This window comes from Monomorium pharaonis, chromosome 7 (genome assembly GCF_013373865.1).
Source record: "Monomorium pharaonis isolate MP-MQ-018 chromosome 7, ASM1337386v2, whole genome shotgun sequence".
NCBI classification, from domain to species: Eukaryota; Metazoa; Arthropoda; class Insecta; order Hymenoptera; family Formicidae; genus Monomorium; species Monomorium pharaonis.
This window is the reverse complement of record NC_050473.1, coordinates 8,349,451-8,637,808: the sequence shown is the minus strand read 5'-3', so window position 1 is coordinate 8,637,808 and position 288,358 is coordinate 8,349,451. Positions and strand designations below refer to the sequence as shown.

The window sequence follows — 288,358 nt, the reverse complement described above, 5'->3', positions numbered from 1 at the left end:
ACACACACACACACACATATACATGTATGTGTGTGTGTGTGTGTGTATATATATATATATTCTTACATTTTAAAAAGGTACCCTCATCGGTAGTCACGAGATCCTATTTATTTGAAGCGCTGAAAATGAGTAGACCAAATTATATGATACCAATTTCGAGTGTTAAGTCACTGTGTTATAAGAAAAAAGAAAAGAAAAAAAATTATGTGCGTGTGAAGAAAATGGTCATAAAAAAATGACTTACTTCAATTATAAAAAATACAGAATCTAAACTGCTAAAGTAAATCGACTCTGGATATCCGACTTAAATCTTTTCGAAACTGGACTTGGTCCACTTGTACTTTCGGCGCTCCATCTAATCTCTATATTGCAACAATGTTAATTCTTCCTCGTTTAGCATCTTTTTGCATTACGATTTATATCATTCTTTTGTTAATACGCTATTTAGATATACGTACAACAATATTACATTTATATATATACATATATATGATACATATATTTCATATATATCATACATATATATCATACAATCATACATTTATATATACATACAACAATATTACATCAACTGACATTAAAATCAAATCCATTGCATTGCAATGGCATCAAATCTACGCATTGCACCTGCCCTCAATCTTTTGTTTCGGGCTACATGACATTTGTCACTACAAACATAATATATAAGTTCTCTGTCACTTTGGTTCTCTAAATAGAATATGACGCAGGTGCCCGGTAGACGATGCAAGAAAATAGCGATGACCTGCGTAACAGCAGATCATTTTCTTTGTGCATTAAACGAGTGACTAGTCATTACAAAAGTCTCACGACGAATACTTCGCAGATCGAGAAATCGAGTTACGGAGCACTATCGTCGGAAATCGATCCCGTCGATATCGAGCCAAATAACTGTTCCTCCCGACGATAGTTCTCCCTCGCAAGTACAAATTACGTTAATTGTAAAAAAAAAGAAACTACAAAAAAATTAAGCATCACCTAGACGATAAATTCCGTCTTAATGTAAGAATCTTAACGACGAATTTGACGTTTAATTAACGGCTGCAAACGACGATCGATACGCGTATATAACGCAGCCATTAATTAAATGAATGCGGGTTCTATACAAAAGGAGTATAAATCGGTAAGTAATTTGACCTATCATAACAGGAAAGTTATAAATATATATGGAATTGGAGGGACATCGATTTAATCGTACACAGTAAGTAACGTTTCGATAAAAATCTCTGAATAAAAACTCACACGCGACTTTGGAAATACTTTCTAAACTAAAAAACACCGTCGTATCTTACACTCGCGAGAAAATTAATGGAAGAGTGCGATGCCGTCGCGCGAGCGATATTAACTTAACAGAAGGAAGCAGGCAAATAAACTAACGCACCCGTTCCTGCGGTCCTCGATGACCGTCGAATACGAGAAGTTAGAATACCACCTCACTTGGCTTTCACATGAATCACCGCGTCGCTCGAACGGACAACAATTCGGTTTTCGGGTGTTCTCGAAGAGAGAGCTTATCACAAGGTGTACTGAGATCCGAAAGGAATTTTGACGTTTACGTCGGAGTCGATTTTGTCGAATCGATGTGCTAAGGACGGCAATTGTTGTGTTCTTTCGTAGATCCGTTCGGCGATCGTCGAGGTAACGCGATACGAGCGATATGATCGCGATAATAAGTATGTATGTACATATTTGTTATGTATATACATGTATGTTACATATATATATATATATATATATATATATATATACACACATATATAAAATACATACATGTATATATAATATGTATTATCGTTACGGGAAACGAGAAGACCGATACGCCGAAATAGACATCCGATAACACTCGATATAAATCTAACAGGAGAGGTCGCACTCCTCATACGACCTTTCTCACTGCTTTTTTTGCCAGGTTTAATGCACATTACATTGTAATCCTAGACATAACAATATAATTATACGATATAGCTGTAATTTTCTTTCGAAATAACGTACAAGACCGTCTTTAATGTTTTGTTTTTTTTAATCTTCTTAAAGCGTAGGCCGGACTAACCCGTTTCTCTCGCTCTCTTCTCTCTAGACTTTGACGCATCCGCCGTGTAACACGAATTCTCAGACCAGATCCGTCCCGTAAATCTCCATTCTGACTAGATTCATAGTAAATACACTGTATGCCAACGAAGCTTCATAGACTTGCAAAGAGAATATTATGAGTTCGATAATCACATCTGAAGATGTTACGAATACGAGGAGACGTGATCGAACGTTTTGTGTCTTCGTCCAGATACTTTTATATCGAGATAGTCTTCTCGATATTCACTGGGCCGAAGAAAAGTACTTTATGAATATCAATGAAGCTTCGTAAGCTTAGTGAAAAAATATGAGCATAAGTAATCATGTTTGATGACACCGAGAATACGAAGAGACGCGAGCTAACGGTCGTCTTGCGCCTTCATCAGGTACTTTTTACAATGAGATAGATTTTTTTTTCTATCGCGTCGACGGGCCAAAGAAGGATGTGCATACGTCGACGAAATTTCATAAATAGTATTTCTTTTTAGCGAATATAGACTCAAAAATTATGTTTGACGATGTCAAGAATACGAAGAGATGCGAGCTATCGATCGTCTTACGTCTTCGTCAGGTACTTTTACACATCGAGATAGTTCTCTATCACGTCGACGGGCCGAAAAAGATAGATGGGTCACAAGGGGATAGAAAAAAAACGCCAATAAATATAAGGAGACGTGCAATTAGCGGCCGTAATCGGATTACGATCGTCGGTGATAAGGAGACACCGTAGTGTGAATCAATACACACGGTATGTATTTGTGTGTACAATTCGTAGGAACGCTACGATGAGGTTGTAACAGGGAGGTATACACATGGAAGTACACGGAGAAGAAAGGTATCGACACAGTCTCCATCGGAAGTTAATGCTTCTGGCGCTTAGAACGTTACAATTTGCTGATCAACGCCCCATCGTTCTAGCAAACGACAGCAGGACGTACGATCAACAAATGTGTAACGGGCTTCCTTCCCTCACATCACCCTCCTACTTCGAAGACGCAAAGAATTCCCATTCTCGTACAAGCTCTCGAGAGGCGCGTCGGTATCGTGAGGATCCGGGTGTCCGGGAAACAAAGGTAAGTGCTCCTTACAGTCCCGCTTGCGCTCTCTTATTTTGCAGGCCTAAGATCTGCGAAGGACATAAAAATGTGTTTATACAATGATAATATCGATAATGTCGCGACTTATGCCGTCGCCGATGACGGCAAAACACTGGGACTCGCTGCATCCCAGTTTTCGTTTTTGTTGTTGGAGGAAAAGTGTGCGCACCAAAAAGCATCCAAATGTAACGCATGCTCCTGCTATTGCTATCGATTTTACTCTTGTTTCATTTATTATTATAATTAAGTACTGAAAATTTCTTTGTTCAACATTCATTATGTTTCATTATCAATCTATTATCTATAACATACATTAAAGTTCGGATTATATTATGTCCCTCGCTTCTCTTTATTCACCTGCTTCAATTCAAACACGTCTCTAAGTAGGTGTCTTTAAACAGATTCACGACCTACGACTTTGCGATGCATCATTTTGACACAAATTAACGGGTTACAATTTGTTTTGAAACAAAGCATCGGAGAGTCATAGGCAGGGTCCTAAGTCGAGCAAAAACAAGATTATTTAAGCCTCAAAATTGCTTAGATATACTTGTTTTTATAAAGATATCAATCTCGCTTGCGAGATTGCATACGTATAATAACACTGTTGCGAGTTTTCCTATTTTAAATTAAATTTCCATTAAATTATGATCGTCCTTCTCACTTGTACCACACTTTGTTAAAATAAATTAGATATATACAAATGTGTACACACACACACACACACACACACACACACACACACACACACACACACACACACACACACACACACACACACACACACACACACACACACACACACACACACACACACACACACACACACAAATTATGGAAATAATTAAAAGGTAATTATTCAATATGTGTAAAAATAGAACATTTTATGATTTTTATGATTTTGTGTGTCAACGTAAGGAATTATTAAAAATAATTAAAAAGAGATGTTTTACTCTTTTACTACAATAAATATTCAGAATCTATTTTCCTATTCTCTGTAAACTTTCATACTGTTTTCTTTTATAAATGATAGGTGGTAGAATTAAAATATATTGCAATACATTTTTACACATGCACGCACGCACGCACTCTTTCTCTCTATCTCTCTCTCTCTCTCCTCTCTCTCCTTCCCTCTTTTCCTTCCCCTCTCTTTTTTCTCGATACGTCATATTTAATTACGCGCGATTTATTCAACAATTGTCTATATTTCTATTTGTATTTCTATGTTTCGGTCTATCTCTTATTTCATTTTGGTCAGGTTTCGTAGCAATAATATTGCTGATGCCTAACCTCTCACACTTGTGTAACCTTCAGTTATATACATTATCGTTTATTTTATATATATATCCAATTATGTATATCCAGTTATTATCATTATAATTACTATTATTATATGGATATACAAACAAATGATACAAATTATATATATTCACATATTTTGATTGGAAACAGGCATTTCATAGCATTCATCTTGTTGTTCCTTTTCTGCAAATAATTGTTTTAATCACTTATCTCACATTTGGTTTTAGGCTTTATAATAGCAGTATTGTTGGTGCCTTGCTTTATACATGTACTCATTTATATATATCATCTATTATATATAATATCCAATTTTATATGTATATAATACAGTTACTATTATTAGTATTACTTTATAGATATATATAGACAGACACGATATAGATTATATATACCTTCATATACTTTGATTGGAAACAGGCGCATATTTCATCACATACAGCTCACCCTATGATTTTCACAAATCAACATTTTAAATCTTTTATTTTGTTTAGGCTTCACAACAGCAATATTGCTTATGCCTTGCTTTTTACATGTATTCTCATTTTTATATATTATCATCTATTATACATAATATCCATTTGCATGTGTATGCAATAGTTATTATTGTTGTATATATATATATATATATATATATATATATATATATATGATATAAATTATATATCTTCATATACTTTGATTCGAAATAGGCGTGTCATTATTTCATTTCACATAACTCATCATACATTTTTCTTAAATCAATGTTTCAATATCTTATTTCATTTTTGTTAGGCAGCAGTATTGCTAATGCCTTGTCTTTTGCATATGTTCATTATTTGATAATTATATATATCGTTTGTTGTATATAACATTCAATGGCATGTATGTAATAAAACTATTTTTTTATATGGATATATAGACACAGATATTATATGGGGGAAGGGGTAGAAAAGAAAGAGAAAGAGAGGGGAGATGTAAACATATCTTCATATATACTTTGATTAGAAATTGCTATTGAACTCTATTAAGAGATCATTAAAGATCAAGAGAAAAAGTTCTCTTTAAATATGAACTAATGCGCGTTTATTTGATATCATAGTCTATTTAATCTCTTTTTTTATTAGTCTCGAATTTTTAGTATTTTGGATCGCCACTAATGCTTCGATTGATTGACGTTTTTTGCGCCAGATATAATCATTTTTCGTTGGATGTAACTATCAAAGGCGATCTCGAGCAGTGTTGAAAATGTCTATTTCACACTCAACAAAATATCGAATGTGCTGAACAAAGGTGCGTTTTAAGTGAGAAGGATGATATTACAATAAAATCAAAATTTTTTAAATCGAAACTCATTCTCTTATTGCGTAGTATACCTTAATGGATTGAAGTCTCTATTTACTATGGAGAAACCACGAAACTCTTCTTGATTGATGTCGCCTAATTTGTCTGCACTCTCCGGCGTTAATACAGGATCTTCCTTCGTGAATTCCGTATCAAAGTTCAAGGCATCTTTTTCATTTTTCTGAAATTTGCGAGAACCAATTTCGTCACACACACAATTGATTATTTATTACTTATTAATCAGAATAATAAAGCAACAAAACTCACAATTTTAGGTCTGATTGGAGGTTTTATTTTACGTGCTTCGAGAGCTTCCCAATCTAGGTATTTGAAAAATGGCTGGACCCTTATGGCACTTTCGCCACCGTCGGCTGCAACACAACCTAATCGCTTGGCAGGATTCTTGGTCATAAAGGCTTTTAAAACGGACTCCGCTTCCGGAGAAACCCATCCTGGAAACACTAAGTCGTCCCGTAAGATCGATTCAAACAGATCGTCCTCGTTCTCGGCTTCGAAGGGTGGTTGTCCAGCCACCATTTCGTATAACAAAACACCGAGAGCCCACCAATCAACACTAGCACCATACGGCAACTCTTGAAGTATCTCGGGAGCTATATAGTCCGGCGTGCCGCAAAATGTCGATGTTGTCGTTTCTCCCTCGATTATATTCTCCTTACACATTCCAAAATCCGCCAATTTACAATGTCCTTCTGCATCGAGCAGTATGTTGTCCAGTTTTAAATCGCGATATATAATGTGATTTCTATGCAAAAACTGAAGCGCGAGTATCACCTCCGCCGCATAGAAACGTGCCCTCGGTTCGTCAAACTTTCGAGCCTTCTGAATATGGAACATCAGATCACCTGGAGCAAACAAAATAACGCTAATGCAACAATCAGATAAATAAAAAATATTTTTCGTGATACCTCTTATTCGAATTAGCGTGATATATTTTATTCTAAAATTTGTATACCTCCTTTGACATATTCCATAACAAAGAAGAGTCGGTCAGTCGTTTGAAAACAACTGTGAATAGCTGTCAGGAAAGGATGTTTCGCTGCAAGGGTCAAAATCCTTTTTTCCGTCATCGTACAGTCCACGTCGTCGTCTTGAATAATGACACTCTTCTTCAGGATTTTCACGGCGTAAATCTCATCGGGATTAGATTTCAGTTCAACTAACATTACTTTACCGAAACTGCCTTTACCGAGGACCTTAATAAAATTAAAGTCGTCTAAACCAAATCTTTTTAAATCGCTGCTGTTATTCCTATCGTCATCTTTGGTGTAACTTGACAAGTCTTTTAAACTCGTCTGTGAATTGTCCATATCGTCTGACTGTTCTTCCGCTAGTTCGTCCGTGTCATCCGACTCGTCTCTTTTGGACCCCTTTCTTGACTCCTCTTTTCCTTCTTTTATTGTTTTTTCTTTCTGTCCTTTCTTTTGGTCCTTTTTCATTCCTTTTTTACCCTTTTTAAAATTTTTTTCATCTGGGTCTTCTTCCTTTTCTGTAATTGTGGGTGTTTGCGGACGTGAAGATACTCTAATTTTTGGAGCTCTTGATTGCTTGTTTGCGCAGAAGTTTATCGTTTTTAGAATTTCGCTCATAGCTTTGGTATTAAGACCGCAACTGTTTGGGACATTTTTTTGACATCGTTTATGAACATTCATGTTACAAGCTGTATGAAAAAAAATGCAATTTAATAAGTTTACATATAACAAGACTTTTAGTAAAAAAAAAAAAAGAATATAAATGGTTGTGTTACCTTCGCATTGTAAGCCTTGCTTGAACAAACCATACAGTAAGGATCCGCAGTGATCACAAAATGTAAATCTCTTATAATTATGAAGAGCAAAACGATGGGGAACATCTATATTAAAGCGCGCTATTTCTTGAGTGGTGCCTTGGATCGCCTCTGCTCCTCCGGTTGCGCTACCCTAAGTAAATCATTTTAAAAATCACAAATTTAGAGAATAAAAATAATAAATCAATAACATTGAACAGAATAATACTAAGTTTGATAATATAAAATTAATTTAATTTTAATTAATTTTAATTAATAAAATAATTTAATTATTTTATTAATTAAAAAATTACTACTACTAATAATAATAATAATAAGATAATAATAGTTAATTGGAGATTAGAAAATGCAATAACACGTTCAGAAATAGATTACACGATAATTTCGATAATATCAATATCTAATTGTTTATAATATTTTTATTATATTACATTACTGTAAAAATAACTGATAAATATACCTCATCTTTCATTCCTGGACATTTGGTTATCACCAACATGTGACATCTCTTGTGGACTACGCAAGTACATACTGAAACAGCAATATGTAAAGTATCCCCTTATAAAAATGTTCATTTTCAAGAGACGTAACGTCAAATACAGCATGTCCAAAGCTAGCCGCATGCGTGATAAGACGCATCCGAAAAATTATGTATAGTAATAAGCAGAAATAAAATTATGATTCACTTAAAGTTATCATCGACATAGAATCGGCAGAGGTTTTGTTATCAAGCTCTAAAATGGTGTGTTCGGGAATTTTGATTACGGAGGATAACATGCAATAAACCCAAAGAATTATTTAGCACAGAATTAAATTGTATCGAAGCAAATAAAATAAGATCAGAAGACCTAACCATTAAAAATCAAGCTCCTTCCGTAACTAATATAGCTATAAAGAAAGTACTGAAATATTTTATTATAAAGCAGAGTAATCCCAAGGTGGTCATGTGTACTGACCATGGTGAGATAGAAAGTGCATGAACTAACGTGACTGTTGTGAGGCGCTATGGTAGTTAGGAACAAAGCATCAAAGAGGTAAGCTGGTTAAATCGATTGATTAGAAGTAATCTTAATTGTGATTTTTCTCGTTGCTAAAACTAATCGCACTCGTATACACTCATAACTGCACATACACATTCATACGTAAAGGGTGCGGCAAAGCAGATACATAACTATAATCTGTTAATAACAGTGTATGTGTCTTCTCACCTTGACACTGATAGCCCTGCTTGCCAAAGCCCCTGAAATATAACAGACAAAACACGTCACATCGTATCCTCATAATCCCTTCTAAGACACATACGTTTGCCTTCTTCAATCATGCTTAGTCATCGTCTACGTTAGACTCCTTGATTTTTAGATGATTAAGGACTTGTGATGAAAAAGATTTGATCGAATCATTTCATAGATCCTAGCCGATATTTAACTATTTATTTTACAAATTGTAATTATTGTTTATTAAGAAACATTGTTAATTTTGAAACGGTATGTTGTGCAAATGCCTCCAACATGTAGAATATCTCGAAATGGATTCAGCAGATTACATAAGACATGTGCTATGGTAAAACCCAAACATGCAATCCGTTTGAAACCAAGAAATTTATCCCAAATAGCGCTCAAAATATATAACCTGGTTGTAGCAATACTAAGCTTGCTTTTTTTTCATCTTGAGTCTCATGAGTTAATTAATTACTTGTAATAGTTCAGTCTTCAATACCAACCACAGTTAATTACACACTAGCCAATAAATATTTTCTGGACATTACTAATCTAAGAATAACGAGAAAAGACCAAATACCCAATGCATGCGAACCTGCATTTTGCAAAATTTTCAATCGACCAATTCAATGTGCACTAAATTTTGACATTACAGACGTATCTGTAAATGTAATCGCGAGTGAAATATACATTAGTATTTAGGCATGCTCCCGTTTTCCAAGTATTTCGAGATAGCACGCACTTGACTGTCAAAGATAGCGTCAAGAAGTGTTTGTACGTAGGATTTTAAGCGATGAGAAGCTGTTTGTTTTCTTCGCACGGGTATACGTACCAAATAAAATCACGACAATGCGAACAAAACGTTGGTTGCCTCAAAAAGGTAGCCATGAATTTGTGCCCATTCACTTGGTGAATTCTCCGACGCATCGCTCTCCGACGGTTTAGCGCCTGTTTTTTCTCCTTAAATTCATGCCGGTCCTTTTTGCCTTTTATGCGACTGTGTTCCCCACCGCTATACTCTCCATAGAAACTTGGTTGTCGGACTAAAATATTAAATCAAGTTATTGAAACGTGTATATTTATGAAATATTGAAAGATTTTTCTTACTTGGTGCATTCCACATGGCTATTCTCAGTCGCAACCTTCCCTGAGGTTCTAGTTCAACCTGCAACAGTTTTTATAGTTGATTAGGTAATTCTAAAGCTGCAAGTTGCATTTTCATATGCACAATCTATACATTATACTATACTGCACTATACTATATTATACTATACTATACTATATTATACTTCTCAGCTTCGGTTTGATATTACATATTCTAATAAAAAAATGTATTTTTTAAATTTTTGTTAAAAAAAAGCCAAATATTGGTTATAAAATCAAAATTATATCCATGAAATTTCAAAAATAAACAGCTAATTGTTTTTTAAATCAATTTTGCATTTTTATAAAGAATTCATACACTTTCGAGTCTAATTAATAAAATTATTTTAAAGTTTTGTTTTAATATAATATTAAAAAGGCTGCATTTTCGATGACAACAAAGTTATGACATATTATTGATGTATATTATTGTTATAAGTTATAATTTCATTAATTCTAATAACAAATAGTATATAAATAAAAACAGTATTTCGCTTATATATTCACATATTTTACATATACTATATTTACATATCTTTTATAAATGAGAAAAACAGTTTTTAAATTATTAATTTTTATTTGTAGGAAATATATAAAACATTGCTGTCGCCGACAAATTGACTCGTATAATAACAAATCTATTGTATCAGTTTTATCAACAGCATTTAATATAGGTTTCTGTGACAAAAAGGTCTTTTACATTATATTTATTTCGTTGAGAAATGGTGATATCTCATTATTCTATGTATAAATACACTAAATAAGGACAACAAATTAATAATTTACGAGACATTTCATATTTTGAGATATAACATAAATTTTAAATATCTTGCAAAACAGCGATTTTTCGATGTCATTGACTTAATCCTTTTATGTATAAAATAAAAATAGATAAAGATAAAACACATATATTTTATATCTCGATATCTTTTTTCATACCGTGGATTTTATTTACTAAAAAAATGTCTAAAAATGCACTTTCTAAACTTTTTGCAAAAAAGTAAACTTGATTCAGGAACATCGTACAATCAACGTTTTGACGTAAAGAAAATATGTAATTACTTTTGAAAAAGAGATCACACAATATTTGCAATGTTTTGCTGTTACATATTTTATTTTTAAAAGCAACTATATATATTCTTTGCGCGATTTCATCTCATTATTCTATGCATAAAAATATCTAGAAAGAATTAAGTCAAAAAATGAATATTTTATGAGATATATTTCATATTTAATATCAAAATATCTCAGAATAAAATGTCTCCTAAAGTCATATTAATTTTCTCAACCTTATTTAAATATTTCTTTAAGCAGAATAACTGTAGAAATCAAATTATATATAAAAAAAAGTTGTTCTATAAAAAAAAAAAAAAAAAAAAAAACAGCTACTTTTAAAATCACAGAGAAAGAAAGCGCATTATAAATTGCTTCATTAAAATCTCAGTATATAAATAGTTTAAAACATATTTTTCAACAAGCAGCTTTCTTTAGAGATTAAAGAGATATCACCTAGTAACGCGTCATTAAAATAAGTGTAGAAACTATAAAACATGTGACATATATATAGCATAAAATCTGAAGTTTTGTGTTGAAAACTGATTATAATCTTTCTATGCATTAAACAAAATTGGCATTTATATACTCTTACTTGAAATAATTTTTATACGAAATAAGAAAGAACATTGAAAAAAGCACTATTTTCATTTATATATAGAGTATACAATAATTACATGTTAGTAACATACTTGAATCAGTCATTTGATAAGCAAGTCAATTTTTGTCAAAATTCAGATATGGAAATGGTGTATCTACATAAAGAGAAAGATTTCTTTAGATTTAATAAAAAATTTTCTTTAAATTTAATAAAATTTATTAAAAACAAAAATATATATACTTTGGAATAGTCAAAAACAAAATTGTTTATTTGAAGAAACAAATAATTTGATTATTTTAACAATACTGTTTAATACAATGAAACAATACTTTTCTCAGTCAATAAAAATATTGTTCCATATAATATTATGTTGTTTGAATAAAATAATTAAATCCAAACAAATGGAGAAAAATATTCAATCTTTCACTCTATGTACCTCCCCTAATTCTGTATCATCTAACATCTCAATTTTGATCATGTTTTTCATATGAAAACAATTCGTTTTTTTCCTATGTAGGTATGTGAAATTTGCTCAAGAATTTGTAGAAATTTTTTTATTCCCTGAATATAATATTCGTCGATTTATGTCAGCTTGAATGTCGTTTGTTTACAACCTGAGAATATTGCACTTGTGACAGCGATGACACTACAATCTTGCTCTTTTATCCGGATTATATCCTGCCTATGCAACAATGCAAATGAACAAGGGGGAAGAGAAATTCAGATCGTATCAATGTTAACCTGCCACAACACATAGGCGTACAGCACACGCTTGAAGGAGATGTACATACACTTAAAATCCGTAGCGGAGGATCTAGAACGCACAAACCGGGCGAAGATCCACTCACCCAGAAATCGTTGATCCCCTCGTACAGGTTTTTTACGAGTTCCGTGAACGGGATGTTACAGTTGGCGATGAAGTAGTCCGGCGGCAGCACCGCGTCGTGGAAGATGGTGAGGCCCAGAAAGACCGCCTGCTGCACCTCGTGGATGAAGCACTCGTTCCACACCGGGTCAGAGGTTTTCAGCTTGGTGGTCGTGCGGGCCAGGTGTAACTCATCGACGTCCAGCTGTACGTACGGGTCGAGCGTGGGCTCCTCCTTCTCTTTCCAGAACTTCCGCTGCTTGTCGGTCGCGCGTAGCTTTCTCGCCTCGCAGATTTCGATCTTCATCTTGCCGGAGAACATCGTGAACATCCTTATCACGATGAGGGAAGGAAACACTGCAACGACGAGCGGACGTCGTTGTCGTACGGCCGCGGAGAGGCGGAGAGGCACGAGCGGAAAACGCGCGGCGCGGCGCGGCGCGACGCGCTCGCTCTCTCACTCTCTCTCTCCCCCTCACTCACTGTCCTTTGCTCGACCGTCGCGGACGGACAGGTATCACCTCTCGTGGTGAACGCTCTTATATAGAAAATCGCGCCCACGCTTTTACCCAACTCTCACCCCCGCGCCTCAAATCATCCATCGGTCCCTCTTTCTCATTTCTCTTTCTCTCGTGTGCCTCTCTCTATCTCTCTCCCGCCTCCGCCGCTGTGTCGCGTGTATTTGTGTGTGTCAAGCGTTCTCCTATGCCTATGCCTTGACCACCTCCTCCCCGTCGTCGTCCTTTCCCTTTTCTCCGCCACCGCCTCCGCCTCCTCCTCTTCCTCCTCCTCCTTCGCCGCCGCCACGGACACTAACGAACGCGGTGCAATTATGAACACTCCGCTGGGCGCTCGCCTTGCGTGCATAACAGGAACCAGCGGTGCGGCCCGCTCGCCGCTTCCGTTGCTGATCGCGGCACGACGGTATGACGACGATGTGATGACGATGACGATGACGATGACGACGACGACGACGACGATAACGACGATGATGACGGTGACACGACGGGGACGACGGCGACCGCGGGACACGAGTACAGGGCCTGCCCTCGTCTGTTTCTTGTACCCCTGATACCCATCGGGCTTTCCTCTCGTCCCCGTGTGTACGCCTCTTCTCCCTTACGTACCTGTCCCTGTTTTCGTTGAGAAAATCGGCGACGCGACACACGTAAATCGGCGCGAAGCGCGAGCGCGCGAGACCGTGCTAACTAACGGCGACGACGACGACGTAGACCTGCACCGCGGGACGACGTAGACGGCGGCGTGTCCATCGTCGATCGTCAGACGCGCGACTTCTCTTCGGCTGTCCTAGGCGCCTGCCTTGTTGCACCGACCCGAACGAAATCGAGGACCGTTCGATTGCTCATTTACGTTCCACACTAACGAACATCGACCGCATTCCAGGCCTACCACGGACGTCGGACGTCGGAGGACTCCGGGCGACCAGCGCTCCGCGCTCCGTTCACGCCGCCGTAGTCTGTTCGGTTTTCATCACGAATTTGCGCGAGTCTTTAAATTTCTCGAGATTCCCTTTAAATCCCAGTTATATTTATAACGGCGTAATACAAAATGAGATATAAGAGCACAATAAAATTCGTGTGGCGTGGAATATTGACAAATGCTTTTTTTTATTTTGTTCATTTAAAGGAATTTTATATAATAAAGTATAAACGCAGAGATAGAAGAAGACACGCGACACTAGAATTTCCAGTCGATCTTTATCCTGTCGGTAAAGACTCCCGTTGATAAAAACCTTGTTGATAAACATTTTATCGGTAAAAATGTTATCAATGCATGGTCTTAGTTATAATTAAATACATTTTTGATTGTTCAACTATTGTAATTATAAAAAGAAAGGTTTATCTTTTCGTGAAAATTTTTCTCAGACTCCACGAATTTTTTAGAAATTCAAAAGTTTTATCTCTTTTTTCTTAGAATTTCTTTATGTATATACATATGAATTTTTAATTTTTTAAAAATATATATTAAGATTAAATCACATGAAAAATTTTCTAAAGTGTGAAATTATACAAAATTCTGAAATTTTTAATTTTACGTAAAATAAAAAAGTATGTTTATTTTTATTTATTTTTTTATACTGTTGATATTTCATTTTATAGTAAATATTCAACAATAAAATGATTAAAATATTTTGATTCAAGCGTAGAAAGCGTATGTTAATATTTTGATTCTATCTATATTATTTATTAAATATATAAAAAATTAAATTGTATTAAATTTTCTATATAAACTATATAATCATAATTATTATTATATACATTTATTAATTTATTTAACTAATACATTTAAAATAAAAATTAATTTAATTGTGATTTCTTGTCTCTTTTCTAGCTATACATCTTGAGATCGTATTGTCTTATATAAAAAAGATTAAGATTCTCTCATAACATAAAAATTTTTTTGTTCTTTTACCAACAAACGTTTAGAAAATGTCATAACATACTTGCGTTGAATTTAATCTGCAGACTTATCGCATGCCTCAGATGTTATTCGATAATAAAGAGTATTGTTATATTCTTCATTCACTTTTTATTTTTTTCTTTCTTTGTTTGAAGCCTCAATGTAACATATGTTTTAAAATAAAATAGTTGATTAAACATTTAAATGCTAGACGGATAAAACAAAACTATTGCTTTTTTCAATCATCGCAAGAGATTCAATTTTTCAAAAATTTTAACAATAAATTCAGATTGAACATATTGTTACATTCAAATGCTATTCACATTTAGAATCACTCATTGGTAACACAAATAGTTAATACTAGCTATCAATATTATTTACTGCCTCAATAAATTTATAAATTTTTAAAAAATTTTAATTGGAATTTTTATTTTCTTTTGCACCGAATTTATTATCGGATTATAATAAAAAATTTATTATATATAGAAAAACGGAAAATTTGAGAGAAATCATACTTCAAATATAAAATACTTTTTGCAACATTTCTGAATTTTATCTATCTTAATATAATGAGAGGAAATGGAATTTGTAGTTCATGAGAACAATCTTGTTGTTGGAAAACAGGAGAATTCCGATCTTTATTCGTCTATATAAATAATCGAACACAGTATAAATCTATAAATATAATAATCTATTTACAATCGCGTGTGGACGTATTAACGTAACGACGCTCTATATCTCGGAGTTTTCAGACCGAGGACAGTCTTGCGTTAATAATTCCCACATCAAAGAGGTAATAAAGACAAGTACCAATGAAAAATAATAAAATCAGTTCCCATACCTAGATCCTCGACGATCAAACTAATGTCCATCGGTAAACTCATTCAAGTAGATGTTTCCGATTTCGCAAAAGTTCGCAAGATCGTTTAGTCTATACCTTATTTCAGAGAAGCGTGGATTAATATTTTCGAATCAGCTATGTGTATAATATTGTGTCAGAATTGCTCAAGTACATTTACAAACGATTTATAAATTTACGTTACATGAACAATATCATAAAATAAGTCTTAATGGTTGTCTACATATATATAGATAAAACCTTATCTGTAAAGTGTCGCATGCGATGCATTCGTTTGATCGTCAAGTCTATGGATCATAATGATGAATCTCGTGTGGACAATAAATTATACGGCGAGATTGACAGTGAAACATACATGACATTGTTTTGACTACGATGTATGCTGTACCGTGTACGATATTAATTCGCGTTTCCAGTTGCACTAATGATTCTGTTTACTAGTAGTCGAGACTGACAGTTTAAAACAAATTCGGCTACGTGATATAAAATCATTAAAAATATTAAAAGTTGCAAAAGCATAAATATATTTTTCTAATTATTAAAAAAATTTTTCGAAAACGAGACCTTGTCTTAGGAAAGTCTCTACAGTTCCAATCTTTTTACGAAAAAATTATCTGCTTACCGATTACGTTATTCGTCTTGTAAAAAAATTTTAGGGAAATAGGAGAAAAGACGTAAAAAATAAAGAATTACCGTGCGATTATAATCTTCAGAAATGGTAAATCTATGCGCTTCGAAGGATTTTGACTGACGTGTCCCTTTACACTCATTATATTCTTCATAAATTGCTACTTTGAGTACTCCTGGAAAAAAAGATTTAAGAGTCACTATCGCACAAGGTGCAAATTACCTAAAAGTAAAAAGTATTGAATTGTTTTATGCTCCGACGATCGTGTCCGATGTATGAATATTCTCTAGGATTTGCTGCGCCGCGATCTCCTTTTCCTTCTCATTTTGCTCTGATCCTGATATCACGTAAACTGGCTGTTGGCTATAAGCGAGAAAATGTTGGTCCATAGAAAACGCCTTCGTGGAATCCTTTAGCTTCATCTACGACAGAATTATTTGCAGAGTTCAACAATAGGATCATAAAAATAATTCTCCGATGCTAAAAATGTAATTCAATATTAATTCATAAGCCACAGGAATTCCCTACGTTATTAATCTGTAATAATCATATTTATTTATTCCATTAAAAAAAGTAGACGAAATTATTTTTAGTTTACTTGAATACTTGACAGTATTACTTTTTTTACCTCTTTCAATCTTTATATTAAACTTTATATTAAACTTTATATTAAATCTTTTTTTTTAAACATTCCATCTTATCACTATCTAACCTAACCTAACCTAGATTTTCAGAAAAAGCAACTATTTTTACCTCTCTACTTAAATGTTATTCAAAAATTTTTGTTTAATAAATTACCAGGAGGAGTTAAAAGAAACACATTCGAGTTTCCTAAGGCTTAGGGTCGGTTGCTCCAACTTCTGATAGGTAAACTTACCTATCAGATAAATACATATGTTCGTTAATATTCTTTATTTATTTAAGAAAAGAAATGAAGATAGACGCATGCTTACCTGGTAGATAAAATTACCAAGAAGTTGGAACAACCGGCCCTTAATATATTAATAATAAATAATGAAATATAACTCCATTAAAATATATTTATCTTTTGCTCTCTCTCTCTCTCTCTCTCTCTCTCTCTCTCTCTCTCTCTCTCTCTCTCTCTCTCTCTCTCTCTCTCTTTCTCTCTAGATATAAAATATAGAGATTTGATGTTTGTAACACGGAAAGAATAGTTTTACTGAAGTATCTAAACATTTAACCAGATACACATATAAAAATAATTTTGTTACACCATTACACAATTATTTTCAGATCCGTATTCACAGTTGAATTTTTCTGAATACTTTAGTGAAATCGTTCTTTCCGAATGGTTTTAATATCTTCAATGAAGATCTTTTACGACCTATTTGCCTACCTTTTTTCGATATAACATCAGCAGAATGACGAGGCTACTGATGACGAAGGCGCTACTCGCCGCGAGCACGACAGTTGCCGTCTGGTAAAACGGCGTTTCCATTTGCGTAAGGATCTCACGTTGCTCCAACGCGACGATCCGGCTCTGCGTCGCCACGGGTGTGGAGCGATGCGTGAAGCGCGAGGTCGTCGCATCCGCGAACGAGCCCAGCATGGACAGCTTCTGGATTCGCGTAAGCTCTTCCAAGTGGAACGCCACGTCCACTTTGTTCGCGCCGATGATCTCGAAGCTCAAGATTGCCGAATCCTGATTGATGTCCACCTGTACTCCTTTCCGAAGCCTCGCGCCGAGCTCGTGTAGAAAATTCTCGCCCTCACGAGCAAATCGCGTCTCGTCGGTCGCGAGGAATCGACCGGGGAAACGTAGTGTCACGTCAACAGCATCGACTGGAGTGGGCACTGATCACCATAAGATATTATAATTAAGTTGCGTTCGTTGTGATTAAAAATTGTTTTAATTGTTTCAAATCGCTTCTTTTATTTAACCAAATTTTAAACTTAGGAAAAAAGTTAATAAAGTTCGTTAACTTTTGTATTTTAAAAATAACTGGTCAATGTGAAAAATCACCTCACTTGAAATTAACTAAGTCAAGTAAAAATAAGTTTAACTTTATATCATTAATCTTTTAACTGGTTATGAAATCTGTATATAATAATGATTTTAAATTTAATTAACTGCCACCAAATTAATCAAATTATTAGAGCAAAGTTTTAGTGAAACTTTCCACTTACGGCAAATGCTCGTTCCCTTCAAAAACGGCTCGGATCCGATCAGTTGATTGCCCGCTTCGTCCACGCACCAGCAAGTATCGGCTGCGCATTGCGTCGGCTCGAATCTACCCTGCGGATCGCATATCGCCGGTACGTGACCTCTGTCCTTCATCGCCTGGCACCTGGTCCCGAGGATCTTTCCCGCTTGTCGCTCGTCCGGTGTTTCCATGTTAAGCAGGGCGTCCTCCATGATCGCTTGAATCTCATGATCTATTTCCTGCGGCGACTCGGGTCTCCTGCCGCCGCCGCGCCTCGCCTGCCGGAAGTTACACTTGGGCTCGGCGGAGCGAGTAAGCGAGCCCTTGACCGGCTGGCCCTTACGATTCACGCACCAGCAGACGCCAACATGCTCGAGACACTGCACCGGCTCCCACGTGCCGCTGTCGGGATTACACTTGGGGAGGAAGGTGGGCTGCTTGAGCCGCTGAGACCGCTTGAGATTCTTCTCGCGCAGCCTCTCGCACTGCGACAGGACCGGGCACACGGTGTCGCACACCAGCCGGCTGGAGAAGTCGTTGTGGCCGAGGGTGCACTCGTGCTTGCGCCGGCACTCGTTGCGCTCCGGATCGAAGAACCACCTCTCGGTCTCGTTGAAGCCCCCGCCCGGATTGCCGCAGGGCACTCTACGGGGTGGCTCGAAGCAAACCTCTCGCGGTTTCGGGCAGCACACCGCGTACTCGTCCAGCGGTGACAGCTCGCACTTGTGCGTCGACGGGCATTGATGGCCGTGCGGGCCGCAAGTGGCGACCGAGCCGTTTTGATCGAGCAACGGCGAGCTATTTGGGCACGGATTGTCCTTCTTCGGCAGGCAGACCGGCACCGGGGGACACGGCGGCGCGCTACACGCTACCTCCACCATCCGGCAGGCCTCGTTCTCGCCGCGGCAGGTCACGCTGCGACACGGGTCGCGGCACGAGCACATTGGACAGCCCGTGTCCGCGTCCAGCTCGAGGCCGTCCGGGCAGTCGAGCTTACAGTCGATCTCCGGGCACCTCTGGGGCGTGCTGCAGCGCGGCACAATGCCTTCGAGGACCCGGGTACCCGCCGCCTCCTTTCCCTCCTCGTCCACGCACCAGCACATACCGTTGTGGCATTGCACCGGCTCGAACGCGCCGTTCGCGTCGCACCTCGGTATGTAAATCCTCCTCGCGGGCTCGCCCGACTCCCGAGCGGCGTGCTCGGCGACCGCGCGAGCGTGCTGACAGGCCGTGGCCATGACCGGGGCGACGCACTGAGTGCCGCAGCCGGTCGAGCAACACTTGTCGCCGGACGAGCACTCCTGATCGTTGCTGCATTGAAGCTCACAGCTCGATGAGCTTGGCACCAGGTACGGGCACTGGCCCGGTTTGGTCGTCAAGCACGCCGGCACCGCCGGACAGTACTCGTTCGGGCCGCAGTTCACGTCGATCATCGTGCAGGTCTCGTGCGGGCCGCAGGTGACGTCACGACACGGCTCGTGGCAGCGGCACTGTTCGCAACCGGCCGCGTCCACCTCGTAGCCGTACGGGCAGATCAGATTACAGTACAGACGCTTGCAGATCCGCGTGAGCTCTCGGATGGCCTCGCAGTCGGCCAAAGCGGTCGGCTCCAGTCCAGTCTTTAGGATCACCCCGCGATGATTCACGCATTTGCAGCTAGTGCCGTTGTGACACTGCAGAGACCTGTAGCCGCCGTCCTGCTCGCACTCAGGCGCCGGGATTGCCAGGGACATTCCCTCTCTCGTACCCTCCATGCGATCATTGAAATCCCGCAGGTACTCGCACACTAAGTATTTTCGCAAGGATAAAGATTTTCTTGTAAAAAAATCTCCGAATAAATATTCTCGATATTTTTATAATTTTAGTTCTTAAACTTATTTCTTAATCTCTAACTCTACGTTCTTGTTATTGATGAATGATAATAATTGAAGCAAATTTATTATTTAATATGGTGGAATTACTTGTGGGTGCCTTTGCGGGATTTGATGCCTCCATACAGCACACCGACTGGCCGGCTTCCAGTATCATTGTGCACTTGTAGCCGTCAGGACAAGTTTCGTTAGTGGTACAAGTCACCGCGTTTCCGCCTTGATCGATCAGAGGTGTGCCAAAGATGCAAGGGTTCTTGTAGGTCTTCTTGGGCTTGCATTCCGGTTTTGTAGGGCAGAGAAAATCGGGACAGCTATTCTCCTGCTTTAGAACACACTCTTGTCCCTCGGGGCATGGAAATCTGTGAAAACAATAGCTCGATTGAACGATATAAATCCAACAAAATATGTAATATTTATCTTAACCCACACGGTTGTTTATAATTTATTTTATCATTGTAATTTTAGTAATTTGTCTTTACTTCATAAATAGATAAATACTAATGGATAAAATGATAAACAAATAAATAATTAATCAGTAAATTCATTTTATACACATTTATCGATAATAGAGTAAATAAAAAGATAACGAATAAATAATTTATAATTTGTAATATTAGCTTTGGCTCGCAAATGAGATATTAATTATTGCAATGCTTACCCCTCGCACGGATCGTCGCACTCGCAGGTCGGGCAACCGGAAGCGTCCGTTTTGAAGCCGTACTGGCAGACCTGGGCGCACTGCTGAAACGTGCAGGACGCCGGAAGCGAGCGTGCCTTGCCTATCGATCTACAATCAATCTTCTCGGCGGGGCCCATCGAACCGGATATCTTTCTACCTTCGTCGTCCACGCACCAGCAAACAAGGCCGTTTCTCGAACACTGCCTGGTCTCGAAACCTCCGTCTGCACAATTGTTTTGCATTTTACAAATTGGCACGTAGAATCGCGGCGACAAATCACTCGACTCGTTTGTCCCTCACCTTCCGTGCACTGCGGAATGTAGCCGCGACCCTGGCGCTCGGAGACGCTGAGTATCTCGGCGAGCATGCGACCGCGATGGCACGCGCTGAGGTCCCGGGGTATCGTGCACACGTTACCGCCGCAATTTTGGTTGCTGCAGCACTTTTGGGGCCCGGGGCACTCGAGGTCGTAGCGACAGATGGGCCCGCACGAATTCGTCGTCGAGTTCTCCGCGGGGCACGTGCCAGGCCGCTGTAGCCTCACGTTGGACGGACAGCAGACCCCGTACTCCTGCTTGGGCTCTACCAGGCAGCTGTACAACGGCGGACAGGTCGGTTTACCTGGGGTGTCGCCGCAGAGGAACGGCCGCGGCGAATCGGTGATCTGCAAGGGTTCGCCTGCCGGACAGATTGTCGATAAGGATCTGGTCTTCCGGCAGCTGGGTACCGGCGGGCACGGCTCCCGAAAGCAACTCACGGCGATTAGCTCGCACGTCTGTCCAGCTCCCGGACAGGTTACGCCGCGGCAGGGATCCCTGCACTCGCATTTGGGACATCCGGTGACCTCATTGATCTGTTGAAGAACGTCCGGTCTCTCAATCACAGCATTTAAGTTTTCGTGCGAAAACCATCAAATCAAAAATTCTTGAACTTTGAATTAGGATTGGGTAAATTAATATTATTTTAAACTAAATTAAGCGTTAAAGTTAATGACTCAAAATTATTTTAGTTATGCTGAAACTAAAAAAGTTAATTTTAAAGAAAATTATATTTATATTAAATTAGAAATGTAATTTTTAAAATTAAATTTTCACTCTAAACTACAAATCCATTGCAAAATATGGATCATGAAATAAACAATTTTATTTGTAAATTAAGTTTGTGTGTCTTAAAAATAAGTAGTTAAAGCTAAAAGTTAATTCATACATATATATACATACATAATGAATTAAATTATATAACAGTTATTTTTAACTTTAAAATTTAACTAGTGACTATGTCCTGCTTTAAAATTCACAGCCGTATCTTCCAAGCATTAATATTAAATATTACAAATCAAAATTGTACAGAATGTTGTTTGTACAGCGTCAGGCGCGTAATTGATTAACCGTTTCAAAAATTATGGAAAAAAAAGTTTAAAAACTTGTCATTTCGAAGAAGAAGAAGGTACTTATTCCCGGACATTTTCAATAGCGACGGCTTTAAATTTACATCGAATATGTCAGGTATAAAGTGGACTTATAAGTGGACGTACTTCGAATCCCAAGGGGCAGAGCATCCGACAGGTGTGAGCCGGGCAGTTGCGGGGCTTGTCGCAGTCGATGATGTTCTTGCTAGGCGCTCTGGTGCCGGGTACCTCGGCGCCGATCTCGTCGACGCACCAGCAGCTGCGTCCATGCGGATCGCACTGTATCCTCTCGAACTCACCGGTTACGTTGTTGCATTGCGGCACGAATTGCGAGGGGCCGCGGGCGCCGAGGGCCCGCGACCTCCTCACGGCTGCCAATGCCAGCTGCTCGCATCCGGTCAGCTCGCCCGCGACGCAACGGAGGCCGCACGCGGTCCTGCAGCAGCGTTCCTTCGGCGTGCCCTGGCACTGGTAATCATTCTCACAGGCCGGTGCTCTCGACGGGCACACGTTCTGTTCGACGAGGGCTGGGCATCGACCGGCGGCTATCAGCAACGGCTCTGCAAATCGTACGATTCGTTGATCCGAATGTGGAATTCCGGTTTTCGGACGGACGGATTTAGCGTGAGAAATTAGGACAATTTTACAATTCACGAGATTCATTTTGGACACGCGAGATTCATTTCGCGCTTAAAGAGAACTTTTTGTGCTAGTTATTATTTAAATTGAATTTAATTTAAATAATTTAATTTAAAAGATAGCCGATAATTAAAGATTTATTTCATCTTTGCGCTAACATTTTTGAATAATGACAGTAGGCTAGTAAAGATTTCATGTGCTTGATAATGTGATGACGTCTCAAGCTGGATTTTTCTCTTTTCCGTAAGGTCATTGTACTGATAGCTGGACAATCACTTTAAATGACTGTTTAAGAAAAAAAGATTAAAATATTAATACTTAAAAATAATAAACTGCAAATTAATTGATATTTTATTTAATTTCCCTATAGATTAAAAAATATTATTCCTTTACTTCAAAACCCAATTAAGTTATTTTTATTTGTTTTTTGAGGCTGCAGTGATCATGATAAATGCAATGATTTTAATAAATTTTGATTTCCTGTATCGTAATACTACGGTTCAGTTAAAGTCTAAAAAAAGATTCAGTATAGTTTTGTGTACCTGCGATAGAAGACACGAAAAGGTGTTAATATCAGCAGATATTAAATTTATTCGAGAATATGAATCAGTTAAAAACAACATTATTTGGAAAGCAGAGCGGCACATGCACCAAGCACCTTATTATGAGTCCGGATTTGTTCAAGTTATCAAGAAATAAGGTGTTTTCGCGGATGAGAAGTCGAGAGGCAGTGTTTTTGAACACGCTCGGACTAAAGTGTAGCACAACGACGATGATAATAATAATAAAAATAGCTGGAGTCGACGACTAACGGTTTCTCGGCATCCTACTGCCACACTTACTATACTTACCTAACGTGCTATGAGAGCGTTTCAAGGCGGCATCGTAATAGCGAATGCCTTCGAGTATTCAAAGGAAAAAAATGGGATGAATAAAGGACGAAGAAGGCGATTTATCAGTATAAAAAAATACAGATATACGCTATAAAATTTTCTAAAAATTAATAAAAACCACATCAGGAAAAAGAGTTCGTAATAATAATTAAACTTTAATAAAATAATTTCAATTAAATATTTGATTAATACAACCATATATTTAATAACATTTAACAAATTATATTAATAGTAATCAAGCAAAATAATAGTAACTAATTGGTTATTAAATATCTAATTATATTAAGTAAATATTTATTAATAATTATTTCCCTAAAGTTTACTAAAGTTATTATCAAGGCTTCGTTATTATTACAAGAAATTTTTTTCAGTCTACGAAAGCGCGAGACAAAATCATAACAATCGATCGGTTCTTACAACAACTTTGTTTAGTTTTAATTTGAATCTTCTTAAAAAAGTTAACATAATATATACATTGAGGAGTAATATAAATTAAAAAAGATATGCGAATAAATCTTTTCAACTCGAAGAATTAAGCTCCCGAGCAAATTTATGCACGACGATGGGAATTCGCCGCGTGCGCGTTCCGTTACATGACACATATTAATACGCGGAACGGTGATGCACGTTCGTGTGACAAATGAAGAAAGTGCCCGGCTTGGACGGGCGTATGCGAAAAGAAAATCCGCCCGATATTCCGCTTAGGTGTCCTCTAGCGAAAGTCCTCGTCTACGATGTGCAATACGTGCAATCGCGTGTACTAAATCGGCCGTTAGTAGCACTTTTGGGCCGTGCATTTTCGCGGCGCTGAAACAAAGTTTCATAAAAATCTAGGTGAAATTTGGATGGCTTTCGGCGCGTGCTCAATTACCCAAATTTTCGATCCGGCACTCGCGGATTTTTTCGCCTCTCGTGCTCTGTCCAAAAGAACCGTAACAAAATGCAAAATAAAATTCTATTAGATAAATGTCTAGTTTTTATATATACAGAGTATTTTCTGTAACTCGATTATTTAGAATATCTGTGTTATAATAATATAAAAAAATATCAACGGAAGAAGTTGTTCGTTTTAAAGGGACAAAATTTATGATAGCCAGAATTTTTTTCATGTTTATTATTTTATGAGATTATATATCAACATTTTTTTAAATAAAATGACACATTTTCTTTAACGTAGGTAATAATGTAGTTCATAAATAAAATTTTATCATGTATAATAGAATATGTTGAGATAAAGTTAAATATTAAAAAATTACATTTAAATAAAAACATTATTTTATTTTAAAAAATTTTAACAAAATCTAAATAATAGAATTATTGGAAACACTTTCTGTACATATAATCTATATAAAATTCATATACATATATTGTATATATTATTACTTATGTATAAGCATCAGAAAATCCAGTGCTCTTTATTTTGATTTACAATAAACATAATTAACAAATAAAAAACAAATAAATTTAATATGTAACACAGATTGCTGACTCACCTATATTCTTAATATAAATTTTATTCAAAATAGAGAGAAAAAAGGGAAAGGGGGAGGGAAAGAGAAAAAAACAGAAAAGAAGAAGAGACAGAAAAAGATAAGCCGAAGGGATGTGGCTTTAATAGTGTGGGAGAAATTCAATTTGTTATTGGCATGCAAATCGGATTGTCCTCGATATTTATTGAGACGACATGCATCCCGCTGTAACACATTGGGATGGGAATTGATTACCGGAATACGAAATCGCACGGGAAGTTTCTAACCAGCAATATCACATTATAACGAATGTATACATACAATTGCATTGCCGATCGTTCACGTCATGTACGTTAATGATCGGGAAATGCAATTCACTCGACCGTAGGCATGACACACGTGAAACCCATGTACGATTATCGAGCATTACAACCAATTTAGTTCCATCGAGTTTAGATTCTGAAGCTGACGCGCGGAAACGATCTCTATATTATCTCTAGTCGTCTAACAACAAAATCGTCATGCGTCTTTTCATAGAAAATTAAACTCGCGTTTGCAACATTTAATTATTATTACCAACAAATAGACTGACCATTGATTGGTTCTTGTATAATTCTTTTAACAATCTATGCAAGGATATTGTTAACTTGGTGAAAGAAAAAAAGGGGGAAACTAAGGAAAGCGTTTTTCTCTTTCATCTTTAATTTTGTCTTTTGCATTTTTTAAATTGCTGAAAAAACTGATTCGCTTAATTAACAAAGACAGAAACAGAGACCAAGATACAAATTAAAAAAGAGCATCAATTTCCTCTTACAACAATATTTTCTCGCAATTGTTTTACGTATATCTGTTTTTCGATATGCGCGGAGTTTGCGCGCACATCGGACGGAGGCGAATCAAATTAATACGAGGGGTGGGGGCGAAGTAAGTAATGAAACGCTAAAACAAAAGAAAAATAGAAGAATAGACGAAGGCGTACCGGCGGTGGTCGATGTCGACAGCGAGAGGACGAGCAGCAGACAAGTCGACGACACCCACACAACGGCGCAGGCAAGCCCACCGTTGCAGAAATCACGGCGCATCCTCAGCGCATCAAGTAATTTTTGAGCCGGCCGCTATTATCTGGAACAGTCACAATTGCGTCTTGATTAAAATACGACCTGCCCCCGCCGGTCGTCGCGATAATCGGATGGGAATGCTAATTACGGGAGCCGCGCTCCTCCTCGTCGTGCATAATCATCGCGCGCGCGCGCGCGCTCTCGAAACGAGAGAGCGAAATGGAAGAGCTCCGACCCTTCGCGAACGCACATTTAATAAATCAACGGGGCGAGAGGGCGGGAAGGGAGGAAAGGGGTCCGTTGACTTTTCTTTCAAGCGCACCGTCTCCGCGGAAATATCGTTGCCCGCCGTTGAGGAGAGTTCCCGCTTCTTTTTCGTAGTCACCGCGCGAGTCGGAGCCCTTCCCTTTAAAGGCCGTGGAAATAACAATGGAAGTTATGTCTCCTTATTCGTTATGCCGCGGGGAATATTCTAATGCGCTCTCTCCTACGTTATTCATGAGCCGAAGTCGGGATCTACGAATTGTCGGGCCGTTTTACGTTTTCTTTTTCTCTCGCCTTCTCATTCTTTTTCTTCGTCTTCTTCTTCTTCTTCGCTTTGCGTCTCGTTACAAGCCACGGCCCGGTGACGTATCGTTTCTTTTCATCGCGGCGATTATCCGGCCGCGCCCGTCCCGGAGAGACGATGCTCCTCATAATTAAAAATAAAGGCAAAAAAGAATGTCCGCGGAACGACCGTCCCTTGCCTACTCCGTTAACGCAATTACAATTCCATGCAATACCGATATATCGACTGATTGCGACGTATCGATCGTAATGTCGCTGCAGCTATTGCTGCACATAGAAATGAAAACATCATGATCAAGTCGTTAATACCAGTTGTGCAAACTAATATTAGGCCAGCAATTATATAAATTTTTAATATAAAATACAATGTGATGGAAAAAAAAAAATCTCAGCGAATGACGTGTTCCGGAAGAGAACGCTTCGCACAATTAATATCAAATGAAGATTAGACCTGGTAAACAAGGTAAGGTAACGTTCTGATGATCGGATATGTCTACCAAGTTTAAATTTATGTAATGCTAAACAAGGTTACATAAAAACTGTAATATCATAATAAAAAGAAGGCACTTGAGATTAATAATAATAAGCTTTTGCGTAGGCAGCCCGGAGAGATGCGCGTCTACGTCGGTTTATCTTACGCGAGTAAATATTTGAGGTGTTATTTTCGATCTCCTAAGCTTCGCGATGCAAAGGAACCTATCTCTCCCCTCGCGGGACCGTCTTTAATGCACCGTACTTCGTGATTTATATGGCGATAGCTGGCGAGGCTGCTCGACGGTGAAATTACTGGCGCGTTGCGGCGGTTACATCCTCTGGGAAGTCCCTCGAATTTAGGGTGTAGCCAGAGGAGACATGAATAATGCAACGATAGCGGGGTATGGCCCGTAATGCCATGCCACTTCTTGGTGCATGATGGCAATTACATGGAGCAATCGCGTCGAGATTATACGAGATTAGTCATTAGCCTGCTGCTGTCGACCGTCAACCGGGACGTGATTTCAACGCGTAGCGTTGCGTTGACTGCGCTTGACGCGCAGGAGACTTTTCTCTATGCCGGAAGTCCCGACGTTCTTGGAATTCCCGAACTTTCATTTTATGACGTGAATCCGAGATAAAGAGAGAGAGAGAGAGAGAGAAGGGACAACCCGAATTTTTTTATTTATTTATCTCTACTCGATACTCGGCCGCTTTTCGATATTTCTTTCCCGGCTATATGTAGAAGAGCGCGCAGCTTAGCGGTTGAAAACGCAGCGGTTAAAGATAGAGGACGTTTATTTTTATTCCTCATAAAAATATGCCAAGTCATATTCGAATCGACCTAAATAAGAGAATAAATTCGATTGTGCTCTCGATTGAGAAAGTTCTCGCTTAACGTTTTCACATTCGCGCTTTATTTGAAACATAGTGAGTATAACATAGAGTATGAAACATAGAGAAAAATAGAGGCGATGAGCAAATGGAAGCTGAAAAGTGAATTCGATTGAAATAAATGTACGTTTAATCGAATACATTTGTAACATTGAAGAGTCAAATGCAATAATTGGTTCAACATTTTCAAAATGTCGAGAGAATGAAATGAAGATTGATCTTCTCAACCATAAAATTAGTTTCGTTCGAGCTTTTAGAAAAAGTACATTAAAACGCTGCCGTATTGAATCCATCACTCGTGGTAGCTTTTGTATTTTCTGATAACAAAAGAACGAGTGGAGGAAGTCGGTCCATAGTCGGGCAGCTAATCGTCGATCTTTTCGCAACGTATAAAACCATTTTGTCATATTCGTCCGCGAGTAACAACTGTAATGTATAACAATATTGTACGCAGGATGTGATACGAGATAAATCTGAAATCCGAATGCAATAAATCGAGTAGAATAATCATTGCTGAATCAAGCAAACGGGCAGGCTAATGAACGAGCTGCATTAAAGCTCACTAAAGCGCAAATTCCCCTTTGCTTTTATTCAGCATCAGTTATCGATTCTCATCTCCAACATCGAGTTTCTATTCGATCGGTGATATTTCCCTCAACAAGCACACATATACACACGCCGTACGTGCGTCTACTCTCTCACGGTTGATTCACCGGATGTGGGTCACTCACGTCGTCATCGGTGTCTTCCTTCCGGATCTTAGCCTTTAACTTTCTATTGTCGCGGCGCGTCGCGTCGTACACGGATTCCCGAATGCGTCATCGTCGGTACACTTTCGTGAGAGAGAGAGAGAGAGAGAGAGAGAGAGAGAGAGAGAGAGAGAGAAGAGAAGAGAAGAGAAGACGAGAAAAAGAGGAAGCCGCACTCACGTGAGAGGAGAGCATCTCCCTTCCGAGGAAAGAATCTCGCCACGCCGGGTCGCCGGAATCGCGTGAATGAGAGAAAAGAAGTCGCCCCGGGCCGAAGGAGTTGGGCTGCACCGATCGGCCGGCACAAAAAGAACAGGAACGGGAACACATGTCGTATCCCCTTACATTCTTAGTGGATGGTAAGTGGCACCGGCCATGTAATAAACGTCACGGTGCGGCGACAATGTTAAGGAAACAACCGTTCGCGCACGACGGCGCTTATATGACTTTATTATTGTTAAACGCGAATGCTTCATTATTGAGACGTATCGGATGCACTTGGGACTTCTTAACGAGCCCCCCCTCCCTCCGCCGACCGGATCTTCCTTCAAATATGCAAAGTTCAAGAAGTTAAAGAAGTCAGTTGAATTTAAAATTCAATATTGATTTCTGTTGCTCGCAAGTAACTTTTGACCTAATCTAATATCCAGGATCAGTTTTTCTGAACCAGAATTAAATATTAGCAAACTATTGAATATGGCGCGAATTAAAATACAGAAAAACAACAGAGCCCCGAGGTTCTGCACTAAACAATATAATCAATGCGTGAAACTTGAGAGACTTTAATTTAGTTTTTAAAAAAGACTTGTTACGTTATCTTTGATTAATATCTTCGTTGTAGCTACGATTTTATGTGAGCAATAATAATTTTGATGTCTCGCACTGGAAATTGCACACTCAAACGCAAAGTGCGCTTGGCTAATGGCTGCATAGCTGTACAGAAACAGTTACGCGCGAAAGTTATCTCGAGCTTCCTTTGTTTAATGACATCGACGGTATTCTTACATTCCATTGAAGCGTATCATGTATATATGTGTGTACGATTTGTAGAAATTATTATTTTTAGTATTATTTTCAGGCAATTAGGTAATTTATTAGAATATTTTCTTTTATTTGGTATATATAATCTTTTTTTTCTCATTCTTATTTTTTACTTTCTTACTTTGCTAGTTTTCTCATTTGCGTTTTTGAATGTATATATTTCCTCAAAATTACATTATTACATGTAATACATGTTTTTAAATTGTATTTGTTCCTCATTTTTAATAAATATAGTTATAATGTAATATTTACTGTCCGAGTTTTAAAACTTGTCTCAACCTAATAATACACGTTGGCTTTGTATATTAAACAATTAAATATTAAGTATGTTTAAAAAACCGTATATAAAATATATTATATATATATATAAACTGACATATTACCTGTAGAAAAAATTAGCATGTATTTTTCTGTTTATTCTTTGTTTTATTCGTCTGTTTTTTTTGTACTAAACTCTTTTTATATATCTTCGAAAATATTATACATTCGTTGGTTTTATCCGAAACGTGTCTCGTAAGCCTTTGCAATATTCACGTCTACAAATGGGGATAAAACAGAGCCGCGTGGGTTCTCAAACTTTGCGACTTGGGTCACGAAATCCTAAGCAGTGTCCCCTGAAAACATAACTTGCCCACAAAAGCACTTTGCAGCCTAGTTTATGACTGTATTTTGATAAAATATTTAATTCGTGAGCAAAAATACCGGGGGTACAGAACGAACGTGCGCCTGCTTCACGGTCCTCTGTCCCTTCTGTGATCCCTAAAGTTCGAATATTTATGGCGCATACCACAAGCCGAAGACCGGCCTTTCTCGTTCGTAATTGTCAGAATCCGGCGGAGGCATGCCAAATCTTGAGCGAAATGATTATGTGGAAGAACGTACATCGCATACTTAATCAGAGGAAGGACTTCGCCGATAGCGCTTTGGGATTGCGTGCGCGATTCATCTTTTTTAATTGCACAGTAGATATTCGTATCTGAAAATCGGATGCGTTGAATCTTACGGCAGTTAAAATGGTAGTCCAGTGAATCTAATCTGTGATTTTCTAACGCATGCGTTATTAATAATACGCGTTTCGTACATAAATTTGTCTTATCGTAATATATCACCAAGTTCGTGTTACGCAAGTGTTATACTTTTTATCAGTAGAAAATCTGTATTCTATATGGCATGGTAACATAATTTTTGAATGTCTTCAATAATTCATCTATGTAAAATAAAATAAAATTACTGGTAAAGCTAAATATTAATAAATAAAATAAATGTACATATATTATTTTATATAACTTTTGATAAAAATTAACTTTTTTCTAGAATATATTATATATCGTTATTCATCATTCTTTATTCTATTTAGATTTCTGATTCTCTAAATATAGTAATGAGAATAAAATTTATTCATATATTTCTATTAAAATTAATATTTCAATAAAAAAATTCTTACTATAATAATAAATATGAATAGATGTTAGACGGGAAAGAGCATATTATTAATTTCCATCCTGCTATCTACTAAATTGGCTAAATTTATTATTGATTCTCCTGCTTGCAAGGCGATCTAATCGATATGAGCGCGATCCTCTTCGTTGAGATAATTGTAGCTGGAAACATTTACACAGAATGTCCTTTACGGTAGAAATTCTTGGCCTGATTTGAAATTGATTTTTCATCAAAGAAAATGTCAAGACGTTAGTAATTATCGAACTGTCGAATAATTAATGGCTAAAACGAGATTTGTACTAAACCAATCTTTACAAAAAAGCATAAATACTAAAATTATAGTTTTTAATTAATTTTACTTCAACGAAATTTCAAAATTTGAAATTTAGTTAACAATAACAGAATTTTTGAATTTAAAGCTTAGTTATAAATATGTGCATAAAAATACGATTAAAATCGGAAAACTCAACAAAACTTAAATGACTATTTTCCTCCAGATTTTTGCTAAGGAAAAATTATTTTCAAATTAAACAAGAAAAAATTAATGGAACTAACAACCGCTAATTTTGGGATATTTTGTAAAGATAGATGCATCTATATAAATCGACGTGAGCAAGAAGCATTGTAGGCCGCGCAGCCAGCCGGTCGTTCCGATCTGATTAGCACGCTGATATAACATTCAATTTCCCACAGCAGGTTACTGATAGATTACATGGATACCTTTGGATGATGTGCGTTCCAGATCGCGTTTCCCGAATGCAATGGCCGGAAGAGTAAACGCGCGATAGAACGGTTCGACGGACGAGTTGTTTTTTGCCGTTGCAAATTTTTATTCGGATAGAACCGCACGGAAGTGTGTCATCTTTTCGCAAAACTAAACTGTAATGAAAATTGTAACGGATGTTCGGCTGCCAGAACCGGATTTTAAGTATTGCACGCGAGTGGAGTTTAAATCAAGAAGAAAAGATGCAAACCAAAAAATTTTTTTAATGCAAAGAAACAGATTTTTTAAGAGGCAGGAAATTAAGGTAACACATACCAATTAATTTTGATTTTAAATTAATCAAAATAATGAAAATTGTACCTCGAATCTAATATATTATATCTTGCATTTCGATATATTTGGAATGCTGAATAACTTAGAAGTGGAGCAGTCGCCTCAAGAGAGACTCGACTGTTGCTATTTCGAATATGATATGATAGGAATATTGAGTGAAATACATTATTTAACTATAAAAGAAATAAGAACCAAAAACAAAAATATTATTCTAAGATAGTATTATTGCAAGGTAAAATATATCGCAGAATTTTTGGAGAAATAAAAATTTTAAACAGCCAAAAAGAAGGAAAGAAAAACGATTATATTAATATGACGGTTAGTTTTTTCAACGTTGATTCAATCGTATATTCTTTTTCATAGTGAGAATTCGCGTGAGTTTAAATTAATAGAAATATGATAAAGTTAATAGAATTGTGATAAAGATAAATATATGATAAATACGTAAAATTACTTTATATCTAAAGCAATCTGACTTTCACTTCAACTTTATACATTTTAATCAAAAACTCTTACAAAATTTTAATACTAATAGTACTGCCAGCACTGAACTTCTGTAAGGGATTACAACTGCGATTCTCAGGTTCCAAGCATTCGAATGCAACATACTTTTTCGCACAGAGCGTGTGAACTATCTTGTTTTATCGTGACGTAATCCCGGTGATGGAAACCAACGTGCATACAAAATCGGGACGAGCGCGCAAGTTGATGCGAGAAAAAGGAAACTTTTTCCGCCACAGGAGATAAAAATCACTATCGACTCGGTCGGCGTCGCTTCAAAACCGACGACCCATGGATTTCCACCTACGGACGCTTTCTCCCCCGGGACAAAACGCCAGGGAAATTTCCCTCATTCTCCAGAGTTCTTTTTTCCAAAATCTCGGATGTTTCTATAACATCGCATTACTATCGGCACGAACTCCGAACTCAAAAACTCGACACTCTCTGCTGCTGTTTCAAATCGCATGCATTGAACAGGATTTTTGCATTAAACATTTTGTGCCCACAGATACAGCGTTTGTTAAATTAATAAAATCTTTTAAACTCTGCAAAAATGTAAAAAAAAAATTAAATTTAAATCGTTAAAGTATTAAAAGAAAATTCGTTTCGTCGATCTTTGCAAAGTTTTGAGACGAAAACATTAAACGTTGAATTTTATTTTCACATAATTTGAAAAGATTAAAGTTTATTTTCCGCTTGTGTATATTGATTTATTACGTATGTACATATTTCAACTCGTTAATATTACACATTTACGAGATAAAACAAAGCTGCAGAGCGATCGAAATAGAAAAAGGCACTTTCAATTTTGACTTCTTTAATCGCCGTTAAAGCGGATTAACAAATAATATTTAAAATTTTCTATATTCGAGATTCGTGAATAAAAGAAAAAAAACAAGAGAGAGAGAGAGAGAGAGAGAGAGAAAGAGAGAGAAATAGAGCAAAAGAGAGATGTATAAAGGAAGTATAGACCGTCCTCTCCCCTGTCGGAAGTTACGAGCGCGCCGCTATTTTCCTCGCGCTATTGGAAATTCTTTGTGTGCTTTTGAAAGTAACGCGACGGGTGTTATCAGCCAGGCGACTACAAAGTACTGCAGATTGCCACAGAGAAGCGCAGGGAGAAAGAGAGAAGCATTGAAAAATTCTCTTTCGCCGAAATTTCGATACTTCATCTCGCCGATCGAAAACGTCATATCTCGTTATTCTCTTTGAGAACAAGTCATACGGACGTGGCTCTATAGAATATCAAGAAAAAGACTCGAATTTACAAAAGTTGTGTCACACTGAGAAAACAATTGTTAACTCGCTCAGATTTTAACTCTAATTAAATTTCTTCGGTTCAATATTTTATATATTTAAATTAAATTAATTAAATTTACAATTTTTCTTCTCAATGTAAATGAGTTGGATTTCTGATCGAACTAATGAAACTAGAAAATAAAATCTCGCTTAAATTAAATTTCAATACTCGAATATATTACATCTTGTTCATTTTCTTTGAGTAGTTGATAAACGAACATATAAATTGTCAAGGAAAGAAAACGGCGAATCGACAAAGATCAACTTGAGGTCCATTTCTACCAACGATGAACTTTAATCTCGGTTTAACTTACTCTTTATCTTCTATCTAATGTTTGGAACTAGAATGAAATAACAAGTTAAACCGAAATTAAAGTTAATCTACGTTGGCAGATATAGATTTGAGCTAGATTTCCGATTAAATTAGTGGAATAAAACCTCTAGAATCTTGGATTGCAATAATGTAAAGCCTTTCACCTCGCCTAAACGATCACGGAGCATATTACCACGACATTCAGAGATACGTTACAACGAATTCAATTTAGTTAACAGCATATTAATGTTCATGCGAGCGTGCCTGTGTCTCACCCGGTCGAAAGTATCTACCTTCGATGGAACGAGCACGCGCGAAGGAGAGAGAGAGAGAGAGAGAGAGAGAGAGAGAGAGAGAGAAAGAAAGAAACTGCTTTCACGTCCGCATCGTTGTACGAGGATATCGCGGAAATAGGGAAACGTTATACAACGACGCGGTAACAAACGGTGGACTGCGCGTCGTCGCGGGCGATTCGAGGCGACCGACGGAGGATATTCCGCTACGCGACGCGTGCACGCTATTTGAAAATTCTTAGCGGTGCATCCTGCGCAAATGTGTGCGGACACGCGAGGTGCAGCAGGGCAGGGCACGGCACGGTTCGAGAAAACGTGCGTCTACACGGGGTTTCGCATTCCTCCGCTGCTTTAGAAAGTATATATATATCGTATACGCGCGGTGCAACGACGGGTTACGCGGGTAATTAGTTTACTCGGGCACGGTACCGCGACTTGCGCAAGTATTCAGAAAAAAAAGTTTTTTTTTACGACATCCAACGAGCGAATGGAGATAAATCGCAGTACATAAAAGTAAAACTTACGCCCCCTCCCCCTTTTTTTTCTCTTTTTTTCTCTCTCTCGAAGACGAGAAGTACGCGAACGTACTTTTGTACTTTTAAATTTCCACGAGTTGGCCGAAACGCCAGTTGACCACGTACGTTGAGGCAAATAAATCAATAATTCATGTAATATCGTGTGTGGAAGAGTGTGGAGGAAATTGCCATGGTGGAATTTGCTTGGGAGGGAGAGAGAGGGGGGGGGAGGGGACTGTAAACAGCTGAACTTTTCAGGTGGCGATGCATATTGTACGAGCCGATATGTTTTAACCGTGCGGAGAGTTTTACCGCAAAAATGCAGGAAATAATGTTTGATTACGATGTAACCGGTAACGGAGTAACGGCTGTTGTAAAAAGTTTCGGTATACCGTCACTTTCTATTTAAACGCTGCCGGAGGAGTTCAGACGCGCGGAGATGGAAATCGCGCGTGTTTCAGGTGCAACAGCACGCGTTCCCGCTGTTTCAATAAATATATGAAAAAGACGCAGAAGCTTCACTTGTACAACTTGTTTAAACAACAACAAGAAATAATTCTCGCATTCCCGCGCGCATTCCCCTGAAATATGAGCGCTCGTAACGCGAACTTTTAGCGGCAGGCACTGGAATATCGCGGAGCTTCGCTGTGCGCGATTTAACGTTGCGCCGTTAAAGGAAAGGGATAAAGTTCCTCTGGCATTTTCCATAGCGCTTCTATCTTCTCTCTCGTGGAATATGGATCCATTTAAGCCTCATTCTAATCGCGGCCTGGAAAGTATTCTCCGGGAGGGAAAAGAATTTCTCCGTGCTCATAAATAAATCAGCGAGCGTCTCGCGCAATGAGAAAGAAGGATCTTTTTTTTTTCGCATGTTGGGAATAAATCTCCGCGAGAAAGTCGCCCGGTGTGCTTTGTGATTTTTTTTTTGCCGCAAAAATCGACTCGTTTGTCACTCGACAAAAAGCGTACCCAACGATCGATTAAAAGGACGGAACAATATCCTACGTATGTGTATTTTCATTTCGGAAAAAATACAGCTGCAGCCCGATAGGGCCATCCGGTAAACAATCAATCGGTTTACTTTGTTATTTACTTCTCTCACAAATCGCTGCGCGAGGGTTTCGATTAATCCTGCAAAACGATTATCTCAGTCGTTTAATGCCGATGTATAAATTTTATATTTAACGGGGAAAAGAAAACACGACTGCTCCCCCCTTTTTAATTCAATTTAAAATAAAGAATGGCAGCGTACGCGAGGCAGAAATGTAGGAAGAATTAATTTAATTACAGCAAACTTTTCGTCGTCAAACGTTACGATAATTTACAAAAATTTACATACGCGACAACACATTTGAAAATTGAAGGAACACTTGAAATCGTTCGCCCTCCGCACGGCGAAGTGTCGACGAGAACCGGAACTCACCTCGTGATCGCAGTCGTATCCGTGTATTCCCGTGGACGATGCCGGTGATGAAAACTGGAAAATCCTCCCGTGCAAAACCCTCTCGGTGTTGTTGGAAAAGAAAAAGGAAAAAGAAACCCTCTCGCGTTGCACCCCGTTGCGCGCGAAAACCCGTGCGGTACGACGGCGCGTCGCGACTGTGCGTTTCGTCGTTTATTTACGAACGATATGGCGCGACGGCGACGCCGCTCTCTCTCTCTCTCTCTCTGTCTTTCTCTCGTGTGGTCCTCCGACGCGCGCCTCTCCACGCTCGCTCCTTCCGTTCAGTCCGCGCAGAACGACACCCGTGTACTGGTGTTGCCGGCGCTGGCCTGCCGCTCGGCGGCCTCGTATGATGACCCCCTTCTAGAGTTCTACTGATCGGCGTGCGACACGACGATCACGGCTGGCCGGGGACGTCGGGATCGAAATCGATCGCGCTCGCGAAATGACGATTTTCGGCGCGGACGAGGGAGAGAAGAGCAATTTTCCGCCCTCGAGCACGAGGGCTGTTTGCGTTCTTGGAATCGCCTCGCGATTAACTTCCCGCTCTCACTGCAATCACGAGATATCGTTTCAAGGATGTTTCGGCCCTGCCGAAATCGGATAAAAGTTATTAATATTGAAAAATTGCAGGCTTCTTAGGTTTGTACCTTTTTTTTCTAAACGATGACAAAAGATTTTGACTATAAATACTGGAATTTTGACTTTGAAATCAGCTGCAAAGAAGAAAACGATGAAAAATTTATAAATGACTCGTACAGCAAAAATGATTTTATTCTGCTGCAGTTTTTAAGTAAATGAATAACTTCTAAACGAGTAGGTAAATTCAAATAATTTTTTGCACAAATATTTATTACAGTTTTATTAGATTTCTTAAAGTTATTATATTTATTAAAGTTATATTTGTATTAAAGTTTTATTAATATATGTATAAAAATTGACTCAATTCTACATATGTTATTTCGTCATCAGATAAGTACTACAAAACGCGATTTTTATAAAAATCAAAACGATATATATATATATATATATATAAAATAAAAAATTAAATAATTTTTAAACTAGTAACAAAGAATTACATTCAAATTTTATACAGAAACTTTAATGTATTAATAGACAATCTACAAAATTTTTGTTAATATTTTACAGGGAATCTTTCGGGAGAATAAAATACTAGATTTTTGTATTTTTTTCCTATAAGGATTGAACTTTCTATCTTTCCAAAAAATCTTCCGTAATAATAACAAAACCCAAATTGGGGGAAAATTTTCCAACTTTAGACAACTCTAAGTGTACCGGTTTTCTCTTTGTTTTGCAATAAAATTTTATCCGGGATTTTATCTGTTATTGGAAATAAATTCGCTTTAGTGATAACGACGCAAGCTAATTTCGCGTAACAAGGCACTTATTAGTCAGTTAAAGTGCCGTTGAACAAGCCAAAATGTGCGGTGTCCTGACCGCGATGCGGCCACGTCAATAATAAACGAAACAAATTAATCGATGTGAACGAATTATTCGGGAGGATTGTGCGCCTCGATGAGTTTCCACTACAAAGTTCATCTACAAAGATGCTTCAATTCATTATACGGTCACAAAAAAAAAATAAAAAGAAAAAAGCGTGGACAATGTTTTTCTACATTTTTTAATCCGATTTCAATAGAAATATTACAGTGTATATTATAAAACTCGGTCAAGATTCTGGCTTCATAAGAAAACGTAAAAATTTTATAAAACCTAAAACGTAAATTTTGCGTGACATAATTTTAGAAATTTAACGCTTTATATAATAAGATGATCTCAAGAAACCACAAAAGAATATGTTTTTATGTTGTTCTTATAGAAATCTTTTGTCATTATCTATATATTAATATTTAACAATATTAATTGACACATTTCTAGCACACATGATAATTAATGTGCCAAAGATATCGGTCACTCATCGATATTGTATGAGGAAGATGCAAATATTCTTTCTCGTTGCCTAAGTATGAGTGTCAGATCGACGGCGCGCCAACTCTCCGTTATCTTTTCAGTTTTGTCAGACAAATTATCGATGTATTTAATTTAAGCGCGAGTGCGTTAAAAATTAATACAATCCAGACTCTGATAGACTTGTGGAATTCGATGCTCATGCGTGACCCGCTTGTTCACCTTTACGGTACTCGAGGTACGATTTGGCCACAAATCGCGCCGCGCATTAGCGTGGAAATTCGCGCGGCGAAACGCAAATGTGCGCTTTCATGCTTCTTTCTCTTCGTGCTTTCGGACGAAGAAATTAAATTCGTAATTTTTATATCTATTTTATATCTATGCGGCAATTTCTATTTATCGACAACCGAGCGCGATTAAATCACAAGATTAATTGTGAAATTAATGATTGCGCAAGTACACATACAACAAAAGCTTCTTTAATTAAAACCAGATGCAAATTCGGATTTTCGTAAAAATTTCTTTGCCATTGATATTATGTAAAAATATATAAAAATTTATGCCATTATTAATTATAAAATATGTACTATATGTACGAAAAGACCAGTTTTGCTAAAATATATAAAAATTTTGTTACAGATTTGAAAATAATTTTGTTGAACCGCCAAGATAATTAGAAGATAAATAAAAAGTTTAAACATGATAAGCAAAGATTGCAAAAAAGTTTAACATTCTATATAGTAATTAATTTGAGTATCCTATGCAATTATTCTAATGACTTAACTAAACTATATAAATATTTTCAGATTTATATCTATAATTTAATTTTTAGACATTTCAATTAGAGTGTCTTTTCTGTATCTTTTTCTTTTCCAATTTAAAGATAAGTTTATTATATTTACATTGTAAACTTTATATTTCTAACATTACTTCAAAGTAGAATTTACACGTGTAACACTTTGCATTGTGTTGAATTTCATAGTCTCATGGCAAACAACAAGATATTTGCATAGAACACATAACGTCGATCGATATCCTTCTAAATAACACATTGATTATTATGTGTGCAATATTGAAGTCAAGAAATATCTTCTCTGAAATTATGTCAAAGATGAATTTATGCATATAACGCGAACGCATTTCACAATCATGATAACAAAAAAGACGTTTACACGGAACACAAACGTCAATCGATATCCTTGTAATTAATACATTGATTACTATGTATGCAATATTAAATTAATTTGAAGTCACATACCTACTCTGACATTATGTCAAAACGGAATTTACGCGTGTAACGTGTACACATTTTATGATCTCGTGGCAACAAGAAAGACGTTTGTATAGATAGAACACATAAAGTCGACCGATATCCTCGTAATTAACATTAATTTTTGTTTATGTAATATTAAATCAATTTAAAATCACAAAATATCTTCTTAAATCATAATTAACATTTAATAATGATTAAAACAGTAAAGAATGTTAATTCAAAGGATTTTTATAAAAAATTATTGTTAACACTGTTTACTATTTAGGTACCAAAAGAGTAAAAAAATCTATGTAATACGGAGATCAATTGTTTTCAAAAAAGAAAAACACTTATGGTAAAAGACATAAAATTAAAGATTGAAGAATCTAATATAAGAGTATCTAATAACGCGGTTCACTAACCTTGTTCCAGCGCTCATCTCTACATATGATTAAATAGAACGGATAATTTCAGGAACATCCGTTACAAAAACGACCTTTATAGATCGAGAACAGATTTTTTACATCGCTCATGACTCCGAATCCGCGTCGGTGCCGCGACATTTCCATTAAATGGATCTAGGTCGATCGAAAAATGCCGTTGTTATAAAAATGAATATCGACGATTCTCGAACGGAAGTTGAATGTGCGGCATTGTGCTCGCGTTTCGTTTTGTTGCATACGGGAGAACATCCAGGATATACAAAGAGAGTACGTCACGTTGACGGCGGCGAAGGGAAAGAATTCCGCAACGGTGTTGGAGCGGCGCGCATTGGATCCCTGACGATGCTGAATTCACATAGGCGATGGAAATGGAGGAATGCTAGAGAACGAGCGTCTATACCAGCGGGAAAGAGGAACGTAACGGAGAAGGGGAATTGTTCGTAACAAATCGTGCACTTCCTATCTACTTGGTCCCGAGTCGGAGAGCGCGAGTGAGCGTGGCACCGAATGCTCGTCGCCGAGAGAGATGAGGCCCAGTGACCGACATTCCCCTCACTCCTGATCCTTCCACTGATCCTCCGTCCGGATCTCGCGGCGACCCGAGCATCGCGAGCAGCCGGAACCCGCGGGCTCAGCGCCCTGAATTTCCGCTTAATACAAGCCGCTTGAATACGTCACGCATAAAATGTAATCCGATATTACAGAGACTCACGAAACACTGATCATACTGATGCCACGAATTTTTTTTAGTACATTCTTTTGTTGAAAATTTGTTAACAAAGATATCTGTAGCAAGATATTTGTTTTTACATACGTTATGCTGACACTAAACGTTATTTTTGTTTTATTTTTGTTTTATTTTACTACTTATTCGTGTCCATTTTGAATTAAGATTGACATAAAAAAACGGAATCAAAAGAATGAAAATAAATAAGAATCGAATTCTTAGACAACGATTATTATATATTGATTACTATTAATTTTAGATTCTTTTATACACGATCTATATAGTGCTTTATTTCAAGTGAGATGTAAGCGCAATCTTAATGAAATAAACAATAAACAAATAAAAAACAAATCTCTGGATGATAAAGTATTAATCTCTACCGATTTTGTACTTTTTAAATATGTTTTTCATATTTAAATAGTGTTTCATTTTAAAGAAATCAATTTTAATAAACAGTAAATAAGGATCAATTCTTCGGACGCGATGATTATTAATTACTATATTAATGTTACACTTTTTTATTTGTGTTTATATTTAAAAAGTGTTTTTTAAATAAGATGTAAACAAATTTAAAATAAAATTGATTGACCAATCAACGCCAGATATATATTAGAAACAAATTATTTACTACATTCGATTCGATAAGGTTCCCATTTTTTAATCGTATCAGTCATATTTTATTATAACATCAAAGTGTTATAATAAAATATGACTGATATGATTAAAATACATAAATAAATTTTGTGTGTTTGTGTCAAAAACTCTCTCGTTATATTATTTTTATTATTTTATAATTAACGTTTTTTTTTATTATCCTGTGCATTGCAAATTCATTGTTATACAATATACATTATTAAACTATAAAAAAATAATAAATAATAAAAAAACATACGCTTAAAAAAAAAGAATTGTTGATTAAAAGTCGGCGGGCCTCTACAAATTAATCTACTTATAATTTATAATCCAAAAAATATGACATATGTTAAATTTAACAGTTTATAAAATTCATTTATTAAAAGCTAAGTAATCGAAGAGCGAGATGGATTAGGTAAAGTAGCTAATAAGACAAACAAAAATGTCTGAAAGATTGATCGTTCATCTTTTGTCTAACCTACCTCACTCCTGATTTAGCACGAAGAAGAACCACAAAATTGTAGATATTATCTACGGGATTTATAGATGCATTGGTTATCTACAGAGAGGAACCTGAGAGTGATCATCGCGTCGTAGGTGTTTTCACCCATCAGCGCCTCTATGTACACAAAATGTGCACATTGAACTACATAGTCAAATATCTATGAATCCCGTAGGTAATGTGCATGACTTTTTGGGTCTCTTCCATGCTATGTCCACGTTTATTTGATTGTTTCATGCTATATCCGTAAATTTTACAATTATATGCATTCATATTTTAAATCTGTTTTATGCAAATGTGCACAATCGTATTCTGTAAATGTACAATACCACATAATATAAATTTAATTAATTGATTTGATAAAAATTCACTCACCGATTGCTGTCGCTGCTCCTGCTGCTGCTACTGCTATCATTCCTTTTCCGGTTTTGTTGACATTCCTTTGCCGCTTTCTGCTGACATCATCCTGCTATTTCGAGTCGAACTGCACATTAATAACGATCGCCCGATACTTTATTCGGCACTCTCGATATTATGGATAATATATCACACACGAGTAAAACGTAAATCGCGCGCGAGAATTTCACTTGGCGCGACCGTTACATTTGGAAAAATACATTAAAAGTACGACACGTCAAGACACACTAAACAGAAGTAAAGGAATTCGCTCCCCGAGTTTTGTATCTGTGTATGATTGCACGATCGACATTCTACCAAACGGATTGCCGTTCGGTAGAATAGTCAATCGTGCCAATAATGAAACTTTACTAGTCGTCCTCCTCGAGCGAATACGCGCACACGAAAACTTTGCTCGGAACGAAAATCAACATGGCGTGAAAGTGGCGTGACGTCACGTAACTTCGTGGAAACGCAGGCCGAGAAAACTGTTTGAATGAAAATTACGCGCCGAGATACAACGAATGAACAATTCAATGCTGAACACGCGAGACACGCACGGAATCGACAGAACGTTCGACCGGCGCTGGAGCGCGGAGCAACATGGCGTACGTAACTGCTTGCAGGCAGCAGCAGGCAGACTCGGCGGTACTCGGCGCTAGTCGGCGCCACTCGGCGTTGCTAGGCGGTTGATTCGCCGCGCCTGCGCCGCTGCCGCCATGTTGCTCCGTTGCTCCGCGCTCCAGTCCAGTCGTGTACGCCACTCCAGCGCTGGTCAGACGCTCTGTCGACTCCGTGCGTATTTCGCGTTCAGAATTGAATTGTGCGGTATTATGCATGTACGGTGTTGTGGTGAGAGTGCCGTCGTGCTGCTAGCAAACGATACGCGAGCCGTGAGATCTTACGTAGCAGAGATCGTATTCATGTGTAAAGCGCGGCGTCGTGCCTTCGATCTCGAGTAAGTGTTCGCGTGTGTGTTCGAGCAAAGTGCTCTCAGACTCTCAGGTTCCTTTCTGCAGATAGACTCGGCGGTACTCGGCGCTAGTCGGCGCCACTAACACCATGGTTGAGTCGCGTCGCGTATATTCTACACTACAATTTCTACACCGTTCCACGTTCCACGTATGACAGGATAACATAACCTATACGTCTCCTGTACGGTTGTACGGTCATTTCTATCCACGTCTGTCAGTCTTTTCGCATAGTTAAGGTTTCACTTGTGACAGTTTATATCTTCAATATGGTGTCCGTTTTAAATACCGTCGATACCGGCCACGAGGATATGATCCACGACGCGGAAATGGATTATTATGGTTTAAGGTTAGCCACTTGCTCGAGCGACAATTCGGTGAAGATATTCGATTTGAAGAACGGCACTCAGAGTCTAGTTGCTGTTCTCAAAGGACACATCGGGCCTGTGTGGCAAGTCGCGTGGGCCCATCCGAAATTCGGCAATCTCCTGGCGTCTTGCAGCTACGACAGGTACACAGCCATATAACGCTACTTGTTACATATATTGCCACATCCATTTTCATCAATGCAGATTAAGATTAATCCCGAAATAGATAAAAAATAATTAAATAGTTAAGAAAAGTAGAAAAAGTAAAAACAGTAAGTTTAAAGTTATATTAGAGAAACTTATACTTAGATATAATAATTGGACAACTAGATTATAGTTAACATACTTGATGATATCTGTCATACGCAGTCGCAAACGTTTGTTTTTGCAGAAAAGTAATTATCTGGAAGGAACTGGGAGAGTGGACTAAGATATACGAGCACACCGGTCACGATTCCTCTGTCAATTCAGTTGCGTGGGCGCCACACGAGTTTGGTCTGATCCTTGCCTGTGGCAGTTCGGACGGATCGGTTTCTATTGTCGCGAACACCGGTGATACCTGGCACATGCAGAAAATAACAAACGCTCACACGATTGGTTGCAACGCGGTCAGTTGGTGTCCAGCTGTCGATTCGGCCGTTGATTCCACTGTGACTCCTCAACAGAGGAGCGAGCCTGTTAAGCGACTAGCCACTGGTGGTTGTGACAACCTGGTGAAGATATGGAAGGAGGATGGTGACAGATGGATAGAAGAAAACAAACTGGAAGCGCATAGTGATTGGGTATAGTTTAATTATAATGGAAATATTTGTGTATTCTGGAGTGCTATTCATATTTTTCTTTTGACAATTTACTCACATAAATTTTTATATGCTTTTAATATTTAACACATATGACACTTTAGAACATTTGTTTCCTGCATATTTCTTAAAAATTTTTAAGTGTAATTATAACATTTATATACAATTCTTTTTTTCAATTAACTATATAAATTTTCTATAGATATAGTATATGTAAGACTCATTTAATAATTATTATATATTTGTAAAAGTAAAAAAGGAATACCAATGTTTCTTGGTATGTCATAACAGACTAGAAAACAAAGATGTGCATTAAATGTTAAGAATAAAACAAATTTTTTTTCGCTTTATAAGTTTCAATATATTGGAATAATAAACTGAACTAATACTATTTTAATATAAATGAAATCTTATTAAATGTTATTTTAAATTATGAAAATTTTAATAATAAAAACTTTGGTGAAAATTTATTCCAGAGTTAAATATCATAAGATATATGTTTACATATTCATTTTTTTGTTACACTTGTAGGTTCGCGACGTAGCCTGGGCACCGGCGGTTGGCCCATCTCGAGCCGCTTTGGCGTCCTGCTCGCAAGATCGTCGTGTCGTTGTATGGACTTCCAATGATTACACTAGCTGGACACCGAATGTTCTTAATGTTTTCGACGACGTCATCTGGAATGTTAGCTGGTCGTTGACAGGCGGCATTTTGGCGGTCAGCGGTGGAGACAACAAGGTTTCGCTCTGGCGCGAGAATTCCGAGGGACAGTGGGCATGCATCTCGGAATTGAACAAAGATCAAGGGAATCTTAACAATCCAGATCAACGCACGTTGTAATATCACTTTAATATGTAAAATAATATAAGCGTTGTAAATTAATGCGATTTGTTTGATATCGAGTATCTTTAGTAAATTCCAGAATTAACATTAGAGTTATTTACCGTTAGTATTTGATTATCTGTAAGCGTTTATTCGAAGTATAACAATGCTGTTTATATTTGATTGATCTTTATTACGATAATAATCGAAAAATTGCAAATAAATAATTGCAAAATATACGATGGTAGAATATTTTTTTTACAATGTATTTCAGACGACATCTAGTTGATTTCTTTTTATAAAAAAATACATCGATTTTATCAATAGTATAATCGAAAGTTAAATTACTCATTCGCAATCAGTCTTGCGTGTATAAGGACGCGGCGAAAACTATGTCGCGCTTGATTGCGGTCGAGGCTTCCTCCATCTTCTCCTTTAAAACCGGATCGCCTATAGTCACAGCCGCATTTTTGACATCTCGCAACGTTTCGCCAAGTTGCTGTATACAACGGACTATAATTCCCTCTTGGACGTCTGTCATTTTCATGATCTCAGCAAACGACTTGGCTTGCGCCCATTCATAGACAACTTCCACCAAGCCGAAATTCAATGGCTGTAATGTCGACAGTTGATAGTATTGTTCGAGATGTTCCAGTTCCGCGTGCACTTCGTTCATTACGTTGCAGGCCTGAAGAAAAAGATCACTATAATTTCTTATCAAAAGGTGAAATTTTTTAACGATTATTTTTCGATAATCTTCAAAAAGAGATAAAATGCTAGCACGTACGTTAGTAAGGGTTGGTGTGAGTTTAGGCTCGAATTCTGTGCGTTGCTGGAAGATCAGTGCCGACAGTAATGCCGCTATTTCCGCTGGTTGCAAGACCGTTAATACGTTTTTAAGAATCAGTTCTGTTATCAGCAGTTCGTTACTACCCATTTGTAGCGCGACTCTTCCTTTCAGAGCGACTAATGATGAACGATACATTGTTATGTTTTAATAAAGAAAATTTACAGGTATATTTTAATTAATACAAACCTCTTTCATCATTATCTATGTATTTAAAATGTTTGAGGAGCGCTACCATATTCATGTATTCCGGATACAGTACCATTCCCTCGTCGCTAAGTTTCAGTTGCAGCTGTCGCTTTTTATCCTCAAGCTGATTTCGTTCAAATACAGGTCTAAATTGTTCTTCAAAGTTTGGTATTTCCGTGCACTTCATGTTGTCCAGACTAGCTTTTAATTTATCTCTATGTTGTATTCTCAGTTGAAAATCAGTCTTTGACGAGGGCTCGATGTACGGTCGTAGAACTTGAGGGTTACTAGAAGCGTTAAATGATAGAGAGGTCAATTCTTGAACTGCTGTCTGACACGTTTGTCCTGGTGGGTCGTTTCTAAAAAGAAGAAATAATCGATAAGGTGCTTTAATAATTTTTTTCTACTTTGTTATTATTATTTTCTTACTTGAATCGTGAAATTTGCCTTTTTTCCCAATCGTTTAATACCAAAGAGCAGTCAACTTTTATCTGGCAATTAGTTATCTTCAATATATGCCATGGGAACAGAGTCACAATTTCGTGCGACGGATTAATACTGGGAACGAATATTTCTTTTCTCGTTAAACCGATAATCTCACACCATTTCTCGAATATCTGAGGACTTTTAAATTCGGCAACTTCGGAGGTTGATGTATTCGTGTCTTTGAGTATCAAGACTTTGTACTGAGTGGAGTTCTTATGATGTATAATTTGCAGTAAGAGTGCTAGTTTTTTGTAATGATTCTCGTACGATATTAACAGGACTCTGCCCTCGGTCAAACCTTTCACTGCCTTCTTTGACTCGAGCAAATAGGGATTCAGGAATTTAACATCTTCCAGATAGTCGATCGCTTCATCATAAAACGTGGAGAGTTTCTTTTGTATTTCGGTCAGAGGCGGCAGACTCGACAGTTCGCGTTCGATTTTCCGTAACTCATTGTTATATGTCGCCTCTTGCGAAGCCAACGGCGACTCCTTGAAAGATTTGCGCATCATCGCTTCAACGGTAACGGATTCGTTTACCCTTCTTAAATTCAGAAGCATTGAATACGTGACTTTGAATTTCGATTCTAATGTCTGCGGTTCACCGCACATCATAGGCTTTAAGTCGTTAAAGTGTGGGACGTCGTTTCTGCACATTACTATGACAGTACCTGTGGTGTCATGACCTCGCCGTCCGGCGCGACCGGCCATCTGTATGTATTCAGTCGGATACAGGGTACGAAAGTTATTCCCGTCGTATTTTCGAATGGAATCAAAAACCACCGTGCGCGCCGGCATGTTAACTCCCATGGCAAAAGTTTCCGTTGCGAATAGTAACTAAAAATGCAATTTAACACCGTTCTATCATAACTTTTTAATTTTTGCACATTGTAAAAAGCCAAAAGTTACTCAGATTTTAAAAATGTGCTTTAACTTTTTGTTTTCAATATTTTTTTCTCGCAAAATTACCTTTACAACTCCATTTTGAAATAACATTTCTACGATCTCTCTTAAAATTGGTAGTATCCCACTATGATGTATACCCACGCCTTTTATCAGGAGTTCTTGCATCATAAGCACTTGCGGTAATTCTCTATCGCTGCCCTTCAGGTGTTTTATATTAGATTGGAAAAATACGTGTACTTGATGCTTCTCTCTCGCAGTTGTTAAATCGAGATTTCTTAACGTTGCAGCATTCATATCACAACGTTTTCTCGACAGAGTAAATACAACAACGGGTAACATATCCTATAAAATTGATGTTATATATAATATAGTTCAGTAACAGGTGAGAGAAAATTTAAAGAGTGATATGCACTTTTTTACCTAAATATTTAAATATTTATAATTAAAAACAAAGTCTTAATTGCAATTTTTGAATTAGCTTAGTGATTCTTGAATTATCTTATTTTATTATCTAGAATTTATAATCATTCTTTAAATTCTTATTTGTTTCCTATCTGTTACCAGAACTATATACAAAATGATTATTATATAATTTCTTCATAGAAAAGTAATGTAATTATAATAAATACATTGTTCTGAAGATGGCTTATAAACGCTCTCCATAATACTTCTTCTTGTTTCGGCGTCATCTGAATTCTTCTTCTTGAGTCTTTTGGGATTTTGTCTTTCTTTTTATCGGACGCATTTGTCGCTTTATACCATCTAGATTATTATCAAGCATTAAAGTTACATTATTATTATTCCTTCCTTTCTCTTATTCAAAAGTATGCAAAAAAGAGAAATGATTTACCCATCTAATAAAAACTGGCGATTGCTATCAAGAACTAAGAATTTGTCATCTTTGGTTTTACCATCAGTGCCGGTGTACAAGTAATGCAAAAGAGGTATTGGTCTTTTCAAAGTGCTGATCACATACATTTTTCGTTTTTTGATTCGACCGACCCAATCCGCGAATATTATTGGGTTCGGTACGGTCGCAGATAACATTACTATATTAATATTCTGCGGTAAAAGAATGACTATTTCCTCCCATACGTGACCCCTCTGAAAGTACAAGACAATTTTTATAGATTTTGCAAGAAAAAAATATATATTATTTTTATAAAGTCAGTATTACATACATCTTCATTATTTATATAATGCACTTCATCAAATATAACAAATTCCAGATCTCGCAAGACATCAGACGCGCAATACAACATTGATTGTAAGATCTCTGTTGTCATGATTAGACAAGAAGCAGTCTGATTTATCTGAAAATCGCCTGTTAACAATCCAACGCTTTCAAACTTTCTTTTAAAATCACGATATTTCTGATTTGACAGTGCTTTTATGGGGGATGTATAAATCACTCTGTAATGATATAAAAGATAATTATCAAACAATTAGCTATTTATGAAAACAATAATAGTGCAAAGTTACTTTTGATTTTACGGGTTTACCTCGTCATGTGCTTTTGACTTAATGCAATGGCATATTCGGCAACAGTGGTCTTTCCTGCTGATGTATGCGCAGCAACAAAGACATTGCTGTTCTCTTCTAATTTGAGAATAGCTTGCTTCTGAAAAGTGTCCAGTTCATAATTGAATGTGATCGCTGGGTCAGGTACTTTTTTATCAAAGTCAGTCACTGGCTCGGATACGTCCAGCTGTTCCGCCCATTCTGTCTTTGTAAGTTCCGCTTTTTTTTCAGATATTTTTAAGATTGGTATATTTGTATCCTTGGATGAAACAGAATTGTCTACAAAGGGAATGTTATTGTCCGCAACTTGAAGAACGGTCTCCTTTTTTGGTTCCTCAACTGAAGACCATGAGCCAAGCAAATTTCCCTCCTCGTGTATGACAGCCATTAAATTTACATTATTGTTACTGATTATCAAGTTTTCAATTTCTTCAGGTACTGAATCTTCTGTCTCGTTCCTTGTGCAGTTGATCGGCGTGCAATTGTCACTTTTAAATTCTAATCCTGAGCTGAATCCTTTGGCTAATGTCCTTAAATCTTTCTCAAAATCAATGTCGCCAACAATTTCATTTTTAGGCACTTTAGGTTCTTCAAAACCGCCAGGCCAAAATGGAATATTACTCGGATTGCCTGCAGAATAAATCATTTATTGTAATATATATTTTACAATTATGCGTTTTGATTGATATTTTATAAATTTTAATGAAGTGAAATATGTATTCAGAATTGGAATACCTCGAACTCCATCTGCAAGTGACCCAGGTGCGCGGATCATAGACATAGAATTCCTTGCAGTTTCCCCTGCACCTTGTAAATTGATTTCTTGTATCTCGCCAATCTTGCCTGTTATTGGATCACGGTCGAATTTTAGTGTGGTACTGACTGGAGTCAAATCGAATTCCAACAACGAAACAACATCAGCTTTACGCGCCCAATAACATTGGGTATTGTCTAGTTGATGTATAGGTAATCGTTCAGGGCATTCTATATATTCTCGCAGTTCTGACTTGATATCAGGCCAAATAGGTGGAGGCCCAGCAGCTAACTGTAAATTAATATACTTAAATATACAGAATTGTAATGAGGAGAGCTATACATTTGATATTAAATAATAATTACCTGTATTGATTCAGTCATTATTACTTCGCAAATCTTTTTTGTTTACAGCATGTTAATGTATAACATAATTGATGTTTCTTGTTGACTGAAGCAGTTAGGACATGATTGACATGTCAAAATAATAATTTAGTGATTCAATTAATTACCAATTACGCTAAAGATTGAACACGATTAATTTTAATTGATTGTATAATTAACTACTTCGTTAACTTTATTTTGGAGTTACTTCACCGATAAAGTAGGTGCGCTTTCAAAACACTATGCCAACACCAAAATAGGTTATGCAGGAGTAATGTTATCTATAACCTCTGTAAGAGAGTAAATCAACTTTCTTATCGAGAAAATTACAGGATTCAAACAAAATGCTTTCTTAAATGAAGTAAACGATTATTGATAATTATGCTAACTCAGAACTTTAGAAGTAGCGAACCAAGGGAATCACGTGACAAAGTGCCATACATACTGCCATATGGAACCTGCATGTGTGCATGCATCATATATTTTCTCTATTCCTTTAATATATTTTATAATTTTATAAAACGATTCTTTTTTTACTCATTACGAACAATTGATTGATTATAATGTACAATTTGCTAGGGATACATTTACGAAACTGAAAATACATATTTTATTTTTTATATATTTCATGTTTTTTTTTTGTTTTTGATCTATTATCAACAATTGGTTATAATTTACAATACTTGTTGGAAATACATTTACGAATCTAAATAGGTACTTAAAACTCAACAAAATTTTTCTTTATTTTATCATTATTGAAAATATTCATTTATTTATATACAAATTATTCTTTAAGTAAGAAAACATGCAAAAATATAGTTACATTTTAGCAAATACTTTTTCAACCATATATCAGTTATTTATTATTATGTTATAGTTATCTATCATTAATGATAGAAAAAAAGTTGGTATAAACAGGATTGCAAGGAAAGAATAGAACAATGTCTTAATATTTAATTGTTGATCAAATATTAATCATACATAACTAAAATAAAAGGAGCTACGTTTTTAAATAAACAAAGAACTATAATCTCTAGGACTTAATGTGTGATTATAAAAATTTATTAATAAAGCTAGCTGGTTTTTTATACTTCGTCAATAATTCATTAATCAATTTACATACAATAACATTTATACGTAATTATAAACGTGTTTACTTTTTTTGTGTAAATAAACATATATACATATTTCACTTTGTTTTGCTCATTCCTAATTTTGTTCTATCCTTGTGTTTATTCTTTTTCCGCAATCTCTGAATGTGCTTCTTCAGTTTACCTGTATTTTTCAATTCTTCGTATTGCGATACTAAATCCAAGACTTTCTTTTCAGCTGCAAAAAAGATAAAATAAAAAATACATTATATAAAATACAATAATAAATTGGAATTACAGTAGTATGTAATAATAAGATAAATTTACATTTCTTTTTGAAGACAGGCTTCTCTCCTCGCTTAACAGATTCTAGCAGTTCCTTCTTTTCTTGCCATTTTTTCTCTTCTTTCTCCCTCCTTCTTTTCTCCTCCCTCAACTGATTTTCAAGCCTCTGGATGAGATATTTTATTTTCTTTACAGTTTTTGGATCTGTAGTTTCTTTCAATTCTTTTTGCAAAGTTTTGAGATCATTTTCCCGCAACTCATTAATAAATGCATAAGAATGTCTGAACGCTTTCTCATCAAAGGTACCACATAAACTATCAAATCTAGGATCTCGCGCTATAACTTTTTTTACTTGAATCAACTCATTATGTATGGGAACTGGTTTTTTAGCAGACATTTCTCGTGGCCTGTTTTTATTCTCCCGTTTAAAATCCATTTTTTCTACTTTTCTCTTACTTTTCTTTCCAAATATAGTCTCATTGTATACTTTTGTGCCTAATTTTTCCTTTAACTTTTGTAAATCCGCGAAACTCATATGTTTCAATTCCTCTCGTATTTGTTCCTAAAGACAAATAATTTAAAGCATTTTCAGAATTATTACACAAAATAATGTTATATAACATTAATCTAATAAGAAAAAAAACTTACACGATCTTTATCTTCCGTAAGTAGGGACTCTTCTTCGTCATTCATATTGAATTAAAAAATATGATATAGCGGTGTACAAATTTATCAACTTCTGTAACAAAATTCACAATAACATGTTTTTTAGGTTAGAAATTACTTCTATTATATATTTACCTGCTTCTTATAGCAAGACGTGGAAAAATAAGAAAAAATATATTTACATAATTTACAAAACTTACTGTTGCATATACTTACTATATTGATCATATAAGTGTTTAAAAATAATATATTATAAATTACATGCGTACATCGTGCAAAGTCAGATAGATGGAGTGACAATCAGTGACAATCACAACATAGGAGCATAGCTGATCGCCGATTGGCTTGTCTCAGCCGTTTCGATATATCGATATTTTGAACCGCGATATTGCGATTATCGAATATTCATTTGCCAGTTGAGTTGTAACAGGCACGAGTCGTACGAAACCGTTTCGTGTTCCTCGCGATAGTTATTGCCCGAAAAGGGCCTCGTGGACGCGAAAAGTAATCGCGAGTGTCTCGGGAAGTGTCGTCCGATCGTTGTGACGTGTGTTGATATCGAGTGTTATCGTCGCTATCGCGTCAGCACTGCAGTCTCGTACTCGTGTGTGATTTCTTGTGAGCGGGTGTCTGGAGCATCTGACGGATTTCGTCATTGTTTCACCCGGGTGCATCGAAAGCGCAGTTGATGCTTAACCGTCGCCAGATATGCGCACGTAATCCGCAAAGTCGATCGCGTCATCAGTGAGTTGTACGAATTAAACGAATTGTATGGCATTGGTGCGCTAGAGATCCGTCAAGCGAACTCCGTGCGATCGTGGTGTCAAAACTGCTCGGTCATTATTGCTCGAAAAGAGCCTCGTGGACGCGATCGCGAGTGAAGTGTCGTCCGATCGCCGTGACATATAAAACATTGAGTGACATTGCTGGATCTTGGGAAGTTGCAGTCACTTTCTGTGCACTCTGGAAGTCTGGAATGTCTTGGCAGATTTCGTCGTTTTCTCGCCCGAGTATACATCGATAACGATGAATGCTCGGCCATCACCAGGTACGTGTATATAATTTGTAAAATTCACTGCGTCATCAACGAGTTGTATATTTTTGACAAATTATGTGATGTGGCGCGCCAGAGATTCGTCAAGCGAAACTCGCATGATCGTAGTATCGTGCGCTTGCGCACGATGTCCTCGCAACCGATGTGGCGAGAAATAAGAAGCAGTTATCAAAACAAGCGATGATAACGAAAGAAATATGATTACCGAGAATATTGCTTGTACTTGGAACTAACTGAGGAATATTATTTTGTCATGTTTATTTTCTTATGTTTACTGCCAAAAATTCTTTACTCATAATATGAACTATAAGTTAATTATTCTAAAATTACAAGTATATCTGGATCGTTGAGAAATACGTTTTAACTGTTTAAAACGTGTAATGTAAAAAAATTTATCGCGTTTAACATTACACGTTGCGTTTTGCACGTTCCAGGGTATATTACCAAAAATATATACTAGCTTATTTTAAAAAATAGATGTTGCGTGAATCCTATAAAAAATAATTAAAAATATATATAACAATATAATTCTAATTAAATTTAATGTTATCTTTAAATCAAACTAACAGTTTGTCTAACTAAACAATTATTATATTTAAACAACTATTCAACGCAACACAAGAATTGCTCTTTAAACAAATGTTTATAAATTATTTACATACAATATTTTTAATTTTTATTATCGTCCAACATTATTCGTAATGCTGTGAAATAGGACAGTGAAATCGAAAGATATTGTAACATATAACAACAAATAATTTTTTTTGTAATAATATAAAAGTAAATTTTTAATAATACATAACAAATATGTGCAATTATTTGCTATATGTAATTGCATGAAGTTGGAAAAATGTTCTATCTCGGAAGTAACATTCTGCAAATAATTACATTGTTATTGATACATGAGGATTAATATACTATTGTTATTGATATATCTATATCTGTTTAAAAAGAATTTTTGAACTTTGTCCTTATAACTTTTTGGCGTTTAATTATAACTTATTCATATTTTATTCTTTTTGAAATATATTTCTTTAACATTATCTTAATATCTTTTTGTATTTTTAGAAGTAGCCTTACGTGTTTTTTTTCTGGATTGCGTGTGTGAATCTGTGAATTTTTTATGATATCTTCAAGTATGTCGAATCTTCAGTCTTTTAATGTAGATTGGAAAAAATAAAGTTCACGGGACAGATCGAGAAAATAGGAAAGCTGGGTAAAGAATAGCGTCTTCATTTTTGTATAAAAGTCACAAATCAGCAGTCTGCAGTGCATGTTGACATAGTAAAGTAATCACAAGTTGTCCATTGTTCAAGCACTTTGTTTTTCACATTTTTTCACAGATGTTTCAGTATTTCGATATAATATCATGAATTCACTGTTTGAAGATACAGTTGAAGACACCAAGGAAATTTCACAGATTAATTTATATGCAATCTCGCGTATTTAGATTCCTCCCAGAAAAGTCCAGACACGATGGTAAAACGAGTGTATTTCGAACGGCACAAAGCTGAATAAATTGTAAGTTAATTTTAGAAAATTATAAAAACACAAGTTTGGAAACTTTTTAAACTTATATCTTATAGAGACCATAATAGTAAAATGTGAATCTTCAATTAATTTGCGTATGGATGTTTTAATATTAATTTTTAACATAAATACATTAACATTAATTACCTGTATGTGGCGATAATTAACTCTATCAGAAATGAAATTACATACCAATAACATGGAAACTGATGCTTTTTAGAACAATTAGTTGTGCTATATGGTCGAGGGTAAAATGGTAAATATGATTTGTGATAGCATATACTAACAGTGCTGCTAACGTCACAATAATGCTCAAACAATATAGTTTCATACAGAATACCTTGAATTTGTCGCATTTCGTAACAACGGTCAACTCCACATTATAAGCAAACTTAACTTGACGACAGATATCACTTCCTTTAGCATCATCTTTCTTCGCATGACTGTAATGTTGTACGTTATGAACGTATATATCGTAAGAGCTGGATATTAGAGAAAACTTTTTCTATGAAAACTCGCGAACCGTTTACGTAATGGATGCTTCACGTATCCATTTGCAGTAATATTATGATAAAAGAGTGTAGCAAAGGGGAGTTAGTCTAGGAGAATGCGTCTTGCGTTTTTTCGTTTTACATAGGGGGGTATACGCAAATAAAATTATCATGGAGCATATGGTGTACATACATGGCAGATGCATAGCCTTGCGTGTTTGAATTCAACAAGCACCAACGTTTTCTACTTGCAAAAAAGTTAAAAAAGTACATGCATATATAGTACGATTTCCAGAAGATATATAGATTTTATATATATGTATAATATATTTATACATATTTTAAATATTGTAGGAAAGCAATTAATAAATGGATTAAAATTTGCCTGTGATATATTCTGGATATATCATATATGTCATTCATTTACAGTCTAGGTATTACTGAAAAACGATACATTATTTTAATTTGTCTATTGTTTTGTAATATGTAGTTTTGTATCTTTATTATAGATACGGGGGTACAATAAAATGTTTTAACTTATCGCGTTTCAACGTAGCACTTTTCGTTGCACGCTACATAATAATTTCATCGATGCATATCCCGTCAGCGAAAGGAAACATGTATGAAATAACACATGTTCCACTGAAATGATATACAACGGTTTTAGGGGTGGATTTCACGCTCTTGCAACGTTCATATGTAGTAATTTTAAGAAAAGAAAGGATTTAGAGTTCTAGCAAAAAGTTAAATATGGAAATAGGTAGAATAAACGATAAAGGTGCAATAAACGATAGACATAATAACAATCGTACATGCAGATGATGTTAAAGAGAAGAAATGTTTAAGAATAAATGATAAAGGAAAATTAAAGCTTTGTCCAAAAGATTATAAGAAGTCAAATACATTACGTACGCGCTTTACAATAAGTAGACGTCGCGAATAACTTTTACACCATATGATATTGTAAATAACGTGCACAGTAGGGCACATTATAATTATTGATTTTGCCATAATAAGAGGTTTATGTGATTGAACTGTATTTATTAGTCCTACAGTCAGACTTAAAGTTAAAATTTTAGACACAAATATTGGTATAATCTCACACAGATGATTTTAAGCTTAACCGTGTCTTTTGGAAGAAACCAGCACCATTTTGCAAACAAATTTATCTTTGTGACGGCGATCACCTTTTTTAACGTCAAGTTTTTCATCATATCATGTACATGTGCCATGAAAAATGTATACGCAAAAATTTCTCCAAAAATTAGAGTACTGTAATAAAGAAATGTACATGATAGAAAAATCGTATAAACAATGAAGAATTCTAATAATTTTATTTGATATATTTCTACGAAGTAATTTTTACAAAATAGGAAGGGTAATGCCTATCAATTTCCAAGTATCTGTATTCTTAATGTAAATTTTAAGAAAAGCAATATACCTCTTATAAGTATATAAGGTATTCAGTGCATTTGTATAATTTATACTTTGTACCTTTTACTTCGAACTCTTCCTTTTAAAAACAAAAGAAACTCGTCTCTGGAATACGCTATTTTTTATTATTTTATACATATAATGTGATGAATACTAGTCTTGAAAGAACGGTTATTAAATTATGGAATATGCAAGTAATTGAGGAATTGTTGTTACCTGCTACGCAACCCCTGTTTCATATATTAATCATATGGTAAATTTCTTAAATGTAACCTTAGTTTTATCAAAATGCTTTGGAACTAAAGTTATAGCGCTATTTGATTACATTTGGAATTTTATGCGGTGAAATGGTAATATTTTAATTTTTATTTTTGAAAAAAATTAAAATATATAGTCTATGCTAAATTTCTTCTTCTTATTTTTAATTTTATCTTGATTATTATTACATATAATCTGTGACATTGAGTTAAAGCAACAGAGTATAGATATTCATACCTTAGTCTGGCAATATTACGGCCTTACGGATTGTTAAAGCTTATTGTGTTTAGTGGTTTATAAAACATGTCAAAAAAATATTCACGTGGTTCTTAGTAGTTTCACAAAACATGTTTAAAAGCTAATGTTAGAAATGCATAAAAAAAGTATTGTTGCAATAGCTATGGAATATAAATATAGGCAAACTGCAAATAATTATTTAAAATAATTGTTACAAAAAATAAGTACAATATTTAAGCAACAGAATTTGGACTGCAGTAATAAATTAACACAAATAACATTAAGTTTTTAACCAAGTGCGAACTTATTATTAATGTGTGATGGTGGAGTATCCAACTAAATAGAGATGATTAAAATAGTATCTTATATTGTATAACTATTAATAAGGGAAAATAACGATTTTATCATTCTCTCTCTGACTATTTTGCAAGTACCTAATAAAACGTAAGTCTCATTTAAAGTAATTTTCATGTAGATTTTTTGATGTTAAATAATAGAAGAAATCAAAAGTCATTTTTATAAATAGATAGTATAAAGTTTTGTTAATATAATTTACATATTATTTATTGAATAATTTAATTGCCATATCATTTCGTATGATGGCGATTACATTGTTAACTTTATAATCTTTTTTTTAATGTTAATTAACCCTGATTCTAATAACATGACAAAGCTTAATGACATGTAACGAAACAGAACATTAGAGAGTTTGAAAAATATTCTCTCTTCTACAGTACTAATTCAAACTAGCATTTTTTTAAATCGTTGGAGTACTTTTTACAAAGAAAAATTTTTGTAATAGCGATCTTTGAATCGCTCTTTATTTATATTTTTAAATATTTTTTAATTAAAGCCAGTTAGTTTTTTTAGAGAAAGAATTAAAAATTAATAATAAATAAGGAATGACTATTATAAAAAATAATTTTTGATTATACTTAATAAATTACATTAACAAAATTACTGTTTACATTATCTTATATTATTTATAAAAAACGACATTACTTCTGGTTTATCTAATAGTTAAATGTTATTACTTGTATATTAATTATGTGATGTAATACGTGATAAAATTGATTAATTATGGAATTTATTAAGATTGGTGGATTGTCAGAATCATTTAAGACATATCATATATGGGTTCTAAAAGCTTATCATTGCTTTTTACTTGCTTTTCATATATTATAATTTTTTATTGCTATATTTTTTACATTAATATATAGATAATAATAATAATGCATTGATTTTAAAAATAAGACATTAGTCTATACATTCTTACTTGTACAATGTATAAGTCAAGTAATTGTATATTTTAATGTATGTTTTTACAAGATTACGAAATATCGGATGTTTTTTTGTGTAAATACTAAAATTGTTTGAAGCTATTATTTTAAATCTGTGTAATACCATGTTTGGATTTAATTATTTTCGTCTTCCAAAATAATTATGCGCAGCGTTGTGAAATAAGACATTATAGTTGAACAGAACTAAAACATAAAAATGAATAATCTTTTTTTGTTATAAAAATCAATATTTGATATTTATAGCCTTAGGTGAAAATTGTCAAACGGCGTAACTTCTAGCCTCTGCTGTATTGGTCTGAAATAAAAGATGTAAAAATTTATTTATTATTATTAACATTTATACGAAGTATGCGTGAATTTAAAAAAAAGGAGAAAAAAATTGATTTAAATTGAAAAAAAATTAATTTAAATATTTTGTGTAAATTTTTTTTAAACGTGAGATTTCTTCAATTTTTAAATTTTTTAATTTTTTTTTAGGTTTACGTACATTATATGAATGTTAATAATAAAAAATTTTTACGTCTTTTTTTCAGACCAATACAGCAGACACTAGAAGTTATCGTTTGAGAACTCGTGTCACAAACTTTTTGACACAGTGCCATATCTCCGTCATTTTTAAATACTTTATAATAAGAAAAAACATTGTGATAGTTAAAAGTTAATAATAATAATACTTAAACTTTCACAAATGTAACACAACCGTTCTCTTTCAAAAAAATTCATAAAAATGGACTCATTTTTAATTGCTTAAAGGTATTTCCCCTCTCAAGAAAGCATACACTTAAGCTTGATTATTATTAAAATTGTTCTGTTTAAACTTGATATAATTTTAGCAAACCTTTCATTATAGCAATGGAGAAAGTCTTCATGCTAGGAGCTGTTCTGAGCTCTCGCGACAGATGTTTTTAACAGTGTCAAAATGGTGTCTTTTTAGATGAGTTTTAATTTTGAAGAATAAAAAATGGCACGGTGCTATATTGATTTCTTTTGTTTTTGAAATTTATCTGAAAGAAAACCAATTTGGCATTGTTGAAAACGTTTAGCTCACTGCGACGAAAACTCTGAATAGCCTCTTATTATACATATACTTTGAAGGTTACGTTTAATTGTATGTAATGTTTTTTGAACAAAATGCATTTTTGAATATCATGTGTTCATTACTTTTAGAACACTCCTTGTATGTCTACAAATGTATCGAAAGAAATCGATTGTAAAAATATGAAATTTTCAATTAATTTTAGATAATAAACATGTTAAAGTATTAAAAAACTTTAATAATAGAGTGTGTTGTATTGTATGTGAATTATAGATATTAATATAAAACATCAATAATTAATATGAAGAATATGATAGCGACTTAAAAAAAAATAGTTATTTTGAAATTTGATCTTACCGTTGAAAAGTATTTATGAGATAATTCAGGCAGAAAACACGGTATTGAAACAATTATTGGTTTTCGACTTTTCATTATAATAATCTGCAGACATTTATGCATTTTAATTGATTGTCCTTTTGCTCGAAATATATCGAATGCTGCTTGTGCTATCTTTGTGCTTGACTATGAAAAATATTAAACACGTATTAAATACTATTTACACGGAGAGAATTTTCTCTTAAAATTTATCCTCAAAATCAATTGTAATTGTAGGATAATGTGTTAACTCGAGGAATTTTACTATACTTTTTAGTAAAATTTATTAAAAGTATAGTAAATTTTACTAAAAAGTATAGTAAAATTCCTCGAGTTAACACATTATCCCACAATTACTAGATTTTAAGGGTAAATTTTAAGAGAATTTTAAGAGAAAATTCTCTCCGTGTGATACTATTAATGTACTATGCACATAAATTAGAAGATTAATTCAAATTGGAGAAAAAATTGATAAAATTTAAAGGTAATATAACTTTTTCAAAAATGATAGAGCGATCGATGTTTATTATTTCTGTTCATACAATTATACATGTCGTCCCAAGGCCATCGCGTAGTCGTTATGATACAAAAAAATTAATACAACGTAATATATATATACATTTGTCCCAAATCGTGTGACTTAACGCTCGTAAAAAGGTAGAAAGGATCGAGATGAATATAAAAATCCAATATTGTTTTGGTTAGGTCCACCAATAATCGAGATATTAACGTATGGAATGTGCAAATAATTATCTAATTAATTTCTATCGTAATTGTGAACAGTATATTAATGAAAGCTTATCATACATTCACGATAGATTTTTTTCGTGTTATGGCTCGAGCGGATCGAGCTCTTCCCTCGGCGCGCTCTCATTTGCATAATTTGAAAAATTAATAATCCGATTATTGGTGGACCTAACATAAGACCTAACCCAAGATTTAACCCAAGACAATATTAGACTTTTATGTTCATCTCGATCCTTTCTACCTTTTTACAAGCGTTGACTCACATGCTTGGGACACCCTGTACACACACACACACACATATACAAATATACATATATAATCTATATGATGTTGATAGATGTCTCTCAAATGAGGCGTCTTGTGCAAGTGGAAACATTTTAAAGCTTTATATTTTATTGTCAACTTTAAATCTTTCAAAATTTAAACTGCTTTCAGTAATATCGTTTTATAATAATTTTTTAAAAAGTTACATACATTCTTTAAAAAATGTCCAAAAAACTGATAAAAATATTTTTACGTTAACTAATAGATAATTGATGGATATTATTATAACAAACAACAAAACAGTTAGTATATTGAAATAGTTTTTTCCAGTTACTGATAAAAAAACTGGTCAGTATTATTAAAACTGAACATCAACTGAAGAGTATTACTAGTAACTGATTATTATATACAATCACTGATTATCAAACTGACTGTTACGTGAGAAATGTTACCAGTAACTGGTTCCCGTATTCAATTACTGATAAATTATTACAAATTACTAATACATCTAATCAGTTCTTTTTTTTAATTTCATCAATTATTCAAATAATGCTTTAAAGTGGCGCTTTAATTTTAGTATTTATACTTGGTTTAGCGAGAGACACCGCTCGGAATGAGCATAATATAATGGCGGATAAAAAGGTCATACTGGGGAAGGCATACCGTCTTACTTGATATATGGCGCATATGGCGCACTCGGGCCCACGGCTATTATCTCATTGTAGCAATTTATTAATATTATTTTATTTATAATATTTATTAATATTATATTATTAATATTTCTTAATAGGCTTCTGCTATCATTAATTTAATTAAATATTAGAATAAAAATCGTACTCGTCATATAAAACTGAATTGTTTGATGGTATTTAATCATCAATATGCCAAATATTTCGGTGGCTCTGCGTTATTTGTAACACTGATAATCGGCACGAGCATTAAAACGACATAGTTATTTCTGCGCGAACCGGATGAAAATTTATCTTCGTCAAGCAGCGTCTTTCGCTGAACTAAGTATAGTAAATATATATATTTAGCAAATAACTTACCATAGATATTAATTGTTCTCCTGGCCAAGCATACATGTATACTTCTGCTAAAGTTATTATAAATAATCCCGCAAATTGACACATTAGTGTTATAGATTGATGCTATTTGAAAAAAAAACAATATTTTTATATTTGCATATTTACAACTGTGCGTCTCATGGAAATATGATTGTTTAAACATATATTGTAATTGATCAATTTTAAACATTTTTAAAAATCTACTGTTTGAAATACAAATTTTAATATAATTTGGCTTAATTTTTTAAATATTTTTTTGCTATACATATTTTGATTCGTGAATTTTGAGGCACCTTTATTAATCTTATAACTGGGATCATGCTGTAGTAGTTTTGTACCCCAGCGCGAATTTGAATTTAGCAAATCATCTCCTAACTTAGCAAATAAAGGGATCGAGTCGGGACACGGACTAATTCACTTTATAGTCTTAGGAATAAAAAGTGACACTAGCTGGCGTCAGAGCGCTATGCTTTAGCTTTCGAGCAGTACAGACCATAGACATAAAATGGAAGTGTGGTATGTTTATACCCTATGTATTTTCTTAGTGCTGAATTAAAAATAAATATTTTCTTATTATTCTGAAGCAAAATAAAAAAGATTTATTGTACCTTTATTCATTTTTTCTTAAATTAGCATTTTTAAAATTTTTATTTATCAAATTAATTATACTTTTTAAACAATACTTAAAATCTATTATATTACGGTTCTAGATCCGGTTCTATCGTTTACCTTTCCAAAACTCTTTCTTTAATTTGTTAAAAATTGACGAAAATGCGACTGTTTTTTAAAAAAACTTATTTTTGTGGTTTTTTTTCAAATTTTATTTTGTTTGGATTAATTTTTAACGTATATAATGATAATTAATATTATTGTGAATTATACCATCTTAATTAAAAAACAAAGAAATTTATATAGCACAATACTGATTAATTCGTCTATTCAATTTGAAGTGAAGAAAAATCAGTTTACCGTTTTAGAACAAAAAATTAATATTGCTTAGTTCCTTATTGTGTTTTTTTATTTAAGAAGTTTTAATTTTTTTGACCAATGACATTTTAATTAGCTATGGTCTTTAAAAGAAAATAATTTATATCTTTCTCTCATTAGTATGATAATATTAAATTTCTATAATATTTTATATACTTACTGTAACAAACACAAGAAAGACAAGTATTGCACTAAATGTGGCACAAGACACAGCGATAAATGCGAAAGGACGGACAACGAAAATAACTTCTTCTGCATATCTAAAATTAGTTAAAATATTTATATATAATTTAATTTTCTTTTTAAATAGGATATTCACAATATAAAGATATTATATTTACTTGAGTAATTCTTGATGTACTTTAATACATTTGAACAACTGATAGACATTTGTAGTTTCCCTCATTTCTTCAATTAGCATCTCAAATTTTGCCGATGTAAACCAAAGCAATAGAGCCATATAAACATTTAGGCATAGATGTGCTGATGTCATTATCCCGACTACAGATTGGCATAAATAGATTATTGTTTTTAATGGTTGATGAGACACGTCAAAAGGATATTCGGCCAATGTTGGAAATGGTTGATGCTGCAGTGTAGGTAACAGTACGATCGTAAAAATCGCAACAGAATAGAAAATACACATGATTGTACAATAAAATACAAGACACTTGTCAATATATCGTTGAATAACAACTTTTTCACGTGGCTTTATTAAATCGCAAAATTTTTCCATTTTGTGAGTAACATTCTGTAAATTATTACATTGTTATGGATAAAGAACAGAATTAGAAAACAACAGAATTGTGATTTCTTAATTAACATAATCTAAATATTTAATAAATATTAAGTACTTGTATGTTATGATATTTCATTTGATAAGAAATAAAGTTACATATAATATGTATACTGCTGCTTGATAAAAGTAATTGTTGTACTACATATGCAATATTATTGATATGATTTGAAACGCCATATAATAACGACAGATCTAAGCATATCGCCATAATGATACACCAAAATTGATATAGTTTCATACAGAACATTTTTAATTTTGTCGCATTTTTTGGCAACGGCCAACACCAAATTGGGCCTAGACTTAATTTCAGGATAAAAAATATTTCTTTTAACGTCACTTTTCTTTGCATGACTACGTTCTGTTACGTATATTGTGCGCGTATATTTGCAAACTGATACAAGGAGAGCGGAAAAGTTTTCGCTAGTCGTTGTATTGTACAATGTACTGAGTGAATTTGAAGCACTGGTATAACTGAGGGAAATTAACACAAACGTGTTATTTTCTTTTTTGTGTGTACTTTTATTTTGTATGAAGGATATACATTGATAGCGTTGCGTGTCCATCAATAGAAAAGTTCATAGTAAGAGTTAGCAAAATATGCATGTAAGTGCTTTCACTGTGATATTCAAGGTACACTATGTAATTTACTTCTCAGATACTTTCCAGACATTGCAGAGGAACTATACATTATTTTAATTTGTCTATTATTCTTCTATTGTAGAATCTACAACATAGACTGTTGTCCTACACAAACTCTGCAGAAAAGCGTTTTAACTTAGAGTTTGAACGTTCAATAATATTCTTCGTTGAGCGCTATGTAATTTTATCGATGCACATCCTATCCGCGATAGGAAGTAAGTACGTAGGAAGTAACATACGTTTCATTGAAATGATATACAACGCTGTTGGAAGTGTCGACTTTACGCTCACGCAACCTTTGTATATGTAATTTTGAGAAAAAGGGAAATTTTATATTTTACATTACAGGAATAGGTAGAAGGGTGCAATATGCTATACCAGTAAATCTGTTGGGGTAATGTGGTACTTCTATAATACACGTTGGAGTTTCGAATTTAATGTGGGTAGCTATGCGAAGATGAAAATCAATATTGACAATGGGAGGGTCGGAAAACGAACTGCTAGATTGTAAAAATAGTTTCATATGAGCTGTTGCTTTGTACACATGTTTGGCTGCACGAGTTGTAATCTTTTGAGGAATTGTTATGAAGTTTGTGTTTTTCTTAAAAAAAGAAATCTGAATTATTTTTTGCTTGTTATGTGTAAACCGCTGCAAGTATGCAATCTTGATCTCTAATGCAACATTTTGGAAGTATCTTTACCTTGCGAAATTGCGAGCAATACAATGACTTGAAAAAAGCGCATTAGACATAAGAAAGTCTAGACTAGTGAACTTTAAAAATCGAAAATTTTGCACCGTTAAAATTAAGATCGGAGTTTTATTTTGGAGATACAATTGTTTAATGGTTCTTTATTATTATATATACAATTTATCAACCGTATATATATATATATATATTTCGTGATTATATTTTGTATTAGAATTATACTACATTTATTGAATAATGTAAATATTAGTATTTAGTTAAAGGTTTAGCTAAATTTTAGCAAATTGTAAAAATAAATTTTATGAAAATTATTAAAATTTATATTTAATAAATATTATCAAAGTATATTTAGAGGAGAAAGTTATATAGCTATTAATTATCGTTTGTTATAGATTATTATAGATTACTAATAACTTTGTTAATAATCAAATTTTTAATTAAAAACTTAACATTTTTGCGCGCACGCATACATGCACGCACCCACATATATACAACGCACGCACGTGCGCGTACGCACACATAAAGACTGTATACATGTATGAGTTATTATGCAATCCAAAATTGTTTTCAACAAGATCATTATATTTTAGTATTACCAAATTATAGCAGTTTTGTAATATTATAATTTATAGATAGTGATGTAAAAGAATACTAATCGATACGTAAATATAGTAACAATTGTAAACAAAACTATATAGTACAAAGTTTAAAATATTTTATTTACGTACATATTATCATATAATAAATAATTATAACATATCTTTTATAAGAAAGAAATTGATGGAAAAATACAATAATAATTATCTAAAAAATAAACTGTGTAGAAGATTGCTATGTCAAAACATTTATGTCCATTGGATAATTACATTTTTTAACAATTTTAAAATATATTAATATATACTTTTACATTATGTTCAAAAATAAATAATTATTAATTATTTGATATCAGTTGAAAATTTATAATTGATTATCAATGACATGGTTAGATAACTGATCACTACAAGAAATAACTTGTTTCACATATTAAATTGTGAAGAATGATTTGTCCAAATGATTGATGTGCATGATGAACGTCAAAACAATATTCAAACTCTTTTCTCACCGATGCATAGTAATTTAAAGATAATGCAGACATAACACAAGGTATTGCAATAACTATAGGATTTTGAGCCTTTAACATAATAATTTGTAGATATTTTCGTAAAGCGATTGATTGCTTGTACCACTGCGTATCGAAATAGTTTGTCAAATTTCACCGCTCTTGTAAAAATATCAAATTAATCATAATGTAATTTTGATGATAAAGAATTTAAAGAATTTACTTACTATATGTCTTAAATGTTCTCCTGGCCATGTATACATAAATACTTCTGATTTGCTAAAAGTTAAGCCAACGCATTGGATTTTTATTGACAACGGCTGGTTCTGTAAAAAATAAAACAAAGTAAATTTATAAATTTTTAAAATAAGTCTCAGTTTTAAGAATCATTTATAATAAATTGTACAAACGAATTAATTTATTTTGATAATTAGATTTTTGATACTGTACAATTTTTAGTAAGTATAACAATATATACTGAATTTTTTATAACATTTTTAAAGAATTATATTTGTGTATACTCAGTAAATACCGAATATAACATGGATTTAATGTTATATAACATATGTATGTGGTATATTTGTATTATGTAGCATTACGTCTATATATTATATTTAGTGTTTGCCGCGCACGCGTATGTGTATATGTGCAATTTTTAAAATATTACAATTGTTACATTAATTAAAAGCGAATAAACATAAAAGTGGAAAGAATTACTTTATTTAAAAATACAATATTTATTTACTGCATATAATGTTAACAATAATATGTTATAATACTCACAGTAATTATTATTGTACTTGTTCCATCGGACTATCATTTTTTTCAACCGTTAGAGTACTTTAACAAAGAAAAACCTCTGCAATAGCAAGTTTTGAATCACTCTTTATCTACATTTTTTTAAATTAAGAAAGCCAGTTAGTTTTTTTGGAGAAGTAATTAAAAAATTAATAAATAAGGAATGACCATTATAAAAATTAATTTTTAATTATACTTAATAAATTATATTAACAAAATAATTGTTAATGTTATCTTACATTATTTATAAAAAATGACTTTCTTGTTTATCTAATATCTGAATTTTATTACTTGTATATTATGCGATGTAATATGTAATAAAATTGATTAATTATAGAATTTATTAAAATGGAGGATTATTAGAATAATTTAAGGGGGAACTTAATCTAAACGGCCTGTTTTTCAAGAATTTTGTTTGAAAAATGTAATGCATAAATTGATTTGAAATTTAAGGTACAATTTATGGACATTATAATGTAAAAAAACATATTTTTTTTAAACTTTAATTTACAATAATAACGGCGGCTTGAAAATGGCGTCTGGAAAATGCGCCGTGTAGCGTATAAGTCACAAAAATAATCTGAAACAGAAAATTAAAAATGGGTTAGATTAGGTTCTTTAGTTTATGTAAAAATGCACAACATGATGTTTTTATTTCATTAAAATTTGCAACTTTGCAAAAATGACAGTTTTGAAAAAAAAGTTTTGCTTTTTTTTGAACAGTTGTTAATAACGTTTTAAATAAAAAAAAAAAAATTAAAAATTGGAGTACGTTATGTTGTGGCCAATTATCTATAGAATATTTATACTAAATTTTATGAAGATTGAAAAATTAGTTTTTTAACTACGTTGTCTGGTGTGCGAAGTTTTGCGTTTAGAGAAAAACGCGTTTAAAGTTTGAGTAACAAAAATCGTAAAAAAATCGTAATTTATTTTAACTTACCGCAGTTTTTTGCTAATCTGTAATTCTAGGGCCATAGAGCAGATCTTTCTGTTCCTCGAACATTAAATTAACATTAAATTTATTACAAATTAAGGGACCAAAGGACCGAGCACCTGACAAGCGCTCCTCTACCTGAAGTGCTTCGTCCAATTCGACCGTTTCATTTCTTTTTTAAATGAGGTGCAAGGGGTTTCTATTTCTATGATTATAAATCACTTTCTAACTTTTTCTATCACATAGAGGAAATTTCCTATTAATTTAAGTAAAATTTGAAAATTGCTCGAAAATTTTATTTTAGACTAGATTCTTCCTTTAACCTTTTCAGGGGCACATTTTTTCTAGCAATCAGGTCGTATCTGTATGTTTTGGATTATACTGAAATCAAATCCGAGGTCAAAATTAAAAAATTTTTAATGGCGGATCTAATTCGGGGATTAAAAAAATATAGCCGTATTCTTACACAAAATTTGTAATAGACAAGGTCTAGATAAAAGAGCTCTTTTGGTTTTTTAAAATGAATAATTTTCGAGAAAAAAATTTTTGGAATGATATTCTTGAAATTATTTTATTCGATATTTTGTAGTCACCATTTTGAATTTTACATTTTTTAGGTTTTTTTAATAATCAACAACCCAATAATCATTAAATATAAAATTCTATACAATTTAGTACAATTGACTTATAAATTAAGTAATATATGCCGAAAATAGCATTTTTGCAATATATTTTGTTGAATAAAAAATATTAATATATTTTATGTAACTTCAACTTAATTTGATTTAGTTTGTTATCTGTAGAATCTAAAATTATGATCTGGAAATTTATTTACAAGAGGCTTCTAGAATGAATTTATTGTGAAAAAAGAGCTTTTTTTGTCATTGTTTATTTATTAATAATTGCAAAATGCATGATTGATGCAAAATTCGTATAACAGTGCATAGTTCTAACATTAATAAGTATAGAACAGTTTATTTCACGATTATACGATATAACAGACTTCAGTTATATTTAAAAAAAAAACCGAAGATGAGGTGGGAAGTATACTTTCTACCGTTCCTGAAAGGGTTAAAATCATATATGGCGTCTAGAAGCTTGTCATTGCTTTCTACTTGTTTTTCATATATTATAATTTTTTTATTTCTCTACTTTTTACATCAATATATAGATAATAATAATGCATTGATCTTAATAATAGGACATTAGCCTTTCTACATTCTTACTCTTACAATGTTTAAATTAAATAATTTTAATGTATTTACAAGTTTACGAAATATAGGATCTTTTTTTGTGCAAATACTAATTATTTAAAGTCATTATTTTAAATCTGTGTAATATTATGTTTCTATCATATTTAATTATCTTTCTTCATCCAATTTATTCTTCATCCGATTTCTTCATCCAATATAAATACTCGCAGCGTTGTAAAATAGGACAGTATAGTTGAACAGTACTGAAACATAACAACGAATAATCTTCTTTTGTTATACAAAAAGTCAATTTTTGGTAATTATAGCTTTATGTGAGAATTGTTAAACGGCGTAACTTCTAGCCTCTGCTGTATCTGAAACAAAAGACGTAAAAATTTTTTGATTATTAACATTTATACGATGTGCGTGAATCTAAAAAAATCTAAAAAATTGAAAATTGAAAAAATTGAACGCTTTAAAAAAAAATTTGATATAAATATTTTGTGTAAAATTTAATTCTTTTTACAAGCTTGCGATTTCTTTAATTTTTAAATTTTCCTTTTTTTTAAGTTTACGCACACTGTATAAATGTTAATAATAAAAAATTGATATACACTTTGTTTGAGACCAATAGAACAGAGACTAGAAGTTACCGTTTGAGAACTCGTATCACAACCTTCCCGACAAGCAGTGCTTTATCTTCGCTATTTTTAAATACTTTATAATAAAAAAACGTTGTGATAGTTAAAAATCAATAGCCTTTAGAAAGTCTTTATGCGAGGAGCTATTCTGAGCCCTCATCGACAGACGTTTTTAATAGTGTCAAAATGGTGTCTTTTTAGATTAGTTTTAATTTTGAAGAACAAAAATTACACGGTGTCACATTAATTCCTTTTGTTTTCAAAACTTATCTGAAAGAAAACCAATTTGGCATTGTTGAAAACGTTTAATCCACTGCGACGAAAATTTTGAATAGCATTTTATTATATACTTTGAAGGTCACGTTTAATTGTATGTTTTTTGAACAAAAGGCATTTTTGAACATCATGTTTATTACTTTTAGAACACTTCTTATATGTCTACAAATGTATCGAAAAAAATGAATTGTAAAAATATGAATTTTTAAATTAATTTTAGACAATAAATATGTTAAAATAAATAACTTTAATAACAGAGTGTGTTGTTATACGTAAATAATAAATATTAATATGAAACATTAATATCAATAATTAATATGTATGATATGATAGCGACTTTTAAAAAATTAGTTATTTTTAAATTTGATCTTACCATTGAAAAGTACATATTTGATAATTCAGGCAGAAAACAGGGTATTGAAACAATTATTGGTTTTTGACTTTTCATTATAATAATCTGCAGACATTTATGCATTTTAATTGATTGTCCTTTTAGTCGAAATATATCGAATGCTGCTTGTGCTATATTTATGCCTGACTACGAAAAGTATTAAACACATATTAAATATTATTTATGATACTATTTATGTATTATGCACATAAATTAGAGGATTAATTCAAATCGGGAAAATATTGATGAAATTCAAAGGTAATATAACTTTTTCAAAAATGATTATAGAGCGCGATTATTTCTGTCTATACAATTATACATGTCGTCCCAGACATTGCGTAGACGTTATGTGATACAAAAATTTATACAACGTTATATTATGTATGTACGATCTATATGATATATATTGTATAGATGTCTCTCGGATGGAATGTCTTGTGTAAGTGAAAACATTTCAAAGCTTTATATTTTATTGTCAACTTTAAACTTTTTAAACTTTAAAATGCTTTTAGTAATACCATTTTATAATCATTTTTTTGAAAAGTTACATACATTCTCTTAAGAAAAAAAAAACCGATAAAGACATTTTACATTAACTGATAGATAATTGATAGATATTATTATAACAAATAACAAAACAATCAGTATATTAAAACCGTTTTTACCAGTTACTGATAAAAACTGGTCATTATTATTAAAACTGAACCTCAATTGAAAAGTATTAGTAATAACTGATTATCATATACAATCATTGATTATCAAACTGAATGTTACCTGAGGAATGTTACCAGTAACTGGTTTCCGTATTCAATTGCTGATAAATTATTACAAATTATTAATACATTTAATCAGTTCTTTTTCTTGAATTTTATCAATTATTCATATAATGCTTTAAAATGGCACTTTAATTTTAGTTTCTATTATACATATACATATAATAATATTTAGCAAATACTTGCCATGGATATTAATTGTTCTCCTGGCCAAGCATATATATACACTTCTCCTAAAGTTGTTAGAGCTAATCCCGTAAATTGACACATTAGTGCCATAGGTTGATGCTATTTGAAAAAAATTAATATTTTTTAATTCGCATATTTACAACTGAGCGTCTCATGGGGATGTGACTGTCTAAATATATAGTTTGTAATTGATCAATTTTAAATTTATATTACAAAATCTACTGTTTAAAATAAAAATAATTTTATTTAATTTTTTAAGTATTTTTTTGCTATATTATTTTGATTTAGATTGAATTTTGAGGTACTTTTATTAACCCTAGAACTGGCGTCATACTGCAGTAGTTTTGTACCCCAGCGCAAATTTTAATTTACCTTCTAATTTAATAAATGAAGGGATTGACTTGGGACACTATAATTCTTGGGACACTTTAAAGTCTTAGGAATGGAGAGTAACACTAGCTGACGTCAAAGCGCCATTAAGCTTTCGAGCAGAGTACAGATGTGAAGTGGAAGTGGGATACGTTTATACTCTAGTCTGTCGTTCGTGCTTACATTTCATTTGGATATTACCACGAAACACTTAGTTTATTCTTTTTTGCTGCACTGCTGTACTGGTGTAACAAGTGAGACAATTATATTTTTTCTCATTCTAACTTATCGCACAAGTGCAGCAGTACAGCGAAGAAGAACGAGCCAATTGTGTTTTTTCACATTAAAACGATTTTTTTGTGTTGTTTGTCTGCATCTTGAAGTAGTAAAAGTGTTTATATTTATAGTGGCTGTATTAGTGTGTGGCATTTTTTTCATCAAAAGTTGCTTAATTGGAATTATGAAAATATTTTAATAATTTTTTTACTTTAATAATGTATTTCAAATCCTCGGTGCTGAATTAAAAATTTTTTATTATTTTGAAGCAAAATAAAAAATATTGATTATATCTTTATTTATTTTATTTTTTTTCTTAAATTAATGTCTTTTCAATTTTTATTTGTTAAAATAATTATACCTTTTAAACGATATTTAAAATCTATTTTCTACTTAAAATCTACTTGAAATCCTGTTCTAGATGTATCTTTCACTTTTCCTAAACTGGTTTTTTAATATTTGTTAAAATCGACGAAAATACAATTATTAAAAAAAATTTATTTTTGTGATTTTTTAAAACTTTATTTTGCTTAAATTAATTTTTAATGTATTTAATGTCAATTAATATTATTGTGAATTATACCATTGTCTTCGTAATAAAAAAACAAAGAGATTCATATAGCACAATATTATTGATTAGTCTATCTGTTCAATGCAGAACGCTTGAGAAGGAATGAGATACATTTATAACCCAGAGTGCTGTTTGAAGTGAAGAAAAATTAGTTTACCGTTTTAGAATTAAATATTAATATTGTGCTTAGTTCTTTATTGTGTTTTTTTATTTAACAGGTTTTAATTTTTTTTACCAATGATATTTCAGTTGGCTAATGGTTTTTAGAAGAAAATAATTTATATCGTTAGAATGATAGTGTTACATTTTTATTATATTATATATACTTACTGTAACAAACACAAGAAAGACAAGTATTGTGCAAAATGTGCCACAAAATATAGCTATGGATACGAAAGGACGGACAATTAAAACAACTTCTTTTGCGTACCTAAAATTAGTTATGCGTTAAAACATTTATATAATTTAAATTTGCTTTTAAACAGTACAGTCTCATTAAAAAATAAGGATGTTACATTTACTCGAGTAATTCTTGATGTACTTTAATACATTTGAACAACTGATAGATATTTGTAGTTTCCCTAATATTTTCAATTAGTATCTCAAATCTTGCCGAAGTAAACCAAAGCAATAGAGCTATATAAACATTTAGGCATAGGTGTGCTGCTGCCATTATGCCGACTATAGATTGGTATAAATAGATTATTGTTTTTAGTGGTTGATAAGACACGTCAAAAGGATATTCGGCCAATGTTGGAAATGGATGATGCTGCAGTATAGGTAACAGTGTGATCATAAAAATTACAACAGAATAAAAAATACACATGATTGCACAGTAGAATACAAGACACTTATCAATATATCGTTGAATAACAACTTTTTCACGTGGCTTCATTAAATCGCAAAATTTTTCCATTTCGTGAGTAACATTCTGCAAAACATTACATTGTTATGGAACAGAATTAGAAAACAACAGAATTGTGATTCCTTAATTAACTTTATCTTAATATTTAATAAATATTAAGTACTTGTATGTTATGATATTTCATTTGATAAGAAATAAAGTTACATATAATATGTATACTGCTGCTTGATACAACTAATTGTTGTATTATAAAAGCAGCATCGTTGATGTGATTTGAAACGCTATATAATAACGGTAGTTCTAAGGCTATTGCTATAATGATACACCAAAATTGATATAGTTTCATACAGAACGTTTTTAATTTTGTTGCATTTTTTGATAATGGCCAACACCAAATTGGGAGCACACTTAATTTTATGATGAAAATTATTTCTTTTAACGTCACTTTTCTTTGCATGACTATGTTCTGTTACGTATATTGTACGCGTATTACAAACTGATACAAGGAGAGCGGAACTCTTTCGTTAGTATCGAACGGATTTCAAGTATTTTTATTATGCACAGGTATAGTTGAGGAAATTAATGCAAATGTGTTATTTACATTTTTGTGTATCGCGTGTACTTCCATTTTGTATGGAAGATATGATTTGATGGGGTTGCATGTTTATCACTGGAAAAGTTTGCAGTAAGAGGTAATAAAATAAGCATGTAAACTAAGAAATGGACTGAGTTTTCACTGTAATATTCTGAGTACAGCATGTAATTTACTTTCCAGATATTGCAGAAGAACTATACATTATTTTATTTTGTCTACTATTCTACAGCGTATTATCACACACAAACTCTGCAGAAAGGCGTTTTAACTTATAGAGTTTGAACGTTCAATAATATTCTTCATTGTGCGCTATGTAATTTTATTGATGTACATACATCCTATCCGCACGAAGTAGGAAGGAAGTACATAGGAAGTAACATACGTTTCATTGAAATGATACAACAGTGCTGGAAGTATCGACGTTACGCTCACGCAACCTTTGTAATGTGTAATTTTAAGAAAAAAGGAAATTTCATAGTCTATATTTACAGTAATAGGCAGAATGGTGCAATAGGCTATACCAGTGAATCTGTTGGGATAATGTGGTGTTTCTATAATAAACGTAGGAGTTTCGAATTTATCGTGTATAGCTATGCGGAGATATCTTCTGAGAAACTTTTTTGAGAAAATTAATATTGACAATGGAAAGGTCGGAAAACAAACTGCCAAATTGTAAAAATAGTTTTCTGTGAGTTGTTGCTTCGTACACATGTTTAGCTGCACGAGTTGTAATCTTCTGAGGAAATGTTATGATACATTAAAGTTTGTGTTTTCCTTAAAAAATGGAATCTAAATTATTTGTTGCTTGTTATGTGCAAACCGCTGCAAGTGTGCAATCTCGTTCTCTGGTGCAACATTTTTGAATATTATGTCTTTACAAAATACTTTGAACTACGAGCAATGCGAATGACTTGAAAAAAAAGGGCACATATTTAGATGTGAGAAAGTCTGGATTACTGAACTTTAGAAATCTAATATTTTGCAACATTAAAATTAAGATTAGTATTGAATTTTAGAGATACAATTATTTAATGTTTTTTTAATATTATATACACAATTTATCAACCGTATATAACATTATATATATTAATTATTATATATTCATTTTTATATAGATTATAGAACAATACAGTTTATCATATATATAATTGGAAATAATATTATATTTTAATAATACAATAATAATCGATTTTATTTGGTTTCTTATTACTTAAACATTTTCTAAAATTCCGTTATAAAAGAAAATTACTTAAATTATTCTTCACTTTGTCCATTTTGCATGATTATTCGTAGTGTTGTGAAGTATGAAAATATAGTTGACAAATACTGAAACATTAATAATAATTTAATTTAATCTTTGATTTTCATTTTATATAAAATTTTGTGTGCATATATATTACGTGATTATATCTTGCATCAGCATTATATTAACTGGACATTTATTGAATAATGTAATTAATGTTTAGTTAAATTAATTTTAGCAAATTGTAAAAATAAGTTTTATGAAAATTATTTAAATTTATGTTTAATAAATATTATTCAAGTTTAGAGGAGAAAGTTATAGCTTTCATTTATCGATTACACAGGCACACAAAAGAGTGTTCCGAATTCAAGGTCAGACTTGCTGAATTGACTAATTTTTTTCTAATTAAAAAAAAAATACCTTGTAAAAGCAGTTTGGGTCATACATATAATCCGAGATGGGCAGGCTTGCGTAATCACACGGAAAGAATTTTCTTTTAAAAATTATCCTGAAAAATTTGTGGTAATTGTGGGACAACGTAAACCTTAATTGAAGAATTGTACTATTTTAAAACTTTAATAAAATTTGTAAATTTTGTAAATTTTACTATACTTCTAATAAAATTTACTAAAACTTTGTCTAGTTTTATTAAAATTTTACTAAATTTTAGTAAATTTTGTTAAAAGTATGGTAAAATTCTTCAAGGTTTACGTTGTCTCACAATTACCACGATTTTCAGGATAATTTTTAAGAGAAAATTCTCTCTGTGCACATTACCTGCAAAAAGGGAAAAATTCAATATGACAAGTCTGAGCTTTTGTGAATTGCTTTTATAAGATGTTTCTTTTTGAGGTTAGGAAAAAATGAGCCAATTTAGCAATTGATGAGCAAAAATGAGCAATTGTAATCTTGGATTCGGATTCAGCGCGTCAAAATATATAAGGATTGACTAGTGGTCCGCCAGACCAACCACTTTTTGTGTGTGCCTGTGTTATTAACAATAACTTTGTTAATAATCAATATTTTTAATTAAAAACTTAACATTTTTGAATATACAACCGTAATACATGTACGAGTTATTGTGCAATCGGAAATTGTTTTCGACAAGATAATATTCTAATATTATCAGATTATAGCAGTTTTGTGATATTATAATTTATAGATAGTGATGTAAAGGAATACTAATTAATACGTAAATATAGTAACAATTGTAAACAAAACTAGCATCAAGTTTAAAATATTTCATTTACGTACATTGTCATAAAATAGTAATTATAACATATCTTTCACAAGAAAGAAATTGACGGAAAAATACAATAATAATTTATTTAAAAAATAAATTATGTAGGAGTTTGCTATTATGTGAAAACATGTAATTATGTTTATTGGATAATTACATTTTTTAACAATTTTAAAATATATTGATATATATTTTTACGTTATATTCAAAAATAAATAATTATTAATTATTTGATATTAGTTGAGAACTCATAATTTGAAAACGATACTTGCCATATATTTGATTGTCAATGACATGGTCAGATAACTGATCACTACAAGAAATAACTTGTTGCACGTATTGAATTGTGAAGAATGATTTGTCCAAATGATTGATGTGCATGATGAACGTCAAAACAATATTCAAACTCTTTTCTCACCGATGCATAATAATTTAAAGATAATGCAGGCATAACACATGGTATTGCAATAACTATAGGATTTTGAGCCTTTAGCATAATAATTTGTAGATATTTTCGTAAAGCGATTGATTGCTTGTACCACTGCGTATCGAAAACAGCTTGTCGGATTTCACCGCTCTTGTAAAAATATCAAACATTAATCATAATGTAATTAGGATAATGAAATTTTTTGCTAATTTACTTACTATATGCATTAAATGTTCTGCTGGCCATGTATACATAAATACTTCTGATAATCCGCTAAAAGTTAAACCAACGCATTGGATTTTTATTGACAACGGCTGGTTCTGTAAAAAATAAAACAAAAGTAAATTTATAAAATTTTAAAATAAGTATCAATTTAAAAAAATAAAACAAAAGTAAATTTATAAAATTTTAAAATAAGTATCAATTTTAATAATTATTTTTAATAAAATGTATAAATGTATTTATTTATTTTGATAATTAAATTTTTGGTACTGTACAATTTTTACTAAATATATCAATATATATATATATATGTTATACTAAATATATCAATACAGAATTTTTATAATTAATAACATTAAAAAAAAATTACTTATATGTATACCCAATAGTAAACACTGAATATAACATCAATGTAATGTTCATTAACATTATGTATGTGTAATATGTCATGTAGCATTATGTGTATGTTACTCGCAGTGTTTGCTGCGATTTTATATATATACACACACACACACACACACACACACACACACACACACACACACACACACACACACAACATGTATATGTAATTATAAAAATAATTGCAATTATTACATTTATTAAAAATAGATAAATGTAAAAGTTGAAAGAATTAGTTTATTTAAAAATATAATAGATCTTTACAAAAAGTGATCCAGCCCCAATGATCTTGACTTTGACATATGTTGTCACTCTCCTGAGTGATGTTCAAAAGATTTTAACCGGCGCTCATCGTTTGTTAAAAGTTATAAACAAAAAAAAGAAAAATGTATCCAGTATAATAATAAATTTATTATTAAAATAAAGCACGCACTTTTGCGTGCTTTAAAATAAGAAAATCTATTAATTTATTATTATTCTAATCTTTTATGCAAAGTCGCATACCCATGTGGTGAGAATGCGTGGGCGGGGTGCAAGGGGAGGGCTTCGCCACACGTTCTCTGCACCACACGAATTTGCGACTTTGCATAAAAGATTAGAATACTATAAAATTAATAGATTATTTTATTTTAAAGCACGCAAAAATGCGGGCTTTATTTTAATAATAAATTTGTTATTTGAGGCTGAGTCCCCTTTTATTAAAATTTACCCATATTTCTTTTTACTTGTACATGGTATCAGAAAATTACAGCAAATTATAAAACTTTTTTTGTTAATAACTTTTTAACGAATTACGAGCACCGGCTAAAATCTTTTGAACATTACTCAGGAGGGTGATCTTGACAACATATGTCAAATTTAAGATCATTGGGGCTGGATCCTCGTTTGTTTGCCGTATAATATTTATCCTACTTGTAATGTTAATAATAATCTATTGTAATATACTTACAGTAACTAATATTAAACCGATTATTATTAATGCAAAAGTACTAAGACTTATAGTTGACAATGCAAAGGGACGAGCTATAGTAACCACTTCTTTTGCATATCTAAAATAAATGTACATATAAAAAAGTACATGATAAAATGCTAACAAAATTTAGAAAAATTCTTTTTTAATTTCAGTTGCAATTAATGATGTAAAAGTATCATTTTTATTAATATTAAAACTTAACTTAAAATTAATATTTTTAACATTAAAAATAATTGTGATATATTCCTAAAATTGGAATAGTGTTGTTTAGAGTTAAGTAATAGATTTATTTATAAGAGTGTAAAAATATATTTAATAATTTTGAAATAATATTTAGTAAATATTAGTGTATTATAAAAATATTCAATAACATTATTACACATAGATATTTGTAATAAGTATTATAGACTAAATTAGCTTGTGTTTGGAGCTTAACAATTCTGTTAAATAATATTTTAATTTAGGTTTGATGTAAAAATTTAACTAAAACTGTTCTAATAAAATAGATATTTTTTAAATACTTTTAAAATACTCACTGCAGTAATTTTTTATGTTCTCGAATGCATTTGATTAAACCATGAATATCCGTGACTGCCCGTAACTCTATGGTCAATAACTCAAATCTCGCTGAGGTAGTCCAAAGCAGAAGAGCTATGAAGACGTTCATACATATCTGGCCAGCAGCTTGAATAAATACAAAAGATTGATGCACAAAGATAATACTTTTTAACGGTTGCTTGTACATTACGAACGGGTATTCGGCGTTCGACGGAAATGGTTGATCTAGCGTAACAGGTCCAGTGATGATTACAATAGCACTTAGATAAATGCAAAGTATAGAACCACCATAAAAATAAACGCATTTGTCAATGTATCGTTGAACAATTTCTTCTTCGCGAGGCTTAAGTAATTCAGAAAAATTTTCCATTTCGAAAGTGACCAACTGAAACCAATATGCTTACTGGCTTTATGTTTATGCGCTGTAATATGTACGCAAAATAAAAATGTATGTGATGATGATAATAATAATAATAATAATAATATTTTGCATCTGAAACTTTATTTTAAAAAATCGACAAATATACTATTTTGTTATACTAATTACTTGTAGACGTCGCGAATAAATTTTACAGCATATGATATTGCAAATAACGTGCACAGTAGGACTCATTACGATTATTGATTTTGCCATAATAAGAGGTTCGTCTACGTGGTTTTTAACTGTGTTCATTAGTCCTGCGGTTAGACTTAAAGTTAAAATTAGACACAAATATTGGTATAGTCTCACACAGATAACTTTAAGTTTAACTGTGTTTTTTGGAAGGGGCCAACACCATGTTGCAAACAAACTTATCTTTGTGACGGCGATCACTTTTTTTAACGTCAGGTTCTTCATCATGCCATGTACACGTGCTATGAGAAATGTATACGTAAAAATTTCTCAAAGAATTGCAATATTACAATAAAGGAATATACGTGATAGAAAAATCGTATAAACGATGAAGAATTCTAGTAGATTTGTTCGATATATTTCTACAAAGTAATTTTCATAAAATAGGAAAGATATTGTATCTTAGATTCCAAGTATCTGTAGCATTTTAAATATAAATTTTATGAAAAGCACACACATTATACCTCTTATAAGAAGTATTCAGTGCATTAATATAATTTATACTTTGTACCCTTTACTTTGAATTCTTGCTTTTGAAAACGTAAAGAAAATCATTTCTAGAATATGCTATTTTCTACCATTATATATAATGTGATGAACATTGGACTTGAGAGAACAGTTGATAACTCATGGAAATTACGCAAGTAATTTTAAGAATCGTTGCTACTCTCTACGCAGCCCCTGCTTCATACATTAATCATACGGTAAATTTCTCTAATGTAACCTTAGTTTCATCAAAATGCTTTGGAAATAAGTTATCTCTTTATTATATTGCACTTGGAATTGTATACAATGAAATGGTAATATTACAAGTTTAACGTTATCATCGCCTATTGATACTATAGTCTTTTTTTCAATTAATTTTTAATTTTATTTTTGAAAAAATTAAAATATATAGCCTATATTAAATTTTTTTTCTTATTTTTAATTTTATTTTAATTATTATTATTTATAATTTGTGACATTAAGTTATAACAACAGAATCATATAGATAATTATAATAGTCTGGCAATATTCCGACTTTATGAATTGTGATTAAATTGTTTTTAATAGTTTATGAAACACATTAAAAGGATATTCACGCAAGTTTTAGAGATTTATAAAACATGTTAAAAAGTTAATGTTGAAAATGCATTAAAAGAAGTATTGTAGCAACAGTTGCATACTTTATGGAAAATAAACATAGATCAACTATGGAATAAGGAATATTTAAAATATCGTTGAATTAGAACTTCTTCTTATGGTTTTATCAAGTTGCAAAACTTTTGAAAGTAACTTAGCACTCTGCAAATAATTATTTAAAATTTTAATTGTTATAGAAATACAATATTTAGGTAACAAAATTCGGACTACACACTGTTAATTCCATTAAATTGTCATTGCTCCTACTCAATATTTTGTTAATTTAACTAAATCAAATAATTAATATTGAGTAAGTACTTATATTGTTGATTTAATTTTCCTATTGAGTAGGAGCAGTGGCGATCTATGCAATCGTTAAAATAACTCAAATTAAGTAAAATTTGATACTACGAGTTTGAAAATGCAGTAATAAGTTAGCACATAAATAATACTAAGTTTTTAAAAAGTGTACTTAATTTGTGGTGATGGAAGATCTAAATAAATAGGGATGATTAAAATATATAGTATCTTATATTGTATAACTATTAATAAATAAAAATAACACTTTTATCATACTCTCTCGGACTCCTTTGCAAGTACCTAATTAAACGTAAGTCTCATTTAAAGTAATTTTTATGTCGATTTTTTGATGTTAAATAATAGAGGAACCCAAAAGTCATTTTTATAAATAAATAGTATTAATATAATTAATATATTATTTATTAAATAATTTAATTATTATATTATTTTCTATGGTGGCAGTTACATTATTGACTTTTTAATCTCTTTCGTAAAAAAGTTAATTAGCCTTGATTCTGATAACATGACATTTAATGACGTGTAACGAAGAAAATTAAAGAATTCCAAAAATATTCTTTTTTCTACTGTACTTGTTCCATCGGACTATTATTTTTTTTTTACAAAAAAATTATATAATAGCAAGCGACCTTTGAGTCGCTCTTTATCTACATTTTTAAAAATTAAAGTCAATTAGTTTTTTTGGAAAAGGAATTAAAAGTTCAATAAATAAGGGAATGATCATTATAAAAAATGATTTTTGATTATACTTAATAAATTATATTGACAAAATTACTGTTTACATTATTTTACATTATTTATAAAAAATGACATTACTTTCTAATCCATCTAATAGCTAAATATTATTATTTGTATAATTACATTTACGAATGTAGTTATGATTGGAGGATTGTCAAAATTATTTAAGATATTATATATTGGTATCTATAACTTATCATTGCTTTCTACTTGCTTTCTATATTATATTTTTTTATTCAAAAATAATAACTCAGACTTGGTGAACTGGCAATTTTATTATTAATTAAAATATTAAGTAATGTTTTGATCTCGTTATTAAGTTCTTTTCAAATACAGAATTAACAAATAAAAATTGCTAAGAATCATTGCGATCAATAAACTTATGGCCGCAAAGTTACGGATCATATAATATTTCGTGCATAAGATGTTAACAAGTCATTATATAAAATAAAACGTGTGAAAACCGGAGTCAATATATTAGTTACAAGAGACAGTCTTATTTTGTATCTAGAATTGTGTAGTCGTATAATCATCACCTATAATCATATTTCTTCTTTTTATACTTGTAACTGATATATTGTTTCCAGTTTTCACACGTTTTATTTTATGTAATGACTTGTTAACATCGTATGCACGAAACATTGTATGATCTGTGCGGTTACAAGTTTATTGACCGCAATGTTTCTTAGCAATTTTTAGTTGTCAATTCTGTACTTAAAAATAACTTAATGACGGATCGAGTCAAAATGTTGCACCCAATCATACTTTAATTAATTACCAATAAAATTATACCAGTTGAGTTAAATTCATCAAGTCTGAGTTATTATTTTTAGATAATTTATCACTGGAAACAATAAGTTTTAATCGTGTTTTGTTGATCATTTTTTATTCTTATACTTTTTACATTAATTTAATATACATATAAACAATAATAATGTATTGATTTCAATACTAAGGCATTAGCTTATACATTCGTACTATTACACTGCACTGTTTAAATCAAATAATTGTATATTTCATTGTTTCTACAAGACTACGAAGTAAGGATATTTTTTTGTGCAAATACTAATTTAAAGCTATTATTTTAAATCTGTGTAATATTATGTTTTTATCATATTTAATTATTCTTCTTCCATCAGAAATACTCGCAGCGTTGTAAAATAGGACATTATAGTTGAACAGAACTGAAACAGAATGAATAATATTCTTTTGTTATACAAATAGTCAATTTTTGATAAGTATAGCCTTCGCCTTGTTTTTCGCTTGTGCACAAAAGGCCGACTTTACTTCTTTACACAATATATTTTTTTTGTCATTTTACATATGTTTAAATTGTGTTATAAATATATCAGTTTATATATGTCAATAAATATAAAATATAAAATTTAATTTTTTTAGGAATTTAAAGATTTTTAAATCTCTCTGCTTCATTTATAATTGGTAATTTTTTTCGTTTATTTATTTTTACATTATTATTTAAGCATAAAAAAGATGAAAAAGCGAGTAAGGAATAAGTAGGCCTGATTGTATTTTCATTCAATACTGAGGATATTCAAAAATATTAACTCAAGTTGTTATTTTAAAACTTAAACATATCTAGATAAACATGTCGTGCTGAACCGTACAATGCAAACATTTATTTATATTTTGCGCTGTAACATAAAATTGCAACATCTAGGTCATTGCTTTTAATAATAATAAATTAATTGCTTTTCGCTTTTGGCAAAGTAAGCAACATATTATCACAATTTTTGCAGCATTAGTTTTGCAGCACAATTTTTGCAACATTGATTTCTTTTCTTTTCAAAACTTATCTAAAAGTACACCAATTTCGTATTGTTGAAAACATTTAGTCCGGTGCAACGAAAACTTTAAACATTTTTTTATTGTGTACTTTGAATGTCATGTCTAATTGTATGTTTTTGGAACATTATTCATTACTTTTGGGATACTACTTGTATGTCTACAAATGTATCAAAAGAAATAGATAGTAAATGTTGAGACCAATTCGATCCGTTGTATACTCGATCTTAGTCGAACGAGAGAAATCGATATTTGTTTTCAAATCGAGAGATATTATTTAGGAAACCGAGCTCACTTCCACTTCTCGTTCGGCTCTTGACTCGTTCGTATCAACTAATTTCTCCGCTGTATTTTCGCGAATAATAATTGTAATACTTTGACGAATTAGAATAAAGAATTAAGTTCGCATAGAATCGAATCAGTATCTATCCCGTACAGTAAAAATATGAAGTTTTTAATTAATTTTTGTTAACAAATATATTTAAATAAATAACTTCAATAACAGAGTGTGTTGTATGTGAATTATAGATATTAATATGAAATATTAATAATTAATATGAATGATATGATAGTGACTTTTAACAAATTAGTTATTTTGAAATTTGATCTTACCGTTGCAAAGGAATTATGAGATAATGCAGGTAGCAAACAGGGTATTGAAACAACTGTTGGTTTTTGACTTCTCATTATCATAATCTGCAGATATGTATTTAATTTAATTGATTTTTCTTTTGTTTGATATATATCGAATACTGCTTGTGCCATATCTATGCTTGACTAGGAAAGGTATTAAATACACATTAAATACTATTTATGATATTATTTATGTACTATGCGCTAAAATTAGAGGATATTCATTTGAATCGGTGGAAAAATTGATGAAATTCAAACATAATATAACTTTTTGAAAAATGATCCTAGATAATATCTCTAAACAAAATATCTCCAAAATTCCTGCAGAACTGATCAACGCTATTAAGAAAATTGGTAAATTATTGATCCTAAATATGTCCGCAAAATGTAGCAATTTTATATCAATTCCAAGCTGAATATAAAATTGTCAATTATTGTCCAATTCCACATCAAAAATTGAATATTTTTAACCTGAAATCTTAAAATCAATTGTAACTTCATAATGGCTCAATGCAATCCGATATTAAAATGTCAATTCTGCATTAATTACAGAATATTTAAATGGAGAAATAAATTATACAGGGTGTCTCAAAACATGAGCTTTCTATTTACATAATTTAGGTTGACTTCTTGCATTGTAACGTTCCAGGTAGCTATGAACTACAACGCGTAGAAGCTTGGAACTTACAAGTTCCAAATCTGAGACAAATCACACCGCAGCGACAACCCCTCACTATTCCAAGAATCGTTAGACAGTACTAGTACAAACTTGGAAGTGCCGGAACTCAGTCTTTAGTAATTTCTCGGTTTCGAGATTATTTGAACAGTAGTGGTACGAATTCGGAGCTACATAGAGTAGAAATACTGAAACTGTATATCATCAGAGTATAACTGAATTAATTTAATTCCAATTTTTTTCCGTGCAAGGTCAATAAATTGATCATTGATAATTTAGATTTTAGATTCTATTTATTGATCAACAACTAAGAATTAGTATGGTGTTTTACTTTTCTTAAAGTCAGATTTGATTAAAAATTGATCAATTATGTTGTTTTTTATGTCATGGAGTGAATCTGGAATTGCTGTTTCTCTACGGTGTGCTGTCTGGGATTATAGAGCAATATGTTTCTGTTCATACAATACATGTCGTCCAAGAGACATCACGTGAATATGTTACAATATCTATATGACGTTGTATGGATGTCGTCTCTCAGACGGTATCCTGTGGAAACATTTTAAAATTTGATATTTTATTGCCAACTTAAAATATTTCAAACTTTAAAATGCTTCCAGGGATACCGTTTTGTCAATCAACTTTTTGAAAAGTTACATAAATTCTCTTAAGAAAAAAACTAATAAAAAATTGGGTTAATTGACAGATTTTGTTGATAGATATTATTATAATTGATAGCAAATCAATCAGTATATTTAAACAGTTTTTATCAGTTGATGATTAAAAGAATTGGTCATTATTATTAAAATTGAATAATTGAAAAGTATTACTAGTAACTGATTGTCGTGTACATTCACTGATTATCAAACTGAATGTTACCTGAGGAACGTTACCAGTAATGATTCTCGTATTTAATCACTGATAAACTATTACAAGTTATTAATACAACTAATTAGTTTTTTTTAATTTCATCAATTATTTAATTAAGGCTTTAACCCTTGTGTCCACGATCCGGTACAAACGTACTTGATTAGTTTTTCTGAATATTTTTTATGTTTCAGTTAAAATTTTTTAAATCGCGCCCGGATTTTCGCAATTTGATCATTTTACTATCGAAATGTTTTTATTTTAATTTTTTAAAAGCTGGAATTAAAAAATATAGTGCATCAAAGTTCACACGCCTGGGCCACAACCAGGGTACCCGTGTATCCACTAATAGAAATTGTTACGTCCGACTGAAATTTCGCCGTCCGTCACGATGATAATGACAACACGAATGCGTGATTGCATACTGAATTCACAACAATAGCAAGCGCGCGCGCGCTCCCTTTGGGACCGTTGCGTCGCGTGTTGCAAATCAGCTGTTAGGCCGCGCTAACTAGCGATCGCCCCCTGTACCCGCGCAGGCGCAGGCAAAATTAATTAACGAAATGGCATTTCTTCATGCAATATGGGACGATCCAGGCGTGGAAATCGCCATGTGCAATTAAGACGACTGGTGGAGGACTATCAAGCCCACAAAGAATTCGATCCGAGCATTTTAAAATTTCCTCCCCCGACGGTTCTTATCCCGTTTCCGCCGTAATCAGTTGGTCTGTTCTTTTTCGCTGCACTGCTGCACTGGTGCAACAAGTTAGAATGAGAAAAAATATATTTGTCTCACTTTAACTTATTGCACCAGTGCATCAGTGCAGCTAAAAAGAACAGACCAAATGTTTGGTCAGCACTTGCCGTCCTTAAGCGCATCCTCTCCGATCCTTCAACCAGAGGGCTCCCTTGGGCACCTGGGTCATTACAGTCTTCCCAGCAACAGGAAAACCGGATTATTGCCTCCCCCTTGAAGGCCTCCAAAAGCACGAAAACGCCTGCCATGCCGCGGATACCGTAAGGGATTTAGGTCGGGCTCACGAACAACGCAACCTTGCGCACCTCTATCAGAGTCTGAGGAACAGCAACTGCCTCCGCCCCCGCGTCAATTTCCGCGGGTAACAGCAGAAATAATTACCAGTCCATAAGAGCACGAATCTGTAACGAGAAAAAATATAATAAATTACATACTGTCGAGCAAAGGTACGAATTGTATATTAGTATTAGACTTAAAATTTATTTTACTTGCTATGTGCAAATTTACACCACTTTCCCTAAAACCTTCTATTAAAATCGCCGTAAATTATCTCCACAGATTTTCCATTGCATAACCACTGTGAATTTCTACAATTATATTTCCGAACTCCACTTAATTATACCTTGAACGCTAATTCCGCCAAGCTGAAATATCATCAGTTCTCGATCCATTACATGTTAGTAATCGCTTCTGACGTAAATTCTTCTTCGTGTGACTTTTGTGGTAAATCACTTACTATACTCCGGCCTGCATCCGAGTGTCCCCGCTGCACTCGCGCCTTTCTTTCCTTCTTAAATTCGAGGAATTACTCGACTCTACATATTCATTTTCGTACCAACTGACTTGATTATCTCCCCTAGACTTGCCGTTTTCAGTCTCGAGCTAGATTCAGAAACTAATAATATTAATAATAATTGAAAGATTTTTTTTTTCTTTTCTGCGAGCTCCTCGATACTTATAAATTGATTCTTGGCTGGAAGAAAAGATAGAATTATGTATATAAATTAAAATATTTATATTGTTAGAATTGTTTATTAAACGCTATAATTACAAAAATACTTATATCTAAATCTCTTGCGGTACGAAGTAAAGAGATAATTTTCGATTATTTTCTTTATTGCATCGAGCTTAGATTTATAATAAATACTCATTAATATAAATACCAGCAAATTTGATAGAGATGGCCGGCACAGACGATCAATTACATCGCAGCTCCGAATACGCGAGGCTCTCCGAATTAAGGGCCGACGATCACACCAATTATGAAAAAGCTATTAAGGACGTAAGAAAAAAAAAAGAATTAAGCTGTGGTACTGAGCTCCTCAAAAACATGCTAAAAGCTATAATATCAGTAGCGCCTAGTCCATTAACCAAACTGTTGTATCTTCTACATTTACTCTGTGCGACGTACATAATGGAGTTGCACCAACTTTCCCGACGCCGCGGCCGTTTCACTTCGCATACTCTTCAGCACAGTTTCCTCGCGACACATCTGCTTTCTCTAGCAACTCCGCCTATTTTAAATCATATATTCTCGACACACTCGAATTAGAGTCTAAATATGACAGGCATAATGTACCCGTATTGTAGTTTGTTCGCGCCTGCAAAAGAGCAAAAGAATCAATCTCGTTAGTCGACGAAGCGCTCTTCATAAAAATTTTACGTAATAAATTATTGCACCATGCATACTTAGCGGTAGAGGACGTAACTCACTTTACAGTGATATATTTGATAAATTTCTCAACGCTTTAAAAAGGGCCTTCGGATCACGTAGAAGCGCGAACTATTATCGCGGACAGCTTCGCATCGCCTACAAAAAACTGGGAGAACACATATTAGATTACATTAGTTGCATTAAAGATTTGAGAACCGCGATTGTCGAAGGTGATCAAACTACGCTTAATCATCCGCTGACTGAATCAGTAATATACTCAATAGATTTGTACGAGTTAGAAGCTTTTTACGAAGGGACTTCCCCGTGAATACCGCCTAGAATTAAAAGCAGGATATATTAACTTCTCGGATGCATGTTCTAAAACCATAATACGTAATTATACGTAAGTAATTATACGCAAACGACTTGAAAGAGAGGAAGCCCGCTATAGGAGTACATGAAACTTACGCGACGACTCGACTGTCGTACCCGTTACAATGCTTCAACGCGATACGTCTAATTCTCTCTGAAAGTAATTTCTCCATCTCGGAAAACAGTGGCGATAATAGTGAATGTAAAATCTGTAGCTATTGCAAGAATTTCGGTCATCTAGTTAATAAATGTCGCAAACGACAATACCGCTCGAATTACTCAAATAATAATAATCGTACAAAGATTAATAACGAGAATACTGTTATCACACAGAAGCCGGGAAATTACCCGGAGGTATCGGACACACCGAGTTCTTGGGAACGCTCGTCCCGTACTCCCATTAGAGTGCATCCCAGGTTTCTTCACATCCTTCGAAAGATAACGGAGATGTACGTCGTTGAGCTCAAGTCTCCATCCTTCCGTCCGATCAGTAGCATGTATGTGGCGCATAGCCCAACATCCTAAAAAAAGGCTGCATTAGTAAAAACGTACCTATAAATCGTAACGACATATTCTCACTTACCTGGATTACAGAAAAAGCCGTCAATGCTAGGATTTATAAAGGCTCGCGTAGTCGATGTTCTCGTGGTTTTTTACATAGTTCCAGATAATTTTCCTATAATATCGCAAGATATACTGGGATCGTCATTTTTTACAGAAGACTTGTATAAATTACGGAAATAATATTACCTGGCGTAATAGCGCCTTCCCGTTCAAGAAGAGAGAATCGGTGGTGATTCCATCACGTACAAACCTGGGCTTCGTGGTTTTTAACCCTAAAATAAAAACCGGACATCTTTCACGCTCGCTATAAAGTCATCGCCGGAAATTTGTTAATAATCTGTATTAATGATAAAGCCTGTACTAGGATCATTAACACTTTCGACTACGAAGTCGAAATTCCCTGTAAGGCTTTTAGAAGTCGCGAAAATATTTAATAATCCGCCTTACTATTTTGAGATGCACGGTGATACAAGCCAAGCTCCTAATTCAATGCAAATTCACGTCCCTCCACTGTTAGAATCTGCAAGGGACAAATTCGATACATTATCTTCCTGCAAAAATAACAAAAAAAACTATCAAACCTACGGAGAATTCGATCCAAGCATTTTTTAATTTTCTCTCTCGGCGGCTCTCATCCTGCTTTTACCGCTACCAGCGCCCGGTCAGTACTTGCCGTCCCCAAGCATACCCTTTCCGGTCAACCAGAGGGTTATCACAGCCTTGCCAGCAGGCATCTGGAAAACTGGCATATTGCCCACATCTTTTTCCTAAGGCACGAAAACGCCTTCCACGCCTCGGATATCGTAAAAGACTATCGGGTCGGGATCACGAACAACGCAACCTTGCGCGGCTCAACCAGAGCCCGAGGAACAGCAGCTGCCTCCGTTTCCGTCAATTTCCGCGGTTAACAGACGAGAAGGTTATAGAAAAGAGATGTTATAGAAAAGCGATCATCTCAAAGTACACCGCTGGCTTGTACTACCTTTCAATCATTTGATCCATTGCGTCGACTCCAAGTTTGTATTTATTATAGTAAAGATTGATTTCGGGTTATTTCTTAGTGTTATCTAACACTACTATATCAGTAGTTGCTTGTTTTGAGGTGTGCTCTTGCTGAGGCAACTACTCCTCGTCACTATCCGACTCTATGTAACTTTCTGCATCTAAGTCATCTAATGATTGTTGTAAATACAGATCTTGTTCTTCAATACTCAATCTATAAAACAAACATGTGATACAAAAATGCAAATTAAGTGCTACCACGTGTTCTTATAAATGGAAATTATTGTATAAAAATTCAATTGTTATCTTACCTAACAAACTCAGCTCTCGATAATTCTTCATTTCTTCTTTGCTTAGTTTCACAATAATAGAACAAGTATGTTACTCAGTTTACGAAAACACATTCAAAAATATAATATACCTTGCACGTCAATGCGTTAATAAGTCAATAGTTGTGAGAAGTCTCGGGCCGCTCTAAACAAACGCGTGTTTACCTGTGTAAAAGCCGATATACACTGAGCTAATATTTCTCGTTTCGTTCATTCAAACCTACAGTGTACGTGCTCAAACCTTCCCTTTTTGCCTCATTTCAAATTTCAAACGACCGTAGTACATTAATACCGCGCGGTTAGCTGACTAATTCTTAGGGCTGGGTAAGTTAATATATTTTTTAACTAAATTAAATTACAGTTAATAGATTATAAAATTAATTTAGTTAAATTAAAAATTACATAAATAAAATACTAACTCAATTAAAGTTACATTAAAATAATTAATTTAACTCAAGTTAAAGTAAAAGTTAATTTTAAGAAGCTTTATTTACATTAAATTAAAAAGCTATCTAATTTATTTAATTCAGATTACTAACATAATTGCAGTATCGATCATCAAATATATTTAATATTTTATTTGTAAATTAAATTATAATATTAATTATACAATAAAATAACAAAAAATTTTGTTTTCATGCAGGAATGTATTTTTATTTTATATTTTTTTTGTCAAGATAAAATTTTTAATTTAGAAAAAAAGTTAATAAGTTAAAGTTTATGTTTTAAAAATAATTAGTTAAACTTAAAAATTAAATCATTTAAAATTAGCCAAATTAAATTAAAAATTATTAACTTTTTTAACTTTATTATTAAACTTCAACTTTTTAACTACCTAACCCTTCTAATTCTATTCAAAATCCCTCTTGTGTGAGTCAGAGCGCACTGTACACTTCAAAATTATCTCTGCCTTTTTTGAAAACATCGCAGTTATCGAATATCATTTCGTCAGAGCAAACTTTCCATGCTACGAAGCATTCACGGTAGAAATTTCGACAGTGGATATATAGGTACTCCGATTATGGAACAACGTAGGTAAATTTGGTCGTGGACACAAGGGTTAAGGTTCAACCTTTTACGCTTTAGTTTTAGTACCTAGTATATAATAATAATTAGCAAATAACTTACCACGGATTTTATTTCTTCTCCTGGCCAAGCAAACATGTATACTTCTAATAAAGTTATTAGACTTAATCCCATAAATTGAGATTTTAGTAATAAAGGTTGATCCTTTTGAAAAAAATTAATATTTTTTTATTCGCATATTTACAACTGAGCGTCTCATGGGGATGTGACTGTCTAAATATATAGTTTATAATTGATCAATTTTAAATTTATATTACAAAATCTACTGTTTGAAACAAAAATTTAAAAATAATTTGACTTAATTTTTTAAGTACTTTTTTTCTATATTATTTTGATTCGTAAATTTTGGGGGCGCAAATTTGAATTTACCTCCTAATTTAGCAGATGAAGGAATTGAAGTGGTCCCGATTGCCTACATCTCCGGTTGCCTGCATTCTTTGCGCACATGCACATTGCACACATGACAATATTGCGCACATATACATTGCACACATGACGCTATTGCATATATTCGGATTGCATACGACATTATTGGACACATGCACATTGCACACATGACATTATTGCACACATGCAAATTGTATTCATTATATTATTACATAATAATATCATGTTCATGCTTGTACTGTACCACATGGATATTCAAATGTGTGCAGTAATGTTATATGTACAATGTACATGTGTGCAATAGTGTCATGTGTGCAATGTAACAATGTTGTGTGTGCAATCGTACTTTCGCACTTTAATTGTTTTTGTGTGTACAAACAAAGCTATAGGCAATCGGGAATGTAGGCAATTGAAACCCACTCGAGTGTCATTAACTTTCGAGCAGACGTAAAGTGGGTACATTTATACCCTAGTCTGCCGTTTATGTTTCCATTTTATTTGGATACTATCATACAAAATACTGTGTTTTTCGCATCAAAGCAACTTTTCCTGTGTTGTTTGTCTGAAGTAGTAAATATGTTTACATTTATATTGACTTAGTGGCATTTTTTGCAAAAGTTGTTAGATGCTTAATTGGGATCATAAAGATATTTTAATAATTTTTTTACTTTAATAATGTATTTCCTCTGTGTTAAATTAAAAAATTAACATTTTTTACTAATTTTCACTTATTTTTTATTTATTATTGTGACTTTTTTAAACTTTATTCTGTTTAAGTTAAATTTTAATGTCAATTAATATTATTGTGAATTATACCAGTATTTTTGTCATGAAAAAACATAGAGATTCTTATAACACAATATTGATTTTAGTCTATCTGTCTAATACAGAACGTTTCGGAAGGATTTTATTACCAAGTGTGCCGTTTAAAGTAAAGAAAAATAAGTTTATCATTTTAGAATTAAAAATAAATATTGTGCTAAGTTCCTTCTTGTGTTTTTTTTTATTTGGCAAGTTTTAATTTTTTCAACCAATGACATTTTAGTTAGCTGTGGTCTTTATGAGAAAACAATATATATATATATATATATATATATATATATATATATATATATATATATCATAAGTATGAAAGTATCAAATTTTTATAATATACTTACAGTAACAAACACAAGAAAGGCTACTATGGCGCTAAACGTGCCACAATATATACTTATGCATGTGAAAGGACCGACAATGGAAGTAACTTCTTCTGCAAACCTAAAATTAGTTATGCGTTAAAATATATTTATATAATTTAAATTTTCTTTTAAATAGGATATTCTCAAGATAAGAATGTTATATTTACTCGATTAATTCTTGATGTACTTGAATACATTTGAATAACTCATAAATATTTCTAGTTTTCCTTATGTCTTCAATTAGTATCATAAATTTTGCCGATGTATACCAAAGCATTAGAGCATTAAAAGCATTCAGACATAGATGTGCTGATGTCATCAACCCGACATAACTTTGGTTAAAATAGATTATTATTTTTAGTGGTAGATAAGACGTGTCAAAAGGATATTCAGCCAATGTTGGAAATGGTTGATGCGTCAGTATAGGTCCCACTATCATAAAAAACACAACAACATAGAAAATAGATATAGTTGTTCCGTAGAATGCAAGGCACTTGTCAACATATCGTTGAATAACTATTTCTTCATGTGGCTTCATTACTTTGACAAATTTTTCCATTTCGTTAATAACACTCTGCAAATAATTACATTGTTATGGATAAAGTACAGAGTTGTAAAACAACAGAGTTGTGATTTCTTAATTAACTTTTATCTTAATATTTAATAAATATTAAGTACTTGTATTTTCTGATATTTTACATGATAAACAATTTGGTTGCCAATACAATGTATACAGCCACTTGCTAAAACTATTTGTTGTACCATAATAGTAAGATTGTTTCTCTGATTTGAAATGCCATATAATAATGGCAGTTCTACGCATAACACCATAATCATGCACCAAAAATGATATAGTCTCATAAAGAACGTTTTTAATTTTGTTGCATTATTTGGTAACGGCCAACTCCAAATTAGGAGAACACTCAATTTCATGACATACATCACATTTTTTATCGTCACTTTCTTTTGCATGACTGAGTTTCCTTACATATATTGTACGCGTATTGCCAACTTATACAAGGAGAGCGGAAACTTTTGATAGTCGTTATATAGAATGTATTGAACGGATTTAAAGCATTTTTGTTATGCACAGGTATAACTGAGGACAATTAATACAAATGTGGTATTTATATTCTTATGGATCGTGTATACTTTTATTTTGTATGAAGAATATGCATTGATAATGTTGCGTGTCTATTAATGGAAAAGTTTGTAGTAAGAGTTAACAAAATGTACACGTAAAGTAAGAAATGGGTTAAATTTTTACTGTGATATTTCGGATATACCATGTAATTTACTTTCTATATGTTGCAGAGAAACTATACATTATTTTAATTTGTCTATTATTATTCTACAACATAGAATATTGTCCCACATAAACTCTGCAGAAAGCGTTTTAACTTATAAAGTTTGAACGTTTAATAGTATTCTTCATTGTGCGCTATGTAATTTTATCGACGCCAATTCTAAAATAAGTATGTAGGAAGTAATATATTTTTTAGTGAAATGATATACAACGGTATTGGAAGTGTGGACTTTACGCTCATGCAACCTTTAATTTGTTTTGAGAAAAGGGGAAATTTTATATTGTGTACTACATTAATATGTAGAATAGAAGGGTGCAGTGGCTATACCAATAAATCGTGGTCTGTTGGGATAATGTGGTATTTATGTAATAAACGTGGAAGTTTTGAGTTTAGTGTAGTCCGGAGATATTCCGAGAACTTTCTAAGAAAATCAATATTGACAATAGGAGGGTCGGAAAGCAAACTGCCAGATTGTAAGAATAGTTTCATATGAGCTGTTGCTTCGTACACATATTTGGCTGCACGAGTTGCAATTTTCTGAGGAATTATTGTATTAAAGTTTGTATTTTTCTTAAAAAATGAAATCTGAATTATTTGTTGCTTATTATGTGCAAACCGCTGCAAGTGTGCAATCTTGACCTCTGGCGCAACATTTTTGAAGATTGTATCTTTACGAAATATTGCGAAATGTGAGCAATGCCATGAGAAAAAAGGCATGCATTGAGACATGCAAAAGTTTAGATCAATAAACTTTGGAAATCAAAAGTTTTGCAACATTAAAATTAAAAATACAATTATATTTTGAAGGTATAATTATTTAATGTTTTTTATGATTATCCCTAGAACAGTATACTTATATTTTTCGACTTCAAACATTTTACTGGGTTAAAATGTATCCTATTTGTTTCCGAACGTGCTGCATCGAACAGTTTTGAAAGGGTAAAAGATATATTTACAATAGAACCGAGATAAAATAGATTATAGGTATCGTTTAAAAAGTATAATTATTTTGTCAAATAAGAGTTGAAAAAAATGATAGTTGAAGAAAAAAAATGAATAAAGCCAATCAATCATTTTTATTTTGCTATAAAATAGTAAAAAATGTTTCTTTTTTAAATATTGAATATATTATTAAAGTAAAAAAATTATTAAAATATTTTCATAACTAAAAACAAAATTGGGCACGACTGTTTTGTATCTGTGGTTTTCACACCAGGAACGTACCAATCTTTCTACAACAAATGCCCGTGTGTGTGTGTGTGTGTGTGTGTGTGTGTGTGTGTGTGTGTGTGTGTGTGTGTGTGTGTGTGTGTGTGTGTGTGTGAAGCTGGTGTATCATTTTGTGGAAAACCATAAATTAATGAGAATTCTGGCTTTATTTTTAATAGTTCTAGAGTTGTTGAGGTCAAATACAGTTTTGCTCATTGAAGCAAAAAACCGCATAAATACGAAGTGATTTGTCAGGTTCATTTATTAAAGTACTGCAAATTATGTCATTGAAATTTTCGCGTAGGACAAAGTGATTTGCTGTGTGAACCTGGCAGTTTATCCTTATACATTTTATTTGCTTTAATGAACAGAACTCTGCGTTTGACCTATCAGGAATTCTAGAACTATTAAAAATAAAGCCAGAACACTTATTAATTTATGGTTTTTAACGAAATGACGCCAGCTTCACACATATTTTCAGCATCTTCACAAAAATCAGTCGTCTGATCCGCATCGCGCTCTGTATTGTCTGTTACACATATATAAAATATTTTTGGTACTAAGGTTTCGACATTGTTTTCAATAATTAATTTCGGTAACGGATTAATAGATATATGATCTCCCCGTATATTGATTTTGATCGTATCGAGAGAATTAGTTTCTATTAACACCTGGTGACGAATTAAAATATCCGAGACTACCTGTATACTCGCAGGATGAGAGCGTTCGTCGACAACGATCTCCGTCTGAAATTTTCTCATAAAGTCACGCGATCCGATTCTATGTCGCGGAAATGTATTCCATCCGCTTAAAATTTTGACCGATCACCAGTTTAGCCGTATCATCTTCCAACTGATAAGTCATCTTCAACAGTCTAATTCGATTTTCCCATACTTCGAAATTCTCTGATTGTCTATCAAAATAGCCAAATGAGTCCGCAATAATTGTCACATTTTTTCTCCACGCAGACTAACTTTGCATATCACTGATGTATAGCTCTCATTAATTTCCATAGACTGTTCTCCTCTTTGCTCTCGCCGCATTATTTCAATTTCATGACTCACCAACTCCAGTTCGCGTTGCATTAACCTTTTCTCTTCTCGATATGTCTCAATCTCTCGTTGCAAGCCACGCATTTGCTGTATGCTCGACGCATCTGCTCGTGAAATATTCTCTGCATCATTACATTGGTCCTGAGATTCTTCGTTCTCGTCACATAACTATGAGCCGTTAGGATCAGCTTCAATTAATCGATTTATTAACTCAGCTCTGGAACTCGTCGCAGAAAGATTATGCTTCTCTAACATCTCTAACAAGCGCAGCCACTTATTCGAATCTCTCATTTTAAAATTTTTATTATTTGTTAAACACAGTTGTCTTGTCCTAGGAAATTAAATTTTTTTTTCTTGGAATTACGTTTCCTCGGAAAGAATTATACGAAACGTTGTTAAGTAAGAAAATGCTGTTGAGAAGCACTGTAAAATTAATAAAATTGTAAAGCTTTTAAAATAACTGAACGACGTTTAATGCTTTATTAAATTTAGTATTTCATTATTATTTTATTTACAAGTAGAAAAGAAAAAATTAATTTTAAGATACATAAACACACACATACACACACACACACAATGTAATTAATGATATATTAAAAAATAGCAAAAAAACTTTACGTCTTTTATATAATAATGTGTTTTAATAAAAAATGACTAAAATAATAAATTATTGGAAAACTTATTTGGTGGGTACAAAATAAAATTTTTTTTAATAAGATATTTTTGTATAGTAATATTTTTTTGTTGTATCATGAATTACATTACATATTCTATACAAGAATTCGAGAACAATTTCTTTAAATATGTTTTTTATTTGTTTGGATTTACTTATTTATTTTATTTGAACAATGTAATGTGTTACAAAATATTATCTTTATTGAAAGTTATTCGTCAATCTGATATTAAAATATATACTTACAAGATTGCAAAATATGAGGGTCGTTCAAGTCCACAGACTTCTATAATATACTAGACTGCTAACCTTGATTCCCTAGGCGTACCAGTATATAATGTACATATATGTTGTACATGACTGAATAACCGATCGGAATGTGTCATCTGCTATGTATGTACATTGTTCGTCAAGTGGTTACAACACTTGACAATTTGGCATTTGCAGCAGACGCATGTATATGTATTTTATCTTGTCGTAATAAGCCGCATCGTGAATTTGGAATCTGCATTTTAGGCTTTCTGATTCAAGCATTCCTACATCTTTACTAATTCGTTTTTTAAATAAACTTAAAATGTTATGTGTTTGTGTTCTCATAATCTATATAATCTATTTTGCTATAAATATCTTCTTATTTTGTTATACTTTACTCATTAAAAATTGCTGTTTTTAGTTATTTTATGATGTTGTTTCTCTTCAAATTTTTATCATGTGTAAATGATTATGCAAAACAATTAATAGCTTTTCAGGCGATCTAATGGAAAGAGCGGTAATATTAGTTACTATATAGATGGTTTTTTCTTAACAAAAGGAGTAAAAAGAATCGACGTTTAATATTTTAGTTTTTAGATTAGTGTGTATTAATCGGTCAGTATTATATTTTTAAGTTTTGTATAAAATTATATATTTTGTTAGTGTCTTATTGTGCTCTAGAGTGTGTCTCACTGTACATTGCGTTTGGGATATAGTAGGATAATTTTTGTTTTTATTAAAAAAATTTTTTTTTAATTTACTTGATAAAGTTTCAAGTATTTCAGCGCTTTGTAGACAGGTAACAAAAAATTAGAAAAATTAAAAAAAATAGCAAAGTGAAAAAAAAGAATCTCAAAGTATGCTTTGCTTTCCCCTACTAAAAATTATGATAGTGCTAATTTTTTTCAGTATGAGTTGTTAAATAATTTTTACATGGACATTATATAAATTATATTGTGCATTATGATATAATATTTGTTTAGAAGAGAGGGCTTCACTTGCCTACAATCCCAATTGCCTAGCTTCGTTTGCACACACGAAAATAATTAAGGTACAAGGGGATTGCACACATAACATTATTGCGCCCATACACATTGCACACACGACAATATTGCGCGCAGACACATTGCACACATGATATTATTTCGCTCATACACATTACACACATGACATTATTTCACATATGCACATTGCACACATGATATTAATACGTTCATACACATTGCACATGACATTATTGCGCACAAACACATTGCACTCATGACATTATTGCACACATATAATCTAAAGAAACAATATTAACACATTGCACACATGATATTATTATGCTCGTGCACATTGTACACATGATATTAATACGCTCATGCACATTGCACACATGATATTATTGCACACGTGCACATTGCACACATGATATCATTGCCCTCATACACTCTGAAGGCACGATTCCAATAATTTGGGCGCTTTGATTTGACGATGATTTTTAATAATATTTTTTATGCTCAACAAAAATTTGTATAGATCTTATTATAGAGATAACTGCTTTAGTTTTCGACATATACTATATTAAAAATAAAAGTAAAAGTAGATTAAAAATAAAAAGAAAAGTAGGTAGACCTCGCTTTGCATGGAAAGTCGCAAACCCAGTGGAACAATATGAAGCGTGGACACACACACACACACACACACACACACACACACACACACACACGGGTGCAAGGGGAGGCTTATGAACATTTTAATATCATGTGTGTAATATGTCAATATTGTTTTTTTTAGCTTATGTGTGCAATAATGTCATATGTGTGCAATGTGTCTGCGCGCGATATTGTCGTGTGTGCAATGTGTATGAACGTAATAATGTCATGTGTGCTATCCTACTCTTGTACCTTAATTATTTTTGTGTGTGCAAACGAAGCTGTAGGCAATCGAGATTGTAGGCAATCGGGAATGTGCAATCAATTGCTAAATTTGTGTGCAAACGAAGCTGTATTGTAGGCAATTGGGATTGTAGGCAAGTGGGATCCCCCCCTTGTTTACAATATGTTTAACAAAAATATTTACATATTCATGTACTTGTTTATAACAGTTAATTATAATTTAAATTAAAAAAATATTTTTAAAAGATATAAAAAGTACATAAATTAAATGTGTTATATTTATTTTACGAGAAGAGAGAAAAATATAAAAGTAATGAAATGCCCGTTAAATATATGAAACAAAAACTACTAAAAATTAATATTTAACATTTAAATATAGACTTAAATATATTATTATTTAGTGTGTTCTGTATGTATTATTGTTACGTTATTAATTAAAATATAAAAAAGATTAAGATATAGAAATAATACATAAAATATAGAAATAATACATAAAAATTATAATTATTTTACTTACTTGTAAACAATCATGTTGTCGCGTGAATAAATATATCTGTAATGGAACTTCTGTAATGGAACAAAAAATGCCCAAGCGCAAGCTAATTGCATAATTAGAAAGACATTATCTAGATGATTATTAATTGAATATATTAACTCTACAATTATAAATGCACCATTCACGATTGGCAGGTAACGAAATATTCTATCGCGAATAATTTTACTTTTTGTGGCAGTTCGCGGTAGAGGCCAGCAACAAGCAAAAAATAAATCTATCTTCAGGAAAGCAATAACTCTATCTAACATCGGTGCGGTTTTCATGTTATATAGAGAATCGTCACACTTATTTTTAATGTATTTCAACCGTTACTGCCTCTGTGCTTTTCTCGTAATTTTACGAAGAATTTTATGCGAGGGTGGAAACTCTTAGGTTATACGAGATTACACACTTTTACAAAACAAAGTATCTTAGGTGGAATATATTACGGCGTTTATTATTTCTTCTGTTCGTTTTCCTCTCTCTTGAGCTTGCAACCGTGCGGATTCATAAATTATACTATACGTATGCATTTACTGTGGCGCGTAGTGCCATAGCACGTATATTTTTATCTTGAATTATTATGAGAACTTCTAAGTATGGCTTTATGTAACGTGCATATAATTATAGCGTACGTTGAAAGAGATAACTACAATGTAAATTTTAATTTTTGAGGGAGAAACAGAGAAAAACAAAGAGAGAGAGAGAGAGAGAGAGAGAGAGAGAGAGAGGCGTGGAGGAGAAAAATACGGAAAGAATATTTACGTTGGTAAATGAGACTTAACGCAATGTAATACATATGACATGTATTTTATATAATGCATTAACTGTAAATAGACAAGTTTAGACCTCGAGATATTCGTGTTAATTCTGTTTATTATTCGTATTAATTCTGTTTATTTTATAATAATTCTTAATTGAAAGTAATATTAGTTTAATTAATTTCTCCATGAATTTTTGATATTCTTTACCAATGAATAATTTTCTAGAAAAATGTCGATGATAAGGTAGAAAAATTATAATATATATTGTACTCTTAATACATATATTAAAACAATTATTTATATAATATTAACTCTTTCGGTCACAGCGTGACATAGCGTATATGTCTTATCTAAAATATCTTTTTTTCACTGTAGAACGTACAATTTGAATTGTTTATATATTTTAACAAACTATTATTGAAACACTAATTTTAAACTTTTTCAAGATTAAAAATAAAAAAAATGAAAATAATTGATCAATTGTACGTTTTACAGTGGAAAAAAAGAAGATGGTTTAGGTAGGACATATATATCTCGTTGTGACTGAAAGGATTAAACAATATGTTTTTGTATACAATAAAATAGAACGGTGAGGCTTGGTTGCTCAAACATTATTTTAAGTGAAACTTAAATATGTGTCTGTCTTTATTTAGTTAGAAAAAAAAGATAAACAGACATATTCTTAAGTCTTGCTTAAAATTAAAACAATATTGGTACAACCAAGCCTAAGTTATACACATTTGAAATATATCTTTATACATTTATACGAAGTGAAGAATAAAAAATGACGTCAAATCAATCATAAATGTTCTTTTTATTCATAATTTTTAACTTTATATTACAGATACAGATTTAAACACAGTTAACAATATTTACAAAGCTACTCTATTGATTTTCTTCGTATTAAAATAGTATAATACGTACAGTAGTTTATATTTGCAGTCCATCCTCCATGGCAAATACTGCTCAAAAAGTTGTCAAATAGGAAAATGCAGTTGATAAATACTGACACACATGTAAATATATAAGTTTATTGTAAGTATCAATAATGTATAATAACGATTATAAATTATTATAAATCTACATGAACATTTTAATTGTGTAATAATGTCTTAATTATTTGCTTTGAATTTCTTATATGTACATAATTGCATAATATTAAATATAAGGGACTGATATGTTAAAGAAATAATATTTTTATTATTTTATATTAACTTTATTATATTTTATTAAATTTATTATTACTTTTAATTATATATATTGTATATATATGTATATATATATATATATATATATATATATAGACGTATATACATAATATTCAAGTTAGTATTAAAGCAAATTTGAAGTTTTATGGAACACATGCGAGAAAAGAAAAACATTTCTTCCCACGATTGCCTTGTTTTGTTTGTTCTTTAATGACTTCTTGTGTCACTTGTCTTTAGCAGTAGCTTTAATTTTTTTATATATTAAACACCACAGACGTGCGCTTCGCGCGCGCTACTTTTTATTTTTTTCTTTTTACAAATAAATTACAACGATAATTATATAGATAATATTTATACAAATTTGACAGCTGTTAAAATTCAATCGCAACTGCTATTCTTGTAACACGAAGTAAGCGTAGCGAGAGAACCAATCAGCATCGCGGAAAAGTGACAACAATACGCGATCAAACGTGCACTTCTCGCGTTTAGTTAGCCTTTTTTATTATGGATGGATGGGTGGATTTTGGCTCTAAGGCTTATATACTAGATTGCATTGTAAGCTGTTGCCAAGTTGAAAAAGAAGACAGAGATTCAAACAGGCGTGACAAAGAAACGCTAGTCCTGTAGGGTAAACTCGGGTAAGATGGTCATAGTTTTTTTTGATGCAAAAAACATACTTTTATTTTTATTATTTTTTAATAGCGTTTGGTATATTACTTCACTGAAGCTTTAAGTATTAAAATCGACATTATCGACATTAAAGAGAAAATACTTAATAAAAATGTTTTATTATCAAAATATTGAAACATGAACATTGGCCATCTTTCATAACTTTTAGGGAAAAGATGACCATAGTATTATAGAACAGTTGGCTATACATTTTTTATGTAACATTTGTAAAATAATAAATGTTATATTTAGTTTTATTCTCACATATTATAACATATTTAATTTTATGTTAAATGTTCACATAAGTTTAGGATCAATTTAACTCATTGTCATTACAAAAAAAAAACATGATTTGTCAAATTAAAATATTAGCTGCACAACTTAATTCTCGTCTTTTTTAATAAAATATATACATAAACACTTACCCCGAAATGTCATGAGCTATCTTGCTCAAATTGTGAGAGAAAGATAATCATAGTATTTATTTAAAAAATAGAAAAGGAAATAAAAAATATAATTACACATTACAATTTACATACTCTTGTTACGTGGGTAACATTCATTGCGACAGTACAACTGTAATTTATTCGACATTGTGGCAATTTCTAATGAACACGTGAAAAATTTTGTAGGCAGTTAAAAATAAAAACGTGATGTGACATTCACAATATCGTTATTTCGACTAGTATACGCACATAAACTACAATAAATATTAACTATCTTTGAAAATAATTACGAGAACACATTATTTAGCAATTATATAGCCATTGACCATTCTTTCCGTATGGCCATCATACCCTAACTTACCCTAACTGAAATATTTATCTTCATCTACTTCTTTTCTTTAATTTAGCAACAGCCTGCAGAGGACAATGCGTGGTCTAGTAGTACATAGTTTAAGACCAGGTCTGTAAAATTTGGTTATTAAATCACTCAGATTAATTTTTATGAAATTTATGGTATAATTTAGTATATACTTACAGAGGCATAATAATTAAGTGAAAGAGTTGGTAGTATACAAGGTACACTAAGAATTACAGGATATTGACATCGCGACAATATATATAATAAATTCTTCTGTAAAGGTATTTCTTTGTTATACCATGACGATGCATACCCAGCATAGCCAAAGTCACTACTCTGAAATATTAAAATAAAAATATATTTTAACATAATATCGTAAAAAATATTGTCATTTAGAATCAGGATGAAGACATATCAATAATGCAATTTTTTTAATAGAAATGCGATCATGGATTAATTGTTAATATATAAAAATTATGTTGATGTTTAGAACGTTCTTAAAGCAAAAAATGAAAATTTGTTTTAATTGTAAAAAACTATTAAAGAGATATATTTATAAACAAAACAAATTATAAAAGAAACAATTAAAAATCAATAAATAAATAAAAAATAAAGAATAAAATACTTAAGAAAATAGTGATTTCTGCCTTTAAATGTATAAATGCAACAACAAAATTTATAATCTTAAACTATGAGAAAAAAATAACAGTTTGTTAATAGTTAAAATTTGGAAGTGTGCTTTATTTAAAAGTATCTGAACATATTTATGTAAGAAAGATGAAAAGTTTTTAATGACTGAATTTGCGTTTTGTACTAAAAAATATTAAAGTATGCGTGATTACTTTGAATTAAACAAAGAATTTCCGGGCCTTGATTGTTAATAAATTATTTTTTTCTAACGTTATTAGACATTGCCCTCACACTTGTATATTTTGGCACAAAACGCAGAAGCAGTTATTAGAAAATTCGAGTTTTAAGAATTCAAGTGCGCACGACTGCTTTGAATTAAACGGAAAACTTTCGGATGTTCATTGTTAATAAATTATTTTAAAAAATGTCATTGATTTTAGGGATTATCCTCGCGCTTGTATATTTTGGCATAAAGTGCAGAAGTAGTTGTCAGAACTATTTTATTTTTCTTATGTAAATATGTGCAGATTTGGTTTAAACGGAACACTTTGGTTATTAGCAAATTGTTTTTCCTCATCTGTCATTTTGTACTCAAAGACCAATATTTCGACGAGCAGGTAACAAAAAATATTGTGTGCAACATGTGTGATTGGTTATTGCTCGCTTGTGCAGGTAAATGCATTCGCAAAAAATAGCCGATATTCCGATATTCCGCACTTGTAACACGATATACTATTTTATTATCGTCAGAAATCATAGACATTTTTGTCACATTTATATATATAAATACAGAAATTTCACAGTTTTCCCAAGAATTGTTTTTTGTTATAATTTTGTTTTATTTATTTAAGTATTATATATATATATATATATATATATATATATATTTTAATAGCTTTTTTATTAAAACAAATTTTTATTTTTTGATCAAAGAACTTTTCAAACTTCAACTACATTAAGAATTATGTATTTCAATACTTGTACTTATTTTAGAATAAGTTTAGATGAACTTATTATATTTATATTATATGTATATTTTTACATACATCTTTTATTGCTTTTTATAAATTTTGTTATAAACTACTTTTTTGATATATTTTTTTTTCTATCTTACGTTGCTCAATAAATGATCAGCTGGCCATGCGCACATAAAGACTTCTACAAGTGAAGATGCGCCAATCGCAAAAAATTGGGCTTTTACAGTTAAAGGTTGTCGCTGTACAAGATAATTTTAACATATAAGTAATACAAAGTAATAAGATAAATGGATTACATTTACAATAGGAAAGAGTTGATGTGTATAATTACAATTTTAAATTAACATATTAATTTTTGAGTAAATTATGTATGTAAAGTTCATTTGTTCGTATAATTTTTATTATTAATGTTAGACCTGTTTGTATGTGATATGATTTACATGCTTCTTTAATAAGATATCTACGCGAATAAATTTATTTAATATTGTGTAATAAGTGTATACAGAAATATGAAGAGGTAAAATAAAAATGCTTACACTTAAAAAGGTAAGTCCACTAAATACCACTGCTGCAGTACTGAATCCTATCGTTGATAATGCTATATATCGAACAGCTATAATGACATCTTTTGCATATCTGTAATTAACCCGTTAAAACGCCTAAATGGCTATTTTATTTTCCTTGTTTTTATGATCAGTTTTTAAGCACGAAAGGGTGGAATATTTTAATAAAAATTTTCTACAGCTATTTGGGCGTTAACGGGTTAACTATTAATTATATAATTGCTGGTTTTTAATTTTTTAATTTTACTATCACACTGTGATAATATAAATATACAAAAATGTTTTTACTTTTATAGGAACGTCAGTAAACCTAGCATCCCCACTAAAAAAAAATTCGGAAATACCGCATAATTTTCTGCTAATTATCTACTAATTATCTGCTAAATTTCTGCATAGTTCTTCATAGTTCCAAATTTTTTGCTCCTATCCGTTCGCAGGAGATTAAAACCAAAAGTGGGGGTGCTAAATTCACATGACGGTAGCACCTCCACTAATAAAAAAAAGCGTAAACAAAAAAAAACAAATATATCAGAAGTTTCTGCTTATTTTCTACTTTAAGAAACCGTAAAGAGATATCAAAATATTGAATATTATCGAAGTACCGGTACTCAGAACCATTGTACAGTTTATATTTTAAAGGTATAGTTTTCTCTTGCGTGCGCGCATTAACAATTGAGTTGCACGAGTTAAATATTGAGCAAAAAATTTGGGACCTGGATATCTTAAGAGCTGATAAATAGATAATCATTTTGATGCTATAGTCGATGCAGCAGTTAATTTTTTAAGGGTACTTATTGTTGTATTTTTTTAAATTTTAAGGCTTTTTAAAGATATTGTGCAAGTTAAACATTTCAAAATTGTGTTTTTTACGAGTATTTGATCGAGGAAGTACTTTATGAGTTGTCGTTGCATTGTTAGCTTTTTATTTTTAACCATTTTCTGTTATATCATTGCTGTACAATGGTTCTGAGTATCGGTACTTTGATAACCGTTTAATATTTTTGATATTTCTTTACGGTTTCTTAAAGCAGAAAATGAACAGAAAATTTTGGTATATTTGTTTTTTTGTTTACGCTTCTTTTTATTAGTGGGGGTGCCGTCACGTGAACTTAGCACCTCCACTTTTGGTCTTAATCTTCTGCGAACGGGTAGGAACAAGAAATTCGGGACTAGGGCAGAAAATTAGTAGATAATTAACGGAAAATTATACGGTATTTCCGAATTTTTTTTTTAATGGCGGAGGTGCTAGATTCACTGACGTTTTACAGGGAGTATTCTACAATAATGTATTATAAAGATACATATATTACCGTAATATGTGTTGATGTAGCTGTACGCAGATTATGAATTCTGAGATGCTTGAAATTTTTTGAAATTTGTGAGATAGGATTTCAAACCTTGCTGATACAAACCAAAGCAGAAGAGCTAGAAAGATGTTGCTAGATACCTGTATGCAACTTTGATATATAGCCAATGATTGATGTAGATAAATGATAGTTTTTAGAGGTTGTTTGTCCACAGCAAATGGATACTCAACTTCGATTGGAAAGGGTTGAGACAGCAATAATGGTCCAAAAATTGCTAGGATAGCTGTTGTGATTAGCCAGCATATTGTTGTACCGTAAAATAATTTGCATTTGTTAATATATCGTTGAAATATATTCCTTTCTTCTGATTTTGCTTGTTCAATATAATCTTCCATTTCGTGTATTATAATCTGCACAAATATATATCTACGTAATCTCTCATTAATAAGATCCAGCAAAAAAGTCTTTATCTGTATAGCAGTCAGATGTATTTATCAGCAATATTTTCTATTTGCAATTTTTTCGAACTCTTAGCTTAACTTATTAAACGAGAGGGTTCCGTTTGCCTACGTTCCCGATTGCCTACTGCTTCGTTTGCACACGAATTATGCAGAAATTTCCCGATTGCCGACATTCCCGATTGCCCACGTCCCGATTGCCTACTGCTTCGTTTGCACACACGAATATAATCAAGGTACAAAATACACATTGCACACGTTATATTATTACGCTTATACACATTGCACATGTGACACTATTGCACACGTGCACATTGCACACGTTATTTTTTTACACTCATATACATTGCACACGTGACGCTATTGCACACATGCACATTGCACACGTTATATTATTACACTCATACACATTGCACATGTGACGCTATTGCACACGTGCACATTGCACACGTTATATTATTACGCTCATACACATTGCACACGTGATGCTATTGCACACGTGCACATTGCACACGTTATATTATTACGCTCATACATATTGCACACGTGACGATATTGCACACGTGCACATTGCACACATGATATTATTACGCTTATACACATTGTGCACGTATGCAATAGCGTCACGTGTGCAATGTGTATGAGCGTAATAATATAACGTGTGCAATGTGCACGTGTGCAATAGCGTCACGTGTGCAATAGCGTCACGTGTGCAATGTGTATTTTGTACCTTGATTATTTTTGTGTGTGCAAACGAAGCAGTAGGTAATCGGGACGTGGGCAATCGGGAATATCGGCAATTGTGAATTTCTGCAAAATGTGTGTGCAAACGAAGCAGTAGGCAATTGGGAACGTAGGCAAACGGGACCCCCCCCCCAACTTAAACCTTGCACAAATGTAAAGTATATCTAATGGCAAATGTAAATACAATTTGATTTAAACAAGTAATTATTTTTGTCATAAGTAAACATTTTCTGTATATAATTATATTATAAAATGTTAAGCAAATACATATTATTGGTTTTTTAACCACATTTGTAAGAGAAAAGAAAATTATAGAAGAGAAAATAAAAATATAAATATATGAGAGAGAGAGAGAGAGAGAGAGAGAGAGAGGGGGGGGGGGAATTAAAAAATATATATACATATATATAAATATAAAATCTAAAAAAATGAAATTTAAATAATGTGTAAATTCTTGAAAAAAAAAAGAGATTTTTAATTATTTTCTTTAATTTTTTATTATAAACATTTTATTTTTAATATTATAGCTGTTTCAGAAATAGTTTAATATCAAATTATATAAATAAACACAAATATGTATTTTATATATTTCTAAATATTTTATATATTCCTTTTATATATTTCTAAATTTTTTAAGAATTAAAATCTCTAAATTATCCAAATTTAATTTTTCTAGATTTTATAGACATAGGTGATAAGCAAATTAAAATTATAATAAATAAAACAAACTGTTTCTTACTTGCAAACGGTCACTTTGAAATGTGAACAATGTAACTTGTACCGGAATTTGTAAAAGAGCGCTTAATTCACAGCCCACTTTCATTATAAAAATCATATTATCACACTTCTTGGTTAATGTATATATTACAGATATTGACGTAAGAATACCATTTAAACAACAAAAGAACCGAAATAATTTGTTACGAATTTTTTGAAATTTTGTAGCCTTCGAGAAAGTGGCCAACAACATGCAAATGTCAGATCTACTTTTAAGAAGGCAATGATCTTTTCTAGCGTCAGTATCTCTGTCATAATAATAATCTCTCAGACTATTAGAGATAGAAAATAACGTACTTCATTACGATTCGCACTTGACTTTACAATGTTTCTCCATTCAAGGAAAGAAAAATCGCGTGATATTTTCGCTTGTGTATTGAACGCTTAGATATTACACCTACACTACATTCATTTATATTTCAACATATAATGTCTACTTTTCTCTGGCAGAGGGAAATGTGCAGAATTATCATGTGGAAGAAATTACCAGAGAGGAAAAGGAAATAATTATACATTAAATGTACGAGCTATGGGATATATGTTGGATTTTATGTTAAACGCAGGTAAATATTCTTTATATCTTTTTTGCAGTGAAACCTTAGCTGAAAATTGAAATCATTAGATGTCTTCTTGTATAGTAAGTATGATATATAATAATTAAATAAAGAATATATCTATTATATTATATATATATATATGTGTGTGTGTGTGTGTGTGTGTGTGTGTGTGTGTGTGTGTGTGTGTGTGTGTGTGTGTGTGTGTGTGTGTGTGTGTGTGTGTGTGTGTGTGTGTGTGTGTGTGTGTGTGTGTGTGTGTGTGTGTGTGTGTGTGTGTGTGTGTGTGGGTGTATCTGATGAATTTTAATGATTATTTATCATTTGTTTAATAGTCCTTCGTTATGTAGTGGCACTAATATGTTAACAATAGACATTTGTTATACAAAGCATTTTTACTTTTGAACATTTTGAAATATTTTTAAGGTATACATTTTAATGTTTAATTACACATACTTCCTAGCATTACACTGTCCGACAAATTTGACTTTTATTGTAACACGAATGCGAATAGTCATTTCACACGTATTTTGGCCTGCTGAACACAAAATTTGTTATGCACTTAAATTCGATATTGTATGAAAAATATGAAATGATGATTAGTGGATCTTTTTACGAAAAATATATAATATGATTTTGCTTTATGTATAAAATGCGGAGCGATAGGCGGTATAATTTTGTGACAAAACATGATGTTTGACGTGTTGGATTGCTATACTAAAAGAATTTATTTAATAAAAATAATGATTTCTTTATTTGATAATAGATAATAAAACTGATGATAATGGAACTACGAAATTTTCAATATGCAATTTTACGCAGGGAGCTAAATAAAAAGAGTTATTAATACCAAAAAATACTTTTAGTAGATATTATCAAGCAAGGAATATACATTTAGTACACATTACCTTTATGAAGATGTTTCTAATATTCATATTTTGTTATATCAGAAATTGAAAAAACAGTTTTTTTATTAAACATTTTAAAACAATTTTGGATCTTTTTTGTACCATTAAATTATTTTCTTAAAAAATGTATAGTACAATATATAAAAAAAGGGCAAATATTGATGATAAGCATTAAAACTTGAATGCTTAAAGAAAATAAGACGGTAATAAAAAAAAAAAATGTATAATAATTTGGTTTATAATACATGTATTAATAATAATTTGGTTTATAATACATAATTTTTTAATAATATTAATGCGTATTAATTATTCTTAAACATTGATTTTGCAGTATTGCAAATAACGCAATAGATAAATGATTTCTGCTTATTTAAATATAGAAAAATGATTCATAACTTAGAATTGATACTAAATAAGATAAAGCTTTCATAAATTTGTTATAAGACTTTATAACTGTCTCAAAAAGTCAGAAATTGAATTTCTTTCAATAGAAAAGTGGTAGCATATAGTTAAGGATAAGAATAAGTACACTTCGTTACAATATGCGACAACTGTTATTTTATGTTGTTTCACACACAATTCCCTTAGATAACTTAGTTGAAGGGTGAACATAATTACAAATTGTTTTCTATTGTCCGAATAAGAGGAAATATATATGTCTTTACTATTATGTAAAACGTAACAGAGGTTAATAGAAAATAAAACAAATTAGTGAACATTAAAATCTTGAAGGTTACAATCTTGAACGCGTTCTTATCAATCATACGATTTGTCATAATAAATTTAATTTAATATTAGTTTAAACAATCAAATTAATTTAATTAATTACTTAAAGTATTTTTATTTTTGTTTGCCGTTTAGATAATTTTTTAGAAAAGTAAACAACCAAAATAATAACAAGATAGGAAAAAATTTTTCGCTACCTGATGTGCACTTGAAAGTGATTTTTTTCTGATCTGTTACTTTACACTCCAAGAGCAACATTTTGACACAGATAACAAAAAATATTGTGTGCAATATGTGCGAATCGGTTATTGCTCACTTATGCGGAGGGATGAAGGCGAGTATGTTTTGGCTAATTTTTATTCTGTACTTGCGGGCAATTAGCCGACTCACGTACGCACATACGCACGCACGCACGTACACACGTACGCACACACGCACCCACGCACGCACGCACACGCACACACACACACACACACACACACACACTTATTTTTAAATAACTGATATTATATTTATGAAATAATTTATCTTAACTGAAATTTATTCAAATTTTTATATTTGAAAAAATTATTGCTTGTAATAAAAGCAATTATAAAATTGATTATATATTTTTTATAATCTTAACCGCAAAAAGTAGAATAATTAACTAAGCGTATTTAACAAAAAAAGAATTTGTCCCAAAACTTTTACCAAATACTATTAAGTTCAAGATTATAACGATGAGAATTTTTTAGGAACGACTCGATGGTAGTACAGAGACGTTGGGATTCCATAGAAGTCATAGGTGCATATAGTCGGTTTTTGATGGTTTAGCGTTTGGCGATGACTTCGAACACTTCGCAATGAATTTTTAACTTGTTGAAACGTGTGGTCAGGTTCCAGAATTTGGAGTGTAATTGTTGCTATCCGGAGAAGTCTAGAGAGATTGCAAATTTAGAGAGAGCGGCACAGCCCAAATGTCCTAATCTGCCATTTTGGTACTTTTAGTGATCATTTTCAAAAAATTCTTTCACCGTTGTGATCCTTGGGCATAGTGGAATGTTTAATGAATATTTTAGGGTAAATTTTTTTTGTCGATTACTTTTGGTTAATTTTTCTATCGTTCTTTTTTAACATTTTATACGTTATATACTTTATCATATTGCAAGAATAAAATTTCTACGTGAAATCTGAACTAAATGAAATACACAAATCCGTTAAAATACACAAAAACAATTTAATAATTTTGTAATTTATAATAGTGCAAAGGACTTTTTTTCGTTAATGCTTTATTAAAAATATACTGCTTTACTCATACTCCAGATTCTTCTTCCTCGAACATTATTCGCATTGTAGTGAAGTAGGAAAATATGGTTGAGAGATACTGAAACATTTATAATTTTGAATATGTACTTTTTATAATAAAATATATAAATATGTTTTAATTATATTACATAATTGTAAAATATTCTTGAAAATGATTTCCTTTTTATTTATATAGCATATATGACTAATGCAAAAATACGTTTTTAAGATTAAAAATATGTTAATATAACAATATTTTAATTTTTACTTTTTAGTACATAATAATTATAATGTTTAAACATTGAATATATTGTTACGCGTGCCGCCCGGTTTACTCTTCGACTGCGAGTCAGCTGTCCGATCGCCAATATCGATCGGCAGCGGCGGTCAGCTGTCAAGAGCCGGGCAATCAAAATAAGCAGTCAGTTGAAGAGAGTCTGCGAGTTTTTACGGACGTGTTCTGTATTTTATCCTCATATAAAGCCGTTTGGTTTTTGAAGTCAAAGAGTGTGTTTTTCTTTATTTCCGCGGGCGCGCGCGCTACAATATTTTACTTTTATAAAGTAGTATTTTATAAAATTTTTGAGATTTTATGTCATAAATTTTCTTATATTTTTTCTAACAATTAATTTTTTCTTTGAGAAAAATAAAAAAAAAAATAAAAATAAAAATGATAACTTTAAATAATAGATGATTAGATTAATGTGCATTATTAAGAAACTTTAATAATAATCAAAATTATTATCTTACTGATGCATAATAACGTAAAGATAATGCGGGTAAACCACATGGTAATACGACAAGTATTGGCTTTTGGCTTCTCAATATAACTATTTGTATGTTCTTCCGAAGGTATTCTGATTCATCATACCAATCCATTTCAAAAACTGCTTGCGCTATATTAGTACTCTGTAAAAATACCCATAAATTGTAAAGTATAAGTTATATGCTTAAATATAATAATGTTGTTCTCTATAAATGATTTACTTACAATATGAATTAAATGTTCCGCTGGCCATGAATACATAAATACTTCTAATAATGCACTGGTTGCTAAGAGCACACATTGCATCTTTAAGGAAAACGATACTTTCTATTTAAACAAATACGAAACGTTATTATTAAAATAATTATTTTTGATAATACGAATTATTTAATATAAAGGTATCAATAAAAAATTTATAAAATATTAAAAAAGTATCCGTCCTGCTACTATCGTATGTTTTATTAAAAAATTATTATACGATAATATTACATTCTGCAAGTTTTTTAATTAAGATATTATTATTATAAAATATAAGTATAAAAGACGACATATTGTATAAAATAAATTTTTAATGTTTAATATATTAAACAAGTTTAAGAGTAAAATGTACTATAATTAATGTGCATGTTTGATTACCAGTTAATTTATTAGCACGTAAAGAATTTTAATGTTAACAAAAATTAATTACATTAATCTTTTTTTTACACACGCATGCACGCACACATGCGCGCACATAAACATACACGATTTTATTACAATGTACATTCTTGGATTGCATATATGTACATGAAATTATATTATACTTACAGCAATAAAAATAAGACCAAATACTATTAACGATACAGTACTGAAAAATACAGTTACCAGTGCGAAAGGACGAACTGTGAGGGCTACTTCTCCTGCATACCTAAAATTGCATTTGAAATATTTTGTCTTATACACGAGGTAACATTTATTTGAAATAGTTACAGGCAATAGAATTTGAACATTTCTCAGCTAAACTTTTTAGAAAGATGTACACACAAGATGTCATACACAAGTAATTGTTGATGTTTTTCAATGCATTTAGCGAAATCATAGATATTTGTGACTGTCCGCAGTTCTTCAGTCAGTAATTTAAACCTTGCCGATGTTAACCAGAGCAAAAGCGCCATGAAAGCGTTTACACACAAATGCGCCGCTATGAACAGTCCAACCACGATCTGGTGCATATACGTAATAGCCCTTAATGGTTGTTGAGACGCGTCAAATGGAAATTCAGCAGGTGCTGGAAGCGGTTCGTCTAACATGATAGGCCCCATGAAGAGGCCGAAGAGACTCATGTAGAATAAACTTAGACAGAAACCATAGAATTTGGAATACCTATCAACATATTCCCGTTGAACAATCGCTTCCTCGTGAGGCTTGATCAGTGCACAAAATTTCTCCATTCCAAGAGTGACGCACTAGAATTAGAATATTGTTATTTTTCCACTTGATAATATACGAAAAAAAGGTGCATTTTATTTCTCAGAGGCGGTACGTGTATGCATTAATTACTTGTAATCGTTTATAAACAGTTAGGTGGCACAGAATGTTGCCAATAACATGGCTACAAGGAAACAAACCCAAAGATGATTTTATTAAAAGATCGAGATCATCGAGATTCTTCACAAGTGCATATATCATTGACAATAATACGGCGATAGTTAGTAATATACAGATATACTGGTACATCTTCATACATAACATTTTGCATTTACTAGTGTTGAGTGGTAGCGGCCAAAACCATATAACAAACAAACTCAACTTTACGACGGCAATCGCCTTTTTTAGCGTTATATTTTTTTGCATGATTATAATTACGCACAAATATACATACAAATATGTATATCACAAATACTATTGTTTCTTTGTCTGCTTGTTTTACTTGAGAATCATTTCTGTGTTGTCAAGCTATCGGCAATTTAAACTTTCACTTACAGTGAAAAGCACGAAATTATAACACTGTGAAGTCTCTGAGAAGCTACATATCATCTTGAAAATTTTTCTTTCACACAAGATAAACACCGTCTCAATATTATTTTTATTAAATATGCGCTAGGTAAAAACGCGGAAAAATCGAAGTTGATACATGTTGCAATTATCTTTATTATAGTGTAGAAAAAAGTATGCGTACATTGTAGCATATTAAATTGTGCAATTTTTTGCTGTTAAAATGTCGATTGAAGAAATATAAAATAACAGTGCGTTATACATACAGCTTTTTCTGCGTAGAGTAACATTAAGTAGCAGAAAACATTGATAATTTATCAGATAGTTTATGAAAGAACGTGAAGTTGCGTGGCGGTACGTAACAATTGCTTCTGAGAACCGTTGAAATATTGATGAATCTTCTCAGACAAACTGAGACATATCATAGAAGTAAGTGAAAAGTGAAGAAGAAAATTCTCTTTTTGCTCGCAGTCTATTTTATAAACTTATTCAATACAAATTTCTTTTTAAATAGATAATTTATTCTATTCCTAGCTATCAATCTTAATCTTTTTAAGTTAAATTTTAAGTTAACTACTAGATATTTTTTAAATTGGCCATTTTAATTTTTTTTGTATATAATTTTATGCATAACATAAAAAGCCGAAGCCTTGAATAAACAATTAAATACAATAACAAGTTTTGTAAAATTTTGATGTATATTTTGTGTTTTGTAAAGCAAGAATGTTCGCATCTTGGCAAAAGTACTAATAATAATTAACTACAAATGAATTACAAATAGATAACTAGAACAGTATTTACGAAAAGAATATTATCATAAATATAAAAAAGATATGATAACATAAACTCTGTATTTGTAAATCTTAAATTTTAAAAGTGTTTGTGTTCTTTCCAGCTGCGATATCATATAATCAAATGTGTAATAAAAGTTGTTTAGATATGTGAGTGATTAATGGAACAGATTTAAAGATATCAAGGTGATTAATCCAGTTTTAAAAAATTAGGCAACAGTACAAGAAGACTATATGTAAGAAGTATAATATTAAAAAAACATTATATTTATTAAGATCGTCGATGATGTAAACACATTTAATGAATAATACAAAAAATTTTATTTACTAATTACGAAATTTCCAAGAATTTAATGTATTTTTAATTTTTGTTTTATTTGGAAAATGCATATAGCAGTTAATAACATTTGAAAATATAATACATATGTGGCATTATTAATGTTTAAAATAAATATAAGATACATCAGAGTTTAACAGTTATTAATTAATAGTTTACTGAAACAATTATTACATATTACTTGTGCAAATTAATAGTTTTTTAACGTAAGGTTTTTAATCTGTTATATTATTTTATACAAAGTTAACGCGTTATTTAAAGCAATTATTTATACAAACTGATAATTGCCGTACCATTTCTTATATGGTATCATATAAATCAGATTAAACTGATAGAAAGGTCGTTTTTGAAAGTTTCTCAATTATTAATGAGAAATTAACAAATAAAGATTTGCGAATGAGCATGCACATGCGCAATTCAAGAGGTAATAATGATGCGTAATAATGACAATCGTCGCGTGACACTGAGCTGTTTCTTTCAATTGAATTGCACGGATATATGTTAATTCGAGGATTTAAATCAATTAATTATTAAAATAATTTTATATTAATTAATGAAAAACTTGCAAAACATAAAAGACTTTAATTTAACTTGTCTAATTTAACACTCTAGGTTTTGCACACAAAAGTTAACTATTATAATATATTTAATTCTGTTCAAATTAAATAAAATAGCTAAAAATAAAACTAACAAGATGTAATTTTTTCAAATAAAATTTTTATAGAATTTATCGTTTCTTTTTCTTTCTATGTTAGAGAGAAAAAGAGAAAAAATATTAGATAATAGAGTGAAAGTTCAAGTTGGAAAGACTAGATTATTCATTAAAGTTTATTAAAGAATTTATAATTTTATGATGTCTAATGAAATATGAATCTTTTATGATGTATGTATATAGGTAGCTATATAGTTTTTATGACATTGTATACATAGCTACGCTGCAGTTTACATAGTTTATGTTGTTTACGCGTAATGTATATTATTTTATTTTATATTTTATACCTAAATTCTGGTCCTGAATTTACTACGGAAGAGAACCAAAATTTATTGTCGGGTGTTTTCAATTTACGTAACTTTTGTATCAATTCAAGTTAGCAAATCGATAACTTTACTAAATAGATAGCACTGGTAACATTGCTTAATTATCGAAAGTAAAGTCATCCTAGTAAGCAAGAAATATTAAGCCAATATTAAAAAATAATAATTTTATGTCAATTTTTGTAACATTTTGACATAATATTTTCTAAATATTTTATATATATTATTTTATAATGGTATTTTTAAATTTTACATTTTTGAAATATTATTTTAAATATCTTCTTAATGTTATTTTAACATTTTTACATAACGTTTTCTAAATATTTTTTTATTAATATTATTTTATAATGTGGCATTTCTAAATATCACAGAAACATTTTTAAAACGTTACTTTAAATGATTTCTTATCGTATTTTCACATTTTGGTTTATATATCATATTGGGTTATATATCATAATGTTTTCTAAATATTTTATTACATGTTATTGTATAATGTGTATTTCATAAGTCTTTCTTTGTGTGTGAAGGATAGCAGACTATTAAGGGGGCATATAGGGGGCACATATGTTCGGAGTGGTTTTTGTATTTTGGTTGAACAGGGAAGGAGAAATCATTGACACCGCGGAATTATGCATGATAAACTACAGATGATGAAGGGAAGAGGAGGGAAGATTTTTCAATAAAATCATTGTAATAGAATTTATATGAGAATACAAAAGATGTATTTTATTATGCAAAAAGTCCATTTTATAGTTCGCTTTTAAAAAAATTCATGAAGAATGTATTTTTTTTTATGGTTCCAAACATATATTCCCCCTTAAACTATCTTATCTCGGTGCTACGTTTTTATTTAGAAAGCGCATCCAGGTATATAAGATTAATGATACGTACTATGAGTCGAAATGTTGAAGATCCACTGATTGAAAGACCTTTTTTGTTACTTGCTGAGTGATGTGCTGAACAATACTTGATAAATGCATTTTCTTGCAAGTAATGATTTAAGGGTCACATCAAACTGGTTACTAAAAAGAAAAAACTACCTTTTTCAGTTTTTAAACTAAGTTATTCAAGAAGTCTAGATGTTTTAATATTATGCGTAAGAAGATCGAATGTGTTTTGCCTTAAACTTTTGTAAGTAACTAATGCAACTATACATATATGTAATGGAATAGTTATATTTAAAATTATCTTAGTACTGTCTTAAATGTCATCAACCAATTACAGAGCGTATTATCATCTTAAGCTCTTTGTTCTTAATGGTATTATCAAGACACTACTTACCAAATAATTTATTACGTGATATTACGTGATAATCGTGAATTGATGCTGCTGTCTATTCTATTATTGTGCAATGGAACGGAAAACTCTTAGGGCCGGTTGTTTCAACTTCTTGGTAAACTTACCTACTAGGTAAGCATGTGTCTATCCTCATTTCTTTTCTTAAATAAATAAAGAACATATATTTATCTGATAGATAAGTTTACCAAAAAGTTGGAACAACCGACCCTTAGTGCTGTGTAGTGTAACAGTGTGGCGAAAATGAACAAACTTCATATTCTATAAAATAGTCGCACGGCATAACACTAATAGCGTCTTCCATTGGCAAAAACTTGTTGGCACTAATAGCAGCGCTGAGTACTTAAAATGTATAAAACTCTCTCATTACTACTACACTTTGAGCTCAGTGCTGCTAGTACCAGTGATTTTGTCAATGGAAGACGCTATGAGAGTTCCAGTTCACAGTAATATATACCGATTTTCACATAGAATAAAGATCATTTTTGATAATATATTATTTATATTACAATTAGTGAAATGTTTGTAGTGCGTCAGCAGATTAGCACTTGTTTGCATAAGGGAGCATATATGTTTGGAGCCACAAAAAAGAGCCAAGAAGTAAACTATAAAAATGAGGCTTTTTGCATAATAAAGTGCACCTTTCGTAGTTCTCATACAAATTTTATTACAATAACTTTGTTGAAAAATTTTCTCGCTCCACTATTGTGTAGTTAATCGTGCATGTTTTTACGGTAACAATGATTTCTCCTTCCCTGTTCAACAAAAATAAAAAAACCAAACAGCATCTTAAAGGAGAATAAATTTCCCTGTTGTTGTCGTATCCAATTTTTAAAATTCGGATTTTTTTGTTTTCTTTAAACAAACAAAAATAAAATTTTTTGCCGAAAATCAGCACTCTTTTAAAAGACCGCCATTTTGTTTAAAATTTGAATCAACTTCTCATGGATTTTTTTAGATAGGATTCTCAATATTTACGGAATTATTTAAATAAAATTAAATAGTTGTTCATAACTCCTTTTTCTCCTTTACGCACAGAATTATATTAAGTATAAGAAATAAAAATGTAAAAAATTATTAATTTTATAAAAATATTTTTCAAAATTATTTTTAAAAATATTTTAATTCTCATTTATATAAAAAATAATAAATAAAAATATTAAGAGGAGCGATTAAAATCCATTTTTCCACAAAAATGCCTTATATGTTTAGCGATGATCTTGGTAACAATAATTTTAAATTATTGAATGTTTTTTTTCCTAAGGATTATAAATTTAAATTCTGTTTCTTAAAAACAAAATGACGATTTGCATTGTATAGAATTACAAGAAAATTCTGACGTCAGGAAATAATTAAAAGTCCATAATATTACATTTACATTCAATCAACAATAACTTGTTTTTATGTAATATTTTATCCTTACATACGTAGTGACATTTCTAACATTTTATGTTTGTGATGTCTAAAAAAGCATTTGAAATAATTAAAAATGCTGATGCATAAACTTACACACGTACAGACAAGTACAGATTTAATACAACCTAAATAGCATCTGGAATAATTTTTCTATTTTTATTTATTTAAAGAATATACGATAAAATTAAATTAAAAAAAATTTTAACAGCTTATTTTTAATTATTTCAAAGTTATATAAAATAATGTTAAATTAATGTTAACTAAATGTTAGATAAATTTTTCTTTAATTATTATACATATATTTTAAACAAATAATTACAATATAAAAAATAAATATTAAATTAATATTGAATATTAAAAAGTAAAAAATGTTAAACAGTATTTTTTATCATTATTTTAAGTAAATAATTAAATTTTGTAATTTGTTTAAACAATAGTTGTTGCCCAAAAATTATTTTTATATCTCGAATAATCTTTTGACCTCATGCAAAAGGATCCACTAGTTACAAATTTGTGATCCCTGATGATATGGCAATGGCCGATATTTTTCCTGGAATATTGTTTATAATAATTTTAAAACTAATTCACTGATTTGAAAAATAAAATTATATGTTTCTTTAGTAACTTTTTTTGTAGAATTTATTCTACGTCTTATTATTTTTAACATATGACATTTTTATAATTTGCTTAAACAATAATTGTAAAAAACACGATGTGCGCAATATAAAAGTGCATGAAGTAATAATTCAAATTTGTAGATGGTTTACACTTTGTCCATGTATTTTATAACTGATATTCTTGGAGCGTCTTATATTTTTGCGAGCAGTCTAAAAGTGGGGATAACCGTTGCGAAAATTGGCCAAAAAGTGCAAACTGACCGCAACCTAATTAGTAATCTATAGCAAGAAAGAAAAGCAGTACGTATTATATGATTTTATTTTAATTACGATTTCTTTTGTTTCTCGTGTGATATATTGCGAATAAATACGGTGAACAAATAGATGAGGTCAAATAGATTTTAGCAATTATTCTTATGTCTTACGATTTTAAACTTCTGGATTTTGTTTAAGTGCTTAAATTGCTGGCTATTTAAAAACTTATAGAAAATTTTATACTTACATAAATTGTTATTGTACACATTAATATAATTATGTGTACAATACGTACGGCAAATTTGATGAAATGATGTTAAACTATTTGTGTGAATATATATAAACTTATTTTTTTAATAAATTATTAATTCTTTGTGTGCATATCGCGCACGTATGTGTGTGCATGCGTACATACATGCATGTGTATTCTGAAAATATTCAGAAAATGTGTGTGCACATGCATTTTAATATACACAATTTAAGAATATTTTCTTATAAAAATTTATATAGATATTTGATTAAATACTTTTTGTTGTGCAGTGATCTGAATTGTACATAAAAGTTGGACATCCAATCTAATAAAGTGTATAAAGGCTTTCTGAAGAGAAACCGTACTGCAGAAATTTTAAATACAATTGGCGTAGACTTGTTATCCTACAGTATAGTCATCTACAATCTCAACCTTAAAGCATAAACCACGAGAAATGGATATAAATATTATTCGCTATTTTTTCATTTTTAATATAATTAATTTCGTGTTATTCTTGACTGATTTTTTTGAATCTCATTTACCTGCATTTATAAAACGCAGCACTTTTTCTTATGGCAAATTTAATGTAAAAATGCCTTCTATAATAGCAACAAAATTTGAAGTGCCAAAAAGGTAAATTATAATCTAACGTGTATTTTTTTCAACGTAATTTAACACAATAATTTATAATATTCTTGAAGATATTTTAAAATATACATTTATATGTGTGTTGTGTGTGTGTGCGTGTATTCTTTTATCTAATAATTGAATTTTAAATTATTTAAATAAATTTTTAGATGGTTTAGACATTATTACATTTTTTCTGCACCACTAATGACTATTAGTCTTTATCTAATTTTGCGTACATGTCTCCATAATGTGGATGTACCTCAAATTATGTTTACAGCGCTGGACACATCATTAGGAACATCAAGAAAATTATTAAGTATGTTGTTTTTCTTAAAATACTTTTTAAATATTTATTTTGAAGTTATTAATTTTATAAACATTTATATAGATACATAATTAAGTATATATATTATCTTTTTAGTATCAGCAGAAGATACAATTTTGGCTATTGTTATATACAATATACATTGTTGGAAAAGGCTATATGAATCATATTACGTTAATATATTTAGTGATCAAAAACAGAATATATATTTTTATATAATTGCATTAATACATTACGTTAGTTTAACACTGAGTATATTAGGTGAGTCCCAAGGATTTGTTAAAGGTATGTTTCCGAAAATTGGTAAATATTAAATTATTTGCATTATTATATGATGGATGATTTAGCTGCTAAATTTTAGCACAACGTATGGTTGTTACTATAAAATATTAAGTATTTTCAAAAAAATAGGAGCATTATTTATCACTGAGCTTGAAAGGATTAAACATTATATTTGACATCTAATATTAACATAATACATTTAAAGATTCGATTTTTGTAACTATCATTATTATTTCTTGCAACTCAGTTAAAAATTGAAGTCAGCGGCACATAATGCTTGTTTTCATACACATTTCTAAAGAATAAAAATGTACTAATCAAAACAGAATATTTCCATTTAGCAAGTAATCCAACACAAAAAACAAGCATTGTGTGCTGCTGGCTTTCAATATTAAAAATTTGGGAACATTGGGACTTTTTATACGTTTCCTTGTTTAAGGACATATCTAGAGAGACCAAAATGAGATCTTTGCAAATTTTTTACGGACGAACGAAAAAAATAGAAAAAACGGTTTGTTTTATAAAAAGATTATTTTCTTCAAAAAGTTTGAGGTTTAAAACAAAATATTAAGAAATGGCGGCGCTAATGTTCAAGTCATGTTTTTTAGAAAATGCGTTTGTGGTGACCAATATTGCTCCCACAGAATTCATCTAAAAGCAAAATCGCAAAAAGGTTTATGAAGTTAAAACAAATCTAATTCTTGTCATAGCCGTCAAACACAATATTTTTTCGAAATATTGTGTTTAAATAAAATATCAGCTGATTAAAGTTAACGATAGCGATTTTCCATAAAAAATGTTTTTGGTTAGTGAAAAAAAATTAAGCATCGGGGATAAAATTTTACAAATTAGTTTTTAATCTCTAGAAAGAGTGTGTAAAATTACAAGCCAATCGATTTTTGAAACAGTGATCACGCGTTTGGAAAATCACGTTTTGAGAAAAAAACTTATAAAATTTTACATTATATTTAAACTACGAAAACATTAAAAATTTTAATTGAATCTTATATTAAATCATTTAGTTCTAGCTTATGAAATTAACTCCTCTGGTGAAGTGGATGCTTCCAAAAGATTTCTTTGTTGTTGCTTATGATCTTGGGCCGTGGAAAGATTGTTACAACTTTTTTTGTGCCGTTTAACGCGCATTTGTACCTTCTTCTGGCACAAGAATATCGTTCATCAATTTTAGTCTTTTAGCAGAAGTACTTTACAACTCTTCTTTTTCTTTTCTATTTTTCTTTTCTATCTCTATCGTTTTAAGAAGTGTATGTTTTTTTATTTCTTGACTTTCTAAAATTTTTGCATGGTCCAAAATTTTTGGAGTTTTTCTGACGTTTCATTTCTGTTTGATTATGCTAGTGCGAACAACAACAGCTGCTAAACCGATTGTTTGTGTTTTTACAAGTAAACACAGTTCTGTTGTTTAGTATTAGTACACAATAAATATACAAAAAGAGAGAAACCTTTTTTTCATGAGAATCGAAATAATCCTGGTGCAAGCTATCTTTCTAGGACATAATTTTGTGTAAATTTTACATTTTTAGCCGGATCGACTTAACTACATAACTACATAACTACAAAAAAAATCTTAAAACATTACACTTAAAAAAAAAGATTTCCTTGATCCAGGTGTATGGTTTCCCTTAAGATTGTGTTATTAATATACGTGTGTTTATACAACATGTATAGAGCACGATTCACTTGGCGCTACAGATACTTTAAAACATTTGATTGACTAATCAAAGTAGAAAATTTTGTTGTCTAATCAAAAAATACTTCAGAGCACTTGTAGCTTCAAATGAATCTTTCGTAATCTTTCAATTGTATCAATAATTTTAGCCTATTCTTGAGAGATGATTTTGACTTTTTTATAAGTATATTAATTTATGTCAATTTCTCTAATTGTGTAAATATGTAATTATATAAAAAAAATTAAGTGTTTGAATCAATTAATATTAACACAAAATTACTGCCATTTTCTTTACAAATATAAATTGTTTTATAGTAGCAATCACACTGTGCCCAATACTTTTGTTCAGCTTTGCACTATGATAAATAATATTAAGTGTGTACATGTGCGTGCGTGCGTGCGAGTGTGTGTGTCTGTGTGTGTGTGTGTGTGTATCATGTTTTAGTTTATATTTGTTTATATTTGTTTTAGTTTATATTTATTAGTAATATATTTGTTTAGGTTCATGTGGGAATATGCACCTGCACAAAATTACAATAGTAAAACTAGTTTGTGTGCTTGTTTGTTTATGGTCGATCTATGTGCAATTAAAAACAAATTTTATTCTTGCAAAATTACGTAAAAATATACATGGTGACATTGTATCCCTTAAATATAAAATACCATTTGGCGGTCTGTTTAAGTATGTATCAAGCCCATTATGTTTATGTGAGGTACTTATATATATAATGTTGTCTGCAATTCTTTGGCAAGCATCTACGTATCATTATGTTACGCTTTGGGTTATAACAAATCAGGTAAGAAATGGAAATCAAGTAAAAAATATTACATTTTTTTTATTTAATAAAAAGAGAAAGCAGATAAGCTAAAAGTACAAATAATTCTCTTTAGGGATACTCTGCATATATAACTCATCAGTGGTATAACAAAACATTCAAAAATTATCCAAAAGAGAGGAAGATTTTAATTCCTTATATATGGTAATTTTTTGTAAATTTATGTTATACATGGAAAACAATATTACTTAATAATTTTTAAAAATATGTATATTGAATAAATAGGTTCAATTAATTTTATCCTTAAATTTAAATACATATTTTCCATATACTACTGTTTTCCTGTACAATAGTATTAAGTATTAAGTATTAAGTATTAATATTACATATAAATAATATAATGATACAACATTTATAACAATATAACTTTACTTTTTATTTGTAAAAAAAATCTTCCTAGCATTTTCAAATCAAATGTGCAAAAATTCTTTATTTAAATGAATAATGTATGAAGATATCTTTTTAGTTACTTGAGCTATAATTTTTTAATTACTTGAACAGTAAATTAAAATGTTGACGCGTGTGGAAGCGTATGCCGCTTGTGCGATCGTGCATGTAAACACATGTTATTTTTTCCTGGCTTGTGTCGTTTGACTGCACTAGCGTGCGTGCAAGTGAAGGAATTGATATTCACTTTGTTATTGCTATCAAAATAACTTTATTACCAGACGTCGTTTGTGTCTCACAAAAATTATACGTAATTAATCTCGTACTATAAAAAGTATAAAAGATCGACTAGGTTTTTACACAGAGAGCTGCAACATGCCATGTTGTGAACTGAACTGCGCAGGTCACACACTCTCTAGTCGCGTCGAAAAATTGGTGAGCATTAAGGCCCGTTTTTCCGGAGGCGTAGCGCAGGCACAAGTGACGAAAAGCACGCGTAACGTGAACAGAAACAAACAAATTATTCTTCTCTGGGATATAAATATAATGACAATTCTTCTAAATATTCAAGTATGAAGCACGATGATGTTATCGAAGTTTTTTTAGTTTTTCAATTAATATTATTGTGCTTCATAATATTAAAAATTTTTGCTTATAATAATGTATATTAAAAACAAGATTAACACATGCATATATGGATAACCCTGAGCCTTGTTTCTAAATACTGATAGAAAGAGACTAAAAAAATTGCGACTAATTCTGCACACATCACAGCTAATATTTTGCGTTTTTAACGTCTCCTTTAGAGCTGCAGCCTCAATCATTAAGATCTTTTAAAATTTATTCTTCTTAATTGCTTTTTTTAGTTTCTATACTCCAATTTTATTAAAAAAAAAAAATGTTACTGTTGCTAATTGTCAATTGCCATTAATGATTAGACAATTTCTAAAATTACTCATCGCGCAATGGATAATTATTATGTTTGTTTAAAGACTGTTAAGATAACATAAAAATAATATTGCAATTAAATCAAATATTTGTATGAAATTTAATAATTGTTTCTGAGAACCGTTGAAATATTGAGGAACCTCCTAAAACAAACTAAGACACATATCATAGGAGTAAGTAAAAAATGAAAAAGAAAATTACCTTTTTACTTGTAGTCTACTTTATAAATTTATATAATACAAATTTCTTTTTAAATAGAAAATTCATTCTATTTATAGCTATTAATCTCAATTTTTTTAAGTTAAATTTTAAGTTAACTGCTAGTTTTTTACATTTCATATTTTTTTAAATTACCATTTTACTTATTTTGTATATCATTTTATAGATAACATAAAAAGCCAAAGCCTTGAATAAACAATTAAATACAATAACAAGTTTAGTAAAATTTTGATACATATTTTTGTGTTTTGTAAAGCAAGAATGTTTGTATCTTGGCCAAAGTTACTAATAATAATTAATTACGAATGAATTACAAATAGATAACTAGTACAGTATTTACGAAAACAATATTATCATCATAAATATAAAAAAGACATGATAACATAAACTCTGTATTTGTAAATCTTAAATTTTAAAAGCGTTTGTGTTCTTTCCAGCTGCGATATCATATTACTTAATAACAATTATTTAATTTATTGAGATCTCTAAACTTTTTAAGTTTGTCGTCACTTTCCAAAAACGTCTTGTATATACACATATACATATATCTTAAATATAAAAAATACATTAGTATTAAGTACTTGTATATGATGGTAATTAATTTGTAGAAGATGATGTTAAATAGGGCATGCCAAATAGGAGCTTGTTCAAGAATTAATTCTATGAAAATGGCAAAGTCATGTATATGCATTGCGATGGAACGTATTATCATTGCCTGGAAGACACAGCTATCAGAATAATGCAAATACTATGATACAGATTCATACAGGCAATCTTAAATCTCGTTATGTCTTTTGACATTGGCCAAGCCCATATTAGCCATAAACTTAACTTTACAACAGAAATCACTTTCTTAATATTCAACTTCGACTTTTGTAGCATGACTGTGCTAGGTATGTATACACGTACCGCAATGATGAGACTGAATATTGTGAGAGCAATACTATCTCCTCCACGATTCGATATGCGTGATGAAGGGTATGCGATAAACGAATACAAAGCAAAGGGGAAATGGAATTACTACGAATGTATTATGTATGTTGCAAATTCCTCTGTTTTCAGAAGGGAGTGTACAATGATAAAATTATTATGAAACACGATAGGGAGGAGAGTGGTAATCATGCTTTTAAAATCAATAAGTACAGTTGTAATGAAATGTTTCTCTACTTATAAAATTATTATGAAACAAAATAAGAGAGGCAAATGCATTGTGTTTCTAAATAAGTGTAGACATAATAAGATGTTTCCACTTGTCGAGTGGGAAAACTTTAGCAGACACGTATCACTCTGTATTATTCTTCGTAATAATTTTATTGACGTATACCCCACGTGTAAAGAAAATACATAGAAGGTATCAAATGTTATATTGAAAGGATAAGTAATAGGTTCAAGAATACGAATGTCCATGTAATCTTTATAACACAATTTTACATAGAAACAGAAGAAACCGAGACATTCAGAAACGCTCTTATAACGATGTTAGTGCTCTGTAATTTTCCCGTTTGTCTAATGAACGCTAGATATCGCGCTAGCATCGGGCGCTATCTTCATTATAAGTGCGTTTGGAATGTGAGTCAAAGGTTTTAATGTTTCTATAAAATACAAATAAATACAGTGATGTAAGAAATTTAACAATATCTATATACATATATATATATAATTTTATAAAAATATTGTGCAAATAACATCTTAGATAAGGAAAATGTTAAAAAAAAATTCTATGAAAAAATTCATGTCTATAAGAAAATTAGATATCAAAAACATAATGCACATAAGATAAGTAAGTTTTTATTTTCTAATATTAACCAATTTTTCTCTCTTTACTCGCCGTTTTAAAAGAAAACATTTATAATTTATTGGATGTTCAGAACATGAAACGTAAAACTTTGTGGTGTTACATGGGGCTGTTTCTGACACCGTTGAAACATTCATGAATTTTTTAACATAAATTGAAACTGATAAAAAATAAAAAAGACATTTTCTTTTATTCGAGCACAGTCTACTCTGTAAATTTAAATAATACAAGAGTTTCTTCTCAAACAGATAATTTTTTTTCTAGCTATCAATCTCAATTTTTAAAAAATTACTAGTTTTCAGACTTCTTTCATAAAAACCTCTTGGAACATAAATTACTTGTAAAATAAAATTGAAACTCAATATTGAGATATATTTTGTTCATAACGTAAAATGTTTTTCGTTTGACACTCTGTATACGATCTGATTCGATATGAGTGATTCACGCATATCTTTTCTTTAAAATACTATGAACACTGAAGCAGTTATTATCTTCTTTATAAAAAAAGTTTGGATCTAGAAAACAGATGGTGCGTTGTTAGTTTTAGTTCGTACATGTCCTTTATCTAGAACATTCTGAAGAACTATCTTGATCACAAATGACTTTATCGTGCGTAAAATAAGTGCTTGTGTTACACCTGTAAATTTTTATTTTTTTCTTTATTTTTAACTAATTTTTGTTTGTATCAAAAAAATGTAACAAATTATTGAAAAATTAAAATTAAAAAATAATTTTGTTTTAAAATGCAAGAAGCATTATCATATTTGCATTAAATGTCATAAATATTTAAAATTGTTCTTTTATAATAATTTTCTAAATTTAAATTAGTGAAATTTGTTATATTTATAACTGCAATCGACAGTTTTAGAGGTGATGTACTTTTTCTAACCAGAATCAGTACTATCACTGAGAAATAATGTATATATCAATGATTAATATGGTTACAAATACTGAAATTAGTCTATTTATTGTCTTTTATTGAATAATACTAATTTCGATTTTGAATGCATTACTCTAATTTTATCGTCTGTAATTACTTATAACATTTAATTTATAATATTAATGGTCGTTAAAAAATTATACCATTTATTTATAATTTTTTTAAAATTAACAACTATAAAAATATTTTTTAGAGATGTGAAAGTTAAATGGAGAAGGTAATATTATTAAGATTTATTTTGTGAGATGTTTTTGACAACAACAATATGATGACATTTTTTAATATTAAAGAGATTAACATTAAATATAATGTTTTATAATATAAAAATATAAAAAAATGTATCATGTGATTAATTATTAATTGATATTGAATTGTAAACATTAATTCATATTGTATTTAATAACGAAATAGATGCGTAAGATATTCCATTCAGTTTTTTATTTAAATATTTAAATCACGAATTATTGCTCTCATTGTTGTGAAATAAGATAACAATGTTATGACATACTGTAAAAATGTAACATTTAGTTATTATATTTCTCTTATACGATCTATGTCATCTTTTTTGTAAAATACACTATTACAATTTTTATTTATATATGTATGAGAGCAAATCAAAAAGTCTTTGCCCCTATTTTTTTTAGCCAAAATAATAAACATGTAGGAAATCAAAATATACAAGAATTTTGGTTGATGGTGGAACCATCGCCGGACAGCCGGACATCTTACTTTACTTTGTCACGCGTCGTCGCAAATGAATCTCTGTCTTGCCAGAAACTTTTTTAGTGAATCATACACGTGGTAGTTTCTGGGGCGAGGTCTGGGTCGAATTTCTGATCCAGAATACACAACTGTCGTTGCGCATATATTTTGAAATATAAAAAATGCGTAACAACACTTATTGAACCGACAACTATCGGTAGTCGTGTACAGAATCCCGGCACTGGACTATACGGTGCATGTTCCCATCCGAATGACTGAAGTCTACCTCGAATTCTATAACAGCAGCAAACTAGTGGTGGGACAAATGCCTGAACCGTTGTGGTGGAAAAATAATGAAAGGTACATAAAACGATTTCTGTAATTTGATTTCTCTGCATGTTTATTATTTTGGCTGAAAAATAGGGGCAAAGACTTTTTGATTTATCTTTGTATAATATTATTAATATATGTATAATTTTTTGTTGTTGCAAAATATACTACACCTTAGCAAAATATTTGAGAGATAAAGTTGACAGTAAGCTCATGTTAATCACGAGTGGTTTTTGGCTTCTTTGTATCATAAAAAAAATATTTTTAACGATGCGTTGTGATCTTCCAATCCATGACATATTATATAATGCTGTTGCAACTTGTTCACTCTGGAATTATAATATAATTTTAAATTAATTATTATTTAAATAATGTATTAATAATGTGTTTAGTAAATTATAATGTCTTTAATATAACATCTCTTACGCTTTTATATATGAAATACAATATTTATATTATTATATTTATATTTGTAATAGATTTATTGTGGATTTAGTAAAAAATGAAAAATAAGAATGCTTTAAGATCATTAATTACATTTTCTATTAAATCGTCAGCTGGCCAAGCAATAATGTATACTTTTTCACATCCAGCTGTTACTAGAAAAATAAATGAAGACGATATCCCCAACGATTGTCTCTATATTAAATAATAGAAAGTTAGTTTAAGTAAATTTCAATTAAATTAATATTAATGCTAAACAAAAAAAAAAATAAAGTATTAGTAGTGACGTACAAAAATTGGAATAGTACCACAAATAGCACATATTGCCATCATAATGTTCATCCAAAAAAGACTACATTGTACAATATTTCTCGTTTTATCGAAAAACCTATTGTTACGAAATGATATTTTTATTATTCGCATTGATTATCGATATATTATGTTTTATATATTATTATATTAATAATAAATTATGAATATATATCTAATAACTTAATTATGTTCGCAATATTTAAAAAATATTTAAAAACATAAAAAATTGTTTTTAACGACTTTTAGATTTTTGACTGCTTACGTAATTATTTCTTGATGTTTTGTAATGCATGAATTTAATTGTCTTTCATTTTTTGCAGTTTGTATTTCTAAACATAACATCTCTAATCTAGCGGTTAAGTATAAAAAAAATACGGCAAACATGAACTCCACACCGATGCTAAACGCAACTTGCATAGTACCATAGATTTGCGTTGCATAGATAATGAGTGTCATAAATAATGATTCCGTGGAAAATGGATATAATCCTTCAGTAGGAAATTTTCTCGAGGCAAATATCGGGGTACAAAGAAAAGTGATTGGTGCTAAGAAAAAGTTTACTATAACAAACATGGTAAAGAAAGCATAACGATTTATGTATTTTTGCAGAATTATTTTTTCCTGGTCGTTGGAAATAAGAAGAAAATCCTTTATCTCCTCCAAGATGTGCTAAAATTAATACATTTAATAATAAGTTGAGATATGATGCTACAGATAAAATTATATATAATTACAACGAATGAGTAATCCATTAGTAAAAGTTGTTAAATTTATTAAAAATTGTTTGGTAAAAGCCAAAGCTTGTATAATATTTGTCATTTAAGTCAATAAGATTATTCTGTTAAAAAATTTAAAAAAAAGCTTATTGCTTTAGTTAAACGTATATAATTATAAACTAAATAATATAGTCTTTGAATTTAGGAATTGTTTCATACATTTTAATGCCAAACGCAGAAGCAGTTGTTAAAAATTGTTTATTCTAACTTGTGCAAGTAGCCATGCGTACTTGTATAAGCAAGATAAAAAATTTTCAGTTATTTTAATAATTAAGTAGTTTTATAATTACTAATAAATATTTGAAATTTTAGATGATGTAACGCTTAAGAAAGATTAGATTAGGTTAGATTTGTTTTTAATAAATTTGATATAGAAAAAAATAATGTAAAATGAATGAATATATGAATTATGCTTAGATTTTTTTCTTTATATATCTGAGCCGATTATGTTATCATTTATTTAATATAGTGCAATGTTTAATTTCTGAAAAATAAAGGGATGCCGCTTTTTTTTCATTGTTAAGTGTAAACAATAAAAGTGTAAACAAAAAATAGTGCGAATAGAGATAAGTGACGCAAAGGTTAGATGTATAGTATATATGTCAATGTATTAATGTAGTTTAATTTTTTTTTGGTTTAATAATGTCGTATGTTTCACACATTAATCTAATATTGGGAGTATCTGTGGCTAAAATTGTAAATTCTTCCATTGTTTGTTGTTTAAAAGCGAAAAAGGATAGAGTTTCTGTTGTATGAAAAGTATATTTTACATATCCATGGTTCTCCATGTTTTGTGGTACAAATGATACTTTGGTACAAATGAATTGTTTTGGTTATATGTATGTAAAAACTAATTGAATTTAATACTTTATGCTGTAATATATTTATTTAAGAATCGTTTTCAAATATAATTTAATTAATTTATTTGTATATTATAGTCATAAAGGGGACATTGTGGATACAGAATACAATGTACTTTTTTTATTTCTAAATAAAAAATAATTGGAGAATATACACTTTTAATATTGGATCTGTGAGAGTTGCGACATTATTTTTAAGTGAACGAAACTTAACGTACATTAACATATATTTATACACCGACATACATCAAAACTTTTGCTCTCGTATTTTTTGTCTTTTTTAAATAATGTTAGATAAAAATGTAATATTCTTAGGCTGAAAACGACTTAATTCAGACAACACAATATCCAAAGTCGAAGCATAAGACATCTTTTAGATATTAAAAAAAATATGATTAAAAGATCTTGAAGACGTGTTTAAGATGTCTTATAATCTGATTTTGGTAAACATTAATCTTAATATATTTAAAGAAGTTTGGTAATAACATTACTAAAAATTTTTGCATTTAATTTTCTCATATTTTTACATATAACTACTTTTGCATATGGATTACTCACAAAAAATATTTTAGAAACATAATTAAATATCTGTCTGAAAAAATTATAATCGCGTATTGTAAAACATTATTCATGATATTGAGTAATGAATGAGATACATCTCTGGTTTCTTTATGATAATATATTATTTTATAAAATAAATTATTATTATATATTATATATTTCTATTGCATAATGAGATACTAATACTAAATTAATACTATTAAAATAAAATACAAAATCTCTATACGCACCTTTATACATTCACTTTTCAATCTGCATATGAAGAGTTTGATTAAAAAATCCGTCACACAAACAAATTCTGTTAAAGACTTCATTATTATTGTTATATCGTACCAATATTTATAAATGGCGCGCATTAAAGTTATCTGTATGAAAATACTGTTCAAGACGGTAAAACCATAAATAATCTTTTGAAAAATAAACATGAGTTTGCCAACATCAGAACCATACGGCCACGTACCCGTTATACTATTACATATCTTTAAAAATTGAAATATTTGATGAAAGTTTAGATGTACGAGTTTCATTATCTGAGCAAATTTGTTTTCAAGAATTAAGAAACACATTGAAGTTCTCTGGCAAACAGAATACTTCTAATATAATATTTCAAAGACAGGAGTAATTAATAATATAAATCGATAACTCGTTTATTAAAAAAATTGCCATGAGCATATTTATTAAATGGTTGACTAATAAGTTACTCTATCGAAGGAAATTATTTTGACTTGTATATTTAAGTGATGCTTAGGCTTATTGATTACAAATGGCACGAAAACAACATTATACAGGATATCATTAAGTGAATAATTTAACTTACAATTAAGGAGAACTTTAATTCTATAAAAGCTCTTTCACATACATATGCACAAGTACTTTTTTAAACTTATTACTAAAAGATGAAATGATTACATTTGTGCACATACATATATATACGTCTATTATTAAAATATTTAGATCCAAATGAATTAAATTTAATATAATAACTTCTATCTTTTACTAGACAATATTTGTATATTTTTATCAGTTATAAAAAAATCATATATATTGATTTGTAAAAATACTTGTACAAAATAAATTATACAGCCACACAAAATAAAAAAAGGGTCTGTATCACGGATTTTTATAACTGATAAAAATATACGAATACAGCATAAAGTATTAAATTCAATTAGTTTTTACATTCAGCGTATCAAAATGCATAAGAATATCATACCATGATATTCTTATGCATTTTGATACGCTGAACACAAATTCGGTGTCAGAATTGTCCCATCATTTACCATTTCTTTTTTTATCGTAAAAGTGACCTAAAAATCCTAAAGATTGCAATAATTTCTCTGCACGCGGAAAATGGTGAGTGCTAGAGCAATTCTGACACCGGGATGTTCGAAATACATAAAAATATCATGGTCTGATCCGTGGTATAGACCAATTTTTTTATTTTGTGTGACTGTGTTATTACAAACTGTATACAAAATTTTAAATCAATTTAATTTTTAACGCAGAAAGAAAGGGAACTTCATTGCAATTCATCTTTTGCTGGTTATGATAACTGATGGTAAAAGATTTTTGTAACAAAGTTATCAAGTTTATCATCAGCTAATATGTCTAATTGAGTGCACAAATAGAAAATTAATTTAAAATAATTTATATTTTTATAAATGATATAATAATTTCTTATAAATTAATTATAAATTTAATAATACACATTTTTATATTAAATGTTTTATATGTTGTTTTACTAACTACAGTAGGTAATATTACACTTGCAGATAACATATGGTATTCCTACCCGTGGTTCACTTATACTTACCTGTCTCTCATCATATATACTGCTGACTTACCGTCAGTTGAATAGACTTATAAATTAATAAATGTCGGAGTAGCAGATATCTGTGCCTTTTTAATACTTTATATTAGATTAATTTAATGTGTAATATTTATTATTATAATAATTTAATGTCAATTTCTATAATTTCTGAGGTTCTCTGGTTAATTCACAATTCATAACCCAGATTGATAAAAGTTTCGAAAGCACCTTTCCGAGTTTGTAACTCGATGGCGTTTAGCCACTCAGCGGCTCGCGCTAATGCAAGCACAAATCTTAACGCACCGTCTTTCCGGCAACGAAGTACTTTCGCAACTTTGGCTTGTAGGAGATCCGTTAATTAGTGCGTCGTGTCTCTACCGTGGTATTATTCCATTGTGATTTCATTTTTGGGCACTGTCGTCGCCTGAAGTCATGACACGAACGTAATGGAGGATTCTCAGAGCGCAAAGAGTGCCCTCGAAATCCCCGAATAAGCTTTTCGCAGAACGTAAAACCTGCCTGCTTAAAGAAGCGTTTCGAATTTGCAATGCATTTCTGCGAGAAGTGGCGCATTCGCGCCTGGTGCACTGAGCATTTCTGATCATAACCCGCGAAAGTTTGAGACCATATTAAACTTTATATCGCTATCCACCAAGGGAAGAGCTTTATGTATGGCTTTATATTGTCTTGCGTCCACGTTGTGGCACAAATTTACGAGTGACATTTCGTTATACTCAAGGCACGTTAAATCTTTCTTTTTCAGGTCGACAAACCTCGTTTTATCGTTGCCTACGATGTATCGTTTTTATATATATTGCCAAATAAAACTGCAATTTTTAATTTTGTTAATATTGTATATATACGTATATGTATATAAAAAAATATGTATTTTGCTAGTTAGACAGAGTGAACATTGAATTCTTGTTATTGTAGACATTAAATTTTGAATACTATAATAAGCAGATATTATTTACTAAAAATTTAAAGATTAGAAGAATAATTAAAATTTAATAATTAAAATATTATAGGCGCAAAAACTCTGTAATTATTAGTTTTAATCACTTTTTGATGAAAAAAGAGAAATATAAATTAAATATTTCTAATACATATTTCAACCTATCTAGACGGTTATTTAATAAATAGAATATGCACGATTGCACTTGTTTTTTTATTAATTAAAACTTTTATTTGAATTTAAAATCAATTTCAAAGAATATTTGAAACGCGGCTATTTTGATGTTTTCTGATACATTGAGAAACTTTATTACCGATTGTATTTTGGTTGATACGATGCGGCATCGGCAGTTTGTTTGTTTAGATTGCTGTTGCACGCGACATGCACGTAGTAACATGAAATTTCTATAGTTTGTTACGTACGTTGTGAATAGAATTTGTGAAACAATTATATAAATAATTTAAATTTTCTTTACTGTGTGTTTTTGGATTATGATAGAATGAATGTGTATAAGAACTAAATTATTATATTTAATTATATATATTAAAGATAAATATAACGAATTTTTGAATTATTTATCGTATATTAAATATTATAGTATTTACATAATTTATGTGAATGCAAAGCGAGAATAATGACAGGTGGAATTCATTATTATTTTGCATGAAGAATTTTATGCTTCTATAATAATTTAAATTGTAAGAAATAAGATTATATTTCTTAAAGTTAATAATTATATATGTAAAAAAATACATAATCAGATTGTTTTTCTTTATATCTTTTACATTTTTAATATTTTAAATAAAATACATTATTATCAATTTAAATTCTATACTTTTAATTATTAAAAAAATTACTTAAATTAAAAAATTTCTGAAAAGAATTTATTAAAGATTATTGTATTTTTGGGGCTTTTTATAATTTTTATAATAAATATAATGTACATTATAAGTTGTTTTTGTGATAAAATATATTTAAATATGTTTATTATAAATAAATATATTACACGTTATGAATATATATAGTTGAGATACTGTGTGTGAGTGCGTGTGTGCGTGTGAGTGCGCGCGCTCGCGCGCGCGTGGTGTTTGACAACACGTACATAAGTACAAAATAAATACAATGCAATGATTGTGAGTTACATTTATAAAAAAGTCATATATCATATTTGATTAAATTATGGTTTAACGCACGGTCACCATGGCGGCTTGCTAGTAGGGTTTTGCTAACAGTAAATCGGAATTGATAAATTAATTATCAAATACACATAACCTGCGTTAACATGTTTGACGTCAATGCACTGGTGTTGATTTATTACAATTAGATTTACTGAGAGAACATTTCTGGATTAAGGACGACGTAGAGCAGTTTTATCTTACAAATTTATATACTTTTTAATTCTGATTTGATCGAATATTTAGTAACACAAATTGTAGTCTATAATTGACGACCGACGATATTTTAATTGGCTGTAGTTGGTTGTTACTCAGTAATCTCTTCCTTAACACATAATTTGCTGTAAAAATAAAAACATTTTTTTAAATCGCAGTAATAGACTATTATAAATATATATTACTATGAAAAATATTATACAATGTATTTATCGGAATACTGTGTATATTTGCATACAATGTCATTGTATATATGTATGTAATACGCTGATTAAAATGGAAAGATTCAAAGAGTATATCAAAGCTATTAGTTCTGCAAGATTAGTATTAATACACATGCACATATTTCATATTTTAGAATAGAAACTTTTTAAAAGCAATTTTTCGTAAAACCAAGTAGAGCAATGTATTTTTATTATTAAAAATAATAATTTTGTAATATAATAATAATATTTATTAATTATGTAAAAAAAATTATTTCCACTAGTTTGAATGACATAGTTAACGCTAGAATATTAATATTTTAACAGTAGAATATTAATATTTATGTTAAAAATTAGTAGCTTCTTAATGTGCTCGAGTTTCTCGGTGCATAAACATCGTTTCATATCAGAAAAGGATATCTAAGTACATAGCAAAACTTTACATGCGGTCGCAACACGTGCACGCATATTAATTGTCAATTGAACACAGGCACACATATATTATTACAAACATAAATTAATAAAATAAACGAAAATATTTTCTCCAATTATGTTTACGTTTAAATGAAGTCAATGTAATTATAAATATAATATAGACAGCATTTTATGAAACAAGTAATTTATGGCTTGATCTATAACAGATGAGAAAATTCTACATTCTTTTGAGATATATAAAAAACTAAAAAATCTCGAGTTCTATTTCTTAAATAAAATACTTTAATAACAAATTAATTATAAAATAATTATGATAGAATTATTATTTCTTTTTTAGATTTAAAATACCGTATAATGTTATTTTATATAATTAATATGAGTCTATGAATTATTTATTTATCAGTCTAGAATTAATTATCCCATAGTATAGTCATACAAATTAAAATATAAGTATGTTGTATATTGTTTTATACAATGTGTGATGCATTTTAAAGTAAAACTAGACTAAAGTTGGAATGTAATTTACTTCAAACAGCATGTGATGTAAAATTATGCATATATGAGAGACATTCCACGCAAAATTAATTTTATAAATTTTCATTTTAATAATTTTGCAGCATATGTTTTTATAAAATATAATAAATAAAATTGATATTTACTAATATAATGCTGTAGGAATTAGTACGACTAAAACGGAGAGAATGGCGCACGCCATAGCAATTGACACGATTTCCCCTTCTTTCATTCCTACGATCAATGGAGTATCCTATAATAAAGAAATATATATTATATATATATATATATATATATATATATATATATATACATATAAAATATATTTATAAAACAAATATAAAAAGAAAAATATTGGAAATTATGAAATAAATCTGCATATGCGAATGTATTAATTTGATAAGTAAAAATTATTTACAAAATTTGTTGAATAATATATTATTAAAAGAAAAATTGCGTGATAAAATATCATAAATGATGTAAGATGCTTGCGAAAAAATACTTGACATTAAAACAAGTATAACAATAAATGTGAATGAGTATAAAGTGCATTTAGTTTTCTCCAATAAGATAAGAGGTTTTAGAGCGAGAGAAATTTCTTGATCGAAGCTATAAATAAGATCGACCGGGTATATATCGCAACAGCTGACTAGCTTGCTCCTTTACTTGATGCAACCCGTATCGATTTTGCGCAAACCAGCGCGACTGATTAGAATTCCCAACGCGCGTTTCACAAGAAGGTGTTAATCTCTTAAGTAGTGATAACACAACGAAACTTTATAATCCAGTTTTGGACGCGTATTCTCTCTAGCGCGACTCCTCTATCCTTCCTTTGTTTTCTTTCTATGTCTTCGTCATGAGAAAATGCGGTTACTTCACGAGGCTTATGTATTGTTTCGCTCAACTGAAGACAGGAAAATCGGCAAGACACATAAAACAGGGAAATCCTTGTTATATGAGATAAACAGGGAAAGTACGCAATTAAATAAATAAACGTGATGTTAAAATTTACTGCATTATTATTACAGAAAGTTTATTATATAGTAAACCTCCGTCTCTCTTAGTCGTTTCTGTGGTATTTCGAAAAATAAGCGGCGATTTAATTAAAGGGAAGAAAGTTAAGTCTTTCGACCGAGCATTTAAATGGTCGCTTGTCCCGCAAGCCCTTTAAGTTCTAAAGAGAAAGATTGTGGGCGAAGATGGTGAGAAGCTACCTCGTGAGTATTACAAACGAGATGAAAGATGAGAGTACGAGGTACTCATTACATTGGTTACTCGACTCTCGTCGGGATGTAACCATGATACTGTAATCGAGGATCAAAGATTTGCACGGTGAAATTAAGTTTTTTTTTGTCGAGATGTCTGGAGAACAGTTAGCTCATCTCACGGCAAACCCTTTAGAATCATTAATCTTTTCGCGATTGCTCCGCATTCCTCCTGGAGATTGATATTTTTATTTTCTTAATTATACAAAATTTTAACATAAATTATACGTTGCATTTCAATAACTGCGATATATGTATTGACATTGCGATAGTGATTTGCTAGATTTGTAGAAACGAGGGAACGTGACAATTTAAATTTTGATATTTGCAATAACGTGATCGTCCGTTGCTCATGCTGTATATTTTATTATTCCGCATTAACAACGCAGTCTTTTTGTTTTTACAGTTTGATTTAACATGATTTTTTTGTTCTTTTTAATCGTATAAACTCTGGGTATTATCTTTTAAAGATAAAATGTGTCATTTTATATCATTGCGCGCGCGAAATATGTTTTTCATACGCACAGCCTATTATATTTTGTCAAGATATGACAGGTATTATCGCTCGCAGTTCAATAAACATTGGTATATTTCAGATTACGCGTGCAGCGTTATCGTAACGTAACCGACTTTTTCTCTCCCTTTTCCAAAAATTGTACGATTAATCGGAAATTATCACGGTTATTTTATTTTTATAAGTTATTATCGTAACTGATAATCATCGCGGCAGGAAATCGACGGCATAGGCGTAGAACGAAATGATTGCATCATTGCAGATAAGTGTGATCCGTAATTGGAATTTTGCAAGTATTATTGATATATCAAAATTTTATTATTACGTTTTATATTTTTAATTATAATTATAAGTGCAAATACAGATAAAAGATATATTGTAGAAAAATTTTGTTTTGTTAATGTAAATAATATGATCTACACAGAATTGCATATTTAAGAGATGTGAAATACATAAGAAATAAGAAATACACTTTATGAAGGATAAAGGACTCAAATATCTGTGACAAGCACTTTTATTATTGATGAATTAAAATCTTGTAAGTAGATATGGTAAAATTAATATTTTTCCTTAATAAATATACGTATGTAAAATCCGTAGATAAGTTATGCTAATATACCTATTGAGTGCGATGAAGTCAAATATAAACTTCTGCAGTTGCATCGTGATTGTTTCGTTTACTTCCGTTTAATTTATGCGCTTACTCAATCACACGTAATTGCCGGCGTTCGCGGTATGTTGTCTAGTTGATCGAGACAGTAGATCGGAAACGTGGTCCACGGTAGACGGGAAATCGAGCGGCGCGAGCGACCTGTCTTTTCGATCCTCATTAAAACTTTCGCCGACAGCCGCCGCTTTTCCGAGGTACGGCTTATTGTTCAACTTGGCTCGTTATCATTATTTGACCTGAAAATGCAGTATCGGCCGCGGGTGAACGGGTTAATCGCGCGACAAACGCGCGCACTTACCGCGCCGACTTAGCGCACCACGCCACGCCTGCCGCTGAATTTTACGACCCTCGGTCGGTCGTAAGAGAGAATACTTATGCAGTCGACGAAAATGTGTGTGAACTTTCAATTTAATCACGCTTGATGCCGAAAGCTGGGCGAAATATCCGGGAGCTCCAAATTTCGACCCCGTTGGAATTGCTAATCTCTTTTAATACCGTTCACTAATTATTTAGCTAACTATATTTCTAAATGAATTCAATTATGTATCCAATAAAGTTTCAAATTTTACAAATTAAGTTTTTCAGCAGCACAATCTTTTTTTTATAATTACTAATTTGGATTGGATACAATGTAAATATAATCTCTGAAATAATTTAATTTTTCCACAACACGATAAATTAAAATGTTAAAATATTTTGTGATATTTTATAACATAACGTATATTACATAACACAGAAAAAATATATATATGTATTTATATTAATATATAATGATGATAGAATTAAACAAAATGGATAGATATTTGACATTTTCCAACATAAAATTAGACACAGTTTGTTAGAAATATTACAATTTGTTGAGCAAAAATTAAGCTTCACTTATGTAATTCATGAGAATTAATGAAAGGAACGATTATCGGTTGCAAGTTACACGAGATAGAATGTTTGGATTTGATGAATACATACCGTGGTGACTTCTTGCGCATAGCTGTGCTCATAAAGGATGCAGGTGAGCAGCAGCATCAGTAGCAGACCCCGCGGAAACATTTTCGTTGTCAATGTTGCAAATGACGGACTGGTATGACGGGTACCGGTTTTTACCTGCGCCGTAGTATTATCTGTCCTAGCCGACTCGTGGCGACGATAACGCGTGCAATTGACGGATTGTCATTGTTCGTCGGCCTTTATCGCTTGTACTACAATTCCGTAAGCTTATCTTATCCGTCGCGTTGAACATGTAACAACTGCCATGCGCTTTAAGCACAGGTGTGACGGATTTTCAGAGATCTAATCTAATAAGTATTTCTTTAATATCATAAAATAATTGGTAATAATTATATAATTATATATATAATATAATATATTATATATTATATTTGTATAATAAGAATTTATGATTTTTTTATCTGTGTTTATATACTGTATACATTTATGATTGCTATCGAGTTTTTTAAGATCTTTTTTTAACGAATTAACATTTTTAAAGATATTGGAATCTTCGATTACTCATAAGAAATCTGGAAAATTTCGCCAAAATCCTTAAATTGGCGTTCCAAATTTCCGGAATGTTGCAGGCGTGGAAGTTGCGAATTCAGTGGAAGAAAAATTACGTACACGGCTCTTGCATCAGGCGATAATAAGGGCGATGCGTTCTGATTCACTGAAGAAAAAAAAAGATTTTCTCACAATTTGCGCTGATGGCTGATTCTGTGAAAAATAGTTTCTAGTAGAATTATTTGCTTGTGTATTATTATTATTAAATAAATTTTAAACAGGTACATTTTAATTTTTCAGAGTCATTAATACATTTGAATAAAAATAGAAAAAAAAATTTTTTTATTACAATGATAATTACTTAAAAAAATAATTGTATAAATTTTATTTTTAAATGTTTTTTTTATTATAAAAGAAAATTTAAATTTATCATATGTTTACCTGTTTTTATGGTTTTTTAAATAATTTGGACTGATTTTTCTTTTATAAAAATTTTAACAGTATACAATATGTGTATGTATTGTTCGCGAAAATGTAAATTATTTTATACATGAATGCTTGTGTTTTCTAAACTTTTATCTTTTATTACATTTCTATCTCTTTTTTTTTAATAATTTACTTATACACCTTAAATGTTATATTATAAACCTTTAGCGCAAGTTTTTAATTTAATTTATCAAAACGGCTTTAATTGATGTTCGTTCAAGCCACGATTATCCGCTGAATATCGATTATATTGACGTAGCGCAAGCCTCCGTTTAGCTTTTGTAATCAATGCGGCGTTATACTGCATGTCCCGCATCCTCGATGTACTGCTAAGGGTCGATGGTACTGACGTGGTTTAGCTAACCCAGTTCAACTAAATTTTCTTTCCCTGTCGATGTTATAGAAAGCACTATAATCCAGAAAGGGACAACGAGTCGCTAACTCGGAGTTAGATAACCCATACTGTCGGCGTAACCGCGCCTAACAGTGTCTTTTAAGGTAGTATGCGCAGTTGATCGTGTTAAGGATGTTGTGCGAGGCGCACAGTGTCCACTTACGGTTCATGAAGGGGTTTTAACGCAAAATGTATCTATATTCTATTGTTCTGTTAAAGAACGCAGTTGGGTATATCAGTGTATAGTGATTTTATGGGAGAAAGTCTCAATCCTCTACGTTTATAATTTATTTTTCTGCAATAATATATTCGGTGCTTGGATATTAAATGGCAATATGTACGTTTTATAGAAGTTAATTATGAATATATAACATTACCAAATTGAAATTTAATAATAAAAATTTAGTATATGAGAGTACAAGAAAGGTGTTTTAAAGATGCTTGTAACTGCATATTATGGCGGAAAGTGAATATTTTTATTAATTTATTAATGGAAAGATAAAGTCTGGTCTATCTGGGTTTCTAAATAAATTTTTTATACTCTAGATTTATCTCTGAAACATATTGTCTTGCATTTATGAATTGCCTTTACATCAAACATAATTATTTTTTATATTCTCTATATTTTCTAATTTTATTCAAATTTTGGTAACAATTTCTACAAGCAAATTGTTTTGTATAGGATGTAATATTATGTGACTATATAAAAAATATAATAGAGGATCAAGTGCAAATAAAATCGAGAAATTGTATATGTTCTCTGTAAGTGATTGGCCTGCGGCAAAAGGAGAAGAAGAAAAGCACGAGGATCTATTTCCCTATAGATCATATACCCGAAAGGCATTTGCACAAGTGAAAATTAAATTAAGATGCACGGAGATCAGAGTGCTGGAATTCCTTCCTGCTTCTTCTCTTTTACTCCCTCTTTGTTCTTCTCTTCTTGCAATAACGTCAGGAAATATTGTTATACCGTGAAAAACGGATCGAGCCAAACCAGTGAAAAATATCGTAGTAGAGTCGTAAAAAGTACCCACTCTTGCACACTTGCCTGCATAAAATAAAACTTTGAGTATTCTTGAAAAAAATTTATACCATAAACGTATATCATTAGCCTTTGATTAACGAAACTTTGCAGATGTTTGGTTTCGATATATCAATTCGTAGAATCAATATTTTTCGAAGAAAAACGTGAGTGCATTAAAAAAAGCTAATACAACGTTTTCCTCACGTTTTTATCTATTTTTACATTCTATTGAAGGAAAAGATAAAGATATATATTTATCTTTTGTACAGTTTATTACCTTTTTATATACTTTTTCTGAAATAAAAATATACACATGTCTGTGCTCTTGTCTTATTTAGGACATTTAGACGAACGCCGTTTTGTCCGAGATAAAATAAATGTACAAGTACAGAAATTATTTTTGCTGTTTCTCGCTGTCTGATTCCAATTTTTCCGGGCTTTTCTAGTAAAAGTGTACGTTAAACTGGAATAGTCAAAGAAAAATACACCAGTGGGAAAATTAGTCGATCATTTCATTAACAGCATATTCAATGCGGTAACGAAGCAACGGTGTGTAGCGACGTAAATTGGTAGCGTGCGAAACAAGAAGGCAAGTTCTTCAATGTCGGAACGCCAACATTCATCGCGCGCATCGAATTCCCGTGCCACCCTTTGAACGTGTCTTTATGACATTACGACATTGGAATGAATAAAAAGTGACGGAAATATGATAGACAGACATATGGATGCGCGCCTAAGTTTCTATTTCTCTCTCTCTCTCTCTCTCTCTCTCTCTCTCTCTCTCTCTCTCTCGGCCTTTCAAACAATCATTCTTTTCGTTATTTCTTTTTTCTCTTTTTTAAAGTCATTTTTTTACAGTAACGGATTGTTTAACAACGTCAGGGTTATGACTTCCCGATCGTTAAAAAATGTAACGTGTCCTGGATATGGATGCGATATGCCTATGAGATTTTTATTGTGCTGAATATCGTGGTTCCAAACTGACCGATTGCAATAGAGTTAAACATAGATCGCGCGATGGCATGTTTTGAAACATTTTGCAAAGATAAAGCCGCATATGTATATTACAGAAAGAATTCAGTCTAAATAATTATTTCGGTTTAAATTAATATTTTGCTCCAAATCACTGTAGGAATTTAAAACGAAATAATAATTTGTAACGAAGTAATTATTTAGAGTGCTTTTTTGAGCGTGGGCAACGTTTTACGTAGTAAAATATTAGATATATTAGATATATAATCCCTAGATAGATATAGATAAATAATAAATAAATTATGATTTTTGTCATAATAAATGGCATCCGTTAATAGATAAAATGCAACTTGTGAATTTTGTCAATCTTAATATAGCAGGGGTATTATTTAACATACTGATTAATTCGTCTTACCGTGGTTGGTAGTATTACGATTTCATTAGTATCAGTCACATTTCAACTGCAACCGCGTGTAATCAATGCGGCAAATTTCTCGAATAATTCGCTAATATTTCGAATAATTCGTGTCGGCCGACGCGAATGCGAAATCAATAATTGCTTTAATCGCGGCGGCGAACGGAATGCAATACTCCACCGTTGCCCGTATTCCGGGTGGAAGAGCATTTTTAAAGGGAAACAAGCACTATCGGGATCTAACTCAAATGAACGGATTTGCAAGTTTAAATAGCCTCTAGGACAGTTTAAAGCGCTTTAGGAATTAAAATCTGTCCGTAAAGTGGCTTTAAAATTCTAAGTCCGTATTTTCGAAGCTGTTCAGATCTCACTTAATGTAACGCATTTTATATTGTCCAAGCAAACTTTCCTTTTGTATTATGCATTACAATATCCCGCATAAATTCACGCGCGATATTTACTCCGATGCATTTATTTGCGTTCGTAATTTTGTAACATAAATTCTTTTAACGGTGTACTGCGTATAATGGATAAACAATTTAGCTCGGTTATTATGAATATTTTGTTTAATGTTCATACAACTATAAAACACTTTTGTACAATGAAATTGTTGACCACAAGTATATTTGAATTATAACCGCATTTTTTGGATGTTAACGTATAAATATATTTTAATAAGTATATTAATAATTGATCCAAAATTTTTTTTTTTAATTGAATGATGAAAGATCTCGGGTAATTAAAGTGTCACTAAATTTTATGACGTGCTCCGAATCGATTCCTCATCAGCATTTTTGTCTTTTTTCAGTCTTTTATCCGTCCAGATCGGACCCATGGTTCAAATGAGACAGGCAAGAGACAAGACGAATTTCAGCCGCGCTTTCGGAGTCACGCTTGCGACGAGGACAAATCGTACAGTCTGCTTCTATGTAACGGCGCGGATCTTAACGCCGAAAAAGGTAAAATGTCAAGTTCCATAATAGTTTTGTTTAAGAGAAAACTTACAGTGAGATCATTTTCTGTCACTATTACATAAAGTTTTTGCGTTATTTTATCCCTCTGGGATATGTCTTTCTTGTTAAATTTATCTGAATGTGAAGTCGTGTTGCTTTATTTTTTTATTAGAGGTGTCGCGAAATTCACGAATTATAACATTGTATATTAGTACGAAAATTCTCGAAATAAAAATTTACAAATAACTTTTTTCAACACAATAATTTAATTTCTAAAAATCTCTTTACTATAGTATTTTCGCGAATTTCTTGACACCTTGTATTTATAATTACTTAATAAAATAGCGTACATTTTATTAAGTAATTAATGATTTATTAGGTTTTTAAATTGTTTTATTTTTTATAATTTTTTTTAATAAGCGGCATTTTTTTGTACGTATCTTTATGTAAGAGAGGACTTGCTTCGAGTATCTAGACAGGCTTATCTTTCTGTATCTGTAATATCGAAATTTAAACTAATTAAAATTATATTGTTTTCACTTCTTGATTCCGATCGCATCGGAGAGATTAGGTAAAAAATTCATACCGATGGAAACGGATTGCCGCAGAGTCGATCGATTTTTCTCGATGTGACGCGATCAGAACTTATGGAAACTCGTTAATTCCTCGCGCATTTCACTCCGCCGACATTTCGTTTCCGCTTGGCAAGAGTCTCCTCTTTCTCTGGAATCTTCCCTGCTACTTTTCTCTGCCGATTATCTCCGTGAGAAAATGAGCGATGTCCATTCGAAAGCTGTGAGCGGCCAAAAGCGCCTAGTTTTCCTTTGATCCGCGAATCGAACGGCGATTGTAACTCGGCAGTCCTCTCAGACGCAGGATATTAAAGGCAGATTAAGATCTTCGACTTCCGGTTCCGCCATCCATCGAATAATCGTCGCTGTCGTACAGCCAGATCTTTTAATGCACCGGAACATCTGCTTTGAACGGAAGCTGTCATGCTGCAAGATGGATGTAGTACGTTGAGGCGTTTATGTCCAATTTCGTGAAGCTTATTAATGCTTGCAGAGTTCAGCTTCATATATAAAATCTTTATTTTTTTATAGACAGCTACTATCATTTTTGAACTGTTACTTTACGTTATACTTTAATTTTAATTAAATTTTTTTTTATAAAGTGTTTATTAATCGAACATGACTCATATTTTACTTAATCTGATAAAAATGCTTATCTTAGTATATTAATAATTTAATCGTAATTGAAATAACATAAGTATTATCAAATAACAGTAAATGAGAAATAAACTTATTTTTATTGTCTACATTAATATTTTGCGTTCAACATTTTTTAAATTAACAAAATTTTAAAGTATAATTGTAACGTAGAACAATTTTTATTCTTTATTATTGAAATTTGGAATCTCAATTTACGTATTATTCTTATTCTGTTAAAAAGCAGATAATACATTATTTAAGAAAAGAAGGAAAGATTCTGTGGAAAAACATTACTCTTAAAAGTATTAATCAATTTTTGTGTAACAGAAAAGGTTTGAGTTTAGAAGTTTATTTTGATTAATTGCGACATATCGAAACCTCTCTTTTCGCTCGTCGAGTGAATGTAGCAGGAGGTAGGAGGGAGCTGCGGTTGAGTTTACGGTAAATCGTAATGAAGTACATCAACGCGACGCTTTCAGCATGCGATAATACTACAAACAAAAGCGACGGACGATAAAATGCAAATTTTCGCAGAGGACGCAGGACGCCGACGTCGCGCCAAACATACTATAAATAATTTTAATCACCGTTTTTATATGTTGGTGCGTTTTAGTGCGCATTTGGCGCACACGCGCTTTGCATATAGTGCCGAATTAAATCTCGCGGAGATATAAATATTTTCGACAGTTAATAAGCCCGCAATCCGCGCGTGCAATTTCACAAGCAGATTTGCATGGTTTACTAATCGTTTTCGATTCACACGCTCGCTACTGTGGATAATATTTCTAGCCTGTTATAACGGCAATTTACTATGCATTGTTAACGTATTACACGCACATTTAATTCTAATTTAGTTAATGCCGATATGATGTTTACAGGTAACTAAATTGATCTTATATTTTATGCCACTTAACATTAACAATTATTACACGTGCAGCTATTATATTACACGTCCAGCTATTATATTACTATTTCGCGATTTAAGAGGCGTACGAGTATAGTTTAAAATGCGTAGTCGTTCTACTAACCAGTTTTACAAACTTTAATTTAATGTGTACAGTTTTCATTCGTTCCAACAAACATTAAAACACGAGCCGAAAACTTTTAATTGCTTTCTGAGAAGGAAAAGGTTCCGGCCATGCCAGCTGCCAGTAAACATAAGATAAAGTATTCTGTAATTAGGAGTTTTACGAGACTAGCAAATCGCAGGCGCTTACTAGGCAAAGATAAAGAATGTATAATAGGTTGCCTGATTCTAGTTAATTTGCGATGCGATAAATATTTTATTACACTCCCGAGAAAATGTCCAGATAATTAACGGAGTATTCTTACAATAAAGAAATACAAAACAAAGAAAGAAAAACAAAAATACAAAAAGCTTAAATTAACAGCACTGGCATACTTATTGGAATATTGCGCGCGGCATGTTCAAAAAAAACTTCCAGAAAAGAGAAAGTTCGTACAAATTCAAACTTCTTAAAATGTTTTGATTCAAATGTTTTTTCTAACTATCACAATGGCATGTGTCTACTATTTGGATATAAGATTTGCAAATACAAAAAGCACTTAGACATTTATATTAAAACACAGTTTTATTATATGATTTGACGCGCTTATCACTAAATAATGATTTGATCGCACATATACGCTAAGAAAAAAAAAAGTAATACATTTTTCAACTTGATTAAATTAATTTTTTAAACTAAAGTATTTATGTATTTAACTTAAATACATAAATATTTAAAGGAGAAATTTAATTAAGTAGAAAAATTTAGTCAAATTAACTTTTTTTTCGATATATATGTCTGATTAAATCATTATTAAATCAAATTTAGTGTATATCTCGGCGAAAGACATATATAGTAATAAATAAAATAATGTAATGGTCGTGGCGTAAGATCTGCGCGATTTACTCTTTGTGCTAAAGGTACAGGTTTAAATTCACTCAGAACAATCAGATTTTTAATTGGTTATCACTTTTTGGAAGGCAATGGCAAATCATTGAGAGTATTACCAAAACAGTGATGAACACACAAATGGAGACCACGATCTTTAGTCATGAAAGATTAATTTGACAAAGAGAGAGAAAGAGAGAGAGAGAGAGAGAGAGAGAGAGAGAGAAATGGCTTTGAAAATATTTATCTGCGAGATTTTTTGCGGTAAAAATTTCTTCGAAATAACAAGTAGGATAGAGAGAGTCAGGCGGGGTCAAGTTAAAAAAAGTTGGTGAAGACTCTGTCCCTTTTATGGCGGCATTAAAGGAAAAATCAACGGTATGTTGGCACGTCTGGCCTTCTTCGCGGCGATTTGTTTCACTTTGCGGACGGGCTTCCACTCTCGTTCTACTTCCGACTCTCTTTCGGTCTTCGTTTAATCTTCTCGAGTCAAGTCGGATCCTACCATTAGTTCGCGTAGTCCATGTACTTTTCTTTCGGATCCGCGTTTCGCTGGCGACCCGATACCAAGTTTCGAGGGGCCGAAGGGATAAACGACCGACGAAGTTTCTAAAGGGTGGTGAAACTATTTTGTGTAACACCCAAGTTGTATACTTATTGTTCTCTTTATTGAGCAGCAATAACTCAGAGTGGTTAAGACAAATCAAAATGTATGATGTATGAAAACAAATACATTTTATAAATTGTAATAACTGTGTGTTTGTACACACACACACACATACACACACACATGTGGCTCTCTATTCTTATGCTGTTTTTTTTTCAAATTTTCTTTGCTTTTGTTGTTTAACTTTCAAGAGCCTTGCTTTACTGTTGCTCTTTTTATTTTATTTTTTCATTCATTCACGTACTTCTAACTTTTTTTTCTAAAAGTTGCTATGGATTTAGAAATCCATTCAAAAGACTGTTTTAAATAAGTTCCTTTTTTTCAATAAAATAACAGCTATCTTTATTTTTCTTATTACCTTAATTTAAACACAATAGAAACATTCTTCGCCTCTCCCGATCTCTCCCGTCTCTCCCCGTCTCTCCCGGTCTCTACCCGTCTCTCCCCGTCTCTCCTGGTCTCTTCCCGGTCTCTCTGCGTCTTTCACGGTCTCTATCTGTCTCTCCCCGTCTCTAAATAAAATAATAATTATTACTATTTTTAGTATTTTAATTAACATATTTTATTACTATCTTATCGATTAATAAACAAGTTGGATTTGGATTGAAATAAACTTATGGAAAATATAATTGTTTTCCAAACTACAGCCGCCAGATTTATAAATACCTTGACGAGTTTTGCACGATGTTTGTGCATGTATATTTATGCGATTTAACGTGATTGATCGTAAAAAAGGAGCGAAACGCCTACGCGCGCGCGCGCGCGCGCACACACACACACACACACACACACACACACACACACACACACACACACATGCGCATACACACGTACCAATCCAGCGCGTAAACAATTCGAGTAAACAATTCTTGCGAGCTACGAGTAATTTTCGAAAGTGGAGTTTCTTCCTGTTCTCGCGATGTATTTCCTTTGCGCAAACGTCGCCGGAGTACAACTTGCCGTGCAAACCCGACGATGAGTAAATTCTCGTCTTAATGCCGTGACCTACGATCGATTGGCTTGTAAGGTCGAATCTAGTCCCGAAACTTCTCTCCGAGCAACTTAAAAACACATTTGTTAACATTACACATTTTGAAGCTTAATAATAAGTTATCGGATTAATGTAAATGTATTGAGGCATTCTTGATTGCGTATGCGAATGTATTACTCTAACGTTCAATTAAAATATTTAATTAATTTATAATGATTAGGAGAGATAAAATGAAAATAATGGTAAAACTCAAATGATAATAAAATAATATCGCACATTGGAAAATGACATGATGATGTCGAGTAATCTCTCCCCTTTGTTATTGCATACACGCGAATATTGGAATTAACGAAATTATAATTGATTTCCATTTTAAAGCTGTTATAATTGATGCTTACATAATGTAGAAACATTATTACGTGTCGCAATAATGTTTTATTTATAGGGTAATTATATTCTGAAATGGAAAGATTTTCCTTGATATTTTTATCAAGTGCGAACTTTCTTTACTGTGTTGTATTTTTGTAATAATCGTATAGAATATAGAAAAACAAGCTATTTGTTTCATTGTGTTTGTTTCAGTCACATATTTGATAAGAACAAACAACGCGTTTTAGTTTATACTATTTGTTTAAAAACATTAAAACAAAAATATTTTTTATTGTCGCTACCATTGCATAAAATTATTAAGATTTCAAAACACTTTGCATTTTAAATTAAATTTTGATAAGCAAATATTGATATGATTTCATATTTTTTATTTTATACAAACTATGAAAAAACTACAAAAATAGCACCATACGGTTTGTAAGCCTTGACCATTTTTAAAATCATACAATTTTGTTTTTATTGATTTTTTAAATATAATACACATAAGTATTCAGCAGCTCTCAAATAACTTTTTAAAACTCAAAGAACAACTTTTGAGAAATATGTAGTTTTTTTATATTAAGATAAATGTTTTTCGCTAATTTTTTGTTTTATATATATTTATATACACGTTATCGAAATAGACATTATGTGGCTATTAAGATTTTGCCTCTTTTTAAAAATGCCCATCAGTTTAAAAAAAGTTGCGCAACACTGTTTTATAGGAATAGAAGTCTTCCTATCTAACATTAACGTAATTGACAGATTTATTAGATGCTTGCTTTTATAAGGAATTTTGCCGCACCTTCTTCGGAAAAAAATATTAGCATGAAAGAAAACTGACGGGAAGAAAGTAAACTGAGATAGTTTTTTCTCGGCGATGTAAAGCCAGTTAGAATAACATTTAAAATACCTGTGCAACGTTTTCCTGGTGCAGTGCACCGAAAACTTTAAACAAAGATTTATCTTTCGCAGTCGGCCAGGCTCGAAGCGAAAAAGGACTTGAAGAACGCAGCCGCGTAGAAGTTCCGGCGCGCGAGAGATAGACTTCCTGTCCGCGCGGAAATTTCGTTTACTAACGTAATTTGCGGTTACCAAGTGAAGAGGTCCGTGACTCTTGTTCACGCTTATGTAGTGCGATCACGATCCGTAGTATTCGCAATGAAGGGGACGAAGAGAGCAGTTGGATACATACCGGAGATGCATCTTAGCGCGACCGGCAGTTTCACGGTAGATCACGAGTCTGAAAGCTAGTCCGACAGTTTACGTAAGATAACATTCACGTAGGTAAATGCTACCATTTATGCCTGCTTCGGAACTATAAAGAAGTTTCGTAAAAAGAAATTCTTTGTAATCATTGAAATATTTTACAAAGACGACACTTATTATTGATTTGCATGGATGGGACATGAAATACTTAATTTTGCTTTATTTTAAATTATAAGAACTAATGGATAAATAGTTTATCAATTTCAATAGATATTAAATAAATATTAACAAACTATTATCTTTATCATTTTTGTTAATTAATTGTCTGTAAAATGATTAATATTAAATGATGAAGGTAAATAAATAACAATAGTTAATGTTTTTACATTGTCATTCTTTACAATGAAATTACTTTGACTTTACAATGAAATAACATTTATTCATACGTATTATTCTTGTTTTATTGTTTGTATGAAGTTATATTCATTATGTGCGTAAGAAAATAAAAGATCGTATACAGCGTGCCTAGAAGTTATAAAAAACAGCATAATTAAAAAATTTTTCATTTTATTATAAAGCACAATTTTATATTCAAGTGATTTAAAGTATAGTGTTTATTGAATATATAATTACATTAATTGATATTTCTGTATACAATATATACATATATAAAAAATATTTAATTAATATATAATTATATATTTAATTAATCAATGATTATAAACATATATATATTATATCGAAATGTTTGATGGACAAAATACTTTCATGTTTGACATTTGATAATTTTTATTTTAACAAAATACGTTGGTTACTTATTACTATTTAATAATTTATATTCATTTATATATAATAATTCTGTTTTGTCTTAAAAACTATATGTATACATAATTTTTAACCCAAAAATAATTTATATTTTAGAATTAATATTGCACGAAAGTTTTACATGAATTATTTCGAATAATATTTCTTTTCTGAAACCTTGATAAATATTTTATCTTGTACCAAACTCATAAGTTCTTGAATTTTTTGGCAAAACGTTTTCTTATCATCCCCTTTTCTTCTACAACACGCAACATCGTTATTTTTTATACTGTGTGAATCTTGTAACCTTACTGTAACTCAACTCCGGAAACATCATAAAGCAGGTAGAAATTATTTATCCCATAACCGTCACGATGCTCCGTGTTGAATAATATTATTTAACTTTCACGATTTAGTAATTGGAGATGCATTTATGAATATAAAACGCGTGTATCCTCCCACGTCCTCCCAAGAGATAGGAAATTATATAGCTTTTTTTACAGCGAGCAAATTCACAGATTTAAATCCTCATCAAGTGGAAATGGCAAAATTCACGATATTTCACGACTATATTTGTTAATTATGTAAGTTCTACTGATATATTCAAATTTTTAAAATACTGTAGGAAGAAACCAGACATGTATATATGTGTGGCATATTATTTTTATATGTATTATTATAAGCATCTGTGATGTTCTTAAAAAATACGTCTGTATAATATAAATGTAATAATTTAATAAGACTATTCTACATTGTTTCTTTACAGAAGAGCTTTGTATTCATAATATTAAAATCATATATGCATGCATTGACATACTAAAGTTATTAATTTGAAAGTGTTTTATGCTACAATATTGATTCCATCATTAGCTATCAGTACTAAAAACAAACATCAATAATTTCTTCTGTGTATTCCTGGAGAATGAAATGATAATGAAAAACGATATGCACATCCGAAAAATTAGTTACCGTGATCTTAATTTTAACAGCTTATAAGATTCTTCAGTAAATTTTTCTCCTTTAGGGTTTTCTTATACTTCCTGCGCTTCTCTCTTGCTTTCCTTTTTTCTTTTATCGTGGTCTTTCTATCCCATTGGCTTTCTACCTCGCTCCAAAGAACACTGCCAAAGATTCTTTGATAACTTCGCTCGCTTTCTACCTCCGTTGTATTTCGGAATTTATAAAGGAAATCGTATCTGCGATGAAGATCGATAAAATAAACGTTGTTTGTGCTACACTAACAGATTTCAATGCTCCGTAAAATATAGACTGTTATTGTTTGTCATCTATCCTTTTAGTGAAGAGGTTAATTCCAGAGTATCTATTGTGTGTGCGTGTGCGCGCACGTGTGTGTGGTGTGTGTTTTACGTACTATATGGAATATTAGCCACAAAGTACATTTGTAAAATAATTAATCAAAAAGAATTTATTTCTTGATTTAAATAAAAAATAATTCTTGTAGTTTTATATAAAAAAATGTATATAACATAATTATTGTAAAACATAACATAAATGATTGAAATAAATTTATGTTTATTTTTATCAATGTAATGTTAATAATTTTAATTTCAATTTAATTTTATCTCTATTTATTTTATAGAGAAGTAGAAAAAGATAAAAAATAAGTTAAACTGAGATTGAAGTTTATTTATTTTGATTGAAATGGACATTAGTAAAATAAGAGAAAATTATGTTGACATTGTGTTTGAATTATTTCGCTTGGTCCATTGAAAGGTTTACGATGAATGCTATGTCACTAATTGATTGTTACGTGTGTACGTGTTTAGAAGTAAAATTAATTATTTTGCAATGCTCGTCAATTGCAAAATAACGCGAATATTCCCAAAGCGTTCGTAATAATTCTGCTATTGCTGAGAAGAATACAATGTTTAATAATGATGGACGAACCATAAAAGGCATTTGACACATGATACGTTTTTCCAGGAACGAAATTACAAAGGGGGAAAAGAGCATAGCCGTTGACAACGGCAGTGTCTATCGCGTATGCAGACCATTGTATAGAAGTGCAATTAAGCCGATTTATTCACTAGCTTGAAATACAATTTATGATGTTTAGCATGGGGAGGATAACGTCAATTAACGTACTACATGTACAAATTCAGCGAGTTTACTATTTTCTATGATATTGCATGTTACGGAAAGTGCGTTATCAGGTGTTTACCACGCGACTCTTCCCAGTCGCGTTTTCGGTGATTTATCGCTCGACCGTGTGCTGAATGTAAATTACACGTGGACACATCCAGAATGGAATATCGACATTTCGCGGACCTTTATTGTATTTTGGCAAGACACGTTTCGTGATCTTTGTGATTTATACATGCGGGAAGAAATTATGTGGGACGTACAGTATGTGCATAAAATGCATTTCCCAGTGGGATACATATTTGCATACGAATAAGTAAGTTTTATATATTTATAGTAGATGTTATATATCTTTTAACGTTTGTTTCAATTTCTGCATATTGCAAGCAGTTTTCAAAAATGTGATAATTATAAATATCTTTTCGATTAATTGCGACTAACTTTCTCATTACCTGAAAAGACGAAGTATAGCGTGCATGATAATTAATAACTAAATTACTTCTGTCACTTTTCAATGATAATTGGCAATTAAAAATTAAATTACTTGCCATTTTTTGACAATCACAATTTTGTATTATTATTATTGTTTTTATCCTTATATAATTTCAATGTAACTTTAATTAAATTTGTTACGGCATGAAAAGATCTTTCACTGTCGTACAATATCGTAATAATGTATTTTGGAGATTTTCTTAAATTATTCAGATTAAGTGCTTATTACTTAATCTGAATAAATTTCTCACCAATTGCGTGAAATTAATGACAAATTATATATGAAATCTGTATGTCGAGCATCTTAATTTTCTCTTACTCTCTTTCTTTCTAAGAATTACACTAATATTTTTTGAGAATTGCACGTATCAAATTTACATGCTAAATATAATTCTAATAATATACGAATATCTATAGACAATACTTGTGATCAGAAAGGTTTAATAATTCTAGAGTCTAAAAATATTAAAGGAGTCATTATGAATTCGTGAATGTTAGTATGCTTAATAATGCTTCATCGTAAACAATAATTAAGCGCTGTGTTTCAATTAATTCTTTCACTGCCATCACGAAATATTTAACACTTTACAATATATATATATATATATATATAAACGCTTAATATTTTATTTCTTGTAAATTAATTCTTAATAAATAAGATATTATTCCACATTAAATCTGACGTTTATTTAAAGAATAAAATCTTCTATACGTTTGATTTAAATAAAAAGATACTTAATTGCTCTACAAGATTAGTATAACAGCAGTTCAATTAGATTGTTTTCTGTGAACGTCAATTCCGCTAAAAAATACTATGTTCTTTAAAATTTTATCGGCTTTTAGTTGTTCCTACGCATCGGTTTTCGATTGTAGCTACGAGTTAGTGCTTTTCGCAGGAAGGTAGAAAATAATTTGGAGCAAACAATATCCTGCATAGGCCATGTAACAAATTGAATTTCAAATATTACATCTATTTGCCAAATGTCTATTGCAATATGCTTTTACTGTGATACGTGGTAATCATTTGAGCACTTGACGAGGACAGCTTGTAGGCCGAAACAAACAAGCAGGAAACGGATGCATCTCCAAATCCCTTTTTAACCGGTTTCATGAAAACGATAACGTTGGCGTTACAAAAAGATAGAAACGAGAGTAGTTGACTTTGGTGATGTAAATAAATATTTAATTATTTTTAATTATAATTATTTTAATATTATTTTAATTATTTTAATATTACTAATTTATATTTGTATATCCGTTATTAATAAATTTGTTTAATATATTAGTTGCCTTATAAGGTACGAGTTTAGATAATGTATTTTTTTACGTGTCTAATGTTTTTGTTGCTTATTAATTTTTATAAATGTAAATTTTTATAATTTATAAATTGTTAATGTAACATTTATTCGTTTATTTAGTAAATAAAAATTTAGTCAAATTTTCTAATAATAATGTATCTTAATCTAAACAGTCTAATATAGAAGACTATAAAAATATAGAAATTGAATTACACTGTGCATTTTCTCATGATTTCCTTGGTCAAACAGTTTTGCTCGGAAAGTAGTCTATTAACAATCCAATGTCGACGATTACAATTTGCTGCATTTCCACGGAAGAAATAATTATTCCTTCCAAAGAAGTTCAGTCTGCAAATTGTGCGATTGACAAACTTATCGAGTTTTCGCAACATCTTTAAGGCCACTTCGTAATATTGAAAGACTTTCACGATAATGACTCCGTTATGAAACTAGCCGTAAAACTAGACAAGAGTGATTCATTAAGAAAAACTGAGAGAATGAAAATATGTTAAAGTACTTTACTGATCTTTTAATGAGTGCAAATGAAATATGTCGACGATTAACAAGGATAATGGATTTGAAAAATTAACAAAGTATGGAGTAGTAGAAAACGACCAAGTTTCGATGAAGCCTCGCGGGAATTAATAACGATCGTAATAATGATCAACATCTTGTTGACGATCGTTTCGGAGGCTGTTAAGCACTTTGGCGTGAAATCCGTCCTTGCCTGCGCGGTACCTCACTGTTCTAATATTGCCGTCTGGTTCCTTCACGGTATACTCCCCGAATACGTCCGTGCCTGCAAAACATCGACGTATGAGTTATTTGTTTAGCGTTGCTCTGCGCAAAGCTGGCATATTTGACAATGAGACACAGGTTTATCGTTCCTTTTTTTTACAGAGACGAATTGAGTTTTAGGCGAATATGATGAAGTACACAATCGGGTTTTTATTCTCTTAAAAAATTCACTTATATTCCGTTTTACACGTGATAATATGAGAATCTTATTTTTTTGCGTAAAAGATTTTAATTATTATAATGAAAGAAGAAGTAAATGACTTATACAATACAAGAATTATGTCCGAATAGCTTGTGTTATTAAAAATTGTGTAAATTAATAGAAATACCTACCTTCCTATATTTAGGAAATGTTTTGCTGTGTGTATTTTTTATTTTTGAAAGAAAATTTTAAACAGATTCCTTAAGCAAAGAGAATAATCTAACATTTATACAATTCGCTTGTTGAATGTATTTACACGCAGGCAAATTTAAAATTAATAAATGCAGAAATTAAAAACGTTTTATATAAATAATTCCGCTTATATGATTGATGATTTCATAATATATTTAAATACGAATTCTATTATTTCGTCGCACATGGATTTTACGTGTAGTACAACCGATATTTAAATGTAGAAACATGTTTCTCATCAAATATTAAACAAAGAAAATTATTTAAACGCAATTAATTTATCAAATATAATAATTGATTAACAGCAATTTAATTTAACGTTTTTACATATGTAGGCGTTTAATCTCCACAACCGTGGATTTCTGCTAATGATCCATCATATTTTCTTATAATCTGTCACACACACACACACACGCACGCACACACACATAATAACTGTGTGGTATATTTTAACGTTGTTTTAAACCTAAATTATATTCCCACTTTAAAATATCACGTAAACGAGATTTGTAATTAGCCCTAGTTATTCTAATTAGTTTTGCGTTGGCGAATACCGCGAATTCGCAATTGCTCAGAGACCCTTCTATCAATAGCAGCTATCTAAGCTTTATATGGTTATAAAGTTTTCAGCCGGTGCGCGCGCGTCTGCCTTTGAAGGCGAGAATACTGAGGCATGGTTTTTTAGCAGCACTTTTATCGTTCCTAACTTTTCTCTCGGCGCGTTGCTACGAAATCTCTCGCTCCAGTTAAAACTAGACGACGCTCGATGATCTCGTTTTATATAGAGAAAGTCGTGCCTTGAGAAAATACCATTACGAAATTATTAAAAACCGGCTGATTAAAAACAATATCTGCTTCAGTATTATGAACATTTTTGTTTCATGTTGATAGAATCCTCCTAAAGTAACGTGTTCGAATTGCAATTATTCCGTACAACAAACTGATAATAAAATGGAAACTCATATTTTATGTATGTATATTAATGTTTATAAATAATTATATCTTACATAAGTTAGGTTAAAAAATTAGAAAATAATTCTTTTTGTACACCAGCATAGATTTTATTTAGAATAGACATGTTACGAGAAGTAATAGAGGAAAGTTGCAAATACTAACCATAAGTCTCTTAAAATGACATCTTATTTCTCGGAAATTAAACACTGCATTTTATAATGGTTGATAAAAACTTGTGATTTGCTTTAGATAATTAAAGAAGTAAAACCTATAATTTATATTTATAAGTTCTAAAAGTAAATTCGTTGAATATATAAATATTCTTATAATTTTCTTTTGCAAATTACGTAGTTTTACTACAAAACTGAAAAGAATTTTGTTAGACCATCAAAGTAATTATATTCAAACTGAATGCCAGAATAATATTAAAATTTTTGTAGCATTTCCTCATGATGCTCAAATGTTTTTCATAATTATTTTACTGGTGTAACAAAGTTATTTTTAAATTTATATTTAACCAAATTTTTAGATACTTGAATAAAATTATTCTTTTCATTTATTTTTTTAAAATTTTATTTTTAATGTTAAAAAAATGTAATTCAAAAACAAAATAATACATCAATATCGGCGACTTTTTTTGTAATCTTTTCTATGTAAAGCACATGACATTGAAATTAGGAAGGCGACAACGCGCGCATTAAAGTTCTCTTAGTCTTTTAAAATTATTTTTAACGTGCATAAAACGGCATCGATAAAATATTCTTAACATCTGCCAATTGTTCGTCCGATGAACGACAAAGACGTAAGTCAAATCAATAGAATTATCAGGCTCGCGGTTTTCCATTACGTATTCCAAGAGCAACATTACAAAATTGCTCAAGCAAAGGTCACGTTGCCACTTTTATTCGCACAATCAGTCTGTCCTACGTTCACCTCGGTACATTTGTCAGCTTTTTCTCCCTCGTCGGAGAGCTTGCCATCGCGATTCTGCGTACGTAAGTAGGTTATTCTTATTCTCCCTATTCTTTGCGGGTATGTACGAGATGACAAGTAGGATCTCCTCCTAAAGCAGAGGAGATTAATCTCCATTCAAACTACGCAAACCTACCGTCTCTGTGCTCCTTTTGGCCGTGATAATCGCCCGTATGGTGGTCTTCGACCCCGTACGAAAAAGCATAATGGGGATGAGCGACGTAGTCTTCATGATAGTGGCCGTCGTCGTCATCCCATGTGACTTCGTGCTCGTTGCCTGTCACTGGACCGTGGAAATGTTGGAAAGAGTGCGCGTGACCTTCCGGGTTTGCATCGATCAGAAGCAAGATCGAAAGCACCAATACGAATAGAACCAACTGACGAGAAATATGTTGCTCTTGTTAACGAAATTATTCTCGTCGATTAAACACTATGAGATGTGTATTACAATTTAGAAAACAAAATATTAAAAATAAATTAGGATCACAAAGAAGAGTGTAGAGACGAAAAAAGAACACGGTAACTTAAATAGAACTCTTAGAGAGATAAGGACTATAGAACAAAGATTTATTTGCGGAAATATGACAGGTTGTGATATTGGCTGACATAGAAGATAGGAAAGCCAGGGTTATGTTAGGTTGAATGGACAAGAGAAGACTGCTAAGTAAAGAATCCATAACTCTGACAAAATAAAATAGTAAGAGTTAGATAAATTGTTGAGAGAAAAAAGAAAAAAAAAGAACTAAATAAGAAAAATATTAAAAATATAAAAATTTGAAATTACTTTTAAATAAAAAATTTGAATACATGTATAATGTGAGACGTATTATATTTGTCAGTATTTAGATTGAAAATATTTAATAATTAAGATATGAATAAAAATTAAAATACACTGCTTATATTAAGCGGTAAAGCTATTATTAAAATATTCACTTACAATTCCATGTTTTACTTTGAGAACGATTTTATTATTCATATTTTAAACACACACACACACATATATATATGTATGTATATATAATAATTTGAAAATACAAATAAAAAATTTTATTCCTTGGTACATGACAGTTCTTGCATTAGGTGGCATTTTTCTACATTTTTTTACAAGCTCTTGCTTTAATTGTTTATTTAACTATACATAACTCCGTATTTGAAACATGCAATTAAAATTTTCCAAGTTTAGGAAAAATCAATCCAATACTTGTCAAAGAACTTTTTAATTGGGAAACGGAATTTCTCATAGCGTTTTACGCAACATATAATGAGAATGAAACGATAGATTTGCCGGTTCTACTCTTGACCGCAGGAATCAATCAAATCCCGCTTTCTATTGAAACGGCGTGATCAAAATGCGCTGACACATGCAGCTTTAATGACTTTCTCCGAGGAAGCGCCAAAGTTGGCGAACGGTCTGAGGGTGACACGTGAGATGGTCGCGCGATATGCACTCACTCCGGAAGTCATGATGCTCAATTACTGTCGCAGAATTGTGTCCCCCTTCGCGCAAACGCCCCTTGATTGATCCGTGCGATCGACCCGCGATCGTCCCAAAAACTGCGCGATTCGCCCGGTGCCATTGTCCCTTTTATAGAGATCCGCATTTCAGGGGTTCTCCTCTTTGCTTAATTCTTCTTTGGATCTGTGCCCGGGAGCTCGGTTAAGCGCTCCCGCGGACGTTGCAAAACACAATTATTCAACCGGCCCGGCCGGCGCAAAAAGCGCCGCGGTGCTCGCTCAAGCGCACGCCGGCCAATCCCGGACTAATGGAGCTCCCGCTCGTTGCGGAAGAGGAGCGCGAAAAAATGGATCGCCGGACCCGTTCGTCGTTTCTTTCGCCCGCCGCGACACGCGCGTATCGATCAGGATGCCCGCGCGCGATCGATGGCATCGAACGCGCCCGTCACGCGCGACAACGCTCACGTCACCATGTTGGATATTTTGTACCGGCGCGCGGCGGCGAAAAACCGCTCCCCACGGTCCATTTCTCTTAATGCGAGTCCTTCCTTACGCAAGTTCCCGTTTGATTATAACCCGGGGATCGAGTCGACACGGACGATATTAGTGACGGTGAGAACGGGCGGGACAAAGAAATCGCATTAGATATTGCTTTCGCATCGCCGAGTAATTGGAAATGTCCATTGTTTGCACTTTGACAGGACGAACTGCTGTTCGCGATCCCGTACAGAGAGACATTAATAATTGAAACATTTCAACCCGGATTGTATTACGCGAACATTCTTTAATGACATTTCAGGCAAATGCTCTGGTAAAATTATTCCAAATGGAAATAAAATCAATTTGCATACGTGGACGAAATCCATTGTTCGGTGTAAGTGACTTTGACCACATTTTTACATCTCGTCCAAGTTTATCGAGTATATTAAATATTTTCCGCTAATTTTAATATGTAAAAATATCCAGTTGCGATTTGGCGAACTGGTCTACTTGAATTTCATGAAACCTGCTCGATATTTGAGTAATTAAACCGGACGATCTTCCCCGCGCCCAGCATCGGAAAATTTCAGCGTGATATTTTACGTCAAGGCAGATGAAATAGCGATGTGTTGAAAAAAATTTGCGGAACACTTGATATTACTGGGTGATCACGCGTATTAACATGAAAGAAATAAAAACGAAAGACTCCGCTCGCTTTCTTGTTTACAGAAAGGGGTAGCACGCGAATAGGACGAAAGGGTGAGTAAAACGCGAGAGAAACGAGAGAAAAGGAGGGGCAGTGAAGGGGAAGGGGGAGAGGGAGGAGGGGGATTGGTACCGGTGCAGGGACAACGAGAGGACAGATTCTGGCACACAATGTGCTGGAGCGGCGGAAGTGCTCGAAGAGGCGCTCAGGTTTTGAGTTATGACACTTTTTGAGTCGAGGAGTCGCATTGTGAATGGCGCATCCGGGTCCGGCGTAATATCCTACCTCGATCTCAGAGCCGGGTGGTGATAAATCTGCCTTAAATAAGATTTGCCGGCGACACTCCGGCGAAATAAAAGGAACGGAGGCGGACGGTGGCGGTGGCGGCGACGGCAGGCGGGCTGTAGGATGCCAGCTTGTTACCTCTTCGACTTTTAACCCCCGTTGATGCACCTCGCTCGCCGGTTCATGCCGGAGTTAATGAGTAGCCTGGAGTCTTCGTCTTCATCCTAATTGCGAGCGCGCTACTACGACGGCAGCGGCAACAGTAGTTTCTTCGCCCCTCAATTTCTCGTCTACCGTGATGACTCTTGCCGTATGAAGGAAATGACGAAGTGCGCCGTCGAGACCCCTTTTTACGAGCCTTCGCACTCGGAGTTTATTCGCTTCCGTCGAATAAATTATACAAATGAACGATAATGCAAACGGCGCCAAAAACGTTGTCGCAGTAAAGTGCAATTGTAACAAGGTTGTATTTTAAGCTATACATATACTATATATATATTTTTTTAATTCTCGAAATTTTACTAATGGCTGATAATATTTGTTTTTTTTTTTTGTATAAATATTTAAAATTATATAATGTCCATATTATAAACCATACAAACTGTTGCTGTGAATAAACATTTATTAACATTATTTACCATTATTACCACAAACGTTAAATAATGCTGTTAACATCGTATTTTATAAATTGTAACTTTATATTTTGATTATTAATCCTGTACTTGAATAACGTTGTATAGGTAATGTGCAAATTGTTGTTAATTTATTATTTTTGTTATTATTGTCACATACACGTACTGCGTTATAAAATAAATCCATTATCATATTAATCTTAATATTGGATGTTATATATATTCCGATTACAAATATATATGGCATTCATACAATGTTCCACTTTTCATTACATTTATTTTGTGTTGACAATTTTTATTGGGAAGAATGTCCAGGAAAATTGTTTTAAAGCTAGTTTACTTGACTAAAAAATACAATTTCTGTCATCAAGTTTTGTTCACAAGAAGTCTCTTATATATTTTATAGCTAATTATTTTACCAAAGTAGTGTAGATCGTTTTCCTTGCAAAGCTTTTTGTCTAAATTAATTTTAGATAAATTAAAGAGATTTAAAAAAATAATATGGTAAGAGAACTGGCGCGCGCACATTTTGTACAGGAGTTTATTATTTCCTTTTAGTCTATTCAGTAAGAATGTGTTACAGTAAATTAATTAAGCGTTCATTTCGAAGTAATTAATGCTCGTCGAGTGAAGAAATTCACAGCTCTACCTGGCGCCTAAAACGGGGAGTTATCATATCATGAGAGTACCCGAATAAATGCTGCAGAAACGAAAACGACGACAGCTCCGCGATTGCAAATTATGTATATAGTTTCTCGAGTTTTATAGTCTCTTGGAATTATGAAGTTGCATTGTGAAAGTGACGGCAATAAATCAGGCTCAAGATTAAATTGTAGGAAATATGATTTGTTGCTGACGTAAAATAGCGGGGAAACGCTAAAGGGAAATTCCAGTAGTTTACGTCTGAATTTATGTTGACGTATGTGCTTTTTCCACGATAATACGCATTAATTATTTACTCGACGTGTGCATAATTTTTTATTTGCTCCAACGTCGCGGAGGGATTAGAATTGCACAAATGTCATTTCAGTTTTAATAGTTCCTAACCATTTGTTCTTTTTTCATTATCTAATATGACTTAAAAATTCTTTTTCTTTAGCTATTTTGTCAAATTTTTAGAGGCGAGAGAAAACGACACATTTTTACTTGATAGTGAATATTTAATTATTTAGGAAGTAATAATTATAATTCACTGCATTGCTGCTAATTTATTGTCATAGGAAACGGGATTAAACGCTAACGACGATGAATGTTATGTTCGATGCAAGGTGTATAAACGGTGTAATTCGACAATACCATGACAACCACACGATTAGTAAAGTCTCGTCTACCACCGGTCGCGATAATTGTCATTTCATTTTGCGGACAATTATTGGCGTATCTTCGGTGCGGACACGTCAGCCGCACTCACGTGTGCAATCCCCAGACAAATTTTGTAATTTCATCGCGCACTCTGCGTGCGTGCGCGCGCGCGCGCGCGCGTCGCGCATCACACGGGCCATCGAGACCACTCTATGAAATGCAATCCGTGTTTCCGTCTACATCCTGCGGGACAGGCTCTCACGACACGAGACAGTTCACGCGTGGAAACGGGACAAATTGGCTGGCGCGTACATTAGGCGATAAATCACCATATTTCATTTTATTTTGCCCGTTTCTCCCAACGGGAAAATCTGTGGACCCATGCGCCCGCAATTTCCGGCTGTCGCCTCGCCTTCTCGTTTGCTTTCACCTAACAGCAAGTCCGCATTGCATATTACACAATAACCCATTCGCTTAACAAACTATCTCTTTACGGGTTTACGGAGGTACTCGATTTTATAATATAAATCAAATATAAATCATCCGCTCTGTAATTGACAATATTATTAATTACTGGTGTTTGTTTTGCTCGTTCGTGAAATTTAACTAGATTAGCATTCATTTTAATAACATGATTCAACAACTACATAATAATAATAAATTAATAAATTTTACACACATTTATTAGGACGTTTTTGAACGAGCTGCGTTATTAATGCCTCTTGAAATGCATGTAAAACTCCTCACAATTATTTTAATAATTATGATGCATATTAAATGTTTAAAAAAATACTTCAATTAGGAAGTGCTAATACGTTTTAACTAGCTAATTTTTATAAATAGCATTTTTATAAACCGAATTTATTTGCGTTGATGTACGGTAAATAATGCGATTTTATCAGACATTTTAGATTAATTATCATGTATTATGATGGATGTTAAACATTTTAGAAAATATTTGATTATATAAAGTACGAATATTCTCAACTATCTAATTTTTATAAATAAAATTTCACATGCATGTCTGGTGAATTTGCGTTAATGCTGGGCGCGAATTCATCCGATACTTTAAACTAATTACGACGCATATCAAATGTTTTACAAAATGCTTTGACGACAGAAAGTACTAACATATTTTAACCAAATGTTTTTTTAAATTACATTTTCATAAATCGGATTTTCATGCGCGTGTCTGATGAATTCGCGGCGATGTTGGATGGGTGGTGTGCGCGGGGCCGTAAAAAAAAAGAACTACTCCCCGGGAGTAAATCCCGGAGATCAACGTTACGCTCGTCGTCCGCATAACGCAACACCGAGATGCCTCCTTTTATCCGCGGTCGCGCACGCGCCAAGACATCGTATAACTATTCCGCGCATTGTAACTACGGTCGAGTGTCTCCGGGATAAATTCCAAGGAAATTGTTCCGCCCAGAGAAAGACGAATAGTTCTGTTTGTCCACGAATTTCGAGCCGTTCTCCTCGCCAGCAGTCCCTCACCCCTCCCCCCTCTCTCTCTCTCTCTCTCTCTCTTTCTCTCTCTCTTTGCTGCTTCTTCCGGTTTATGGATCAGAATCTTGCCTCAACATCGGCCATAAGACGGCGTAACGCGATGCGACGCGGCCCGGGATACCCCCTTGACCCTTATTCTCGCAGCCCGGAATCCTAAAACAACTGAAGCATCCTCGTGCGCCGCAGAGCTGCCGGCGAATATTCGCTCAAAAGTTTTCGCGTAATTGCGCGGAGATAGAAGTGCTCCGGGACTCCGAACGAGAGCGAATCGCAAAGGGGGAGGGCGGCGCGCGGGGGAGAAGAGAAGAAAAAAAGAGTGCGCCGCGACCTGTACGCGGGTGCGGGTGCGGATGCTTGGAAACGCGAAATTCGATGGAAATGCCATGGAAAGACGCCGTCAGCCTCGTCAGAGGTGAATAACCCCCCCTTCGCGCGCGAATCAAAAGCTTCGCGCAAATTGCCTGCGTGTTTCGTAACTAGAATGTTTGCATATTTTGCGACGGCTCTCGCTGCTCGCCGCGTTAACGAAAGCTGCGGGCGTGGTGCATTACCATGAGAAAGGTCAGCGAAATTCTTCCCCTCTTTTAATCTTCATAGAAATTTTATGCGCGCAAATGAATCGCAAATGAATTGTCTAATTGCCTGTATTATCAAATTAAAATCTCTTAAGGCTCGTCGTCATTCGCCTATTCGGCCAGTCGAGGAGTGTCAATTATAGGTTTCACCTGAAAATTTGCGTTTCAGCTTGAGTAAAGGGGAAAGATTTGAGTTCCGCGTGAGAACGGAATCTCGAAGGTAGGGACTCGACGAAGATTTCCGTGTAAGCGCGCACACCTCCCGGTGTGCCGTTTCCCTCGGAAAGTTTGCCACGCCGAGTAGACCGCAACACGGCCACACAAGTGTCTGCAGCGAGACGCCTTCGCTAATGACCAGGGGCATTTTCCGGGACATTGCTAATTTTCCAAGTGTCTCGATTACGGCCTGATGGCACGGCCGGGGTCACGCCGGGCCCGTCTCGGGTTAATTGGTTTTCACGGCGGCGCTAAAGTTAATGTAGGTTTAGGGGGATACCCGTCGCGGGATTATACCCGTCCGTTGTAAACAGCATTCTCAGTGCGGTTCGACGGCGAAGCGCTAATACCCCGATAGCGAGGACGAACGAGAGACATTGACGTCTCCCGGCTCCTATCCGAATGTCTGAGCGAGACGAGCGGCAGCCGTTATCCCGATTCACATCGGCCCGCCCTAATTGCGGCTCGTTTGCCGCTCGCGTTATCTCTCCCGCCTCTGTGTTTCTTATATTAATTACTTTCGAAAGAGTAACGCGCATAGGGGGTGGGGCATACGGTGGCAAGTGCATGATTGATCGACAAACTGCAAGGTGCCACTGCAAGCATTCCCGGAGCAAAATTTGCATTTTCTTTTGTCAGCCAGCGCGGATTGAATTTATGATTTACTTACGTGCAGTAGATAAGAGCGTCGTAATTGTTTTAATTTACACTTTGCGACTTTATTTATTACTTGCGCTTTTAACGCCATCGCGACCTCGCGAGCTTGAATACATCAGTAAGGAATGGAATAAGAATCAAGGCATGCAAATGCAGCACATTCGGGGGACAAGCCGAGAAATTTATTATGCTTTGTAATCTAATCTTTTTTAAGATATGAAAAAATATATAAGAGGAGAGTTGCTGAACGTATCTTATTAATATTTTATATTTTTATTTGTAATATAAACAATATTAAATGACGAAAGTATGAAATAAATGAGAAATGGTAATATAGACAAAAATTTACATCTTGTTTTTGTGCGTGCTAACAATACTTAAAAAAAAAAAAAATTTTTAAAAATCAGGTACAACTGGTATTCATTTTTGATCAATTTTTAGCTGATAATGTAATCACATGCAATTTTATACTGAATTTTTATGATTTTGTAAAAAAACGTTTATTGTAGAATATTTTATATTCATTGTAATATACGTATTTGCAATTATAATATAAACATTAAATCGATTTTGTTAAATAAAACTTAAGTATGCATTTGGGGAGCAACTCTTTTTCTCTCTCTTTCTCTCTCTTTATCCTATTTTTTATATAAATTTATTTCTGAAAGTATTTTGTATAAAAAAATTCCACAATAACCGAAAAATTGAATGATTTACGAGATATTTTGTATTCTGACATATTTTGACACAAAATATGAAATGTCTGCAACATATGTGCATGTATGCTTAAATTAAACGTGCAGAGCTTAATAAATTTCTTTACCACTACTCCGTCTCATGGTTTTGGTTTGGAGCACCTAGGAGATTCACGCATTTAATTTTTTTTCCTATTTTGTAGAAAGCTTTCTACTTTCTTAGCGCTTGACTATTCGACAATTCCATTTTAATGAGTAACGAAACCGCGGGTACCAATGCCACATCATCCCGTCCGTTTTATGCGCCAATAATTTTCCACCGGCGCCTTTAATCCCGCCCAGCCCGAGTAGTAAATTAAACATTGTAAATCCATTCCGCTGCCGTAATTCGCTGAATCTCGAAATCCGGCGGGACGAGGGAGAAATCCCTGCGACGCCGCTGTAATAACTGTCAGGATTTCTCAGGCATTATACAACCGTGCCGGAATAATGAATGACGAAGTTCCCATTGGATCGTCCGCGATGCAACGTCCCCCGGTACAGTTACGTATCACTTGTAAGGCACAACATGATGTACGCTCCTCTCGACGAATGGTAAAAAAAAAAACCCCCAACAAGATACGTATGCTTAAATATCCGCGATTCAAGGTAATCATATATTCATCTATGAGAATTTCTACTCTTGACCGCAGTTAGCAAAATTACACCCTGCATATACGTATGCGCGTCCACATTCAAGATTCGTGCCGCAAGTTCCGTGCGTTTGGAGATCGGTTACACGAGGGAGCAATTAGGATTCCTTTTAAACAAGTAGCTGCAAGAATGAAACTAATTTCCCTCTGACTTCTACGTACGCCGTACATTCCAGGAGCGCTCGTATTCCACTGTTCGCCGATCTCTCCGTTTGGTAAATTACGCGAGATGAACGAATTTAGTGCCGGTAGTGAGTGATTAAAGCGGGAGGAAGTTCCGGCTAATTCGTCGACAAACATATTTATTAAGGAAAAAGAATCTTTTACTCTTTATTATGCTCTATTGGGCTTGTATACATTTTTGCATTAAGATTATAAATAATAGAAATCAAAACAAAGATTTAAAATATTATAACTATTTATTAAATTCCTTATACACGAAAATGATCTGCACTGTCAACGTGAAAGCTGTTATCAATAAGAATAGGAAATAAGTGCATCATTCTTTACACTTTTATACCTTAAATTATATATTTAATAAATAAATTTATAAAATTATATATTCAATAAAAAATAGAAAAATAGTAAGAGTAAAATGATATAACTAAAGTGATATAAATAATCAATTTACTCTCTCTCTCTTATTCTCTCTCTCTTATTCTCTCTCTCTCTGTCTCTCTCTTCCCTTCTCTCGTTTTTTATGCAGGAGTCGTAGATATTTGCCGTTTTAAAAAATAATTCACGATTCACATAAGTTCGGGAAACTTTAGAATAATCAGTTTTAACATATAATAGAAATCCAATCACAATCTCGATAATACGTTGATTTGTCAACAAGAAGTATAACTACTTAAATGATTGATCTGTTTCAATATGTTTAATCCCGTAGTGCTTCACGTTGGCGAACACAATCATACCGATCGGCAGAACGCATTGTTTCGAACGAAGAAATGTTTATCGAGTTTCGCGTTGCTGTAATTAATCGCGGGGCAATATCAGTCTCACTCGGCATACGTACATACGTCGGTACGAATCGATCGGAACCCGCGTGGGCGAATTACTCCTGAGGTCCACGTCTCCGCAACGCGTAATTGGTTTACGCTCGCAAAATCGCAAACATCCCGGTACCCGCGCGCCGCGCGGCCCAAGCAAACCTCCGGGGCTTTTTGCCCTTGGAGGAATTCGCCCAGCCGAAAGAGGGAGCGCTCGCGCAGGATGTAATTTCATGACGGCTCTCTCTAGGGACCGAATCGTAATTGCGCTTTAATTAACCGCGCGTAATTTAAAGACGTTGTAATAGTTACGCGTACCGAGCAGAGATGTAATACGCGGTCTCTCCTCCGCCAGTCGCGGCGTGAGAGCATTACTATTACCTTGCTTAACATCAGTCCTTCAAGAAAAAGAAACAACGGGAACTTAAGCCTCTCCTTTCGTCTCTCTGTTTGTAGAAATGCTGTTTCGCACAAAAGATAGATTCATTAAAAGAACCGTGTAAAGAGATTTGAATAGGTAGAATTTAAAAAATTAAGAGGCACATACTTATAAATTTTCGAGCGAAGGTTTTGTCACTTTGTACCGGGTTTTATATGATTCTTCTAAGTTGTAATTGGATAAGTGTTCTATATAAGTTGTGCTAAGTCAAGTATAAGTCTTCTCAGCTGCATCGTTGATAAGTGTGCTATCGCGATGCTCGAGCAGACGTTATTGAGAGTCGAGCTGGTATCCAATCATCAACCCAACGTCCTCAGGGTAATTCGAACTATCTAGCCAGCCGAGCTGTTAACCACCTGGCCGTATGCGTCCACCTTTGTCGGTCGACAGTGGTAGGCGATAGAGGCGGTCGGAGGTACCCGGAGGCCAGGGCCGGCGTCGTCGCCGACCTGCAGGGAGCCCGCCAATTCATATGCAAATGCGAGAGCTCCCGCGGCCTGCCGGCATTGTTCGCTCACCGGAGTTTCAGTGTCCCCGGACTTGACTTACTACGCGAATTTCCGGAAAACTCTAACGGAGGTACCCGTGTAATTGATACTCACCCTCTCGCTGCCGGCGAGCCGGTCAGTGAGTTCCTCGTGGGTCCTCCTACTTCCTTCTCTGCCCCTCGGTTTAACTGTGACAGGAAGATTCGAAGAAAGGGGGAAGAAAGGAAAAAAGAATAGGAGAACAATAAGATAGAGAATGAGCGATATATTATTATTGACTTTGTCTCTTTACAATTAAAAGCTTTACCATTTTCATATGTAATGGCAAAATATAATTCATTTCGTCATATAAATTTTAAATTAAATTTTATCTGTGGTTGAGTATAATGTGAATATTAATCGTATTATACATCAGATAATTTGTATTTAGTTTATAACCTGTACAGAAAGTCTTTGCTATTTTCTATACATAATTTTACTATAAAACTATCAACAATTGAGAGAATTTTTTTTCTTTCATATTTTAGAATTTATTTTGAATATTTTATTACTGGATTAATAATACTGGATTACAAAAACGCGTTGAATAAAGAATTATTACATTTATATTAATATTTCTTCTATAAATTAGTATATTTATTGTTTTAAATTTTATTATATTATATATATTAAAAAAGTTAATATAAAAAATATTTATTTAATATTTTATTTATTAAAATGTTATTGAAAGAAAATAGATAAATAAATTATAATAAAATATCTCGTATATAAAATTATTAGTCGTAACGTCAACCTTATTGGCTACAAGAATTAAATAATTTCAATAATTAATCTTTTTGAAAGAAATATCTGGACTCCCTTTCTCTATCGAAAAGTAAATTCTCGCATCTCGCATGTTCTCATTACTGTCGCTTCGGAAAAAAAAAAACTAAGAAGACCTAGTGAAGAGCATGATGGAGGAAGAACGCGTACGATCGCCTTTGTCGTCCCGGCACGGCCATTGTCGCCCCTTTGCATCGTTTAATGGTTCTCCGGGTTCCTTTGAGCAAGCTCGGTCGTCGCTTTGCGACGATCGGATGCAGCGGAAAGGACGGAAAAAAACGCCCAAGGGGACGGTGGTTTGTCGATCCGGAACGACGACGTCGACGACGACGACGACGACGCCGCGCCGCGCCGGCGTGTATCGATTAAGGTCGGCGCTTTTCGCGAGGATGCCGGTACACGATGTTTACTGCACTTTAAAGTTAAAGCGTAAACTTTAATGACGCTTATGAACTCTGATGAAATTACCCCGCGAATTTCAACAGCAGCTTTTAGTAAGCATATTTTATTTTGCCGGCGTCCAAGTGGTACTTGCAAGATACTTTTGAGAATTTTGTCGTACGTTTAACGTAGCGAGGGGAAGAGTTGTTTTGCGAAGGTTTGGTTACAGCTTAATGAAAACGGAAGTGCCAAGCTGGCATAGAATTTTCTATAGTACCTATATTTCTCTTCTTTTATTTGTGTAATGAAAGCTTCCTTAATGCATCTTAATTATATTTGTATCAACATCCGGAGACAAGAAATATAATGCAATACTGGTACAGAAAAATTTATAATACAAAGGCAAGAGGGTCGCGAATTATCTTTTTCAGGAACGAATAAAGCAGAGAGATCTCAAAGTTAAGTTTCTTAGCATTGGCTTTACCGGATTAGCTTTCTGAGACCTTACTTTCTCTCCGTACACTTATAAGGTTTAAGCCTTTTATTACGTAGTAAAGCCCGACATGCTTAAATTTTCAGCATATAGTTAGAGAGTGCTTTACGGTACGTTATATCAATGTAACTCACTCATTAATGTAAGACACGCGCGCGCGCGCGTTACAATCTTTATCTAGCTAGATTATTAAAAGTGATTTTCTTATATTTTTCTTATTTTTAACTTTTATCAACGTTTACTTGTAAATGAATAATTAATTTTTTAATCACGATATTACATTTCTCTCTCCTCTAGGTATATGCATTACGTACATATTATTTATATATCACTTTATTATATGAACTTACTTGAATTTACATGAATTTTTATAAGAAAATAAACACGCATTTTATGTGTAATAAATGAATATAAAATACACATACATATTTATATACATATAATTATTCTTGAATTAATTAATTTTAATTAATAATACGTCTTTTCTTTTTAGTTATCCCTTAATTATTTAATACACAATTCAAGCATTACTATCAACGTTGAATTTAATAAAAATGTCATACCTTCTTCAGTCTATCGAATTATTTTATTAAAATATGCGTATGGAAGCACAAAGTCTGAAATCAAACTGACTCGCTTTCAATCTCAATAGCGCGCGACGACACTCCTAATTACATACTGCCAAGCTTATTTCTCATTCTCCACATTTCCGCCCGCGCTATGATGTCCTGTCGGGTGCGAGATGACGTATACGTAGACGTCAGTATAAATCCTATCTAAAAAAGGAGATGTTAAATCAAATCGAATTTATTGTTGCCGCTTTTCCGAGATGCTGATTGGCTGTCTCGCTATCTCGTTGTTAAGTGCGTTGTGACTTTCTTCACTTCGTGTCATTTCCAGCTGTCAAACTACTTCGTGTCATTTTCAGCTGTCAAACTGTCACTTTTGATAGTTGATTGAAATAATTACAAAAAATCAGGGAAAAAGAAAAAAGAGCCAAATAAAAAATATACGAGAGGAAGAGAGAGAGAGAGAGAGAGAAGTAAAAATCCTTTCTAAAAAAGGGCATGGCATCGATACTCGCATCTCTCGAAGTATTGTTGTCGCTTTTCCGCGATGCCGATTAAACGTGTGTGAAGTTAGCATTTCAAAGTTTAACATCTCATAAAAATACTGCAGAATTACTTGCATCCAGCATAGTTCTACAGTTCTTGATAGGTATCAACAATAGTTCCGTTGAATTATCTATTTTAATTAAAATTTTATAAATGAGATGCTAACTTCCAAAATCACATAATAGCATCTCACCGTATTTTGAATATACGACCACAGAGAAGACTAAATCTATAGAGTCCTATTATTTAGAGACGTTCTATCAATAGTTCTGATGATTAAATTAATGAAAAAATAATTTTTTGTTACAAAACATACGTATATATGCGTGTACGTCTGCGCACGTGGATTTGGTGCAACTGGCATCTCAGATAGACAAAATTAATTAATTTAAAAATTTTAAAAGTATTTTTCAACAACTATCTAGATGGGAAACTTATATTTATAGGTCTAGACATGAGATACTGATTGAATATTGACAGTTCTGTTTTTTTTAACGCAGTTCCCATATAGATACGGACGCGTACAATAGTTTTTAAAAAAGTTATGGTGTTATAATTAATAAGAACATTTTTAAAAAAATTATTTTGCCCGGAAAACTTGAATTTGAAGGCAGGACGTGAAGAGCTAATTGAATATGATCAGATTTATTTATTTTAACGCAGTTTTTATATAGTTCCGGACGCGTCCAATAATTTTCTAAAGAGTTCCAGTGATATAATTAATTAAAACATTTTTTAAACAATTATTTTGCCGAAAAACATGACTTTTGAGGGCTAAAGGTGAGATGCTGTTCAAATATCGACAGTTCTATTTATTTTAACGCAATTCATATATCGTTCCGGACGCATAAAATAAGTTTCTAAAGAGTTCCGGGAATATAATTAATTAAAACATTTTTTTAACAATTATTTTGCCCGAAAAACATGAATTTTTAAGGCTGGACGTAAGGTGCTAATCGAATATCGACAGATATATTTATTTGAACGTAATTCTCATATAGTTTGGGACGCGTACAATATGTATCTATAAAATTCAGGTGATATAATTAATTAGAACATTTTTTAAACAATTATTTTGCCCGAAAAACTTGAATTTTTGGGCTAGACGTGAAATGCAAATCCAATATCGACAATGCTATCTATTTCAACGCAGTTTTCATATAGTTCTGGACGCGTACAATGGTTTTTTAAAGAGTTACGGTGTTATAATTAATTAAAACATTTTTTAAACAATTATTCTGCCCGAAAAACTTGAATTTCTAAAGCTACACGTCAAGTGCTAATCGAATATCGACAGATCTATTTATTTTAACGTAATTCTCATATAGTTCGGGACGCGTACAATATGTTTCTATAAAGTTCAGGTGATATAATTAATTAGAACATTTTTTAAACAATTATTTTTCCCGAAAAACTTGAATTTCTAAGGCTACACGTCAAGTGCTAATCGAATATCGACAGATCTATTTATTTTAACGCAATTCTCATATAGTTCGGGACGCGTACAATATGTTTCTATAAAGTTCAGGTGATATAATTAATTAGAACATTTTTTAAACAATTATTTTTCCCGAAAAACTTGAATTTCTAAGGCTACACGTCAAGTGCTAATCGAATATCGACAGATCTATTTATTTTAACGTAATTCTCATATAGTTCGGGACGCGTACAATATGTTTCTATAAAGTTCAGGTGATATAATTAATTAGAACATTTTTTAAACAATTATTTTTCCCGAAAAACTTGAATTTCTAAGGCTACACGTCAAGTGCTAATGGAATATCGACAGATTAATTTATTTTAACGCAGTTTTCATATAGTTCCGGACGCGTACAATAATTTTGTATAGAGATAAAATGTTATAATTAATAGAAACATTTTTTAAACAATTATTTTTCCCCAAAAACTTGAATTTTGAGGGCTAGACATGTAGTGCTAATCGAATATCGACAGATTAATTTATTTTAACGCAGTTTTCATATAGTTCCGGACGCGTACAATAATTTTGTATAGAGATAAGGTGTTATAATTAATAGAAACATTTTTTTAACAATTATTTTTCCCCAAAAACTTGAATTTCTAAGGCTACACGTCAAGTGCTAATCGAATATCGAGAGATCTATGTATTTTAACGTAATTCTCATATAGTTCGGGACGCGTACAATATGTTTCTATAAAGTTCAGGTGATATAATTAATTAGAACATTTTTTAAACAATTATTTTTCTCGAAAAACTTGAATTTCTAAGGCTACACGTCAAGTGCTAATCGAATATCGACAGATCTATTTATTTTAACGTAATTTTCATATAGTTTGGGACGCGTACAATATGTTTCTATAAAGTTCAGGTGATATAATTAATTAGAACATTTTTTAAACAATTATTTTTCCCGAAAAACTTGAATTTCTAAGGCTACACGTCAAGTGCTAATGGAATATCGACAGATTAATTTATTTTAACGCAGTTTTTATATAGTTCCGGACGCGTACAATAGTTTTCTAAAAAGTTACTGTGTTATAATTAATTAAAACATTTGTTAAACAATTATTTTTCCCAAAAAACTTGAATTTTGAGGGCTAGACGTGTAGTGCTAATCGAATATCGACGAATTAATTTATTTTAACGCAGTTTTCATATAGTTCCGGACGCGTACAATAATTTTCTATAGAGATAAGGTGTTATAATTAATAGCAACATTTTTTAAACAATTATTTTTCCCCAAAAACTTGAATTTCTAAGGCTACACGTCAAGTGCTAATCGAATATCGACAGATCTATTTATTTTAACGCAATTCTCATATAGTTCGGGACGCGTACAATATGTTTCTATAAAGTTCAGGTAATATAATTAATTAGAACATTTTTTAAACAATTATTTTTCCCGAAAAACTTGAATTTCTAAGGCTACACGTCAAGTGCTAATCGAATATCGACAGATCTATTTATTTTAACGTAATTCTCATATAGTTCGGGACGCGTACAATATGTTTCTATAAAGTTCAGGTGATATAATTAATTAGAACATTTTTTAAACAATTATTTTTCCCGAAAAACTTGAATTTCTAAGGCTACACGTCAAGTGCTAATGGAATATCGACAGATTAATTTATTTTAACGCAGTTTTCATATAGTTCCGGACGCGTACAATAATTTTGTATAGAGATAAGGTGTTATAATTAATAGAAACATTTTTTAAACAATTATTTTTCCCCAAAAACTTGAATTTTGAGGGCTAGACGTGTAGTGCTAATCGAATATCGACAGATTAATTTATTTTAACGCAGTTTTCATATAGTTCCGGACGCGTACAATAATTTTGTATAGAGATAAGGTGTTATAATTAATAGAAACATTTTTTAAACAATTATTTTTCCCCAAAAACTTGAATTTTGAGGGCTAGACGTGTAGTGCTAATCGAATATCGACAGATCTATTTATTTTAACGTAATTCTCATATAGTTCGGGACGCGTACAATATGTTTCTATAAAGTTCAGGTGATATAATTAATTAGAACATTTTTTAAACAATTATTTTTCCCGAAAAACTTGAATTTCTAAGGCTACACGTCAAGTGCTAATCGAATATCGACAGATCTATTTATTTTAACGCAATTCTCATATAGTTCGGGACGCGTACAATATGTTTCTATAAAGTTCAGGTGATATAATTAATTAGAACATTTTTTAAACAATTATTTTTCCCGAAAAACTTGAATTTCTAAGGCTACACGTCAAGTGCTAATCGAATATCGACAGATCTATTTATTTTAACGTAATTTTCATATAGTTCGGGACGCGTACAATATGTTTCTATAAAGTTCAGGTGATATAATTAATTAGAACATTTTTTAAACAATTATTTTTCCCGAAAAACTTGAATTTCTAAGGCTACACGTCAAGTGCTAATGGAATATCGACAGATTAATTTATTTTAACGCAGTTTTCATATAGTTCCGGACGCGTACAATAATTTTGTATAGAGATAAGGTGTTATAATTAATAGAAACATTTTTTTAACAATTATTTTTCCCCAAAAACTTGAATTTCTAAGGCTACACGTCAAGTGCTAATCGAATATCGACAGATCTATTTATTTTAACGTAATTCTCATATAGTTCGGGACGCGTACAATATGTTTCTATAAAGTTCAGGTGATATAATTAATTAGAACATTTTTTAAACAATTATTTTTCTCGAAAAACTTGAATTTCTAAGGCTACACGTCAAGTGCTAATCGAATATCGACAGATCTATTTATTTTAACGTAATTCTCATATAGTTCGGGACGCGTACAATATGTTTCTATAAAGTTCAGGTGATATAATTAATTAGAACATTTTTTAAACAATTATTTTTCCCGAAAAACTTGAATTTCTAAGGCTACACGTCAAGTGCTAATGGAATATCGACAGATTAATTTATTTTAACGCAGTTTTCATATAGTTCCGGACGCGTACAATAATTTTGTATAGAGATAAGGTGTTATAATTAATAGAAACATTTTTTTAACAATTATTTTTCCCCAAAAACTTGAATTTTGAGGGCTAGACGTGTAGTGCTAATCGAATATCGACAGATTAATTTATTTTAACGCAGTTTACATATAGTTCCGGACGCGTACAATAGTTTTCTAAAAAGTTATTGTGTTATAATTAATTAAAACATTTGTTAAACAATTATTTTTCCCCAAAAACTTGAATTTTGAGGGCTAGACGTGTAGTGCTAATCGAATATCGACGAATTAATTTATTTTAACGCAGTTTTCATATAGTTCCGGACGCGTACAATAATTTTCTATAGAGATAAGGTGTTATAATTAATAGCAACATTTTTTAAACAATTATTTTTCCCCAAAAACTTGAATTTCTAAGGCTACACGTCAAGTGCTAATCGAATATCGACAGATCTATTTATTTTAACGCAATTCTCATATAGTTCGGGACGCGTACAATATGTTTCTATAAAGTTCAGGTGATATAATTAATTAGAACATTTTTTAAACAATTATTTTTCTCGGAAAACTTGAATTTCTAAGGCTACACGTCAAGTGTTAATCGAATATCGACAGATCTATTTATTTTAACGTAATTCTCATATAGTTCGGGACGCGTACAATATGTTTCTATAAAGTTCAGGTGATATAATTAATTAGAACATTTTTTAAACAATTATTTTTCCCGAAAAACTTGAATTTCTAAGGCTACACGTCAAGTGCTAATCGAATATCGACAGATCTATTTATTTTAACGTAATTCTCATATAGTTCGGGACGCGTACAATATGTTTCTATAAAGTTCAGGTGATATAATTAATTAGAACATTTTTTAAACAATTATTTTTCCCGAAAAACTTGAATTTCTAAGGCTACACGTCAAGTGCTAATCGAATATCGACAGATCTATTTATTTTAACGTAATTCTCATATAGTTCGGGACGCGTACAATATGTTTCTATAAAGTTCAGGTAATATAATTAATTAGAACATTTTTTAAACAATTATTTTTCCCGAAAAACTTGAATTTCTAAGGCTACACGTCAAGTGCTAATGGAATATCGACAGATTAATTTATTTTAACGCAGTTTTCATATAGTTCCGGACGCGTACAATAATTTTGTATAGAGATAAGGTGTTATAATTAATAGAAACATTTTTTAAACAATTATTTTTCCCCAAAAACTTGAATTTTGAGGGCTAGACATGTAGTGCTAATCGAATATCGACAGATTAATTTATTTTAACGCAGTTTTCATATAGTTCCGGACGCGTACAATAATTTTGTATAGAGATAAGGTGTTATAATTAATAGAAACATTTTTTAAACAATTATTTTTCCCCAAAAACTTGAATTTTGAGGGCTAGACATGTAGTGCTAATCGAATATCGACAGATTAATTTATTTTAACGCAGTTTTCATATAGTTCCGGACGCGTACAATAATTTTCTATAAAGATAAGGTGTTATAATTAATAGAAACATTTTTTAAACAATTATTTTTCCCCAAAAACTTGAATTTTGAGGGCTAGACGTGTAGTGCTAATCGAATATCGACAGATTAATTTATTTTAACGCTGTTTTCATATAGTTCCGGACGCGTACAATAGTTTTATATAGAGATAAGGTGTTATAATTAATAGAAACATTTTTTAAACAATTATTTTTCCCCAAAACTTGAATTTTGAGGGCTAGACGTGTAGTGCTAATCGAATATCGACAGATTAATTTATTTTAACGCAGTTTTCATATAGTTCCGGATGCGTACAATAGTTTTCTAAAAAGTTACTGTGTTATAATTAATTAAAACATTTGTTAAACAATTATTTCTCCTAAAAAACTTGAATTTTGAGGGCTAGACGTGTAGTGCTAATCGAATATCGACGAATTAATTTATTTTAACGCAGTTTTCATATAGTTCCGGACGCGTACAATAATTTTCTATAGAGGTAAGGTGTTATAATTAATAGAAACATTTTTTAAACAATTATTTTTCCCACAAAACTTGAATTTTGGGAGCTAGACGTGTAGTGCTAATCGAATATCGACAGATTAATTTATTTTAACGCAGTTTTCATATAGTTCCGGACGCGTACAATAGTTTTCTAAAAAGTTATTGTGTTATAATTAATTAAAACATTTGTTAAACAATTATTTTTCCCCAAAAACTTGAATTTTGAGGGCTAGACGTGTAGTGCTAATCGAATATCGACGAATTAAATTATTTTAACGCAGTTTTCATATAGTTCCGGACGCGTACAATAATTTTCTATAGAGATAAGGTGTTATAATTAATAGCAACATTTTTTAAACAATTATTTTTCCCCAAAAACTTGAATTTCTAAGGCTACACGTCAAGTGCTAATCGAATATCGACAGATCTATTTATTTTAACGCAATTCTCATATAGTTCGGGACGCGTACAATATGTTTCTATAAAGTTCAGGTGATATAATTAATTAGAACATTTTTTAAACAATTATTTTTCTCGAAAAACTTGAATTTCTAAGGCTACACGTCAAGTGTTAATCGAATATCGACAAATCTATTTATTTTAACGTAATTCTCATATAGTTCGGGACGCGTACAATATGTTTCTATAAAGTTCAGGTGATATAATTAATTAGAACATTTTTTAAACAATTATTTTTCCCGAAAAACTTGAATTTCTAAGGCTACACGTCAAGTGCTAATCGAATATCGACAGATCTATTTATTTTAACGTAATTCTCATATAGTTCGGGACGCGTACAATATGTTTCTATAAAGTTCAGGTGATATAATTAATTAGAACATTTTTTAAACAATTATTTTTCCCGAAAAACTTGAATTTCTAAGGCTACACGTCAAGTGCTAATCGAATATCGACAGATCTATTTATTTTAACGTAATTCTCATATAGTTCGGGACGCGTACAATATGTTTCTATAAAGTTCAGGTAATATAATTAATTAGAACATTTTTTAAACAATTATTTTTCCCGAAAAACTTGAATTTCTAAGGCTACACGTCAAGTGCTAATGGAATATCGACAGATTAATTTATTTTAACGCAGTTTTCATATAGTTCCGGACGCGTACAATAATTTTGTATAGAGATAAGGTGTTATAATTAATAGAAACATTTTTTAAACAATTATTTTTCCCCAAAACTTGAATTTTGAGGGCTAGACATGTAGTGCTAATCGAATATCGACAGATTAATTTATTTTAACGCAGTTTTCATATAGTTCCGGACGCGTACAATAATTTTGTATAGAGATAAGGTGTTATAATTAATAGAAACATTTTTTAAACAATTATTTTTCCCCAAAAACTTGAATTTTGAGGGCTAGACATGTAGTGCTAATCGAATATCGACAGATTAATTTATTTTAACGCAGTTTTCATATAGTTCCGGACGCGTACAATAATTTTCTATAAAGATAAGGTGTTATAATTAATAGAAACATTTTTTAAACAATTATTTTTCCCCAAAAACTTGAATTTTGAGGGCTAGACGTGTAGTGCTAATCGAATATCGACAGATTAATTTATTTTAACGCTGTTTCCATATAGTTCCGGACGCGTACAATAGTTTTATATAGAGATAAGGTGTTATAATTAATAGAAACATTTTTTAAACAATTATTTTTCCCCAAAAACTTGAATTTTGAGGGCTAGACGTGTAGTGCTAATCGAATATCGACAGATTAATTTATTTTAACGCAGTTTTCATATAGTTCCGGATGCGTACAATAGTTTTCTAAAAAGTTACTGTGTTATAATTAATTAAAACATTTGTTAAACAATTATTTCTCCTAAAAAACTTGAATTTTGAGGGCTAGACGTGTAGTGCTAATCGAATATCGACGAATTAATTTATTTTAACGCAGTTTTCATATAGTTCCGGACGCGTACAATAATTTTCTATAGAGATAAGGTGTTATAATTAATAGAAACATTTTTTTAAACAATTATTTTTCCCACAAAACTTGAATTTTGGGAGCTAGACGTGTAGTGCTAATCGAATATCGACAGATTAATTTATTTTAACGCAGTTTTCATATAGTTCCGGACGCGTACAATAGTTTTCTAAAAAGTTATTGTGTTATAATTAATTAAAACATTTGTTAAACAATTATTTTTCCCCAAAAACTTGAATTTTGAGGGCTAGACGTGTAGTGCTAATCGAATATCGACGAATTAATTTATTTTAACGCTGTTTTCATATAGTTCCGGACGCGTACAATAGTTTTATATAGAGATAAGGTGTTATAATTAATAGAAACATTTTTTAAACAATTATTTTTCCCCAAAAACTTGAATTTTGAGGGCTAGACGTGTAGTGCTAATCGAATATCGACAGATTAATTTATTTTAACGCAGTTTTCATATAGTTCCGGATGCGTACAATAGTTTTCTAAAAAGTTACTGTGTTATAATTAATTAAAACATTTGTTAAACAATTATTTCTCCTAAAAAACTTGAATTTTGAGGGCTAGACGTGTAGTGCTAATCGAATATCGACGAATTAATTTATTTTAACGCAGTTTTCATATAGTTCCGGACGCGTACAATAATTTTCTATAGAGATAAGGTGTTATAATTAATAGAAACATTTTTTAAACAATTATTTTTCCCACAAAACTTGAATTTTGGGAGCTAGACGTGTAGTGCTAATCGAATATCGACAGATTAATTTATTTTAACGCAGTTTTCATATAGTTCCGGACGCGTACAATAGTTTTCTAAAAAGTTATTGTGTTATAATTAATTAAAACATTTGTTAAACAATTATTTTTCCCGAAAAACTTGAATTTCTAAGGCTACACGTCAAGTGCTAATCGAATATCGACAGATTAATTTATTTTAACGCTGTTTTCATATAGTTCCGGACGCGTACAATAGTTTTATATAGAGATAAGGTGTTATAATTAATAGAAACATTTTTTAAACAATTATTTTTCCCCAAAAACTTGAATTTTGAGGGCTAGACGTGTAGTGCTAATCGAATATCGACAGATTAATTTATTTTAACGCTGTTTTCATATAGTTCCGGATGCGTACAATAGTTTTCTAAAAAGTTACTGTGTTATAATTAATTAAAACATTTGTTAAACAATTATTTTTTCCAAAAAACTTGAATTTTGAGGGCTAGACGTGTAGTGCTAATCGAATATCGACGAATTAATTTATTTTAACGCAGTTTTCATATAGTTCCGGACGCGTACAATAATTTTCTATAGAGATAAGGTGTTATAATTAATTAAAACATTTTTTAAACAATTATTTTTCCCACAAAACTTGAATTTTGGGAGCTAGACGTGTAGTGCTAATCGAATATCAACAGATTAATTTATTTTAACGCAGTTTTCATATAGTTCCGGACGCGTACAATAATTTTCTATAGAGATAAGGTGTTATAATTAATTAAAACATTTTTTAAACAATTATTTTTCTCACAAAACTTGAATTTTTTGGGAGCTAGAGGTGTAGTGCTAATCGAATATCAGCAGATTAATTTATTTTAACGCAGTTTTCATATAGTTCCGGACGCGTACAATAATTTTCTATAAAGATAAGGTGTTATAATTAATAGAAACATTTTTTAAACAATTATTTTTCCCCAAAAACTTGAATTTTGAGGGCTAGACGTGTAGTGCTAATCGAATATCGACGAATTAATTTATTTTAACGCAGTTTTCATATAGTTCCGGACGCGTACAATAATTTTCTATAGAGATAAGGTGTTATAATTAATTAAAACATTTTTTAAACAATTATTTTTCCCACAAAACTTTAATTTTGGGAGCTAGACGTGTAGTGCTAATCGAATATCAACAGATTAATTTATTTTAACGCAGTTTTCATATAGTTCCGGACGCGTACAATAATTTTCTATAGAGATAAGGTGTTATAATTAATTAAAACATTTTTTTAAACAATTATTTTTCCCACAACACTTGAATTTTGGGAGCTAGAGGTGTAGTGCTAATCGAATATCAGCAGATTAATTTATTTTAACGCAGTTTTCATATAGTTCCGGACGCGTACAATAATTTTCTATAAAGATAAGGTGTTATAATTAATAGAAACATTTTTTTAAACAATTATTTTTCCCCAAAAACTTGAATTTTGAGGGCTAGACGTGTAGTGCTATTCGAATATCGACAGATTAATTTATTTTAACGCTGTTTTCATATAGTTCCGGACGCGTACAATAGTTTTATATAGAGATAAGGTGTTATAATTAATAGAAACATTTTTTAAACAATTATTTTTCCCCAAAAACTTGAATTTTGAGGGCTAGACGTGTAGTGCTAATGGAATATTGACAGATTAATTTATCTTAACGCAGTTTTCATATAGTTCCGGACGCGTACAATAATTTTCTAAAGAGTTCGCCAGAAAGTGAAAGTTTTGTAAATTGATTGAAAATTAACAGGTAACATTACATATAATATATTATAATTTTTAATTTATTTAAAGGGGATTAAGTATGGAGTGAAAGTATGTAAGAGTGATATTAAGAAACATGAAAATATAATATAATTACTAATTTGTGTTTATTGAGAGAGAGAGAGGGGCGAAGGGTGGAGAGTGGGAGAGCGTGAGAGATAAAGACGAGGATTAAATAAGAAAGTAAAATGTAAGAGTAATATTGAACAATATGAAAATAATATAATTAATATCATTAATAATATAATTAGTAATTTAGAGAGGGGGAGAAGGAGCGTGAGATAGAGAAGGGCATTAAATATGATAAAGTGTGTGAGAGTAATATTAATAGAAGAAAAAAAAGTGCAATGTTCAATATAAAAATGCTAAGTGGCGCGCGCGAAGCGCGCGCATTGTTGTGTTCTAGTGATAATAAAAACGAGGGATGCAAACAAAACCACTCCGCGATATATGCGATGTGACACGTTCTATGCTTTCAGAGCGGTCCGTGCACTCGCGCACTCGCACACTCGCACGTCGCAGAAAAGCTTTTTATGCAATCTGCGAGGTTGTAATTGGGATTATGTCGCGATCATTCAGTCACCTGAGCTTAATGCAGATCTCAGGTCTAACGACGTTCTTCTTCGTTCTGCAGATACGAAATGCGACAAACGTGTGCATACTTGTGACTAGTTAGTAGGTGCGATAAGATCTGTTAGGTATAAAAATGCATAACTGGGATGAGAAGCGATTTCTTTGCGTGATTTTAGAATATTATACTTTGCTCATTGAATCAAAGATCACAATATTGTTTTTTTTGTCTTTTGCTTTAAAAACGATTACTAAATTTGCATAATTGAAAAAGAAGAGAAAATGGTATAATGAAAGGAAATATTGTTTTAGTAATAATTTCTTTCAGCAAACGTATTCAGTTGAAGAAGGATGTGATTAATATTCCATGCACTGCATTAACAGAAGGTAGATCAGTTTTTATGCACGGACATATTGTATAATATCTTTTTTCGGCGTAACGGAGGAGATATTTTAAACGTTAGAGTAAGTTTTATTTTTACGATATTTATATTATTATTTTGAATGTTTTTTATGCAGTTATTAGAATGTTGTTTATGTTTGACCATTCTAATTAAACTTTAATGATAGTTACGACTCAATAAGCTAATTTCATTGTTATGTGCATTGCATACTTATTATGCTAATTTATGGAGACGCAACATAAATTAGGCTGAGTAGCATTTGCATTAGCTAGCAGCACGGAGAAATTCAGTTATGCATAATGTATGATTTTTAATATTAATACAAATCAAATTAAAATGCATGTCAAATTACAAATTAAGATACAAATCAAAATACAAATTTAATTTTTATATTGATGTATAAGTGATATTGTTCAATGAATTAATGATAACTTAAAAAATTAATTTAAAAACTTTTATTTTTAATTGTATTTGTATATTTAATTGTATTTTAGCAAATGTTAGCGTATAATACGATACATATACGTTAATATACAATAATTTCACGAAATACCTGAGCTAGGTGTTATGTGGTCTAATAGATCTTGTTGCTTTTTCACTAGCAAAAGAGATACAGTTACATTAATTATCCTTGTTTTATGTCACTTTGATTTCATATGCTCACAGGAACGTATGTAATTTAGCTTGATCGATCTCGATTGCAAGCCGGATCGCGATAATATAATTGTTGATTACGCATAGCAAATGTATCCTATTTATCCAGATCAAATGTAGTGAGCATAGCTGTAGCTATGTTGTATCAAATATTTCACAGATTTATAATTAGCAATATTTGTCGTAGTACAAAAAAAAACAATTTCTTTATAATAAGGATTTATTGATTTTAAAATTTTAATAAAACAGCTTTATATTTTAATTATAATAAGAACTAATTTTAATTTATTATATTAAACAAATTATTAAATGTAATTTTGATATAAAATTAATAAGAAAGATTAAGGGTCAGATATTTTTTTATCAAATTAAGTTTAATAAAGTTCTTACACAATAAAATGTTAATATTACAAAATTTTAAAGGACAATATATAATGTTGAAATTATTATTTTAATTACTAAAAGAAAAATGACCGTAGTTTAAGAAATTTAATATTAGATTAACACTTTAATTTACTTTTTATTTTAACTAATGAGCAGTGTAAAACTTAAAGAACAACGTGTTTAATTTATAACAATTATTTTGAGAATAAATTATTAATCGGACGTTTATTTTATTTAAAATTTTCACTTTTTTAGTATCGAAAAAGTATGCGTTTGACATTTAAAAGCATTATAAAGAATATTTCATCACAGAAGCTTTAGTAAAAAATATTCATGAAAAGTTTCAACAGCGAGACAATTTTGAATAAATTCGTCCGATTCGAATTGATTTTGGATTAAACATGTGACAACGGAAAAGTTTTATCAGTGATGAAGATTATTTCTGTCGGTTCACGATGCCAGTAATAGCTTCATCATACCCGGGATAATTGCGTTGCGACGGTGTATAATTAGAGCGTATTCTACCCTGCGAATATATGCTGCGTGGCTTTCGTCGGAAACGTTTCACCTGCTTCACTCTCGTACAATTTACCGCGAACTCGACGTTCGGCTATAAACTCCATTAATTTTACAGTAGCGTATTATCACGGACACATGAGAAGCGCATCCAAGATTTATGACCATCGTGGCGAATTAATTACTTTCACAGCTTTCTGTCAAACGGCGGCTGATAGTGTTAAAAGTTATATTTTCGACATTAAAAAAAATAGTTTTATCTACAATTTATTTTGGTCAATATAATTAGAAAGTCCAATTTAAGATGATTTAAGAATATTTTTTAAATATAAAACTTGAAAATTCCAGAAAATCTTTTTATTTTTCTCAAGTTTTTTAAAAATACATTCTTAAAATATTTGGATGACATTTAAAAAGTTAAAATACTAATATTGAAAAGATCAAATAAAGACTATTAGATGCGTTGAAAAAGAAGTAGAATTGAAAGAAGCAAGAGATAAAAATAAATAATCTTTTGGAATATGAAGACAATGGCATCTAAAATTATTTAATTATATTTAAATGTGAAAGATTTTATTAAAACATTAAAATAATTTTGTATATATTTGTGTGTGTGTGTTTTAATATATATCTTATTAGTATATGTGTTTCTTCTGAAAACCTCTATATATTTCTGTTTTTACATGATATATAAGACTATGAATTAAATTCTGTTTCGAATGTTTTCTCTTTTCCGAATTAAAAATCGTGCAAAATAGGATCAAGAAAGATTTTTTGCATTGCATTACTTATAATTACATATCATCAATTTTGTACTGATTAAAAAATTCTAAAATATTGTTAAAATTTAATACAATAGTATTAATTATGAAGGCTTTAATTATAAAAGCTTGTCTTTTTTCACAATAATTACGTATATTCTTTTCCTGTAAATGAAAAAAAAAATCCTCTAGAGACAACGTAGATAAAATCGGTTACTATCTTGTTTTTCTGTCTATTTTTCAGATGTTTACAGCACTAAATTTTTATATACACCGCGTTCTGTCGAAATCTGTGTTAGATGCATGTTACGACAACTTCTTTCCGTTCTGAGGACGTTCGTGCGCGGTGGGGTAAAGTTTGCGCGAGCAAGTTTGGACGCCGCTTCAGCGGAAAGCTGAGTGATACGCGGATAAGAAAGTCGCGACATTCAAGTCCGCTCTCGTGTCCGTTCGCTCAAAATATCAAGCGTTATTTACCTAACCTATGATTCCCGCCGACAGGAAAATATCGTAACTTTGTTCGCCGCCTCGGGGGACACTTAAGGGATCGGATACTCGCGTTTTCTTTCCCGCCGTCGTCGACCCGGAGAGATCCCCGCACGATCAAAGGAGCTACAAACTCTTGTAGAATATCCCCGCGAGCATCCGCCTCCCGACTTCCGCAGAACTATTACTTTATCGGAGATCTTCCTGTATTTGTCCTGCGAGCAGTTACAGATCCGAAAATCCAGCCATCCGAGTGCCCGGGCGGAGTTCCTTGTCGTCGAACTTTAAAACGCTCGTAGATCTGAATATACTTGATATTTAGTTCTTACTACATTAAGCGTTATGCCGAATCAATCGGAAAATTTGATTGTTTTAGGGTCGATTGTTCCAACTTCTTGGTAAATTTACCCACCAGGTAAGCATGTGTCTATCTTCATTTCTTTTCTTAAATAAATAAAGACAAACATATATTTACCTGATAGGTAAGTTTACCAAGAAGTTGGAACAATCGATCTTTAGAAGAAACTTTTATAGCGTGTTTAACTTAGATTATTGTAAGATTTTTAAGTAATAAAAAAGATATAAAACTTAAATAAAAAGATTAATTAATATGTAAATAATAGAAATATTATTTAAAGATTAAGGAAATATATTCTATTTGAAACTTTTTTACTAATTTTTTATAATTAAAAATTAAATTTCTTTATGGCACGTTTTTTATTACATTTTATTTACTTTGTAAGCAATTTCATTTTTTTGTCTAATCTAAACTTTTTTATTGTTCTAGAACTTAAAAAAGTTTTAAAATGTAGAAAAATCTAGATTTTTTCAACATTTCTGCTATTATTACTTAATAGTTGTTTAATTCAAATATTAAAACCTTTATTAAATAAAATTGAAGTTTGAACAGAATGAAATTTGGGACTGAATTTGCGCTTGTGCCAAAAGTTACTTAGATTTTATACGGAGGATTAATCTTATATTTGTCCAAGAATATTATTAATATTCAGATATTTGCACATAAACTCGAGCACTGAGAAAGTTCGGTATGTACATGCAGTTTATGTGTACATAGGGTTGCGTATCATTCGCTAATCATCCTTATCGTATCGATCGTTTATGATATATGTTACTCTCCACGCGAGAAAGCGCAGATAAAGTTAAAATGAAGTAGACCGTGGTGGTTGGCGGCCGTCAAATGTCGTAACATAAATTTATTGCTCCACGAAAATTAACCTGGTGTAATATAAAAAAAAAGACGTTGCGTCCGTCTCGGCGAGTGTATGCCGTCTTGAGCAAACCAGAAATGCGTTAGTTTTGAAATTCGTTCGAGGAACAACAGAATCGGTAAAACTGAGAAATACCATCACCGCTGATATACCGCGCTATGTGACTTCCTGTCGAACCCCGGGATCTGCTTTTACGGAAGTTATTAAAATAATGGCAGGCACCATTTTTAATTATCCACAGTCGCAAATATCAGGCAACTTCCGTGGCGGTAATTAAATTACGTTCGCCAGCGCGAAAATATACCGAGGAGATTTCATATTTTCAACACGAAAAAAAAAAAGAGATAAACCAGGCCGGTACTCGTTGCACGAACATCCCGGATAAGAATTGCATCTGGTTTTTTCAGAGCTTATTTTATGAGCGCGGCTGTGCCATTCGGATATTTCGAGAGCACGGATTTAACGGTAATGAATGTAATTTCCGACGTACTTTGAAAGCGCCCGAAAAATGGCACTTCAATTATTAAAGATTCGAGGAATCTAATTATCTAAATTAGATGAAACGCTTGGATCACTTTTGGATTTTCATTTATTCCTCTCTACCTCTATCTCTCTTTCATCCTCCCTTTCGTTCTCACAACGACATGAATGCGAATGCGCGGTTGCGAATCTTTGATTTTTTGGATCCGCGTGCGAAGAAATCGAGCGCGAATTAGTCACAGACCGACGGGTTTCCTAGCGGTCCCAGCGGAACGTTTGCGGAAGGCAACACGAATTTATCGTCGACGGTACGGAAAGTTCGCGATGGACTTCGGTAATTTCATTCTCGGGCGTTGCCAGTAAATTTGAAAGAGAGAAAAAAATTGAAGGAAAGCAAGAAGAGACGCAAAAGCGGTTTTCTCTCTCTCTCTCTCTCTCTTTCTCTCTCTTTCTCTCTTTCGTCGGGTGCGCGCTTTATTAGATTTCCCGCTTCGTTCGGCAGGTCACGGGGGCGGATTGTTACTCACCATTTTTCTTCTGATCTCTTAACCGCGGGAGATTTCCAAAGAAGACGAATAAATGGAAGAAAGACGGCTTCTCTCTCTCTCTCTCTCTTTCTCTCTCTCTCTCTCTCTCTCTCTCTCTCTCTCTCTCTCTCTCTCTCTTAGCGTTATTGTTCATCCGTTCGTCACCGTCGTTGGGGGACGGGGATTGCAACGCGTGCATCGTGGCACCACGGTGGGACGAGCAAACGGGGACGAGAGGTGTTCGGCAGTATTTGCATAAGGCGAGCTTAAAACGGCGGCATAAGGATAGAGGAAGGAAGGAAATGCCGATCGATCTCCCGCAACCGACGTTATTTTCGCGGCCGGTATTCTGAATATTCATAAAACAATGATTTGTGGTTTATTGCCGACACCGACGCCGCCGCTAACCGTCGTCGCGTTGCGCCGCGCAATCACGGTTTTCCCCCCGGTCCGATTCATTTCCTTTTTCGGCCGGTTTTTATCCACGGTTCCTCGCGATATTTGTTAATGATCGAGTCAGCCCCCGGCGTGAATTATGCGCCGCCGACGCTCAATATTTTTGCACCATTATTGCGCCGATCTGACCGTCGGACATTGTTCCGGCACGCGCAATTAGTTTCTTCTTTGTTTATTTAGCGACATTGAGAAGTCGTAGAAAATAAAAACTAGCACTTTAATAAAAAATGTATATAAATTACAACATTTTTATGATTGTCATAGCATTTTTATTTTTATTTTTTGCAAATTTTAATGTAATTTATTTAGATTTTCCTTTATAGAATAAATTTAATTTTTACTCTAGCATGATATCATTATTATTTAGGCAACAAAATTGATTACGTATACCTGAATTTATTATATTTATATATTTTTATATTTGATATATTTTTTTCATTACTAATATTAATATAGATGTTTTGATCAAGGACGTAAAAATTTTACAATTTTGAAGAGAAATGGCAAATGTATAGCTCTTTTTGTTATCACAATTCTATAAATAAAAAGTAAATTTCTCATATTTGCGGGGCAAGTTGTGGTATTTTTCTATTACCGACTGTAATTCGTAATATTAATAATTCGTACAAATCCTTGCCTGAAAGTTGCTTTCCGCTTACATGCAGTTTTTCATATAAATTTATGTTTGATAAGACAGAATCGTGCTCAACAATGCGTATTACGAATATAAAGGCTGCTACTTCCACCGTGTTGCTCTACATGCCGTCTCATGTCACTTCTTATACCGCACTTGACACGCTTGGTTTTATTTAGCGGGCAAGCGAAAAGGCGTCGGGTGTCTTGCGCTTGCCTTAGTCGTGTTTTATGCAGGTCTATTTAAGCTCACGAGCGCCGAGCAAAAAGTAAATGTAGGTGCGGCGTCAAATATTTACGTCAATTGTTTCATTTGCATCGTCGAGCGCATGTACGCATAATTCGTATTTGACTTTCCCCGAGAAAACGTCTACACAAAATCGTGAAGCCGTAAGAAATGCGAATAGTTATGATAAATTATATTGAAGTAAAAAAAATTGTACATTATATTTTACGCTTTCTAAAATTAATCAAACGTATACGAACTTATATCATTAATTTGAGTTATTCATGTGTTTGAAGCATCGTTTTTGTTCTTTTTTTCGGTTTTTTCTCGATCACTGTCACGCGTACAATCTACAAAATGGTTATTACATATAAAAAATAGAACGTTTTAAAATAGAAATTTATAATATACCATATATTGACTGTTTTAATGTGATGTAAAATAATCGAGGCGTAAATAAAATATAAAGTAAATGATATATCCAACGTGATGTACGCTTAACAAATTTAATCAATATTTATAGCTGCTATAATATTTACTGTTCCGAGAATAAATTGCAAATATTCGTGCCCGTGTATAATCATTAAGCTATAAAAGATATCTGTTATCGATAAAAGTTTATCTATAAACTATAATCTGTTATCTGTTATCTTATCTGAAAATCGCTCGTTTATAACAATTTTTCATATATCGAGGGGTCTTAAACGGAATTAGTCGAGGCGTTGGTTATTGAATTATTATCGGCGTTACCTCAAACTTATGCAGAGAGAGCATGAGAAATGGCTGTGATGAATGATCATATGCCGATTGCCACTGGAGCGCATTATAAGATCGAACATTCCCCGTCCTCGGTGGGATTTAATTTTCAGCTATCCGTAGAACTCGACCGTAAAACTTTTGTTACTCCCGCCCTGTGATTTCTGAATAAGTTTCCAACGGTTCATATCCTCTCGCTCGATTGTCGTCTAGGCTCCTTTCGTTTTATTCTCGAGAGGTCTTATCCACGGTCGGCTCGTTTGCCGATTCAAAAGTCAAGATGGTATCCCGCATCTGTGTACGTAGACGAATTGCTTTTAACTTTCATCTCGCAAAATTTCGATTTCGGTGTAAATTTCAGCATGTTAATAACGCGAAATCACGCATGATATAAATAATGATTTGGAAATTCTTTTTTTATTCGATAAAGAAGCAATTTTGCAAATATTGTTCCTTGATTTCACTCCATGTAACGAAGTGTAATCAGAACGTTAAAATTAAATTGTGGAATCATGTCGTTCAATTTTAATCAGCTAGTTACACATCATTTTTACATTCGAGATTTGAAAGGGTAAAAAAGAATTTTAGTCAACCGAGTTTCCGAAGGAAAATTATTTGTGGAATTTTTGCCGTTTCCCGTAATTTAACTGCGCTCGTTAGGCCGCGCTAGTCGATCCGCAATCGTTTATCATTTTGACTTACTGCAATTTACTGGAGGTGCTTAGATGACGAAAGCTCCCGACGTACGTGACTGAGAGTAAGCAACAATTATGATCACGTCGTTGTCGCAATTCCCGTTATATAACGAGAGATTTCCCGAATGGTATATAGACGCATTTAGGTTGATACCGCGGTAAGCAGGCCGCATTGTATGGACAATGTACAGGTAGATAAGGCTTGGCCGCAAATTTGCTGATTATAAGCGATCGTTACTACAGCCTCAGCTCACGATAACTTCGTGTTTATCCGTACGAGCTGCGAGATGTAAATGCCGAAGAAACTAATCCTACATACCGTTATCATAAACATACCGCAAAGGTAGCCGCAGCTAATCCCGCTGGTAATTACGGCTCCTATGTACGTGCAGATTACTTCATTACTTACCTAGCGCGGATCAAAGACTGCTCATTGCTCCGGTATCTCGAGGACTAAGTTAGAAGCGATAATTTCCAAATCGTGGCATGTTCTTACTTGTCAAAACTATGTCGTGTTCTCGGCTTAACTTGATCATCTCTCCTTAATCTTCGGTCTTTCCTTAAATTTCTTTCACGTTAGAATACGAATCCATAACAAGCAGTTACGTATATATGTATTCTCTATTATCTTCAATTTTATTTGATGTATACTTCCTCTCGAAAAGCTTCTCTTCGACTCGATAGAAACTCAGAGGAACAGTTTTTCGTCTTACGTATGCAATAAAATAAAACATAACTTTTTGATCTGTAAAAGAACTCCAACTTTTTTGTGCAATTTGTGCACACTGAGGTAAATAAAAAATCAAGTGTGCTCCACTATATATTAATTTAAAAAATATTCTGAAGGAGCCGAGTTCGGGGTAACCGAAACGAATTCCATTGCGCCGATTCAACTGGAGCATGCTGGAGAGATCGGGTACGACTCGTCCGGCTGTTCGATATGGCGTTTTCCTCCGGATAGCATCTTGACGATGCTCAGGAAGGCACGTAAAGACGAGAGCGTAAGGGGATCGGCTGAAAGGTCGAAGAGCCTCCGGGAGGAGTACTCGAAATTGAGTCTTCACCGTTGCACCGGTATACAGGAAAATACCGGGGTCAAGATGCCGCCTCGTCGAGGATTCGGCGCGCTGCGCCGACGAAATGCAGAGCGATCGTCAACGACCGAAGGATCGGCTCTTTACTTCTTGTTCACCGCTCGGGCAAATTTTCAGCGGACGTCGGAGTTGCGAGTTGCGGGGCAATTATTTGCGGGGGCGAAATGTCCATCCCGGAATTAAGGAATATGCAGTTGTTAACGCATGCACGTGTGTACTCGAGGGTGGAGACTATACAGCTTGTTCCCCAGGAGCAATCTGCTTTATTCCGGCAACGGGAGTTGGATCTGTCTGTCAATCTCTGCGGAGATTAAGAGCTATTTGCTCAATGGTACTCTAACGAAAGCATTTGAAAAGTTCGCTAATCAGAACCGAGGGATTACGATGCATTTACACAATGCAGACAGTAATTGCTCTCTTTATGAATTGAATTGTTTACGAATCATAAATAGGACATCCGTTGATGCTGTACAAAAGCAGTAAAACTTAGCCTGTTCGCTAATGTATAATGCTAATATTTGTGTGCGCTAATAATCATATATTGCCATCGGTAAAACGCCGATTAGCTGAATAAGCCGATTAACAATAAGGACAATAATAAATATTTGTTATCTTGATTGTGCATGATGCTTTAGAATTCACAAAAAGATTTAACCAAGACATTACATGCAAATAATATAAATATATAATGATAATTTTTTAGAAACATATACTAACGAATTTTATTTGCATATTGTGTGTGTGTGTGTGTGTGTGTACACTCCATAACAGAATTCGATAAAAATTGACCGAAAAAGACCAGATCTTTTTTTATATTACAGTTTTTGTACTATTGTTGTATTTTTTATAAACATTTTATTCGCTTTCTATTTTTTATTTACAAACACAAATATATAATATCGGATTAAAAAAAATTACTTATTACATTTTTAATACTAATTGTGTGTGTGCGTGCGTGTGTGTATGCGTGTGTGTGTGTGTGTGTGTGTGTGTGTGTGTGTGTGTGTATGCATGCATGTATGTATATTCAATACTAACAAGTACCATCAAAGCTTCACGAGAGTAATATTTGAATTAAATATTTGACGAGAGACGCATAGATTGACAAGATTTAATTACATAGCTCGGCGCGGTACGCGCGGAATATTTGCGAGACAGATTCATCACTAGCGAACTCGCGTGTGTAAAATGCCATATAAAAGGAATAAAGTGTTTACTAACAAAAAAATTCTAAGATCAATCTATGAGCAATGAGCTGAGAGATGTAATTGATGTAATTGGAAATGAATAACATAAATGGAATCGCTTATTTACTTTTTTTAGTATCGATGCAGACCGCAAAATGTGAGAAACCCTACAAACTATTTAATAAATAAATTTTTTAAATGATTTTAAACATTGAAAAAGACTTGTAGTATCCCACATACTATTTTACCAACTTATAACCTTATGGACAGTGAAATCGCGATGAATAAAATTCATTTTTTATTCATACGTTACCTTGACGTACATATTTTACGTGTTATATTATCGTATTGATACAACTCGATATAAGAAAGTCTTTTTATTTCAAAATATTCAAGAAATTTACTCTGGGAATACAGGTGGATTTATTAGAAGTGCATACAAATTGAATTTGTTAGATGAATACAATTTTTATTTTATATGTGCGCGCGCGATGTAAATTGATTGCCTCTCTTGCATGTCGTTTATATAAGCAATTATAATAAATTTCTTTTTAAAGTAAGACGTGATTAATAAAAGAAATGAATAAACTTATAAACTTGATGATTTTTAAAGAAAATAACTTCAATAATTGCCATTTGTTGGAAAAAAGAGTTTCTATGATACTTAATAAATTTATAAGATATAAATCTTATTAATATTGTTTTATATTTTTTTTAATAATGCAAATTAAAATTTTGCCTAGCTCTTGCAGAGCAAACCATTAAATAAAAATTAATATATTATACTGATTACGATTATATTTTCATCTTGCATAGTTTCGCAGATCAAATCAAAGTGCTTAAAATTAGATTGTTTAATAAAAACGATAGTTGAAATGACAAAGAAAGGTTTTAAAGTCTGTTACGATGAGACATGCAGTACAAACTAGTGAAAGCAGCACTTAGTAAAATTGCACATTTTAATCTATCGTCCCTTCTCACACTGGTAGTTTATATACGAAGTGCACATTTGTAAGGAAGACGATAAATTCTTATTACGATTGATCGAAGTACAATGAAAAAAAAGCAGTAAACGTACTATGCCGTTTCGTTGTCTGAGAAGAAAAGTGAAGCATTAGGAACTTGCAATAGTACTATAATAGAAAATTCCAGTTCAAAGGGAATAATTGCATGCTTTTTTGTGACTTAATTGCTTTGAATGTTACATAAGCGGTATTGCTTAAGGGTAGATTTATATGATGCCCTTTTTTACCTGGATGTTAAAAAGCTAACAGTTAATAAAAAGATATCATGTATTTTAAAATGCTAGTAAACCAACTTTTTCGTCGTCAGCCAGCGCGTTTATCAAGTTAAGATATTCCAACTTTATAAATTGCAGCAAGTTCTCCGGCATGTTTTTAAACAAGCATGCTAGTTATTATCGGAAATGTATTGTGTAAACTCTAATTTAGAAGTATTTTGTGTAGTTTGTAATAGTTTCTAAAAAAAATTCTTTAAAAGAAAAAAAAACAAGAGTCTAGAGAAGCGTTGTTAAGTGCGTACCACTTAATTTATTATTTTTATTACATATATTTCCAATTTGATATTGATTTGTATGTAAACGTTGAAAATAATAACTGATATTACAAAGTGTGTTAAATTTTTATATATATATTGCTTATTTTTTATGTATTTAATATTTTTAAAACATTAAATGTTATCTTTATTAAGTAAAAATATAAAATATTGTTAAGATACAATTTGGGTATGCATTCTGCAACTGTCCCCTATGCATATTTATATTTTAATTAATATTATTGTGACACAAATTACAGAATTATCTAAAATGCGTTTAAAATGTAATTCAAGATATGACAGAAATTCTATAAATGTCAATTGCTTTATGCTTAATCACCTATGCAAAAAAAAGTGTTGAGGATAATAAATTATTTGCTCCTTGTTCTTACAATCTCTCGGTACTTTTATCGGACAGAGATTGAAGAAGGCGATGGAGTGCCATTACAGCGGAAAACAGTTCTCTGTAGCCAGAGATATTACTGGACGGGACGTTATTGTGGCGATGTATGAGATATTTGATAACAGCTCAGTTAAATGGCCTGAAAGCGCGAATGGAGAAAGACGGACAAAAGAAGAGAAGAAGAATTAGCAAATTCGGTCGGTCGGGAAAGAGACAGTTCTACTTGTGTTAAGCCATTAAAACGAATTAAGGATCTCAAGTGGATCTTACTACAACGTAGTATTCTGCATTGTACATTTGTACAAAATATATTTTTTAGCGCAATAATGTTTGCTTTTTGTCAACAGTAACGTTAATTCTCTTCATAATTTTATTTATCTTGCCGAAATAATGATTTGTATTTTATCTGATTTACCAGATTTTTAGGTAAAAATTATATATACATTAAAAATTATATTTATATTAAGAACGCACGCAGAAGAAAGTGTAAGTTGTATATAGAAAAGATTTATTGCTAAATTTTCTAAATTTTTACGCTCCATTCATTATATACTTAGTGGATTAAAAAACATTATTATTTATTGTCTGAAAATGTAGCCATTTAAGCGTACAGTACCGATTGTTTATTCCCGTTAAAGCGACATAATTGCAACAGAACTGTTGCAATAATAATTATCGTAGGTATATTTATAACCGCCACATACGTGAAACGTCACCTGGGAAATCTGGGCGCTGAAACTGGCATTCCATTATTAATTTATTTATCTACACGTACGAGCTTTACCTCCATCCGTCGACAATCTAACTTCTAGTCGCGTATTTCATTGTATATTTCAAACATCTGTATTGTGTTAACTGGTTTAATCTTACAGACTGAACTTGCTTTGGCATGCTTTGTATTAATAATTTTGATGTTTAATGTCTTTAAGAAGAAGAAAAACAATTGCACGTTAAAAAAGAAGTATTTTATCATAAATTGAAGAAGAAATTAGAGAGGACATTCTTCAAAAGGTCAAAGGCCCAGCATCATGGTTGTCTATAGCCCTGTAAACTGATACCGATGGGACGCGATGCAATTAGATGCTGAGCAAGACGACACCTACAGTTGATGCTATGTTGTTGCAATTATTAAAAAAACTTTATCGAAGCTTTGGCGAAATGTGAACATAATACTAAATTTATTTTTGCGTCTTTGTAACAACAATGGTCTTTATAAATAATAATTAACATTATTTTTATCATTTTTTGTAATTTATTAATTGGACAATTTTATCTTATTTTTTATCACAGAATCAAAATTTTATATTTTTTTAGAGACAAATCATGGTATTTACACGAATTTACACGAATTTATACTTTTCCAAATTAATAATTTTCCATATAAATTTTAAATCTTATTAATTTGGGAAATTGATAAAATTTAAACATTTGCATAAAAAGACAAATATTATTTATCTTATAGAGAGCAGAATTGTTTATTTTATATTTATAATATTTTTAATAGAACATACACTGACAGAAAAGAATGCTTAACTCAAATAAATATTTATTTAAATAGTACCAATAACATATTTATAGAAAATAAATAATATTTATTTCAGATAAGAAATATTTTCTAAATTATAGGAAGTATTACTTGTTTTAAATAAGTATTATTGATTTTCTGTAAAATATGTTATTGGTACTATTCAAATGAATATTTATTTGAGTTAAGTATTCTTTTCTGTCAGTGTATTTTTTACGAAAAGATTATTTTTTATAAAAACATTTTGTAATAATATACTTTATGATTTTATCATTAACGTTAATAATAATAATATTAGGTTGTTATATTTTTTTCTACTTTTATCAGTCATGTAATACTTTTGTAAGGCGTACATTGGTACACGCGAGAGAATTTGGAGCTCACAAAGACTTTAATCCAACATTACACTAGACGTTTTCTTATCTATCTATATATCCTGTAGTCGGAAAGCTAAAAACGATTATAAGTTAGCTCGGAACTGGCTTCAATAGCACTCGCCATTGCGAGACGCGGAATAAATACTTTGTCAGGCGAGAAGGGGTCAAAAAGGGGCAGCCCTCGACCTTCTGCTACCAACAGATAATAACTTTGAATCCCCAACGATCCCTCCCCCGTCTTAAGACGCCCGACTGTCCTCTGTCGAAGCTCGTAACTTCTCGGGAACTTCGCGGGTCGACTTGCTAGAGTAGATAGGTACATCCGGAACTTTTGGGGAGAATGCAAGTAAAATGGCGAATTCTTGGTTTCGAAGAAATCCAATTCTGCATCCCTTATTGTAATCAATCTCCTCGAATCTTTGCGCGTCTCTAGCCATTTGCAAACATTTGCTTTGATTTGTATGACTGAATTAGAGTATGTAATATTATATTGTGATGTAATGCATACATGAGTATCATTAAATTTTACGACATAATAAAAAAACTACAAAATAAAAAAGTCATTAAATTTTATGACACAATCAAAAAGTTATGAAGTAAAAAAATTATTTTAGAAAATATTTATTGTTAAATGTGCAGTGAACAGCATATACATTTTAAAGGTGAAATTTGGAATTGATTTTATATGCACCAATATATTATAACAATTTTCTGAGTTTTAATGTCAATTATTCATAAATAGGTGTTTTGTATTTAACTCTGAATTAAAACTCTTTCTAGTCGTACATTAACTTTTTATTTGCTGCGTACTGTTTGTATCCTAAATTGGAAACAAAACTTTAACGATTGCTAAGTTATATTTATCGATTCGCTTCTAGAAAGTTGACAAAATTACGTTTACCGTAATTCTTAGAGAGCACTACGACGTATTTAATAAGGTATCGGGTGACCAATCGCGATTTTTACTCCCATACTTACGTGTTACGAAATTGAAGTAGTTGCTACGATCGCCATTAAAACTTAAGGAACTGTTGGAGGAACGAATAACTCCGGCGGTCGAAGACAATATCGCTTCGAAACTCGATCGCAATGACGTATTGTGCGGAAAAGGTCGTGCAGTCACAGCCGGCTTAAACGATACGACAAGAGATAAAGTTACAATCTTCTAAATATCCTGGACTTTCAGGTCGCTGATCTTTGTTGAAGAGGCTTTTGTAATACAGGAAATAAAACGTCCTCCTTTTATTATTAGTCGTATTTGCCAATATAATTCTTGAAATAGGTTAAGAAGAAAACTTTTTATTCTAAAATCTTTATATATTATGTAATAAACGAAATCGTGCTTCTAGCCGTGAAAAAAATATATTATTGTATAATATACAGTAGGTGAACATATCAAATTCTTTATATATTATATTTTGAATTTATTAAGATTTCTGGAAAAATATCTTAAATATTTCATAAGTTTCTTTTCAAATTAAAAAATTTCTTTAAATTACTTTGTCAGTATCTCTGAAAAGTGTCTATTTTATACAAAAAGTTCTGAGAAATCATCCAAAAAATGTTATAAAATTTAAATAAAAAGGTAATGAAAAATTGTATGAAGAATTCTGGGAAAAAATTTCACCGTGGTTTGCTTCTTTTTTTAAAATCACGTCAAAGTGATGAGTTTAACAAATACGCATATTAAGTACGCGTATGAGGTGTATTCGATTTCAGCGCAACTGCGAAATTATATTTTATACTAATGATATTAATTTTCAATTTAATACGAGCCAATTATACATGAGAGCCAAACAAGCGTGAGGAGTGCAGGAAACTTACTCTCGTCGGTGCCGCATAGCAACGCACTGTCGACGGCAATAAAACGCATTTAATGCGATTATAACGTATAATAGGCTGATTAAAAGCGCATGTACGAGGGGCGAGAGTCCGAAAGAGGCGGGAAGGGAAGGGGGCAGGTGGGCGATATTTATCGTTCGGCCTCTGAATTTTCATGCGGGCGAAATTTGCGCGCAATTAAAAGGCGTTTAACGAAATGTGACGCGTACGATACGTGTCGCTAACGATCGTCAGTGATACGAGGCATCGGGGCGACGGTGTGTGCATTTTAACGAATCGCGACAACAAGCGTATCGGGATTCGTACGCGCGTCATTACTCCGGCGAGCGCCCCGGAAACGAGCGGAACTCGTCCTCCCGGGGTATCGAACGAGACGAATCCGCGCGCGCGAGTCTCTCTCTCTCTCTCTCTCTCTCTCTCTCTTTGACGCCGGGTTTGATTTATGGGCGGCCTCTTATCGAAAAACGTTGTTACTCCTGGAGAATTCGCGGATCGGAAAGCCATGTTTCCCCCGCGGCCCGCTGAAAATGGTTTTAACGCTCGACTCCCCTCCCGCTCTTTCTCCACCCTCCGCCCGCGCCACGTCGTTGACTTTATTCGAATGGCCAAACTTTTTGCAGTTTTGGCGGGGCGCCAATTTCGCGGGAGAGAAATTAACGTCAGATTTACGAGGTGTTACGCGAATAGGATTTACGTATTTGTTAACCCGCCGCATCGTCGTATCGTTATTACGTCTCGTTCTCGTCCTCGCGGCGATCGGTATGCTATCTTCTTGTTCGCAAAAAATAGAGCGTAACTACGAAATATCGATTGAAGCTTGACGCAATTATCCCAAGGAGCGTAATTATCCTCGCGGTACATTACCCGTGTGGTAGCGCGGGACTCGTGCTCAAAGTACACATTTTAGCAAACATTGTGAAAGTCGTAATTAGTGGAATTGCCACGGTTATTACTCGCGATGAGATATAGGACGGCCATGATCGTCGAAACCGTGCGGCCGGGGGAGGGGGTCGAATTTTAACGTTCATTATGTCGAAACTTGGGATATTTTTGTAGTACGTTAGAGCGATCCCGGCCGTCACGCCATCGGGGGCATGATTTACGCAAACGAGCGTTATTTCTTAAACAGTCGATCCATATCGGGCTGATTTCCGATTTGTCGGAACTCCATTTGTCCGCATTAACGCATCATCGACCCGATAAGGGTGAATTTCGGTGTGCGGTGTGTGCGTTATCGATCTGAGGCTGCCCTTTATAATGGAACAACCGCAATACCGCAACAAGCCCAGCGCAGACCCGTAGTAGTACGGTTAGAATGCGATTTAAGGCGTCGCGACGCCTTCTCCTTATCGAAACGGCGACACGACTTTCCCCTGTCTCAAAAGTGGAAGGTCGATCCGACACTGATTCTTTCCACCCTCATGAAAAATGAGAAATGATCATTGAATTTTTATCGCGACGTGTTATTTATGTTTTCCTATTCTTCCAACGTATAACTCGATTCGAAAGATATCGAAATGTTTTATTCAAAACGCTGCCCCGTGAGAAGATGGAGTTTCTGTAATACATCATCGTCTAACGTATAACACTGTAGAACAATATTATATACAGGGTGTCGCGCGACAAGACACTTCGAAGTTCAACTGTGTCGTCCCCACAGGACGAAAAACATTTGAAGTCAAAATGAAACAATTCCAGTGAACTTACGATTATACGGGCTCTTGCATCTTAAGAACTAAAGATAACCTTTTCGTTTGACGCACTTGACGCTGTACTCAAGCGACTATAACTTCGGATGCCATTGTTCGCAAAAATGATATGTTTGATTCGGCAATAGTCACGCAGTTTTTTTTTTTTTTTGCATAAATGCTATGTTCTATTATTTGAGATTATTACGAATGTAAATACATATTTGATATTTTTTTAAAAAAGGAAAAAGAAATGAATAAAATAAGATTTTTGATGAATGATGAAAGCTGTAACTATATTAAGCTTTGCCTTCTCGTTGCTGTAGAAAACAATTTACTCTGAGAAACAAATGTGTGACATTTGCAGCTATAATTCCATTATAAAATAATGATAATCAGGGACATTATTTTTACAATAATTATTATTATAATATTGCTAATAATAACCATATGCTTATAAAGATTGTTTTATAGTACAATTTACTATATTGACCATTTTAGTTATGGCAACCATATCAAATGACATAGACCAATATTATGATTATGAGAACTTTAATATAGCTTAAACAAATTATAATTCATTTCGTTGAATAATTATAAAAATATGGCTGGTTCAAAAATGGCTATAAATTAGAGTTTCTGCAATTGATTTTTCTTTCGATGCAATTGATTACTTACACTATCACCACTCATATTGAATGACTTTATTATACTTTTGCATTTATGCACCTGCAATTGAAAAGGCAGCTTAAGTTTAAGATGCGAAACGTATCTGACAGTTTCAAAATTACTTGAATTGATTATTATTATTAAAAGAATTACTAAGAAATCAAGTATAATTGAGATTGTGATCCATTTATTGTTTGTACGGGGTTCGTGCCCTTCGAGGTTCGCACGGCTGGTCGGACCGACACACCAGCCGATAGGAAGCGATCGTCGCGGTGAACCGGAAGTACATCCGTGTTTGCACGTCCGCCGACCGCACGCCCGCTCGTTGATTACACACTGTTTTGCGCATCGCGCCTCCAATGGAAATCTCGGTAATGCATTATGAAAATTATGCAAATGCCATGAGTACAGAGTAGTTACGCGATTAAAACGATAATTTCTGTAATGGAGCGAGAGAATTGCAATATCTTTAAGTTGGCACGATTTTATCCTTTTCATTCCTTTCTTTTTCCGTGCGTGGACTCCTCGTAGTTTCTATTCTAACTAGTGAATGTTTATGTGCAAATCTATCAGTTTATGTGAAGTATAGAGAGTCGTATCTCAGACGAATGAGATAAATAATAATTGACAATAATGATAATTATAATAAGAATAAATGATTAGAGGGAGATTTCTTTGACTTGTTTTCCCCGCGTCGTTGCAACAGGCTTTCGATATTTCTAGAGATTCATTGCAGTTTCTCTTAGGCGCCGTGATGCGTGTTATAAACAGGTATCGATTATCCTATTTCTCAAACGATCCGGTCCCGATACCGTACACCGATTTCTCCGACACGCTTCCGCGGCCATCATTCACGGATGGAAATTGATCCGTTGTTGCGCCGTTGATCGCGAAGACACTGTTTACTCAGCGCAGTTGACAGGATGTATTCTGTCCTCGTATCCGTTACGAGGCTCGTGCATCACGCATGTGCAGATATGAGCAAATTGGACTTACTTCCGCGCGTATATAACCCGACTATTCAGGAATTCATTACGGTCGATTCTGCGCTTGCATAAGATTTGCCGGATACGGGGACCACCTCTCGGAGCGCCGCGGCGGCCGATGATGTATCAGGTATTTCGAGCCCGTCGAAAACTGCCTGAATCTGCGCTTCGATGCACGGCGAAGCTCAAATGCGGATGGATAAAGGATTGGCGCAGATAAGGGCCTCTTGTGAATCGACTATTGGAGGTCACGTACCTGCGCTTTTCCTTCTTTTTGCAAAATGTAGAAATTTTTCCATTTGCTGCTTAAGTAAAGTACGTCGAGAATACCAATACGTTGCATACATCTAATAATAATGTAACATGTTCAATATACAGGATAACAGATTGCGTATGTATATGTAGAAACACGCCGATTTTCTTCTCGTTAATGAGCGTACGAGCGAAAAATGGAATTTCCCATTGCGCGTTGAAAGAAACAGGCGGGCAATGGTTCTCTCCATTCGTGGATGATTATTCGAATTCCACGTAAATTGCGGATTAAGCCCGGCGTCCCAATTCTCGTCCGACGTTTGGCTGATGTCTGCGAGCTATATTTGCGCGACTGTGTAGAATCGGGCTTAATGAATTCCTGAATGGAAGGAATGCACGGCTTGCAAGCACGGTCATAGCGAGGAAGTACGAGATTCGCGCCTGTACTACATAGGATGTGCTAACAATCACGAGCGTACCCCCTCCCTTTATGGACTCCTTGACGAATGCGTGATCGTGCTTTTCTTGGCGGAAACTCTCGGCTTGGAAACCAGCACGAGTTATAACGACGTAATTTTCAACATTAAACATTCGGATCATTAAAGCCGTAATTAACGTTACATTAGCCTAAGAGATTGAACTTCAAGTTAACCGAAGGGAAAAATTGTTATTTTTGAACTTTTAAGTAATTATCATTTTAATTTGTAATGCACACATTGTATAAAATAACTAACTGTTTTCTACATGCGTGACTTTTTTAAATATATATAACGTGGGAAATGAAAATAAATGGATATTATTCATATTTCCCAAGCATATATCATAATATTATATATTATATATATTATTAAATCTATATTATATATTATTATTAAAATTATATATTAAAGCATTAAAATACTTTATTTTTTATATTAACATATCTCTTATAAATGGAAAGCAGTTTTTTTTCTTTTTTTTTTCTGGAACTACGTGTATGCCAAATTATTATAAACTGCGCGCTGAACACGGCCGATCTTGAAATGCAATCTGCATAATAAACTGAAATAAATTTTTCTATTAGATATTTTTATATTAGATATCCTAATATATTTATTAAAATAAGAATATTGTGCTATTATTAATATTGTTAGTCCGCAATAACGTTCAATTCTAAATAAAGATTGTGTTTACGCAACCACAAATGTCAAACATATTGATTTCTACTGAATTTCAATTGTCAAAGCAGCTTTAACGTCATTAATATACGATGAGATTTTGCTTTATCGATTTATGAACCTAGCTCTTTGCTTACTAGCTCTCCACCCCTTCCACTCCCTCGTAGATTCGTTTTTCTCTTTCTTTTCCTTTTTTAGTAACTTTCTCAACTATGGAAAGGCCAACCCTTGTGTTACGACGTGAGTGTGCAGAAAGTTCCAGGATAAGTACTTAGCATAAGAATCGTCTTCCGGAAACTCGTTTGGTCTAAAGCTTTTTCCCTCAAAAATAATCACAAGACATACACTCTCCTTTCTTACTACCGTCATCCTACATTTCCAGAATCCACGGTTTTCACAAAAGCCAATAACTCGTTTTTAACAGACGTGTATTACATTTTTTTTCTTTTTCCGTTGAAATTTTGTTCCACGCTTTTATGTCTGCTGCAGGGAATGTTTCGCACATTTAGTACGTTCATTATTGAAATATTAAAATAAAAATTGAATCGCAAAGGTATCGAAACAGAATATTACATTTTCAAACACCAGACCGATTTTTTTCAAACTTTTGCCTGTGCATTATAACTTATAAATTTCATATTAATTATATATATTTTTATAAACTTCCCAAAACAATATATTAATTATAATTGCAAATTATTACATAATTATTTTGTCTATAGAAAATTTATGCCATCAATATGTGTTATAGCGATTAGTATAAATTCTTGTGTACATCCAAGCTCATAGGCCTAATGAAAATACTTTAGCGATTTATTAAATGATGAGGAACAATTTACGATAAAACGCGACATTACATGTGCAACATTTATTTTTTTATTATGTTTGTCGGCGCGCTGCGTCAGGATTTCTTCGCGGCGTTCGTCCGCATCGACGAAACCATTAAAACTGTTGGAGCGTTGTGCGGAATTTATAAAAGTGAAAAGGCTGTTTCAGCGAAGCTGTTAAAGCTGACTTAACGTACCGCCTTCTCTCGTATAACCCCGTAGAAACCGTTGCGCATAAAACTGCCATATACACGCTGGCCGGTCATGTCGTTTGGTTTGACGGTGATTCAACGACACCCTGTATAGGGGATATAGAACGGCGGTAAATCGTCCGCGACCCCATAACCCCGCGAAGATGAGCTTGGCGACACGAAAAAGATTCTCTGACCCTCCGACTTCACTCGCAAAGTCGATATCGGTGATCGTCGTAAGGAGAGAATACGTCTTCATGGCATGTAAATTTGTATCACGCACTTATATCCCTATACTTAAAGACGTCAGTTTTAGAGGAGAAATAAAATAAACATTTAAAGCTTATATAATTTTATCATTCTATTATGTCTTTTCACTATGCTGAAAGGATATCTTTCTTTTTGTACGTCTTCTTAATTATACTTTAGCTAATTTATAAAATATTAAAATATATGGTTTTTTAAATAATTTATTGATTTATGCGATTTAATTAATAAATTATGATTTGATATAAATTTATCTTATCGTTAGTTTTATGAGTAATATGAAATAAAAATGATCTTATAAATTCTCTGTATATAAATAAGTTAAATAAGTCAAATGGTATTCTCCAAATTGTGCTTGTAATAACATAATTTAGAAAGTTATTAATTTAAAAGTTTATTTGGAATATGATAGTTTTTTCTTTTTCTTCTTAATTTTGTTTTTCTAATTTTTCTTTGTCTTTTATCTTTATTTCTTTGTATTAAACAATTGCATGTATGTTTATTAATACTAATATTATATATAATTGTACATACATATAGATTAATTATAATATAGATTAGTTACACAGTTGTAATAGTAAAAAATAAAAAAGAAAAAAATTTAATATGAATGTCTCTGAATTTAAAGATTGTCAGATTGTCATTAGAGGTTCTATGTTCTATTATATTTTTAAAAGATGTTTGATCATATCGATTAATTTTTTGTCTAACACTATTTTCAGAATCGGGTGGCTACGCACATTTACTGTGGTGATAATTTAATTGCAAAAATACGTGTGTATGTAATCGAAGTTGAGATAATGAGAAATTCGTTTCATAATTAATCGGTCAGTTATCTGATAATGTATTGGATTAGTATGTTGCGTAAATAATTGGAAATTTATTTACATAATTGCATAATTGCAAATAGTAGGAATAATAGTCACAAACATGTAGTTGTAGTGTATATGATTATCGTGTCATTATTGTAAGTAGATTAAAAAGATTTCCATTAGTAGTGATACTGTAAATCGTTCTCGATATGTATATAATTTTAATAGAAATACAACAGAAACAGAAACAATGTAGCTTTCTCCCGTGCATGTGTTAATATATTTGAATAAATGCATAATAACTTCCTTAGATATTTTATAACTTCAGTTTTCAATTTAGTACTACAGGTTAACATATGAATAACGTACCGAGAGATTCAAAATTGTGCAAATCTACAGTATAAATATTTGTAATGCAATCAAGTAATTTTTTTTTTATAATTGACAATATAAAATTAGTTCTGAATTAGAGTTAATCATAAAACATCAGTGATTGTGAAAGCTATTGTAAGAGAATAGAATTTTTTTATTATTTTCATAGACAATATTGTCTTCTAGAGAGCAAATTTATCCAATATTTTATTTCTTATTGCGTTTGCTCTCGCTTTAAAACTTTTTGTTGAAATGTCTCGAAGCTTTTAAATATTTTTAAGAGTCGATACGTGTGTACTTTAACTGTTTAGTTTTTGATATAGTTACACACATATTGTTTTTAGAGATTTTTATAAACTTGGCGTATGTGTTTCTTACATCTATGTTTTGTAAAAAAAACTATTTTTCAATTTTCTCGTAAAAGCACATTTCGTTCTTTTTATATAAGAAACGGTCGTTATTGTATATATTGTGCAATGAGTGGAAGTTTCTCAGCGAGCTCGACATTAGAAGCGGTAGCATCAAGACTTTTTCCTCCGATGATTAAGAGAACCTGTCGTTAAAGTCGATAAAAATTCCGATTGATTGAGGGCGCGTTGAGGTCTCTTTCTTCTTCGTCTTCACATCTAATTTCCTTGCCATCGTCTGACGCCATCCGTCATTAAATTCTCTCCCGACTGACGCGGCGCCGCGATGCATAAGGTACGTTCAGACTGAATATCTGCCAAAATGTTTAATCGATCATATTCAATTAAATTATAACAGAATTGAAAATATCAACCGCGGGTTTCGATGCCGCGACGCCGCCCTTTGCGCCACTCAAGAACGATATTTTTCTACGTCCCAATTTTCGTTCGGAAAACATTAACTTTAGATTAATAATGCAAAAAATCATTATCCCTTCGTAATTATATTAAAGTAACTTTAGCTGTAAAATGTCAATTGTATTTAAAATTTTACAATTGTAAAATTATACAGTAATAATAAGGTAAATGGGGCTAAATAGGACCACTTAATTTATTGTATTTTATTTTTTAATTCTATTTGTATGTATTTGTTATACGTGTCGATATTTTCATAAATAGCATTATAGAAAAGAAATAATTTATGTTGGGCTTTATTCAAATATTAAACGATATCTTAATTTTCCGTGGCGTTAAATTGCGAATGTGAACGAAGACTGGGATAATTAATAGAAAACCCGTCGTCCCCGAGTACCATGCGTAAAGGTCGACTCGCGTTACGCGGCAATATTAATGTCCTGGTAGATACCGCGCTATTTTGCGGTTGACGTGAACTCCACGTTGTAACGTCGTAATAACGCGAATTAACTTTATACACGCAGTGTAATGCGAATTACACCCGCGCGGTATCGCGGGTGCGTGCGGGCGCGCTCGCACGTGAGTTTGATTTACTTTTGTCTAGCTGGAGAATAATTAAATTAGAATTTCTAGTGACGGGTCCCGCCCCCTTCCCTCCCCCCTCCCCCTCCTCCCTTTCCCTCTCGGCCTGGACGCGCACGAAATACGTCGCGCCCACCGCTCCGCTAATCTCACTTAATTAGATGCGCGGCAGGCGGCGGGGATTGCCTCCGGGCAACTCTGACTTGCGTGAAACTTCGCCGGCGCTTCGTCGGGCTGACTCGATTATTCGTTTGTCGTTGCGAGAGACGACCGCTGCGAGTAAACTTTATTTTCGCGTCGCGCCGCGCCTCGCCGAGGTACCCGGCGAAGTACGCCAGATGCAATCTGGCGACCGAGGTGACGGGGATCAAATAAAAAAGCGGATCCTTGTACGCGAGTATCGCTGGGGAGAACAGCTCCTCTCGGAAATCTATTTCGTACGTTTTGACTTAATTAATTCACCGACAATGTGACTTTTGGCTGCTTTTGTTCCTGTTGGCCGCTTGGCACTACTATTACAGCGACGTTCACGTTATTACTACGTACAATGAATACATATTTGTACGTTTGGACGTTTTGGGATAATTTTACATGGAGATCTTGAGAAGGTTCTTTGTTTAGATAATTTTGGAAGACGCTTTATATGATTCTTTGTTTATCTTGAATTTTCCAAATTCGATAACTGTCTCAAATATTGTCAATCTTTTAATTACTTTAGTAATGTGCTACATATTAAAAATGTTTTAATATTAAACTAAGAGTATCATATAAATATATAAGTAAATGCGTGGTAATAATAAGACAGTATTATTACGTGCGGTAGTCACACATAATATATGTTTATTTCTTTTATTATATTTAATAAAGTAATCAATCAGTTTAAAGCTTGTTACTTTTATTTTGTATATATTAAAGTTTTACCCGAACAGTGATGAAAAAGAATTGTTTGTTATACAAATAACTAAGCACACCAAGTGCTATCATGTGCTTAAAGCGGCGGTAATTGGCTCAGTTATCGTAAAGTGCTTTTTTACACAAATTGAACCGGTAATGATGGATCAAACGAAATTATTTTTAATTTTTAATTTTTAAGCCACTACATTGCTTTCACAACGGCAATAGACAACGTGCTTATTTGTATAACATTCTTTTTCATCACTATTCGGATAAAAACTTTAATATACCCAAAATAAAAGTAACAAGCTTTAAACTGATTGATTACTTTATTAAATCACCTACAATTCGATCCTACAATTCGATCGTTCGAGCGTAATGAAAATTATAACGATCGTTCTACATCGAATACTCGCAACAGTCAGTAGGCCCGGCGCGCGGCGGCAGCGACGGACGTTCCATTTCATTAGTAGTTCGTTAATTATTAATGAATTATAATGCTCTACCGGCAGCGTGTAAGCACGTGCGCGCGTATCCGGCAATACGCGACACCATGGCGCGGCGCTCGTTAATCGCGTCACATTGCACGTCCACCGGCAGAGTAACAAAAGCTACGCTATGCTTACCGCGACTACGAATTTGCAATGCAAACGTAAAAATTGCAAACGACGTGTCGTTTCGAGGCATCACGGCCGCTTGTTTACGCTTATCGCCGGACAGTACGCAACAGTAAATGACCAATGTTTTTTTCCCCTCTACCTCTATGATCAAATAGGTCAATGTAAATATATACATCGAGAGAAAAAAATTGTTGCAGTAACCATAATATTATCACTATAATTTATAGGCATTTTTGGATCCAACCATATTTTTATATATTTATTATAAAAAAATAAAATATATGAAATAAAATTATAAATATATAAAAATACAGTTGAATTATATTAAAGTTTTCGTAATCATAATATTGTCTATACAACGTATGATACTCTGTAAGCATCCACTATAAGCATATTATTATCAATGTTATCGTAATAATTACTACAAAAGTGTTCCTGATTATAATTATTTTGCTATGCAATTATAGTTGCAAATATCGCACATCTTTTTGGTGTATATTTTTTAAATGACGCTTATCCTTTATAATTACTAAACTTGCTTTTTTCAAATTCTTAATTTAATTCTTAACTCTCCGTCTGCAATCTAAGTTTTTTTCGTTTAAACTAAGTTTTTTTATTGCTTCAGACTTTCAAAAATTCAGGGTAACTTTTTAACTCTATCACATTATTAAATAGTATTTTTTTTAACTTAAATGTTCGAATCTTTATTTAATAATAAAAATTGAAATTTGAGAGAGAAATTTTACGTGCCAAAAAGGATCTAGGGTACAAATAAAGAATTACAGTTATTTAAATGATAAAATTAACGAAGATATGATTTGAAAAACAAAGCTCTAGTTTTAAAAAGAATTTTGTAATATTTTTTTAAAAGCTGATTTTTTATAAAGTCAAACGTTCTGAAACGTATCATATTTTAAGTATTTGATAGAAGCCTACGTCGCGTAATGCGATTATACTTGAAAGAATGCGTAATGCGCTTGAAAAATGCGCGGGTCTTTTTTTAACTTTAATCGCGAGTCGAACTGAACGGTAAATCCGATCGTGGTTTTAACGGCGAGCGCGCCCGTTGAAATGACAAGTGAGATTTGCACATGTTGTTCTCAGCCGATAGTAACGTCCGGGTTGACAATAGTTGCAACCGATTCTGACACGCTGAACGAATAATTCTCTAGGTTTTGTTAAAACGACGTTTGCACCGTCTAAATCGCATTTGCATATAATATCATGCTAACGCACACTTTAAAGCACTTTATAAGATACTATTTGTAAAATAAGCGAATTGATTTTACTGTTAAAATTGATACGGCTGTGTTGTTATAAAAATCATTTTAGCATTGCAGCGATAAATTTCTGCATATTGTTTAAAAAATGTTTGTAAAAATGTAAAACGCAAACACTTCATAAACATTTTGTTAGATATTATATAATAAAACAAACGGACATTATTTATACATTAAATAGATTTATATCGCCATTAAAATTTATATGGAAAATTTATATCTTGTTACAAAAATTATTTTACGGGCAGATTATAATCAGTTGCATGAGCATATACGGCTTCGAAAATTTGTAGCGTTGCGTCTGCTCAATTATTAATGACAATTGAAAAGTCGGGATATAATCGTAATGTACGCCCCGGGAGAGATCGTCTGACTCTATCGCGATCGTATCTACTCAACTGGCCGCGAATGAAATCCCGCTGGGCGGGGAAACGCATCGAAATTAACAGCGAGGAGGACTCCTGGCTGCTCCTAGCCTGCAGACGTATTGGATTTCAATTATCTTACGCGCGATAGGCGTGCTCGGAGAGTAGGTAGGTACGTATGGGAGAATGTTCTGAATAATGTATGTTGCGGGATCGACAGAAAGAGCGACGGACCGAAGACGGACGCGCGAGCGACGGCGGACGATGAATGGAGAGAGAGAGAGATCGTTTCCCTACCCTCGGTTTTATTACGGCCATTTTTTTCACGTTTCTCGCTCTATATCAATATTACCATAACTTTACATTCGTAATTGGTTGGCATTGAGCCAGCCAGTGACGTAACAGTGCTCCCTTTTCCTCTTTCTTTCTCCCTTTTCCTTTTTCTTTTTCAGCCTTTCAGTCTTTCTTTGGCCTTTATGCTTTGCCCAGTTTATTCTCTTTGTCTTTTTCTTTTCTTTCACCGAATCCCACTTTCTCTTTGGTCTCTCTTCCTTTCTCTTTTTTTCTTCGTTCACTCTTCCTATTGCTCCCCCTCTGCTTCCTTTACAGGTACCGATTCAGCGACCCTGCACGCTGTTCGCTCATTTTTGGTCTTTGTTCGTGGCCCACTCTATTGTTCCCCGAACAATCGTCGCGTCCGGCTTAGGTGTCCAATGACGATCGGCGACCGCTAAGATACGTGAGACGGATGCTTAAGTGCCGCCCGGCACGTTCGTTGGCCCCGCTCGAGCGTACGTGAATCGCGTGGGGCAGAAGGGAGCAGCATCCCATGAACAGAGATGATCCTTAAAAGGTCCTCACGTCTGCGAGAAGAATAACGATCTCTTTCTTGTGCTAGGCGAGACAGGAAGTGCTCCGACGAAGCACCCACTCGAGTGTGCGATACGTACTTCGTAAACACTCCCGGCGCGAATGTCCTCATCGATAGAGAGAAGTTAATAACTGCGAGCGTAGACACGAGAACGGATCCGATCATTATTTGACTTTTAATTAAGTCGATGTAGATGGTTTTAGAAACGATATGTCCGAATTTTAAGCCTTGTAGAAAAGAGAGTTCTATGAGAAAACAGTAGAAAAAAAGATAGAAATATGGAGCAGTACTTTAGCACAGTGTGTGTGTGTGTGTGTTAAAATAACAATTTAATTCATAGCAGTTTAACAAAACTGTTCCTAATAAACTGCTTCCCTAATAATTCTGCTAAAATTGCCGCTAAATCATGGTACAGTAATAATGCGGAAGCGATACCTTGGGATTCCATATCACCGGCGGATTCCATAATATCTTCTTCTCCAATGGAAAATATGGTAGTCGGAAATTCCCATTTCCGATCGCGCGCGCAAATGGCTTTACGATAGGTCTCCCTGGACCGTCTTAGGACATAAGTACCACCGGCGTGGGAAGACTCGCCGCGTAACCTTACGAATTTCCGTACCTTAATTATACGTAATATAGAGTGGCCGTAAATACGTTGTGCACAAGTTGATTCAGATTTAAACGTAATATATGAGACATTTTAATTCGAATTCGATTTTCTCTTAGAACGTCGGGGTACCGTGATAATCTTTCTTAACCTTCGGCGATCTCAAAGGACTCGGTTGGCAAATTTGTAAATATGTGCAAACAAATGCTACGATTCTCTTGTTTAGTTTTAATTTCATTCTGTTTTAACGAGTATTCCAGAATTGATTAGAAATGTTACCGGTGTTTACATCCATAACTGGAAATGTGAAAGCTTGCGACAAATAGTAATCTCTCTTGGGATTAGATTACAGAGTTACCGCCAGAGAAAGTTTACCTCAAATTATCCTCAAGTAATCCGCAGATGTGGAAAGCAGTTGGTTGAGTATGAGATACTCCATATACAGTGCTGGACGAAAGTATTGCATAACGCGTGAAATTACTACTACCATATTTTTAAGGAAATGCCAGGAAATTGTTTATTTCTATTAAAATTTTTTATTTTATACTTTATATTTCTATTTCATAATATATAACTTTATAATTTATTTAATATTAATACAATGTAATTCTACATTTAAAAATATTGGTTCTATTGTTTCGTATACTTTTATAATATTTCTCGATTAAAGACTATCTTAATGAGACACCTTATTAAATTTCTCTTTGTCTAATGAAAAACGATCGTTTTACTCACACAAATACACAAATATTCTATTAAATGTGCCAATACTTTTGTCCAGTACAAATATTACATGTTCAATATACATCACGCATAAATAAACGCACATTTTGCTTGTTATTATGAATTTATTACGCGGTTATCATATCACGTGATTATTGTACTATAATTCAATATTTATATGTTATCTAATATTGTGTAAATAAAACAGAAAGAGCGAGAAGGGAAGCGAGAGAAAAGGAGGGAGGGAAAGAGAGGAGCGGAGAGAGAAGAGAAATATAGCATGCACATGTAACTCATAAATCCAATGTTGCAAAAATACACACGGTAATCGCTGCTTATCGAAGGTAATGTGTTAATATCGCGCAAATATTGCGAGTATAATACGCAAATATTTGTCTAACCGGAAATTCGCGCAGTTGCCGCGGGCAAAAGAACGCCGATCGTTACATGTGGAATGTAAAAGGCTGCACAAAATTATCAAAGACGACGTAATTAGTCACTGCTTACATATTCCCTACTGCTTATACTTTTGCGAGGGAGGGAGAGAGAAGGAGAGGAAGAGGGAGAGAGAAAGGGAGAGTCTGACATGAACCTGCCGTAGGCTGACTTAAATGGATCGTTGCGCTGTATATCGGGCGCAAGCAAACACGGAATTCAAATATAGATTCTGCAAATGGCAACTTTTGCTCGATGGCAGAAGTTAATTTATCCACCTTTCACTCAAAATCAAAGAGAAAAAAAAGAGAAGAGAAAACAGAAATCTAAAAAGAAATTTTTTTTAAATTGTTTTTTTATATATACAAAAACTTGCCGATAATCTAAATGATCTTAGAAAATGTCACAGTTTTTAGATTTCTTTCATTTAAATATTCTTATTATCTTTATTGCGTTCTATAAAGAATACTTTTTGCACCTCTTTAAGTAGTAAAATAAAAAATAGATTTTATAAGTTTAATACATGTATACGTTATTGATGAAAATTAGATGTGTCATACACTATTTTTTTATGATATATTTATAATTAGCATTATGTATAAGTTATCTAGTTGTTCATCTACTAAGCCTTTATAAAATTCTTTCTATTTTGAAAATAACTTGGTCATACCTGCAAAAATAGATAAATCCCTAGCACGTCGGCAGATGTGGCATGAGATAAAACAGCAAGTATTATTAAATTGCGTCGTAAAATATTAGTCGTAAAATTAACGTCATGGAAGACATCGATATTTTTAGTATATGCAACGTGAAGATATAAACTGATTCACGACGATCTAAATGCGTGCTAATCGCTCGAAATCTACGAAGCTGAAAGCGGCAGATCGTTTTGCTCGTTTCGCGCGCAACGGAATACACCCAATAAAGTCGTTTCGGACCCAATCCATCTTAGTCCGTTTGCAATTTTCTCGCGTGCCTACGCCCTCATACGCCACATCCGGGAGAGTAAACCGCGTGAAAGCCGACGAGGGAGGATTATACGGTTCCGCGCAGTCGAATCTATCCCTTTCCTCCTCGCCCTCTTCAATCTCTCCGCCGTTTTCCACGCGGTTCCCGTCATTTCGGCGCGGGGAAGCGGCCCGCACTCGCGACGAGGACCTCGCGTGTTCAATGACACCGAACAGAACAATTTGTCAATGCCGCACGCAACGTTTGTCGCCGTCGTTTACACGGTCTTACACACACGCACGCGTTTTGTACACGGGTGCGTATTATCTGCGTTCACGCGAGACACGTTATCATGACATTCAAGGGTGTTCCGCGTGCGTAACTGAAAATAATGAAAACTTACGACAACGGCAACGTCGATCAGGGGACAACTCACTCGTGTGAAGTGCTTAACACGTTGCGCGCTGTAACGTATAGTTACATATTATTCTACACGTATTGTAATTTGGAAATTGATGGTAGATCTAAATATCAAAAAGCTCGAGGGTAAATTCAGATAAAGAGAAAATATAATGAGTTATTACACGGAATATAAAATATTATTTTCCCGTGAGTGAAGAAAGAAAATGAAACGTTTCAAATATGCTATTTTTGAAATAAACTCTTTACATTATTTATTAATAATTACGGAAAGGATTGAAAATTCTGCGATGTGTATTATGTTTCATTCTAATAAAAGTAATGATATAATATTTCCAAGGTTAATTAATTTATAATTAACACGCCAGCTTACAATGATATAATGTAATATTAATATTAATTATGTATTTATTATATGTAAAAGTAACAATTAATGTTCAGGATATTATGTGACTCATTAATTTTATAATCGAATTAATTTATAATCAATAAGTTTCATAAACATTATTTTGGAAACGTGCTTAATAATGTGTTTTATTCGAGAAAAATTAATTAGTATTCAAAAAAGGAAACATAGAACTTTTTATAGCATACGCAACCTTAAGTCCGCCATGCGACTATCATTCAGAGCTATTCATTTTTGTCTCTTACTGACCGCTTATCCGTTTCTTTATATCATAGAATATATTTTACAATTAGAATAGCGAGTGAAAATACAAACATATTGATATTAAAATAAAATCCTTAGTGTAGTGGGCTGTGGAGGGCCAACGCTGTAATTGGTGCGTATTAAAAATATATTTTTCTGATTAAACAATTCTTTTGGTGTACATAGGTCGCAAACGTTTCGGCTTACTTTAAGCCATCTTCAATGCAATATGTTGTCAGTTTAAAATTACTTGTGATCCGAGTTCGAGTTCTTGATGTTAACAGAACTCGAATTCAGGTCACAAGTAATTATAAACTGACAACGTATTGCATTGAAGATGGCTTAAAGTAAGCCGAAACGTTTGCGACCTATGTACAACAAAAGAATTGTTTAATCAGAAAAATATATTTTTAATACGAACCAATTACAGCGTTGACTCTCCACAGTCCATTACATTAAGGATTTTATTTTAAAATTATGGGGTTTCAACTTAATTCTATTTTTATTACTTTAAATATTGATATTATTTATTTTCAAAATTAATTAATTTATAATTAACATGCTAGCTTACAGAGTGATATAATGTAATATTAATATTAATTACGTTATAATTATTACATGAAAAAATAACAATTAACGTCCAAGATGATATTATGTGACATATTAATTTTATAACTAAATTAATGTATAGAGAAATACGGAACTTTTTATAGTACCTTATGTAGTTGCAAGTTTGCCATTTACCGTCATCCAGAGCTATTTATTTTTCTCTCCACCTTGCTGCCCTTTGGTCTGCACCTTTGCATCATCTTTTGTCACTGTCCAGAAAATGTCAAAGAGTAACGAGTAGAAAGATGCAAGAGTACAAACGGCTTCTTCGATGAGCGGTCCGGCGACGGTCAGTCTGGCGTTGGCGTTTATAAAGACGACAGCTGTCCGCGCGTTATATTAGAAGGGACACGAGTAAAACTAGAAAGGGGCAGAAAACATAACAGACGCATCAAAGCGAAGGATATGAAGAGTTGTCCACTAATATTATTTTATCATTTCAATGATGCACTTCGATCCTGAATTAGACTTGATATTTCAGCGAAAAGTTGAAATATTAAATTTGAACGATGCGATTATTTTATCCCGAAATCAGAATAATCTTGGAAAACTTCAAAACATCATTTTATTATTATATATTTTTATGTAAATTAATTGCATAAATTAATAATTCAAATAATATTTGTTAATATTAATATTGATTTTGTGATTTTTTTTGTAGATTTAACTGTTTATTTTAGCAACATTTTATTTTTCGACAATATTTGAATCAATTCACAAATTGAAATCTAAAACTATCCGTTGGTTTCACAGGCACTTACAAAGTTTGATTTATTTTCAGATTGATCAATCAACAAGCTAGCAGAGGCGCGGTAAATTGGCGCAGCCGCTGAATCAGAGCTATTGGTAAATTAGGTAAGCTAACTTTAATCCGCTTTGCAGTTCTGCACACATTTGACATTCATCGACAGAGTAACATTGGATTAAAAGGCTATTATGCTAAATAACTGATAATCGATACTGATTTATCAAAAAAAGGTCTTAAATATTTTAAGACACATTAAAATTAGCAGTCATTAAAATTTGTTTTTCTAAAATAAAAATATATGAAATTTGATTTAAAAAGCACGCATTTTTATTCAAAAATTAGATAATCGAAACCTCAGTAAAAATCTCATTGTGTCAACATTTTTGTCGCATTTGGAAGTTTATTTGCTGAGAAAATTTAGTTACTCTTTTCGAATCTTAAAAGTTTACAGCGATTAAAACATTTTCTTTAGGTTTATTCGATGCCGCAGAATTTGTTTACGGATAACATAAGCTATCACGCCTGAGGCTGACGGTACGGGCAGTCGGTTCGTTGGTTTGCGCCGAAATTCAAATATCTTCCACCGTTGCACTTGGCAAACGTTCTACGTAGTCTGTTCGTAGCCCGGGGCTCATTCGCCAATCACGGTGCGCGCTACTTCTTTTTTCCCTCCTTTCCTTCGTCCGCCCTCATACGTGCGTTCACCATTCTTCTTGCCGCAAGGAAACATCATCGCGTCTTTAATCGTCTAATGTTACAGTTTTCGTTTTTCTTCCCGAGTTTCATTACTCTTCGTAATCTTGTAAAAACCAAACGTTGTATTCAAACAGAATCAGCGAATCATTAGAAGATATATAAAGAGGTAACGGTTTTCATTAGGCAGGGATTTTAAATTTGCATGTGTTGGAAGTATTGGTTACATAACTCAAGAAAACATTGATTCTGATTTTCTTAACAAATCAACTTTGTTATTCGGAATGTTGTTGCATTTTAATTATTATTGGATGGTTCTAAGAACTTTCACTAATCTCTCTGATTTGTGCAACTTCACTAATTTGCAAAATTAACTAAATAAAAAATGAAGATTAAAATAACACTTATACATTTTCTATAATATGTGCGAAATCTAGAATAGAAAAACTCTATATAAATGTAAGCAATATAATTTATTTATGAATAATTAAATTAAATTAAATAATTTTTTCTATATTACGCTTTTTTTATTTAAAATTGTAATTGTGATATAAAATTGTAAACCATTTTACAAATCTCTTTCATATTAAAATGTTCAAAAATTTATTTTATAAAACTGCTTGCAGTATTATAGTGTGTCTTCTACAATACATCTTTTTTCTGTCAGTAGTAATATCAATGGTTTGTCAGACAGAATATCTTTGTAGTAAAAGTTGTACTAATAGTCGGAAAGAAGAACTCAAACAACAGTTTCATAAAAATATCGTAATTATTTTGCATTTTGCCTTAATATATTTATAGATTAATGCAATATAAAATATATATAATGCAATTATTTTACTACTTGTTATATCGTTTTATCATACTGCTTTATATTAAGATATAAAGAAAATTTCAAGAAATCCGTAAAGTAATTTAAACCCAATAGCAATGCAAAATATAATATAGCAAATATTATCCGTGAAAAATGTTATCTATGTTAAATCTACAAAAAAAATAAAATTTATATATACAAAATCATTTTTTAATAAATTTGATTTATTTTTATCCTAAAAATGGGTTATTTGATCGTGTTCATTTCTAGGTATCTAAATCGGATTGCTACATATTGTTCTATTTTTAGTTAGGAATATATCGGTAAAAATTGAAATCGATGGTATCAGTCGAAAATGAATATCGAGTAATTTTTGAGCTTCAGGAATCTGTAATAACGTAACAGTGCACAGATGACGATTGTAACAATTTAATTTTAATATTTTTTACAACAGAATTTTATTCCACGCTGCATGTTTAAAATTATTAAAATTAATCGCGGTATCAAGTTGTATTTATAATTTATTTATAATGAAATACATAAAATTTATGAATAATTTAAAGCTATCGAGATCAAAACAAAAAGATTAATACTGAAATATAATATACTAAATGTGTCAACTCTAGCGACATTATTTTTTATTCTTTTAGAAATGTAAGATTATTACAAACAACTTATAAATTGAATTTTATGCACTTACTTGAACGAATTTATCTATTATTTATAATTTATATAACTATAAAATAAACTAGAAATAATATAAATATTTTCAGCCACATTAATTGCATATAAATTGTTAAGTTTATAATTTAAATTTTATATATTGGAAAATTAAATTAAGAGATTTAAGATAAATAAAAAAAAAAACATTACATTTATTTAAATAATTGTTATTATCTTTGATTTATTTATAGAAATTAATCTTTATAAATTATTTGTGGATTGTTTCATCTTGACTGCACACATTTATAGACATAGGTTTTATGGGTACATTTTTTTAATGATAGTCACATAGCATTTGTCAGATAAAACATGTAAATATATTCATTTGTGTCTTCTTTACGATAAATGTTAACAGTATTTGTAAGGATTTGCTACAAGAAAGGAACGGAGAAATGAAATTTTTATGATCGTGCGCTTGAAGATCTTGTTTCTTTAAAGTTTGAACAAGCTTCGCCCCTGATGCAACGTGCATGCAAAAAGTTTTTGTAACGTGCCTACTCGTCAGTGCGTGATGCGTAATTGGCGCATGTATGGTATATCTTGAGGGAGAACAACAGATGCTCGAATGAGCACAAATAACTATTTGTAATTAATAGATAATTAATAGCTGCAGGTTTTACCGAAGTTATTAGTCGATCGACTGCATACAGACACTATACGTATATTTATATATTAATAACATTATCAATTTATAAAATAAATATATATCTCTTTTGTTTCACGTTGTTCTGGTTGACGCATGCGTTCGTGTGCTCATACGAGCACCGATAGTTTTCCTCTTTATTTTTTCTTTTTTTCCTTTTTACGGTCATCGTTACGATGCGATCTCGCGAGCGCAACTCGATGTTGCGCTGCTTTGTAGGTCGGCGATTGAACGTACAATTCACTCTCATGGAGAAGAAAAGTCATTTTATTGACGATGCCAGCATCTTATCAATACATGGAAAGAACATTTTTGCTGAAATAACTAAAAACTTAGCTAGATACAGAGCCGAAAATAATATTGAAAATAATTTTGTTGGATTATCAAAATAATTATGGGCACACAAATTGATAATTATAACGTCAAAATTGTTTGCAGCATTGCTTGAGCGACCTACATAATTATTTTAATGATCTAACAAAATTATTTTTAGATTTGTGTTTAATTAAATTTTTTACTATTTTAAGGCGAAACCGTCTTGTGTATAGATTTATTAATTTTGTAGATTGGTAGTCGAAAAAAGTAACATTGCAAATAATTATAAATAAACGTTTGTAAATAATTATTTGCCTTTCTAGAGTAGAGAATGCATGCGATTCATTACATGCCTGATTGGGAATAATGCTCGATGATTTTAAACAGAAATCTTCATACATACGCGCGATACCATTTCGAAATCCATATCGTCATTACTCGATATTTGACCGCAAAGGAGGCTGCTGGCTAGCTTTGAGGCAATAGAAATCAGATATCGTTACGTGGTAAAATACTAATGTAATGTAATGAAATATCTCATTTATTTATTAGAAATTTAAGATATTATTTGAAAATGTAAATGCGCTTCTATTTAACGCCATAAAATAAAGAATATCAAAGACACCGTAATATTATACATTTGCTTGTATTATGAACACGTGTACCGGTTACGTTGGAATTTACCATGCAAAATAACATTATTTATTTTAAATATTTGTATTACGTGGATTACTTTCCTGCAGATTAAAAAATGCAAACCTTTAACACGTGCTTTTTAACAAATAACTCTTCGCCTTTGTGTCGTAGATATATTTGCATGGCTTGCCGGTGAGATTATTGACAAATATCAATATTAATTCTTTGTTCCAAAAACATCCGTCATCAAATATCATTAATCGGAGAGATATTGTCCGGAGTAGATACGCTGCGTGTTTATTATAAAGCATTGACATTTTCAAAGCGTCGATATTGTATACCACGTCTCCACGCAGGATTTCGCACGCGGATGCGTCCTTGCGTGTGTGCGTTTTCGCGGATGTATTCGCAAACTGGTGTGTGTTACAACATGTCCGTTACTCCGTGAAATTTGATAACGATTTCACGATGTTTGCCGAACGCAAACCGTAACGTGGCTACGCGTTAATTAATTTGATTTTAACCGCGATTCCTACGGTTCTTGTTCCATTTCAATTCTGTGCTTTAGCTTCATTGGAAACACATTTTTCACGCCATGTACATATTTAATGTGCCCGGTCAATGTGCGAAAACCAGCATGGAAAATCTGATGAGAATGAACATTCAGGATGGTTCAGGGAAAATTTGATCATGCGGATATTTAATTGACGATTCTTTCTCAATTAATGTACCATATGTTATTTCTAGTTGAAGATAAAGCATTACGTTATGCAAACTCCAGCTACTTGTCCGTCGTTCCAATGATTTGTCTCAAATTAGATCTCGTCGTATTTTTAAAGAGATTATTAAGGGGTTAAAGTATAAGATTGAAGAGATCATTCGAGTTTCACTGAGAGAAAAGTGTTTGCTATTTGTAATTATAATTGCATAGTAAAATAATTATGGTTCCACTTTTGTAGTTATTACTGCTACAATGTTAATTTGGTATTTATAATTCTACTCTCTATGAAAAAAATTTACTATGAATTATGATAGTTTTAAGTATTAATGTAATATTGTAGTAATTAATAGTTGAAATTGGCATGATTAAAACAACTATAAATTACAATTAAGTTACGAAACCATTTTTTTCTTTCAGTATTCTTGAAGTTTTATTATAAAAAAAATTATTCTTCATATAGTAAGCAAGATTTTCCCAGATATTTATCTTTATTTTTTTAGTCACGTTTTATTCGTACGACAGTAAAAAAAGATGCTACTCGAAAAAAAATAACAGAATGCGACGGCCGATCATGTGTGTTTTATATCTCTATCAAGGGAAAAGTATGTCGCGTTATCAGACATAAAATTCCTGAAAGCGCATCCTACATCTACTGATAAGTAGTATGGTACACTGAGTTATCAGACAACGTATCTTAAAAGCAGTCGTAAAAGAGTAAGAACTACGTAGTCAATAACTACATCGAGAAAATGGGCGCTCTTCAAATACCCTTCTATATTTTAGCCGCTATTCACACCGTTCGATTTATTATAGAAAAATTATATCGTATAGTTATTAGAATTATTGATATATTTATTTTGAAACTATTTGATTAATAAATTGTGAATTTGTTAATCCGCAATTGAAAGAAATATGTATTACGAGAAAAAATTAGAAACAGGTCTATTTAAGAAAATGTTTCGAGGTATTAAAAGATGTCTACCCGAATACCAGGAATAATAGGTAAACTTGTTCCCCATCGAGAAAAAAGTTAATCGACTGAAATCTGCGAGGAAAAGAATAGGCCGATTAACGGGTTAAAGAAGCGCGGAGCGCTTTGTTCGTCGATCAGCAAAAGGAGGCCCGGATTGTCGGACAATGTACCATATTCCGGGGATAACTCTCTGACGGTCCCCTTTCCTCAGCGCTGATCATCCCGGGACTCTCCGAGTGCGCGACGGCGGGATAGTACACCGTTCATTTTCTACCGGCGGATCGTTACGAGATCCCTCTCCTTGTTTTCTCCTTATTGCCGAGCGCTAACTTTCAATGGCAGTTTCCTCGGGGTTGAAACGATCGCGCAACGTCTGTTGCCGGGACCGAGTGGCTGAGGCAACGGGCGCGACGAGAGTCCCGGACCTCGGTGGGTGGAGTTGCGCGTACGACGAAAGGACACAAGAGGAAGTGTACGCGAGAGGAAGGGGAGCAAGAGATAAGAAGATTATCCGTCAGGAGCAGAGTGATAAACATAGGGATAGGGAAGGGAAGGGGCGAAAGAGGCGGGCGGAGTAGCGAACTCATTGGAATTGTGTGCGCGCGGGGAGCGTATAGGGGGAGAAAAACGTCCCTTAAACCGCGGCCCGACACCAGGCGGTGTCGTCGTTAGGTGGTAGGGCATCAGTAGGTTATTTATTGCGCACATTTCTGCGCGATTCCGTGTTTTTCAAGGTGTTTCGCAAAGTAGGTTAGATGTCAGCTAAATTTTGTCTCCCGCGATATTTATAACCCGGCAGAATGTGGAAACTATTCTCGATGCTCCATATATTAGCCTTTCTTCTGCTTTGTTTGCTCTTTACGAATGGTGTGGGTTTTTCCGATTTGTATGCTGAATACATTTTCATAATACTGTTAGTGCCCGATAATATCACTTGTCATACAAGCCACGCTAATGAAGAGTTACCGCTTTAATTAATACGCTACCATTATGTATTATTATTTCCAGAAATCACATATTTATTACATAATAAGTCGGAAATATAATTTCTTTTTTTAAATTAAAATTTTATCTGAAGTATATGAGAAATGCACGAGCTCGGGTAAGCATCCCTTCTATTATATTTACGTTTTATAACTTTTCTCTCTTGTATAGTTTAACACTCGGTACACACGCTGTTTTTCTGCATTTTTCTTACACACGGTTGGGTCACGACACTTCTGAATTAATTTTCCTTATTTTTGCAAGTCTGAAAAAGTTTTTCAATGACACTTACGTGTGCTTTAACATCTCTGAAAGATATGCCTGTTAAAAAATTGTATACATGTGTTATGACTGCTTACAGTGCTTTTACAGTTTTTCAAGGAAAATAAATGGGCGACTCGTGTCGAATCGTGTGTAGAGGGTTGATATCGGTACAGGTAATTTGAAAGATAAGGACTGTTTATGTGCGATCCTCAGACATTACCATTCCGTTTGCCAGTACGTTTCCCATAAAGTATGAAGATAAATACGCGGCACTTAGAGGCGTCCATACGAAGTAGTCCACCGTCCGCTTCGCGACACGTTACAGATGACAGATATCCGTCGGCGAATTCCTCCGGAATCTATCTCCCCGAGAGAAAGCATGTCCCTGAGACAAGCTCGAACATTATTACTTGGGTCTGGGAGACCGAGCTCTCCGCCAGCTATCTGGCTAACGGGCGCTTTTTTCGCCCTAACTCTAGTCGTTACCGCCGTTCGAGCGCGTTCGTTTCCGTATATAATATCAGAAACCGTGATATTTCTTATCCCTCTCTCGTACTCTCGTACACGGTCCATCCCTCACGCGCGGCGACCGCGAGCAATTTTTCCGTCGTCCGCGCTCCGTCTCTTTTCTCGTGTCGCCTCGAACGCGCGACGACAATTTATCAGCGTGACCCGCATCCGCGGGCGCACGGCTTGAGCGCGGATTTATCGCAATTATGCCCCAGACAAAGGGGAGGAGAAAGAGAGAGAGAGAGAGAGAGAGAGAGAGATGGGGAAGGAACGTGCTTCCTCGCTACTTGGCATCATTTATTTTTCGCGATATACCTTCGCCTCCGAGCGCAATCCTCCGCGGGAAATACGGAAGCCGCGCGATACTTTCTGCCTAACGACCAAGCGGAGAGACTGTCGAATGTACTTTTTCAGTTATCGTCCGTTTTAAAATCGTACGCTGCGACGCGCCGCGCCGGACACGTCATCGAGCCCGATCCCTGCGTGTATTCCGCCTTACGCGTCAACGTTCTTTCAATCACGTGACGTCGTCCCACCGAGTTTCCTCGCAGCTTTTTGAATGCCAGAACGAGCGTTAATCTTTTTACTGTCTGTTACATTTCAATGTACGTACAATCTGTACCTTGCAGCCGCCTTCAGTTCGACTTTCTAGATGAGGCGCGTTGCAAATGAATGTTTTTTGTGAATTAGTGACAATAGACTCGTCGATTTGATTCGCCGTTTTCACCAACGGAAAATTCTATTTCGTACAAACAGAAATTATGTAATTAAATGCAAGAAAGTCGCGCCAATGCCGATGTAAGTCTTTTTAAAATGACACTTTCTTACTTCTTGAAAACATTGCATTTTATTAGTACTGATACAAATATAATCTGCTTAGATGATTAAAGAAGAATCTAAAAAAAAAAAATCAATTCATATTTCTGTGGCTTGTTTCTATATCAAATTTTTCAAATATTTAAATAGAGTAATTAGGTTTTTGTAAATTGTGTAATTTAATCAATAACAATATATTATTGATATTTTATATATATATATATATATATATATATATAATTGTTTTATATACTTAAAAAAAATTTATTTTATAATGTGATTTAAATTGATTCTAGAAGACACTTTGTATTTGTGCTTCTAAAATTGTATTTTAAGTGTTTGTTTATTAAAAATTATAATCTAAAAATGAAATGGTATATTGGTATCTTTCTTTATTATGTAAAATAGGTAAAGAAAATTTTTAAGAAAAAGTTTATTGAGTGAAGTGAAAAATTTGTTAGTTTGCGCATTGGATATTCCAAGCCTTTTATCTAGCCCTTGCAGTCTTTTCTACAGCAGCGACATAGTTGGTTGCGAAACGTGATCGCCTTGTAGTTCAAGGAAAATGCGCTTTTTTTCTGAATCTCTTTCGACGTTCTGATGTTAAAGTGTTTTACTGAGTTATTTCGCTGATTTTGAACATTAGAGATTTATTTTCTATATATTTGACAAAAATGTACTTTTTTATTACAAAATTTTGTTTTTATAGTTTACAACATTATCGTTTCGTTAACGCTTGCAGTTGCCTTTATTTAATTATAGAAAAGTCAGTAAACTGCTACTAAAAATGGGATTATATTTAAGAATGTATGTTACATCTTCAAGTATTATCAAAATTTAAAAATTTTATAGATTATTTTATTATTGCGTTTGTATGAGTATCTGTGCAAAGTTTTAGCATAATTTTTTTATTGATTTAAAAGTTACTTAATTTTCTGTTAATTTTTTCTTGATTCTTAATATCGTATTTGTATTGCTTACTTGTGATAAGTAGTATTACAAATTAGGTCAAAATTTTTACATATGTATGTCAGTATTTATGCAAAAAATCATTTGCACCACTTACTATGTAGTTTAATAGTTATTTACCTAAAATTACAGCAATATAAAGTCATTTTCGTTGCATAAGCTGTTATAAGCCAAATTTCTCATAATTTTCAGGACCAAAATTTTTTGATTAAAAAATGCAGAATAAATCTAAGAAGCCCGAAGTTTTTAAACTTTTAAATAACTTTTAGCTGGTATTGTAGTGTCAAAACATTCTTAAGCTCGCCTCTCGCGCGACCGAATCCTCTACATCCTTCCGCAGCCGCTTAAACTTCACGTTAATAAATTCATTAGGACATTCGTAAATCGTACGAAACGTTAGCGAGGCGTTTATGAACGTCTTGAAGTCGCGCCGCGAATTTATGTCCCTCGGAAAGTTTGGTCGTTCCGGAGTATATGGAGTTACATTTAGCGTCATATCCCGCGGCTGTGTGACTGTTCTCGAGTCACGCGCGAAGCCTGAATGCGATATTACGTGAAAGCTTACAAAATCGAATTTTCGATGCGCCTGTTCGATGCTAGGCCGCTCGTCGAGGAAAATCGGATTTTCGGGGATTTGTCAGATGCGCGCGCTCAAAAGAATTCAACCGAGTCCGTGATCGCCAGTACACCAGACGACAGTGGACGTGGGATTTCAATATTTACTTTATTCCCTACGTGCGCACGCGAGCGGCAATATTGCGTCGCAAATGGGCCAGTAAAGGCTCGGGAAGTGAGTTTTTAACGCGTTTTAAGCATTTTAACGGTGTGTTAGATCGTCTCCCGTTTAGGAATAGAAACGTTTTTCACGCCGTTTACGGTGGCAAAAGGTTGCCTGGGTGAAAGCTCGATTCAACACAGGAAAATCATGCTGCATGCAAACTTTTTTCAACAGCACTTTTTAGCAGATAGAATTGGCAATATTTGAGATTTTTCGAAGCATCGTTAATAGCATCGTTGAGGCTGATCATTTACTAATCAAATATTTTACAAACTCTCGTTCCTTCTTTTACCAAACAACACGCACGGTTATAAAATTCATAAATGTCAGCAGATGTTATCGTCCTAAGGTCTATTAAAACTTTCGCATTCAGTGACATGGTTCTGCCTTATTTGCTTATAAAGAGGCAGAGAGCAGGTCGCGTAATAAGCGGCGAACTGCCAACGGTGATCAGCGGGGCGAAATAAACTCGGCCGATTCATAAAGCAACGGTATACTACGAAAATGTTATGCGTGCGTCCTTTCGCGCGCCATTACAGAACTCGCGCGCGAGACGAGACGCTTCTGTAGCCCGTTTCCATAGCCGTGGTCTGAAAAGCGGATGGGAAGCTCGCACTCTCGAGTTCATTTCCGCTCCATCTCTTTCCTCTAACGCGCGCCGGCCGTGCTGCCGCATCAAAAAACATCATAAAGTCGGCGCATGCACCGGTCCCGACCGACCGACCAACCCTTCCTGAGCGCAAACTCTGTGCCGGGGTCGACCTCTCCACCGGCTATAGGCGACCGGGAAACCTACCCGTTTTGCCATCATCCTCCTCTCTTCCTGTTCGCCACCCCCCCCCGCCCGCTCGCCCACTGCTCTCTTTCCCACGCCCTTCATATAATCACATCCGCGATCCTTTGACGTGCGGATCCGCGCGCATCTCTTCGGATACACTCGAATTCTCCGAGTCAACCGACAGCGTGAATCCATTAGCCGAATTCTGGTTCATTGAATTTTTCCGACAGCTGTCGGACGAATGTCGGGCCGTTGTCCAAAACATCGTAGCCACGATCGGCGTCCGCAAGGATGCAAGGGGCACATAATAACGGACAATAATGCCGTGAGTTCTTTTTTTTTTTTGCCCGCGCGCTGGAGGTGGAGAATGGCCCGAAGATTCAATCGATATCCAACCGAGTCGCGTCGCTGCCATAATACCTTTTGTGCGCGTTTTATAACATTTTCCGTTATCATATTTTCCGTCGCTACGAGGACGGAGAAAATAATTTTTAACGGTCGCATTTTTGTTCGATAAGATTTGTTCTTTTATTTCTTCCGTCTCTTTCTATAACATGACTGGTAGATATATTCTGTGTGTGTGTGTAGATAATCTGGGAGTTCGATTATTGCACGTGTATTTCTATATTTTCACTGTAATTAAGGTTTAATACAATTAATGCAATTATCTCGGTAAAAAGTGTATTAAAAGTGATTTAATTTATAATGCGGTGAGTTTGCATAAACGCGCTTGTCAGATAGAAATTTAGTCGGTGCGCGCGACTATTTTCACGAGTTACCTTTATCATCTTGCACTGCTTTTGCGTAGTAATTTCACATTGCCGTCAAATTTTCATTCCCGCATGACCCTATTCCGTGTGATTTGCCCACTGATTGGGGACTGAATCTTTGACGGGATCATCTCAATACCTTGAATGCTAAATGTTGCATTCGTCATAAATTAATGATAGCTCATTTCCAAGGTTGTATTAGTCTGGAATTAGTTATTTCGCATTTTGTCCTTTATTGTATGCCAATGTTCAATTTTATGTTAGATTGCCATACATGAATATGGAGTTCTTCGTCGAGTTTTATTGATTTTCACAGTTTTGTCGCGATTTATTCAAATGCTACTGACAAATAGTTCCTTTAATAATTAGTAAGTATTCAAACAAATTTTATCTACTGCTTCGAGAAACAGAATTTTTGAAAAGAACATACATAAATTTTATCCACAAATTATAGAAAGTAACGAACAACTGATTGAAACAGAAAATATGATGGAAATATTGTTTCTTTATATGTACTCCTGATTTTAATCTGCACACTCTGTTATAGATTTTATATTAAATAATGTATTGAAGAATGTTTTGACATATAAAAATACGCGCTACGTTGAAATAATATATTTGAATAATTTTCTTTTATAATGTTTAATACATATTCGAAGTAATGACGTTGAATATTAAGGTTTAATAATTTTACACGATACATATGCACATCGAGGTTTAGCAAGTAGTGCCATACATAATACATATTATAGTTTCTGACAACTTTTATATGTCAAATGCATTTTAGAAAGCAAAGATATAATTACACTGTTGATATCTGTTAAAAAATATCTTTTTGATTTACTTTTATAATAATGAATTAAATTATTGATAGACACAAAAACGTCGATTTTTTAGTCCTTTATGCATAAATAAGAGAGAGAGAGAGAGAGAGAGAGAGAAAGAGAGAGAGAGAGAGAGAAAGTGCTTCATATTAACAATCGTGCTAAGGGTATCATTGTACATCCACATTTTGAAATGCAGTAATAACTTTGTAAGTCAGTACGTAATCGTGATTCTTGCCGCGGCACGGATAAAATGCAAATGCAATGCAAATGCGGTGGAGTATGCTAATACCCCGCAAACGTTTAAAAATAGCGAGAGTACCTTATTAAAAGCGCGATTACATTCGAGGGCTCGGTTTAGGATTTTATGAACGTTCCGCCCCGGTGGCTTTAGCGGCAACTACCCGTGTTAAATTGTTAATAATCTAGTACTCTCATCTCGATCCTTGTTTCAAATGTAATTATTTTAACGGAATATAATATCGATTCTCGAACAATGTTCGCGGCTATAAGTGACGAAAGTCTTGATTTGCGTTTTAAATTGATAATTTACAACATTTATAATTGGAGTAGCTACGACAATATAAATTTAAATATAAGGAAAGTAATTTGTAATTTAATTTGTATGTTAAGTTTGCATTTATTACGTGCATACATAAGGAAAAGTTAACATACTTATCACAGTCGAATACATATCACTTAAGTTATTTTTTATTCTATTTCTTATTTTGTGTATTAATATGTTTGGAAATGTTGAAAGAAACAACATGATTTAATTTTCTTGCGTGTCGGTACGTTGGATTTAAAATGTAATTATAAGAAACTTAAGCTAAAAATATTCTCAAATTAATTTAATTGTCAAATTTAATAACAATGTCTTAATCACCTTAAGAAATTGTAAGATATTTATTATGAAAAAAATTATCTCAGTCCCAAGGTATAAAATATTATAAAATTTGGTATAAAATTGCATATCACATTATCAGCCATATAAATTGATGAAAAATTAACTTTGGTTGTCACTTTATTTGATTTTTTAAAATGTTGTTAGCACTCGCGAAATAAAATATACTTGTTTTTACCATATTATTTATTTCTCATATATTTTTGTTATTCATATTTCTATCACTAAATACTCATATTAAATTAAAATATTAAGTAAATATATTAAGTAAAATATTGAAGAGGTACGATTTAAAACTGATGTGAATTCAGCAACTCTCTTTTATATACATCTATGTAATCTATAAGGCGATTGAGAGATTGGATTTAAAATTAATATGAGCCGGATTAATATTTAATTTTTCGAAAGAAATGAGTTTAACGGTTTGGTTTGCAAGAACAATAATAATTTGATAATAATTGATACAACGGATACATTTCATGTGGCGTTGAGAAGCTGTAGGAGACGATCGATCTTACATAAGAAGTTGTCCCAGTTGCATTCTAAGTCCCTATACTCCGTTATGTGCCGTGTGTTCGATTTTAGCAAACACCTTCCCGAGGTCCTTGTTTGCAAACGATGGATTGACGATCTATTAATTATTAACGGTTTATTACAAGCAAAAGCGATTCAGTAATTGTCGACGGGTAACGATGGAAAGGAGTACAACGGATGTTATCCGTCTTAAGTGAGAACTCGTTGAAATTGGCCGTGTGCCAAAGAAACAAGACTACCGAGAAGAATCTTTTATAAATCTTCTCCTTAATAAATATTAAATCGAAGTTTTATTAATTTTTCCAATATATAAACTGTTCGAAATAAAAACAACAACCGTCACTAATAGACATTGATAAATAGAAGAAAATTGCGTTTATGACATTAATAATGTAAAGAATGTTATTTACTCCACAAACTGCTGATTAATTTTTTCGCATAAAGAGACGCATCAGTGTCCTTTCAATCGAAATCTCACTTGACCGTGTTTCACTGGAAATAATTACTGATTCCAATAGGGAGTAATACCCGTAATATCGGTCCTATTGTGTTGTTATTTTGCTCCAATTTTCAAACTTGCGACTATGCACAATATCCTGAATTATTGCAGTCATTCGAAGGTTTTCGAAAATACGATGCACATACACACGCGGATCTTTAGGGACTGCGACACCGTTTCAGCACGTAGTATCACAATAGTTACACGGATCAGCGATTTTTTAGCGAGCTACGCTCAGCTTTCTACACCTCCATACGCCATGCACGTATGCGCATCTGTATAAACATTTACGATTACTTTCCCGCTGTACTTTAACCTTTCGCATACTTTACTCTCGGTATACGGACATTCTTTCGTTGATCTCTCTTATTTCCAATGGTTTCCTCGGTAAGCTTGAAATTGACCTTTTCCAGTGCAAACGTGAATAATTGAATAGGACCAACGGTCAGGTAATTTTCAGGAACAATAATGTTCCTCCTTCGACAAATTTTGGGCGACTATCTTCTCTGTTGCAGATTGCGCCGCGATTCCGTTCAAAATAATGCACTCTCTCACGATAAACGTGCTATCTCGCCTCGGCCCCGATATGCATATCCCAAACTTATCACCGCGTTAATACCGGCTTATGCCATGTGTCGGTAATAAATTTCGAATCCCGGCGATTCGAAGCCCACAGCTAAGTTTCACCGTTTATTAAACGTATATTTGGCCAAGATCCATAAACATAGAAACGTAGTCGTTTACATGTAGGCAATTCAGGCCGGTGGATGTTAGACATCTCCCGAGATCTCTCCATTAGCATACATCCGTTACACCGGTGCCTCACCCCTGACTTCGCACACCTCCACATGTCCCCCGCGTTTCGCCGGCCTTCTCTCCTCTCCTCCTCAAGGGGTGGATAAATTAACCCTTCGTCTCCCTCGCTCCTATTGATATCTAACACGACCGCACGTGTCCTTATTCCACTTATTGCCAGATGCCAATTCAATTTGGGAATCCCAAAATGGCGGCTGTCTTGTGGTAATACTGCCGTCGCACTACATCCCGTGTTTTTCCGTGATATAAAAACTATCGACAAAGCTATTTTTGCTCGCCGTTTTTACACGTTTGGCTACGATAAGTTGAAATATTTTTTTCTTCAATAATCTTCTTCGGCATTCTTCGATAACTTTGATCCGGTATGCCGTTAAATCGATTTAACTCGAACTCTTGGAGAACGCGTATCGACGAGTGAACGAGTCTAATTTTAATCTAACGTGTTCGCTTTCTCGTCGATTTATATGTTCTCTACGTACCTCACTAGTGAACAATCACTGGTGATAAATCACATTCAATCTTTAAGAAGTAATTAAATTAAAAATGCACAGAGCCTTTGCGTCTATTTGCGCCTGTTGGTATCTACCTCGCGAATCTACCTCGCGCCCCTTGTCGGAGAATCACTAATTCGAATCGCTAATTCCCGTTTCGCTTTAATACAGATTCATTGTCGCGCGCATAAGCGCTAGGGCACGTGAAGCCCCGGAAATAGCGACGAGATTGCAAGAGAAGTGTGTTTGAAGAGATCCGTCTGCGAGAAAGACACGATGCAGCTGCTGTGGATTGTGTGGCAGAGTACGTTAAAATGTAGGGTGAAATGTAATTCGTGAATACGAGAAGAGGGATGATTTCTCGCTTAAAATTAACCCAGCAATGCAAGTGGAAACTGTGCCAAAGAAATTTAAAAATCTAAAAATTGATCTGCACTTTTTCATAAGATAATCAATAACAACTATTAGCAGCTTTGCTATTATGGATGAAGATATGGCGTTCATGAAAAATTGAAGTAATGCTTGCACATAATTTCTGTAGTAGTTTGAATTTTTTAGAATACTTGCTTTTTATATTATTTAACAATTACATTGTGAAATAAATTTAGTAATGCGGCATACAAGATTTTTATTCATGATTTAATCTTGAAAAAGGAAAAAAGTATTACGTTTTAATAATTAATATTACGTTTTATTGAAAGCAAAAAAATGTTCTACTTTTTAAATTTGCTTATACAAACAAATTGCCCCTTTTTTGTTCGCAATCATGACATTCAGTTTAATCAAGCTGTATTCATTAACGAATTTCGATACTTTGAGTAACTTCATCAATTATTTCAACGGTCAGCAGGACAAAATGGTCAGCAGTGACGCAAGAGTTTAGATTTTTCTTTGCGTTTGGGCTAGAAATGAAAAACTAATTTTTACTTCGAAGTAGAAAATAAAAACCGAATAAAAACTAAGTTTTTAAACAAAACAAAAAACTGCCAAAGTACTGAAAAAATATAGAATTAATTTTTTTATATTTATTGTTAAAATGTTTTGCTTTATTATTTCGATAATATTTAATATTTTTTTTGTATTTATAATTTCTAATCAAGGTGGAGACATCCTTTTATTATTGCAGTACCTAATGAATAGCGTCTTTTTATTATAAATACGTAAAAACGTTTTTATGTATCTATTGTATTTTTTATTTTACTGTTTTATGTCAATTTATCAATTTCTAGTAATTATATATAAATACAAAGAGATATATATTTGTTCAAATGCCACGAGTTTTAATTTCAACTTTCGGCCACGATTTAAGTACATCCATAATGTAATCATCTACTACATTTTGATTGTTTACAGCGATCTTAATATACAAATTTTTTGATGAATTCTAGAGCAATAATGCAATATCAAATATCGGAAAAGAATACCTATCCGAGAAAAAGTCGTTTAATTTTATTCAGTTTTTTATTCGAAGCTTCTTTTTTGTCATTTCCATATCTAGTTTAGATAGTAGAGGCCTAGTGATGCAATAACTTAGTTTTCGATGTCGTGAATTTGATTTCTTTCAACGTTCGAGACGTTTTAGTCGATTGCCTACGAAAAGAAGGTTCCGCAGTCGGTCGGTTTGGTCAATACAGCCGCGCCTAATGCACGACGGCAGATCGTCAGTAAGGGGGATGGAAACGGAGTCGCCGTCGAGAGCGACTGGGTGAGGAGGAGGGGGGAGGGAGGGAGGGAGAGGGTGAGGTGTAGAGAGTGGCGAGAGCCCTGAGACGAGAGAGCGTTCTCGGCGTCCTTTTCACCCTTTACCCATACGACGGCAGCCGGTAATGGAATTGCAAATCCGTCGACATTACATGCCTCTTGGCAACTTGTGATTTCGCGCCCGGTACTCCGCCAACACACGCCCCGTTACGTTTCCCATCCCCGTCCCCGTGTCGTCGTCCTTGTCGCGCTCCGCCTTCGACGCAGGAGTATCCGGATGCTCGATCTCGCCGGTTCCTACCACTCTCCGCCACTCTGCCCCTCTCATTTACCTACTTTCGCTCCCCCCTCGCGCTTACCCAGCTTATTCTCATTATTTGTATTACGTATCCGTTCCTCCCGTTTACCTCTTTTATTTTATCTCGCCGTTCTCCTGCGCCGCGATATCCTTCTAATTTTTTTTTTGCTTTCCTCCTACATTATTTGTTCTTTTTCCCCTGCTCTTATTTTGATATTACCAGGTCTTGTGCCATTTTCACACGTCACTTTCTTTGCGATTAAACGAACTTCCTTTCTCTCTCTTTATCTCTCTCTCTCTCTCTCTCTCTTTCTCTCTCTCTCTATCTCCTTTATTTTCCTTTCTCCTTTGTTTCGACCGTTCAACGTGCGCTTGTGCTCCATTACCCGAGACAAGACCCCGAGAACTCGAATTAACTATTTCCGAATCTTCAGAAGCGAGAGCGAGAACGGAGAGAACGCAAAGGACGGGGTGTGTGTTCGCCGGAACTCACCCAGCTCATCCTCGCTCGCATAAATGGTCCTTTGTCATGACCCCCGGGTAGTAGCTACCACGGCACGCGTGGAATTTCTGGAATCGCAAGCGGATTGCACACGTACTCCGTTCGTGCTCTAAGTGTCGAACTCGCTTTGCGACGGTGCGAAACTAAGAATCCTTTAACAATTGGACGGATTCCTACGGAATTACGTCGTACCTTCGTTTCCGTCCCGACACGGTTGCCTAACGTTACTGCCTCGGGAGCGAGGGTAGCCCAACTATCCGGCGGGGGACCAACTGTCCGTTCCGAAATTTCCACTTGAATTTTACATTTTAATGCCGCGCTCGCGCGCCAGCCTTATCGCAAGCCGTCGTACGTTAACAATAATAGCCGGCGTGTCGAATTTTAAAATGGTCGCAATTTTCCGCCGTTCAGCTCAGCAATCTCGCGAAAATTCTGATATTACGCCCAGGAAATAATCTAATTTTCATGACAAAATTACTTCTTTTCTCCCTTCTGTTCCACGTTCCGATTAGCGCCGGCACGGAAAACGCCCGGGCGCAGATTACCCGGTGCGTTTGTACGGAGCGGGACGGGCGGGCGGGTAAGATTGGCGCAATTTTATCGTTTCAATTTATGCGCGATTTTATCCCGCGTATTAAATTACATTATCGCCATTTCTGCACTTCGCCCAAGTCGGATAGTATGCTGTTTAATTTTAAACGGGGGTTTACGCTCATTATTCCGCGGTAGGCAGGGGACTTAAGCGTAGTCGCGCTGACCGCGCGCGCACGCGCGCAAATTTATCGCGGAAATCGTCTTCCGCAAATTACCGTACTCCATATTTATACAGGCTAACGAACCGTGTTATGACTCGTATTCAGATTCCTAAGAGAGAGAGAGAGAGAGAGAGAGAGAGAGAGAGAGAGAGAGAGAAAGAGATAGAGAGAGACGCGGGCGAGGAGTCTTGCGATTCAGGGCTGAATTGTCGACGCGGCACGGGGATTCAGAATGGCACCTTTGTACCGGACTTCATCCGATTAGTTGCAACTTATTGATAACAGCGTGCACGCAAGACGTTCCGTGTGTTCATCCGAAATCCCTCGCATAATCGTTAAAGATACGACCTTTGCTCATGTAAACGTCGTGTCTTCAGCTATAATATGGTTAAGCAATGAAGACGATACAGTTGAAAGTTCTCTGAGAAATGGAAGCTTCTAAAGAGAGAAAGAGAAAGGGAGGAGAAATTTGTCACCAATTGAAATGCGATATGAAATTACAACGTTTCTCTCTGTCGAGATCTAATTAAAGTTAGCCTTAAGTTTAAATCTTGAAATAATTTAGCCCTCTACGACTACCTTGACTTACGAATTTTCGGACTTACCACCGGCATGCTAGTGATTGAAAATTAAGCAGCAGATTATAACAAAGTTAATTATCAATTAATTAATTAGTGATTCAAATTGAATATTACTTTTATCATGTAAATGTTGTGCTAAGAGTTATATAAAAACAATTTTAATATGTTTTCTAATCACTTTATTGCGGTTAATCTGTGCTTAAGCTAAATATTAAATATTAATTTTATATTAAATATTATATCAAGAATTTTTGTTCTGTAACTCCTAAATAGAGGCCTGCAATTATTTTAGTAGTAAGGTAATTATTTTGCTTAAACAATATTTTATATGTATGAAATATAAATGCTATTTGACTTACCAGTGCGGATTTACGAAAGTCTTGAAATGTAATCCTGTCGTAAGTAAAGAAATATCTGTGTACAAGACAAATTGAAGAAATAATATCGTACAGAGTTTTAATGTGTTTGTCCACTGCAATCTCCGTACGACGGCACAAATCTTTATGTCGAAATCTTATGCGTTTTCACTGACCGAAGAAACGCAGTGATTCTTGAGAAAATCCGGAAGGGCCTTTTTTCTCGCGTAATTTATGTTTGAGTCGTTGTCAAAGAACGCCCGTTGTTGAGGAAACGCCCGTTCGCGCGCGCGTGTCCCCGCGTCCGCCGTTCCGTCTTGGCCCCGGCGAATTATGTTATCTCCGTGGAAAACGTCACGGCTAATAATACCGGGGGTTGCAACAAATGCGCCGAGAACCAGGGGGATTACGGGGGTTACGATAAATCTGGTCACGGTAACGCCGTAAGATTTACAATCTGCCTCGGACTCCGCGCCGGATGATTTAGATCCAAGCCAAATTCGTGCAACGGGCATTATTCAATGGCACCGTTACGACTTATCTTTCGCCGCCTGTTGCGCGGTAAACTCCGCTGTTTTTCATACGACGGTAAAAGTTGCGTCGATGCCCACGCGCCAAGATTTACGACGCCTAGCGCGAAGTCACAAGCGGACGTTCCAGTGACGTCGACGCGCAAAGAACGATTTTGCTGAAATAAAATTTAGCCACAGAAATACAGATCTGATAATCATTTTGTTGGTTCATCAAAATAATTACCTAGAACAATCAAATGTATGATGAATAATGCTGCAAAAAGTTTAGGCGTTTTAGCATCTTGAGCGTTTTAAATAATTATTTTAATGGACAACAATTATTTTCAAATCGGTATGTAGCTAAATTTTTAGGTAATTTAAACAGCTACTTTAACAAAAACTTTTTTGTTCGATCGTTGAAAGAATGCTTACATTTCTGGAATTTTTTACACGCTTAAGCTTCGATATCCGAAATTTTTGTCGCGCCATTTTGCTCAGCGGTACTGAAATCTTTAGAAGAAAAAGATTAACGCTCACATAAAAAAAAATAAAATAAAAGAAATGTGTTACTTATTCGTGTATTCTATCAAGGCATTAAAATTTGTTAAAAAATTTTATTTTACCTAATATTCATGATTCGTTTATTTATATGCGGTTTTCATTTTATTAATCTCTCTCAAGAAGAGTAATCGCTTTTGACGTAGAATAAAAACCTGATTTCCGGGATGAAGCATCTACTTGCCGCAAATAACCGCATGACCAAAGTCGAGGAAACTGGCGCTCCGTCCCCGGTGCGCCCCCATGGAATTCAACTCTTGTCCCTATAACAATTGGAAACGTTTATTGCTTCGTTTCGTATGGATGATGCCCCGGGGGCTCGTTAGTAGCGTGCTGCGGCATTTCTATATTAAAGTGGCTTGTTAGTCCGTTAAGCCCGGTGTGACTTGGTGGCTCGATCCGATCCGGTCGCCCTCTTCTCCCTCCCCCCATCCCCCTTCTATCTCACCCTATCGAGGTAATTCATTCCTGTGAAAACATCGGAAGGATTATTATCGCGCACGTGGGGAAGGGAGACTTGGCGGAGTGCAAATAATGAAACTACTTTGTCCGATCGATGCCGGAAACTTCGTGACGTTTCAAAGTAGTCGCACCACATGATTGGATCTCTCTCCTTTCCTTTGCAGGCAAATACTTATAATGATACTTCTTTTTTTTTTTTTCAAACGACGCTCCTGTTTCCACGATCGAAGCTCCATGTAATATTTATCGACCATTATGCAAAACTGAGATTCAAATGACGTCGTTATTTCAACGGGTGAAGCTGCGTTTGACATTTATTGTTCATTATGCAAACTGAAAATCCAAGTTTAACTTCAGGCAGACGGGGGAGGAGGGCGAGGAAGTAAATGTAATATTTATCTTTACTCTTCCCGATATCTTTCTTTTTTTACGGGTTTTCCAATAAAGGGAAATTGATCGTGCGCCTTATTGAAATCACATAACCGACGAGTGTCCCTCTTTTTCTCTCTCGTTGGAAAACCATTAACTAAATTTCAGGATTTTCCAGAGGGCTTCCTGAACTCTTGGTCGAGAAATTTACCTCGCCTGCGGTACATACACGGTATAGAGGTACCTAACGGGTATTTCCGCGCGCGGAGAAAATTTCGTGGGATGATGCCCCGGCTCTTGTAAACTTCTCATCGCGTTTTACCGCGTATTTGCCTCGCGCTTAAAAGTCGCCCGAGTGCAATTTATCGCGACGCCGAGATCGCAAACACCGAGGTCGGGCCGCTACCCGCCGGCGAACGCGTACGCCCGTGCACGGGTAACTAACTGTAAGGGGTAGAGGAGGCAGGACGCTTATACGGACCTGCAGCGGACGCCCTCCCGATTCTTTGTGAATGGTTCTCTCATTATCGCTAACAAAAGCAGGGGCACGTAGCGTCCTGTTACGAATAGCACGGGTAAGTCGCCCCTTCGTGGTCCTTTCGCGATCTTTATCTTTCTCTCTCTCTCTCTATCTTTCTACTTCGGTACGTAACGAGAGAAAAATGAGGCCTCCCGCGGCGAGAGGAAGAAGAAAGAGCGAGAGGGAAGGGGGCAGAAATAAAGTAAGGAGAAAATAGTGGCTATTGTGGTATCTCTGGAAGTAAATGTTAATGCATACGAATTCTTTCCCTATTTTCCTTTAAGTTGAGGGTCGCGGGTGTCGAAGATTTATGCCGGCGCCGGTATCGCGATCTTGTAAACAATATGAAAGAGGATTACCATTGTAATAAAGTCCGGGACGCGAGCTGGGAATTTGAATTCTCGACTTAATACGTGAGCAGGGAGGGTAACGACGCTCGCACGTAACGGATAGTTAGCATAATGTTTGCAACATGCAAATGCGGTTGCGTCAAATTCGGATTGTTTGAGGCGCAGTGTGTACGGCCGTAATGTTTGAATAGCGCGATTAACAAATAATAATGTGATTCGCATAGAAATTCTCATGGTATCGTGGATTACTGGATATTCGCTAATACAAACGTGCCTTGTAGACGCGGAATTAGCGGCAATTTTCAATAGAATGCGCGCACAATTAATATAAGTCAAGTGATGCATGTGTGTATAATGTATATAGATAAAAAGTGATAATAATGAAAATAATAAATGAAGCTATTACCGCATATCAAATGATATTACATAATGCTGTATTTATAATTTTCGAAAAACTTTGAATGAACAGAATCATTATTAAAAACGGCAAATATATGTATAACATTTGCGACATAGAAGATATTTTCATAAAAATAATAATCCCTTCTTCTTCTTTTCTGTAGCGTGAATTCCGACCACTTAAACAGCTTCCCTACTTTATAATGCGCTTGAAATAGGACAAAATATTTCTATTGAAATGAAGTGAGGCAAAAATTTTGACACAATGGAAACTTTTGTTACGAGTTGAGGTATTGTAAGTAGAAACAATGTAAGACGCATCTTTCACATCTACGGAAGTACTTGTAAAGTATATCTTTATTCCACAAAACAATAAGTTTTCCAGCGAAATCAGGAGAAATTAAAGTTAACAACAAAGTTAAAATTAAAATTGAATCATATACTTTTAATAATTTGATTCATTCTTATCTCGCAGGAATCAATAAATTTCTTATCGGTTTACTAAAACCAAAATATGAATTGATTTGAATATATATAATTTTTGAATATATATAATTTTTGAATATATATAATTGAGTATATATAATTTCAACAAAAACGCAAAAACGTATTGATGTTGACTATTTGCAATATTATGAAATAAAAAAAATATGAAACTCATATATTTCGCTTTTCTTATTAATACGATTGCCTTTATATTTTGATTTACTCAATATTCAGCATTCAGCGCTTTTTTTTATTTTAACGATTTGTTTTACGTAACAATTATACGTCTATATTATTTTTCATATTGCTTACGCACGTGTTCCATTCATTTTCATTATATAGTGATTAAACAAAAATACGCTGATCGAACGCTTACATTTGCAACTGAAGTATCGAACGACGCGTCACGATTTATTTCGTTCAGATTAACAAGTTAAATGGATTTGATGCGTCGCAATAATTCGTGAGCCCGATACGTCCTCTTAATGCTAGTTCGCGCAGCGTTTATCGAGTCGGCTGTTTGTCACCATGTCAAAATTCGAGTATTAGCTGATCAATCCAATAATTTCGTCGAAATGGAACGTTGCGTGCACCCGTTATGGGCCACTCCGTGGAAGATTTGTTGTCGGTCAATAAAAGCGACATACGCAAAACGAATGGCGAACCCAAACGAGAAGCGCGCTCTAAATTTTCGTACAGCGTCCAGAATTAAAAAAAAAAGAAAAATCATGCGCGTCGCAATTATATCGTAATGTTTCTCGCGGCGTGAAAAACTAACCGCGGACTCGTCCCTCTTTCCGCGGACGCGTCGCGCGCGATAAATATTTTACATCGCGTTTTCATTACACGGCGAGCAGTTACATGAAATAGCAGAAATATCTCGCGCATGATTCACAACCGGCGCGGCGATTCATAACCGCGGGCGTATTCGGTCAGCCGGTCGGCGCGTGTGCTTATTATCACGATACGTCATTTACGAAACGGAATTATTGTTTATTACCCGACCTCGGTATCCACGCACGCTGCGCGGCGTAAATTCGCGACACTTCACCGAGCCGCTTTGCCGTCTATCTCGGATACACACGAGCACTTGCTACACGCGCTCTATTTTGACATCATTGTCAGAAACGTCGATTACACGTTATCGCGTTGTTAACTGCGACCGTTACATCGAGGCCGCAGCGCGCATTCTCGACGTTAGGTCGTCTTTATGGAGCACTCCGGTGTGGAAACACAGTCCGCGAGTTGCGTACAATTAGGATCGTCTCTCTAACTCTCTTTCTCTTTCACCCTCATCCCAATTCGAGATTTACAATTCTCGCGCAAAGGAGGCGAGAAAAAAAAAACGCCACTTTTAAAAAGCACTTGTGAAAGTTGAAATGAATAAGCTGCATAGCTTGCGCTTGGAGAGCGATACTTTCGGAATTTTAAATAGCTCGATTGTACGCAAAAATGTAAATTCACATCTCGAGAAACTTTGATCGATAAGCTTTTAGGAGAAGTGGAGAGCTATAATTTTCAAGTAGATGGCTATAATTTTGTTACTGGTAATTTTACGGGTGTCGCGAATAATTCTATTCTTCAAGAAAAAAAAAAAAGATAAATTCTAAAATATTACTCGCACGAAACGAAACACACATTCGATTTACATTGCGCAATTATATGAAGATAACTCTATAGAATTTAATCATGAAGAGTTGACTTAAACAAATGATGAAGAGATTAATAGTGTGCAGATTGCATGCGTCAATTGCATATTGGAACTACACTTTTTATCCTGAGATGAAAATACGAAAATGCTCATTCAATAGAACGCATCGTCACCAGTAATACCTGGTCTTTTTTTTTTATATGTGTGGGAAGTCGATTGAATCCTGACTTCCGGGTTGTTCTCACACTTCCGAACGATTCTGCTTACGATGCTCGCACAGGCGTTTATAAAATATTGGGATATGAATTTCTATGCGACAGGAAAATCATTTTGCACGCGATCTCCGTACAGCCGGTTCAATCGACAATACTCTTTTAGAGGAAATTTCATGTATTCTCTCCATTTTTCTGTCTCTCTCTTTCTCTCTCTCTCATCTCTCTCTCTCTCTCTCCTTCTCTCTCTTTCCACCACGAACAAATAGGATCGAATACGAACGCTCTCGCGGCTGAAATTTTGCCATTCGAGAAGCGTCGCAGCGTACTAGCATTTTCCCTCTTCCTTCCCTTGTCACGGTACCATCACACGAGATCCACTCGAAAGAAAATTACCTGCCGTAGAGGTAGAGAAAAAGAGAGACAAAGAGAGAGAGAGAGAGAGAGAGAGAGAGAGAGGAGGGGGGAGAGCAGGGGGAGAAGCAAAACGATACAGGTATCGAATAATCGAACATCTGCCCTCTATAGCGCGAAAGCCAATCGGTCCCATCATGCCATTCTATCGTGTCGCGATTACCGAACCACCCGTTGCATTGCGGATCACCAATCGTCTGGCCGTCCATTATTCGGGTCGTGCTCCAGTTTTGACGCAGCTTTTTGCCAAATCCGTGTTAGGAGTTTTCCGCCCTCGCGTTCTCAGATATTTCGCTTTCTGAGCGCCGCGTTTATTTTGAAAATAATGACAAATTGAACTTACGAAACGTAACCCGAATATTTTTATCTGTTTTACTTGAACTCCAGGTGCGTATTACTTTCAATTTTTTACGAGTAATGTTCTCATTTTTTTTTCTTTTAGCTTTACCGCTCAATTTTTTTTTTCGTCTTTTGTCTTTCGTCTGTCTCGAAACCTTTGAGTTTTCACCAAGAATTTTTATGTACGATCGCGTGATTAGTATCAAAAGAGGACATTATCTAAAGAGGGAAATATACATACAAAAAACTGTTACATACAATATTTAATATTTAATATATTTGCCTTTTTGCGGACGCGGCAACGACGGACAGACATACACACGTCTATACGCAAATCTGAAATTCTAATAAAGCTTTTTTAATTGTTGCTCCGTAAATATATCAATATTTATGCGTGTAATATTTATTGGATGTCCGAAATGCTAAAAATATTATTTTTGTCAGCTTTCGTGCGCAGTAAACAAACGATTGCGCATTACGATTTCCTTCGATCCGCGCGCGGAAGTTGATTCTGGCCGCGTTCGCGGATATTCGGCGGTTTATTATAACGTAACCATTGTATTGGGTACATAACGTGTACCGATGCCTTGTAAGCTTATTAACATAAATACCGCCTGCAATACACAGTAACTTTTACGGTATACACGGGTCAATATTGATCATAATTCCTGTTGACTGCGTTGAATGCGTCAAGTGATATTAAATCTGCATTATACACATCGTGTAACTCCGATATTCCGTTCGTAATGTAAATAACCCATACGGTAAACTTATATTAATATTGATACTGTTTCGAGAGCGACCGAACATAAAGAAAAACCTGTCTGATAAGGACGATATGCTCGTTACAATTATTATTTATTTATGGCGTCAATCGAAAATTAATAACATGCATAATTGTATATTATCAATAAAATGATAGACCAATTCTGCTATATAATATTTAAAATTTTAAGCTGCAATACCAAAATGTAGTTTAAAATAATATTAGGTAACGATTCGTGTTACATATTAAAATTAGTCTTTTTCAATTTTAATCTTTATTTTAGTTTGTACATCAGTATATAAATCCATCATTATAAAAAAAATTTAATAACAGCTTTCAGATTTAAATTTTGGTACAATAATGTATTAATACAAAATAAAGACCGGACAAAGAATATACCTGAAAGAAAATTCAACTTTGTCATATTTGAAAATAGTTATATGAAAATCAATAGAGCGTTAGTTTAATCGAATTTTGCGGTCAAATGATTACATGTGAATCAGATTATCCTGAACAAGGAACATTGTGAATGGAAGAGCTTGATTAGGAAGTGTACCGATGCTCAAGATATAAATTAATTACCGCATCTAGGAAGCATTTAGAAATATTAACGTTATAAAGTTGGTCAGCATAAACGCGCCGTAACGGCGTATTATAATGGCGTAATACGTTTTATTAATTACTCCACTATTTGTATGTATATTATGTAGGCAATTTGTATTACACAAACTGTGTGTATTGTTCACTTCTTTATGGTAACAAATCGCGAGATATGTGCAAGATTAATTAAATTACTATAAAATTTTCTCAATTGAAAAGAATTAATGCATTATTTTCAGCACATTTATTATGTGTTGCTGTAAAAAAGCTTCATCTTCAAGACAGCCTACTTTATTATATAACAAAATGAAAAATGGTTCTCGAAAAGTCTTACCGTATAATATTTTATGCGCCTGACGTTTTATATGCAGAATATGCTGTGTACATTTCAAGTTTAGTTAAATTAGAAATAACTTGGTCGAATGAGAAAATTGCTCGAATAAAACGCAAGTAATTACTTTCTACCGGATTTACGTTCTTCCGTCGACTCTAAATAGCTTTTAATTTATCAGAAAGCACATTTATTTTCATCAAAGTTCCGGCCGTAAAACTTCCTTAGAAACATTGAATTTATTGTATTTTAATAAGTTGTCAAAGCTGAAAGTAGCGACGACTGTTGACATTTACCAAGCAGACGTTTAATTAATTAATCAAAGTTAAGTAACCTCTCGCAAACTTGGGAGTTTCGATAATAAGTGAAAATCAACTGATATATGAATAACACAAATAAGCGGAGAAAACCATTTTTGATTAAAGCGGATCTTGTTGTCTAATAGTTTTGTGCAAATTTTACAATTTCTAACTTATGTAAATTACGCGTTGATTTGTCGATTTGAAGTTAATCTTAAACTGAAGTTTAGCTTCTGTTCTGAATATCGAATTATCTACCGTCTCAAAAGTAATAATGTGCACATTTTCATTCGAGTTAAATAAAAATTATTGTATATAACAATTTATTAAAAGTCTTATAAATAAAGTGTATATAAATTTGTTAACAAAAATTTAAGAAATGCGTTTAAAAAGTTTGGTTTATTTAAATTAAAGAGATCGAAATTAATATGTAATACGAATCAATAACTAATATTATTTTTAATAATGTTTTAACGAATCTAATCATATCGAATGTTGAGTAAATATTTGCACATATCTAATACACTATTTACTTTCATTATTACTAAAATAAATATATTATTAATTCGTGCTTTGAACGCATTTATATTTATTCAATAAAGACACATCTTTAAAAGCTCCTTATTAAAACCATTTTACTTGTAAATGTCTGCAAAGCGTTTAATCATCGCGGATCATATGGGCTTTCGAAAAAAGTGCCACCCGTATTTTTTATAAAATATATTTGTGCAGTATATTTAAATTATTGGAATAAAATTTGCGATTGAATATACAACGTTTTCATGAATAAATACATAAACGTTTCACGTTAATCTTTAATTAATTAAAAAGTTGCTTTGCAGAAAATCAGTTTGTTAAGGTGCAGGGATGAAGGAGTTTTTGAAATGGATTTGTCTCGGTTTTTTTTTTTAAAGATTTTTCTAAAGGATGTCATGCAAAGGGTCGGAACGGGGAGCGTAAAATTAATCTCACGTTACTCGGATAACGTATATTAAATGTAGTCCTCGAGGAGAACTTCTTCCCGATTAAATCGTCTCCTTTTCACAGAAAAGTGCAGCTATTTATTACTGCGCCATTGTTCGTTATACCCATAATATTGTAAATATCGGATGCGATCTTTAATTGGCCTGGTGATTTTATTATTGTCTTCACATTGATTTGTCGTAGAGCTGCTTTTCATAGAGACTGTCCTAGATCTATCACACAGTTCTTTAACCATGAATTTTTCATACAATCCAGTTTTGGCCTCATAACGATATAATTTAAAACTTGTCAAACGATGAGTTTTATTAAATTTCAATATTAAACCTAATGTTAATTCCTTGTTATCCGTAGTTGTCCTTGTGGAAGTTTAAAAAATTAATAGTACATAGAAATAAATGTTTTTTTTTCGTTTGTAAACGTAAAAAAATTAATTCTAAAATAATAGTGATTAATTAATGCACAAATAAAGTGAAAAAGAAGTGAAATAAAGCTATATCATGCGAATTAAAGTAAAATCATGTCAGCATTATAGAACTTTCTTTTAAGCCAAAGTTTTAACGCATTTAAATATCCTCTATAAACGAATACATTTAACGTGTTTTCTCAGTTTTCTACATCGGAGAAATATTAATTATTGCGTTACTCTTGACAATGTAATGACAAAACTTATTACAGTATCCAAAATATCCGAATATGCCCTAACGTGATATTATTATTAATTTAATCTTCATTATTTTATGAATTTATTATACTATGCTTTTGGTTTCATCGAGATCGATTTCCATTATGACCTCCATACTGGCAGCAAACATCACGCGGGCGCTAGGCACACGCCACGGATGACATAATTGTTCGTTTAATATAATTTTAATATCCTGCTTACTAGTTTGTTAGATATGAATAAATACGATACGAGAGGAACTACGTAATTAAGCTCTTTATGCCGAAAATAAATAGATTTGATCTCGATTAAATGTATTCATCTGTGCCAATATCTGATCTGCAAGATTTCAGCGCCTCATTTAATTAATCAATTAATTTATCGGCGGTGACGAAGGCTGTGTTTGCCAATGTGATCGACGACACGGCGACGCGCCGGAATCTTTTCCGGGTACGATATTAGGTGACCCGTAAATTTCCTTCGGGGATCGCCGCTGGAACGTTTCCATCGGCAAAGTACAAGTAGCAAAAAAGCCTCAACATTGGTAACGTAATTGGCTGTCGAATCGCTTCGCCGAGGGCCGAAGATTTATGCGTACTTTTTATTCAGAGCCGCGTTTCTCCCCGGCAACGATGAGGATTCACGCCTCTGAATTGAGACTTTTCTACGGAAATTACAATCGCAATTAGGTTCTAATATGCATAGATTGAAATCCGATCACGATTGGAATAGGACGCCTGCCAATGAGAATAAGGAGTGGTAGTACGATCTCACGAAATATTCTTTTATTATCATTTTGTTACTTTGTCTGGTCGTTGTAATAACAAGCGTTTCTCGTAAACAAATTTCGCTAATGAAAAATTAATTATAAATTAGCTTAGCAGGTCAAACGGAATACAAATATAGAGCCATTAAATCACTGTATGATATATTTTCATGCTGAAAGAACTACTTTGCTGAAATAAATTTGAAATCTCGATATGAAATCTAACTTTATTAGATCAAATAATTATGAAAGACGTTAAAGCAAAACGAGCAATGCTACAAGAAGTATTGACATTTTAGCGATCAATTTGAGTGTTCTATTAATATTTTGATAATTTAACAAAATTATTTTTAGATCTATATCTAGCTGCATTTTTAAATATCTCAACAAAATTGTTCTTTCCATACGTCTGTTGAAGTAAAAAGGTATTCCAATATTTCTTATAATTAGGAAGAAAATGATGCATGTCAATATGACTTTCCGCTCATAAATTTCATTTTTTTAAACATTATTCTCATGATTTATTTCATATTCACGTTGCGATATCGAATTTTTATTTTATCATTATTTTATTGTTATATGTTACTGTTGCTTTTGCGTATAAGTGCTGTTATTATACCGGCGCACTAATATAAACTGTAATATAATGTGCGGGAGACGCGTATACGGTTTCCCGTTGAACTACTCCCATTGTCATGCAAAGCACCTTCGAGCGAATCACCTCGCATTCGATCCTAACGACTCTGCGTAATATGCGGCGCGATAATTAAGAGTTTTTTCCTCGCCGTAAAATGTATTTACTCTGGCATAGAGAGAAGAGAGACGGAACCGCGAACAGAACTCTGATGATGATGATGGGGCGGAATCGTAAGATGCAAAGGGTTCTCTGGAGTAGAGAACGGATTGCGGAGCGCGGGCGAGGAGCGACCGCAAAAAGGAAGCGAAAAGGCAAAGAAGGTAGGAAACAAAAAAAAGGAATAAGAGTCTCTTTGGCTGCGCTCTCTCTCTCTCTCTCTCTCTCTCTCCTTTTTTCGAGTGATCGAGTAGACGAGCAAAATAATGATATCTTAAGCAAAATAATAACGATATCTTCGAAGTGAAAAGTCCCCTCGCATTCTTTTGTGAAAATATCGCAGGAAGTATCGCGGGATGTGGAGAGCGCTGTCGTGCGATTGATTCCGACGCTGGGGAAATTTTGATGGATTGCTCCATCGGTGGTATTTCTTACGCCACGTCGAATATTCAAGTTTCACAAGGTACTCTGAACGTTTTTGTTAACCTATGTGCGATACACTCGACTCGCCCCGTCTATCGACCGGGCATTTGACAGTCCCGTTTGACGTTAGACAAAATGCGCCCTTACGATTTCTTTAGTTCTGAGATCTAAGTGCATTGGGCGAGGGGACAGGTGCACGCGCGCAAACGCGAGAGCTATATATCGTATGTGTGTCGGGCAAGACCCGTTTCCCTTACACCTCGCGCACCCTTTCTCTTTCCCGCACTCACTCCTCTACAAAGAAATGACATAGCAAAGAGATGCTTCACATGAAACTCTCGCCTCGCCTTCGAAGACGAGCCGCGAGACGCGCACGGCGGAGATTCTTCCTTTTTTTCCCCACCCCTCTCTTTTCTTTTTCCCCTTTCCGTCCACACTCCCCTTTGCTTGAGATATGGAAGTCACATTGGACCCTTTACCGGGGACGTCGCATAAAGGCGCGCCATTTCAATCAACAGTTTTCACGATATTACTTCCTAAAATTCCACTCTCGCAAACTTTTGACTCACTTATTAAATTTTAAATTGTACTAGATTTTATTTAACGCGCCCGCGCCTGCGCTCGCACCCGCTCTCGAGCTGCGCGCGCGAAATATGCTTTTTGCCAGAATACGGACGTAGTCAAGTCTTGAACAATAGCTTGCTCCGAACCTAATTAAACCTTATTAGTCGTTATACGATAGCCCTAGCGAAGATATATAATTAGGGTAAAAGGTATCAATTTCACTTTACACATCACAAGACAATCTTAATAAACTTTTTTTTTATTGTATCTTTTATGAGCTACGAGAAAATTATAATATTCTCGTGCTTCGAAGTTAGCGCGAGCTTTTTCTATATATTTACAATCTACTTTTATCAGCATTATTTTCAATTTACCATTTCTTCTATAACATTTTTAAGATTTAAAACAAAAAATATATTTTTACACTCTTTATCTAATTCTTTAATATTAATGGATGAAAATATGTCGAATTAAGCAAAGTTAAATCGTATACAAATTATTCAGTTTTTAAAATTTGAAAAATTATCTTATACGGGATTCTAGAAATACTTTCCTTAAATTAACGTTGGTAATTTCGCATGGTTATTAACGATGATGTTTACATAAACTCTCAAATAATTTCATTTCCAAGCGAGCGAATGCAATGGTTGAAGTATCACGCTGATTGAAACAATGGAAACCAAGAGTGGCGTATTAAACGGCCAAGAGAAAATAGGAGAATAGAACATAAATTCACTGGCGCAACATGTCGGACACGGGATGCAATACTTGTTTGCTGCGTCCTACGCGGACCGGATATAGTGTTGCGTTTGCTCGTACGTTCGTTTTCCCGAACGATCAATTGGTTGCAATTGAAACGCGATATTTGTTCTCCCATTGGACTAATACTTTTTATTTTCGCTGCCGTTTTTGCTCTGTTTAAGTCAAGAGGAGAGAAACCACCTTAAGTGCAGTTTTTGCAGAAAAAAAACATAAATCTTAAAAGTAATATAAAAATTTACATGAAAGATAACATTTGTCGAGAAAAAATTGTAGAATGTTGTAAAATTGGGCTGAATTGTTGAATTAATTCTTTGTATTTCTTTAAGATCTTCAAAGTTTGTTACCAAATTTGTAGCAACACATTATTTTTTTACATACAGTATTTTTAGCGTTTTTTAAAAATAAGATCATGACAAAATTATTTGAAATGACCAATTTTGTTATCGTATCTAAAAATTTAGTTACAATATATAATATAAATACAATTCTACAAATAATGTTGTTAAAATAATTATTGAACGCTTAAATTAGTTTCTATAATGTCAAAACATTTTGTAGTATTGCTCGTTGTCTTTAATTTTTCATAGTTACTTTGAAGGTTCAATAAAATTACTTTCAAAGTTATGTCCAACTAAAATTTTAGATATTTCAACAAAAAAACATTTTTTCTCCGTCTGTAACATCGAAAACACTTTTTCGAAAATACAATACGATTTTATGATTTATTATAATTACACCAATGATAAAATGAATATAGTGCCAACCAAATGACTATACGTATTAGATGAGATCTCAATGCTGAGACACGTGGTCCATTACACCTATGATTTGCCACCTTCGTGCACGGCGCGACATAAAACTTCGGAGGACAGCGCTCGCTTCCGGAGCGAGTACGCGTTGCGACTGCCATAGACGAAAATATTTTATACGTCGCGATAAGGTAACGACCCTCTTTCGGGATTTTCCAGCCAAGACTAACGAAGTTCTCCGACAGTCCGGAAAATCGAGTGCCTGAACCGCTTCCCTTCGTTTTTCATCGACCTGAATTCACGTCGTTGGATTGAAACTCTCAGAAAGAAACAGCGCGGGGGAGCGCGAGGATTGCGAAACTTGCTTGGTAGAACGTCCCCTGGACTAATGATTGCCCTATGCACTTCGATTGGTTGCGTTATTTCGTTCAACGGGTAACAAAATACTTGCTTTGCTTTCGATTTCGTTTTACTGCATTGATAAAATGTTTTCGCGTCCCTGTACTTTGAGCTACGAGTAAATCTCTCTCTCGTGAGTAAATCTCTCTCTCTCTCTCTTTCTCATTTTTTTATTAATAAATTCTTTACCACGGACTCAACATTAGGAAAAAAAAAATTTTTTATTTTAGAAGTTTTTTTTGTAATTTATTCATAATTTACAAAAATTCATATTTATAGCATATTTGGGAAATATACGGAGAAAATTTTACAGCAAAAATTACTATGGTAAATAGTAAGGATGGTAAATACCAAGAAAGGAAATTGAAAATTTTTGTTATATTTTTTATTAAATTATCATAGTATTTACACTACTTATGGTATAATTCTCTGAAATTTCTTCTTATGGTTCATAGTTATTACTGTATACTTATAGTAATTTTTGATATAAAATTTTCTCCATGTATTTGTCCAAATTAATTACTTTTAACTTTTGCTGCTAAATACAACTTAAATATTCATATTATAAACTTTTTATAATCTCAGTATTTTCTGAATTAGTGAAATTGCAATCCTTTGTATTAATATATAATTAATTGTCATAAGAAAAGGAGAGAATTTCTAATCAAATATAAATAAAATAGTCTGTAGACAAGCCAAATTTTATTATTGTTATGATATAATTAATATCCCGTTCTATGAATTTTTGTTACGTCATTGGTGCTTAAATATTTAGTTTCTTGTATAAAGTATAAATACTGAACAATTATATTTATCTGGAAAGAATTCAAATGAAATCTCTAATTTAAACAAAACGTCACCAAATAATAAATTAATTAAAAACCACAATTTTTTAAATTATTATTAATTAAATTATCATAGTTCAGCTTAGCTACAAAAAGTCTTGAATTCAGTATCAATTTTCGCGAATATTTATGTATGTGCGTGCTTTCCGGTTGAACATTTTTTGATTAATTATCCAAGAAGATCGCGTGGGAAATGCAGTCTGTTATCTAAATTATCTCCTCTGACGAACCACTCACAAACGATGTGAACTGTAGCGGGAAAACGCATACCCGATTTCCGTTCCTGCTGTGGAAACCGTGCTATTGTTTTACTAAGTTACCAGAAACTCGCCCGCTACCTCCCTCGCAGTTTCACTCATTCCTTTTCTTCTCTCCTCAAAACGTATTTTCGGGAGAAGAATTCCGAATCCTGGGACGCAGGATGAGTTTATCGGATGAGGCCGCAAAATGTTGCAAGCTCAACTTTCGAAAATAGAGTTTCTCTCTTTCTCCCCCCCCCCCTCTCTCTCTTTCTCTCTCTCTGACGTAAACGGACAATTTAATACTGATACTGATATACACAGTATGATTAAAAATTTTGCTTTAGATTTTGAGTCAATGCAAAGTCAATTTTCCTTCGACGTATCGAGAAATTAATATTTTATGATTTTATGAAATAATTAAAACACACAATTTTTATTAATATTGTATAATCTGTTTATATCTGTACGTATCTAACTAATTTAATTAAATTTTTTAAATATTTTCAATTATGCTAATATGCTTTAATTGTTCTTTTATCTATAAATATATTGATCTGACACATCAAGGAGAGTACGTAAATATCATCTATTCTAAATGACGGAGACTAATGTTTTCAAGTATAAGTGATAATTTAGCGAATGACAGACACGTTACATGATCTGCACAGAACGTATACATACTTGGAGGATTTACAGCATGGCAACATATGAAACTGGATTTATGTCAATGGCGGCAGCGTGCCTCGACATCACGTCATGCATCTATGCAAACAGCAAAGTCCGCTCGTGCGGCTTACCCGATTTCATTAAGTACAGCAGAAATATTGCTTTTACGAAATGTTCAGTACCAACTTAAGAGTAACATCACATTATGACGTACAATAATTTTTATTTAAATTAAGGTCACATTAATTTTTATCATTAACTGCATTTATTTATAAATGAAAAATAGATTTAAACATTTTAAACTGTTTTTATTATAATTTGTTGTAATTAATTTTTACACAAGATAATTTTTTATTTTTGATAATATCTCTCTCTCTCTCTCTCTCTCTCTCAAATTTTAATAAATTTCTTTTTCATTCATTATGGATCTAATGCAAGTTTTATATTAAAATAATTAATGTTTAAATATAAATTGGTAGAGATTAATATACAAAAAATACAGAAAAATTGAAAATACGATAAAAGTATGTATCAAAGAATACAGTAAGATTTCAATTATATAAAAATACCAGATTACGATTATAAGTATATATATTCTTACAATTATCTCCATCATCAAGTACTAATATATTTTTATTTAGAATTATTATGTTAATTATATTGTTAATTTAAAATATATTAAAAGCATTAATATTAAGGTACCTGTACCCAATATGCCCCCTCCCAGCTTTGGAGATTTTTCTAATTTTTTTATGAATACGAAATTGAAAAATAAGAGTCAGTTTAAAATAGGAAACATTTCTGAAATTAAAAAAAATATATGAAATATTTTCAATTATCTATATAAGTATAGTAAAGATTTTAAAAAAAGATAGCACTTGGGTTGATACATATATACGATGTGGCTTAGCTGCGTATTTTTCTTTTTTTCGTAAATATTTTTGAAAAATGAATGAAATCAACACATGTTTAATTAAGCATTTATTAACATACTTATGGAAAAAATTATACATACAGCTATTCATTAAATAATGAAACTGTATTTACAAGGAGCGTTATCTTAACTTTTACCTGTCAAAAAGCTTCAATTAATTAGAGAAAGACAAGAATACCAATGAAAAATTAAACATTAAATAAAAAAACAGAGTCTTAACTTTCTTGTATATTAATAAGATATATTGTGTTTTTAGTAGTGTCCCTGGCCATAATGGTTTCACAATATAAAGAGCTCTTTTCATTTAATTATAAACAAGATGTTTTAATAAAAACCTAAAATACAGGGTTGAAAAGCATAAATAAAGAGCTACAAAATATGAATTTTGAATATTTATAATTGTTACATGATGGTTACACAAAGCAAAAACTTATCTCTGAAATTTTAGATTCAGAAGAACACAATTTGAAAGTGTGATACAAGCCATAGAAAAAAGACAAGAGCAGTTAACTAGCATAAATACATCATATCAACTTCCTGAACGACGTATTAGCGTTATCTATGAAATTCATTATGTAACTATTTGAAAATGGGGATGAGCCAAATTAGGTACATGGTCATATTGGGTACAGGTACCTTATATTAATTTTTAAAAAATAATTTGATATAAATTTTCCATTGCAATTTATCTTATAATTAAAAATCATTAAAATTAACCTTGAGATCTAAATATATTAGCTACTGGCAATTTGTGTATGCATATTTATATAGATATAAAGAAAATGTGTAAAGAACATACAACATATGTGTAAAAAAAAAATACTTAAAAAAGTATAAAGCTGTCAAACTTATTATTTTTATCAAGTTTATTATGGTTTTCATGACTATCATGTTCATGACTACCATGATGTTCATGACTATCATGTTCGTGACTACCATGATGTTCATGACTATCATGTTCGTGACTACCATGATGTTCATGACTACTGTAATGTTCACAACTATCATAATGTTCATGACTATCGTGATTTTCATGGCTATTATGTTTATTAGGACAATGCTTGTGTTTGTGATGATGTTTGTTGCAAGAAGCAAAACATTTTGTCTTGGTTTCTATTTCTTCTGTATGCATACTGAGAATGCGGAAATTTATTTCGTTCAAATTTGATGTACCAGTAACGAAACGTTGAAATCTATTTGATAAACCTATTAAACTTCCACCTCTAATCTTCATTCCACTTAGAAATTGTAGTTTTACAGAGTCTTGCACGATAACCTCCTAAAAATTAATTTTTTTTTTATAAGAATTAAAATTATACGAACAATTTAAAACATAAAAAAACAAACAATGTTAGTAGAGTATAAATATTTGAAATAATCTTTTATTGAATAATATATAATATAAAGAAAAATTAATGTTTACATAACTTACCGTATTGGTGGAATTAAATACTTTATTAGTGTCTTGGCACAAAATGGACGTTTTCGGAATATTGCTGAAAAATATTGCGCATTTCTTGGATGCTATCGGTCCTGTTTGACCAGATAACGTGCCTGCCAATTGAGTAAGTTGATCAGTCATGCTTTCACTTAATTCTGGACATTGTTGATCATATATATTTTCCATCTTGTACATTTTGTTACCCGCCAAAACAGAATAAAATAGCTCTAAAAATATTTACAATAGAAATATTAGAAAATACAAAGACTGACGATATTGCATTACCAGCAGAATTTTTATGTTTTTACTGCTAATCAAATGTAAATATGTATCACTATAGATAAGAAAAAAAACAAATGGAAATAGTATGATTTAAATATCTGATAGATTAAATTTCTAACACGCTATATGTATAATACAAAAAGTTTATACAAAGAGTGAATTATTTTTTTATATTAAAGAATGAGTGCTTACTTTCATTAATCATTGCCAAACCGATAGGTCCGTCGTTTAAATAAAAACTTTGGCCTGCTATATTGAAATTGGGATTAGTCGGTTTCATGTATGTAGATTCAATTCTACAGAATTTTCCTGAATTTTCGTTGTAAATTGCTATACCGAAACCATTAATGTCAGCCATAAACACCTATATGCATACATATTATATACAGATGTTGTGTTATCGTTTAATTGATATAATAATTGCATTTTAACTTAAATAGCAGGATGTGTTTTGTTAATGAGACAATATTTACACGAATACAGAACAAAGAGCACTGTTGTGATTAAACGCGTAAAAAGGAAGATACTAACGTTCGCATTACGTATGCGTCTGCAATCATGAACATGAACAAATGGCGTTACAAGCAATCCAGTGCCACTTGCGTTATTAGCGATATGAGATGGGATAGTAACTTTGCGAATGAGCCTATCATCTTTTAAATCAAATATTAATAATTTTGGAGGACAAACTGCGGTTTCTCCGACTTCGCCACAATCCAGAACGTATAGGCGATTGCATTTGATCTAAAAGATGTAAAAATAGATATCCAATTATGTAGAGGACGATCACTAATATAGATGTTCTTTGGTATATATTTTATATAAATATTAATACTCACATCCACCCGATAAACACTTATAATGCGATTGCTTTTGCAATCAAAATCCTCATACCATGACCAATCTGGATACGGATTCAAAAGTGGACCCCCTGGGCCCATTTCGTCAGATACTGTCATCAGACTAGCTGGTACTCCCTTGTCTCTTATCGCAGTAACGAATGTTTTACCATCTAAAAATTTTGTTTTTAAAAAAAAGTTGCACGCTATGACTAGGATATATTTAGGATAGCAAATATATTATAATTTTATTATAATACAACATAATATATTTTCTTTATCAATATCAAAATATATTTCATGAAAGGTTGATTATGATGACATTTATTATTTTGTTAATATAGTAAATTATTAATATAATAAATTTATTAGTGTGAACACTGAAAATTTCTTTCTTCTTAGAAATACTAAGAAAGTCAACATCTTTTTCTCAGATTATTTCATAATATAGATATCTGAAAAATTTTAAGAAAAGATGTAGACTTTTCCAATATTATTAAAAAGTATTCCAACTTGTTGAGCAAAAAATTATAAGAAAAATTTCCATATATATCACAAGAAAAAATATTTATATTAAAAAAATGTAAAGTAAATGTATAATTGTGTATACATATTTATAATTTAATATAAAATTATATTGAAACTTATTAGTTTCCTTCGAATAATATTAGCCTACCTTGTGACTTGTCTACGTCGTATAAAACAACTGAAACAGGAACATAGTTGCCAGAATTTATTGCATTTTGCTTTTGTATTTCATTTTCCCAGATATAATCAACATATTTCCATTTAAAAATATTATACATTGTTACATCATCACTATTATCTGATACACTACTATCACTACTATCTGCTACACTGCTATCACTATTATCTGATACACTACTATCAGACCTTACAGTTGTAATCATTGGAATTAATATAATAAATAGAAGATTCATTTTTAATATAATGGTTAGGTACTATTATACAAAATAAAATAATGTAACTGAACTTTAACTGCAGATACGTATTTTGCAAATACAAAGCTACTAATAATAGCCTGCACGAAGTTCGCCAATATTTACGGAAAATTTTCAACCTAATACATATGAAAATGCTCTTCAGGAAAATTCATTATACTAGCGATAAACACTTGCAACTTCATTTAAAGTTATATAATTCATGTTATTGATAATGACACCTTTTATGCATACATACAATGCGTAGAATGTTATCTTATCAATGGGTTAAAAATATTATATTTGTTCGGTATTTTTATTTTTTCTTATTCTTTGATTTACAATTGTGAAATAAGTGCGCAATGGCCAAATAGTGTTTCAATAAGATTATTGCTTTATACAAAAAAATTTAATTATTGATGACGTGAGAAGAGTACCGAAATTATATTGATTCCTAAATAATATTATCTCATCTATGTGTATAAAAATTTAACTATTTATACACTTTTTATAGGTATATTTGAATATTCTCATAATTGTATTGCACCAATAATTTTATCTGTTGCATTAACAATATACAAATATAACTCAGTACAGATCGTAATGAGTTAAGTACTATTAATTTTTACATGCACAGATATTTAGATGTTATATAAATAAAATTCATTATTTTTTTCAAATGTCTGTCTACCTGATGTCCCGTCCACGTTATATAAAATGTCTGTACTAACGTTATAACTGCCATTTTTTTGGCTTCTTTTTGATTCAAATTTTTCCACCGATAATCAAAATATTTTCATTTATACTCTATTTTTAGATCAATATAATCATCGATGCTTAATGCGTAATTATTAGAATTAATACAATAAATAGTTGACACATTATTTTTATTATAATGCATAGTCATTAATAAGACATAATAAAATGATAAAGTTTTATCAAATGATACATATATCGGAAGAACAAGCCCAACAAGAATGGCATAAATAACGTTACACAATATAAATTTGAATAAACACTACTGTAGGTTTACGTAGAACTTATTAATATGTAAAAAAGTATTTTTAAGGAGAATTCTCATTATATAACTGATAGCTAAAAATTTGCAATATGTAAAGTCAATTGAATCAGCATTATTGGAAATTTTTGTAAGTGTATCTAATGCGCAATATGTTATTTTATTAATGAGTCCTTGAACGAAAAACAACGTATTTTTTTAAATTAAATAATGAATATATAGTGAATAAATGTTATAGAAAAGTAGTATTATATTATTAACCATTTGACCTTCTTCTATCATTTTTTATTATTAATTATAAAGTTCGAAAAAAAAACTAACACTCGCATTATGAACAAGTCATGAACAATCTATTGCCATTTTTTATTCGTAGCCATTTAAGATAGAATAAAAATATTTTATTTTTATCTTATTATTTTTCAAATCAAAGATTATTAGTTTCAAGGAAATGATTCTGTGCGCTGTTAATATATATATTTTTGTTGCAATTATATCATAACTGCATTACAGTAATAGTATTATCTGTTGCATTAACAACAGTATATATTGCAAATGTAATTAAATGTACACACACACACACACACACAAATACACACACACACACACACACACACACACACACACACACACACACACGGTATAAGAAACAATACATTAAATATTATATTCGTTTTTACATGCACAAATATTTATATTTTATAAAATTACTCATTTCCTCAAATAACATCAGTTCACCTGATGCCATATCCATGCCATATCAAGTCATGTAAAATATTTATCTTAGGGATATACTCGCCAAATTGTATTGCTTCTTATTTCTGTTCCGGACTATTCCATACATAATCAATGTAATTTCAACTACACCACTCTTCTAGATCAATATCAAAGCTTATATTTGCAATCATTAGAATTAATATAATATAGTGGATGCGTCATTTAGTACAACGAATGTTTGTTAGTAATATACGCAATAAAATAACTAAGTTTTGTCCAGAATTATAATGATATGTCGTAAGAATGAATACGGCAAAAGAATAATATTAGATAATTTTTTCGATAAGTTTAGGTCATTATAAAGAGAAATGGTTGTAAGTTTGTACATGAATTTATTATATTTAAAAAAGCAATTCTTAGGGAAACGTAACATAATATCGATAACTTTCTCATTGTACAATCAATAACTACGAACAGTAACCTATTTAAAATCATTTGATCTATATAGCATTATTGATAATAATCCTTTAGCGGTATCTGTATAATCTGTTGATTTAGTAATACGTCTTTGAAAAACTAAGGTTAATATTTGTACATGATGAATATGTAACGAGTATAAAGAAAAAATGTGAAATAGTATTGCACTCGGCTCCATTTTATAATAACTTTTATTACAATAAGAAGTAACCGACAGCATCGGTGAAATAACTACGACGTATTCTAAAGAAGCGACGATAAAATTATACGAGTCACAAACATAGGAGAGGATGGGTTTCCGGGACGTTGTCTCGGAAAAAGCGCACTATCCATTTTACACGTCTATTACGCCCAGTTATTGCTGATATTCGCACTGTTACAATGCGCGGCTATCACCACCGCTATTGCGACAGAGTTTAATCTCGTTATACTCGTCATTTCATTCGTAGTTCTTGTCAGTCGGCCACGGATGCGAACCGTAAATGCGACGGCGAAAACGCCGGCGGGTCTCTTCGGCGGATTGGACGTTAACGTTAATTTGCCACGCCAGTATTCGCGGACTTCAAACGAATCCAGCCCGGGTTTACATTCGCGCTCGGTTTATCCTCGAGCTATGCCCGTCGCGAAAGGGCGTAATGCAAACCGTGTTCGCGATAGACCCTCTTCTATTAAGGCCGATGCAAACGCTGCCTTGGACTAACAGAGTTAAGGATGAAATTGGATTTCCTGTTTCTCCGCGGCAAAATGGCATTAAGAGTGAATCAAGATGGACTATAGCCCACTTTGAAATCATTGAATTCTGTGCTCGATGTGCTCACTGCACGATGTTGTCTATAATTAGAAAGACTGAAGACCAAGGCACCGCACTAATTATTTGCTGAATCTTATCAATAAATAATTATAAAAAATATTTAAATAATAAAACTTTATACTTACTTAAAGTAATGAATTGTAAATTAATTAATATTTTTAGATCTATTTCTTAATTAAAGGCACAGGTTAAATGATATTTTGATTAAAATCTTTTACTTGAAAATTCAATGGAGATGTTTCGAAAAGAAGCAGTTGAACGCGTTGTAATGAATCGTTAAGTAATATCTATTTTCGCGATCAAACGCAACGTTCTTCGAAAAACTGCGATATTATAAAAATCGTTTAAAGTTGATTATCGAATGATGAACGAGCCGAAAAAACGAGATGGGTCTCTCTATTAATTTTAATTGTGTCCGAGTTCAATATTTAATGGCTCCAGGTTGGCTGAAACAATTTACCGTTGCCGTTGTCCACTGGCGATTGCGGTCGTTCACGAACCGTGCGACATGCAGCTCTCTCGTTGGTGCATCGTGTCTCTTTCTCTCTTCACTTGGGTCTCGCATCTTCTCTGTTGGAATGATCGTTTTCTCGCAGATATTTTGCACACACATACAAACACACACACACACACACACACACGCGCGCGACTGTGGAAATTCACCTTTTTTTTTACGCGACTTACTCCTCTGAAACACCACGAGCAATGCCGCATGGATCGAGCTCGGAACAGCTCTCATTCGATTCGACTCTGATGAGATTGTTCTCGTCTCAAACGAACGAAAGTGGAAAAACGCTTCTGGCTTGTACATCTGATGGAGACTTAAATGCTACATGTCGATTTCTTTCCCTCCGTCGTGAAAAGTTTTATATAAAAAGTAAATCTACCTCTGTATAAAACAGTATTATTGTTGCTCAGTTATTTATTTATTTCGAACTATAACTGAACTAAAAATTGAATTAAAAACAAGGGTGATGTTAAAAATTTTATCTTTCTTCAACAAAACTCTGCTAATCTATCTTCAACGGGGTACATTAAAAATTAAACGTTAAAATGCAATAGTTATCGATTAATCGATAAGTGAGATTAGTATAGAATTATAAAGAACATCCATTCCGATAAGTGAATTCTAATTGCCACTTGCACTTACTTTATTATTCTTACTCCGTCACTTTATTGTCTATCAAGAGACATATTCTTCGTATATCAAATTAATTAGGTCAAATTGAAATTACATTTTTTAACTTATAAATAAAAACTTGACACGGAATTTTCAGACCTTCGCGTAGATGCGTGCCTTGCCGCAAAATTGCTCTGCAAATAAACATTTAATTCGCGTTTATAATTTTGCAGTTAAAAATTAGGAATAAAAGAAGAGCTGATTCGAGAAATTAAAATATCGTAAACACGACAAGAGAAAGTCTCGTGTACACATTTATCATTATTGGCACAGGGTTTGCGAGTAATAAAAATCGGAACAGAACCACTGACACCGAGGTCTCTCTCTCAGCGAGCCTCTAGACGCGAGTAAAATAACAGCTATTTCATTTTTATTTCGTTCTCACAGCGGACACCGTTGGCGTTTGTTTGTTATTTCATCTCCGCAGGAAGTAACAACGGAACCGTTTTAATTTAGTTTGTCGTCGAGTGAGTGCAACCAAAGAGTACAGAAAACAACGTTGCAGCGGGCAACGTATATTTTGCAGAACCACGCGTTTCATTACTTAACTCCGTATATTTCCATATTGGAACGTTCATTCATTTTGCAGCATGTGAAGGGTCCGGGCTTAGACTCCGACGCTGTGGAATTTTACGGATGCGCTGATGCATGTTGAAAGTGCAGTATTCGAGCGCGTCCGGTGCTTTTGATAATAACGCTCTGCTATCAATTCGCTTCATTGTAACGTTAATTGGCGATATCGCGCAGAATTGCACGCGTTTTCTGGCAAAAGCGGTGAAAAGTTCCTAGCTCGAATTTGTTCTCGAATGGTTTATCGGTTCGAAGGGCTTCCCGGGACAATGGCACCCTGGAGAATGGGTTGGCAGTGGTGGCGATGGTATCCCTCGTCCCTCTTGTTATCGCTAGGCTTGTCTGGCGAGGCAAAAGATGCGCGAGCGCACCCTAGAGACACCAGCTAAGTTCCCAATGAGCCGAAGTCAGCACATCACGGAAGATTAAGCTTTCTAAAGCACCGAAATTTCGGTAATCGACTAAAATGGAGGAAAGGCGGTAATAATTTTCAAAAAGGTGAACAAGAAGTTGGCAAGGAAGAGGTACTTTTAATCAAAAGTCGCGTGAGATTTTTTGCACGTAAAAAAAAGAACATTCTTGTTTTTAGAATGTCTTTTCGAAATGTTAAATATTGAAGTTATGTTAGCTTATTCTCATTATAATAATTTTCAACCTGTCTGTAATAACTTAATATTAAAAATATTGTATTTTTGTTAACAAGTGACATCTTCTGAATCAATTTCACAATTTTTGAGAAATTTTAAGAACTTCTAGAATTTATATCTAATCATTTTATTCCTTAAATTTAAAAATAGAACGCAGGACATGTCGGTTGGAACTGTTACACTTGGCAACAGAAATCAGCGGGGAGAAGCGCGAATATTAAATTCATAAATTATATCGTGTACGACGTGTGCGACGACCGAATAGAGCGCAAATAAGAGTATAAGGAAGTGGATAACTTTCCGCGAATTTTTCGACCTCGTATGTTACCCGCCGGTTTGTGCTGTCCGATTGCCACCAGCCACCAGCCACCGCATCTAACTCAGCCTGCTGTTCCGCCGACTTTCCTCCGATAACTTCGATACTTTTTAAAGTATTCACAGTTTGCGGTTTGCTCGCTATATATACGCATTATAAAATTAAGAAGTAGAAGAATTTCTATGTTGCAATTTCTATTTTTTCTTTCAAATAGGCATAATTTTGCAATAAAAGTTTGTGACAATCACAATAGTAGAAAAACGTTCGTGTGAGAAATGTAACTCAACTGTTGAGTTACACAATGTAAGATTAATATTGATAAAGAAAAAATTTAAACAAAAATACAAAAAATGCCATTGAGGAAGAAATAAATATTTTGGTGCATATTAATTTTTTTCACTTGTGATAATATAATGCCAATTAATGAAATATTAAGTATTTCCTGCCTTTCAAGATTTATACTCGACTGCAGTACGACTTAACGTATTTAACTACCACTTTGTTTCAAGCGTATTGGAGAATGAAACGGAAATAGAGGAAGGAACGGCTTGATTACAGATAAAGTAAGAAACTGAGAGAACGTAGGAGAATGAGAGTGAAACGTTTATATCACATTGGCGGAATTTTGAAAGTTTCGTGTTACGACCCGCTTTCTCGGTAAGAACTTTTAAACTTCGGGGCACCACGGAGTGCGACGTGCAAGGGTTTAAGAATGCCAGTGATATTTTTCTTCCCCATGATTTCTCCGGAAATTATTACCACGGCTCTCGCGGGGGAGGAGGGCAATTCCATAGCATCGGCCCTCGCGAGGAAATATAATTTACGAAATCGAAACAGTAGCTCCGTGAAATTTCACGCACATGAACTGTACGCGGCCTACGCCGTAACACTCAAACTCCGCTGAACCGCTAACTCTTCTTACGATCCGGAAAACAATTTGTATGGGACCGTACTTAGTCTTTTATTTCTTTCGAAATGTACAGTCGATCGCGCGTTGGGCGTTCAGCTTGGGGAGACGTATGCGCGCGCGTATATCGCGACGATAAAAGAAAAACAGAGGAAAGAGCGTTTAGAACGGGGTCCATGAAAACCACGCGCAATCAATAATGGTTATCAATCCGACCGCCATCATTTTAACTGGTTTCTCTGTTTTTTTCCTTTTTACATATGTTGGACTGCACCGGACGTTTCGCGCGTATCACACGTTTATACAATGGCACAATGGGTGATATAGTGTGTCAATTTTACGTTCCGTTTTTTCTCGCGAGCGAGATACTAATTGATAGTTCATAAATATTCTTTAGTTCAGCAACAAATTTTCACGCTTATATTTTTATATTACATAGCAGAAAAAGAAGCGGCAATAATTCTTAACACGAGAATTGAATTAAATTTCTCAAAATTATTACCTAATCTCTGCTATTAAATAAAAAAGTTTTTAGTCTAGTATCTTTTACGAGTGTCTCTAGAGAGATAATATAAGACGATGCGATGTGCACTCGAGTGTTAATGGAAAATTAATGGTCAAATGTGAAATTAAATATTAAGTCATTTTAGTGTGACTTATAAAAATACGACTAATTCTGAAACAAATATATATATATATATATATAATTTTTTGTCGTATAATAAAACATTTAATAGATCTCTTGTTATTTTACTTTAGTTTAAGGTGGCCTAAAATTATTGTTAAATAAGAATAAACAGATAAAATGATTTTAAGATTTTAAAGTCTGCAATAGTTTGTAAATATGATGAAAGAACATCGCACGGTATTTTTGCTTATAAATTCACATCTCAGGTAATCAAAAAAGATGTAAAAGCAGTGCAAGTGCTTTGAGATACGATACATTGTTGCTGAGAACGCACGTGAATGCAGTCAATTACTTGATCTGGATTATAAATCAATATAATCGTCAATATTTAGAATAATCATAGCGTAATGATTTTAATCTTATTAGAAAGTTAAAACGAGCGCATGATTGATTATCGATTAGTTTTGAGGATATCATTGATTAATGAATAAAAAAAATTGTTTTTGCTCGAAGATCCTTTAATTGGCGAAAAATTCGAAGCGCGATGTAAAATATATTGAAATTCAAGAATTATTAAAGAATTAATAACTATATATAATAATAACTATTTGCCCGTGAAATAATACTTCATGTGAAATAATACTTTAACTAACCATTTCTTTTGATTTCTGCTTCAGACGAATAAATCGTGTGAAATATTTGCTTCAATAAATAACCGTCGCCTCAATATGCTTACTAATTATCAATCGTAGAAATTAATTAATCCTGCAGCTGACCGTCGTTAATTGTCCAAGTGAAAATAACATGGCGACATATGGAGTGGAAACTTGCATCTGTCTATTGAAGTCTCACAAATGGCAGTACAGTGACTCTGTGTATATAATATTATATACTGTACTTAAGCCGAGTACAGATCACCAGCCAATTCATCGCTACTATAAAATATTGGATAGAATATATTACACAGTAAATTATCGAATATTCTGTTGCTTGTATTTTAAATTAATTTTATCGAATATGCTGTTATCGCGCAATAAATCTGACATGTCTATTTGGAGAATAAAATCTATCTCATTTTGATCAAAAAGATATGCAAGTTAATCTGTAATTATCGCTTTTTGCTAAGCGGACGTCAGGCAGAATTTTGTTTGTTTGTTGTACGAGAAGAAAGAAATTTAATTATGTTGTCGGATTATTGAGAAGAGAATTTCTGCTTATTGTTTCAGTATCTGTATAATTAAACGAATATCCGCGCGACAATACATGTATAAAAATATTCTATTATACAAAGTAATTGAAACCGTGAAAAAATTTCATTATCGTTTCACGTATTTTCATAGAATTTGTGTTTTTAAAAATACTGCGTGCTTTTGTGACTGAGATTTACTAATTTTAATATTTAACGTAGAAATTTTATGTACGATGATATAATTACATTTCTATTATTAAAAATTTTTTATGGCACTGCACATGAAAAAGTTTTAACTTAAAATGTCAAAATTTGCTGTAAAATCAATGCTAGCTCACTACTGGAAAAATTTAGAGTTTATTTGAAATACTCAATGCTTCCAGGAATGTTCTAATTTTTTCAAACGTTCCATTTGTTTAAGTTGTTTTAGATTTTGACTTTACTAAAAATACTTTCATCAAAAAATAAATATACATTTTCTTATAATATTATTTATTTTATTAAAACAAATATCTTTTATAAACAAAATACGCTGGATCAAATATAACCGAATTTCGGTAGCGCACATGTTGCAGAATATTATGGTACCCAAGGGATAAATAGTTTAATTCAGAGAGAGTCTCGTATATTTTGTAGTAAAATAAAAAGGGAGAACCTTTATGCGCCCGAGCTGTTGATAAGCTGCTAAGTTTTTCGTTCGTTCCTCTAAACAGCGTACACTTTATTGTTGAAGAAGTTATAAAGTGCAATATGACTCACTGGCGTCTCGTAATTTTCCATTGTACGGCTGATTTGATTAAACGTTATACCGGGCTTCACAAGACAAGATACAGAATATAATTCACGGTTTAATGAAGGACGTGCGATTCTCCTGTACACGTTTAATTATATATAATATTATCAACTCAATCGAGCACTTGGACATAAAAATATGACATAAAAATTCTTAATAATACGTATTAAATTTAACTGTTTAACACTGTATAATGTTACAGTTGTTACAAACAGAAAAAACGTATTGTGAATAATTTTGCACTTAACGGAATTATTTCTAATCTTCTTTATATCTTCTTATAGTCATACTTCTTAAATTTTTTCTTAAAAAAACTGTTTATTTCGAATGCTTTTTTAATTGGATTTTCAAGTAAATAGTATTAAATAGCGTAAACGCGAACAAGCATCGTGCATTTCGGCAGCTGTTATACGTGTCTCATATAGAGATGGACATTAATGTCTTCTCGTGGACGATTTAGTGCATATCGTATGACCAGAATATTATGAACGTTCATGTGCGCGTCGGTCAAAATAACCAAAATACTGCAACATTCTGCAAGACGCGTAAAGTATGGTCTTCCGTTTAAAACTTCATCGCAAGATAAATCTTTTTTGTTCTGCGCGCATACCTTGTTCATTAAATGTTTTATCAAGAAAATAGAAGAAAACAAGTATATTATGATTTAATTACCATTTTAAAGATTTGAACAAACGTTCATGATGGATATTTAATTTAAAAAAATTTTATTTTTCAAAATATAATTATTTTTCTTTAATAATTTATTAAAATATATTATAAATATACTGCTACCACCATATAAACAAAATATTTAGTATTCTTATAAGCTATTTTTTTAATGCGACGTAAAAGTTGATTACATCATTTATCAACCTTTGCTGTATCCTTTTCATAATATGTTGCATAAAAAAATTATGTGCAGTAATTTACAAAGCCAAAGCCGCGAAAATTATGTAAAAATATATGCAAAAAAGGGTATGTTCTCTTTGCCTCTACATTCTCTAGCTGTTTCATGTAACAACGTTGGGTAAACATACAGATTATAATTGGGCTAAATAATATTATTAAGTTCATCATTGGTCTCATGATCAGAAAATATTTGGCGATTAAACATGACCCTTATTTCACGCGTAATTTCATTATAAGAAATGCCTCGGGCCCGTAATGTTCGATCATGCCGTGAAAGGTATTTCGAGAGTCGCACGTATTCAATTACGTGCTTAACAGGTTGAAAACGAAATTAGCCTCATGAGAGCGACCGCGCCCAACGGAATTCGGCCCGTTGAAATGCATTCAAAACTCGTCCGCATCGCGCCATGCATTTTGGTCTGCACTTTGATATCATTACCCCCAGGCGCGTTAAACATTTCAGGAATGTTAGCGATACGTATCTATACCTGTGACACATGTTTCCGGTGATTTTCATACGCGCGCGCGTATATCGAGGTACGGCGTATTTGCGAACCGCGTGTGGATTTCTGCCACTAATAACATAGATAATTTACACACAGTCGAAATTGCGAAATTTTACAATATTCTACACCGGGAAAATAAAAGTTTAGCATTAATTAAAAAGTTAGTAGATTTGACCGGTAAAATTTAAAAATCAAACCAATCAAAAATTTTCTCAAAATTCAGATGAGTTTGATTAATTTTCTCTTGTTAATACAGAATTCTTGATAACGAAATTTAATTTATATTTAGTTACATCAGCTTTATAGTGAAAAAAGGTCTAGTGAATATAAATGGAAGTTTTACAGACTTAACTGGAAAACTTTACAGTCCATCAAAAAGTTTATTATTCTAGTTAGAAAATATTAAATCTAATCATGATAATCGGAATTTCTGTTTGTTTTCATAAAAATACAATATATTTATGTAAGTAATATACACTTAAATAAGAAACAAATAGTTTTGATTGTAATGAAATAGTTCTCTTTAATAAAATTATACATTATATAACATTTGCATCATTTAAGCGTCCATTTTTTCATAGATTAACGCGTTCTTTTTTTAATTCAAATTTATTTTGTTTTATTATACATAAAATCTTTACACATAAAGAGAACACAGCAACGAAATTACTTTTATAAAACCGAATACGTTTTATTATTAAAAACTAAATAATGCAAAAAAGCAGAAGAATACATGAGCTATTTGTTAGAGCAATGAAGAAATAACCAATCATGAATATAATTTAAAGATTTTTATAATTTTAACATAATATATTCAACGAAACATGTTAATAAAGGTATATAAGGAACCTCTATAAATCTGAACACTGTACAACACGATCTGAAGGTAAAGCAGGATTTTTTTTATACATTTCCGAGAGTTCCCGAGAACAACTTGTTTTACCGTTAATGAAAGACTCCTACAGCTTTTTATTTACATTCACTACGTCTGTTCGCATTTTATATATAATTAGAAGCTAAAAGGGAGAGCTTTTTTCATAGTTTTTATGAATGTCTAACCCATGCGTAAAGCTGTAGAAAGGAAAGAGTTAGGCAGGACTGTGTGTATGAGTGTAGGACTGTTAAGTCGTTCGTAAACCGATGAAGCTAAAAATATTCCGACGGCGAATGAGCCAGAGACCCATAAATTCGGAGCCGGTACGATAAAACTCGCTGACACGGCAGAGACTGTAATTGCTCCGAGTGCCTCGTAAAGCGCGCATTTATAACAAGCGCATACATACCCCACGAACATTGCGCGCTTTGGTATATATCGTTGCATTCGAGCGACGAGCGAACTTTTTCGCTAACTTGTCGCTGCATGCGCACAGGTTTTGTATAAAACCACCCGAGGTCGCCGTCCCACTTTTGATAGTTCAGGTAAAAGTCGCCTGCGACATTAATTATGCTCTTCTTAAATTTATAACTGTAAAAAAAAAACAAGCTTTATAATCATTCGCATTTACAATTATTGTGTTTGTACAAAGCTCCTTTTTACTAGAAAAGAAGGAAGCGATTCAATTATTGCTGTTTATTTATAAATTGAAATCATGGGGATTATGGAAATTATTCTATCGTTGTAATAAAGAAATGATTTCTTTCCTGTTTTGCATGTAATTTATCTCGTAATTTTGCGCAAGACAACGGCAATGCATGAGTGCTAATTTGTAAGTGCAATTGCAAGATTGAATCCGTTCGCGTTCCGTGTATTCGGGGATGTTGCCTCACGCAGCAAGTTCTCGTCGTTAATGCATAAAGCATTTAGCCCTGACATGTATAACGGTGGATGCACTTAGACCGGTCAGCTTACCCAAATGGTGGCCGTTGCGTTTCATCGTGCTATTATATTTCAATAACTGCACTCGCAAAAACAATTTTCGCCTCTGATACAGTCAGGGAAATCCACGTGCGATTGCACTGCAAATTTTACTATCCAGATTAGAGGTGTCAGTCGTAATGCTTCGTGCGTTTTGCTCATCCTCTTTTTCCAAAAAAAGTAAAGCGCACACATTGTCTCCCTTTTTTTGAAATACATTTTTTTACATCAAACTCACGAAGTTATTATTTAATCAGAATAATGATTTTTTAACTTTAATGAAGAATACGTTATGGTATTATAACATGCTAGTTTCTTTAAATTAAAAAAAAAAGAATAATTTGTCACAGTTAAAGAATTTACGTAAGATTAGATTTGATTACGTAAAATTAATACAAATCTTTTGTTTAATCAATAATCATGTGCGATACATCAATACATTTCGAATGAATCAATTCAGATGTGAGATATGTCTGTTAAATCTATGCTTAAACTTGTTTAAGCTCGCATTGAACTTCGATTGCATTATGGATAGATTTTGTTAATATATTATGATCTTAACTCGTCTGAGATAAACTAATTTTAATATAAAATAATAACCTCCTTTTACTGAATATTGCACAAATATAAAATATTTGTTATTTAAATTTAAATACAAATTTGCGCTGTACGTACTAAACCAGCAAAAAGATTACGGGGAAAAATATTAGGTTGCAAATTGGAAATTTGGTAAATTTAATCAGAAAGACATAAATCAAAATATTAAAATATAGAGCCATTGAGGATTGTTTTATATTTGTAAAAGTAAGAAAAATTGACTCAAATGTGTCGTGGTCCAGCGTATGGAAAAGGTAAAAGACTACGTGTGTACAGAGTGTTAATGACGACATTAATTGAAGCTAAATAAGAGCTTCAGGAGATAATTAATGATGATTTTGGTGAGTATATTAAATGCGATGTGGAGGCAGAGACACATAAAGCATCGTACGTGCTGTGCACGAGGCAAAAGAACATACACAAGTATGATTAACGGAACCATTAGCGTTGCTTTGGATTAAACTCTGGGACGGAAAGTAGGGATATACACACACACACGCACACACACACACACATATACATATATATATATGAGTGTATATCGGAATTAATATCGACATGGGCAACGGTAAGCGTAACGGACGACTGTCAAAACAGTACCATTTCTCACGCCGTTATACCCAGCCCATTTAAGAGCCCGAGACTCCTACACGGCTCGATCCGCGGCTCCAGTCCGCTCCGTCCTGTTTCGCATCACTTCTCTGTAGCCTCGTATCGTTTCGCTTCCGTGAGCCTTTATCGCTTTAAATTGTGACGGCACACCGTGAGCAAGTAAATAAACTAATCCACACATTTCCTTTTCCCGACGGGCTTTCCATCCCATCCAGCGAGAGAGCTGCACATTAGGAGGGCTAATAAATGAATAAATTATTTGCGTCTTATTGAAATTATTTATGAAAACGCTGCGCGTTTTATCTCTCTCTCGGTGAGCAATTCTCGTAATTGACTTTGTAATTTCAAATGCAAGCTGAAAGCGAAGGAAAATTCGCGACACGGAATGCCGCGTTCGCTCGCAAGACCAATATTTCCGACGATCTATTTCCCATTAAATTTTCATCACGCTTTCAATAACACTACTTGTATAACAATCAATATGCGGTGTGTAGGGCGCGTCCAATCAAGTGCGCTGGATTATCCGGAAGTGATTCCGTTGGCTACGGGAGGCCGAGCTTCTATCCATCACCATCCGTATCCTTTCTGCTCGAGCGCAAAACTACCACATAAAGCATGCACCGACGACACGGGCGCGCTTACGTATTTCGTACAGTCGGCAATCTTATACAAGAGTGGGTACTACTAACGGTGGATTGAGATTGCGCGCAATGCGCTTATGACGATTTAGTGGCTGGATCGAGATGTTCGCTCCGCCGCGAACGATACTTCAGAGTCAAGTCACGAGGTTGTCGAGATGATATTTTTGTGTTCTATAGAAATAGAAATTCTATAAAAAGTAGCAAAACGTAAAGGAAACTATAAATTTGGCACAATATATTATATTCGTTAATTTTAATGTGCTATGGATGAATTTTCATTCGGATGCTAATTGAAGTTTAGTTTTTGTTATTAAAATTTTGATAGTTTAATATTATACTCATAATGAATCTTTTTTTACATTAAGACAGAGTTAGTTTCTAATTCTTAAAAATGATTATTAATTATATAAGTGAATTTTTACTCAAAGTAATATATTAACATCAAAAAAATATGAATGGCACTGTAGAGTTAAAACAACTTGACTCATAGTCTACAATTTTCGCCTTAGTCTTGTGGATAAAAAAAGTTAGCATAAAGAGAGAGCCGTGTGAGATATATATTGAAAGAATAAAATAAGCTATTTTTTATTGTAATATAATATAAAAATATATCAAAATAATCTTTAAAATATAATCGAGCGGTTAACTTATTTTATAAAATGATTAATGTCTCTTTATGCTTGAGAAAATATAGCAAGATGTAAAAAAAAGTTTAACAAAAGAGCGTAAAGTAAAATGTATCTATCAAGATCGAGTACATACATAGATATGCCATTCTATCTCAATGTCGAAATAGCCAGGAGCATTAACATTTCGACGGAATCGATCGTTCACACGGACATACGTACGCATACGATCTATTTCCATTAAACGTCATGTTTCACATAACGTATCCATCGTAGGTGTCAACGGAAGATCTAAGCGCAATTTCAGGATTGTTGGATCGAAACGTCGACTTCGCGAAATTATTATCTGGAGGACGTGGCGGGATTGGAAAACAAAGCTTTGAAACCGGTTCAAATGATAAATCGGCGTCAATAGATTTGCGCAAGCAATTTCCCATTTATTTCCTACGATTTTCTTATCTCGAAGAAGGATGAGAATATTACAAAATGAAGTTTACATGACTTACATAACTTACTTGAGCCACTACATATAAAAGGGAGACGTGAAACGGGGCGAGAGTCCATCAAAATAACATAAATAGGTCATCGTAACTGAGCATTTCGCGTATAGTTTAACTTTATCTCTAAGGAAGAAATGTAGCATGAGCGACTATTCAAAGAATTAAAAATATACATTTCACTTAGAGAAGAGATAAATTACGAGTATGAGTAGCGAAAGATGTGTTTTGCAAAATACAAAATTAATTTATAGTTAATTAAATATACATATCGAATAATTTAACATTATTTTGATAAATCTCGATTTATCACGACATAAAAATGTTATTGAAGTTACGTTAGATTATTATACTAATCTACCATAAGCTGACCTCTATAGTTTTCAAGTATTCTGGTAGATCATCTCGTGTTAATCTCTTCATATCTCGCAACGCGCCGTTAGAACTCAGCGAGTAAATTTCAGTCCCGGGCCAATTGTTCATGGTTGATTTGAATCGTTAATTGGGTACGCTTATCGTCTCACGTGCACATTGCCCACCCAACGTTCTTGCGCGCTGGTGCATGCCACGTATACACGAATAACTTAATCGCGCAAATTTCATCTTTGCCTCTATCGTTACAAAACACTTCTTTCGTGGGCGTGGCATTTAAGTCTGCTTTACTTTTCTTCAACAACATTACGAGCAGTTAATTTTCTATCAGACAAAAAATTTAATTCCGATAAAAACGTCATATTTAATTATTTTTACATTAAAATTTTTACTAACTTCTTCATGTGTAGTTCGATATCATTTCATTCGGTTCTATATAAATTTGATAAACTTTAATATCTTAACTAAACTATCAAAATTCACAGAGACGCAATTTTGAATAGACATTAACACGTCTTGATGTTTGTATAATTTGAAATGTTGTAACAAAGATGATTATATAGATTACGTAATTATAAAGATATTTTTTTAATGATGAATATTTGAAATTAAAAGTTTGAAATTAAAATAGAAAGTCTCCATATTAATTTTATAATTATTAATAAGATTTGCATGAATTTATTTATTTATTTAATGGCATCAAAAAATATTGCTTCTTTGATATGGCTAGAAAATTATTTTATAATTCAAAGAAGATATTCGCTTTACTCAACAAAGATCTGCATAGTTAATTTCGAGGTAACATCTACTGCTAATTACTATCCCTCTAATCATCATCTTCCTTCAAAGTAATTAGTCGATCTTTCTAATTCACACAAGGAGAATTTTTTTAAGGAAATTTCTTATGTAAAAATTTACAATCTTTCTCCATATTTTCAAACATTCTAACAATACTTACACAATTAATAAGTATATGAATATTTGTCTCAAATATTGAATCAATATCCGCTATCGTTCAATACAATAGCTCAAATATAACTGTCTGAGCGGACTGTCGGACGTGTTGAATCAAAATCTACGTTTCGAATCCGTGATGGTCGGCGAGGTCCATCTCTCACGAGAGACAAACGAGGAGCTAACGTCACCCCATCACTAGTTAGAGGCAGGTGAAGAATGAAAAAGTTTACCTCGTGAAAAAAGATCGGGTATATCAATCGTTAGGTTGTCTTCGAATTTGAGAGATAATCACGGGGGTTACCCCGGCGACGTAGACGAAGAAAGTATCCGACCTGCTTTCGCCGGCCTGGATCGATGGCACCGAACTTGTCGTCGACTACGTATATAACCGGGGCTACAGACTCGTTTATCCCTGCCAAGGACATTCGGACATCCATTTACATGGTAACACGGCACGACGTCGACGTCGTGTAACTGCACGAGTTTCCATCCGGCCACCCGACAAAAGGTTATTAGATCCTGACGGTCCCTCTCTCTCCCTATCTCTCTCTCTCTCATAGCTCGCTTACACGCGAGTGTTATAGCTTCGCCTCGGTCGACCCGTCGAAACAAAGTTCTTGGCGTGTACTTGGAGACTTGGAGACGCAACCGTCGTCGTCGTCGTCGTCATCGGGAAGCGCGCGTCATCGGGAGGAATCCCGCAGCACGTCGTCGCCAGCCTAGCACAGCGACATGCCGGAAGTTATCGAGAAACCTGGAATATACATAGAGTAAGGTTTATACGTCTCGCAGCCACGTTAAGACAAAGGAATCTTGACAGCTCTGAAGATACTCGCGCGCGCGCGCGGAAGCGAATGCAATGCGCTCCGATCTTTTTTTTTTTACATGGAATATCTAAGAATCGTACGTCTGTAAACTTGAGAATTGGAGCAAAGTCTATATTTGAAGCATATCGTTAATTATGACATCATATTTGGCTGTAAGTATTAGTTTGTAGCCAAATGTGTGTCATAATTAACTTGAGATCCAATTTTTAATGGAGAATGATTTATTGGATTCTCTTCTTTCTCATGTAGATTTCTTGTAACAATATTGCTGCAACGTTACGTATTTGATGTGGCGGCGTTTTACTTCTATAATAAAAAAAAAAAATCACACAAGATGGAACAGAAATTACAGGATTTTTTATTTATACATTTTAATGAAAGCCTTTCTTGAAAGAGCGAATTCCCGAAATTGAGCCCGAAGAAAAAAGAATGAAACATACTTTGATCAGGAAAAAATTTTTGGTGCACTGAATGTAAAAATTAATTCAGCGATGACATTCCTGGAAGTTATGTATGTCAAAATTTATCGATATAATGGCACCTGAAATATTCAAGTCATAAGAAACATCAAAACACGTTATGTTGCAATATTGCATTGCGATATTTCTAAAGGCGGACATTTTATCATTTGCCGCATGCAGCGTTGCTGCAATCTTTCTGTGGTGCATGGGTTTATTCGCTCTTACAAGCTACATCCGTAATGTTCGGCACGCTTACTATGTTTCATTTCCGATATGTATAAACCGTGAAACTCATCCCGCATCGTGATGCACCGTACAATTTCTATCTCTCAGACACGGAAATATCGATGGTACAATATAACTGCATGAATTGCTGCCATTTGCAACTACTGCGGGGAACCATTACGGCGCGCGTACGTATATGCGCTTTCGTAACCGAAGGCTTATAATCAAGACGCTCGAATGCCCATACATTAACGAGACGACAGATATCCCGTTCGCATGCAGCGGCCTCTAATTCGTGAGGTCGGCTGTAACGCGTCTTATAATCGATGACAAAGTACGTATTCGTAGCCGTTACCCGATGACGAATCGCTTATTGCTGAAACAATATCGCGCCGTTACTTCATGGTAAATCATCGCCCCAGAGCGATTGTCCTCTGCCCGGAAATTCTAATTATCCCCGACGTTCCCGAGGCATTCACGGTGTGACGTACAGGAGATGATATCTGCTTCCCTCCGAAGTTCATGGCGAAACTTTGTTTTCGCCGGATCGCCCAAGGACCCGTAAGCTTTCTCGTAACCGGCCCCGCGAGCGAAGTCGTCAGGATCTAATAACCTTTTGTTCGCCGAAGACTGGCGACCCTCTACATGAGGCGCTTTTACACCGCAAATAGTCACTTTATCGTGATTCGCTCAGAGTTGTGAACCAAGCTCCGTGCAGTTCCCCCTGAGTAAAATTATTGAACTTCTTGTGTAACTGAATTACATCTGCGATTTGAGTTTGCCGGCTTGTTTATATTTTAAGTGGAAAGTAAGTAGAGGAAAACTGTTTCCCATATAAAACATAACGATACACAGTAGAAAATTATTTTGCATTTATGTTAGAACCGGTTTTTATTAAAATTTTTGTGTAAATTTTTTTGACATATCCGAGTGTTAATTTAATGTAATGCGATTACGTGATTATGTAGATATTTTATGTTAAATTGATATTGCTACTTGTTTATTGTACATGTTAATTTTACAGAAGAAATATACTTTTACGTTTTATTTCCAAATTTTGTCAAAGAGTATTACATTTTTTCGTATTAAATTTTTATTTGTGTTACTTTTTAACATATTCATCTTGTATTAAATTAACACAAAAATTGGAACTGTTTAAGACAAGTTAAGTGCAATTAAATTTAACACAAATTTTTAACTATGTATCTAAAAGACTCTAAAGCAAATTTCTCACTCTATTTTTTAAGTCTTTTTTAAAAATAATATTATATTGTCACTGGGACATACATCTAAGATATACGTAATATATCTAAAAAACGGACTCAAGTTAACCCCGTCATTGTTGTTTAATTAGAAAATTTTAAAATAATAATTGATAGAGGAAACGTTAAATAACGACACTGTCACCGATACAATCATTTACGATAATAGTTCCCGAGGTTTAATCTAAAGACTCAATCTGAATCAGATACGCCATTTTACGATCTGAATCGATCCACTTTCATCGCTGCTTTCGTGAGTCGATTTTATCCTTATGTCCATTTATCTCTATCATATCACTTATATAGCGTTATTTATTATATATGGCCTATCAGTAATTCCGCAAGCGTAGAGAATGAGATATAGGGACACGTAAACGTTCATCTATGAAACTCTGGGTACTGATGGAGGAAGCTATATCGGTTTAGTGCGGACAGGTTATAAACTATTCTCCGTGATATTGCTTCTACATGTTCTGTTTAGATTCAACTTGCTTGTTAAAATCGTTGTCTCTACTCTTGCACCTGATTTCATGTTTTGTTCACTTTAATTCATGACTACAGTCAGTTGAATTGTTTTGACGTAGACGGCATTTATATTAATGTGTGTGTGCACGTAATAAATAATAAATTAAATTTGAATCTAATTTAAAGCATTTCTTTAGTTAAAGTTAAATTATTTAACTTTACCGTTTAGTTCCCCGACATATTGGACAATGGACACAGGAATGATTAAAAAATGACTCCATTGGGACGCAATTCGACATTATAAAGTTGACAATGTATAATTACCGCAATTAAAAGACGAATATTAAATTCAAATTCGCACTGATATAATGTTTTGTATTATAATTTTAAAAATTACAATTTTGACAACAAGTTTCCCGCAGTCAAAAGATTGAGCACTTTCACAGCGTTGAAAAAAAATTTGCATTTATATCTATGTACATCTTTATATTCAGCTAAAGCACGGGAAGAGACTATTCGCAAGTAGCATAAAGATAATACTGTTAAAATATGTAAATTATTTAATCACATTATACAAATCTTATCTCTACGCGAGATAAGATAACGTGTCGATCATATCAATTTTCTTATAACGCACGTGCTCGCGCGCTCATCGCCGTAGAGGAAAAATGCGTATCTATAACGTGCATCCACGTTACCCTAAAGAGGCCAAATTACGATGGAGGCGATTAAGCGGCGTTCGAGATCGTCGGGGACGCGAGCGGGTTACATCTCGCAGGCTACCCGAAAGAGAAGCGAAATGATTTCAACAGTCTCATAAGGGAACTTATGCAAACGTGGCGCCGCTCTGCATCCCGGGGGTTAATGAAGTGGAAGTCTTGGGAACTAAAGTTTCCTCGCTAACGGCCTAATCAGCTCGCGATCGTATCACCGTCGGCGTCGGTGAATTTTCCCATCGTACAACGACGCTGTCCCGCTGCCACCTCCTTGTACCCGCACGCCGTCGAATCCGGCGCGGGGGATGCTCGCACCCCTCCGTAAACTGTATCCCCGCTACGATAAATAGGACGATTCCACGGCGACGGAGAATCTCGGATTGATCTCTTAACTATCACGGCTTACCGCCGGTGCGTGGGTCGTATGTGTGGCTCCACGACCGAGGGGTGTCGGAAACGGATTTTAATGGAAAAAGCGTATCTGCACAACAGGCATCTAACGACGAGCGGTCCCGACATACACAGTTTCCCTATCCTTTTTATTTCCCTCCCCACGTTCCGGACCATCTAGACCGGGCTATAAAACGTCCGCCTGCCCGTTCTGCTTCTCACCTCCTCCCTCTCCCGACCCGCCACCCTTTCGCTCTTTCTCCAACCGATTCTCGTGTGCACATCCACGTTTCCCGCTTTCTATCTCGCTTTCTTCACCCTCTCCCGCTCTCCGTTTTCTCACTCCGGCCGTACATCTCCGAGTACAAACGTGCCGTTTTACAGCGACGTCGGTATCCTCCTCTCTGTTTAACTCTTCGCGCGCCGTCCGCGCGCCCCGACGCCTCTCTCGTCTCTTTCTTCCTCCTGCCTCCGCGCGGAGGATGTCCTTAGCACCACGAACGTTTCACACGGGAGCCGTAAAGTCCGAAGCGCAAATAGCGAGATATTCGAAGCATGTACGCGAAACGGGGGCGGCGTCTTTCTGGTGGCGTGCTTTTCCCCGGACTGATATTCGTAGTTAACCGCCCGAAACTGGGACGGGCGTATCTCGTTCTTCACCGGCCGCGATACGAAGCGATAAAGTCGCGTCTGAATACTGAATAAAAAAAAAAAAAAAAAGGATTACGATCGAGCGCGTGCATATTATCGTCCCGATCGAGCATCGCGCGCTCTCTTCCGACGTTGTTATTTCCCATCTTACTTGAAGTTTCTTCCTTTTTTCTTTCATTTTTACCTTCGCCAGCCCGAGAAAAGAAAACGGAGTAGGTTGGAAGAGAGTCTCACGCGGTGGGATGCAAATTGTCTCTGCACTTGCACGAAATTCGACTCGCTGCGTTAGAATCCGCTCTTTCAGAAAGACGAAAAAACCGAGAGGGCTTGAAGAATTTTTCCATCGGAAGAATCAAGAGTTAGAAAAGGAAATGTAGCAGATTTATGCCAGTAGAATATTTTTAATTTGACATTTTTATGATGAAAATGTTGAATAAATAATAAATATACTTTATTATTATTATTATATTATATTGTAACATTATATCACATAATTCTTATTATAATAGTGTTATTATGCAACTAAAATTATTATTATTACTATGTGTTCTTGTATTTCGTAACAAGTTACTTCATTACATCGCATTAAAAAGCAGGTTGAATTTGCTTGCTGATTAAACAGATTTATTTATCTTCTTGTAGCTGATATTGATTTTCACGAAGTTGATTTAATTAATTTTCCCCTGCTGTATAAATTATGCAGAATTTCGGAGAACTGCCTGAGGATAAGATTATTGGTATGACGAGCTAATGAGCCGATAAGTCGAACGACCGAGCAGTCGAACGTATCGTGATCAAGTTAATAATGATAAAACGATGTCATAACATTATTATAGCAACCATAATTACATCAAGTGCAAAGTGAAATATCGAAAAATTAATTGCTCGTTAAACCATTATCTTCAAACTTTTAATAATATATATTTTTTATGTTTGATAAATGATTAAAGAATGTGGCTATAAAATCATAAAAATGTGCCTATTTAATTTCACATTTGTGTATCTTATTATCGCAATTGTTACTATACTTGTGATAATTTTTTCTGACACACCCCTAGCGATTTATTGTGAAATTGGCCAATTTATGTAAAGGCTACTCTAATATAATTAGCAATGTGTCATGCTTAATACCTCAGTTTCCCGTCTTGTGTCATGCGCTGTGTGGCGATCGCCCAAAGGCACTCCATGTTTGCTTTTGTCTTGCTGCCACAGTTGGCTGGCTATGTAACAATTTTAGCGGTTGTATTTCGCGCTACATCCACACGTCCTAAGCCCGCCTTTGTGCCGCATTCGGCGGATCGCCGTGACCCCGCGTCCTGCCTGAAACACAGCACTTTGCCGCGAAATCCACAAAACGACGTGGCATCTCACGAGCTCCCGCTTCTTAGGTGTTTCACTGCGAAGAAACGTCTATCATGTTGGATCACTGGAAACGTTGAAACTCGACACACCGTTAGGGAGCTCCGGGCAGACGCTCGTTAACCGTAAAGGGATATCGCGTTACGTTTCGTTGAGTCGCTCGCGTCTGTAAGTGGATGAGTGCGGGGTGATTGATCGCAGCCGATTTGGATGTCTCTCGCAAATTGGGAGAGAAATTGAGGGTGTTTGCGAATTGTAAAGGCAACGAGACGGGAATAGGTAAACTGGAGTACTAATGAATACTGAGAAGATGCATAGAATGACAGGAGGAATAAGATTAGCAGAAAAAGGATCAGTAATATTATTGAAGAAAATTCCATTTTTTAATATGTAAGCTTTTAGTATCGATAATTGTATCGATGTAACAATTAATGCCTTACATTTCATTCACAAAGAATATAAAAATAGCCACTTTTATAACTCAAATATTAGTATATAATTTGTGTATATATATATTTTTATACATAAAATTATATATTTTAATAATTACATATAATTTTTATTAAATAAATATTATACGTAAATATGCCATAGAAGAGACGATAAATTAAATAATTTTATTTTAAAAAAATATTAAAAGTTTACAATACTTTTGTATAATTACAATGCACAATTATTTTTTTATAACAGTGTGCATAACATTTAATGTGCAACTGCAGCATTCGGTGCTTACGTTCTTTTCTCTCTTTTTTTATAAAGAGAAGTGCAACAAGCGCTGGAATTTTCAGCGCGACGAAAACTTTTTAGCAAGATGTCCCACTAGTGGCCAGTTACCCTTAATTTGGAGCAACGCCAGTGCGCACGGTTATTAAAAGTTGGCGGACCGTACTGTAGCAGTTAAATATTCAATTTCCATAATCTTACAGTCCTATACCGATCTCGCTGGCGGAAACGGTTGGAAAAGGGCAACGATTGTGTCAGTCGTATGTAAAGTGCGCTTTGTTCGCAACGTAATCACTCGTTTTGCAAGAGAGAACTAAATTAGTCAGATAAAATTTCCTGATAAATGCTTAAAAAGAAAAAAAATTGCGCGTTCTTTTTGTTACGAAATATTGAAAGTTTCTATAATACATTTATTTATGCTACGTTTTTCTTTCTTGCTCATCGGTATAATGTTGATTTGTTCCAATAATTTGAAAAATCAATAATGACGAACCTTTTGAAGAAAAGGTAATTTGAAGCAGGTAATAAGTTGCCATTTAAAAGCAAAAATAAACAGTTTGCAAAGGAATTGCGAAACGTATTTTGCATTCAATATACCGTTTGCATGCGTCTCTCGGAACGATCTCAATTATCGGATGACGGATGTTTCGTATTATCTAAATTTTTTTTACATCAAAAGAATTTCTTATATACGCGGAGATTATTATTTATATATTCCCATGATACCATTTGTACTTTTTAATTCCACGCGAATCTTTGAAATTTAATTGCCCCAACATTTCCGAGAAACTTTATACTTCGCTCTTCTGTTTCTTTCTTCCTTTGTGTACTAACGAATTAGAGCAGGGAAACAATATGCCGAAAAATAATAAATCTCCCTATTCATCATGTAAACATTGTGCTATATCCCTTTAATAATATTAATTAACACATCTTGGAAATTATTAAATCAAATTTTCTCTTTTTCGTATTGTTGATACATTTTTTTTGCAACAATATTTTCATCAAACTTGTCAAATTATTTAATGAGTCTTCTGTTACTTCCCAAATATTTAACAGTGCACATGTAACGAAATTTAAGAGATCTCACTTTTTATCTTTCACTATGTTTTTTATCTTTTCACACGTTCAATTAACAGTACAACTGGATTGTTTTATTTCATAAAAGAACGAGGGGAATCGATGGATCGCACATTGTAAAGCCCTTTTGTGAATGCGGGTATTTCCGAGCGACATTAATGCCCCCCAATTGTGCAAAGAATCGGCTCTCCACGCATTCGATTGTTACGTCGCGCAAAGGGTTGAAAGAAAGAGCGTCGCGGGCGCCAACTACGACGGACGCATGAATAATGCGTAGAAGCTTTACCTGGATTTTGCGGTCCGCCGTTTACTTTTCCCCGGACTTCGACTCGCTATCCTGTGTCTTTCGAGCACGGCTGCCACGGCGAGGTGACGTCGGGGATGCCGCTTGACGGAGCCCCTTGAAGCTCCTTAGTTACTTATCGCTGGCGAAAAAGGAGCATTCTTGATAAAAGATTTCCAGCTGTCGGGATAAAGAAGACGCGGATCTCTGAAGAGGCAAAAGGATTTCTCCGGGAGAATCCGGTCGTTTCCACGACTGCGTCAAGATGTCCTCAAAGGTGGAGATTGTAACAAAGGAAACCTCTCGAACCGATCGTCTCTAAAGGTGTTACGACATCACCTTTGTAACAAACCTTCTCCCGCTTCTTCTATTTACATGAAAAAGATATAGACTAAATCCCGAATCATCGATTTACAATAGCGGAAGAATATTAATACACGACTTCTTATAATGATCATGTAATAAATCTCATTGCAATATACATATTATGTAATAAAAATGAAAAAAAGATTTCTATTGTCTTCCGTTAAAAAATCCTCCAAATCTTTGCTTGCTTGGCTCGATGTATTTGTAAAAAATGCGCAGAGACACGTTAGTTTTTAAACTAGTAAGATTGTAAATTATAGTAGATTATTAAAAAAATAAAAAACTACGTGTCTATCACCGTTAATAAAGAGATTGCTAAAGACTTATCAGAGGGAGCATTTATTATTATCTTTTTTTTAAGGATACGTTATGTACATGCGGCTCTACAAGCTCCGCCCAAAAGAGCAGGCCACCACTCCACTTGCTTTCAACATTTTTATTTAGTAAACATCGTAATATATATATATATGTATATATATATATATATCATCATATTATGTACAATAATATACCTATCTATTCTAACGATATCACTGCAATTACGGATTCTTTTTTTCAATCTGCATTCACTTTTTTCTTCATCTTATAATCTCTTACGCTTGCGTTTAGCAAAATCGTCGTTAGGATCTACGGCTCTCGTCGAGTTCTGTCGCGCCACCGCTGTCGGGGCGCATTCTCGCCCCGACATTTAAATCACGAGTCTAGTTAATGATTAGTTTCTCCCGGCGCCTATATCACACCTGCCGCTGTCGTGGAACTTCGCGCGTGCTCATTTTGTCATTAAAACTCGCGACGCGCAAATTGAGCGTAGCGCGACGCGGACGAGTTGAGAGAAAGAGAGAGAGAGAGAGAGAGAGAGAAGCGTGAGCGACGCACCGTATCACGGCGAAAATAAGTCTCCGTCTTTCAATTTTCTATCGTAAAACGTGGAAATTGCACTTTGCGTAACTAGCTTTGTAAACCCGCGCGATGAATCTTTCTTCCGGCTGCCCCCTGTCAGCGAAGCGTACACGCGAACATACGAGCGAGAAGAGAGAATGTATATACCAGCAAGTTCGCGGGAGTATGTATGCACCAATAGCTCCAGAATTCATGAGAGCGTTTTCCAGTTACCAGAAAAAAAGAAGAAGGAAGATAGAGATCGCACCCATCAACGCCGAGGGGTAAGATAGCTTGGAAGTGAAGACGCAGGG

General features: G+C 33.1%; 12 protein-coding genes, 4 long non-coding RNA genes, 1 other non-coding gene and 1 pseudogene across 36 annotated transcripts; 3 read left to right on the top strand and 15 right to left on the bottom strand.

Moving 5' to 3' along the window:
• Window positions 1–2,031: 2,031 nt before the first annotated feature.
• On the bottom strand, window positions 2,032–12,969 carry LOC105836872 (calcium-independent protein kinase C). 2 transcript variants are annotated; one of them, XM_012681207.3, is made up of 10 exons: window positions 12,474–12,969; window positions 9,936–9,993; window positions 9,661–9,871; window positions 8,820–8,851; window positions 8,072–8,142; window positions 7,573–7,744; window positions 6,781–7,485; window positions 6,075–6,670; window positions 5,840–5,988; window positions 2,032–3,214 (listed from the first exon to the last, which is right to left on the bottom strand). In XM_012681207.3, exons 1-10 carry the CDS (start codon window positions 12,819–12,821, stop codon window positions 3,208–3,210), a joined length of 2,349 nt encoding a protein of 782 aa, XP_012536661.1. In that variant the 5' UTR covers window positions 12,822–12,969; the 3' UTR covers window positions 2,032–3,207. The 2 variants fall into 2 exon arrangements, with proteins under 2 accessions (XP_012536661.1, XP_012536660.1); XM_012681206.2 differs by lacking the exon at window positions 2,032–3,214 and having other exon boundaries at window positions 5,249–5,988; window positions 12,474–12,821.
• A 2,549-nt stretch (window positions 12,970–15,518) lies between these two features.
• On the bottom strand, window positions 15,519–43,059 carry LOC105836876 (balbiani ring protein 3). 2 transcript variants are annotated; one of them, XM_012681212.3, is made up of 9 exons: window positions 43,029–43,059; window positions 26,502–26,644; window positions 22,648–23,081; window positions 21,414–21,966; window positions 21,093–21,336; window positions 20,525–20,793; window positions 18,547–20,349; window positions 17,756–18,213; window positions 15,519–16,820 (listed from the first exon to the last, which is right to left on the bottom strand). In XM_012681212.3, exons 2-9 carry the CDS (start codon window positions 26,602–26,604, stop codon window positions 16,647–16,649), a joined length of 4,038 nt encoding a protein of 1,345 aa, XP_012536666.1. In that variant the 5' UTR covers window positions 26,605–26,644; window positions 43,029–43,059; the 3' UTR covers window positions 15,519–16,646. The 2 variants fall into 2 exon arrangements, with proteins under 2 accessions (XP_012536666.1, XP_012536664.1); XM_012681210.3 differs by lacking the exon at window positions 43,029–43,059 and adding an exon at window positions 37,147–38,737.
• A 1,084-nt stretch (window positions 43,060–44,143) lies between these two features.
• LOC105836875 (protein SEC13 homolog) lies at window positions 44,144–46,247 on the top strand. Its single transcript, XM_012681209.3, has 3 exons — window positions 44,144–44,531; window positions 44,780–45,170; window positions 45,720–46,247. The coding sequence occupies exons 1-3, from the start codon at window positions 44,290–44,292 to the stop codon at window positions 46,026–46,028; spliced, it is 942 nt and encodes a 313-aa protein (XP_012536663.2). The 5' UTR covers window positions 44,144–44,289; the 3' UTR covers window positions 46,029–46,247.
• LOC105836874 (helicase SKI2W) lies at window positions 46,080–51,981 on the bottom strand. The gene is made up of 11 exons (XM_012681208.3): window positions 51,078–51,981; window positions 50,694–51,003; window positions 49,940–50,588; window positions 49,619–49,850; window positions 49,288–49,541; window positions 49,067–49,199; window positions 48,501–48,779; window positions 47,476–48,368; window positions 47,047–47,405; window positions 46,798–46,976; window positions 46,080–46,698 (listed from the first exon to the last, which is right to left on the bottom strand). The coding sequence occupies exons 1-11, from the start codon at window positions 51,093–51,095 to the stop codon at window positions 46,369–46,371; spliced, it is 3,636 nt and encodes a 1,211-aa protein (XP_012536662.1). The 5' UTR covers window positions 51,096–51,981; the 3' UTR covers window positions 46,080–46,368.
• A 158-nt stretch (window positions 51,982–52,139) lies between these two features.
• On the bottom strand, window positions 52,140–53,468 carry LOC105836866 (ribosomal RNA processing protein 36 homolog). 3 transcript variants are annotated; one of them, XM_012681191.3, is made up of 4 exons: window positions 53,354–53,468; window positions 53,120–53,210; window positions 52,514–53,033; window positions 52,140–52,424 (listed from the first exon to the last, which is right to left on the bottom strand). In XM_012681191.3, exons 2-4 carry the CDS (start codon window positions 53,162–53,164, stop codon window positions 52,285–52,287), a joined length of 705 nt encoding a protein of 234 aa, XP_012536645.2. In that variant the 5' UTR covers window positions 53,165–53,210; window positions 53,354–53,468; the 3' UTR covers window positions 52,140–52,284. The 3 variants fall into 3 exon arrangements, with proteins under 3 accessions (XP_012536645.2, XP_012536646.2, XP_036145860.1); XM_012681192.3 differs by having other exon boundaries at window positions 53,273–53,458; XM_036289967.1 differs by having other exon boundaries at window positions 53,120–53,458.
• A 5,588-nt stretch (window positions 53,469–59,056) lies between these two features.
• Window positions 59,057–66,325, bottom strand: LOC105829737. The gene is made up of 6 exons (XM_036289961.1): window positions 64,773–66,325; window positions 64,260–64,669; window positions 64,079–64,178; window positions 62,914–63,015; window positions 60,836–61,000; window positions 59,057–59,625 (listed from the first exon to the last, which is right to left on the bottom strand). The coding sequence occupies exons 1-6, from the start codon at window positions 65,064–65,066 to the stop codon at window positions 59,557–59,559; spliced, it is 1,140 nt and encodes a 379-aa protein (XP_036145854.1). The 5' UTR covers window positions 65,067–66,325; the 3' UTR covers window positions 59,057–59,556.
• A 5,196-nt stretch (window positions 66,326–71,521) lies between these two features.
• Window positions 71,522–75,868, bottom strand: LOC105836868. Its single transcript, XM_036289966.1, has 4 exons — window positions 74,605–75,868; window positions 74,098–74,507; window positions 73,907–74,006; window positions 71,522–72,459 (listed from the first exon to the last, which is right to left on the bottom strand). Exons 1-4 carry the CDS (start codon window positions 74,896–74,898, stop codon window positions 72,343–72,345), a joined length of 921 nt encoding a protein of 306 aa, XP_036145859.1. The 5' UTR covers window positions 74,899–75,868; the 3' UTR covers window positions 71,522–72,342.
• A 398-nt stretch (window positions 75,869–76,266) lies between these two features.
• LOC105836867 (odorant receptor 85f) lies at window positions 76,267–81,058 on the bottom strand. Of its 2 annotated transcripts, XM_028194975.2 has the most exons (6): window positions 80,649–81,058; window positions 80,080–80,486; window positions 79,520–79,619; window positions 78,165–78,266; window positions 77,938–78,096; window positions 76,267–76,362 (listed from the first exon to the last, which is right to left on the bottom strand). In XM_028194975.2, the coding sequence occupies exons 1-6, from the start codon at window positions 80,940–80,942 to the stop codon at window positions 76,291–76,293; spliced, it is 1,134 nt and encodes a 377-aa protein (XP_028050776.1). In that variant the 5' UTR covers window positions 80,943–81,058; the 3' UTR covers window positions 76,267–76,290. The 2 variants fall into 2 exon arrangements, with proteins under 2 accessions (XP_028050776.1, XP_036145853.1); XM_036289960.1 differs by lacking the exon at window positions 76,267–76,362 and having other exon boundaries at window positions 76,962–78,096.
• A 1,077-nt stretch (window positions 81,059–82,135) lies between these two features.
• LOC105836880 (odorant receptor 47b) lies at window positions 82,136–95,296 on the bottom strand. 4 transcript variants are annotated; one of them, XM_012681220.3, is made up of 6 exons: window positions 94,879–95,292; window positions 94,368–94,774; window positions 94,180–94,279; window positions 92,675–92,776; window positions 85,308–85,472; window positions 82,136–84,076 (listed from the first exon to the last, which is right to left on the bottom strand). In XM_012681220.3, the coding sequence occupies exons 1-6, from the start codon at window positions 95,170–95,172 to the stop codon at window positions 84,014–84,016; spliced, it is 1,131 nt and encodes a 376-aa protein (XP_012536674.1). In that variant the 5' UTR covers window positions 95,173–95,292; the 3' UTR covers window positions 82,136–84,013. The 4 variants fall into 4 exon arrangements, with proteins under 4 accessions (XP_012536674.1, XP_012536677.1, XP_012536675.1 ...); XM_012681221.3 differs by having other exon boundaries at window positions 83,939–84,076; window positions 94,900–95,293; XM_012681222.3 differs by having other exon boundaries at window positions 83,939–84,076; window positions 94,963–95,292.
• On the bottom strand, window positions 88,548–91,920 carry LOC105836882. Of its 2 annotated transcripts, XR_004964139.1 has the most exons (3): window positions 90,801–91,920; window positions 90,663–90,735; window positions 88,548–90,487 (listed from the first exon to the last, which is right to left on the bottom strand). It is a non-coding gene; the product is annotated as an uncharacterized LOC105836882 (long non-coding RNA). The 2 variants fall into 2 exon arrangements; XR_004964138.1 differs by having other exon boundaries at window positions 88,548–90,735.
• A 7,506-nt stretch (window positions 95,297–102,802) lies between the features above and the next one.
• LOC105838314 lies at window positions 102,803–108,809 on the bottom strand (annotated as a pseudogene).
• Window positions 108,810–109,882: 1,073 nt separating this feature from the next.
• On the top strand, window positions 109,883–113,953 carry LOC118646635. The gene is made up of 2 exons (XR_004964143.1): window positions 109,883–110,572; window positions 112,333–113,953. It is a non-coding gene; the product is annotated as an uncharacterized LOC118646635 (long non-coding RNA).
• LOC105838315 (odorant receptor 47b) lies at window positions 112,735–132,162 on the bottom strand. Of its 4 annotated transcripts, XM_012683791.3 has the most exons (7): window positions 131,840–132,162; window positions 131,476–131,631; window positions 115,283–115,692; window positions 115,055–115,154; window positions 114,473–114,574; window positions 114,232–114,390; window positions 112,746–113,560 (listed from the first exon to the last, which is right to left on the bottom strand). In XM_012683791.3, the coding sequence occupies exons 2-7, from the start codon at window positions 131,599–131,601 to the stop codon at window positions 113,489–113,491; spliced, it is 969 nt and encodes a 322-aa protein (XP_012539245.1). In that variant the 5' UTR covers window positions 131,602–131,631; window positions 131,840–132,162; the 3' UTR covers window positions 112,746–113,488. The 4 variants fall into 4 exon arrangements, with proteins under 4 accessions (XP_012539244.1, XP_012539243.1, XP_012539245.1 ...); XM_012683790.3 differs by lacking the exons at window positions 131,476–131,631; window positions 131,840–132,162 and adding an exon at window positions 115,787–117,457 and having other exon boundaries at window positions 112,735–114,021; XM_012683789.3 differs by lacking the exons at window positions 131,476–131,631; window positions 131,840–132,162 and adding an exon at window positions 115,787–117,450 and having other exon boundaries at window positions 112,740–113,560.
• Window positions 119,283–221,453, top strand: LOC105838316 (polyprenol reductase). 6 transcript variants are annotated; one of them, XM_036289963.1, is made up of 9 exons: window positions 119,283–119,515; window positions 119,609–119,794; window positions 121,855–122,013; window positions 122,509–122,851; window positions 123,016–123,164; window positions 123,270–123,458; window positions 125,647–125,942; window positions 126,037–126,125; window positions 128,415–129,535. In XM_036289963.1, exons 4-9 carry the CDS (start codon window positions 122,673–122,675, stop codon window positions 128,626–128,628), a joined length of 1,116 nt encoding a protein of 371 aa, XP_036145856.1. In that variant the 5' UTR covers window positions 119,283–119,515; window positions 119,609–119,794; window positions 121,855–122,013; window positions 122,509–122,672; the 3' UTR covers window positions 128,629–129,535. The 6 variants fall into 6 exon arrangements, with proteins under 6 accessions (XP_036145856.1, XP_036145855.1, XP_012539249.1 ...); XM_012683795.3 differs by lacking the exons at window positions 119,609–119,794; window positions 128,415–129,535 and adding exons at window positions 147,605–147,755; window positions 221,362–221,453 and having other exon boundaries at window positions 119,284–119,515; XM_036289965.1 differs by lacking the exon at window positions 119,609–119,794 and adding an exon at window positions 132,379–132,464 and having other exon boundaries at window positions 119,284–119,515; window positions 128,415–128,570.
• LOC105838317 lies at window positions 138,149–143,205 on the bottom strand. The gene is made up of 2 exons (XR_001139214.3): window positions 142,978–143,205; window positions 138,149–138,536 (listed from the first exon to the last, which is right to left on the bottom strand). It is a non-coding gene; the product is annotated as an uncharacterized LOC105838317 (long non-coding RNA).
• Window positions 159,012–164,337, bottom strand: LOC105838313. Its single transcript, XR_003626887.2, has 3 exons — window positions 163,374–164,337; window positions 162,043–162,297; window positions 159,012–159,587 (listed from the first exon to the last, which is right to left on the bottom strand). It is a non-coding gene; the product is annotated as an uncharacterized LOC105838313 (transcript).
• LOC118646634 lies at window positions 193,541–197,378 on the bottom strand. 2 transcript variants are annotated; one of them, XR_004964141.1, is made up of 3 exons: window positions 195,558–197,378; window positions 194,360–195,149; window positions 193,541–194,243 (listed from the first exon to the last, which is right to left on the bottom strand). It is a non-coding gene; the product is annotated as an uncharacterized LOC118646634 (long non-coding RNA). The 2 variants fall into 2 exon arrangements; XR_004964142.1 differs by having other exon boundaries at window positions 193,541–194,449; window positions 194,850–195,149.
• A 36,218-nt stretch (window positions 221,454–257,671) lies between the features above and the next one.
• On the bottom strand, window positions 257,672–261,767 carry LOC105829992 (major royal jelly protein 2). 2 transcript variants are annotated; one of them, XM_036289959.1, is made up of 7 exons: window positions 261,271–261,767; window positions 260,595–260,767; window positions 260,287–260,499; window positions 259,948–260,119; window positions 259,465–259,700; window positions 259,002–259,311; window positions 257,672–258,968 (listed from the first exon to the last, which is right to left on the bottom strand). In XM_036289959.1, the coding sequence occupies exons 1-7, from the start codon at window positions 261,533–261,535 to the stop codon at window positions 258,856–258,858; spliced, it is 1,482 nt and encodes a 493-aa protein (XP_036145852.1). In that variant the 5' UTR covers window positions 261,536–261,767; the 3' UTR covers window positions 257,672–258,855. The 2 variants fall into 2 exon arrangements, with proteins under 2 accessions (XP_036145852.1, XP_012524548.1); XM_012669094.3 differs by having other exon boundaries at window positions 257,672–259,311; window positions 261,271–261,754.
• Between the last annotated feature and the right edge of the window lie 26,591 nt (window positions 261,768–288,358).

What these genes read in the sequence shown, in the direction of transcription:
- LOC105838315 (XM_012683789.3), bottom strand. Translation starts at nt 116,080, where the DNA reads ATGCAAAAAAATATAACGCTAAAAAAGGCGATTGCCGTCGTAAAGTTG. An exon ending in AAACATCAACAATTACTTGT is followed by an intron (nt 115,155 to 115,282) that starts GTATGACATCTT and finishes ATGCAATTTTAG; the next exon opens with GTATGCAGGAGAAGTAGCCC. An exon ending in TTGGTCTTATTTTTATTGCT is followed by an intron (nt 114,575 to 115,054) that starts GTAAGTATAATA and finishes TTGTTTAAATAG; the next exon opens with AAAGTATCGTTTTCCTTAAA.
- LOC105836872 (XM_012681206.2), bottom strand. Translation starts at nt 12,821, where the DNA reads ATGTTCACGATGTTCTCCGGCAAGATGAAGATCGAAATCTGCGAGGCG. An exon ending in CATTGTCGTGATTTTATTTG is followed by an intron (nt 8,852 to 9,660) that starts GTACGTATACCC and finishes GTTATATTTCAG; the next exon opens with GGGCTTTGGCAAGCAGGGCT. An exon ending in CTCCAATCAGACCTAAAATT is followed by an intron (nt 5,989 to 6,074) that starts GTGAGTTTTGTT and finishes CGCAAATTTCAG; the next exon opens with AAAAATGAAAAAGATGCCTT.
- LOC105836874 (XM_012681208.3), bottom strand. An exon ending in ACTTGCAGATGGAGTTCGAG is followed by an intron (nt 50,589 to 50,693) that starts GTATTCCAATTC and finishes TTTATTCTGCAG; the next exon opens with GCAATCCGAGTAATATTCCA. An exon ending in TCACACCAACCCTTACTAAC is followed by an intron (nt 46,699 to 46,797) that starts GTACGTGCTAGC and finishes CTTTTTCTTCAG; the next exon opens with GCCTGCAACGTAATGAACGA.
- LOC105836866 (XM_012681191.3), bottom strand. Translation starts at nt 53,164, where the DNA reads ATGAATGACGAAGAAGAGTCCCTACTTACGGAAGATAAAGATCGT. An exon ending in TTACGGAAGATAAAGATCGT is followed by an intron (nt 53,034 to 53,119) that starts GTAAGTTTTTTT and finishes ATTTGTCTTTAG; the next exon opens with GAACAAATACGAGAGGAATT. An exon ending in GCCTGTCTTCAAAAAGAAAT is followed by an intron (nt 52,425 to 52,513) that starts GTAAATTTATCT and finishes TCTTTTTTGCAG; the next exon opens with CTGAAAAGAAAGTCTTGGAT.
- LOC105836867 (XM_036289960.1), bottom strand. Translation starts at nt 80,942, where the DNA reads ATGATGAAGAACCTGACGTTAAAAAAAGTGATCGCCGTCACAAAGATA. An exon ending in TTTATTCGCGACGTCTACAA is followed by an intron (nt 80,487 to 80,648) that starts GTAATTAGTATA and finishes TATTGGTTTCAG; the next exon opens with TTGGTCACTTTCGAAATGGA. An exon ending in GAACATAAAAAATTACTGCA is followed by an intron (nt 79,620 to 80,079) that starts GTGAGTATTTTA and finishes CATTTATTTTAG; the next exon opens with ATATGCAAAAGAAGTGGTTA.
- LOC105836880 (XM_012681220.3), bottom strand. Translation starts at nt 95,172, where the DNA reads ATGCAAAAGAAAGTGACGATAAAAAATGTGATGTATGTCATGAAATTG. An exon ending in GTACATCAAGAATTAATCGA is followed by an intron (nt 94,280 to 94,367) that starts GTAAATATAACA and finishes AACTAATTTTAG; the next exon opens with GTTTGCAGAAGAAGTTACTT. An exon ending in GAGAAGAAATAAAATCCGTG is followed by an intron (nt 85,473 to 92,674) that starts GTAAGTTATTTG and finishes TACCTTTCCTAG; the next exon opens with TCAAGCATAGATATGGCACA.
- LOC105836868 (XM_036289966.1), bottom strand. Translation starts at nt 74,898, where the DNA reads ATGCAAAGAAAAGTGACGTTAAAAGAAATAATTTTCATCATAAAATTA. An exon ending in GTACATCAAGAATTACTCGA is followed by an intron (nt 74,007 to 74,097) that starts GTAAATGTAACA and finishes AACTAATTTTAG; the next exon opens with GTACGCAAAAGAAGTTGTTT. An exon ending in TCTTTCTTGTGTTTGTTACA is followed by an intron (nt 72,460 to 73,906) that starts GTAAGTATATAT and finishes TTTTTCAAATAG; the next exon opens with CATCAACCTATGGCACTAAT.
- LOC105836876 (XM_012681212.3), bottom strand. Translation starts at nt 26,604, where the DNA reads ATGCGCCGTGATTTCTGCAACGGTGGGCTTGCCTGCGCCGTTGTGTGG. An exon ending in GTCGACATCGACCACCGCCG is followed by an intron (nt 23,082 to 26,501) that starts GTACGCCTTCGT and finishes TACGATTTGCAG; the next exon opens with AGCCGTTGCTGATAGCCGCC. An exon ending in TGCGACGATCCGTGCGAGGG is followed by an intron (nt 20,794 to 21,092) that starts GTAAGCATTGCA and finishes TTGTTTTCACAG; the next exon opens with ATTTCCATGCCCCGAGGGAC.
- LOC105829992 (XM_012669094.3), bottom strand. Translation starts at nt 261,535, where the DNA reads ATGAATCTTCTATTTATTATATTAATTCCAATGATTACAACTGTAAGG. An exon ending in CGACGTAGACAAGTCACAAG is followed by an intron (nt 260,768 to 261,270) that starts GTAGGCTAATAT and finishes CAAAATTTTTAG; the next exon opens with ATGGTAAAACATTCGTTACT. An exon ending in GACGCATACGTAATGCGAAC is followed by an intron (nt 260,120 to 260,286) that starts GTTAGTATCTTC and finishes GTATGCATATAG; the next exon opens with GTGTTTATGGCTGACATTAA.
- LOC105838316 (XM_036289962.1), top strand. Translation starts at nt 122,673, where the DNA reads ATGGATATAAATATTATTCGCTATTTTTTCATTTTTAATATAATTAAT. An exon ending in AACATCAAGAAAATTATTAA is followed by an intron (nt 123,165 to 123,269) that starts GTATGTTGTTTT and finishes TTATCTTTTTAG; the next exon opens with TATCAGCAGAAGATACAATT. An exon ending in ATTTTAATTCCTTATATATG is followed by an intron (nt 126,126 to 128,414) that starts GTAATTTTTTGT and finishes CGACTTTTGTAG; the next exon opens with CATGACTGTGCTAGGTATGT.
- LOC105829737 (XM_036289961.1), bottom strand. Translation starts at nt 65,066, where the DNA reads ATGCAAAGAAAAGTGACGTTAAAAGAAATATTTTTTATCCTGAAATTA. An exon ending in TCTTTCTTGTGTTTGTTACA is followed by an intron (nt 63,016 to 64,078) that starts GTAAGTATATAA and finishes TTTTTCAAATAG; the next exon opens with CATCAATCTATAACACTAAT. An exon ending in GAGAACAATTAATATCTATG is followed by an intron (nt 61,001 to 62,913) that starts GTAAGTTATTTG and finishes TATTTTTCATAG; the next exon opens with TCAAGCACAAAGATAGCACA.
- LOC105836875 (XM_012681209.3), top strand. Translation starts at nt 44,290, where the DNA reads ATGGTGTCCGTTTTAAATACCGTCGATACCGGCCACGAGGATATGATC. An exon ending in GCGTCTTGCAGCTACGACAG is followed by an intron (nt 44,532 to 44,779) that starts GTACACAGCCAT and finishes TTGTTTTTGCAG; the next exon opens with AAAAGTAATTATCTGGAAGG. An exon ending in TGGAAGCGCATAGTGATTGG is followed by an intron (nt 45,171 to 45,719) that starts GTATAGTTTAAT and finishes TTACACTTGTAG; the next exon opens with GTTCGCGACGTAGCCTGGGC.